Here is a 285,541-nt window from a genome sequence, read left to right on the forward strand (position 1 = left end):
AACCTACTTTATGTGGCCTTAATCTGAAACTTTTAACTGTTCAAAGTCAGGGGCCGTATTCACAAAGCCTTCAAAGTACCAAAAGTTTCTGCTCGTGACAAAATTCCCAAAAAAATTCTGTGAATCGTGACATTATCTCAGAGTTTCCCCTCAAAGTTCAGACTGAAAGATGAAAGTTATTCCAAAAGTGTCTCAGCCATTAAAAGAGCTCCTCATGTGTAAAACTGTGAGGAGTAGTGAGGAGGACTAATAAGGCTGAAGAGTTTCTCAAGCCGAGGAGAAAATAGTATTAAACACTACATGAAGAGTGATTTTGAATCATAGATTTAAAAAAAAATGGATTTGTGCAGATATTTTAATCCATCTCTGACTTTTTTCAGTGCAAAGAGAAACGTGCATGTTGAGTTTCTCTACATGCGGTCAGCTCCACAGGTGCATCCAATCACTAATTAAGACCCGATTCCAGCTGATGTGACAATCAGCAGGTGAAGAAGCTGCTGCACAAGTCGGTGGTATAATCTAGTGACTGTAAGCTGGGACAAACCTACTAATAGAAGGGTTTTCTTTATCTGTAATGTTTGTCACATTTTAGCATAACAGTAGAAAAAAATACAAAACGTTTAATTTTGTTATAATACGTTGGCATCTTCACTATTTCTATTTCTATAAGAAACACGTATGTCAAATATTGAAGCACACACTTTCAGATCCTAAAGTATTTGCAATATGAGCATGCATTTCAATCAGCTGTGTCCAAACATCTGACTGGTACTGTACAAATATGAAATATATAAAAGTGCTGATCCAGTCCAGAAGACTGAATTCACTTATTAACATCACCCGATTTTCCATCATACATCTTCTGTGTCTGCACAATTTTTTGCGTGTTACTTTCCGGTTTCCTGACATTACCATTCTAAGTCTATCTATAGAAGCAGTCTCATCTGTTCAGAAAATTCATAAATCACATAATTGAGTCAGTTCCTATCTCTGCATGTCCTTCTTCACCTAGCCTTCCATTAATCTATCTTTATTCCCCCGTTGTTTCTGCCTGTGTATATCTGCATCCTCCTGGTTGTCAGCGGCATTTGTAATTTTCTAAATGTCATCTGGACATTAGCTCACAAGGCAAGGAAGTAGGCTGTAGGAGGGAGGTCACCGGGAGGGGCACGAGATGAGCGATACAGTGAAGTCAGCTTCATGGCCTCTTAGGGACCCGCAGATTGGATTACAGATACAGGCCAGAAGACGGATGCAGACGGATGCAAAGAAACACATCATGCCCGCTCTGATTCTCTTTCATGCGCACAACTGCAGAAGAAAAAAAGATAAAGAGCGAGGCAGCTGAGTGGCACGAGCTTCACAAAGAAAACTGGGAGTGTCGGGCAGGACCAGGAAAACCTGATTTGCTAACAGATCAGAGAGTGATATCTGAGAGTCTGAGAAAAGCCATTTTCACCTCTCAGAAAGCTTAATTTAATCTATGTGATGACCGGGGCCCATCTTTAATCTGCAAACCATCTGAAAAAATCCTCAGATGCGTGTTTTAGCTCCCTCTAATGGAGACAAGAGGAACTGCATGACTTGAAAGCAGTTCATGTTCTGCATGCTGGGTTTTATGCAAAGGGAATAAGGCTTGGTATTAATTATTAAAAACTTTTTCTGTGTTTAACTTTGTACATCAATAGTGTTGGTGATGTTGTAAATGTGAGTTTAAAAACACAAAGCAGGTTAAAAAAAATAAAAATATTGTGTTTCTGAATAATCCAATGAAATAACACGAACATTTCAAGTAACTTTACCACAACAACTATTGGAATCCAAATTACTAGTTCTACCCACGGTTTCAAAAAGACAATACAAACAGACAAAAAAAAAGAAAAGAAAAGAAGATGTAGAAAAATCTGTTGAACCTTCGAGCCTCTCGTGCTGTGCAGTATATCATCTTAATTGGTAACCGAGGGTTGAAGGATTGGCTTCCATTGTTCGACTGACTGTGATAAATGTTTGGTCTTGGTAGCAAGTTACTGTCTTGTGTACGCAGGATAACTGTACAATCTTTTGATTCTTTTACAACCTCGCATGTGCAGAGCCACAATGAAGAGAAACATGCATGAATGGAACATCTGCTACTCATGCAAAAAGACAAAGAATCAGGTTAATATCATACCACAAGCAGCTTCCTTGACTTTCCCGCTGAAACAAAAAAAGTTGGACGGATCTTCTTCTTTTTTTTTTTTACTAAGACATGCAACTGTAAGAAGGTGTGCAACAGTTGTTTTGTCTATTTTAACGTGCGCATCAGCGATCTAATCTGCCAACATCATAATGAACATCCGAGTGTAAGAACGGCTGCCAGGAGCCTGATGCATGATGATGCTCACACATCCAGAAAAAAGAAGATCCCTGGTCATTATCATCCATCTCAGTTCCTCTCTTTGTCTCTTAATCCGCCCCAAACACACACAAAACGCACACAAAGAGCACACACAATACTATTATAGGCTGCCTTGTAATTGGTGCGTATTGATGCGGCTGCTGCTGTTGTTTCCACAGATACAAGTCATTAATGTTACCCCCTGCCTGAGTGTGTAAGACACTTAGCACACACACACACACACACACACAGTGATAGGTTCAAGAGCCTCGTGTAAGAACACAAGAGAAGTTGCCATGGGAACTGCTGACAGAAATGAATGAGATATGATGCGTGTAACAGCAGGTCGGGAGTAAAATCAATAATCAGACATGCTTTCAGGTGCCCTCCCCGATCTCTTCAGGAGTTTTTTGTCGTCCATCCATCAGCGTCCATCCTCTACCTATCTGACACCTCGCTCCACTCCGCTCTCACAGACTCATTTTATCAATCACCCAAAAGTGGAAGGGTGAAGTAAAAGCGCAATGTTTCACAGCTCTGAAGGAACCCAGAGACAGAAACACAACCAGGGAACAGCGACATAGTGAGCCACAGTCACAGTGTACTCATCATACAGTTGTTGTTATAGTCATTATTTGTTTGTACATCTCATTGCTCTCCTTATTTTCCTTATTTGGCTTTTCTTCACGAAGGCCATGTTTGATTTACCCTTCGTTTCACCTGCTTTACGTCTTGGTTCAAAGCAACAATATGTAAGTTTTACGCCTTGACAAAGTAGGCTCGTTTTAAGGTTCAAGGTACAGCAACTTTTAACAGGGAGAAAAGCATCTATGCCCTGTCTACTGATCGCTCCAGTTGCTTGTTTATAACACTATGTAACTTTGCCAGCGGTTCTAAGTTGTCCAAGTAACGGGCTGTAGATTCTAGCAGAGTCATGTTTGTGCAAAATCCAGAAACATCACTGCACCTCTGGCTCGGCTCTCGGCATGAGCAGGATGGAGCGAAGCTAAACCTCAGGACTGCGCCGTGCCACGGTGTCGTGTGTAGCTTCCTATTTAAATAGATTTATAGTTTTAATTTCAAAAGCAAAGTCTGGATCTCACAGATCTTCTTCACACTTCCTGAAATACATCATGTGACATCGAAACGTTGAAAGCGGCTCGAAGCTCTTATTACGGCGTGTGGATCCTTTTTAGAAATTCTTGCCTTGAGTTTTGATGCAGCGCCTTTGAAAGTTTTTCTAAGGATGTACGTAACCTACACCGTGTTTTGACCTTGTTTTACTCACTCATGGAATCTGCAGTGAAAAAAAAGAAAGAAAACTAAACTTCACTCCAGAGCAACATCAAAGACTCCAAACACGCTGATGTGAGCGCTCACCTCAACAGAGCAGCTCAGTGAAGGCGACAGGAAGACAAATGGAGAGAGCGCCTCTTCGACTGTCGTTTGGAGCGCTTGTCATTCTGCGAGTCCGTTCGCCTCTGGCTGATCTGCAGCTTCATAAATATGAATGTCTGACCCAAGATCAAGACTGACACAAAGTGGGACAAACAATGTATGTAAACATTATAACATTTGTAATAGCTGGGAATTATGTTTTTGTATTCTTTTTTTTATTTTGCACTTTTTTTATTTTTATTTTTTTGCATTTTCTTTTTTTATCAAAATTGAGCAGAATCAACTTAGTTTTTAGTCATGGAAATTATTAAAAAATTAGATATTTCTCTTTTCAGTGGCTCCCCTCAAATTAGTAGTGTTGTATTAATTAAAAAAATCCGTCCTGGTCTCTAGATTTTAAATCAAGGCAAGTCAAGAACACTTACAGGGTTTTTTTGACTCGGTTTCAAAGGTGAAAACAAATAACTTAAATTCATTTGTAGTTGGATTTTTACAGCCACAACCCTCCCGGTGTTACAGTTTAAGTGACCGACATGCCTGCTGCACACAAGATTATTATTTTAGTGATATTTATGGTTTTGGTTTCGACTCAGTCTCGATCTCTAAATGTCTTGGTCCTGTCTCGGTCTCGGAGCACACTGGTCTTAATCATGTCTTTGTCTCAGTTAGATTGGTCTTGACTACAGCACAACACATTTTTAAACTAGGTTTCAGTCATCAGAAAACATCTGCTCATTGCATGTTTAATTTAATATATACATTTTTTTATTTCCTAAGAAAGTTGTAGCTTTATAAATTCACACTTCCTGTAGATATAAAGCTCTTTTTTTTTTACAACACATTATGCACTGGTCCTTAAGAATTGTCCTCAGTCATAATTAATGCAGTAGCTGAAACATATGCAGTGGAAAAAGTTACAGATTTGTTGCAGTAAAAGTAAACAACAGTCTTTTCAAAACACCTTTAAAAGTCCCCACCAGTATAAGATCTCCTTTAAACGCTGGGGTGTGCATTTTCTTTAGAGAACGTCTCTGCTTCATAGTTCTCACATCATGTAAACTATGTCGGCCGAGTCCAGCGTCACTTTCCTGCTGCGGACGACTCACGCCTGCATGGTTCAGGAGCAAGAGCTGAGTTCACCACACCCGGCACGACTGCTCGCCACGGTTCATCATCGACGACTCCGAACAGCTGAACGTTTTCCGGAACTCTTCATAGTTACTCATCGCTCCGATAACTCTGCCGGGCAACAGGGATGGTAAAGGTCAGGCTGTGGGGGGTGTGTGTGTGTGTGTGTGTGTGTGTGTGTGTGTGTGTGCTCACCTGTACTTTGGTGGACTGTGAGCGCCACTCTGGATCTGATCTCTGGCAGCTTCTGGTCGGTACGAGTTACATCTCACCTGCAGAGCACACAGAACATTAGAACCTTTAACCATGTTTTAAATAAAGTCCTTTTTATTCATCTTTCATACAAAAATAGGAAAACCTGCAAAATCATATGTAATTCAGTCATTGTCAGGTCAGTGTAGTCCACAGGACCTAACCCAACTTTTCCCTTTAACAATTTCCAAACCTGCATCCTTCCCCCTTTACCTGTTCAAAACCTTTACCTGAAAAGTAACCCATGCTGACAAATTATACACGTGAAAGAACATTTCTGCTCTTATTGTTTCAAACATTGATGGAGCAGCAGAAAGAGTTTGTGTCTGTGTATGTGTGTGTGTGTGTGTGTGTGTGTGTGTGTGTGTGTGTATTCTTACGTGTGCGTAGCTCAGGAAGAACAATTGGTTGTTGTTCAGTCCGACTCCTGGTAGCTCCGGCTCCTCCACACCACCTCTGCTCTCATCCACCCACCGCCTGTACGCCTGCACACAAAGATGAAGACCAGTTTTCTTTTTCTACCCGGACTTCTGAACACAACATCTTGAAATTTCAAGAAAGAGAAGCTAAATACAGGTTGGAGAGAAACTGTACAGGTGCAGTGTAGTGCAGCTTCTACGAATACAACTAACACAGATAGAACTGATAACAAGTATCAGAGAAAAGATGAGTAGAAAGCACATGTGCTCTTAGACCGTTTGCTTTTGTAACCCAGCTGGTAAAAAAGGGGTTAAAACGGTTATTGAGTCATAAACAGATTCATTATTGGTGTTTAATAGTGTGCACTGCACAGGCAAAAGTATTAAAAGTACCAGTATCAGAGATTAAGTATTCATGCTGCCTTACTGGCAGGACTTACTGGAACACATTCAAACATAAAATGTAAATGATTTATTGTGTGTTGCATTTATAGTTATGCAAAAACCTGGTAATATTAAAAAGCTATTACCCCCAGCAATTTTGCCAGACAAAGAAAACCGATTGTTTGGTCGGCTAATGTTGACGAAGAGACAGATAATTCAAGGGAAATGAGATCATACCCTAAAAGCCTCTCGTAATCCTCCATTATCTGCTATGTTTTCTGCCAGAGTCCTCTTTCCCCGCACCTGCAGAACAAAACATCCATAAAGCACAGATTCCAATGCTGTTCCTTCACAGAATTGAATAAAGTTACATTTTAAAGTGAGTAAGTCTCGAATCACAGCCGCTTTTGCTTTTTGTAATGGCTTCATTATTCATGTGCCAAACTGGTGTTGTCTCATTCTTTTTTAAAACTATTTCGCACGTGTTTGTTTAAATGTTTCAGGAGACTTTTTTCTTTTTTTTTTAAATCTCATTTTGTTGCTGCAGTCTAAAAAAACGCTCTCACATTAAGCCCCGCCTCCTCCCAGAAGTAGCCGTTATACTGGTCGATCATGCACTGGCTCTTCTCATTGAAAGCTGTCACCGAGGAGTTGCTCCACCATTGGTCAAGGTTGCCATTTTTATCGTACTTTCGTCCTGTTCACACACAAAACAAATCACATTATATTCCGAGTTACAAATCTATGATGTTATTTTAGATGATTTGTAATGTGCCGTGTTTACCGTTATTGTCAAAGCCGTGTGTTAACTCGTGTCCAACAATCACCCCGATGGCACCATAACTTAGAGACCTGCAAATAGACAACAAAGGGATACAGATACAGTAACAACGGTACGATATGCAATGTTATGATATGCTACAACGCAAAATGCTACGCTACAACGCGATAAGCTACAGTCAGAAGTACAGGTTAGACCAGCTCTTTTTGTAAAGTGTCTTGAGATAAGATTTTATTGGGGCAATATGATTTGGATTTGATTTAGATTGATACAAAACAAAGCTATACAAATCCAATATGCTGCAATACGATACACTATGATTTGATACGGAGGCGAAGTAGACCTACAGTCTAGATCGCCAATTTTTGTAAAAGTGACGTCACTCGCTTAAAATTGGGGCAAATTTTAAATAAAGCTTAATTGAGATTGCTACAATAATATAGGATACTACTTACTCTCCATGAAAAACAATCATCAAATCAAGCTCCATTCATAAAAATGTCCCTTTAATTGTTTTAGTTAACACAGACAGATGAGTCTGAATTTACACTTCAAAAAAGTCTGTTTTAAAATAACTTGTTGGTGATACTTATAAGATACAATAAGTTGTATTTTCACAATCGGTTCCAAGTCCTCCAACTTTTAAGCTTCTTTGAAAGTGTTGGGAAAAAAACATGCTGATACAGAAGGTCTATGTGTGTTATTTGCGATTCCCTTAAATGTAACTTGATGTACTGTGGATTGGAAGGTAGCATATTCAATTACAGTGTTTATACACTGACCTTACTCTTCTTCTCTGTGGTTTTCTTTCAGGAGGTTTATGTCAGAATAATAATTTCAGAGCTTCACCTTGCTCCCGGGTATGAGCATGAGGTGGCATTTCTTTGGTCTGTTAGCAGAGCGTGTCACATTTCTTTAATCTCACCTTGGATACTCTCCTCCCCAAAAGAAAGGTTTTTGAAGCTCTCCAGCTGGGAATCCTTAAAGAGAAAATCAAAATAGGTTTTTGTTGGTGTGTCTTCAACCGTGTCCGAGCTGAAATTATTTACTGCTGAAGGTCAGGTAAGTTTTCAAAGCCTTGAGTTTGTATTTCAGGCACAGTCAATTCTGCCCTCTCTTTGGGGAAACTATTAAAAACCTGATCACATATCCCCAGTATTAGAGAGCACTCTTCATGTCAGTGTTCGTTATTTTTTTATGCAAATTCTTAATCATTTCTGACACTGAACTGCCTGCTCAGCCTTTTTTAAACCCCCCTGAAAATGTATCATAGGCAGATACTTAATTGAAATCACTGAGGTGCAGTGTTGCGTCATCCTGTCTGAATACTTGAGAAATCAAAAACATCTGAATGTTTAAATGAAAAACTTGAGTCCCGGTAATCTCTCAGCTGTCTCACTGATTTGGTTGGTGGAGGAGCTGTAGAAGGCGTTCACGGTCGTTGGGTTAGTAAACCACCTGCAACAAACACAAAAACACACGCTCTGTCAAAGTGAAACAGAGAAAGTCACTCGCCGCGTCGAGCGAGATACTCACTCTGTTCGTGGGACACTTTTTCTGAGCCAGGCGAGATCCGACTGGGCGATGAACTTTAACGTCTGAATGACGTTCCCGTAGTAGTCCTTCTCATTGAACTCTAGCTGGAACACACACACACACAAACGCATTCTGTTATTTACAGTGCTGTTAAAAAGGAATGTAACCCTGCCCCGACACTTTCTCGTCGCTCTAAGTTGAGAAAGAAGCAGAAACATGCAAAACAAAACGAAGCCATTGTTTTGAATGAACCACTTCTTAAACGTTCTTCTTCTTGGTTTATTCGACAGCGACAGATGCAGATTACACTGAGAAGATAAGACGCTGACAGAAAAATACAATCTACACATACATACATACACAGTTTATACATCTATACACGTCTTCTACCCCCCTCCGTTCCTGCTAACACGATACCTACACAATGACTATGTGGCAGTTTTTAAGGAATTCTTTCAATTTCATTTAAAAGTGTTTGCAACTCTGGTTTGTCTAAAGTTTGGAAAGCAGTGTATTCCATAAGTTATTTCCCTTTATAGCAAAGGATGTCTTGCTAAAGAAGGGACTTTGGGATGGTACTTTACAGTCTCCAGCGGTCCAATAGGAATCATCGACACGTTTTCAGAGGGTCTCCAAGGTGTGTCAACGAGTTTATAAAGCACTTTTTAAAAGTTTGTTTGGTTCCGTTCCTTTGTTCTATCATGCTATGTACCGCCTGCGGTCCAAACTGTACAACTTTTAATAAACTAAAATCTGATTCTGGTCTCCAATTTTTCATGAAGGTGTGGGTGGAGGGTCCTGAGGCTCGTCCAGTAGAGAAACACTGTTCTAAAGCAGTGCTATACAAACCTGCTTTATGTCTTCATTGAGGTAGGTGTCGTTCAGGATGAACTCAGGATAGCCAACTTTAGCAAGAACCGCATGAGCCTTGAAAGAAGCAGACGACAGATTGAGATTAACATCCATTGAACGTTTTACTCTGGTTGCCCCGGTAACTTGTATTTTCTTGAGACCTTGACTTATTTCTTTGCCGGCTTGTTAAGGCACAAAATATTGAATAGGCCTCACATTCATTCAGTCTCATTATTGTGGACAATGTCAGCATGGCATATCATGCGGTGGCCTATCATAGCAACCAGCTTAAAAGTGTTTAGCTATTCTGGGATAGCAAAAAATATTAAGAAGAGATCTTGACAGAATGACTGAAAACTAGAATACTAGTGTTGTTATCTTGAAATATTGAGAACCAAACAACCTGAAATAACGTATCACAGGAAAATAGAGGGAAATAAAATGTCTTCCATATAGCATAGTTTAAGTAGATTATTAATGAAATGAACTTAAAATTGCAAGCTCTGAAAAGTGCGAGAGATGATGTTGTTAGAACAGCGTGATGACATCAGAGCCATGGAGGAACACTTCGACTTTTTAACTGTGCATGTCTAACATGCATGTGGTCCTATTAGCTTAACTTTGGTTCAAGGAATGAAAATCCCTCCATTGAAAGAACAGAGTTGATGATTTTAACAACAAAGACAGTAAGATGAGAGACAGCCGAGCACTTCTGTGTTAAACCGAGGTCTTATGTAATAATGTGTCATGACTTATGATGAAGCAGAAACCACAAAAAGTGAAATGATTATTACTAGTGTGGAATCAAAGAAGTCATTGTTTGGGCCGGATGTCACAAAGTGTTAGAAGTTCTTATCATTGTGTAAGGATGTGGAGCAGTGGTGACACAGTTGCCGACCCCGGGTATCTCCAAGTTATCCCCAGAGGGATAACCACAAAAATCTCAAGCGGTTGAAAAGGAGAGGGGAAAAAAAATAACCAAAATAGTTACAAGCCAAACCATAAGGATTCCTTTTCTAAATAGCCGGGAGATAAGGAGAAACACAATTAAAAGCATTTGGACCTGACCAAAAAAAATATTCTGTGTCGTTAAAGAGGAAATAAGACATAAAGGGTACGCACTAAATCTTAAACAAAGGTTAAAAACAAACCAGTCATGTACTCGTAAATTTTGGACAACTACATTTCCCAGAAGGTGAAGATAGAAACAAATGATGAAGTCGTGTTTGAAATGTTCTCGTCTAATTCACTGTTCAGACCGAGATGGTGACTCCAGCTGTTCTCACCTTATCTATAGCTCTCTCCTTTGTTACTGAATCCATCCAGGTGTTCTCCTTCTTCAGCATGTCAATGAACGCCCAACGAATGCCCCCAATCAACTCCTCCATCTGACAAACACACATTAACATAAAAGGAATCAGAAGCTGACAGCGGATTAAATGTGATGTAAATTCCAGGAAGAAGAAGCAACATTACATGTGTGACACAGAGACAGAAATAGGACCAACACACATCTGTTATACCCTTAAACAAACACGAATGAAACATGGAAAACCCTCTAATCACTCACTTTAGGACACCATATAATGTCAAGGAAACACAAACCTACCATGTGTTTCTTGTCCTCCTGGAAGTGTGTGTTGACGAAAAGGCGCCCAGTGGCGTAAACAAGTGAGTTCTCAACGTAGTTAACACATTTATCCCAGCGCGGGGTGAGAGAAGTGGTGCCTGTGGTGACCTGATGGAGGCAGCAGGGGGGGACAGAGGTGGCATTGTTTACAACACGATGACTTTTCACTGTTTTGTTTAACGTCCTCAGATCATTTTTAAAAATCCTTTAAAACTGTGTTTTTTTAACTGGTGGGTCCGAATCAAAAAGGGAGTCACGAGTGGACGTCAGAAAGCCTGCAAAGCGCTTCTTAAACATGTTTGTTTTCTCCCTTTTTTCATTATTCTATCTCATGTTTTGTATCGTTTTCTCTACACAGTTGAATTTCACATCATAACTTCAATCAAATTTAAGACGTCGCACATATACAACCCATTTATCTGCAAAGTGCCAAATGCTAATGGAGCAGCTCTACTCAAAGCCTTTTAACATGGCATATTTTATATTAGTTAATGCTTTTAAGAGGCCTTGTTTGTCTTTGAACCATTAAATAGCATTACAGTCTTTCTGTTAATATAAACACTTAAGAATCGCCAGAAATGGAAATAGATTCTGGAACATTCTTCATGTACAAACCCGAGCATAGTCCAGGTATCTGTAAAGGAAACGTCGGCTCAGAGTGGTGATTTTGGAAAATACTGTCCTCCACTGCACATAGTTAGCTACAGTCCTAAAGAGAGGAAGAGAGAAAGAGAGAGAGAGAGAGAGAGAGAGAGAGAGAGAGATGAAGGCCATTAATTAAATGCCTACATGTAATCTCATTACACGCTATAATATACTGATAATGAGAGACAGGAGCCCTCAGGCCCCAGTGTGTGTGCTCATCAGTCTGTGTGTGTTCTCTATCTTGCTGTTCGTGCGTGTGTGTGTGTGCGTGTGTGTGTGTGTGAGTGCGCACCTGGGATCTGTGGAGTTTAAGAGCTTGACGAGTTCCTTGAAGTACTGCGGAGCTCGGACGATGACGGGCTCGGAGGAGGTGATGGACCGAACCGGTTCCGTTTTGGACTCCACCACAGATTTGACAAAACCCAACCAGTCTAACTATGAAAGAGAGGGGACAAGTGTACAAGAAATCCCTTAATGACAAAGAAGAACACGTTCATTTGAAAAACTATTGTGGATATGTTTTTCCTGTCTTAGTTATGCCAAATATTATTAGCGAGAACATAAAATACGCTCAAGCAAAAAACGTATGCAAAGTAACAAGCTAAGAAAGTGTGATGGTTTAACAACAAAGGGAAATTGCATTAATAGAGTATTCTGATTATTCTGTCTGTCATTCAGTCTTTCTGTATCATCATACCTGTGGTATGAGTCGCTGCAGGCGAGAGAGGGAGTACTTGTTGTACATGTTCTCACTGGTACGGTTTTCATAGGGAATCAAGATCTGCAGAGAAAATGAGCAATATTACAAAAGACATTAAACATTAAACGTGGATTATTCCCATTTATCCTTTTGATTGAGTTATTGAATCCATTTCAGATATGCCAGTGAATAATGTTGGGTTCTGAGTTAGCTCCATAGAGGCCTATCACATCTGCTAATGGGATTCTATTTATCAGGCACGACGTCTTTACATGAGCCAGTTTTGTTTCGAAAGCGAGAGCCTTTTCCATCTGGGTCAGTGCGGCTTTCTCCGGAGCGCCCAGCATGACGGCTGTATCTACCATCAAGCTCAGCAGGGCCGCACGATACTGGAGAGAGAGAGAAAGAGATAGAGAGAGAGAGAGAGAGAGAGAGAGAGAGATTTTCATCATGATTGAAATGACAGAAAAGTTCAGAGTGAGTTCTACCTAAAACATCTAAATATTTAAATTTTACTTTTAAAATAATGCATGAGAAATGCAAATGAACATCTCCAACCAAACTAACAAAAGGAGCTGATTATAAAAGCCAGTGTTCACTGCTGATATTTCGAGTGGTTTTCGAATTCTCTCGCTGTAATTCATCGCTCAAGCTGGAAGGAAATAGCTACTGCAGGAATAGTTTTTTTTACGTCAGGTTGAAAAAAGGGTTGAACGATGAAGCAGAACTCACGGCCCGTGCAGAGGAGGAGTTGGTGGTGTAGTCTTCCCTGGAGGGCAGAGACAAGGATGCCTGATCTAGCTGCGTCAAGGCAAAAAGAAAAGCTTAACATGTTATGTTTCAGTGCTTTAACCTGTAATTCTTACTGTAGACCTGCAGCTAAGGCTTTTGCCTACATGTCAACGATGGTGTCCTACTGTAGGCCTACGTACAAATTGTTCACACATTATACAGTAACATATACCGTATGACTTGATTCCCAAACATCCAAAGGTTTCTATATTGTGTTGTAGGGAATTTAAATCCCACTTTTACGATAAAAATCCCTTAAAATCACTCCCATCTTTGTTGGTTAAAAAGTTTATAAACTGTCGGCTGCTGGTAGGTTTCGTTTAAGATACAGTAAAGACTAGCAGCCTGATGCAACATTATATACATGATGGACATCATTGTTTTTTCTGTTTATTACATGATACACAAAGCTAAGTGTAAAACCAAAAAAACAGCTGCTGAAGTAAAAAAAAGGCAAATGTATTTAATGACAAATTAAAAATCCTGCATGAATAAATCATAGTAACAGTGAAGACACTGATGTCTGACCTTGATCACGTAGTGTGAGGAGTTTTTGTCATCAGGCGAGACGTACAGACGTATCAGGACGCTCTTACTGTGCTGGTTCCTCATCTGTGCTAGAGTATTTAGAAGGACCCACTGCCTCTCCGACCACTGATAATCTCCACCGAGCCCTTCCCCCACAACAGGCCATCGAAACTCAGGCTGCCTCAGTGTTTTCAGCATCGGTTTGGAGTCCATCTGCTCCAGTATAGCTGTGTTAGCACACAAAAAGAAGATGAAACCCGAAATTAAATACATCATTGTGTCTCATTATTAGTTCTAATATTTCCTTTATTATCATTTGTATCTTTGTATTAAAATGTTTTTTTCTGTTTTTTTTCCCTTCATGCTTATCTTTCTCTTCTGCATGTCTGCTATGTAAGTCTAGGTTAGGTTGTCCTAGCTTATTCTTATCATGTCACCCTGTCTTTTAGTGTGCCATGGAAATGATAACCTGTGCCCATAGAGTGTTATTGGGGACTTATTCATAGTCTTGGAGAGTGGGGACATTTTTTTTTATTTACCACAGTTGCTGCTCGAGCCATTTTGAGTCAAACGGTTTGTTTTTTATACTTAAATTACATCCAAGTTAAGATGCTGAGATAAACTGAGTGCTGGATTTATGCATCTAGTTGGAATGGTTAACTCTGGGTTAGTGGCTTCTTTAAGTTATCACTCAAACAGTAGTCCCCACAAGGGCTCATTAATGTGTGTGTGTGTGTGTATGTGTGTGTGTGTGTGTGTACTGTTAGCTGTTGAGGTCACACTCATAATGCAATAATCAATACCAATTTTGGGAACACAGCTAACATTTCCAGGTAGGAGCAGAGGAAAGTCCGAGTTGATAAAATGCTAAGGTTAGCATAATGGTTAGCCTTAGTCTCCATGTAACAAATATATATCAAGACAAAGTGACAAGACTCATTTTTTTGTTGTCACACTCACTTTCGTTCATACAGGAGCGATAGAGGAGCTTAGCCTTGGATACAGCCTCCAGTTCATTCGTTTCTGATGGAGCTTCTAATAACTCTGAAAGAAAAAAAAACGAACACCTTTGTTATGCAACAAATAACAAAACTACCCAAATAATATGTACATAATGTCCGTCTTGCCAAGTCAATAAGTGATAATACCCTAACATTGTAAGAGTTACTTTCAAGGGCTATTCCACCAATAATGCAAATCAAAGTCTTGTTCCAAGTATTCAGGATTACTACTGCAATTCATAAGAGCTCACAAGGATAAACATGTGTTCATGCTCCGAGCATAAACCCAAAAGGTCTCCACACAAGGGGTTGAATTGTCATTGTTATCCTACATTGTTATTGCTTTACTACTTCGTGTCTTAGGTAGAAATTCACCCAACGTTTTCAGCAAACAAATACATTTCATTTTCTTTTTAAAAAAGATAACTCCCACCAACATATTCAAATGTATGTTACAATTGAGCTACTGTCTTCACAATGACTTCCTATTTGGTCTAAAAAACAGCTCTGATTTTATTTTGACCCAGTTCATGTCTGTTTCATTCATTTCATTAAGACAGGAAAGATTTAAAAGTAACATGACAAAAGTTAAATGGGCCAGACTCAGTTAAAACTGGTTTACAGCAGGCTCCTAATCTGCAGCACATAATTAAAAAAAACAAAGATCACATCAGACAACACACACGACCAACAAACAGAATAAACAGCAACACAAACAAATCTGATGGAGTGTTTGCAGGCAAACACACCTTTGAGTCGAATGTCTACATGCTGCCGTAGCCAAGGATAGATGCCATATGAGGACGAATCTTCAGGGATCGGGTTTTCTTTTAACCATCCTCCACAGGAGAAAGAATAAAAGTCCTCACAGGGGTCAACAGTCTTATCCATTTTAGTTAGAATAGACCCGGCTACAAGGAAAGACAAGAAAGGAGTCACAAGGATCCAAATTGCAACTTTTTAGAACTGGATACCGACATCTCAACTAAATCCACCAAAATGATCATCATCAATGATTATCAATATGTCTCACCTGCTTCGATGCATTCTGGGGTCAAACAGAACTCCTGCTGATGTGATCTTTGAGAGACTGAAGGAGGAAAAAATAAGTTGAGCTTGCTGTTTTTTTGAGCAGCCATTGAGCAATGCAGGCACATTATTGGTTTTAAGCAGCATTATAAAAAATGCGGTCAACATTAAGGAAACAACGGTTGATTCTTTCTCTGCAAATCTGATCTTTGTGACAAGTAACTGCAAGTAAAATCTGTAAAACCTGCCAACATTTGGTAAAAATATAAAAACAATGAAACTAATTTTTAAACATTTTCTTAATAATTTAAGCAAGAACTCCATGGTCCAAAAAAATTATTAAAAAAATAGCTGTTTAGTTACCAGCAAGTCATGTGTCTAGTATATGGTACATTGCTAAAGTATATTGGAAATGAAATATCATACATGACAACAGTATGTTAATTAAACAAACAGTATTTGTGTTAAAAAAGATTGCAAAATAAGCTATTTTGCTTTCATCACTTTATTACAAACTTTCAGTAAAAGTAGCCCAGAGGACAGAGAGCTTAGCTTAAACACACTTTCAGGTACGGGTTATCAGTGAGAGGTGGAACGTTCCCAAAATTCACTTTTTTATCAAAATGGAACAAATGCAGATCAAAGTGCAGTTGATACAGCTGGAGAGCCGTCAGGCAGAGTAAACACACAGAGTAAAAGAAAACGCCACCTGCAACCACCATGTAGCCTTTGACAGAGTGACTTTACTTTATACCTCCATACGATCTTTATTTATACAGTGCTTCCCAAAATATACATCACTTTTTAAACTGGACTTCACTGTCAACAGTAATTACTTTACACACTTCTAAAAAAAGGCACTCAGAAAGCCTCAAGGAGACAAAATAAAGCCCCTCTTTGTTGATGTTACTGGTAGTGTAACCACAGGTCTACCCATTCACTTCCTTTCTTGAAGGTGAATGAAAGCCTGCTGCTCTAACCTCTTGGCAGAAACCACAGTTATGTGATGTGGCTATGAGGGCGAACAGAGCCAGAACAAGCCCATGAAGACGGATTTAGAAACCAAATCCCCATTGTAAACGCATGAGTGGAGCGTCACAGAGCTGCGCCACAACGTCTGACCTCGGAGGTTGACTGCTCATGCTGTCCGGTTAGAGCTCGCTCGTGAGGGCTCCTTGAGTTTGTGCCCACTCTGAGTTGAAATGCGCACACTCACAACTTCAACCCTGCATGACCCACTTGGCCTAAAACAACCTGAGCAACCCTTCCCGACTGCTCCGTCAGATCCACACACTGGGGGTTGAACAGATGTGCATTACTGAGACGCAAAACAGGCCAAAGACATGCATGTACAAAAACCCTCCTTTAAAAAAAAGGAAAGAAACACTTGGCATTGCTGTTTCTGGTCACTCGCATGGATGGAGACCAGAGGAGGGTTTTCATTAGAGTGGGTGTGTGGTGCATATGCATACATTGCCACATAGCATAATTACACTTCAATGCCACCACAAGAATGTCCGCTCCCCTCAATAACAGCAAAACAATACTTACCCCCCAAACCCCCACAACATATAAACCCCTCCCGACTACAACTTTCTACACTACACCCTAGAAAGGCCAGCTTTAACAGGAATATGTTAACATGAGGACAACTAGATTGACACCACACTTATGTATGTTCATTAACAATGAAGTTGAAGGCAAATGTCAATAAGCATGAGCACAGAAAGTAAAAGCCAACATGCTTTTCCACTTGAATAAAAACAAGGCCTCCTTCTGTCTGCATTTTAAAATGACAAGATCACAGTCAAGTTGCTCTGATGTGCAATACTTGATCAACATCGTATGTTGCTGCAACGTGTATTGTTATTTATTATATTATGTACTTTTTTCTGTCTTCTTGTCTCGTGTTGCGTGAACGCAGCCCTGAATTAGGTCTTAGACCACTGCAATCACAATAAACGTGCTTATGTCCTTGTAAAGTAACCAGTATCAAACTATGAGTGTTTCACAATGTGTTAAAATGTTCACATACAGAAGGTTTCATTTATAGATAACTTGCTGTTTAGGAAAATGAATGAAATCTCCTGACATTTCTTTAATCAAAGTTTTATTTTGAAGGGCATTCTTAAATAAGTTTTGCACCATTACTGTAGCTAATGGACAGCAACTTTCAGAAAGTGAGGATTCAGTAAAAAAAAAAATATATTTTCCATATCGCAATTAGCTATGTTTTATAATGTCTTGTCTTACAGCCTCTACTGCTGTCACATGTAGTTGTTGTTGTAGAAGAGTATTTTACGAATAAACTTGTCCTACCATTCCAAAGTTCAAGTAACATTATTGTCACACTTTTACTCTCATTTTATTTATATATATAATATTTTTTTTATTTAACGATATGTATTTGTAAAATTGCTATTTTAAAATGTCAGTGTTAATTAAGACTCCTATATATAAAGACATGCACACACCCAACCCATTAGTCCTCTAAACAATTCCTTGCTAATTAATGTCCCATTCTGCCGTAAATAGTAGCCACATAGTGTCAACATACACATTCTTTCCTCCTTTCCCAGAGTTCAGTTTGACTCCCACAGTGCGTTATGGAGTTTGAGGTTTTGTCTGATCACGTGGGTGTGTTTGAAACTCTATATGAACCAAAAATAGTTTGACACAAGTTACCCGCGATCCCTCCACAAGGACCTTTGCTCCCACCAGAGTGCTTCTGTGTGTTATTTACTGTCTGTATGTACTATAATCTTTGTTCAGCATGCATTATATGTAGGCTGTGATACATTTCCACTGAATTCCTTACAAATTATAATGCAAGTTTAGAAGAAACGTGTATGTGTGTGTGTTTGGTGGTGGACTTACCCAGTATGAGTGCAAGCAGCAGGGCAGCACAGAGACACACACACATGGCCAGTGCTATCCTGTAGAGACGACTGTTGTCCCTCTCGGGTTTGACCCCACCGCCACCTAAACGCTCCAGCTCCATGGTTTACTATATCACACACACATACATAAACATACACTCACCCACACTCTCTCACTTTCTGAAGTGGAAGCGCACCAAAAGCAAAAAAAAAAAAAAAGCTTAAAGAACCTGATTAAAAAAAATCTAAATAATGGAGAAATTCAATTTAAAAAAAAAATTATATCTTGAGGAAATTAAATTCAATGAAAAAATCAAATCAGTCCTTTGCCCTCATTTCTGCCAAGTCTTCATGTGTCTTTTGAACAAAAACAGCAGACTTTATTCACTCCCTGTCTCTCTCTCTGTGCTGCTATCTGTCTAACTGTAGTAACTCTAACTTCACCACTGGCTCTCATAACTGTTCCTCCTCCTCCTCTACTCCCATCCCATCCCATCCCTCCCTCCCTCCCTCCCTCCCTACAGGACAGAAAAGAACAGGCCTCCCTGTGATGAACGGAGCTCATCTAATAAAATCACGACGAGAACCAGAACGTTATGTTTGTTTTGATGTGTGACCATTAAAGGCTGCAGACCCTTGTTGGTGGCGTAAGCACACTCATACAAGAGTGTGGGTCTAATGTCCTGTTGGAAACAGCAGGGTGTTCTGCATGAAACATTTATCAGATCAGACAGTCAGTAGACCAGGACAAAGTAACACACACACACACACACACACACACACACAGGGCACTGATTACAATTGATTAATCTGATGATGATAATGACGCTGCAGCCTGTAAAAACACATCAGTGTTTCTGTCAGGATGCATCAATAGTTTCTTTAAAGAGCCAGAGGTGCCGATGAAAATGACACCCCAGCTCCTGATTGGTCCAACCCCCCCCCCCCCCGTAAAGTGGTGAGAACTCTATCTGCACATGCTCATTAGGGTTTGAGGCGTCGGCCACAGATCCCTTATATAGAATTGACTTCCTGCGCTGCTAAAAACACCCATTCATCAAGCAGATGCGTCTCCCACAATTCTATTGTTCACTCACAATAATTTGTGTCCTTTTTTTATTCTCATTGTTTTACATTTACAATGTGAGTCTTTGTCGCCACTCAGACAGTTGATCAACCACTTTGCTGGAAATATCAGACTGAAATATCTCAACAACTATGAGGTGGATCACATGGACTCCTAAGTAAACATTCACCTGTCCATATTGACATGACTTTACACAGTAAGAGGAGGCTCCATAGTGTAACGCTGGTGTGGTGACATACCCTGCAATAATGTGGTGTCGGACACAACGGGGAAAAATGAGTTTCTGAGATGGAAAATGAACCTCTGCTCAAGTCGGAACAGCTACTAGGAAACAAAAGAATGAGTTGGTTGCCGAACACCACTTCCCAACACGGATACTTGGACTTTCCGAGGAGCGGGACGCCCAACAGAAACGTGATAGAGCCAATCACAAAATAGAAGGTGGGGCATAATGTCAGGCTTAATTGAAATATATATTGGCAGACAATGGCAGATAAATGCACATTTAACACAGGAACACCGTTTTCCATTTCGTGGGCACTCTAAATTCTCATCTGTCAATATGAAGCAGAGAGTTAAAAACATGGCTCCTTTTCGCCCTCTCTCCTCCACCCGTCATTATCCCTCCCATGTCTGTTTATCCAAACACCCCTCCAGGCTGTCATTTGTACAAGATAATCAACTGAAACACACGTGCAAGGACACATGAGCAATCTTTCATGATAAATTATGGGAGCAAACAGCCTTCGAAATGTTTTATCTGAAGAACACACGCACGCGCACACACACATGCACGCACACACACACACACACGAAGCTAACTTCTGTATGCAACAGTGTCTGATCTTTTTGTGCTCTCTCCTATTGATTCAAAGATTAGGCTCTGAGAAAAGGCAACAATTCTAAAACCTGCTGACAGAGGTGTCTGCATCATCCTGGGTAAATACACCTCTTGGGCTGAGCTGAAGGCCGTTCAGTATTTATATGTCTGTGGGAAACACCCATTTGAAATTACAATGTGTCATCTCTCCCACTCACACAGTCAGGAGAAATAATCACAGCGTGACTCCTCGAAAGCACAAAATCAACACTGGGTCAGGAGATGCTACTAAAAGTGGAGCATGTGTGCTTTTTTTTATTTATTTATTTTTGGTCAGTGCCTGAGGAAGACATTGTGCATATGTGTTGGGGAATAATAAATTAGAAAGGTTGCCGTCTCCCAAGTGGAAAATCACAACTCCTGCATGTGTCTTTCCAAGGCCAAAAAAAATAAAAAAAATAAAAAATAAATAAATAAAAATTTTCCATGAATTGTGGAGTAAGGGATGTTACATTATTTTTGAGGTATGTTTTAAAAAAGAGCTTTGGAAAACCAAAGGAGTATGAATTTCAGGACTTTTGCAATCATGTGAATAGACGAGGATATTAAATAGTTATATTATTACTCTAATAGATATCAGCGTTATGTTCACAGCATAGTAAATGTTAATAAAACTTCCCAAAGCAGTGAACAGAGTATAAATGAGACTTTAGGCAGATATAACATCAATCATTTTAAGTGTTAAGTAATGTAAAATATAGAATCTTTCCCATAAATGTATTTTAACATCACAATAGTATGTTACTAAAAATAATGAAAAAACACAAGTAAATGCACATTATACTAAACAGCTGGCCTGTGGTAACCATGGATACAAAGTAGCACGAGTGCAGTAGTTAATTATGTGAACTAGGACAATTATATACTGTGATTTATTGTTGTGTTTTGCTCTTTATGCTGGTCCTTACTGTCCTGTAAGAACAATAATCACACTTTTAATTAAGATGGTGGATTGAACATGCTGCTGTCAGTATCTTTGGCGCGGCGTCTGCAGGCCGACACCTACGCCAAGTAAAGTCACAACAGTGCCGATAGTCAACACAGCGTCACTCCCTACAATGTGATAGGACAATAGTTTCATCAGTATCTGTTACAGCAGCTTTTGATTTACTCAGAGAAGAGTTACAGTTTTACCTGTATCAAACAGTGTCGGCCCTACAATGTGCTAACAGCTCTGCTAAATATTAAAACTCCTTTATTGGCTTTTTCAGACCCTGATGAAGGCGGAGACGCGTCCGTCTAATTTGTTAATGAAGTTCACCTTCATACTAAAAGTGGTGCTGGAGCTTTTTACTCTTCATTCACCTTGTCAGTTGGTGAAATAATGCCAGTAAAATCCCGCCCTGCTTCTCGATTATTCAGACCCTCATGATCTGCAAAAACCGCACCAAGACAGCTTTCTGCCAAGTTTTCCATTTACACAACTTGTGATGTCGACAAACGGTGCAATAGATAAAAAAAACAGTACCAGTGAGTAAACGGAGCAGATCATTTTATGAACACTTGGACAAGAAGCTCTTAAAAAAAAAAAAAGTGTTGTTTATTCAATCGTTTGACAGAGCAGAAAGTGAGAAGCCAAGGAGAAACAAGCCCCGCGGTTGAGAAAGACACTTGACTTGACAGAATAAAGTTGTAGAAGGGTAAGATAAGAGTCCATTTATTTCATTATGTAATATGTATTTGGTAACATTGAGGCTTTTTTTTTTTTTTTTTAAACTTGAATAATAGGAAGCAGTTTTCATCGACAGTGATACGGAGTTGAGGGTGAAGGTATTGATCAGCCTTCATCGATCGAAACGAAGCCTTCTTTAACTTTCAGATATCTTCAGATTCTTTTTGTCCTCTTTGCAAACACACAGAAGCCAAAGCCGCCACAAAACAGCGCCGCTCCAGAAACGGTTTTCTTTCAAACACCGACACAGTACAGACAATTTTATTGGGAAAGAAAGTGTAGTCTTTGTAAACAGTCACGTAGGATTGGAGTGCATTGTTTCATTTGTGTCTGTGCTTTTGAGCATATGGCTGCGTCAAGGTGGAAGAAGGTTGTTGTTGTTGTTTTCCCTGGTGTTCCAATAAAGCCTTGGAGGCAGAGCCACAGTCTGCCTAACAGTCTCCATAAACTGAGCCATGCTGGGTAATGCAGTCTGTTCCCTGCGTGTTCAAAGTCTAATGGTCAAACACATCCTGAGAGAACAACTCTCCGACCTTGCGGCGTCCTAATCATTTCGTTTTTGTGTCCTCCCAGGGCGGCTCTCTGCTGCGGCTACCGCGCTGTGACCATCCACAGGCCCAGAGCCACGTTGGCCGCCAGCAGGGCGCTGCCCGCCAGCAGCAGGAAGAAACCAATCAGCTCGCGCTTCTGACGGTCTGTTACTATTGTGACCAGCGTGGCCTCCAGCAGGGCGTTCAGCATCCACTGACCATCGAGAGCGAAACACGGCACCGAGTTTACTACGGCTAGTGCGCCGGAGAGGGACACGAGATATCTGAGGGACAGGAGGGTTAAGGGCAACAAACACATTAAAGTTGGACGCGACAACTAAAGCAAATTTACGGACCGTAAAGCCAAAAACATATTTTGGTACAATTTTAGGATCGGACAAACTTTAAAGGCGCGTTTCGGTATGGATCAGCCCACTTCTCGGCTTTAGTCGATGGAAACGCCACAAAATGCGTGCCGAACCGAGACGAACCATGGTATAGCACTTTCTGACTCGTGTCATACAAGAACTGTATCAACACTGCCAAATATTGATTTTAAAAAAAACAAAAAACATTTCACTCTTAACAGACAAATAAAATGAGGGCTTTTTTTCTCTTTAGAATAAGAACTCTGCAGTTTTGAAAATCTTTAAAATGTTCTTTTTTTTTTTTCAAAATGTACGATACTTTTCTTGTAATATAACCTCCACACAAAACAACTGTGGTCACAAAAACCAAAAACAGACAACACTGTGTCTGCAGTTTTAATTCTCGTAGTTCTGAAATGAAGAAAAGGATTGGCTGCCTACCAAAAACGAGAATGCTATTCTGACATCACAGATATATTCCAATATGGCTGCAGGCCGGTCACAGCTGTCATCATTTGTGGCTATTTTGGAAGAAATGGAGCTAAACGTTCTTGATTGCGAGTCAGACGGTGCTCTATCACCAAAGGTCATACATTACATGTCTATCCTTTAAATAAAAAACGTCATTTGTCTAGATTTGGGTTAAGTGACTTTGATGGAGGAGCGGCGTTCACATTTCTAAAGCCCGCCCCTCGTACATCCGTCACCTGATCATGTTCTGCAGGGCTTTAAAACGTGAAAGGATACTTGCAGAAGGTCTCCAAGAAGACGGGCAGGTCGAGGTGGAGGAAACCGAAGCGGGGGATGAAATTGGTAAGACTCACTGAGAAAAGACAAAACACAGGATGTGTTAAAGGTTTTCCAACAGACTGTGTGTGGTCGTCGAGCTCTGAGCCAATCGGCAACGTTCGTAACACACTGAAACCGCAGCAGACGGCAGAGCGGGCCTCTTCCTGCACGGTTAATGTCAGTCACTTAGGACTGGAGAGGCAGCTCCGAATAAACAATAATTACATGAATATTACAGATGCCTCCTTCAAGTGTGGGGAAAAGTGTCTAGTTGTGACTTGTGCGCTGAAATGATAAGTTTTAAATCAAATGTAAACGCATGTTCTCATTCAACGTACCGAGCTTCACTTCGAACACACATTGGACATATTGAAAAGGATCACTTTACGTACCAGAGTACTGGAGGTGCGGCGGATAGCCCACAAACAGCATGTGTGTGTTGGGCGGGTGCGTGACTCGGATGAAGCGAGTCTGGTTCTCCAGAGAGGGCGTGACGCAAATGCTTGCAGCAGCGTGGGAGTGGGCGGCGCAGTCTTCATTCGTACGACAAACGCGGGTCCCCGTCACCATCTTACGCACCGGCATGCAGGCGTACTGCAATCACAAGGTTACAAAGGGGGGGTAAGAAGTGTTATTAAAGAAGGAAAAAAGAAGTTTCTGTGTGACTCCCTGACTGTCCTTCGTATCTTTTTGTACAGTGTTCTTATTCTTATACTTTTATTATTCAGAATGAAGCACTCCCTCACTCACATTGATAAAACATACACTAATATCAAAAGGACATTTAATAGTGGAGCTCTTTTTCCCCTCTTAAATATGTTGTTGAAATAGCTTTTCTTGTGTATTTATGATTCTTGTTTTTGTGACTAAAGCTCATGTATTCAAAAAAGGAACAACACGAGATCAAAAGGAAGTGAATTAAATGAAGGAAGTAAAGGGAAGAATTAAAATATGTTTGACTGTCTGAGAAGGATGGAAACCTGCTCACATGATGACGCAGTCACTAAAAGTCACAGCCTGAGTGTGAGTGTGAGTGTGAGTGTGTGTGTGTGTGTGTGTGTGTGTGTGTGTGTGTGCGTGTGTAACCTCTCTGTCCCTGCTGTTCCTGCCCTCTGGGTTCATGTAAGAGAAACAGAGATCTGTCAGGCTGTTGTTGCTGCAGCAGTCCATCGTTCCATCCAGACGCTTGAAAGCTGGAGAAGAGACAGCGAAAGAGATAAAAGAGTCACAATGAAGAGGGAGAGAGAAGGGGGGGGGGAGAGAGAAGCTTGACTCGGTGAATACAACTCTGAAAACAAAACATGACAAATCAAAGAAAAGAGCTCCATGTCACTAAGGTTTTCTTTTTCTCTCACTGTTTGGTTTGAACGAGTTGATAAGATAAGAAAAGAACGGAGTATCACACACTTGGGACATAACTGAGATTATCCTGCTGTGTCCTGATACGTCATCACCGCCTCAAACTAACTAATTCACCGCCTCAAACTAACTAATCTCACTCAGTAATGCAGTAGAGGGGGGAGGGGGGGGTCAGTAAATGTTGGCTTTAATTCTTCCCTTTGGATAAGATACAAATTCAAACTGCAATGACTAATACTTAAGCACGCTGTGACTTGTTGTTTAGTTGTTTTTAAGACACTCTGGACAAATCAGACAAATCTAAAGCTCAAGTTGGAAAAAAAAAAATCTGCCTTTTCAGAAGTTTTAAGATGAAAATATTTGACAAATTGTCACAAGAAAGACATCCATGAATGCATAGATACATAAAATAAAAACACGGAGTGGCTGCTCATTGAACATTCACCCGCTGATTGTATCCTAATGAAACAGCTTCAGTTTGTTTCGACCATGAGAATAATCAGATACTTCAGATAAGCAACAAGAGCATGACGACCTCTGGCTCTTTGACCTGCTTTGATTTTTGAGTTGACGTCGAAGCAGAAAATCTCAGATCTGCTGCTTCTCTGATTACACTTACACATTCAATTCAATAAAAAGAGCTGCTCTGACACACTCACGCCCTTTTTATTATAAATAAATAAAATAAATAAATAAGAAACTGTCAAGAACAGTATTAATAGACATTAATAGCCTTTTGGTGCCATCTCTGTTCTCTCACCTCGTCCGTGGGCCCAGCTGGGCTGCAGGCCGATGACAGGCACGCAGTATCCTGTCTGCGGGGTGTAAGAGAGGCGTGACAGGCAGCTGCTCCAGTCATCCACTCCCTTAACTGGACAGTCCTCGAGCCCCGTCACGATGTCCCCGACCGACAGACCCCGAGGACCGTCGGCCGCAGAGCCCTGCTCCAAAGGAGGCCGCGGGACGAGACATGAAAGGGTTAATTCTGGATCCCAGAGAGTGAAGTTTCAGGGTTTGAAACCTCTTATTTATTTGTATGTAACTGCATTTATCAAGCCATCGGTGTTAACATTAAACTTCTTTAAAAATGTCATTTCATGTTTACTTTGCCTCGATAAAACATCGATAACTGTGACATTAAAAACATGATTTAGTGGAAAAGGAGACTTCCTGAAGGGCCGAGAAACGACAGCGTGCGTCGAGGATTCTCCCATGTTGTTAACTCAAAGTCAAACAGGAAATGAAAGCTTCCTCAAGCTGTGTTTCAGACGTATCATAACTGGATAGAAGCAACATTCACCTGGACGACCTCGGTGACCAGCGCCCCGGCTCCGGTGTAGTAAACTGGAAACAGGAAAACAGGCAACAGGAAGAGGAAGGCCAACGCTGCCACACACAGGACAAAGTTGTGCCACACTCCTGGAGAGAGGAAACAGAAACATGTGCTTACTTTTCAATGGTCCGTTTGAAGTTGGAGTTTTTAGGGTTCATTTTTAAACCTTAAAGGAGTAATATGTAACTCTGACGCCTTGTGGTTAAAATAGGTACTGCAGTTCAAAAACATTTTGAAAACCTCATATGGGTACATTGGACAAACATGTTAGTTAAACCTGTCGCATCTAACGTGCTACTCAAAACAAAGCAAAGCAGTACAATTATGAAAACGATTTTATATTCCTGCTGTGTTTCAAGGGAAAAGAAGAATAAAATACAGCCTCGAAAAAAACCCGTCCTGATGTCCTCCAGCCCTGTTGTGACAGCAGTGGTTCAGCTCGTCTCCATACCGTGTAGGACGTCGAGGAAAAACAGTAACCACCTCTCCCTAAAAATACGTTTCTATACCATCTGAATTACGCTAAAAGAAACATTCAGTTAACCTCAAGGAACACATCAGAGGAAATTTGTCCCAGCCTCTCCAGGTCAAACCGCACAGTTTATGAGCTTATTTTTCTGAAATGGGTGAAGAAAAACAAAGTAAGGGAAAAAAAATAAGAGTAAGACAGTAGGAAAGATTCTCTGGGGAAAAGAAAGAAACATTGCTCATTTCTTAAAGGAGGAAACACTTCATCAAAGTTGTGAAACATAGACCCAAGGGTGCAAACATTCCTCTTCTCGACTTCTTATCGTTAGCAGACTATAAAAGTTGCATCACCTCTCAACAGGATTAATTAATAAAACATGTTATGTGAAAGAACCCCCTGCGTACAAAGCCGTCTCCTCTGTGGACAGACGGATAAATAAACTCAGCATGCCGTTATGTCACCACTCCCCTGATGGGAACAGCATCTCTCTCTCTCTCTCTCTCTCTCTCTCTCTCTCTCTCGTCACACAGTCTGATTGGACGTCATGGCTCGGTGCCTGCAGCCGCCCAGCCCAGTTATTTACTTGTCAGAGTGAGCTGTGGAAAAGCCTCGAGGAATATGCCATCGAGGTTAGAGATTCAGAGTCTGCAGCGCCCCCTGAAGGCTGCAAACAAAAAAACGAGAGAGTCCCAGTGTGTCATTTGTGTCCCACTGTTGTACACACCGACACAGGAGTGTTTGCGGGGAGTTTGAAGTCTCGGAACAACAAATCATCCTGACTTCCATTTCTTTCTGTTTGCAGAGGATGACGACTGTAATTCAGTCAAACATGCTGACAACGAGCATCAAACATGGACAGTTGGTGCTGCTTTAAAAAAAAAAAAGCTCTTTTTTTTTTCAAGAATAGTTTTTGGTACTTTAATGTTTGTTAAAACGTTCAGTGTATGTACAGAATCTCAAATATTTTATCCAATAATAATGTTATTATAAGAAATAAAACAAATTAGTGTGTTTTTAGCCTTAATTAGCATCTGCATTCAGCACAAGTGAGTACGTTAAGTCTTTGCCTGCTGCACTAGCGAGAAAGGGTTAGCGTTAGCATTTGAAAAAAAACTTATTTAAAAGATGAGAATAAATTAGGACAAATACTTTTAAAGCCATCTGTCGGCTAAAACTTAGCGTTAGCTTGGGATTCCCCGTTAGCCTCGACGTCATCTTTTGTTATCGTTGTGTTGATAGAAACCCTCCTGGTGACAGAATCTACATATTGTAACTTTAAATTAAATAATGACACTAAACAAATGTAAGGCCAAGAATTCAACAGTGAAGACTTTGTATGGATTGTAAAACTGAATTCATCTAATAAACATAATTATGATAAAAATGTAAGCGCTGTGCATTCACAGGACCGGCTTCATACGTTTAAAAACAAAATGGGAAAAGCTTCTAACCATACAGTCCGATAAATATCCATCTTTTTTAAAGAGCTATTCTTCATGCCATGAAATCATTTTCTGATCACAGCTTTTCAAAATTCTTCTTGACCAACCTGCACTGAAAATAATCACTTTAACTGGCCCTGACTGATGTCTCCTACAGGCCACCATAGGAAACATTCATCATCACATTCAAGCGTGAATAACTGCCAGCCCCAGCAATCAGTCTATTAAGGTCTAATTTTCTTAATTGCAGAGTGAAATGATTGGATGTGAAGCAGCTGTCTGCCGTGCAGACATTAACGACCTTACGGTGACCTTCACTGGTGACACAGAAACAAGTTTCTAACCGAATGTTTCAAATCCCTGTGATTACAGCAGGAAAAATAATCAGGATTATCCCCTATGCTATACGGAGTGATGGAAACATCAGTAAAATAATAAAAAGGCTTACCGGCACAGAAGATGCGGAGCTGCTGAGTGGGGGACACAAGGTTGAGGTGTGTGGTGAACAGGTCCACAAACGCACCGGGATACACCACAAACACAAACATGCCGAAGCCGTTGACTCGCACCTGCTCCCTGTTGGGTTGATTTTTAAACATTCAGTTTAGAGCACATTAAAAGCCTTCAAAGTATTTACAGGACCAGTGTACTATGAGTGATACGATCCTTCATGAACACTATTATCTGCTCATACAGATGTTCAGAACTGCGACAAACCAACATGACAACACTACACTTTCTCTTGTTTAAATGGCGATGCACATTATTTTTAGTAATGAGTTTATGACAATATTTGTTGTGACAAATGATTGCTTTTGCTTGACAGAAAGTCAAAGATAAATCTATAGAGTTGCCACAATACCAGATCTTCAAACTATGACACAAAGCTTATCAATACATCAATGACAAATATTTGACTTCAGTCTGTTCTTGATGTTTTGACCCAGTGCAGCCTCACTTCAACTTTTTTCCTAGAGGACATAATTTACCTTTTTCATATTCATGAGAAGCCAAACAGACTTTATGAACATCCACATTTGCCAACATGTTGAACTTTTAACAAATGTATTTCTCTCTTGTAGCTCTGGGTTAAAATATGACTAAAGATCTGTAGGTTTTTTTTTTTTACTTTTTGGTATATAAAAAAATGTGATTGTGTCATTAAAAAACAAACAAACATGTGGTCAGGAAAAATATTGAAGTATTGAACATTTTAAACAGCCTCAACAGAGTTACTGTCCAGCATTGTGGCTAAAATTCTCAAGATCATTAAATATTCTACTGTTACCACATGTGTGACCAAGCATGTGTACATCATTTATTCATCAGTAAACTTCAGTTAAAAACGTGAACATTCATTCCGTGTGTTTTTGTGCGTTTGTCTTTTACCTCAGTGCTGCCACCGCGTGGCCAAGCTCATGTATGACACCGCTGAGCAGCAGGGCGCTGAAGAAGTAGGCCAGCTGACTGGTGGGCAGATTGACACCAGGGATCTAAAGTCACACACACGAGCAGAGAAGAAGAGCTGACAGTGACTGACACAGAAAGTCAACACGGACTCTGACAGTTATTGTGAACGGGGAAACAACTTGTTGCCTTTATTTATCACCTTATTTATAGAGGATGAAAGTGTGGAGCATTCACATCAACATAACATTTATTGACTCCTTCCTTTCCACTCTTCGTCTTTTTCTCTCTTTTTATTAACTGTTCCATGTTCTGCTGAAGCCGAGCGTTTCTGTGTGGTCTGCACTTTCCTCCCGCACTGCATTGTCTGCAGCTCCCAGCTGAATACTGGCTTATAAATGGCCGTCTAATAGCTTCCCATGAATCACATACAGCGATCCACTGGGGATAGTGCTCACATTAATGCACAGTTATTTGACACCTCAATGAATAAAAAGTGAGAACAGGAGGAAATGTGCTGGAAAAAAAAGGGTCCTTCACATAATTGGGGGCATTTTACGCCCCCTCATTTGAATGTTACAAGCTTAGTGTGACCTTTCAAGGACATTAAAAGCTCTAAACTCCACTTAATCTGCACCCCTGTACACTGGAGAGACACTCACAATGCTGTAAAAAAAAAACTCATTTTAATGAATACTTGAGCAGAGGAGCAAAATGTCTGTCTTTGATTTTCACAAGAGCAGCCTCCAACATATTGTCCTGTTAAAAAGTGACCCTGAAACTTACAGATAAACCCTCCTCTGTTGTTAATACAGTCCAGTACGCCTGCTGTCAGTGTAGTAATAAAGCTTTTAAAAGTCCAGTTCGGTGCGTACGTACCACGACCTGCAGCGCCTGCTGACCTCCCATGCGAGGATTGTTTGTGGTCATCTGAGCGAGCGTCTGCTGCAGCGTCTTTATCAGCAGCACCACGGAGCCCACCATGGCAACAATACCGAACACCAGACCACCGCTGAACCTAGGAGAGAGCATCATAATTTAACAATATGGAAAGCTCCGTTTTGGTGTGTGTGTCTCTTTAAGTGCAATGAGCCCCACCCCCGAAGAGTTTTCCCAGTGGCCATCACTCCTTTTCTACTGAGAATTAAAACTGCAGACCTGAGAAAAAGTTTCTCTCTAGCCTGGGGTGGATGAGTCCATGGGTGGAGAGTACAGGGGAGAGGAGGGTATTTTTTCTTCCCAGAATCCCACTGTGACATCACAAGGAGATCAAATTTGAAACAGAGCATTTTTCTCCGCGTTGTAAGACTTGTGCAGGCCACAAAAGGGCTGGATGGATTTATTTCACATTCTGTGGGACAATAGACACTCAGTGACCTGAGTGGGCAAATAGATCTTCAAAAACACTGTAAGAGTAGATTTCTCATAAAATTTCCCCTTTAAAAATGATTTTTAACAATTTAATTATTTTTGATGTAAAGCATAATCTTGCTTCTTGAACCCCTGGATTCCCCGATACTGTCACATTCATAATAATCTCATTTGTTTGGAGTATTGTGTCTGCAGTGATGTCATAAGAAGTGTGATACGAAAGCATCTCGTAGTTTAAGCTGACCAAAGAGAAATCACTCCAAAAGGATGAGGTTAATTTAACAAGTGACGATGTGATGCAGAGACAGTTCAGGTTCAGTGTAAGTGACAAATAAAAAAAAGAAAAGGGCGTCCTCACCAAATGTAGAGGGCTCGAGGGTTGATGCGGGCGCAGTACGCAAACAGCCGGTTGAACATGGTGGTCTGCCATCTCAAATGGAAAGGAGACAACATCAATCCCCGGCTCGCCAACCATGACTCGTAGCTAATCCGATACGTCGATGATGACTGAGCAAAGAAAAAAGACAAAAGATCAAGTTTAACCAATCACAAGTTTAAGAGAAGATTTGAAACTGAAGTTGTTGATGTACACATGAATCAATACAAACGTGCCTTTTTCTCAGGATCCCTTCAATCTGATGTTAAGATTAGCATTCAAAATCTAACCAGAGTCAAACAGTCAACAGTTGAATTTCACTGATGTTTTGGCCCTTGCGGAATCATCATGATGAATTTTTTTAGGATGGGATGATTTTGAAATGGGGTTAAAAATGAAATCTGTGAGGCATCCTTGCATATCTTTTTTCTCCATGTGTGAGCCTTGCTGTCGTTATTTTAATAAAGGAAGCCTTAACAATCCTCTTATCTAAAATGTCTCTCTTTACTTCATCACAAAGCTTTAGATGCTAAAAATGTGCCATGAATAAACTCTCTGTCTTCATAGAGGACACTTAACACAACACAAGCTAAACTATCTGGAAAGATGTTGCAGCATTTATTATTACTAATAATCACTTTACAAATGTGTAGCCTGTGGGTTACTATGACAACCAGATCCATGATAATTCCAGGAAATAGTTCCTGCAGGTGAAAGTAAGTGGGAGAAACTGCCCCCAATTCAAAACAATGCATGTCGTGAGGTTGAAGCTGTTGTAGTGATTTTTCTTCCTTTCTTTCTTTATTCTCCCTGTGTGTCAGCTGTTCTCAGGTACAACCACACATGAACACATTCTTCTCACCTTCAGCAGTGTGTCGGCGAGGTAGACGGCACACCACACTGCCATCACACACACCAGCAGAGGCACAGGGATCATGGTGCGTCAGAGGACTCTCCTCACACACAATAAATCCATCCGCACGGTCTCCATCCGCACGCTCCTCTTTACCACGACCAGCCGGCACTCTTTTCTCAACACTGCATCCAAATGTGCCAAAACAAAGGAGACATGGACCTGTTGGTAAAAAAAGATGCTCCTCTCTACACCGTCAGCATTCTGCAAATAAACTTCCGGGTTGCTTCTTCTTTTTCTTTGGGTTTTAGTGGCAGCTGGCATTCAAGAAGTTGCGGTGCTGCCATCTGCTGGATATAAAATGAACTCCACCACTCGCCTAAATTCCTCCCAACAGACCAGTTCTCAATAGATCAATAGATCAAATAAGCATCTTCATAAGTCCAGCTAGCTCCATTACTAACATCATGTTCTGCCTTTGTGTTCCCTTTTTTATGTCATTTTGTGAAATTCACAATTTATAAATTAAAACAGTTAAATTGAACATGCTACACAGGTGCAACAACATGCATTCATGGAGAAAGTCAGTAGTAGAGCTCAGTCTACTGGCACCTCGTTCAACCAGATCCTTGCATCCGTAGAAAAAAAAGTCTCCCTATGCTGGGAGTCAAAAAGTTGTAATTGGAATAAATGTAAATACATTACATTTATCAAACTCTGCAGATGTGGAAGCATGCATTTGTTTTTATTCCCAGATCAGTTACAACCACAAATGTTGATGTCTAAACTTAAACAACACTAAATGTGACTGCTATTTCAAGAAAGGTTGCATTTACCAGAAGAAAAAAATAGAAAGGGAATTCTTTTAACAGTTTTCACAAAGAGAACCTGAAGGCAGCACTCGATCCTTGTCTGAATGGAGCTCAAAACAATCGATCAGGGTTCGCCCAGCTGCTTTGGCTTTTAGCGGCACTATTAAAAAATGAAAGCGTGGGTCTGGATATAGGGTTTCATACATCAGAAAGGTCAGGAAAGTAAAAGGACACTGATAAATGTGGATGAGCTGATTCAGCTGCAACAACAAAACCAGCTCCCAGTCTGACTCATTGAGCCATAAACGGGACCGAGGAAACATAAAACTGCTTGTGGATGAAGCTTCACGTGTTATTGCCAGTCCAGTAGTGTTGTGACCATTCAGTGTCTCACACTACTTAATCAGTGTATTGTATTCAAGAGACCAATCTTTGGATTAATTTATTATTATGTGTGCTACAAGTATAACTCCATTTACTCATCTCAGTCAGTCAGAAAGACGCTTGTGATGGAAGTGAAATATCTGCGTCTTCTCTCACACAACATGAGCAGCTTGAGCAGACGCCCTCATGTTCATGTGACCCGCCCAACTTCCAGTGTTGTGCCAAGTAAACACTAACAGCTGACTGGCAACAAGCAGAACTAACTATAGTGCAGTGAAAACAATTATTTGATCTCTGATTAAAACAGCAGGAAGACTCGTCTTTCAGCCGACTGCGCTTATAATTTTACTTGCCAGTATGTTTTTATTGACTTCTTAAAATATTTATTCTCCAAATAAAGCTGTTCAAAAACCAAAAGACTAAGATGTAATTTTTTTTTTTTTTTATTCAAAGATGAAAAAAACAACAACATTGAAGACAGCATTTTCATCAACGGGCTTCAAAAGGGAGCTCCAGTAACCAATGGATGACGTCACTGAGACTATGTCCATGTTTTATACACTGTATGGGTTTAGCGTGATCAATTGTTGTTTTTTTGGGGTGATTGTTGAAATATGGAGCTCCACAAGTCTTTTTGGACTGATGCTTTTCTTCAGTTCTCTCTCCCCCAATTCTTCCAGTACCCCCTGAACTCTTTTATTCTGGTGTCATTTTCAAAAGACCATAATGTTCAAACTACAAATAGAAGCATCACTATCATTTTCCCAGATCTCCCGACACAACAATGCATCTGTAGAAAAATATGTTATTTGCCAAGCAGCTCACCGCAGAATGTCAAAAGCATAGAGAAGCTTGGCACTCAGCCCTGGTTTCAAAACAATGAAGACACTCAGTGATGAAGGTGTTTAGCTGTAATAGGCTGGGCTGTCCCTGCCAACAGGTGAGACCAGTGCAGGTCTAATTTGCATAGTATGAACTACATAACAACCTGCAGCTTGAGTTGGTCATTTCACAACCAGGGTTTGAAGAAGATTAGTGTCACAGGGGAGACTCTACAGGATCCCTGTAGTTTGATTAAATGAAGGTGGACAACGCCGCATGAGAGAGAGAGGTTAAATCACACTCCTCAAGAGGTGTCAAATAAACAGATGAGAAAACACAACTTGAGATAGAAACAAAAACACACTTTCAGGCGGATAACTCATTCTGCTTCTCTCCTAATGACTCGGATTCTGCTCAGGGAGGGGTTTCGTGTGTCTCCGAGCCAATCAGGACGTGCGGAAACAGGTCAGGTAGCTGAAGAGGACCTCAGAGAGCGAGCAGGCCGGGCAGAGCAGCCACGCACGTCAGGAGGTAAGAGAGCGCACACACATTCACACACACACACGCACACCTTTAACTCTGGGAGATCACAGCTCCCTTCTGGGCCCGTCGATGTGCATTAGTGTTTAAATGTTGATATACCAGCAAGACCACGCGTGTGTGTGTGTGTGTGTTTAATCGTGTGCTTGTGTGTGCGTGTGTTTGAGTGAGTGTCAGAGCAGAAATAGGGCAGTGCCATTTTAGTCACAAAGATAAGAAGGAGGGTTTTTAGGACTCAAGTGATGAAGATGCATATCAGCAGACATGTACCTGGTACCATGTTTGATGCTTAATGATTGACATTTTATTGAAGGAATTTTGTTTAATTTTCCCTCACTATCAACTCCAACTTTAATTAGCTTCAAACCATTTTAAGAAGATCTAATCACATTAACATAATGTATGTGAATAGAAGCAGGTATTTATGTTGTTTAAACGTCATTCTCAAATCTTCATTTTTTTAATGAAGTTTGGTCATGGGGTTAAATTCTCCCAGAAACATTGCATTGAAACTATCCTAAAAAGGTGTGTCAGATTTAGTACTGTACCACACTTTAGTCCCAGTCTTTGAATATAATTTAAATAGACAGTTTTTTTGAATGATGTATGGTCTATCAGGTAAATAATTTCTGTGAATGGAGATTTTGCTGTAGTTAGAAATCAAAGCAAACTCGGCATGTCATTACAAATATCTGAGAATATTATTTAGGCAGGCAGTATTGTGTTTGGGTATTTCATGCTAAAATGCTTAATTTTCTAAATGATGTTTGTTCTTGCAGCTAATCAATGTCCTTCAATGTTGCATAGAAACATTAAGGAAAGGTTTGAATCAATGACCATGTATGCCAATATTGAATATATTGTTTAAGCAGGTATTCATGTGTTTAGGAGTTTAATGCTTAAATACTGTTTTGGATTTTGGTCGAAAAAAGGTAAAAAGAAAACCCCTCAGTGGAACCAAAAGCAAAAAGACAAATCAAGGACCGGCCTTCTCATTATAAATCCACTGTATGCACATTACTTATGCAGACCGCTATGTTTTTGAGTATTTCCTTCAAAAATGCTTGTTTTTCTGAATGGAGTTTTGTCTTGGATGTAAAAGTTAACTTTTAATTTGATTTTAGACATATGCTCAAACCAAACATGCATACATGGCACTGTATACCTTTTTGCATATCGTAAGATCAGCTTTATGTTTCCTGTACAAATGGTTCACTTTTTGAAAGAGGTTTGGTTAAGTCACTTCAAGCACTGGAACATTTGACTTTTTCCCAGTTGAAAACCCTTAAAAGGTGGTTAAATCTCAGCGATTAAGCCGCACGGTGCCGATGTTTGACAATGTTTTGGTTCATCACTCTGTGTGTCCATGTGTGTCTAAGAGTGTATGAGTGTGTGGACAGAAAGCAGGTCCCCTCTGAGTATCCATCTTCTATTTATAGTGAGAACAAATCCCAGATATGAGAGGAATCCTTCTACCACTTACGAGGCAGTGAGAGTGAGAGAGAAAGAGAGAGGGTAGAGGGAAGAAGAAACGAGAAGGGAAAAGAAAGAGATGAAGAGTACAGAGGAAACTAGAGTGTGAAAGATGGATAGAAAGTGACCCAGCAACAGAAGTCTGAGAGTTTACAGCCAAGCATTTGTGTCCCTATTTGTGTCCCGATAGGTAAGTTGGCTTTTGCTTATATTTATTTGAATAAATGTTCCAATTTGAATGGCAGTTACCTACACTAATTACCTATAGGCCATTACTTTAGTTGCCATTTCATTCAGCATCTTTGTAGTTTGTCAAAGGAAAAAATCTTGAACTGTCGCATATATTTAATTAGACTGTCTCAAAATAACTTTTCCTCACTGCCTGCATGTGGCCCAGGCTTATTAGTTTCTACTAAAATGTGACTATTTAGAGTTATAGTTCAACATTTCGATAGAACTGGAACAGTTTATTTGCTTTCTTTTGGGAGTTAATAAGAACATTGGCTCAACTCTCTTATCTGTAGCCTAAACACAGAGCTAAAGTCAGATTAGCACGGCTTCCTGCCTGATATATCCAACACATAGACTAAGTGAATCCACAAGAAATAGGATATAGTTGTGTAAATTATGTTTAGAGATGTTGATTAATTAGATTAGTTAACCTTTTGGATAGAGACATAATAGCTGTTTCCCATGCTGAAAGTGTTTATGCTAAGCTAAGCTAATGGCCTGCTGGCAAAGCCTTCCCATTTAGCATAAATCTCCAAAACAAAGAAAGTGATTTGTGGTTATTAGTTTTGCAGGTACTATTTATGTTGCGGGAGAAAAAGTAAAAGGTACAATGAATATCCAGGAATTCACAACATCTAGACAAATAGCCATCATGACATTTCAGTCTGAACCAAACACGTCAACCTCATCAACAAATGATCAAAAAAGTCTTTTTGACTCATCCATTAGGACCATGTTTATCTAACCTAAATGTCATAATAGATTGAATTTTTCAACAGAATTTTAGCATCTGAGTTATGGACTGACAAACAATAAGATCGCCATCCACCAAGCTAACTAACGATACTAACATGGCTTAATTGCAGCTTTAAAAATGAAATCTCACCAGTTTTAACTGCATTAACAAAGAAAAGAAATCATGTTTAAAGAGTTTCAATGTTTGAATAATGTAAAGTATTGGGAATAATTGGACCTTAGGTTATGTGTGTGTGAAAGAGTGTGCTCATACAATTTGTGTAAAAGTGAAAGGGCTTGTCAGGCTTTGCAGTGGCATCAGCGGGGCAGCTGCTATGGCTAACATAATCCCCCTGTGTAAGCGTGTGTGTGTGTGTGTGTGTGTGTGTGTGTGTGTGTGTGTGTGTGTGTGTCTTTGGTTATATATTTAAAGATGTCCATGCTTTTGCTCTCATGTCAAGGACTGCAAAGCTCTCACTGTATTTTGTGTCACAAACAGCACCCTAGAAACGGTATCTAAGCGCTGCCATTGAACAGCAGCAGTCAGAGGGCCTGCGGTCGCCTCTTTCTCTTTGGTCCTCTGCTCTGAGCCACTCATAGATAAGATAAATAGGCCATGGAAACTTCTACGATTAGAAACCACTTGGGTCAGCGTCAATCCATTAAACAGCAAGGAGGGAGCTAGTAGAGATTTCATAGATGGAATTTAGACCACTTTCTAAGAGCTAATTCTGCAGAATTCGCTCTGCAATTTATGAATGTTTCTAGATTAGGAGAGTTTGCGACTTTCATCGGACACATTTGGAGCTTGTCACAGCTGCTTTTGCTCAGTGGAGGAAAGTGAAATGACTTTATATTTACAGTACTTACTTATCCTGCCGTACTTCATAAGACATCATTCAAGGTTTCTCTCTGACACACACACTTGTTGAAATTGAGTCACTGACTTTTATTTGATATTTCCTGCTGTCTCTCTGTCTCCCTCTCATGAATGATTCAGAGAGCAGTTCCTGTACCTGGTTCACTCTATAAGAGTCGCTAAGCAACTGAAATGCTATCCCAGGCCTTGAAAACCACCGAAACAGAGTCCCAGTGCCCCCAACACTCACACATCCACACACAAATACACACAGCTGATGCCTGTGGTCTCTGCTTCCTCCAGGTCAGTGGACTTACCGGGGGGATAATGTCCAAACCTTCGTCCAACGTTAAGGCCCTGCAGGTAAGACTCTTTGTTTGTGTGCACAAGAAGGTGTGAATGTGTGTCCTGCTCTGAACTTTCATTTTATTTTACAACCTTAAAACCATGTTGTATGAGTTTTATGGCTGCTGTGTGCTTTATTTCTACCTGACAACATGTGTTGCAAGAATAGAATTGCATTGGAGCAATTGAACTTTGTCGTGTTCGAATAAAGTCTCCAGAAGGCGTGCTTGCTCACACATTAAAGTATTTATTGATAAAGGCAAATACAGAGTTCAGACTGTGCATATACTGTACCAAGGCTTTGTTAGTGCAGAGTTGTAGCAAGGCGAAGAATGAGGTGTTGTCTGTATCCAACCCAGGCCAGCGTCACAGCATTTCATGAAATCATCACGAAATAAAAATCTAAGGAATGAGGGCATAGCTTTTCTTTTTTTTTTTTTTAATGTGGGTGAAGTTACCACAAGCTCTTAATGTAACACTGCATGCTGATGGGATAAAATGTTTAACTCCCAGAAGCAAGGGAAATAAAGTTAGCCCTCAGAGCTTTTTGGTAGGGAAACTCCCCGGCCCAAATGAGTGCAAAAGTAAATTATTTATGCAAATTTCTACAAAACCGCTTTAACGTAATAAATACTGAGTAGAAGTTGTGAAAGTGTTTGAATAATAGTTACATCTCAATACTTTACACATTCGATACTCACCCATACCATCCTGTTTGCAATGGTTCAGTTGAAAGAAACAACTTGTACTTTTATCAAAACAAAAAAAAATAACAATGCTGATTTGGAAAATTTGTGTCAGTAAATTGAAATCAATAGATACATTTTGTGACTATTTCACGTTTTGCTGTTCGACTGCTGGTTGTTTTATCTCTTTGTTTCTGTTGTAATGGCTTTGTGCGTGCATGTTAGAGAGGCTTTCTTCTCATCGTCCGTCTCTCTTCTCATTGTGCTCATTGTCATGTCTAACCATGGGGTAGGCATCAGGACATTAGTTTTCACACCGGAACAGAACAAATATGAGGTTTCTCATTTATTCCTCATCTCAGCAATACTTAAACATCTTTATAAGTTCAACAGAAACAAGAACAGCAGCGCAACATTGACATTAAATTAGAATATTTTTTATCAAAACATCTTCAAAGCTTCATGTCAGCAGGCTAGTTATACCCTTTCTTTATAGGTTTGATCATTTAAAAAAAAAAAAAGTAGTAAGTTTACACTTTTTAAATTTCTTTATACTTGAATTGAATTGTTGTAAGTTCCTGCTAAACTCCACATGTGGGAGTTTAACAGTCAGATGCAGATCAAGCTTTAGCCAGTCAGAAGTAAATAAAAAATGTTGAAATGATACCTTTTACAATGTCAGTATTTTCTCTTGTTCGTGGTATGCATTTTATTTGCTGTTAAGAGCAGATTCTGAGAAAACGTTGTTTGAGTGCTCTTCAAACAACAAAAAGTGTTTAACCTAAAAAAAAAAAAAACACTATAAAAAATGCTTTCCTCATCACAAACAATTACAATCAAACTAATATTTGTCATAACGATGGTAAACAGGTAGAAAGAAAAAACTTAACTAAATTTTTACCCATTGTTGTGGGCTTTTTTTTTTTTTTTTTTTTTTTAAGAAATTGATTATTTTTTTTAAACTTGTTTCCACTCTGGCCTTAGAGGCACATGACTGTTGTTGATCCACTTTATTTGAACCGAAGAAAACACATGTCCTAAGTGTTACATTTTATGGACAAACACTTAGTTTGGCTAAAGATTTGGGTTTGGGTTTGAATATCAAAAATGACTGAAGCCACTCTGCGACTGTCAGTGAAAGAGCATGTGTGAAAGTGTTTTGCAACTCTAGGGTTACAATTTCATTAGACAAGCCTCTAGGCTAAGCAAACGATATCTTGGTTGCAGCTCCACTTTACAGACAGATAAGAGAGAGCTAACTGCATGGACACTATTAAACATACATCCAAAAGGTAAAACTAGGAAGTTTTGCTTGATTGTATCCCTTTGATTGTTAGGCCTGTTAAGTGTGTTAAAAAATGATTGCTAACAGCACATAAAGCATAACACAGTAAACAACCCCAGCTAAAGCAACATTACAGTTATACAAATCTTTAACAAACATGCTGTAAATGAGGAGATTCTTCTGGAACTTTCTCTCAATTCCTAAAACCCTTAATCTCTGGAGAAAAAAAAATAGTACCAGCCTCCTCTGTGACACGCAGCACACTCCCTCTCTGTACAGCTGTACAATATGAGCATATGTACAATACATTACAGGTACAGTACATTGCAAACACGACGCACACGTGACAGGGCGTCGGGGCAGGTAGCAGTAGAACATTGCGTTAGCAGGCAGATCTCCGAGCTCTGTGTGTTTAAATGTGTGCGTCCAAATTTTCATAAAGACACATCGTACTTTCAGGGACGTGATGATTACCAGGAAGTTGTGGTCATAACCAAAACAAGGGGTTTTGAGGAAAGAGTGCACACATGCACACACACACAGACACACACACACACCTACACACACACACACACACACACACACACACACACACACACACACACACACACACACACACACACACACACACACACACACCGAGACAGGAAACTCAAATTTGTTTCATGTGTTGAAAATATCTCATTGGCTGTCCTTGCCACCCATCAGGCTAATTTGAACATCCCGATGGGAGGTCTGCGTCCAGGGGCTGGACATCCTGTGAAGAGAAGAGAGGAGACAGTAGACACAGAAGAGGTGAGAAAACACACACCCAGAATCAGTACACACTCGTACACAAGAAAGAAGAAGCAGATATATATCAGCCGGTATACGTAGATCTACAATGAATGAGAAATAATGTTTTGTGTGCAACTTGTAATACTGATATTGTACTTCTTTATAATACACATACGCATACTTTGGCTCTATACATAATTGGACCACCATATCTTAGGTTTGCCTTGACCAAAATAAAGCACAATAGGTACTGCCATGTTAAAATGCTTTGGTGGTAAAGACTTGTGATGAATTGCTCCTGGTCTTTATTTTGAGTCTTTGTAATTGTTTCTCAGGCTCAGTCTCCAGAGCAGCCCTGCGCTGCAGCAGAGACATCAGAGGAGAAGAAGTCGTTACCCGGAGCGGTGAAACTGCCCGGGCCCGCTGTTAACCTTTCAGAGCTGCAGAACGTCAAGAGCGAACTACGATGGGTCACCAAGGAATAACATGTAGGTGTAGACATTCATATTTAAACCCCTGAAAACACTACAGCCCAACTGCTTCTGTCTTAACACATACTTTAATAAAACATCTAAAAATCAACAAGTTTTGAAGCTCTAAATACTTATTTTTCTTCTTCTGACACCTTTAAAACGTGTTCTAAACATCCTTGGTCAAAAAACTTGGCTTGCAAATGTCGTAAAAGTTAAGGTAAAAAAGCTAGCTGATGGGATGTAAAAGTTTTCATTTGTTTTTTACTACAGTCACTACACTGTAGGGGCAAAACACAAGCTGTAAAATGTCACTATAGTGACTACAGTAACATTTTATAGCTTGTGTTTTAAAGAACCACTTTCACAATATAACCAATAATACAATTAGGCACTTTACATCCAGAGCTATAAAGTCACAACCTCAATCCAACATTCATCTATGTCATAGTACTATAATAGTTATATATGAGCTGTAAGTACTATAGGTACCCCATAAACCCCAGTCACATAGTGGTATTAGTCTTTTATCAATGCTGCAGTTTGAACATCTTCTAAAATAAAGATAACTTCTTTATTTATGTCATTATAAAGGCAAATTAGCTTTTTCCCCTATCCCCTTTAATAACTTGGATGTAATATGTGCCATATATATATATTTTTTTTATTCAAGGTCTTCCGGAAAAAAAGAAAAAAAAATGCAAATGAGAAACAAACCAGAGGAAGGACACACAGAGGAGTCACTGGGTCTGTGTGGCAGATGCAAATCATGTCACTGAGTCTGAAAACAGTAAATAAGTATTTAACTCCACGAAAAAGAAGCCTGCACAGCGTGGAGATAAGACAAGCTCAGAAGAACCAATGGTGAACTTATAAGAAAGAGTGCAAAACTATAATAGATATAATAGTGAAGTCAGAGAAATGTACTTAAAGGCTAGACTTTTTTTTTTTTTAAAAGGTTTATTTTTTGGCCTTTTTCGCCTTTATTGATAGGACAGTGGACAGAGTCGGAAACAGGGAGAGAGTGGGGAGAGACATGCGGGAAAGTGGCCACAGGCCGGACGCGAACCCGGGCCGCCCGCGCGAGGAGCAAAGCCTCGCAACATGGTGTGCGCGCACTGCCGCTGCGCTATCGGCGCCACCAAAGGCTAGACTTTTTGATCCAGTAGGTGTCACCCTTGAACACCAGCATGAAACCTAAACTTGCATTGCTGAGTTAGCGGGTTAATGGTAGCGCTTTATGGTTAGCTTGTAGCTTCACATTGCATGTACAATTACATGAAATTACCATGATCTATAACACTTGGTTAACGTTCAAATAATCAGTGAGTACAGCATGTTATTCTTCTTTTCTCTAGTACCTCACTCAAACCCCTTTTATATGTAAGAGATGAGCCGACCGTCCATGCAAACACGATGTAAATACGACTCAAGCAACAGCACAGAGTCGCAGTGTCAAGTGCGCCACACTCATTGTAGACATGTCATGACTCACAGAGATATTTTCATAGATATACTCAATATCTGCACTTTAAAATTGAAAGCCTGTAAATGATTGAACATAAAACCAACCTATGCAAAGAAAGGTTTTGTATGTGTTAAATTGTTTCAAACCACAGTCAGGGTGTACACTTGATTCTGATTGGTTGAGGAGTATAAATTGTTTTTGTCTGACAATATGCCATCACTATTGACACCTACCGAGAAAGTCCATCAAAAGGATCAGTTTACCATTCTGAATTCATGCACTCGCTACATGGTGTCATTTTGTTTTGAAAATGAGTAACCGTAGCAACAGGCTGCTGTTATAAGCTCGTTTACAATTTATTGCAACCCTTCACCTTCTGCATTGTCCTCCAAATCCTGATCATGGATAACTATTTTGGCGCTGTCTCTTCCATATAAAACACAGTATGTCATTAGATTATTACTAATGCTTTAGTCTGTCTGCAGCAAATTTAATGCTAAGTAGGAAAATTGGTTCATTTTTAACTTACTTTAGTTGTAACGTTAATTAATTCCCCCACTTCTTTTCATCTAATCTGACTCCTCTTGGCCTGCAGTCAAGCTAAAACCCTGTTCTACAATACTAAATAATCTATGCACGTAGGAGTGCATTAAAACATTTTCAAAGTGCAGTGCAGTGGATTGCTGCCATGCAAAACTAAGTTGCATTGGATATGAAATTCCAATAAAGTATCTATCTAGTAGATATTAAACATATCATTTTGTTTTTGACACAATGCGACAAGAACTGAGGTCCTGGTTTGCCTTACTTAGACTCCACATAATTAGTTGCAGTGGTCAAAGCTCACCACAGGGGGTCAGTGTGTGCCGTGCAGTCTTTGTTTGGGTCGAGCGCAGTGTGTGTTGTTGCCTCTGTGTGTGGGCTGGAGAGGTTGAGTCAGGCTCTATATTTAAACTTAATAGAACAAGAGTGTGTGTTTCAGAAAACGTGTGCGAGCACTGAGGGGCAGTCTGTGCTGTGACTTTCTCAGCAGGACACAGAAACCACAATACATCCAAACACTGGGGCTGCTCCGCCCTGCCCCATCCATGTGGGCGTTCTGTGTAGGAGATAAATTAGAGAGAGGGAGAGAGAAGCAGGAGCGAGCGCAAGTTTGAGATATAAACACGTTTCTCATTTTCTGCTATTTCTGAGTGGATTTTAGGGTGTGTGTTTACACTGTGAAAAAGACAAAAATACAACAACAACAAAGGCTGCGACTTCAGCATGATTTCTATTCTATTCTCGTGCAATGCACAAGTAATGCACAAAGAAACTGGAGGAGCTATTTACAGCTGGAGTAAAATACATAAAGAAATGTTCTCTGAAGGATGATAAAGTACAAAGTACAAAGTTCATTAATAAAACTTTATTCTTTACTTAAACTTTGACCATGTGTTGTATGTTACTAATAATGATAGTATGTGGACATCCAGATATTACTCAAATGTACCCAAAAGTACATAACAGGGAAAGCTTCTATGAAGAACTTCTGTTTGTGTCGATTGTGGCGCCCCCCTGTGGATAAACTGTACCTCTTCTCTACATGCTGATTTTCTACTTGCGAAATCATCATTTTGCTGATAATCTTGTTTTCTTTGTCTGCTCATAAAGAAGTGAAAAGTGGACTCTTTTCATGTGGAAAAGAGTCTGTTTTAAAAGCAGTAAATAACTCCTCACAGGATCTTTAGTATGAAACAGTAGCCTCTACCCTCCCAGTTAATACCAGACATTTGGACCTGGCTGCAGGGATTTGCTGAGTCAGCAAAGAATTACCGATGCTGGATGCAGTGTCTTCCTCACAGTCAGGAATCTGAAGGTGTTTGGAAGAAGTGGCTTAAAACACTCTTTTTTTTGCAGTTTCTTTTATTCAAAACAAACTGCAAACACGTTTTCTTAATTACCTTAATATGTGCAATGAGGTCAAAGTGAAATAAAAAAAAGTTATCTTCACATTGTAGCTATAAGGTATTCGATCAGCTCTAAGCTTCACTTAGGGCCTTCGTTAAGAGTCCCTAACTCTTTCTTACTTTCCTTATGAGTCCCTGACTCTCTCTTGCGGGTCCAAGTCCATGACCAATTCTGTCTAATTGTAAGAATAGTTGTTTCTTACCCTTTTAATAAATTGTATCTGTTAGAATGGTTGTTTCTTATGCTTTTGATAATTTGAGACCCTGACTATTTATCGTCCAGGTAAGTATTGGTTTGTGTGCATGTAAAGCACTTTGGTCATCAGAAGTTGTTGTAAATGTGCTATATAAGCTTGATTTGACTTGGCTTTTGCTTGGATTCCCAAGATTTATATCTTTCCCACGTCTTAGTTTAGCACAGGACTGATCACTGTTAAGACATCCCTTGTTGATGTTGAGCTCTCTAGCTCCATCCACTGACGTTAACCTACAATCCTGAAGACGTATGCTGTGTCTGAGAAGTGTTTGTAAGACTCAAACTCAGAGTTGTTGAGATGGAATGAAATTGAAAAATGTGCCAGACAGTGAGGGAGATCAGAGAGGAACAGGAATGAAAAAGGTCAAGAGAGATAAGTGGAGAGAGAAAGTCGAGGATCTATCTCATATTTCTCCACATTGAATACAGTGACCCGGCCCTCTGTGTCATCTTGGCTTTCCTGCTGTCCCCAGAGAGGTCGGCAGCTCTACGACCGCTGATAGCAGAAAATGAAAATCTCTCACAGTGACTTTATCTGTATTTTGTCCTCCAGGATCCCGAGCCCGGCAGAGACGCAGGCAGATAATCCTCATAGACACAGACTCGCCCACTGCCATTGAAGTCTACCAATCAGTCTTATCGCGACTTGTTTGGAAAAGAACGATAGCTCTCTGGGAAGCCAACATCCAAACACCAAGAAGCTCTTCTGCAATCATATCAAAAAAATATGAATTATATTTATCTGTTTTTTTCCACTAGTCAGAATTTGTAATAAACATGGAAGTACTGTCTAATGAAAGAGAGTATTTCTGGCTTGTTTTTACTGCAGATAACACTCCTACTTTAAGAACTTTAAGAAGTAAGTGAGTTGTGTTTAATAATGTTGAATTCAGCATTTTTCTTTGCTTTTCTTGTTTAAGAGGTCATTTTGAAGCCTGGGAACGTTTGTTTGCAATTGACAATAATTTAAGACAACCATTCTGTAAAAACTCCAACAGTGGATTTGTATGGACGCTTTCAATGACATCATGTAGTTATGAATGTAGACTGCTTTACATTTGGGAGGGACGGGGGTATTCTTGTGTTTTTGTTGTTTCATTGATATGAATGAACCCACAAACTGTTATCTCCAGTAAAATATTGCAATAAAACAAAATGTAAAAACAAAAAAACACACATCCAAACTTTGTATTTCAATCAACAACACTTAAATATTATCATTATGATCTGTGCTCTTTTTATTGACTGCGATCCTTTGGAAGTACTTTGAGTAAAACAAGCATTTAACCATTTTCACCATGCTAGCAGAGAGAGGCATTGCCATGTTAATTGGTACGCCAGTTCGGTGGAGTCCGAAATATCTATTATATAAATATCTATACATTTAGTTACCTTGTCATTGACTTCAACAATAAGACAAAATGGTTCACATATCAAGTGAATATCAACATCCACCCACAGGTTTGGGAGTTGAACTTAAAGTTTAAATTAGGGTGAAATAGTGTCACTTCCTGTCTTTTAACTTTGCCTCTATATCATCTTGTTGCTGGAGGTGACTTCTACAGTAGATCAGAGAAGAAAGAGTTTGAATGAGAGGGCAAGTGGAGATGGCAAGGTTTTCGGGAGACAGTCGTGGTTAAAAGAGGTTGTTTTGTTGAGACTACCTTTTGTTCGCTGTGGGTGTCTGGACAGTAAACTGATGGCGACATAATGCATGAGATCATTTAATAAAAGTGAACCCTTTAACTTTGACAAAAGGCAAATTAAAACTCCATGTTTACTGTGATGGAAAATGTAGCTTTGAGAGTCTCTGTCTGTTTTCACATTACTGCAACATTCTTGTTTTATGTGCATATTCACCGGGTGTTACAGGGATTAAGGTGGGAGTCGGGGGTGTTATTGTTCATAGAGATACATTGTTCCACACTTAAACCTCTAAACCCGACAGTTACATAAAAGAATGGGTCACACACACCCCAGCCAAGATACCCCCCATATCTCTCCGCAACATTAAACCACATTTCCATCATCACGTCACATGTCCTCTCGAACAGACAAACACACACACACACACACACACACACACACAGAGCAGCTGCAGCTAAGTTTAGCCTCCATCAGGTCATGGAGGATTATTCAGCCATGAGATAAAAAAAGTGCAAACATACGGCAGGATTTGACATTGTGTAGGTGAGATAAAAAAAAGTGCTTACAAAAATGCACAAGTCTTTTTTCTCTACTTGCATAATTTAAAAAGAAGTGTAACCCTTCAATAAACACACACGTGCAAACACACGCGCACCGAAAACCACACTCATCTCTCGGAGAGAGCTACTCACAAATGATAAATCACAATAAAATGCACACCGGAGAGAACGATGCAAGAGGTTTTAAGTGTGTGATAAAGCGATGTTATTTGCATTTGGATGTGTTTGTTTGCGTAACACTCGCACAGTAGCTTAGCATTAATCAGACGGCTGTAAACACGTTGGACAACTCGGAGCCTGGAAACAAATCCTCCTCTTTGTTATTTCTCGCCCCTGCCACCCACCTCCCCTCTATCTCTCATGCATAAAAATAATAACATGACATGGATGTGCATGATTTTGAAGCCTTCGCCGGTCATAACGAGGTAAAATATCTCCCCAAAGGCCATGGCTAGCACTAATACCCAAATGGTATTTGCTACTTTTGACACTTGTAAAATCTTTTGAAATCTTGGCAATACTTCCTGGGGTTTGATGTGCAGCCACCTCAGTGTTTTCTGCCAAGTTGTGTCTATGTGTCTATTCCTGTTCAAATGACGATGAGGGCGCAGATAGGTGCTTTGGAAACCGTGCCCTGGAATCTTGGTCGCAGACTACAGCAGCTGTATTTACCAATGAGTTCATCTGCCGGGATAGACACTAAAATCCCGCCAGGCTCCGTCTGTGTATGTGCATGTGTTTAGTGTTTTCATCCATGCATCTGTTCACTTGTGGGGTTGGGTGTGTGTATGTTGGATGCAGGTATTTGGATGATACTCCCACACGGACACAGAGAAAAGGGCAGCAGACAAACACAAAGCCAACAGAGCCGGGACATCACAGAAAATGACAGGAGACTTTGAGACGGACCACGTTTAAGGGTGAAAAAAAGGAAGGTTCTGTGTGTGTGTGTGTGTGTATTCGTGCGTGTGTGTGTGTGTGTTTAGGGGGCAGTTGTTAACCTTCATATCATAGTGTCACATGCCCGCCACTGCAGACAGAGCAGGACAAAAACACAAATGGAGAGACCTCGGCTAAGGACGTGCACTTGACTCTCTTTTCAGCAGCCTTTTCTCCTGTTCTTCTACTTCTAATGTCTGACTCACTTTTTGTCAGTCTCTTTTGTGCCACTTGTCAACTAAATCTTTTTTGACTGCTACTGTTTCTGAGCTTTCTGCCTTTAATATTTCCTTCTTCTTGACTTTCTGCCAGACTCCTACTTCCTTGTACCTCACTTACTCAGCTTTTACTAAAAGTGCAACCTCTTCTTTTTTTCTCTTGCCTTCGCTCTCTCCTCGCCTCCTATCTTTTGGATGGATAGCTACTCTCTCCTTTACAGTTCCTCCCACAGAACTGGACTTCTCTCTGGGTTCCAGCGCCTGCGTTCTCAGAGGAGGATGTGTGATGTCGTCCTGGAGGCCGGTGGCGTATCTTTCCCGTGTCATCGCGCCCTTTTGGCCAGCTCCAGTGACTATTTTTGGGCTCTGTTTGGAGAGACAACCGCAGAGAGATTAGCGTGCTCTATTAGCCTACCAGTGCTAACGCCTGATGGTTTAGACGCCATTCTGGACTTCCTGTATTCTGGATGGCTAAATGTTTCACAGACTACTCTTCCTGTTGTCTTGGAGGCAGCCAGGTACTTGCAGGTGGAACCGGCTGTGTCAATCTGTGAGCAATTTATTATTGATGGCCTAAATGTCGAGAATTGTTGTTGCTATGCTAACCTAGCCGAGCACCATGCGCTCACAGATGCACTTGAAGCTGCCAATCAAACCATTGCTCTAGAGATGGGGAAATTGCTTAAGGAAAGACAGGATGACCTTCTCAGGTTGAATATCCAATCACTGATGGCTGTGCTAGATGCTGACGACATTCCTGCTGTGAAGGAGGCAGAGCTTATAAATTTGGCTCTGGATTGGCTGGATGAAAATGGACCCATCCCTCTGTTGAAATCAAACCTTCTGCTGAGTCATCTACGCTTTGGATTGGTTGCTCCCTCTGAACTTACTGATCTTAGCCATGCCCACAAAGCCATGGCCACACCACTAATCAGAAGTCAGCTGACTCGAGCGCAGGAGTATCATAGGATGGGCTCAGCTCAGCCAATCAAACAAAACAGACAGTGCACCCTGAGAGCCTCGCTCAATCGCGTGCTACTTGTCGGTGGAGGATCCAGCCCTGATTGGCCGGAGCAGCAGGTGCTAGCGTTTGATCCTGGGAAAAGGAGATTTTCCTCGCTGAGCTCCAGCCTTCCGCTGCGGCTGAGAAGTCACTGCGTGTGCTCGGTTGGAGGTTTCCTCTTCGTGATGGGTGGAGAAGAAGTTAAGGAGGGAGATGAGGATGGGAAAATGTCTGTCAATGTGGCAACATCCAACCAGGTGTGGCGCTATGATCCTCGCTTTGACCAATGGAAAAAGATGGAGTCCATGCTGGAGAGGCGGGCGCAGTTCACCTGCTGTGTGGTTGAGGATGTCATTTATGCTATTGGTGGACAACACAAACGACTAGACACCAACACACAAGCCTCTGTAGCATCTACTGAGTTTTACGACATGGCAACTGGAGCTTGGAGGAGAGGACCAGCAATGCCTCGCCCACTTTATGGCCATGCTTCTGCCGTGCTTGACAATGCCATCTATGTGTCGGGTGGTGTTGCAGGACACCAGGAAAGCAGTACCTGCACTAATTTCCAGTATGACCACAGGGAGAGCAGCAAAGAAGTCCTTTTCTGGGATCCCAATGTTCGAATATGGGAGAAGAGAGCGCCAATGTCCATTGCCAGATTCGGGCACCGCCTTGCAACCGCCCACGGGTACATCTACGCCCTGCTAGGAATGTACGAGCCTTTCTGTGATATCGAACAATACGATTCAATGTCAGACCACTGGACCCGCCTTCGACCGCTTCTCATTGGCTCCTTCAACTACGGGATGGTGACAACGACGTCTGAGAATCTGCTGGTGTTCGGAGGGAGGAAATGGAGCGATGGACAGGAAGTTATTGTGAGGAGTGTGTTGGAGTACGATACGAAGAAAGATCGTTGGAGAGAGATCTGTCAGCTCCCGAGACCTCTGACTGGGACTGAATGCACCCTGCTGCCTCTCCCGGATTAAAGTGTAGAAAGCGTAAGAACAAATTCAAAATGAAAGTGTGACCGCTGACACCAAAGAAGAGCAAACACTGTGTTAAAATGGTCAAGGGACAACACCATGAACTGAATTTGTATTTGACATAAAAACAACAGTTAGGTTTCATAGAAATTGAACTGTAGGGTTTGACTTTGACTGAAACGTGTAAGGTTGACAACATTTTATTCCCTACAGTTTTAAACTTTGCTGCCTGTGTTGGGACATTAAACTTTCTAAAGAGTACAAGCAACATTTTAGTTTTAGTGTAAATCTATTACTTCCCTGTTAACGTTGTCTATACATTATTCTTTGTCGGAAATACAACATTGTGAGCTAAACCAGTGTTAAAAAGTATACTAACTCTAAAAAAACAAAGGGCTAAGCTAATCCAAAAGTGGTTACAATGTGGGATAATTTAGATAGCAAAGCAAACCTTCAACCTATTCTCATCTCAATATTTCTAAGTTTGCTAACACGTCATCATACTCATGGCAAAAATATTTAATTGAGTTATTTAAACAATGAACAATTTCAAATCTTGAAACACAATTTTACTTATCTTTTAGGCTGAATCAATTGGACAAATTCTTGGAAATTACCAACAGAGAAAAATATGCACTGCAACCGTGCAGTTGTTGCTTTGAATCATATATACTTATAAGTGTTTGGCAGAAGCAGGTATTGAGAGCTACTTACCATAACCTTAAAAATAGAACAAGCTTAAAGCTTAAAATGCCAGCTAGCAAGAAGAAGGGCACAGGGTGTTTTGACAATGATATTCCTGTGACCTAGCTCGACATGTCCTAAGAAGAGAAATAAAACAAGAGCTTGGGAGGGAGATAAGAGGATTTAGAGAACAGGTGCATGTCGAGGAGAGGTTTGGAGATTTAGTGGGAAGAAGGTAACTTATGAGCAGGAGATTTAAGGAGGAGGCTATCACACATAAGAGGGAATACAGAAGAGGTCAGAGCAGGAGATAAGGAGGTGAATGTGGAGGAGAAAAACAACAGCTGAATATTTCATAAAAGTTGTAAATAAAAGTTGTGCTTGTGAATTTTCTGTTTATTGACTCACCATGAATAATTAAAGTTTGTATATCGTGGCACGCCAAGAATATTGAGTGACACGTCTGTGTTGTTTACTTCTTTGAATATCTCCGCACTGACAAAGAAACTGGAGTTCATAGGTCAAAGCTGTAGAATGGAAAAAGAGCACCAGTAAGAAATCATATGCATGATTTGTTGGTAACAGCAAGGAGACCTGCTGGAGTTGATTATTTATGGGCTTTCCTGCTTTTATTGACATCCATTTACCACTTGTTTACATCTGTAAAACATTATTTATTTAACATGTTATCATATTGAAAGGTTTTATTGGATTCAATATTGATTTAGGTGCTTAGAAAGTATTTACTTTACCATGAATTAATACAGGAAATCCAAAATATATAAATCATTTTTTAAAGAAACTGTGTTGCCTGAACTTGTTGATTGTCATCAAATTCAATCAGATTTGTTTCTCTAATAAAGCTTTTAAGTCGGTAATGTTCATGATGTAATGATATGAAATACTGACAGATATCGTATACGCCTGTTCAGTCATTGTTTAAGAGTGTTATTTGAAGCAGTGGTTTATAGTAATACCTTGCTATCAGAAATTAACTTGTAAAATGAAACAAAAATCCCAACAGCATAATCAAAGCAAACACACTCCTTCATATCAAAAGACCTTTGTATAACTACCCTGAAAGTGTGCTATCATGATTTTAGTTCTTATGTGCAAATCACATCTGGTCAACCTCAGACAATATCTTTAGCTTTAAAGTGTGGGCAAGATAATCCTGTTCATCTGCTATCAGTTTAATGCTAACTAAGATAGCCATGCTAGCTGTCTGGAAATTAGTGAGACCCAAGTCCTGAGTGAATTTGAGAATCTCTAATATTTCACATAAACCTGTTTGTTTGTTATCATACCATGTGTTTGAAATTTGTTTTTGACTCAAGTACAAAACATTAAGCTTCCTAACTTCTTGCTAACTAACTAGCTTACATAAAAATCAGTTTAGACTCTATTAGCTTGAACTGACTCTTTCTCTCATTTGTTGACTTTGCAGCAATAATTTGTCTTCTCCTCTCTCCCAGAGACGAAAAAAACACAAAAAACATGCCACAAATATACCTTCATCCCAATGACCACACTTTATTGAGCCATCCTCTTAATCTGACATTAAATAAATACTCTTGATTTATAGATAGAACAATAAACAATCTTGACTCGACTGTCCAAAAATACCTGATAGAAATTCAGAACATTTTTCAAGACACTTAGTTTGCACTCCGTAAAGAGAGACCTACTGTATCTAAAGATTTCAAACACAAAAACATAAAAAGAATTAAGTGTTTATCTACAACAAAGACATGCTACTACAACCAACCACGGGCAGCAGCGTAGAAAGAGCATTCAAACTGTCTGTGTAATGTGCTAATTACTGTGTGTGTGTGGATGTGTGTGTGTTTGTGTGTATAATTGCTTTCAGAGTTCTGTGCAGTGGTGCTGAGTATTAAGTCATTTGCCAGCAGCATACAAATAAACTAATATATTTTCATTAAATCCATTTTTCAAATCTTATGCAAATATTTCCTCATAATCTTTACACGACATGCAGGAAAGCAGAGAGCCACGAGGTCTCTGAGGAAAAATCCACACTCACAAACTGTGACACTGTTTAAGAATCACTGTTTGATATTCACAGGGTTTGAGAAGTTATGTTGCGAGAAGGATTTGAATGTCTCCTTCACAGATTGTGAGTCCAGTTAGATAACGGGTGAATTTGTTTCCGAGGGCGCTTTCGATTAAGAACAACTTTTTGTAAACTTGTCTCCTATTGGTCCCTGGTGTTTGGGCAACAGCTACAAGGCAGCGATTACGGAAGGAGGAGGCAGAAACAAACATTGGTATCTGACGACAAGCCCCTCCCTCTCGGCTTCAATAAATTTGATGACAATGACATTCGCGCGATCATGCCACACGAACATTTTAGGATAAAAATGAGGATTTCTATTGTAGCTAAATAAAAGAAAGAGGATCTGGAGGCTGTAATTAAGAATTACAGTTTCCTTGTGCAACCTATTTCTTACTTACAAAAATAATCCATGCAGCAGGCATGGTCAAATTTCAATAAATTAAATCTTCATTCAAGACACCTTTTGTAATCAAAAGAGCGCTTTAGTATGATTTATTAGGAAGGTTGGTAGATATTCAATGAGTTTAAGTTAAACAAATGAAATGGATTGTTGATGAATGTGAGCCACTTAAGGCCATCCATTCTTTTCTTGTGCATACATGTTTTATGTCATGAGGACACGTTATTATTTTGGGCACAAAGCCATTATCTTTTGCGCACACACAAAATATATTCTCTGCAAAAAAATAATGTCATCGTCTCACAACAAGTTTTTATGTTGTGGGAAAACGTTTTCTTATGCACATAAGACAAAGACATTGTGCAGACAAGTTCTTATCTTATGCAGTGTTATTATTATGTTTTGCACATAAGACGTTACGCTCTGCCAGCTGAATCGTAGCTTCATGATTAATCTCTGTGGCTTCGCTCATTCAACACCATTTACTTTATATTTCTCTGTTTTAGCTTCCTCTGGAACGTAGAACTGCTAAAAAGATGATTAATAAGCTTTGTAAGAATGTGAATGGTTTATCACACTGGGATGAAGAGATGAAGAAAAATTAATCGCAGGACTTCATGGTCTCCTCTCCTTGCGTTTTACATTGAATATCTTTCTCCAATCAAACTTGACATATTAATTTCCTACGACCATGATGAACAGAATCAGTGATTGTTTCTGTAACAGACATTCCCAACAGTGTTGAAGTGTTTCAGGGTGGATTCTTCCTTTTCCAGCAGAGTGCATGCTTCAGGTCCAGCCCAGCACAGGGAGCATTTCTACTAAACCAGCACCACAAGAGTCTCTAAAAAAGGAAAAGACGTGTGCTAATAGCTATGTTACACTTCACTGTACAGAAAAAATCTTTCAGTATAAGGCTTAATAGAATACAATGTATGTCATTAGGTGGCTGTCTATGAAACACTAAGCAGTGTATAAATATGGCACAACAAGCAGGATGGAATACTTTTAATGGCGGCCCATGAAGATATCGTTCTGAGCTCCGTGTCCGTGTCAGGTGGAACAAAGGGAAGTCTTTTTTGCTTCCCGTGGAGAGGATTTGAAGAGCACTAAAGCTAATATGTAAAACATGAGAATCAGTTCATCGTCCGCCCCGAGCCAGCTGGAGTGGCATAACCAATCAGCTCGTAGATCGACGTGACATGAGGGCACGCAGACGTCTCCTCACAAAGCTGTCATGCTGCACTCGTACACTTCAGCTGCAGAAAGCGTATCGGGCTTGAGGAGTTTTCCCTGCTCTCTCTCTCTCTTTGTCGACAAACATCACTATCTTTCTCCGATTTCCACTCCTGCAACTCCTTCAAGGAGAGTAACTGAAGCGTGTGAGTGTGTGTGTAAGTGTGTGTTACATTCGTCAGACATGGGTCTCGATGTAGGAGTGTGTGTGGGAGAGCGAGGGGGTGAGGGGCGGGCCGGGGTCTGATTCAGCGGTCGAGTCTGGCTCCTGAGAGAACAGCTCCTGATAGGCTCTTTTCCACTCCTGGAATTCTGCCGACGACAGCTGGGGATTGGCCAACAGCCTGTCAATCAGCGCTAGCTCCCCCTCCCTGTCCTATGGGGATGCAGAAACACAGGAGGAGGAGCAGGTCACTTTTTTTGGATTTTATAGATTTAAACGACTAAGCTTGAAAAGGCAGACACACGTGAAGCAGGACACACACTTAACGGGATGCACAAAGTTTTGGGGAGATTTAAATTTAGTACGAAAACGCCTCTTTAGCCACCTGTCCGTCGCTGGTAGATTATTTGTTCTAATTTTCTAAGATGTCGCATAAAAACCTGTCCCATTTAATGAACTTCTTAAAAAGCCTAAAAGCACTTCAGAAGAACTTTATAAAGGGGCCAGAAGTTGAAACAAAAGGCTTTTCTGTTGTTGTTTTTCAGAGATACGTTTGTTAACAGGACAGTCACCTCAACATTTTCAATACTTTGAAGCTTTATCGACATCATGTGTTTAAGAATGAGTTTAAAATGTGTTTAAAAAAGGCTTTTTACTCATCTACAAAGCATTATTAGGATTCATGAGTTTATTGATTGTTTTAGAAATGGTTAAAGTTCAACTATTGGTGTGAACTGAGAGTTAATGACAAAGAAATATATGATGACATCTGAAACTGTCACATAGAAACTTGAGTGCATTTTAAATCCCAACTTGCCGAATACAAAAAAATGGATGAGCCCCTTGAACTTCAGAATATTGTGATTACTAAAGTGTCTGTTTTCATGCATACAGGCCTTCGCAGCATCCTGCTAGATTTAAACTTTTTATTTCTTATTTTTTTTAAACCTCACTGGCAGATTTCTTTAATCCAGATCCGGGAGACCAACTACCCCGCATGTCTTACATGTTTCCCTCTTTCAGCACACCTGAGTCAAATGTACTGGTTATTATCAGGCTTCTTGATCTTTTAAATCATGCGTGTCGAAAAATGGAAACATAAGATGCAGGTCTCCAGGACTGACAAAGACTGTTCTCAGGCAACAAGTAACAGGACGCTAAAGTTGCAAAACAGTTCACTTAGTTTATTTAAAAGCACTTAACTTCCCTCATTTGTCTGAAGGAAACACATGGTCCCAGTATGAAGGACTTAAAACATGCACTGGCCATCATTTACTAAAATGAGTTGTCTATTTTAAGAAGCTGGATAATCTCCCAAATTAAAATTCTGGAAATCCCAAATCAATCCAATCCGGCGTTGAGAAAATAAATCCCCAGAAGATATCTTTCTATGATAGAGAAAAACCTTCAGCATGTATGAAGCAGCTCTCTTTCTGTAATAGTGTCAACAGAGAAAAGCTGCCTCATTATGAGGAGTGAGAGTACACATCATCGTTTGTCATCTCCACTGCAGCTTGTTGTTATGGTTCCATTTTTTATGCATGAAGGATATTGAGAAATTATGCATATTTTTGGTTGTTTCCACAGCAACCACTCCACCAGCAGAGAACTTGATACTGCCTAAAAACATTTACAAAAAAAAGAAAAAAAAAACAGTAGAGCAAATTAAGGAAAAAGTCTACCAGGGCCACATTGATGACTAAGCTGTCTGCTGTTCGCTGCTGTTCTTGATAAAAGGTTTATTTTTGTGGTTTAGAGAGAGGACGGAGTCAGACATCAGGGAGAGGGAGAGAGGGGAATGACATGCAGGGAAGGAGCCACATGTTGGATTTGATTCCCGGGCTGGCTGCTTGAAGAACTGCAGCCTCCATACATGTGCCGCACGAACTAACCGCTAAGCTTCCGGCGCCCCTGAATGTGTTCACTTATTATCTCTGTGAGCTACATTTCCTCCCCTCAAACACTTGGTGTATTCCTTTAAGAAAGGCCAGACACAGACCAAACGTGCACGCTCTGACAGCCAACCCGAGAGACAGAAATAAAAACACTAATGAAGATAAACGCAGACCCCACAAAGCCCCGCCCACGTCCTCGCCAACCATCCCCGCCCACTTACACGGAGGACACAACAAAGATTCAGCACTTCACAGGCACCCGGCCCACAAACAGAAGCACAACACGTCGTACAGCATAAAGCCACAGCTGACGAAACTCTGTCAAAGCAAACTGAGGAGACAGACTGGGACAGACGACAGCACTGAAAGCAACAACACAAAGACATTTTTTTTCCAGTATGTGTGTGTCAAAACGTGTGTGTATCTGCTCCGGGTGTACACATCAGGGTCATTTATTCACAGTGGACTACAGGTACTGTTCTATTTGTCGAACTTTGCCCACTGTTAATGTGTTGAGGTGTGAATGTGATTACTGCAAGTCAATGGACCAAGAAAAACACATTAAAGGTAAAGGTCATTCTTTGAGTCCACGCTGGGTTTGAAAAAATTTAGATTTTGATCAGAAAAGTGTCAGAGCAAACAAAAACAAGCATTGTAACTTTTGGGCTAAAATACAACGTGGTAAACCAAGGACAAGAAAACCTGCACCATCCTCTTCTGGAAGACGTGCAGAGACACTGATTGTAAGTTTCAGCCTCTGAAAACTTGAGGTGCATCATCTCATTTTAGGGCGATGCTTTATCAAATTCTAATGCAAGATCACAATGGCTCGAGACAGTACATTTTGTAGTGTGACTGAGTTCAATTAGAAATTCCAGCGCACACACCAGAGACATTTTCAGGAAGTAGTGCAGGATGTGATCCGGCATTATCATCTGTAATTTCATCTGGTTGATCAAAGCTAAATTGGTGGGTCTCCGAGCTGTGTTAAAGTCGCTGATAATGAAAAGCTAAAATGTCTCCCTGCTGCTCGATTCAGCAGGCCCAGCGTGGACTACGTTTTTCAAGAAGCACCCACAGGAAGTGCGGTGCGTTTATCAGAATGGGCACGGACATGTTTGTGCAGCCTCTCCTGTTGCAGCGCTGTGCCAATGCAAACGACATGGGTTTGTTGTCATAAGTCTCATTTTACCTCCAAAAGTGCTTTCCGGAAAGTTTTGCGATTCTTTTTTAACCACCCTAACATCACCTATGAAGGATACTATTCTCAATAAATGATCCAAAAAAAGAAAAAGGCACTGGAATTCTTGTGTTGACACTGGTGCATGACCTGCACGATGCTCATATACATTATTACGCCTGTTTGTGTGTCTTTCTGTGTGGACCAACCTTTAATGTGGATGTCAGTATGCGGAGGCGGTGCAGACGCTCGTTGAGCTGAGGGTCGGCGGCCCGTCTGAGGAATGACTGCCTGAACTCCGACTGACCTTTAATCTCTGACTCCCGACCAAGGGGACACACTCCGCCCTCCTCGCAGGCACGAAACAGGTCGCCTAAGGATGCACCCTCGCTGCCACCTTCACAGAATTTAAAAAAAAAAAAAAAAAAAAAAAAAAACGGACAGAGAGAGAGAGAGGCTCACTTAGCGTTGATTTAAAGCCTCCTTCAGAACAAGATTTAAAGTCAGAGCTGTCATAAAGCTGAATAGATTGAGTTCTATCTCAGAGCTGCCACTGGAGGACAGCAGCACACACCTTCTCCTACACAACGACGTTGATAAAATCCTGTTCTGTCGTTCCTCTCAGGCAGATTTATTAATCTGCTTTTATGACAGAAAATGACACCACACCATTGACATATATCATTGTTTATGTCTGTGACGTGCTCCTGTTTACTATTTTAGTTTGGCACTCTTCTGTCTGGGTGCCGCTGGGCTCACCTTGGTAACCAGTGCATCATTGTCTCATTAGCCTCATTAGCTCAGCGTACAGCTGGAGTGCGTGTGTGTTCTTTTATTACATTTAAAACGATTAGGATTTAATTGTGTCTGCCTGAGAGCGTTTTTTATTTCTGGCATATGAACTGACGTCAACGTCTTCACCTTAAGAAGGAAAAAAAAAAAAGAGGCTTTTTTTTTTTCTTTCAGCTCAGTCTCTGGAGGCTGTCTTTCAACGTGAGACACATTTTTCCTCTCTGCTCTTACCTCAAGTCCACCCACGCACACACGCGACACATCTGTTTGTATTCTCTTTGTGTTCTGTCCCTTCTTTTTTTGCGTTTCCACGTGTCTCATAGAACATGTATGTTCCTGTCTGAACTCACCGTTGTATGTTTGCTGTTCTTCTTTGGCGGGGGGTGCGAGGAGCGTGTGTAGGTTGCTGTCTCGTGGCAGCGTGAAGCTGCGGGGTTTTCCTCCCTGGGTTGCCATAGGGATCAGTCTCTGCATCGCCATTGGCAACGGTACATTCCTCTGAGCTGGGAGAGTGTAAACAGCGCCAGCCATCATGGTACCTCCACCTGGACCGGGCTCGGCAAAGACAGCGTCCTCTGTAACGCAACGAGAAGAGTGAAAAATAAACACAACACATCTTCTGTGTAGCAGGAGAATTACTCAGATGAGTTTAAAGCATCTATAGGATCAAAAAGTCGCACATTCAACAAGTTTACACAAGTGTACCTGAATGATAAGCGATCGACATTTAGACTTTCATCAACCTGTTCGATTGTTAAGGTATCTGGTATGTTTGTGTTTCTGTACCCAGAGGTCCAGTTTGTAAGTAGTGCAGTCCAGCTTCAGTCAGCGGTGTCTCAATCAAGTCCTGCCAGGAGCGTCTCTGAGATGAAGAAGAGCGGCCCGGCGACCCAGTCTCACTGCTGCCCCCCGCAGGACTCGAACGGTACTACAGAAAATCGTAAAACATGTCATACATGTCATCATAATCAATCCTCCTGACCTTTATATAGAGATTTAAACATAAACATCATAGGGGGAGGGGGCGAGGGGATTCTATGAAACCCTCCAAATGAATGGGTTTCAACTTTTTTCACATCAGCTCATCAATAATTCCATTTGTATTAAGCTACACTGTGTTGCTGCAAATGTCTGGGTTGTTATTATTTCATCTGTGTCTATTCACAAACATGTTTGTCAAGAGCCGGTAGCTTTGAACAGATTATCTGTGTATAATTGGTGTGAATGATAAAAGTCTAGTTTTGAGGATTTGTTAAACTGAAACCATCATGAAAACACAAAGAAAGCACTTTAAGATCTGCTCGTTGTGTAAAGGATTTCACATTTGTATCACACCCCAAAATCGAGAGACGTTCACAGCGTCTGCTAACAGGAGGGCTAACAGGGTGCATTCTGTCCTCCGGTTGGTACTTTAACACAAGCTATACTCTGTCATTTGTAATGTAATTACACTCAAGAGTCCCGACTGGAAAGATGGATGTAATCAGCAAACTGTGTGCCAATTAAATTATGACAGGACATTGTGTGCAAATGTGACACTTTATCTAAAAGCACTCCAAGAGAAACTTTTGTTTCAAATACAAAGTGCTAATTCTCTGGGGAACAGGAATAACCAAATGAGAAATGTCAATGTTGACCTGATGTCGGTGCTAAAGGAGAATCTTAATTGTCTGACGATCATAAATATTAAAGCTCCTGTAAAGAACGTTTGGTTTGTGTAATGCCTTGTACAGACATTTGGAGGTTAAGTAAACATCTCATCCTGTTTCATTTTAGCAGTCAAACATATCACTCACAGTGAATCTTGTCAAATGTAAATAAAAGCTGTTCCTGCAGCATGCTGTAACACTTGTCTGACACCTACCCCCTGACAGTGGTAACAGGCATCAGAAGTAAGGATATAAAGAAAACATCAGTCTTGTCACTCATGGTCTTGTTTGCTTTTGTAGGTTGTACTAAAGCATCAGAATAAATCGTATTCTGTTTCATAGCCAGATAAAAACTCCAAACAGGAAGTATAAATAAATACTGACGGCTGTCTTGCTTCAGACTGACTTACCTCTACAGGATCACATCTGTACTGCACATCGCTGCTGCTGCTCCCCCCTGGTTTCCTCCCGCTGTGCGTGGTGCCTCCCCCGAGAGGACCGGGGTGGTACTGTGGCTCCGCGGCCACAACGGGGGGCTCGCCGCAGAGGAAGTCCTCCTGGGAGGAGCGAGAACGAGACGTCTCCGTGGAAGACAGTCGAGTGGTGCGGCCCTCCAAGTAGGCACTCACCTGACGAAGAGAGGGCAGGAAAGACGTCAGCGGATTGCGCTGATCTCACTCGGTTGTGATGAAACACTTCAAAAACTGGTGAGGGAGCTTCATGACTGTCGAGGAGGCAGGGTGGTGATTGAATTAGCATGTGAGATTGAACGTAAGAGACAGCGGCGAGGAGATGAGTGCTTGGACATGAGTGGAAATGAGTGTTTGAACTCAAAAGACTTTTGAATACGAGGATTTTTCTTTTCGTTTTTATTGTCTTCACAACTCAGCGGGCTATTAGTCTGGTGTCTGAAAACGTGTGATAAAAGATGGCATTTGTTCATTTTCATCCTTTGCCAGCTCAAAAGTGAAAACCCAAAGAAAATAGACGTTTATTGCGGAAGAAAGCAGCGTGATGGACAATTATAGCATCAATTATACCGAATTTATCCCCACCACTCCCCGTGGGCTAAATTGGCAATAATTTAAACAGTAAAAATGGACTGCGGAGGAACGATGAGTGCGAGTTTCTCCTTCAAGTACAGCTTGTTCTTTGTATGAGCTTGTAGTACAGTCATGTGTGCGTGTGTGACTCACTGATGGAGGCCGTGGGTAGGTATCGTACGGAGGTGGGGGACTGTCCTGTTTAGGGCTGGAGGTGGTGTCATCCTCATGATCACTCTCGCTCCAGTAATCTGCAGGAAAACCCACACACACAGTCAGAAACACCATCCAGATCGATCCGCTTATACAGCCATCCAGCCATGTTTCCATCTCGTGGAATCTAAATCTATCTACATACTCTTTTTAAGTACCCAGAAAATACTGAAAGTCCATTAGGAATAGGAGAATTTGTTTATTTGGTGCTTGAATATACTATCCATCTGCTGAAGCGCCCTTTGGTAAGACACTAGGTGAACCCTCACCCTGCTCTTGGCGTATCCTCTCTCGCTCGGCGTAGCCCACAGCTGCCATGTTGAGACGACTCAGCCATCTAACAGAAGAAAGATCCAAATTAAAAACAAACCCAAACTGATTATTCACATAATAAGCCAAACTACAAAAAAACAGCTTGTTTCATATTCAAAAAGATCTACAACCACTGCAGCTGTTCGACTCGTGAGTAAAAGGGAGACAAAATAAAGTATAATGCATTATTCTTCTTTGTGCCCGCGTTACCCACAATACAACTCAGCCTCTATTATTATAGCCCAGAGGGATGCAGCGCTGTCATGCTACCTGCAGCTAATGTGGCCTTGAGCTGCTTGCATCAAGCATAGATGAGGAACATACCAAACAGCACTGCCCACTCATTACTCACTATTACTCACTACCTATATTTTCATTAATGCTTAATCAGAGTTGCATCACTTGAGGTACTTTTTCAGATTAAACAGTCCATTTTTTTCAGTAGAGAGAGACAACAACAAGAAGGTCTTTGAAATCATCTCGCAAATTAGGTTTCTCATAAATATCCCTTTTCACATGAAAACAGAAATTTTTGGACCGGGTCTCTGGTTTCTTATCAAACAATCATTTTATTTTTTGTTTTGTGCTCTACGCAGAGCAAACAGGAAGTTGCACACTTAAAGACAGTTTGCCCTTCTCCATAACCTTCATGCGTGTTTAACGCATGTGGATTTACCTGTTCATGTCATCCACTCCATCTGCCGCAAAATAGAAACTCTTGACCTTGGGGTGACATGCTTTGAAAGCACTGGAAAGACAACAGGGGAAACAGAGGGAGTCATTTCTGCAGGCGAACATACATACATGCATTCATACAGTAAATTTAATAAATACAAGCAGTGGTTCTCAGTGCTACAGTATCACCTCAGGACTCTCCATTACTGCCTTAATCAGAAATTGCAACCCAAATTTCTGAAAATGTTCAACCACACCAATTTATTAAATAAAAAAAGGTGCAGTTTGGACCTCAAAAAACATTATGCAACACAGAGATTGAACAAAACTGACTTTTTCCAACATTTTCTTTTTCATAAATTCATGACCCAATGGAAACAGCTATGTGACCAGCTTTTGGGTCCGGACCCTCCATCCAATCACTGCATAAAAGCATTTAAACACACAAATGAATTATGTCGAATGGAATGGTTTTATCGTGCACTTACTACTTCTTGCGACATTCACTGGCCCGATCGATCTTAAACTCTGGAAGACTGACAAATCCCTCGGCCTTCTCATCCTAAAGGGACAGAAAATTAAAGATAAATAACGTAGAAAACGGGAGAAGGATAAGGAAAAAGCTAAGGGGAAATTCAGTTTGGTGTATTTTCTGGGCTATTGCAATTTTATGGGTCATGCTAACGCCACATTTAGCATATTCTAATTGTCAAACTCAATGAATCAAACCAGCCGTTAAAACCAGTGAGGAGAAGTATAGAATGGCTTTTAGGCTAACAGCAGAGAGCTTTAAGCCTGGTTCAGTCTGCACGTGCACATTAGTTCTTTTATATTTGTCAGGCTACATTTAAATAGCCAGAATTCTGTTGGTTTTAAATTTGTCTTCTAAAGTAAAGGAATTAAAAGTATAAAACTATCCTAGCTGCTTTATAATATGTCATCATGCAACCATCATAGACTGTAAAAACATGGACGCTGTCTTTGTGATCTCACCTATTGGTTTCTGAAGAAGCATTTTAAAGCCCATCAGTGGCGGACGCCATATGATAAATGCTATGTCAGCCTAACTTTTTATAGAAACAGACAAAAAGGTTGGAGTTGAGTTTAAGTAGAGCACCATGCAATAAAGTCTCACTTTCTATTTTGGATGCACTAGAAACTTCTCTTACAAGTGGATAATGAAAAGCTTGTCAAATCCAAGAATGCTTGTTTGCTAATAAGCAATAAACAACAGCTGATATTTCAGTAAACTTTTTTTTTCTCCACTGTAACTCATTGAAAATCCATGAGGTCAACCTACTTATATAAAAACTCAAAAGCCTTTCAGAGTTATTAGGAAGTATCCACCAGGCCCTGTAGATATTCAGATTTAAAAATCATCGCAAACCATTTATTAGTTCCTGAGTTTTCTCAACCTTTAACAAAGTCACTAACAAATTGCTAAAAGCTATAAAGTTCTCTGAGGACTTTGGAATATTTCAAAGACTTTAAATGACTTAGACTTGTTACAAATCTGTTTGAAATCCCCCTTTACTTCAAATACCAGAGCAGAGTCTTCCTGACTCATCCTGTAGCTTTGAGATTTTGGCTTGAGTCTTGACTTCAGGCTAACTTCTACAAAGGCTTCTCTGGCTTTGTTCTCATCACAAAGCATATAAGCCCAACTTTTTTAAAAGCTCATATGTCATCATTGCCTCTCTGTTTCATAAACATTCTTCATTTAAGGAAAACAGGAGAGGACATTTATACAAACAGAGACTTGCCTCTTCATTGATGTACCAGTACAGGCAGTTGTCCTTCAGAACAAACCAGTACTTCTTCCATTTGTGTGAGAAGTATCCCTTTGCATCTCTCTTTCTCCACAGCCAGCCCTCACAGTCTCCTCTGCCCAGAGCTTTGCAGGAAACACGCCTACGACTGAGGGAGGCCAAACTTCTTCCTGGAACGACACAGAGGAAACAAAAATGCAGTGAAGACAGACAACAGTCACTCAAATAATAAACTGTAACTCTGCAGTAATTTTGCAGGGGTTTGTCCAGACTCATTAGACTGGGGTGGCCCAACTGGGGCAAATCCTGTCATGCATTCTCTAAGGGCGACCAATAGATTAATTTCCATATTAAAGTACAATCGACCAAATGTGCTGTACTGAAATGTCACCAAAGCTACCAGCAGCCTGTTGAAGACTGTATAATAAATGGACACTGTCACATTGACATCAGCCAACGGTGTTTGAATAGACGTTTTGAAACCCGTCAATCGCGGTTGCCATATTGGAAATGCTATCTCAACCTAACTATTTCTATATGAGGTAGTAGCAGGCAAAGAAGCTGAGGCCTGAAGCTTGTTGGTAAACTGCTACAATGTGTCCTCAAGTCAGCATCAAATTATGTAAATATGTGCAAAAATATCATCCTTAATATAATACAAAACAAATGACTTAGAAAAATAATGACTTCCCCCACAGTTAGTGAATAAAGAGACCAAAACTATTTTGTACAAGACTAGAAATGTGTGTTTTTTCAGCAGTGAAAAGGGAAATTTTATCATTGGCCCAAACAGGAATTCCTTTTCTCAGTGGGCACTAAAGGAACAGCAATTTATTTTCACTTCCCCATTTGGCTTTATTCTTCAACACTGAAGCATGCTGCTTGACTGCAACACAATATAAGAATTAAATTGAATTGAATATAATTCCTGCCTCTGACTTGGCAATAATAGTCTTGATTAAGCCCCCAACCCTCGAGATCTCAGGAAGGGGGAGGGGAGAGGGCACATGCCACCCCAGGTCATCGGTTGGAAACCCCCCCTGTTGGTGTTGGGAAAAAAATATTCACAAAATGCTTTATGTTCCAATAATCCTTGGTGGAAGTTCAATCTCTATATTCGATTACCCCCCCCTGCAGTACGGGAGGAGGTGTTAAATAAAAATGTGATTTTATTTGTTGGCATAAAAGCCATTTAATATTTTCACAGCAGTCTCCTCATTAGAGATTACCCAAGAAACTTGGCTCCGAGTTCAGGTCCGCAGAGAAACTTTTATTGACTGCATCAAAAGTCTCAGGACTTTAAATAGGAACGTTATTCAATATTCAGTCTAATTCTGTGGATGCAGGAAGTGCAGCATACGGTGTATCTTTTAACGAAACAACCGTCTTTGACTGAAAGACAAAAGGGAGAAAAAAAGCTCTCGAACGCTGCATGGAAAGTCTCCTGATACTCTGCATTGAATTAACAAGCATTGTGTGCTGATGTAAAGGAAACAGTACATCCTGAAAATCGCTCTTCTTTTTATTAACTTTTCATTCTCTTTGCAGCAGGAGTCGGATTTACTCAAACAATCAAGTTTGGTCTTTAGGGGGGTTTTAATCTTTGAGGAAATGTAGCTTTATACAAAAGTAGAGACTTATATGTTATTTAATCCTCTATGACAGTGCAGATTTGTCCATGTAAAGAATCAATAAATCAATGTTATCACAGTCATTTTCAGACTCGGGTTTCATGACTGTAAACAAACAAAGCCGTCGCCCAAAACAAAAAACGAAGGCGCAGATGGAGCTAAAGCTTTTTAGAGCTTCTCACGATGGCAGATGGTGAAACGAGTGAAGAAAAAAAAACAACACAAAATCACTTCCAACATGTTGATCCTCGTTAGTGTGGTGAAAGAGAAAAAAATTACATTTGGTCAAAGAGGCAAAGAAAGTGATAGCAAGGAGTTACAGAGAAGACTATTAAGGAGTAAAGTCAGCCAAACAAGGGGAAGCAGTAGGTGGAGCTACAAAAGACTCCTCCTTTAAAAAGTTCACATACTGTGTTCTATATACCTACACTGTACATTTTCAATGCTTTGCCCCTCTGACCAAAGAAATGCTGAATCTGGGTTTTTATATGTAATTATCCAGACTATATGTACAGTATATAGGGAACAGATGCAAAGCTGCTTCGCCTGCAGTCCACTCCTGACCAGTCTGAAATAATGAGCTTCTAAAATGCTCATGCAGCCCTATCTGCTCAAATAGGGACATAAAAAACACATGAAGGATGTTAGGCATTGATTCTGTAGAAGTAGATTGTAATTTGACTTCCTCTATCAAATCAATCCCACAACTTGTGTCGTATAGATCGCTCCAGTCCTGATTTATTAATCAGCATTTAGACTTCATTATTGTTGTCACCAATGATCTGGTGCTTCTTGTTTTCTTTGTGTATTCTCTTCTTGAGTTCTGTAACTGCATGTGTTTGTTTAGTTCATTGTATTTTTAAGGACCATCTAGTGCAGGTTCATTTAGGCTTTGTTTCCATGATTTATACTTAACAAAGAGAAAAGAGATGAAATTGAACAAAATGTTCCCTCATCTTTCTCTTCTTTGTGATGCAGGCAAAATAGCAGATGGCCCTCTGACTCTTCCTGTATGGCTCTGTTCTGAGTCTTCCGAAAGATCATTAAACGGGACCACCTTGTACTTTTTGGATGCTGTCAAACAGTGAAAGAGCCAATGGCTTTGTCAGTCGGAGTGATTGCAGCTCAGAAAATTGTCCAGCACTCGTTGCTTTCGAAAATGGCTCAATTAAATGGTTGCCATGGCAAACGGAGAGGACATGGTTTCAGAGGTCTGACTCAGAAGTTCTCCAAAGAAAGGGACTCTTTCTTGGGTGTCTTGTATGAAACACAAATATCAAGGCTTAATGTTTGCACACTGGTCGAACTTGTGATGTCTGGCAGGCTTTATATTTTTCATTTCATTGTTTGGCCAGTTGTCAAGCTTTATTTCCTCTCTGAGAGCATACCTCAAATATATATCAAGAAGGATGTGGAAACTTGGAATCTAAAGTACACCCAGAATATACAGCTTACTTTTCACTCAACATCTCCATTCAAAAGCAAAACACAATGTTTTTGCAGAAAAATCACATCAGACTCAAGTTACTGAGGCTTTTTTTTTTTTTTAATGCATACATGAGTTGTCTATACATGAGCATTCAATAGAAAAACGAGTTTCCAAAAGTAGAGGGAACTTGAATGGAGATTTATTTGGCTCATTGGAAATGTTTCCGTTATAATACTTGTAGAGCTTGTAAACGGAATTCAAGCCCTGACAGTCTTTCCTTGTGTCTGTATGTCGTGTTTAATTAAAACCAAACTTTTGAGGAAAATTACTCGAGAGTTACAGACCTGTAAAATAAAGTATGAAAAGATAATTAGTTAAAGTCGAGCAGCAGCTGCTCTCACACTTCTGTTTAACGTCCATTAACTCCGAGTCCCTCAGAGAGTGAATGAGTAAGTGACCATAACTGTCGAGTGTTGGACTGTGACGCCGGCTCCCGCTCCGCTCGTGGTGTTAAAAAAAAGAGAAGTGAACAGGTGGCGTCTCTGCTTACCTTTATTTTTCTTCCTGGTCTTTGACTGCAGGGAGGAGGACTGCTGGTATGTCTGAGAGCAGGATTGAAAGAAGAAGAAGAAGAAGAAGAAGAAGAAGAAAAAGAAGAAGAAGGGAGGGGGGAGAGCAGGCTGTCAGGATGAATCAGTGGCCTTTGTTTGCTGCAAAGAATCCTGGGAGATGACAGATCTCAGGGAGCGGAGGAAAGGAGGCACACAGAAGGTGCACAGATAAAGAGGGAAACTGTCCTTCTCTCATTATCTCATTTTCACACACACATAAATAGGCATGTGTGGGTGGAAAAGTCGACCTCATGGAGGACTTCAGCACCTCTAAACATAGAACAAAGAGAAGGGGAGAGAGGGAGGGCGGGAGGCAGGGATGGGGGCACAACAGGACATCCAGGTGACGGAGGTAAAGAAGGGAAAATAGAGCTCAGGGGCCTCTGGGATTGGGCAGAGATTTCAGTAAGCAAAACATGAAGGACAAACATTTAAAGGTAAAAGTTTTCAAGGAGACTGTAAGCGCAACGTTGGTGGGCGACAATTTGAGAACCTACTTTTGAATTATTGTCGCCGTGATTTTCCAGACGAAAAAATAAAAACGGCAAAGTCTATGCTAAAGCAGTTTCCATGTTCAATATAGTCATGCATGGACAGGCGACACCACAAGAGGAAGATTCTCAAACACGTTCTGAAGTCACACAAGGTTTTCTCAGTAATATTTTAAATGAAGTGGGTTAAATTAATTATTTATCTTTTAATCCAGGCCAGAACTCTCTGTCAAACGTTGCGTCTAATCCGTCACATTGACCCCGATGTGTAACCAGAACATGTATGTGGACATTGACCTGTATGGAAAGCTAAAGGCCGGCAATGCAACAATTATCCACACATGGCAAATCAATTTGACACTGTTTACACACAGACGCTGTGATCTCATGTTTCGCCGCGTTCGACTGCCTGTCATGAGTGTTTATGTCACTCTGAACGAGCTCGACAGTGAAGCTAACCGCTACGGGAGCGTTGCTTGTCGCAGAGCACTCTGTGTCTGACATTAGAAGTGTTTCACAGAACATAAACATGTGAAATACTCTCCAAAATAAGAACATGATTTGTCCTGAGTATCCTAATTTTCTTTGCATAATACCACTGTTGGAAAAAAAACATTCGAAATGCATATAGTAGAAGCTTTAGTTTCTTCTGTCTGAAAAATTCAATGCGTTAGCTGCATTGTCGCTAAACTGCAGATCAGTATGAGAAGTATGCTAAGTTTCTCTACTTACTAAGAATATTAAATAAGTAAAAACTTTTAAAGTGACATAAAAAAGTGACAATTGTGCACTTAAATATATACTGTAGCTACATTTATCGTAAAACCTCTTTATCTGCTCTACTCGACACAAAGATGCGTTTGTGTTTTTAGCTTTGATGTCGTTACGACACAGAGAAGAAGGTATTCTCTTTCGCCTCATGCAGCATCTTTGCCTGGAGCAAACCTCTGATCCGAAAACGTTCACCTCAATCCGACACAGCCGTGACTCGACCGCTCTGGACAGGTCAGATGGGGCAACACACCAGCTCTGATGTCACAATATTACACGTGTCACGGCCTGGAGCTCGGCCATTCACATCCCCACGCTCAGCAAGAAGGATGACATGGGACCGCCCACACCCCACTGACACGCCATCTGCCGACGCAGCAGCCGGGTACACTGTAAACACTCACTCACGCACACGCAATGCAAACTTCTTTCATTTCCAAAGAGAGGCTGTCAGGACGTATAAGGTCAGCGCCGGTCCAAACGAACTGTCTGGACGTGAGCTCAGACGGGCAGGCAGCGCAGGCCGATGTCATGGAAGTGACAGCGGGGTAATAACAAGTCAGCAGTCCCTCCGATCACACGTCACTACAGAGATGTTTTCATCAGGGGGCAAAAGCTCAAACGTTTCCCCCTTTTTTTTCCCTTGAAAAACATCAGAGAGGGGGAAAGACTGTTTCCTCATTTCACTTGTTTTACTGTGACGAGGCAAAAAAGAAGAAAGAAAGACTGTTTCATAATATTGTTTGATCAACATTATGCAACCACATCATGTAATCTAGCAGCTACCACCTGCAACTCAAGGTAGACTGAACTGTGTTTTTACACTTTCCAAAATGCTGGTGCTCCTTTTATATCATAGTCTGATGCACCAGTTTTTACCCTGCACTTCACCCGTCAATCATAAAATGTGCTCGCCGCCTGTGAGTTTTTGGATGAGAACTCTGGTGAAATCCAAAGAGTGGAAGGACAGATTGGAAACCGAACCCTGACAGCTACAGTCAGGAGGTAGACACTGCTGTAAATGTCATTGTCTGACATGTCTGAGTTAAGAGGGGTAGGATTAGTTAAAACTTCGTCCTTCTTTTCAGCCATGTAAGAGTGAATGAAGGACGTTGAATTTTCTTTCTTGTGTCGTGTGTATTAAATTGATTTGTTTTGGACACATTTTTTAAAGATTTATTTTTGGCGTTTTTATGCCTTTATTATAGAGGGAGGAAAGTGGATAGAGTCGGAAGGGGGGAGAGAGTGGGGAGAGACATGCGGGAAATGGGCCACAGGCTGGATGCGAACCCGGGCCGCCCGCGCGTGAGGACTGAGCCTCAATACGTGGGATCGCGCGCACTGCCGCTGCGCCACCGGCGACCCCCGTTTTGGACACATTTTTAATCATAGCTTTTTTGTTTTTTACAAGTTCAGAATAAAGACATCAAATCAAATTCTCAGGTTTTTATTGTAAATATGAAGAAAAACAGGCTGCAGCTGTTAGCTTAGCATAAAAACTTTACACAAGGGGAAAGGTTAACTGGATTTGAGCAAAGCGTAGAAAAGAATGCCTTGAAGCACCTACAAGGAACATCAACACAGAGGTTTTTTTCGTCACTTGTTTGAACCTTAGTTGTGATTTACATTCAGACTACCTGCATCCAGTCTCTCAGGCTGTCAGAAAGAATTATTTCAGATCATGTAATTCCTTTTTTTGATTACACAAGGTGCCGTAGACCAGGGTGTGTCGTGTTTCTTTGGTCCCTTGAAAGCGTAAAATAGTAAAACAGCCAAATAAACAAATATAAGACCGATGAAGATTACCCAACAAATTAACGATTAGTTAGCAAGGATATTGTTTGATCCTGGATTCAAGTCCAATATATCTGCAATTACAGCACATGACCACAGGTGTCGCTACAGAGAAGAATCCTATAGATTTTAAATATGCTCCTTTGAGATTATTCAAAAAGTGAAGGGACTAAAAGGTAGCTATGAAACTATTTATGGGGGCGCAGAGAGTCTTGTGGTTAGGTCATGCTATAGTCCTCCAAGGCTTGGGTTCGAGTCCGGCCTGTGACTCCTCCACCTCTTGTCATTACTCACTCTCTCTCTCTCTTCATGGTGTCCTACTCGATTAACCGTCCTTCCCAAATAAAGGCAAGAAGCCCAAAATAAATCAGGATTAAAGAGAAGTTCATTCAGACAAAGGAAGTGACTTACATGATAAATGGAGGCGGGTTCTCTTGGAGGAGATTCTCTCTGATTTGCCTGAAGCATGTAGTGGGAGGGGCTTTGGCTGTGGTGGCTCCGCCTCTTGGCTCGTTTGGCCGTGTCATTGGACCTTTTGCCGGGACGAGCTGTGTGGGAGGAGTAGTCGTCAGCGGCGCCCGGCCTCTCGTCCATGCTGGACAGTCCCACGTAGCGCATCAGTGACGCTTCTGGAATTGAAACGTGACAACAACACGAGTCAAACGCTCTGATTTTAACTTCACATTCTGATGAAGCCAACTAAACCTTCAGCAGTCACTTCTGAGCCACTTCGACTCAGTCCTCGGATTTGTCTACAGAAACTTCTGTAAGAACTCAAAGTTTCGTAAAATCTCACACGGGGACACGGATATTACGCCACAATGAGATTCACACTAATGTCCAAAAGTGGAGTAATGCTGGAGCTTTAGTTCAGTGCTGTCGTGGAATGTAAAGGTAACAAGGTCTGTTTGTCTGTACAGGTGTTGAGTTGGCTTTTATGATGTCAATGAACATTAATAAAGGTTTAACTCCACTACTGCAAATATCGACAGTTTAAGCGTTTAAGTTCTATCTACGCAAGTGTTCTTTACCCGTCTCTTTTTTTTCCTCCCTGCTTGTGTCTCTTCCCTACAGTCACACGAAGACGATAATGGCCAAAAAAAAAAAAAAAAAAAAAGATAGCACTGTGTGTTGAAACATCAGCCTGACTGAGGGTTTATTGAACATTTCTCAGGTTCACACACTCTGCGAGTCTCCTCCATCCTTTTTCAACCAACTTGCTCTCCTGCCGGGGAGGAGGAAAACTCACCTCTCTCACTTCCTCTCTCCACCCTGTCCTCCCCGTGGTTGCTAGGCAGCGGCCGGAGGAAAATGAGACACTGAGAAGAGCTGCTGTCAGCGTCTCCATGGCAACTGCGTGAGTGATTCAGGTGGAGGTCAGGGAGAATAGTCTCTTTTTTTCTTTTTCTTTCTTGTTTCTGCCTCCTCTCATCCCTCCTTTTTCACCCTCCTCCCTCTGTTCCTCTCTTTTATTCTCTCTCTCTCTCTCTTCATCGCCGCTGCCTTTCATTTTCTCCGCCTTTGTACCAACTGTCTCCCCCCTTTCTTCTCTCTCTCCCCCCTTCTCTTCTCATCCCCTCTTATTTCATTTCTCTGTGATGCTAATCAGAGGGAGAATTAGGGGAAGGGATGGAGGTGAATTGATCTGCACACACGCTGATCTCTGGGTAATTCAGGGAGACGGGAACATTTAGCTGGATCTGAAAGGCTCTTCAGGAGGTGCAACGCACACACATACGCGCTCCACACGCCGGCACTCACCTCTGCGGCTTTCTCTGTTAAGCTTGGCTGGATCTTCGTAGTCGCCCACCCAGCTACACTCCACTGGCATAGAGATGGGCCTCAGCCTGCCTACAAACACACACTTATCAAACTTAAAATTGTCCCTTGTTATTGTGATATTTTATATTTTGGATGTTTCAAAGATGGTTCTTTCTTTTCTTCCATGTTCAGCACTCCCCGTCTCTCCAAATCCTCGCGATTGTTTTTGAAGTGGTTCAATAAAGCAGCTGCACACGAAATGAAAATTCAAGACAAATAGATGCAGCTGGCTTTACAACAACGTCTTAAAGTAACTGGATTTCAAGCTGCATTCTCAGATGTTGTTGTTGTTTTTTTTTTTTTTCCAACTTTGCCGCAGTCGAAGTACGCTGTAACCACTACTCCAGTCCATCATGGTTCTATTCCTTGAATTGCAATAAAGAATCATTTACTGAACATGCTTTTAAACCTATCACAATTTCACTTTCCGGTTCTCACAACGTTTTTGTTCATGTTCCCGAATTTTCAGAGCTCCATCACTTTTAAGAAAACGTACCATTTACCACCTCAGATTGACGCTATCGATTCAATCTCAGAGGGATCAATTCTCCACATTGCTCTCAATTTGGCCTCGGTGCTGAGTCATCAGTACAAATTGAGAAAGCTTGAGAAAGCATTGAGAGCTTTAAGGTGCAAATAAGGTGTGCTCCAAAAAAAAAGAACTCTGAGCTGAAAGCCGCTGAAGTGATCAATAGAGATGAGCTCAATTACAAAGATATTTGCAGATTTGCTAGTTTCACTGTAAATAGGACACTTGGATGTTTTTTTCTCTTTTCTTGCTGGAGTATGTTTTTTAGGTCCTCTTAAAGTTTTTTTCTCAGAGCTCCGTCACTCCCAAACTTTTTCACATCCGACAGAGTTTTCCACTGACTCATGATTGTGTTTGAAGTGGTTCAATCCAGCAGAATGCGATTGAACTCCCTCCCTCCTCTCCATCACAAACACAAAAACTCTTTCATCATCAGAGCGTACCATAAGTTGGCGTGGTGCAGTACACGGGCTCGTCCTCTTCTCGCCGCCGAGACTCTTGATCCAGGAAGGAGTTTGGGGACTCAGAGCGCTTGGCGATGCTGATGCCGCCGTGGTTACGAAAGGCCTCGTCTCCGGACAATGGCCCTGACTCATCTCTATGGCAACAGTAAAGACAGAACTTTATTGGAAACTTTGAATAGCTGGATGTTGAATCTTTTTAAAATACACAAAGGAAGAAGATGTACCTGGGTGTGTACGGCTCGGCAGGGGGAGGTGGGATGTGGAGGTCCTGCAGGGCAGAGCTCTTGGTAGGTGTGCCTGAGGGTGTGGCCGAGCTGCTGCCTGGGCTTCTGGTTGGCTGCAGAGAGAAAAGTAAAAGAGTAAGGACAGATAAAGTTCTCTTTGGCCTTCAATTTCAATATTTCTCATTTCAAAAGAATCAATGATTTTAAAATGTAAGGAAACTGAAACCACTTGACGAGGTGGTTTAAAGAGACAGTCCAATCCAACCAAAGAACTGTTCATGGCTTTGTTCAAGTTATTGTCAAGGAATTCAAAGCTCTCTTTACTCCAAACATTCTTCCCTGACCGTATTGTCTGCCTTTGTAAACGGGATTCTTCCAACAGATATTCCCACATTCAGTTGGGTGATGAAGGTGGAGAACGCTGCCGGACATTTCAGTCCAATATCGCCTGAAGATATTCAACTGGGTTGAAATCTGGGGACTGTAAAGGCCACAGCGTGTCATTCAAATCATTTTCATTCTCACCGAAACCAGTCATTAACCCGTCAGGCCCTTTAGAAGGAGGGATATTATCATCCTGGGGATCCTCATTAGGATGGAAATGTTCTATCGCAGGAGCAAGGGACAGGGTTCAAAATAACTTCGTATTGATTTGCACTAACACTTCCCTCTGAAGCAAAATGCTCCCTGAAAGCACAACAGATCACCTGTGGGCTTCTGTGGGCTTCAAGCGTTTCTCTTTCCCTTCAATTTGACACCTGTCAGGATTTCAATAAGTCAATTACAAAAACAGATGCAAGCCTTTTTAAAGTGGATACATCAACAACTTTTTGTTTTGCCTGGGGCGCATGAAAAAAATGTTTTATTAAAATCAATAATTTGAAGATACCAAGAAACACATTAAATTCAAAGTGTATTCTGTGTATAACGCACCCTCTCTAAAATAGTAAAAAAAACAAAAAAAAAAAACAGCAGGGATGGAGGGGCAGAGAAACGCTGTTTTCCTCTGTGTTCCCTGCTGGTTGTGCAGATAATCATGGCTAATTAGTGTGATGAATTTCATAATTGTTGTAGTACTGGGTATGTGGGTGAAGGGTGTCATCAATTTCCCCTGTCTCATTCAATCCGCTGTGTTTCAGCTGGCAAACAAAAAAAAAACCCTGCTGAGCCACAGTACCCTGACCTAATTACACGCATTGGCTGCAGCCGTAAAGGGAGAGCGGGGAACTCCGTAGGGAATTATGTGGGCCAGTGCAGTGCTTTAATAAAGTCCATTAAAAAAAAAAAAAAAAAAAAAAAAGGTAGAGCCGGTCCCACCTGCAGTGCGAGGGGTTTCCAGCGCATGTTCTTAAGCAGCGCAGGGGCAGAGCTGAGCGTGCTCTGTGGACGCTTCTTCAGGGTCAGGGACACGACGCCTTTATCGGCCCGCAGCGAGCCGACCAGGTTGCGCAACTGCCAGCCCACCTGTAGACGGGAGAGGACACAAGGTCAAAGAGGAGGGTTTCGTGTTTGAAAATGAACTGCACAATCACAGCCTTTTATATTCTGCGTGCAGTTTGAATGCGGTCCAAGTCGTGATTGGATCTCGCTTGTTGAGCCTTCTGTGCAAAGGCAAGTGGGTGTGGAGGTGGTGAGTCTATCTATAGAGCTTTCATGTGATGTAACCTGCCCTCAATTTGAAAACAAATGCATCTTATCATAAATCTTTCTGTGCTTGGAGCCTCTGTTTCCATCAAACCAGCACAAAAAAAGAATAAAATAAAACTTTCTCCTCTAAGTTCTGTTGTTAATGTCCTTTTAGTTGCTCAGACTTGTAGGGGGGAAAAACTTTCTAATTAAGGCAAACACAATTAATTATCCTTGTAACATTTACCAGATTGATCTGAGATTTGATCATGACGCACAAGGAGTTGCAGAAAAGGCTGGAGGATCTGATTGCACTAATTGAACGCCTGCTGCCTGCATTAGCACCTCGTAAAGTGAGGGTGTGATCTGCAGCTCCGGTGTAAACACCAGGGTCGCCTTTCCAGCAACATTCGAGGCAGATAAATGCAACCTGCTTTAACTCCCGCGTCTCATAGCACAAGGATTTCTTGGTATCTTTTGACACGTTGATGCAGGAAAACAAGCTGTGAACTCAAATACCATCATCGCTTTTTAAGAGGATATTTGAGTCCAATCTTAACTCTGCGTTAGCTCTGTTTTGGTCTCCACCACCGCTGGGGAAAAGATGTCTGGCTCCCTCGAAGCTAAAATCTCCACAATGTTCAGAAGCTAGCACACCTCCAAACCCCTTTCACTCGCGTTCGCACAAGAGAGTTATCCAATTAGAAGTCATAAGACAAAATTGTTCTGTTCTCCATCTGCGTTGCTGTGTTAACATGCTAATGGTAGTGCTCTATAGTTAGCGCTTAACTTCACAATTTACATGGAATGACCATGATCTAAAAGCTTGTGTGAAATTCAAATAAGCAGTGAGTACAATATGTTATTGTTCTTTATTCACTTCAACAGTTTCATACGCAAGCGGATGAGCCGGTCACCCCGTCCATGTAAACACGGCTGGACAAAATCACAGCCGGCGGGACTCCCGTTTCTTACTCATTGATCATGAACACAAAATGAACACTAAGATCAAACTCAAGGACATACACAGAAATAGAAGGGAAGACACTGACCACAGTCTGGTGATTGACTTGAATGACTTCATCTCCTGCGTGGATCTTCTTACAGCGGTCAGCTGGAGACTTCAGAGGCACAGCAGAGAGGCAGAGAGAAAACAAGACGAGTATGAATTGATCTGAGTGTATTGATTTGTGCATGCCCGTGTGAGCCAGCGGTCCAACAAGACTGTACTTCAGCAAGCTGTAATGCAACAGAGGGGGAAGCAGAGTCGTCCCTATGGAATCTGATATGCTGTTATGAATCCAAATGTTGAGTGTTAAGGATATTCTGAAAGAGGAACTCATCTTATTCCTTTAAAGCCTGAGGCATGGTGAGAAATCCTCTTCACTGGTGTTTGTTGGAAGCAGTTTACGGCGTCATTTTCTGGTAGATTAGGATGGATTATACTGCCACAGGTCAAATAGAGGTTTCTCTTTACGTTCTCAGTTTTAATCTTTTCTGGACATAATTTAGGACCAAAAAATAAATTAGGCAATTGTGTTTCTGTGGTTTGTTGCACTTGGGTTTTCTTTTTCGCAGACATATTTCTCACATCAAACTCCTGGAAATGTTAAAAATAAGATTAATGGTTGGTTTTGAGGCCCCAGATATTCCGTTAAATGTTTTATTATGTCCTAAAATAAAGTTGTTGATTAATATTTAAACCAAATTCAGGGTTTTTTTAAAGGAAGAATGTACAACATTTTACAAATAAAAACTGGAGAAATCATGTTTATCTGCTGTAAATGCTCTGAGTCATGACTGTCTGCAATGAGTGAAAAAGCACAAGTCCTAACAGCTGTACTGTTCACAGAACCGTGTTATTAAAGTGTTTACATGGACGGGACAGCCTTGTGTGCAAAGCTGTTTTAGTCAAGGACTGGAGAAAATAAAAATAACATGGTTTACTCTCTGCTTATTTGGAAGTCACGTTAGTGCGCTTAAATCACCGTCATTCTGTGTTCATGCAATCTGAAGCTGGGGCTAGCTAAAGGGTGCTAACATTCGCCTTCTAACACAGCAATGCAAGCTGCAGGTGATTGCATATTGAGCCAAGGACAATTTTGTCCGCAGATAGCGTTAAATGCTGTTCGATCATAATGATTTCTAGTTGATTCCTTCATGTGAACACAAGGAGAGAGAGGTCGAAGGTGCAACTTTTTCACCCAGTCGGTGGCTCCCTTGAGGCCCCAGCTGCTGGATGAAAAAGTTGCACACGCTTCCTTTAACAGAAACGACGAATATCACAAGTAAAGGTCAAAATGAGATGCCTTGTTTAAGGTGCCAAAATAGTCCTGTGTTTTGAAGTCGGCTTTATGTGGATATTTTGTTTGTACAGTTACATTTTCCTTCAATGACGTCTTCATATTAAAACAGTTTTAGTGAATCGTAATAAAAAAGAATCCCCGAAGCAAAAGCCTCTGCTCAAATAATAATCATTATCCTATCTTAAACAAGATACTGTATACTTGAGGTCAAATGGGATATAAAATGTAAACAACAACCTCCATTTGAGTAAAATGATCCATGTCACTGAGTGAAAATGGAGCCTCTCACCCCTTCAGTGGTTCCTGTGATCACATGGAGGCCGTCGTATGTTGACTTGATGTACATTCCCTGGAGGAAAAAGAAGAGGAAAAATAACTATAAGAATGCACTTTTGTTTAATATCCAGACTGAAATCAGTTCCTCAAATCTGAATCTTTCTGTATGCTTTATTAAATCTTATTAAATTGACTTTAAACAGTTTCAAATCATAAAAAATACCCCTCAAACTCAGATTCTTTTTACCAGCTGTTGTTGGAAGAGAAGCCAAAAACAAAACTCTTTCCACTGGCTGCTTAATTAATGATCAGGACCCAAAACCCAGTCGAGCAGGAGAATGCATGAAAAGTTCATTTATCATATGTGACACATTCATTCAACAGCTGCAGCCGTCTGATTTCATGAGCAACTCGCGTCCTGTTTCAGTTCAGGAGTGTTGCAGATGAAAGTGTTCAGCCGCCGAGATGAAAGTTGACTGTGAGACTTTTAGGATGACTTCAAGGTCACAAACAATCTTGGGCTGAATACAGCTCAGCACAGAGCTGCTGCGCACGAGGCAGGGAGGGGACAAACTTTCCTGAAGTGACATTAATCATCTTCAGCTGACGTCATCTGTCATTTAACGCACAAACTCGCAGCTGGCTGTAAAAAAACAGAAGCTGCTATCTGAATGTGTTCCTCGTCACTCTGCTTATAAAATGAATGAATTTATTAGAGGTGTAACAAGAGATCTATTAGCAGTGGAGCTTGTCATCATCTTGATATTTCCAGACCTTGTGACCATCTTCAGAAGAGTCATATGTCTGAAATGCACAGCGTAGGTAGAGGTGGAAGATGCGAGCGGCTCTTGCAAGCCCTTCACATCAGTGATAAAATGTCTGAAAGAAACAGACTTTTGCATTTGAGCTTTAAGGTGACAGTAATGAGGAATAGCTTCAACCTGCTGTTAAAATCAACTCTCTGGGTACTGTTACTATGGTAACCTAAAGTTAATGTAGGGTCTTTCTTATAGCCAGCAGGGGGACACTGCATAAACAATTTCCTCCCACTTCGAATCAGTGCAAAATTACATTTCTGAATGTAGGTGGCTGCCAAACACTTTGTTTTATATACCGTCTACCCTCGATAAAGCAGTAAAAGTCATCATCCCTTTTAAGACATCTGTAAGCTCAGCTGTCGTCATGTCTGTTTACATCCACATTGATTCCAAAAAGGCGTAAAAAAGTTGGTTTTCAAGTCTGCAAAAGTGTTACAATTTACTTTGCAGACACAGGGTTTGAGGTATACTGTAGATCTGCTTTTATACATTAGAATAAAACCCTGAACACACACACACACACACACACACACACACACACACACACACACACACACACAGAGCCATTACCAAGCCCTCAGAGGGTTTGATGTTGGTGAGGTGAACCAGCTCCAGGTGGGCTGACTGAGAAACCAGCGGGTCTGATGACACGCACACGATGTGCTCACACACCTCCGACAGAGTCTTACACTGCAGAGAAGACGAAAACAAGAGAAGAAGAGTCATCATACACAAAGCTTATAAATAAATGTTTACCTTACAAAGAACCATGTGTCTGATTACTGTGCCTCACAGAAGCCTTTGTTTCTTTGTTACAGTCATTTCATTTTGCTCTGCAGAGAAAATGAATAAAAGAGTCCCGTCTTACTCTTAAAAATAGCAGCGTAGAATATACAGTATGTTAATATAGAGTACAACTAGCGCCACAGCTATGGTTGATTATCTGTGCTTCCTGTGGTAAAGAGCCAACTCGTGTACACTTCCTGAAGAGAACACATCTTGTCCCACTGTTTAAAGTGCAATAAAGCTATTTGTTTTATCCGATCAACAGTTCAATTCAATTAAAAAAAAACTTTATTTGTCAAATTCAAAGGCCCACAGAGCAGTAAATGAACAACAGTGCAGCTATACTAAACATAAACCAAAGATAAAGTGTCAACAAAGGAATACAGTGAATTAATAATGGAGGTGATTGTAATGTGTCCTGCCAAAAGCGTTGAAAGACTGCATATTAATGAAGTGTTATATTTTTCTGCAGGCATTAGGAGCCTCTGCACAACATGCTGTCAGTTTTCAGGACCATTTCCAAGACTGAAGGTAGTTCGAATAGAAAAACTGCTGACACACAGTGTATGGATAACATGATGTAGTGCCCACCAAACTTTTCAAGAAACTTTTACAGAAGATGTAACACGTTCTGCTGCCTTAACAGGAAATCAAAAGCATAAAAAAACTTCCGTATGTTTGAGATTTTTGCTCCATTTTTAAAATGTATTCCTCTGAATATACTTCCACCCAACCGGATTTTGCATAAATCCTGTTTTTTTCTGTGGTTCCAAGAGAAAGATCTACCTTTTTTATATATATCATTTTGACTGACTTAATTGTATCCAGTGATGCTTGGGCAGAACTAATGGGATTATAAATGACTCTCTGAGAGCAATTACTGCAATGTTTAGTGGCAGCGGATCAATTCGAAACACCGGGGTTTGACAAAACTTTGATAAAAAAATACCAATCAACAGAAAGCAGTAGAAAAAAATGTGCATACTTTTTATAGGGTTTTTTTGCTAAAATTGAGTAGTTCCATTTTATGTTAAATTTACATTTAAACTCCATTTTATTTCAGATTAACGAAGCTTTCTTTAAACTGTTTATACTTTAAAGCTGACATCATTAATAGAACACCTCTAATTACAACAAATCTGTGAATTAATACGCTTTTCTGTTGTTAGTAAGTGACATCACTTCAACGTTTTGTTGACCACACAATGCTAACTTCGTTCGTTTAGATTATGTACTTTAAGGTACGCAATGTGCTAACACTAAGTCAGAATACTTGAAGCTTCTCCTTTGTCTTTTTATTCTGCCCAACTTGTGTAAAAACAGCAGAAAGAGTTGCGCTACAGCCAAGAGGCTATTAGCCTAGCTTAGCATAACCTAGAGCAAGAAGCATAGCATAAAGAGGAGTTAGAAAACACAACTACCAGCAACTCCCAGATTACAAAAATGCCATTTTATTTACTGAATACACCACAGAAACATTAACAGATGTGCTTCAATACAATTGATTGACTCATTTTTCTGTGAATATGAGTTTCCAGGGTTTTTTTCTCAAAATCTTCATTTTCTTTTCTCGTTGACTATCTAGACAGCTTCAGTTAATGACAAGACTCAATTAAGTGAAAGAGATTCTTTTTTTTTTTAAGCCACAAGCCAGTTTTTTTTCTCTGTGTTCAAGCGAAGCCAATAATTGGCTCGTAGCTTTATTCTGTATTTAACAGACAGACGTCTCCTGTAACTCTCGGCAAGAAAGTTAAAACACATGTTGCTCGAAATGTCCAAAGATACCAGAAAGTGAACGGTTAAGCTTCATTAAAATATTCGATCCAGTTCGGGGATTGAGTCTCCTTGTTTGTGGAGTTTTTGCATGAGTACTGTAGGTGTGAGGAGTTGTGAAATAAAAACAGGATTCTAACCATCGGCACAGCGCAAATAAGTGACAGCTGGACGAAGAAGCAGGACTCACCACATGAAGGATTTTGTTCTCCGTCTCAAACACCGTACAGTCCTGCGGGAGAGGCAGAATTTAATGTAGCGCGAGCAGAACATCCTGTCATGCAAAAGCTCAAATACACACACACACACACACACACACACACACACTCACAGCCTTGTATACAGTCTGGGTCTCACACTCTTGAACCCTACACATGCAATGTCTATACCCTCACAGATAAAAACACGCCAACGCAAACAGACACACTTATCTTTATTTACACACACATCAGTCACACAATAGACAAGCTGTTAAGACATAAATAGCAAAATTCGAGACTTGCTCAAGGATGTAGAGAGTCTGAGGCTGCTGCATCACGCCCCCACACACACAAGCATCGTTCTTAGGGGGATATGACAGCCATGGCAGAATACAAGCTAACAACCTCCAAAACACACACACACACACACACACACGGGCACACAAACAATTCCACACACCTGCTGTACAATGGTGGTGAGCTCCAGGCAGAGCTGAATGACATTATTTCGGGTTACTGAGTAGTCTGCCACTGCAGCAAAGGGAGACCTGGGGGGAACAGATAACACAGCGCTATATCTTCAAATGTTTCTGCAGAATTAGATAGTGTAGACATGGACACAAGCATTGTTAGTGAGACAGACACTGTGTCTGCACACACACACACAAAATATATGGGTGTCATAATGCAGACAGACAAACCAGCGCTTTTGTAAAGCTAACAAAAGATGTTGACAGAACTCAATTCTATCAAATGATGAAAAGATGCAAATGTTACCACTTTGTTGGACACTCCTTATTTACATTGATAAAGAGGGGGTCGTTATATTCTCTCCTCTCGTTGGTACAGGTTCATCTCAGCAAGCTCCTGAACAACTCAAACTCACATGCAAGTTCTCCAAAGTCTATTTTGATGATTGAGCAAGTGCGAGTGAAGGGAGGTCGTGTCTGCAGGACAACGTGAGAGCACGAGGAGCAGAGGAGGTTTTTTTCATTTTTTTTTACTAATGGATACTGTCCTGTTTACTGGTTTTATTGTGGGATGGTTTGGAGTCTAATTAAGCACCATCACTTTGAGCGTTGCTGCCAGTGGAACCATAATAGGGTGATGCCTTGGTATGCTGTCAAAATGTGCCTTCGTGGGAATGAATGAGCCTCTGGAACTTCATTCATTAAACTGTGCTTGGTGCTGCACTGGAAGGGAGGAAAGTGAAACACACACACACAAACACACACACACACATTGATAATGCTCACCTGCAGGCATTTCACCTTCACCATAATACTGGAGAAGCTGCACACGAGAATAAGCCTCGTAAGCAACCCCATTATAAGGTTTTAACTCTTGAGTCACAAGTGAGGCGTGTAAGGTAACGAATGAGCTGAAAATGAGTCAACGATACCTGTAAGAAATCATAACCAAGTGGTTCTGGAGAGGAAACCGCCGATGGCGTCCTTCCTCCTTAAAGTGGAGATTAAACTTGTAGTGTTGTTTCACAAAAGGAAATAGGAGCACAGCTCCAGTGGACAGTAGTGTGAAGCTGCATTCGAGAATCAGGTAAATAGGCCACACTGTTCTGGGAGCGCCGATTTACACTCGTGGTAAGAATTATTAATTTAAATCCAGCTTCTGGAGCCAAACACTATAAAAACCCGTTACGACTGAGTATTCCTTTTCGAAGAAATGAAATAAACTGTGAGGAGGTTGTTTACCACTGTGGATACTGTCCTGTGGGTGAGATAGAAACTTTGTTTTGTGCAGTTTAAGTGGCTCCAGATTATTGTGTATTGGCAAAGTAATTTGATAGTGTATTTCTTTTTTTTTAAACCTTGTTTTTGGTCTTATTGGGGGGGAGGTGTTACGTGCTGCTGTTTCTGCTGTCTCTCCCCCTTGCTCTCTCTGTTGCAGGTGGCCTGATTGGTGATTGACTCTCACCTGCTGTTCATCAGGTTGCAGGGATAGAACTGCAGTGTGCTGGAGCTGGAAGGTCTTTCTCTTTTTTCCTGATCTTTGATTTGCAGGAGCTGGAGTTGTGTGCATTTTTTGCTAGATCTGGAGGACTCCTTTAGTTTGTTTTTTTTGTTGTTAATACTTTAGGCTGCCAAATAAACCTTATTTTCTTTAACTTACTCATTTTCTTCAATGGATTTATTTAGTATTGTTCATCCCCGCATCCCCTAGCAATCCGGGGAAAGTAACAGTCTATCATACGTTTGTTTCCATTGTCAGACTCTCCTATGTGGCGTTCACATTCTGCCATGAAGTGTGTTTTTATGAAACCTTTTCCTCCCTGTGAGAAGAGGGTCTTTAAAGCCTGTTTTGTGTGAACACAGTGTTTATAGATGAGGCCGCAGGCATATAGTAACATAATAGACTATTCAGGTGAGAACAAGGTGTTAATGATAAGGAACTTGCTGCAGCTAATGGGACGCTAATGACTACATACACACAAGCATATCAGAAATACTGCATACATTATGATTAATATAGAGCACAAATATACAGCAGAGTCATTATCACTTTATACACACATCATAACTTTGCTTCATTGTTCCAAAGACCCAGATTAAAATTCGGCCATAGCCTCTAGTGTATGCTGTACTATCTGTGGTATGTGTGTGTGTGATTTGGGTCATCAGTATTGAGGCTGTGTGCTATATATACACAGGTCCTAAGGCTACACAGACTGTTTGCTCACCGTAAGGCTCATTCGTCAAACATCAATGACAAACATATCTAAAGATTGTAAAAAAATAAAGTTGTGGAAGAATGTCAGCTAATCCTGCAAGTCTGAATCGCTAACGACGCACGACTATGGCCCCGTGGCCACCTTGCCTTTTTCAATTGTTGCAGGCAGCCACCTGGAGACAAAGCGCAGCGTCCATTTTTCCGCTCCGAACGCTCAGGTTAAAAATCGTTCTACTTTTCAGAGAGGCATTGTTGATGTCATCGGTTGCCCTTTTTCAAATTGTCTCCTATCTTGTCCCATAATCCTCTTTGCTCCGTGTCTGACCAGGAGAAAAAAACCCAATCTGAAATAAAAACATAGAGGTCAAAGTAAAAAAAGAAGTATCTGTCCTACAGCGGCCGTTCTCAACAGACAGGAGGGACATGTTGCGCTTTTATTCTCAGTGAACCAACGCTCATAGGAGAGCTTTCAAGTTCAGAGCCAGCGCTTCTCTGCCCTGAACAAAACGCTACGTGGACACAGGGCCAAAAGCTCATGATATCTATAACATATATGTGCTTACACTGTTCAACCCGATTGTCCAGCATGATTTGAGCACTCACACTGTACGTGCGGAAAAAAAAAACTTCCACAGACAGAAGTTAAAGCTGAATTTTCTCGCACACACGGCTCAAATACAAACATTGTTGTAGAGCGCGATAACTTCAGATGAAAGGCAACCAAAAAGAGTCAGTTAAAATAGGCTACTAGGACACAACTTTACCCACAGAACCACTATCTAATATTGTATGTAAAATAAAATGCGTTCCTTTGACTTCTTAACCTGCTAACTCATGTTTAGTTTAACAAATCCGGAGTTTGCAGATGTCATGACAGCATCAGAACGTGAATGTGTGGAGGTCAAGCAATTTATTATTTGCAAAAATGGCAGCATTTCCAAAAAATCGTTCCTCGGTTATTCAGTCTCTTTTTATCTGGTCGATCAATTCCTGTTTGGGTATGAGATTGTTTTTTTCCTCTCTCCACCCCCTCTCACATATTTCCCTCCTCACCTCTCCCTCTGCTCATCCTGATTCACATCCATTCCCCACGTCTTCCCTTCTTCCACCACCTATTATTCAGTCCCTTCACAGCTGCTCTCTGGGGCTCCTGATTGGCTCAGGTGGCTCAGTTCCCAAGACGGATCCTCCACAATGAGCCTCCTACTTCCCCTACCTAAAATATACGCATCCCAGACCTAACTAGACTGCAACTTTGTCTCCCACGTCCTCTTCCTTTTCCTTCACTTCCGACGTTTCCTTATTTCATTACACCTTGAAAATAACACTGTTGTAGTTCTGTCCTTGCCAATAAAACTGCAACAACATGGGGAGTTATTAAACCTGAAGGTGTCCCGATACATAAAATGAGTCATTTCATTCCTTCACCTCATCACAGAGCAGTTGATATAAAAAGTCAAGTTGTCGAGTGTTACAGTTTAGTTTATGACCAATACAGGACAAAAGATCACCTGAGACAATAAAAGACAGGATAGGAGAGGATACTCTGAGTAATTTAGAAACAGTTTAGCTGCATCAAAAAATAGTACCACTGCTTTAAGTTATCGATATCAGTTAAATACACCACACATAATCTGTGGACCCTTAAGGGTACGTCATTACTTCAGAGGAGGTGATTTCAAATGTACATGTAAAGAAGAGATGACGAGTTCAAAGAAAGGGAAAATAAATTTTTTTTTTATTTATTCATTATTTTATTAATTAATTTATTAAATTATATTTTATACATTGGCAATTGCTTCTTATATTATTTAAGTACTTAATAAATTAGCCTTATTTCCCATGTTAACTGTTTTTAGCACCAATACACCAAGACAAATCCCTTGTATATGTAAATGGCACTTGGCGATAAAAAAAACAATTCTGATTGTGATTCTAAAACTTCTAATTTCAGGATTGATGAATGACAGCTTCACATTTTCTCCATAACAGATTTGAGAAAAAGATGGGTTTTCCTTCCGCACAGTGTGTCGACTTGATGTGTTTGATGACGCCTGACGGCCCGGATAAAGAGAAGAGTATGTATATGAGGACACGTCGGGGTATCAGAGCGGGGAAAGAGATGATGCGAGCTGTTATTTTACTGATGAAAGGTTGCTAAAATGTCTTCTCAAGGCGTTTCGAGAGAAACTACAAAGTGATGTACATTTGCTGCCTGAGCGCTGAACTGATGCTGCACTCTTCCTCCACCCCTGAGAGGTGTAATAACTGGCAATCAGGGATGAAAGTTCAGATTTAACACTATTTATGCAAATGTGCTACTGTTGTAGACCTTTGAGGAAGGAGTAATCAAGACAAGACAGCCTGTATCCTTGCATGCTTGGAAATCTCTTCCACATCGTTAGGGTGCGTTGATGAAATTACCATATCATCCAACTCGCAGCTCTTATTTCAAAAAAAAAAAAAAAAAAAAAAAAAAAAAATCATCTAGTTTTACTCCTCATTTGTTATTCCCGGGCTGTGAAAATCAATTTCCAGAAGATGAGATTTCATTGAAATAAAATCTCCAATTGGATGATATGCCTGTTAAATATAGCGCTGAGCCGTCACACAGCTAGAATTCACATTTAGATTATGCAGGATATAAAAATAAAAGGAGTGTTCAACAATGTCTGAACAGATGCGTCTCAGAAATTGGAGAATTGCGAGCATGAGGCTCCGCTGAGTCTTTCCCGTCTTCGATGTCGCTTTGCCATTTACGGTTGCATCACCGTGCGTGGGCGAACGCATGTGCGCGCTTGCGCAAGTGCGTGTCAGTGCACGCGTGCGTGGGTGTCAGTCTGCGATTGTGTGTTGCGTACGAGTGTGTGGGTGTTTTTCTATGAGTCTGAGTGTGCCATGTGTGGCTGTGGCTCTACATGCTTCAGTGTGTCTCGATGGCCTGAGGACAGATGTGGGTTGCCCGACATTTCAAGACGCGAATGCCAAAGACCTTTAGTACTGAGTGTGTGTGTGTGTGTGTGTGTGTGTGTGTGTGTGTGTGTGTGTGTGTGTGTGTGTGTGTGTCGTGCGCAGGAGACCGCCGAGTCATGAATAAATGAAGTGACAGAGACGAGAGATGAGAAGAGACAGAGAAACACAGGAAGAAAAAGGTCTGACATTATCTCTTCAGAAAGTAACATATCTGAGAAGATGTCAACAAGCTGCAGCTTTAAGAGGGGCAGAAGAAGAGTTTATATTCTGCAGTTTAAAGATTTTGAAAAAACTGCACACAGTACATAACGTAAATATATTCAAGTGGGCTACACAATACAAGACATGCCTCTGTGATTTAAATACTTCTAATCATAGCTTTTATTTCAATGTATTTGTGTGTCGTTGTTGTTATTTACCCTATTTTATTTGTGAGTACCTAAAGCTCACCCAGGACAAACGGTGAACCAATTACCTGTCCAGCCAGGCTAGCAGGCTCTTCGCTGCAGTGATGAGGTCGACCACAGAGGTCAACAGGTCATTGGGAAGCCGCCGCGAGGTCCTGCTCTCTGATTGGCTGCTTCGACGGCGTCCAGAAATGAAGTTCTGCAGGTTTTTGGCCGAGGCACCAAGTTTGTGAGCCAGAGTCCTGACGCTCTCCGTCTCGAGACCCGAGTTCTACACACAAAAACACACACACACACACATACAGATCTATGTAACCAACTGAGGTCCATCACTCGAAACAGTCTGAGTGCGGCCCTCACAGTTGATGAGGAATTGAAGACCGTAATTACAAACTTTTTCTAAGTTTGTGATAGCAGCTATTTGGAGATGCAAGACTTTGATACAGTACAGTAAGAGCTTACTTTCCGCGTCCCATTACATTGTGCCTTCAAGCAGAACACAAATGCATTAGCAGCTGCAGCTGTAAAGATGGCTAATGGGAGTCAAGCAGTGCACTGAAACTACGACGCAAACGCACAAACTCACCAGAGCACAGAGCAGGTCTACAGCCTCCAGAATCAGCTCCTGGTGTCCTATGCGAGAGACTCCAAGCTCCTCCAGTTCAGCGTGGCTAATCCTCAGCAGCCTCTCCCCGCACACACCTCCACGCTCAAAGACACACACATATTGCTGCAAGCAGTCGTCCAGACCTGCATCAAACACATATACATTATAAGGGTGACTCAGATTAAATAAACTCAAATTTGCGACAAATTGAGATCACGGCCCCAATAGCATAAATAAACACTTTTTATTCTTAGGGGCATGGTACTGTTGATATTTTCTATCAAAGTTCTTAGTAGCTAGTAATGAGCATTCACTTCGGTTAACTTCACAATTTTTATACTTCTGTTTTGTTTCATCATCTGGATTCACTATTAACTCATATCTGCTTCAAGAAAAAATGTTTAAATCTTAAACAATTTGTAATAATTAAAAGACAACTGAATTTGTTTCAAGAAAGGACAAGAAACATCTGAGAAGAGGGTGTTTGAGAACTAAACAAATGAACACACTTTTTTTTACTTAGGAAAACAGTTGAAACAACCTCAACAGGAAACATTTCTACAAATCGAAGGCAGGCTTTCAACCTGCATCAACATATGTTTGGCAAGACGTGAAGCGCCGTGATTTTTTTTTTCAGATGTTCAATTTGTCAACACGTTCATTTAAAGATTCAGCTGGTGTGGAGCAACATGAGTGTGGGGAACATTTGCGATTGTTAATTTCTACAATTCTGAATTTGTTAAAAATGCCCCAAAATCTTTTTTTTTTTAAAACATGCTTTCTTTTTTCCTGAGTATATTTTTTACAAGCAGCCAGTTTGAGCACAGCGTCCCAGCTGCAGGCATTTTTTTCCCTGCACCCTTTTCTCCAAGTAGGGGGAGTCTCGGTCCTGACTTGTCAGTCACACTTCTAACATTAACTCGACTTGTGGTTCCTTTTCCTCATTTAATTTCCTGCTCTCTATCCACTGTCCTCTAAAAGACAGGCAAAAAAAAGCCCTCCTAAAAATCATTTGGAACAATGTTTAGGAAGAACTTTGGGAATAATTCAAAAGTCGAGCTCATATCATTTGATCAACAAACAGAATTTAAATAAATGACTCAATGGCCAACCACTTTTGATCAACACACAGCATCACTTCCATCACTCAATCCTGAACTGCCAAAAGATAACAACATCCGTTACAGTATCTCGCTCATTTCAAAACACCGGTGCACCTGCAGCGTTTCAACAATGAAGGCCTTATAGTCATGATCATCTTTTTGTTTTTTGGCAAGATTCTGAGAAATTCCTGGTAAACTGGCTGAAGCCCACACGTTATTCTCATTGAAGTGTTTTGCAAGTTATGAATAAATAAAACTTGTATTTGCTCTATTATGCTGAACACATTTTCTTGAGCTTTTTGGGGTTACGGTCTCAAATAAAGCCAGGAAAAGGGTTGCAAAAAAAGTATGCTAAAGGACTCAGTTGACAAAAAAGTGTCTAGGATAAGCATAAAGTAAATAAATGCATTTATTGAAAGAGATATGATAAAAAAATAAATAATAAATCAATCCACTATGAACTTCAAACGGGGAAAAGTGGCCTCCCATGTTGTTTGCTATTATACTGTCACATTATGGCTTATTGTTTGAAGGTGTTTAGCATTCAGTATTCTGTGCTTTTATGGCAAATAAAAGGATACACATTAGGTGGATATAGATAATAGGTACAATACACAAGAAGAGAATCTCATTCCAACAATACCATCACTCGTCAGTACTTTTCCTGGCTCAGACTGAATTCAAAACATCCATCCGCTGATCGATAACACATCCCCGCTTGAAATTATAGGTTTTGGGCTGCACTCCAGTGGCGCTAATCAGCTTTCCTTGCCATACGTTTTTCCCTCTTCAAAGTCAGCCTAAGGGGAGGATAGATGCTTTTAGTCTGCATAGGAAAATGCGAGACACAGATTTAGTCGCTCCTGTTCGTCTCAGATAATGCAACATCTGCTGTGTAATGTTTTTTCAGACGTTCGGCGTGTTTGCAGTTTTGTAGATTTTTCAGCAGAGTGCTGTTTTATAAAACTGTGGTGCAACGCGGGAGAAGCAAAAAAATATGGTTTGTTTTCAGAAGCACCTAAGGGTTGAAAGAGGCCTTTTGGGTCTTGTTTTCTTTTCTTTTCTTTTGTTTGTTTTCACACAAGGCAGAAAACATTTTGTTGGATTTATGAGCTAAACATTTGACTTTGACTTTCCCCTTGAAATGAGGCAGAGAAAGAGTGAAACGTCTCAAAGATACTAAAGTTTATTTCCCCCGAATGCTCAGTGCTAAAAAGTTGGAAAAAGTTGTTTAACGTTCCTCGGACTTGTATAAGTGCAGCTTATATATATATATACCTTATATTACTGACGCTTGAACTATACACTTACAAGTGTACTTGAAAATTCAACCGTTTCATTTTTATTTTAACTTTAAATGGCTGACATTTAAGATGTTTGTGTTAAATATTTCATTTTCAAACAGTAACTTTACCTACGTTTACAGGTAACATCAATGACCTATCAATGACGTCCACAGATTTCAACAAGTTCACATTGTTCACAGGGCATTGTAATAAGACTAGGATTACAAAGATAGAAGAAGCTTTAAGAGTCTGCATTCATTAATTTCAACCTCAATGAACACCAATGAATGCACAGAGAAACTTGTTCGTCCTTGTCTGTAACAATGGCTCATTACCATTTTCAAATCTGGTTCCCTTCTGCAAGAGTTTGACTTTTATCTGATCTGCAACCATAAGCATTCAGGTGTTTTTTTAAAGAATAAGAATTTTAACTCAAGTCCTTATTTGTATTTCGTTTAGGGGGGGGGGGGGGGGGGGCAAGCTCTGCAAGTTAACAAACTGGCAATCTGTTGCTCTATTCAAGTTTTTTTTTAATCATTTATTTTAAATTTGTGATGTTTTTTGCATTAAGGTATATAAAAGGAAAAAAAACCCTCTCAGGCTTATAGAACAGAAACCTACATATTTGCACCATCAAACCAATGCACTTTGTGCAACAGTTGATACTCAAAGATTGCTTAATGTGCAAAGTTAATACCCCATGACAGCTTCCTTTTTGGCTCTCCCAAAGAGGTCAGCACTGTGAAGACAGTTTGCTCTTTGGGCAGCGGTGCAAGTCTCGTGGGTCACAGTTTGCTGCAGTTGAACTGGATGAGAAAATGTGAGGGAATTTACTAAGACCTTAAACAAAGTGTGAAACAAGAGCTGAGAGGATTGTAGAAAAGAAGTAATGGATGGGCAATCAGGCAGCCACCCGGGTACGGCATTACTCTTTGCTGGATTGTATAACGTTTGTGTTGTGAGTGGGATTGTCTCTTAAGATCTGTGAGTGTATACGTGAGTGTATAAGTGGGTGGGTGCTTTGCGTTGTCCGTGTGTGTGTTGGGATAGTTGTGTGTTTGTCTGGCCTGGCCTGGGATTGCTGAGTCAAAGGAAAATCAGATCAAGACAGAGCGGTTCAACTGCAGCCCCCTTGGCTCCCAAAACAATGAATGTATCCAGCTTCTAACCTCTTAACAAACAGCCAACTGGCAAACACACACACGCTCCTAACACACACTCACACCTCTGAGGAATGAGCATTGATTTCCCCCGCCTCACGTCTCCACTTTATAATACACTCATCTATCATAACCCCACGAACAAAACAGGATAGAAGAGAAGAAGGAAGAGGAAAAGAAAATACCTCAAAAGCCAGCTGCTTAATTGAATGCAAACTATGTTGCACATGCTCACACACACACACACACACACGCAGATTCCGTCTCTCATCAGCGACGGGTATACAGCATTTGTTGCTTTCTCTGCAGCCTCCTGTCGCTTCCTTTCCTCCTATGCAGCACATATAAAGTCTTAAGGAACCTCGAAAACCTCATCGTTGTAAATCAGGCTTGGACAAATCCATTAAGTCTTAAAAAAAAACAAACATGTAATTTTATCTCCTAAAAACAAAATAAAGCGTTTATTACCTTGAAGTGTAGCAATCCATTTAAAAATAAAAAAGTCCTTCATTCATCATTATCTCATTTTGGAGTAAGACTTGATAAATTGATTCCACCACCTAGACCCCCGAAACGCTCCGAGTCGATGAGCGATATCTCGGCTCACAGCTTACTCTGACACGCATGAAAGGCTTCAGATAAGAATGAAGACATCAAACTGCTTGGTTGTTTTTTTATGTAGCTCCCAACCCGATGATCAAGTGAAGGTTGCAACTGTCCATCTTAAAAAAAAAAAAAAAAAATGTGTTTACATCACCTGACAACTGCAGAAAAATCTAGATATAGGGATAAATTGCAGGTTTTGCACACTTAATCAGCACCCACAACACTATTTCAATCTGTACAAGCAGCTGCACCAAGTTGTACCAGAACTAAACTTCTGCTGTTTACTTACAGTATATTGAATGGATCTTCCTTCCGCTTACACAGCTGAACAATTAAAGACGACAACAGTATAAACAGCTATAAGGTTTATTTTAACCATTCAGAAAGTGAAGAGCAAGACATTCTCAAAGTGAGAACTGTTAAGTTTAAAGTCAGTAATGTCTTGCTCGAGTTCACACAATAAACGCACACAATATTTAACGGCGGGAGTACAAGTCTGTTCTTTCGTTCCCTCAATAAACATCTGAGTGTCTTTAGCCTCAATCCACAACCTCCTCCTCTCTGCGGTTTCTCTCTCTCTCTCTCTTCTCTCTTTCTAAGCAAAAGTACAACTCTACAACTGTCTAGCGTTCAAAACTACCAAGCAGTTGACCAATAACTTCTCCATGGAGGGCAGCATTAGGTGGCGGTTCCACAAGTGTTAGACGTCACGTTAAAGCGATGAAAGAGTGTCCTTAACATGAAATGATTGCTTACAAATGAATAACTATCATCATTAATTACTTATAGATGTCCATAGCGGGGACAGGAGTTGCAAATTAGCCATGGCTGGAAACCTGTTTGCAAGGCATGTCATTTTTGTTTTGCATATGAAGCAACGCTCATTGCATTTGTCACTGTTAAATTAAAAAAGCAACTTCAGAAATATAAGTACATTTAATTTGCATTTTTGGTTTGGGGCCACTGGGTCCTTATTTCTAAATAAAGCTTAAAGTTAAAGCCACAATATTTGACAGTATTGAGCGTTGTGGAAACCGTTTGGGGAATGCCTTCTCGTGCTTCATTGTGACAATCCTGCCCTGCATAACCTATATCCAGAAAGAAATGTTTCATGAAGGAGAAGTGGACTGGACTGCAATGAGCCCTCACCCGAGAGAACCTTTCGGGATAAACTGACTCGAAGCCTGCAAGCAGAGTTTTATCGTCTGACTTTAAGAGTAGACCTCTGTGATGTCCTTTTTGCTGAATCCCTGCATGCACCACAATGTGTGGAAGATTTTGTCTAGGAGTGAATGTGAAATTAGCAGCAGATTAAAACCCACCAATCACAAAGGGTTGTACATTCCACTCAGGTTTGGTCATAACATTAAATTTAACATCTTAGCATTGCCATTTAAACTCAAGCGAGGTGTCTGAGAATGTGTTTTTAACGAGCGCTAATGGGTCGCTGATTTCTAATAGACGTAAAGCTGAGAGAGACAATGTTGGCTTGAACAGGCAAAGTGTTACTATTACAGCGAAAAGCAGGAAAGCAGAAGGGGAGATATACACTAGGTAGCAAAACTTCACTGATAATCAGCATCGCTTATCACTGCCAGTGAGGGAGAGCGTGAATGCCCTGAATACTGATGAGTCAAATTGTAAGTGACATCGTTGAGCGCTCCCAAACACCCACGCAGACTGGGACAAAGACCATAACCATGCTATACAGTTAATATAAAGGCTTCACATAGTGTGACTGCTGTGTAGGACTCATTATTTTTCTGCAGTGGTTCCTCGTATTTTTGTCAGATATATCCTGAAATCTCTGTGAGATGAACTTATATGCCCTGTTATCGACTGTGCCAGTTATTTCAACCATTTCACCTCTCTCATTACGTTTACAGACATTTCACCTTCCATCCATTATATTAACCAAATGTTTTATGAATTGTTTCTTTGAGCCATTTCAACCGTTCCTCTTCTACTTTTTATTTATTTAAAATACAGTATTTCAAATGCTTTTAAGCACAAGCACTTTTTTTGATATACACAGTTCTTTTAGGGACTTCAAACTTTAGCCGTTAGCTAACACTCTCGTCCTTTTAACCTTTCCGCCGTTACTATTTGAATGGTTTGCCCGTTACACTTTACAAATGTTTTTACCCATTAGACCACTCTTTTTGCTAACATTTAAAAACACTTTATTATCATGCCTACTTTAAGCTAAGTGTTGACGACATATACATTCATTTAAGCTAAATATTTGAACTATCTGTCAGTTTTATGGCAGCTACGGTAACTCTGTAGGGACACATGACTGAAAAGGCGAGAGCACATTTGGAAAAACTTGATAAAAGACGAGGATAACATCCAGTGCAATATAAGTATAAGTTACGAGTAACTTTGCATAATATAGAAATACTAGTTTGATGTTTAACCGCATTAACCCCAAGGAGAAACCAGCAAAGACCGACTATGTCTCACCTCACATAATTTGATAGACCTGTTAGCACACATTGTTGTGATTATACCCGAGCATAGAAGATGAGCATGATGTCCAGAGGTAAACGTACAAATCAGATTCAGCTTAGAATTTGAACAATTTATCGAGCTTAGCTTCTCAGCTTTCAAATTCGGGTTTTTAAATTCAAATCTTTAAATGTTTCACCTTGAAGTTCTTAACTTTAGCAACAATCAATTTGAGCTAATCTGCCATTGCTTGCTACTGTAATTTGACTTTTCACAGGTTCTTAACAGAGGTGCTACAGCTGACTCTATTCTTGATGTCTTCCGGAAGTTAAAATGAAATGTTACTTTAATTAACTTCCCCGACCAGCGAGCATCCTCTGGGAACAGCAGAAGTGACACCTGGGGAATCGTTGCTGCACCGTGCAGCCAATGGAAATGCTAAAATGCAGCCTGCTCTTCTTTTTTTGATAAATTGATAATCACACTCTCAGTTAAAATGTGTATGTGGCTTGCAGTATAATGGTGTGTTGTCTCTACAATCATGAGCTCATATACATACAGTATGCATGCGAGTTACAGAAAGATATTCATCTTTGTGCTTATTTGTTCTACTGGAAGAGAAAATGTGTGATTCAGAGCTGACTCACACACTTAACTCCCACAGAGGCACACTTTTCACAACAGCAGGCAGCCAAACACCCACAAACACCCTATTTCTCTCTGTCACACACACACACACACACACACACACACACACACTTCTAATAAAACTGTGACTTCTGGGATGTTCAAGGGTCCCATAAAAGATCTGGCCCTCCCAGTCGGGTTATGTGTCATCTGTTCCAAGCACTTTGAAGATTCAGTAACAATAAAAGTAAGATGAGCTTCCACTGTGTTGCTGGGATTTGTAAATGCAGGATGTTAGAAGCCTTGCAACTAATAGAAGTGAGTTTATAGCTGCGGGTTGCCAGTTTAAATCCCAGTGTTGTATGGTGAGATTTTGCATGACATAAACCACCCAGAATTTTACCTAATTAAAAGCAGATTTTGTCTGTTTTGTGTCCTAGTTTCTTGCAGTTTGAGTGATAATAATAGTGTTTCCTGTCTGTCTCATAAACTTGGAAAAATCACTACAAGACAAAAATCACTAAGCCAAGATAATTAAATCTGACATTCACTCCAGATTGACATTTTCTCCAGGAAATACCACATTTGTCAACCTAGACCAACCTGTGTCTGCCCAGATTGGTCTTGCAATGGGCAGGTGAAAGCTTACAATGGATGGATAAACACTAAAATGCAGATTAATTTTTAGAGGTACAACATATAACAAAATAGACCATTAGGAAATAGCTAAATAATAGTTTGCTGTATTAGCCAAATAACTCTTTGATTGAGAAATGTACAACAATTTTAAACCTAAACTTAAATTTATGCATGTAAAATAAAACTGTGAGGAGTCACGAAGTCAGGACTGAGACGCTAAACACGAACTGTGTTGTGCTGCTGCAATAACTATTTTGAACAAATGCAAACGGGAGTTGTCTGACTCAAATGTGTTTAGAAATAAATCTGTGATATCAGGGTCACCCTGTCAGCTATTCGATAGAGACTGCACACAATGCAACGGGGGTGAATTTGTCGGTGCATCATGCTGGGTTGGACTTGACCCACTGCCATTTGGAGAATGTCAACCCCTTTTGTCCTTTCCTAATATTTCCTGTCCTATCTTCAAACTGCAATATCATGTTTGTAACCTTACAAACATGATAACCTGCCAAAAGGTAGTTCCATAGAGAACACAAAAAAAGTGATTTTTAGACTGCAGTGTCGAATTACTGTCAGGCCATACTGATAAAGTGTATTTGTCTAAACTGATGAAATGTCAATTACCTGTGTAACTGAATTAATGTGGCTTCAGTAAGACGGCTTTCTCACCTTGACCCTCATAATTCTGTTTATGAAGTGCTTAGGGGGCATAGGGTTTAAAATTAGAAAGTCACTGAACACAGCACAATGTTAATCAATGCATTTAAAGTTCCTGCTTCTGTATGTTAATTCCCTGACCTAGATGTGTGTCATGCTGGAGTGACTTTGAAGGGGCGGCTCGGACTCTTTGGCCTCTGAATGGCTGAAAGCCTAATTCACCGATACACACCCCACATTTTGCTCATTAAAGTCAAATGAGCCAACAAACACGAGAGTCAGATTTTTCTGATGCAAACTGGCGGAGGTTTAAAGCAATCCAAATCCTCATGAGTCTCGTCATGCCTCACCTTAAATTCTTCAAGATCAATCCGACAGACGGAAACCCCCCTCTGATCCTAACGGGTGTGACTATCTCCCTGGCAGCTTTCTCTCCTGGTAAACGGTGTCATCAGATGTGATCGCAGGCTGCAGCAGGATTTTTTAGAATCAAATTCATGCAAGGGAAATGAGGTAAAAAAAAAAATTCCAGCATGAAAAATGATAACAGGACATCGGGGTGAGAATTCCCAGCAGCCCCAGCAATGCACAGTAAGTTCTCAAATTACTATTGAAGTGTACCCCTCCCATAGTGTTTTAGCCCGAGTCGTGCCAATGCAGCACTGTTGCCAAGTCAACAATACGCAGACCTTTTGACCCCAGACGCCTCTGGCATATGTGATCTGCACTTTTTACTGTATACGCACGCACACAAATACTGTATATCATGTTTCCCTCTGTCGCCGCAGACACACCCAAGAGACCCAGCATGAACCGAATACCACATTCAGGCATGCCACGTGTGTTGTTTGTGTATATCAGTGTTTGTGTGTGCGCAATAGCAAATGTCCGAGGACCCGGGTGGAGCCTTCTGTTCAGAGCTGGTGTGTGTGTGTCTGTCAGCTGTTCTGCACAGACGGTCTGGGACGAACAACTCACTATCCACCCACAGACTGGCTGCAAACAAACACACACACACACACACACACACACACACACACACACACACAGGGGCACATATAAACACATGCCATATGCACATGACCAACTGATAACCCTTCCAATGATGAGGCTCGGAGAACCTGACACAGTACATGTTAATGAATCTCTGTCACGATTTTTCTTTTCTGCGTCTTACTGAAGCAGCGTGTGATTCAATAATTCCCTGACCTGCTTTTTATGTGTTACACAAACATGATGAATAACAATTCTCGCTAATATTAGTTGTTATTAGTCATTTTTCACATTTTATGTCGAGGGTGGGACCTTGGATCCGGCAGTGTTTTGTTTTGAAAGCCAGAAGAGACATGGAGCGATGATGCATCCTGGTGCTGCCTGTGAGAAATGTCAGAGAGTGACCCGATGGTGGCGCTCTTAAAGGTCAAAGAGGCTCAATTTAAAGGTAAAAACAATTGGCACAGTGGATGGCAGGAATGATTTCACAGTTTCTTCTTTCTGTGGAAGGATGAAGCCTTTTCAACATATTGATGGAGTTCTTAAAATAAGAATTCAATATGTTTTATCTAACATATTCAATAGCTCCTATGTGATATTGGGAAAGAAAATAATGATGGTATTTTAGTAATTTGGGGATTTCAAAGAGACTTTTTAGATTATTGTGCTAATTTGATAAATTAAGGAATAATGGTATCTCTTTATGTTGCGGTGCAGTGCTAAAAATACCCATCTTTGAAATTTTCTTAGAGCAAAAATTTGTAATTTTTCCACCAGAAAAAAGTCATTTAAAAGTCAATCTAACGGTACAAAAACTTTCAACAGGCTGAATAGCATCTCTCTCATGTCCCACTTAGGCAGCAGGCCACAGTTCTCTGCGTTCGGCTTTATGACACTAGCCAGTTAGCCTGTCTCCATATTGTTTGATACAACGGCTAAGGCTAATAGATGGTGACGGATGAAGCAACGAGAGAATGACATGGCAAGAATCAGAGTATATATCCATGCAGATATTATTCATAGCAGATTTGTTGGGCTTTATTGTTATCTGTGTCATCTAACCCGAGTTATGTGTCAGGGTTGCATATTAGTAAAAACATAAATCCACCTTTCACCAAAAGTCTTCTCCAACGATCTGCAGACGCTAGCAAAGTTGTATATGAACCAAACCCAGCAATATTACAGTGACCCTGTCAGTCAACAATCATCTTTGACTTCTCACAACACCGCACTTCTGCTCATCAACAGATGCACACTGTCAGCGAGGGCGAGGAATAACAGCACTCTGTGCTTTCCCCTGCAAGGATGACTGAAGGCTGGAGTAGCTAGCGCCGCTAACATTAGCCACACTAGCAAACCAATTTGACCAACCATAGACTGCTTTCGTACATAGACTAGTCGACTAGTCTAAATTTTATATCTATAAAAAATTCTGTGATTATATTCTCTCAAGACCATCCCTAATGGAAAGTAGGACAAGAATTACTGGAATATGCTGTTTTGATATCCTGTTCAGTTACAGTAGCTGAAACTGTGTTTATCATAATAGAAAACCATTTATTTGAATCTACATTAATTGGGGAAATTCTTGAACAACGTTTGGCCAGTTATGCCTGGAAAATTATGTAAATAGTTTTTAATTGTATTATGCAACTCTTTTAGAAATGCTGAGAATTGAAGTCTCCATACATGAACTTCTTATTACCTACTTTTACTTCTAGAGTGTAAAATTCTATAAATAAAGCTGTGAGTTGAAAAACCTAAATCACTTTTATTTTACAATCCTGTACGTCAAATAACGCCCAACAAAGTGGTGCATGACTTTCCTTTCCTTGCACAGCTTGATATATGTCACAATCTGTAATGGAACTTGCACTTGCAGTTTTGGCCACCCAGATTAAATTTGGCTGTTAATTTAAATTAAGTTAGATAATAAATCTGATTAATGGACTGGGCCTTGCTGCAGCAGGTTTATCTTTAGACTGGTGTTTCTTTGTGAGGCTTGAGCTGATGCATCCATACATACAGTGTGTTAAAGATGTGTTACTGACAAGCTGAATGAGGGAAAAGACAAATAGAATGAATACGAGATGATTGGTGCAAAACAGCGAACCAAGAGTCTGAAGAACTTAAGTCATTGTGATGTCCACCACCGTTCTGCGATGCACACAATGAAGAGCAAGGGATCACGTCTGCACTGGCCTGTTAACCTCATGTTAAAAAAAACAACAAAAAAAACAAATGGGAACAGTGAACAGCAGTGCAGAATCTGAAGACCACAATGTTTCAGTTGGAGCAATCTCTTTTATTATGTGTAAAAGACTTTTATAATGATTACAAAGGCCCCTGGGTGCGGATCCAATCAGCCTTGCTCTTGAATTATGCATAACTAAAATCCCTCATCTATTATCTGCAACATCACAAGCTCCTGTGTAAACAAAGCCCAATCATAATTTGTGCTAAATAGTCATTTAGGGTTTTGTTTGTGTGAGATTTTAATTGATGTCACCTTCTGAAAGCACTCCTCTATTGCCCGTATTCCCTAATCTCAGTTTGACAGCATTGAGGATTACGTAAACGGAAATCTTTAGGACTATTATTGGTCTTAAAGGTTGAGCGAACTGCGCTCGATTCTGATTGTCTGTCCATCTCTGGTGCACCTGGTAGAGAGCAGACCTCTGTATGAAGTGACTTGCGGGTGATAAACATTACTGGTTGAAAGGTCAATCAGGCAAATACAGGGAGGTGCAAAATGACCACAAAGAGACACCAAATGACCTCAGGGAGAAACAAAATCACTTTTAAGAGGTTCAAAATAACCAGAAACAGAACGTTAAGGACTGCAGAGGAATGATAACAAACACAACTAGCCACAAAACGAATATAAATCAGACATGACTAGAATAGAGACACGTAATCATGACCATGATCAGGACTAAACCAATCTCACATAGAGGCATAGTGACCTCAACAAATGACCTCTCAAAGATACAAAATAACTACAACAAGTCATGAAGCATGACATAAAGACATACTGATCACAAAGAAGTGGAAAACAAAGGGAAACGCAAAATGACATCAAACGAGTTAAAAAACATGAGATGTATGATAAACATGAGGAGACAACAAATGACCTGATGGAGGCGCAAAATGACTGCAAAGAGATGCACAACACGAACTGAGGTAAAAAGACAACGAGAAATAAGACAATCATGTACAGATGGGAAACTACAGAGCCACAAACACAATACCTGCAAAACCACAGACACATCAAATAACCTCACAAAGACAACAGATACATGACTTCAAAGAAAAGAACAATGAAAATGGAGAATGGAAACTCATTTACAACAAAAGAAAGCCTTTCAAATGTGGAAAACAAGTGCAGAGGGCTAAAAGGCACTAAAAAAGAGAAGATCTCATGATTCCCCCCCCCCCCCCCCCCCCCCCCCCACACAACACACACACACACACACACACACACACACACTGTACCTCCAGCTCCCACCCCACCCTCATAAAAGTTTCTAACCCCGCCTCTGCTCTTAGCGGTGAAGTTTGGCTCGCTCTCCACCTGTCACTCACACATTACATCATCATCCACTGATCATCAGGTGCCGGGGTGATGCATCAACACACACACACACACACACACACACACACACACACACACACACACACACACACACGCTTCCCACGCAACAAAACACCTTTCGTGCCTCTGTCTCCCTTGCAATTAGCACTCAGCGCACGACTGTGTTTATCTGCATCCAGGTGTGTAATTGTACGCTCTGTGCGAGTGTGTGTGTGTGTGTGTGTGTGTGTGTGTGTGTGCGTGCGTGTGTTTAATTGCCACTACCTTTCATCCAGTCCACCACCTGGTTCGTGCTCCATTTGCTCACCGGCTCCATCACCAGCGCCATCGAGGAAACTTTGCGCCGACTCTCCGTTGCGCGCGGGAGGTGTTGTAACCCCAAAAACAAAGCTCTGTCAATCGGGCACAGCTCCCCGTCCGACCCTCCCTCCTCCCTCCCTCCTCTACCTCCGCAGCCAGGTGACTCCTTTATATTTATTTATTTTTAACACTATCCCGGTCCAGTTCCCCCGCCTCTGACTCAGTCCGTGTCCAGTCTCGTTAACGCAGCAGACGCCTCAGTGCGGGACAGCCCGGGCGTGTGCGCAGCGGAGTCCAGTACATTCCCCAGCTCGATCCGGTGTGACATGTGTCTCTGTAAGAACCTCTTCCCCTCCCCTTCTTCCCAGTGCACCAGTCCGGTTCTGTGTTCCCGGTGTGTGTGTGTGTGTGTGTGTGTGTGTGTGTTAGTTTGAGTGTGTGACAGAGTGAGATACTGTAGAAAGGAGTGTGTGTAGGTGTGTGCGCAGCCGGTCCGTTACCGACAGCAGCAGAGTAAGAAAGATAAGTCACACTGGACTCAACACTAGGCTGCACCGCTCTCTCTCTCTCTCTCTCTCTCTCTCTCTCTCTCTCTCTCTCTCTCTCTCTCTCTCTCTCTCTCACACACACACACACACACACACACACCTCTCTCTCTCTCTATACCTTTATTCAGATATGATTAAACGGTGCACGCGCCCCGTGGGTGGCTCTGCGCGCACGTATCACTGTATTTCCCACTGGAGCGACGGAATCATGCAGATATGGGGGGGAGAAGATATTCTCAGAAGATATTTAATCAGGCCGTATGTGTGGGAAGGAGGCACAGCGCGTGTGTTTGCGCGTGCATGTGTGTGTACCTCTGGGGACACGGGCAAACAGGGAGTACCTCCACACTTTCTGCTTCAGCTGCTGTGAGGAGACTTCATGAATCCGCAGCCACCTCCACGCCGAACATAATGTGTCTGGAGCTACAAACTATTGCCCATCTTTGTTTATTTTGTTTTGTCTTTTTATTGAAATTATTCAGAATGTGTTTAGTGGTACAAAAGCAGTCAGTTAGTATGTACATACTCCACCAGGGGTCAGCAAGATGGTACATTTTCTTGAATTCAGCTTGATGACTTTCGTGTTAAAGCCTTTAATATGTGACTTTTAAGCTTACAAATAAAGCAGCAAAGCTCCCTCAGGTCAGTACAGTCTTAAGTCGATCTCAGTCCATCCCATTTACAACTAGTGCTCCAATCGTCTGCTATCAACACAACGTAACTTTGGCATTGGACTCTAATGAGGAGTGCGCATGGCTTCATGGCACTTAGTTCACACACCAACCTTAGTCTTGCATGAAAGATCTATCTAAATCTCTGCAAGTTATAATGATCTTTTCTGCTACTCACAGCATTTAACGCTGTGTTTTAAAGAAATCAAAAGTTACAAATATAATTTTCTAAAAGAGTGTAATGTGCTCAGAGGAGGCCACGCCCCCTATACGACAGCTTTTAGAAACCTCAAGAGGTTAGTCCGAAAATATAGTTTGGTTTTTGTTTCAATGCTTTGTGTTCATTCAGCTGTTTCCATCTGCATGTCTATTTTAATTTTCAACATTGACACAATAATGTGACTGTCAGTATTGAACCTTGCATTGTTTCCCTTCTCTCTGCATCTTTAAAGCCAGCTCTGTACTACTACTCTGCAACAGTGAATCAACTCTCTGTAGTCTCTGTTCTCATACATATTAATGTTTAAGCAGTGGGACGTTAAGGTAACACATGGCCAATTTCAGCAGGTGTGATCACATAATGAGAAAGTATGATTAGTCCATTATTCAATTTAATCAAATCATTAAAGATTCATTACCTGTGCTACATTAGCACTTGCGGGTTGTGAATGTGTGTGTGTGTTAAAGGAAAAAAGAAAACACTCAAGTGTTTCACAGTGTGATGCAGACACACAAGGTAAGTTATAACAAAGGAAAAGATGGAAGATGTATCTGCTTATTATTTGATTTGATTCACTGCAGCTGCATGCAAGCACACACACACAGTAGTGTGCCTGCCAATGGTACAAATATGGGACCATAAAAGTTGAACTTCCAAATGGGGACCTCTGCTGGTGACAGCTGTTGTTGCTGTTGGGCACTGACTGTGACCCAGCTATCATACCTTGAGCTCTTCTTGACCCTAGTTTCAACCAGTTAGTTCTCATTCCCCTTTTTTCGACTCTGTTATGAGAACTGTTTCAGGTTTTGCTTGTCAAATTGCAACTTCCTGTCAACTTTTGAAACAATACAAATCTTAAAGGTTTGTTTATTACTTTCGATATGGGATCCTAGATAAAAATAAAAGAAATAAGTCATTTGTGAAAGCAGAGAATTAGTGAATCATACACCATCAATGCTGTGCTTTATTTGACCTTTAGGTTTATTTTCTAGCAAACTTTTTTTGGCATTAGTCAGTTGATTGTCTGCTGTTTCAAATGTTTCAAAAAGGTATTTTTTTTTTTAAACTGTCAAATTAAAGAAGTTACTGCAAAATCAAATCAATAAAGTTTATCCTTATCCTTAATCCCGCCAAAAATGCACCTCGTTCTTTAGTAAAACACACATTTTGTGTGGATTTCAATTTTGGATTTCAGAGTTAATTGCTTTACATGTTTACTTCGGACCAACACTACATTTACTTTGGTTTAATAAAAAATCACATCGTTAAAATCGAGTGATCCCACAGTTCATCGTGACTAACAGCTTAAACAATGAGTAATATTGACCACTTGACACAAGTGATCTTCAGATGATTATAGTTGATGTTATTTATCGCTCACTGTCATACTAAGGTAAAAAATGAAAAGGCCACATTTTTCAGCATTGAGTGTTTTTGGTTTTATTTCATTAAATACACGTTCCTTGCAATCAGTTTGACCGACAACAAATTTTAATGCAGAACTGAGAACAGAACTAACACAGTTGAGCATTTTCACTTAAGTAAAAAGCCAAATACTTCCTCAGTCAGCACCTTTGAAGCAGACCATAAAGAATTACTTCTTTATGGTCAGTCAACTATGACTCAAAGCAGCCAAAGTAATGAGGAAGGGAAAAGGGGATTAGTGACACAGGTGACCGTGTGTCAGTCTGCTGCAGAGAGAAAGTGGTCAGTCTGATTCACCCCATAAATTATCCTGCTTCTTTCTGGTTTTCTTATTCTGTGCACAAAAAAAACATATTAACATGAGAATTCATCCAAATCCAAAAGAGAAAAAAATAATAAGTTCACTACAGGTAATGATTAAATGGGGATAACATTTCAAATTCCAAAACCAGACAAGATAAAACCTCTGCAGTTATTCCACCACACATTGTCCACTAGCATTGTTTAACATTTAGCTAGTTATGCAAAAGTGTGCAATCACACCATTGTCATGTGACAACAGCCATGAAGAGAAGCAAGATTTCACTTTTTACGAAGCAACTCTTGACTTGAGAATATTCAAATCAAATGGGCTGCTTTTAGCTCACATGGCTCACTTGACTGTAATAATGAATACAGCAAGCTAGCAAATACATACGTGAACTATGGGTAAAAAAATAAATTCAGAACTGAGGTGTGTTTAAATTTCAGCGGATGTCTCTCTTCAAAAGTACACCATTTCTTCGATAATGGTTATTTTTATTAATAGCTAAAAGGGTTTCACACGCTGCTATTTTAAGTTGTTGAGGCAGTTAAATGCAAAGACTGTCACCACAAGCTTTTTTAGTCACTTTCACTTCCTCGCTCAGTTAAAAAAAAAGAGACTTGAGACAGAGATGATATACACTAACTGCATACTTACATTCTCATTTGAACAGCGGATCTTCTCACATAAGCGACAAGATCCTGTTGGAAAGACACCTCCATTAATCCACCTCTTCTTTGTGTGACACAGTAAGTATCTCAAACCATTATTTGTAACTGATGTTGGATAAATTATCCCCTTCTTTTTGTTCTTGAGCATTTATAATAGGGTTTAAAACATTTTCGAAGTATGTTTAATCTGTTATCACTCAAGTTGTTAAATTCACCAAGTTTTAACCAAGACAATCTCCTTTCATTTTAATGGTCAATAATGTAAATAAAAAACCCAAAGCAGTTTAGACTGGTGCAAGAGGTTTGCTGCTCATGTTGGTCATTAAAAAGAAAATCACCAAATACTGCTTGCTTATATGACTTCTTTAATCGAACAAGTGTTAGATTTTTTAAGAAATTCAAAACTCTTCTCTTGTGATATATCTTACCAATATGACACAGTGCAACTAAATATAATATAATATATTATAGATTAATATAATAATCTATAACTGTTTTAATTTTTGAATATTTATTGCCTTTTGTAATTTTGTATTTGTTTCATTGGTTTTTAGCTCGACCCTCTGCTGTTTCATTCACCAACTGGACTATTGGCTAAGACATTTTCATTTCTTGTTTAAAATGGGCCCTTTAATGAAAGAAGATAAAACAACAACAAAAGGAGGATCAACAACTTTTGAACTACGATTTATATTCCTCTTGCTGTGTTTCATCAGTACAGTTGAGCCGGTTGCAGGGTTTGCACTTCGAGATTGCAGAATCAGTGACAACAGCGCCATCTGTAAGCTTATCAGTGGTTCACTCAGAGCTGTTCCTCAAGATATTCCCACAACAGTGAAAAGTATTGACTTGTCCTCAAACAAAATTTCAAAAATTCAAACATCAGATTTCAAAAATCAATTTGTTTTGACACAATTAGACCTGAAACGCAACAAAATTTCCCAAATAGACAGACAGGCATTTGCTGATCTTATTTCCCTGAAGATGTTAAATCTTAATAATAACAATCTTGTTCAACTTGGGGATGATTTTTTTGGTGGTTTGAGCAACCTCACGGAGCTGAGAATCACTAATAATCATATAAAAGCAGTGGCCCCGACCTCTTTTAAATCCTTGACCAGCTTGACGTTTTTAGACATCTCTCACAACAAACTGCAAAACAGTGCGAAAGTTAGTTCTATACTACAGCAAATCCCAAATCTACAAAGTCTGGTGATCACAAACAACGGCTTAACCCATTTTCAATCAAGAGAATTGACCAACACTTCATTAGGGCTTACTTCACTGGATTTGTCACAAAATCCAATTGCAATATTTAGGATCACTGAAGATATTTTTCCAAATCTCACCTGGTTAAACATCGGTTCTACTATTAAACATAAGATGATATGGGACGTACGTAACAAGACTTTTTTTAGTCGAGTGTCTACTCTTGACGTTAGTGGGCTTCAACTGGCTTCTGATGACTGGAAAACATTCCTAAAGACCTTCAACTCCTCTCTAACAGTTCTGAGGATGAATCAAATGAAACATAACCTTACAGAGCTCATCAGCATATCCTGCACCATCCCAACAATAACCACACTCCAACTAAGAGAAAATAAGCTCCATTTTATACATTCAAATTTGTTTAAGCTATGTATTCATGTAACGGAGATAGATCTTTCAAAAAATTCAATACAAAACATCCAAGATGAGGCCTTCATGTCCCTGAAAGGTTTAAGGATCTTGAGTCTGGCTCGTAACAGACTTCCATCTGTTCCAACCGCCACGAGGAATTTAAAAATTCTTTCAGAGCTCGATCTCAGCAGCAATTACATCAGCAGTCTTGGAATCTATGATTTTGCCAATCTGACAAAACTAAGACAGCTCAACCTTTATTCGAATCCAATCCCGGCTTTAAATGAGTTGGTTTTTAAGGATTTAATAGGACTTCAAGTTTTAAAGCTACAGAGCTGCCTCATCTCTACATTCAACAGTGCTTTTAAGAAATACTTGCCAAATCTTAGACAACTATATTTGAATGGAAATAAACTCACCAGCATAAAAATAGGAGAACTGAGAGGTTTAAAGTCTCTCCAGAGCTTGTCACTGCATGAAAATCAAATAAAGGTTCTTGAGGAGGGATGTTTTCTTGGGCTGACCAATCTTACTGATTTACTGCTTCAATCCAATAATATTCAACCCTTTAAAGGACAATGCTTCAATGGTCTGACAATTTTAAAAAGATTGGATCTGAGAGACAATCACATAACCTATGGAGACAGTTCAGCCTTGCCTGATCCACCATTTTCTCAGCTCACTCAGCTGGAAACATTGGCTATTCCCGGACAACACCACCGATTGAAGTCCTGTTTGCCGCGTAACTTCCTGCAAGGTTTGACAAACCTTTTAAGCTTCGAAGCACGGAATATTCAAATTTTAAATCTCCACAAAGATATGTTTAAGCACACACCTCGTCTGAAAAAGCTTGACATTAGCTCAAATGACCTGAAAGATCTAAGTCCAGATTTGTTTTCCCCAATTCAAAACCTGAAAAGCCTCTACATATCGAGAACAAGTCTTCAGTCTTTAGATTTCCTCGTGAATGCCAAACTTACTCAGCTGGAGTTCCTGCAGGCAAGAAAGAATGTCTTCCCGGTTATAAGTCAAGAGCAAATCAATTCATTACCAGCTCTTGTTTATATGGATCTCTTTGGACACAGTTTCAAATGTGACTGTGATATCGCATGGTTTCTCAAGTGGATCGTAAACAACAACCAAACCCAAGTTTTTGATGCTTATAACTTGGAGTGCAACTATCCTCAAGGCCTTAAAGGCACAAAAATGTTGGACCTAGACATCAGTTCATGCTCAGTGAACTTAGAATTTATCTTCTTCATCTCCACCACCTGTTTGACCCTCCTTTTTATGGTGGTTTCCTTCACCTACCATTTCCTGAGGGGGCAGTTAGCATATGCCTACTACCTTCTTTTGGCTTTTCTCTTCGATTCAAAGAATAAAAACATGAACGCTCCAGACCAATATGATGCTTTCATCTCCTACAATGCCCATGATGAGCCATGGGTCATCAGAGAACTGCTGCCAAAACTGGAAAACGAGCAGGGCTGGAGGTTGTGTTTGCACCACCGAGACTTCGAGCCAGGTAAGACAAACCTCTAGACTTTGCATTTAACATTTGAGCTTTAATAGACACGCTGAAATCAGCAAATTGTGTTCTTCGAGCCATGCTAGTGGCTGTTTTATGAGTAACATTTTTTTGTGCTTGTGGTTGCACAAACACATTTCCAAACTACACAAAAAGGAATCTGGAACGCAGATATTTCTATGTTGTACTTTTGTCTTTAATCCAGAAGGGGTCACCATTGTATTCCTAAACACCATCAGAGGAGGTTGTGAAGAGAAAACAGCCCATGAATTCACGTTTCTTTTCCATTTTTTAAAATCTTGTTCTCAGGTAAACCGATCATAGAAAACATCACTGATGCCATATATAGCAGCAGGAAGACAATCTGTGTGATCAGTCGAAGATACCTCGAGAGTGAGTGGTGCTCCAGAGAAGTCACACTGGCCAGGTAATAAGCTGAAATATAACATCTATGTCTCACTAATTAAGCAAGCTTGTGTGATACACTTAACTGAGATTGTTCAATCACTGGTTTTAATCTTGTGATTTTAAATAGCGCTGTGGGGGATTTTTTATTTCATCTGCATTAAAAAAACTTTACATAAAGTAAGTCCAAACTGACTTCTTATTCTTAAAGCCTGAAATCCTGTTTCTATCTAAACACGGCCAATGTGGACCACATTTTAAAGTGATGTAGTCATGTAAACAATAGCTTCATGAAGTGACGTTATGAAGCTCAACGAATTGCTGCTTTCTTGATCATAAATTGAAATACTTCGGGATACCAAGACTGCTAATACAACAAGAAAATTGTTTCTCATTGGGATTCATAGTCACACTCATAAGAACCTTTTAGATGATGGTGTAATCTAAATTATAAAGCAACTGAAAGGACAATATGGATATGGTGAGTGACTGCTTCATGTTCTTCATCCATCTTTCTTGTCCCTCGGTCCAGCTTCCGTCTGTTTGATGAGCAGAAAGACGTTCTGATCCTGGTGTTTCTGGAGGAGATTCCCACTGACCAGCTGTCTCCTTATTATCGCATGAGGAAGCTGCTGAAGAGACAGACCTATCTGAGCTGGCCGCGAGCAGAGGAGAACACCGAGCTGTTCTGGGAGAAACTCCGCCAGGCTTTGAAGACCAAAGAAGACCATGGCGAGGAGCGGTTCCTGCTCACTGTTGCGGACCAACCATGAAAAGAGCAAATAGTGTTTATTCTAAATCATATTCATGGCCGTGTCAAAAAAAACGTGTAAATATGTTTCCAAAATACAAGCGCAAGAAGGTGAATGACACAGACTACAACCTGTGGTTTAAACATTGGCTTACCTCAACTACAGACAGACATTTTACTCCATACTGGTGAAAAGAATCTGCTGTTTGTGGGTTTACGTACTTTATCGCCACCCAAAGGCAGAGCAGATAGCACAGCAACCTATGACTTCATTTTACCAATTATTCTTATGCTTGTTAAAAGGTTAACAGAAAAATGTGATAGACCTATCAGCTGCCAGTACAGAGGTGAGGTTTGTCTATGTCTGAATCTAACCAATCACAGAAATGTAGCAGCGACCTCTATCAACAGCTGGAGGCAGTTGTGCTGTACGCTATAAGCCAAGCAACAGCGAGGAGATTGGAGTCATTAGCAAGCCTGTTTGTCTACATTTATGATGAACAACGTGAAAGAACATGGACATGAAGAAGCTGAAAACATTCAAAGAAGAGATTTTTACATATGTGTGAGCCTCAACTGCAGGACCGGCGTTTATTTCAGTTGGCTATGCTACAAGCTGAAGATGGCAAAGTCTTGAAAAAATCACTTAAAAAAACAGCAATCTCTATTCAACCAGCCGTCAAAGAAGTCAAACGCAGCAACAGGGCCATCATTTAAAATAGCGATGTGATGCAAGTTGCTCTCGCCCATTTTAATTATTTTCAAATGTTGTAATTAGACATCTCTGTGAAACCTTAATCCTAACATCTGCCCTATAATAATGTGAAAATGTTCTTTTGTATTCAAGTTGTTTTGTTTGTGTAAAAAATGTTTTTAAGGATGTGTCATTGTCCCCAGATTGGTTTCAAGGTGAATAATGTAGAACCCAAAATGACTGACACCTTTAATTAAAGTCCAGACTTTTTATTGTATACAGTGATGACTACTCCAGCTCTCTGACCGCAAAAAAAACAGCACAAAAAATAACCACTTGTATGACAAAAATATGAGAGCATAAATATTCAAAACCAACAACTTATTTTGATTTGGGAGTTGGTTAAGCATGGTGTCACTAAGGGTAAACAAAAATGTTGGTGATATCTGATAGAAAATAACATTTACGAATGAAGTAAGATGTGTTTTACAGATTAGGATAACTTTACCATAAGCAACATAGAAAAGTGTTATAATAGGTATGGACAATTCTGGTTCATGATGAGTACTTTTAATACTTACATTTCTAAGCATTTGTACAGTGGAGTATTGCTACGTTTAATAGGATCTCAATACAAGAGTATCTTGGCCCGTTATAAAATGAATTTTTAATCTCAATGATGTTTCCTGTTTAAATAAAGGTTAAATAAATCTAAAGGTTAAACAAGGGATGGGCTTTTATATACACTTATATTTTGATTACTTCCAAATTATGTATTTTATTATTGTTAAACATTATGTTTGAATTTAAGTTGAACAATTTATTCCCCCGAAAGCAATAGATTATGTTTCCATCTTGAGTATAACACTAAAGTATACCATCCAAGGCATTTCATTGTAAAAGTCTAAATCTTCACCAGTAAACCAATGCACCACATCTATGCTGTTGAAATGCATTGGAGTGGTAATTTCCCAACAGACTTAAGATTGCATGTCTACCAGCAGCAGAGAAGAGGAAGTCTTAATCCAAGAACATCAGTCATCACAAGACTTTTCAGAGGAAGTGAGTTAAAGAAAAAACCCAAATTTGACAAATTGAAGTAAAAGAAATAGTTGAGGATATTTGCATGTAAAATCAAATACAACTGACCTATGAGTTATTTGTATTTTCTCAGAAATATAATAAATGATAACACATTCTATTTGTTTGATGGCGCCTTCGAAGCCCCCCAAAGTCGCCTTATGATAAAGGTCAGTCCGGGTGATGTTTCTAATGTGAGGTGCAAATGAAAGGGTGCTGTCCAGAATGACGCCAAGGCTCTTGACTTGGGGGGAGAAGGGTACAGGGAATCCGTTGATAGAGCTGAGGTATGTTGGGATTTGGTGAGGGTGGATTTGGAGCCGATGAGCAAGGCCTTGGTTTTAATGCTGTTGAGCTTCAGGAAGTTCCTGCTCATCCAGCTACGGTGTTGTCCATGCAGGTGATGAGGGAGGTGGGCGGGGTGGCGGCTGTGGGTTTGGAGGAAATGTAGACCTGTGTGTCATCAGCATAGCAATGAAAGTGGATCCCATGATGTTGGAGGATTGTGCCCAGGAAGAGGAGGTAGATGATGAAGAATAACGAACCCAAGACTGACCCCTGGTAGACACCCAGTGAAACATGGGAAAACAGATATTTCTATGTTGTGTGGCGCCAGATCATCAATGCCAGCCAAGCGGTCCAGGAGTGTGGGAGATAGTGTCAAATGCTGCGCTGAGGTCGAGGAGGATGAAAATGGTAAGAAGTCCAGAGTTAGCTGTACGGAGGAGGTCGTTGGTGATTTTGACAAGGGCTGTTTCAGTGCTGTGTATTGGAGGAAACTAGATTGGAAAGGTTCATGGAGGTTTTGTGTCAAGTGTAAGTGTAGTTGTGCGGCAACCACCATTTCAAGTGTTTTGGAGATGAATGGGAGGTTGGAGAAGGGCTGGTAAAGGTTAAGGTCAGTTGGGTCAGCACCAGGTTTTGTCAGAATGGGAGTGATGGCAGCCAGTTTGAGGGTGGGGGTACAGTGCCAGTTGTGAAGGAGGAGATCATCAGAGAAATGGATAGCAGACAGGCTTTGACGAGGAAAGGTGGGAAGAGGATCAGGAGCTGATCAGGGTGGAGAGATTTGTGGTGTTGATGATTGATATTTCCGAAGGAGATGGTCTGTTTTTCTTTGATTTGGTGAAGTTGGGTGTGAATGTCAAAAAGTACAACATTGTGGTCAGAAATGGGGAAATCCATGATGTCAAGGTTGGTGGGGGTGATGTCAGTGCAGCAGATTAAGTCCAGTGTGTGGCCTTTGTTATGAGAGTGATCTCAGATCAGAGAGTGATGTGAAGTCATTGACAAAGGTACTAGATGGATTGTTGATAGTAATATTGAAATTGGCGAGGAGGACAACAGTGGGGAACATGGCCAAAACAGACATAAGTAGTGATGAGAATTCATTGAGCAAAACAAGAACTGAAGGGTGTGATTGCATTTCAGCGAATGTCTCTCTTTAAACGTACACCACTCCTTCTAAAAATGATAGCTGAAAGTGTTTGACACACTGCTATTTAAAGTTGATGATACCGTTAAAGACTGCCAGCCCATGCCCTGTTTTAGTCACTTTCACTTCCTCATTCAGTTAATAAAAAAGAGGACAGAGACTTCAGGCAGACGTCATTAAAACTGCGTACTTACTTTCTCTTTTAAACAGAAGATCCTATCACTTAAGCAACAAGATCCTGTTGAGAAGACATCTCCGTTAATCAACCTCTTCTTTGTTTGACACAGTAAGTAACTCAAACCATTATTTGATGTTGGATAAATTATCACCTTGTTTTTGGTCTTAACCATTTATAATAGGGTTCAAGACATTTTCAAAGTATGCTGTTACCACTAAGGTTGTCAAAATCACCACGTTTTAAACACAATGTCCTTCATTTTAACGGTCAATAATATCATAAATTAAAGCAGTTCAGACAGGGGCAAGAAGTTTCTTGCTAATTTTGGTCATTTAAAAGAAAATCACCATATACTGGTTGCCTATATGACTGCTTATAATGTTGTGGTATCAAACCAGGCATCGAACATGCTGCACCGAAATATGAATGTATTACTGTGTATTAATTTTTGAGTATTTATTGCCTTTTGTAATCTCCTTGTTTGTTTCATTGGTTTTTAGCTCGACCCTCTGCTTTTTCATTCACCAACTGGACAATTGGTTAAGACATTTTCATTTCTTGTTTAAAATGGGCCCTTTAATGAAAGAAGATAAAACAACAACAAAAGGAGGATCAACATCTTTTGAACTACGATTTATATTCCTCTTGCTGTGTTTCATCAGTACAATTGAGCCGGTTGCAGGGTTTGTACTTCGAGATTGCAGAATCAGTGACAACAGCGCCATCTGTAGGCTTATCAATGGTTCACTCAGAGCTGTTCCTCAAGATATTCCCACAACAGTGAAAAGTATTGACTTGTCCTCAAACAAAATTTCAAAAATTCAAACATCAGATTTCAAAAATCAATTTGTTTTGACACATTTAGACCTGAAACGCAACAAAATTTCCCAAATAGACAGACAGGCCTTTGCTGATCTTATTTCCCTGAAGATATTAAATCTTAATAATAACAATCTTGTTCAACTTGGGAATGATTTTTTCGGTGGTTTGAGCAACCTCACGGAGCTGAGAATCACTGATAATCATATAAAAGCAGTGGCCCCGACCTCATTTAAATCCTTGACCAGCTTGACGTTTTTAGACATCTCTCACAACAAACTGCAAAACAGTGCGAAAGTTAGTTCTATACTACAGCAAATCCCAAATCTACAAAGTCTGGTGATCACAAACAATGGCTTAACCCATTTTCAATCAAGAGAATTGACCAACACTTCATTAGGGCTTACGTCACTGGATTTGTCACAAAATCCAATTGCAATCTTTAGGATCACTGCAGATATTTTTCCAAATCTCACCTGGTTAAACATCGGTTCTACTATTAAACATAAGATGATATGGGACGTACGTAACAAGACTTTTTTTAGTCGAGTGTCTACTCTTGACATTAGTGGTCTTCAACTGGCTTCTGATGACTGGAAAACATTCCTAAAGACCTTCAACTCCTCTCTCACAGTTCTGAGGATGAATCAAATGAAACATAACCTTACAGAGCTCATCAGCATATCCTGCACCATCCCAACAATAACCGCACTCCAACTAAGAGAAAATAAGCTCCATTTTATACATTCAAATTTGTTTAAGCTATGTATTCATGTAACGGAGATAGATCTAACAGATAATTCGATACAAAACATCCAAGATGAGGCCTTCATGTCCCTGAAAGGTTTAAGGATCTTGAGTCTGGCTCGTAACAGACTTCCATTTGTTCCAGCCGCCACGAGGAATTTAAAAATTCTTTCAGAGCTCGATCTCAGCAGCAATAACATCAGCAGTCTTGGAAGCTATGATTTTGCCAATTTGACAAAACTAAGACAGCTCAACCTTTATAAGAATCCAATCCCGGCTTTAAATGAGTTTGTTTTTAAGGATTTAATAGGACTTCAAGTTTTAAAGCTACAGAGCTGCCTCATCTCTAGATTCAACAGTGCTTTTAAGAAATACTTGCCAAATCTTAGACAACTACGTTTGAATGGAAATAAACTCACCATCATAAAAAAAGGGGAACTAGAAGGTTTAAAGTCTCTCCAGAACTTGTCACTGCATGAAAATCAAATAGAAGTTCTTGAGGAGGGATGTTTTCTTGGGCTGACCAATCTTACTGATTTACAGCTTCAATCCAATAATATTCAAACAGATACCTTTAAAAGACAATGCTTCAATGGTCTGACAATTTTAAAAAGATTGGATCTGAGAGACAATCACATAATCTATGGAGACAGTTCAGTCTTGCCTGATCCACCATTTTCTCAGCTCACTCTGCTGGAAACATTGGCTATTCCCGGTCAACACCATCGGGGAAGGTCCTGGCTGCCACGCAACTTCCTGCAAGGTTTGACAAACCTTTTAAGCTTCGATGCACGGAATGCTCAAATTGACGGTCTCCACAAAGATATGTTTAAGCACACACCTCGTCTGCAAACATTTGACATTAGCTCAAATGACCTGAAAGATCTAAGTCCAGATTTGTTTTCCCCAATTCAAAATCTGAAAAGCCTCTACATATCGAGAACAAGGCTTCAGTCTTTAGATTTCCTCGTGAATGCCAAACTTACTCAGCTGGAGTTCCTGCAGGCAAGAAAGAATGTCTTCCCAGTAATAAGTCAAGAGCAAATCAATTCATTACCAGCTCTTGTTTATATGGATCTCTTTGGACACAGTTTCAAATGTGACTGTGATAACGCATGGTTTCTCAAGTGGATCGTAAACAACAACCAAACCCAAGTTTTTGATGCTTATAACTTGGAGTGCAACTATCCTCAAGGCCTTAAAGGCACAAAAATGTTGGACCTAGACATCAGTTCATGCTCAGTGAACATTGAATTTATTTTCTTCATCTCCACCACCTGTTTGACCCTCCTTTTTATGGTGGTTTCCTTCACCTACCATTTCCTGAGGGGGCAGTTAGCATATGCCTACTACCTTCTTTTGGCTTTTCTCTTCGACTCAAAGAATAAAAACATGAATGCTCCAGACCAATATGATGCTTTTATCTCCTACAATGCCCATGATGAGCCATGGGTCATCAGAGAACTGCTGCCAAAACTGGAAAACGAGCAGGGCTGGAGGTTGTGTTTGCACCACAGAGACTTCGAGCCAGGTAAGACAAACCTCAAGACTTTGCATTTAACATTTGAGCTTTAATAGACAAGCTGAAATCAGACTTAATTCACCAAATTGTGTTCTTCGAGCCATGCTAGTGGCTGTTTTATGAGTAACCTAGCAGTAACAGTCTGAATGTCAATAGGTTGGTTGGTCAAGACTGAAATATGAGATGGCTTGCATTATGAAAGTCCTTAGTAGTCCCAATTATTTCAATCATCCACTTACATAAAGAACAATGAACCTGGAAAAATATGAGTTATGATTTTCTCTTGGTTGCACAAACACGTTTCTAAACTACACAAAAAGGAATCTGTAAAACATTGTACTTTTATCTTTAATCCAGAAGGGGTCACCATTGTATTCCTAAACACCATCAGAGGAGGTTGTGAAGAGAAAACAGCCCATGAATTCACGTTCCTTTTCCATTTTTTAAAATCTTGTTCTCAGGTAAACCGATCATAGAAAACATCACTGATGCCATATATAGCAGCAGGAAGACAATCTGTGTGATCAGTCGAAGATACCTCGAGAGTGAGTGGTGCTCCAGAGAAGTCACACTGGCCAGGTAATGTGTCAGCTGACTTTAAATATCTTTAATATCTCCTTCTCACGAAGCAAGCTTGTGCGATACATTTACTGTAACTCTGATCAATCTTGTGATTTTAGATAGTGCTGTTTTCAGCACATCAACACACGTCCAAACCAACTTTCTATTTTCAAAGCCTGAAATCCTGTTTCTATATAAATATAGCCAATATGGAGAATATTTTAATCCAGGAAAAGAAGTGGAGTTCAAGATTTTTGCCTCCTGGCAAATGACTATAACGCACTAACCTGTCAGTCAACTCAGTCACGCCCATAATTATTATTTAACTGTTTTCCAAACAATCTGTAAAAAATGCTTGTCATGCTGAACAAGTAGGATTTTATGGTGATGCCTTGGCTTTTTCAGCCAGTCTAAAAGTGAAATCGATTGGTTTTTTTTGTTCTGTATTTACCTCATTACCAAAGATTTCTTTCTAAAATATTATGAGCATGTATAGATTACCAGTTGAGTACCAGTCATTACCAGTCTTATTATTCAAATACAGCTCAAAAAGATATGACATAACCAGTTAAACCTAAAACTATGAACATCAGATCTGACTTTTTTAAAAGGTGATATTTATAATTTAAGTGAGGTTTGAGCATTATGACTTAACTTAAACACCACAGACAGTTTAATGTGCATTTCGTGATTTATTTAAAATGTTTACATTTACACACAAATTGAAAATGTATATGCTTAAGCCAAAACGTGTGTTAACGCTGATATTTCTGTAAGATTTAAATTGGATTGAGATTTGCTGCTTTTCTCTGTTCTAAAAATCTTGATCATAAATTGAAATACTTTGGGATACCAAGACTGCTAATACAACAAGAAAATTGTTGATCATTGGGATTCATAGTCACACTCATAAGAACCTTTTAGATTATGGTGTAATCTAAATTATAAAGCAACTGAAAGGACAATATGGATATGGTGAGTGACTGCTTCATGTTCTTCATCCATCTTTCTTGTCCCTCGGTCCAGCTTCCGTCTGTTTGATGAGCAGAAAGACGTTCTGATCCTGGTGTTTCTGGAGGAGATTCCCACTGACCAGCTGTCTCCTTATTATCGCATGAGGAAGCTGCTGAAGAGACAGACCTATCTGAGCTGGCCGCGAGCAGAGGAGAACACCGAGCTGTTCTGGGAGAAACTCCGCCAGGCTTTGAAGACCGAAGAAGACCATGGCGAGGACCGGTTCCTGCTCACTGTTATGGACCGACCATGAAAAGAGGAAATAGTATCGACTCTGAAAAGCCTCTACCTACTTCAATTCAATCTACGACACAGATATCCCACCTGTTTGTCTAACAGAGAAAACTGGGATGCTCAGGTGAAAAACGATGTAGAGTAAAAGATGGTGGACAGTCGCTCCGTTTATTTATTGTTTAAGTACAAGACTCTTCTGCCATAGGAGACACTACAACTGCATAAAGCACCAACATACAGTACTTTATTGCCACCCAAAGGCGGACCATATAAAACAGCACCTTATAACTGTATTGGCATTTTACCATAAATTCTTCAAAAAACATATTATGACCTATCAGCTGCCAGTACAGATGTGAGGTTTGTCAATGTCTGAATCTAACCAATCACAGCAATGTAGCAGCGACCTCTATCAACAGCTGGAGGCAGTTGTGCTGTACGCTATAAGCCAAGCAACAGCAAGGAGATTGGAGTCATTAGCAAGCCTGTTTGTCCACATTTATGATGAACAACGTGAAAGAACATGGACATGAAGAAGCTGAAAACATTCAAAGAAGAGTTATTTTACAAATGTGTGAGCCTCAACTGCAGGACCGGCGTTTATTTCAGTTGGCTATGCTACGAGCTGAAGATGGCAAAGTCTAGAAAAAAATCACTTTCAAAAAAACGCAATCTCTATTCAACCAGCCGTCAAAGAAGTCAAACGTAGCAACAGAGCCATCATTTAAAATAGCAATGTAATGCAAGTCGCCCTCGCCCACTTTAATTATTTTTGAATTACTCAGATGACAAAGATGAGTCAGATGATCCTCGCATTAAGCTTCTTATCCACAAAGTATGGGGCAATTAGCATTGTGACAGCAATTTTTTTTTTTGAGTAAGAAGGCTCAGATCAAATGTATTACATCCCTCCTCTGAGTAATGTTACAATTTATAAAGTATATTGTGTCAAGTCTATATTTTCATGCACTCATCTTGATCTCTTTCACTTACTGAAATTCTTGCTTTTTACTTACACATCTCTGTGGAGCTTTGTGAAACCTTCGAGATCTGAACATCTGCCTTATAATAATGAGAAAAGGTCCTTTTGTATTTCAAGTTGTTTTGTTCATGAAAACATGTTCTTCAGGTTGTGTAATTGTCCCCAGATGTGGGTCAAGGTGAACGATGTGAAACCCAAAATGACATGAAACATGTGTCATCAAAAATCTGTTTTAATAAATTATTTCACAATACCTATGAAAGTCCAGACCTTTAACTGTATACAGTGATTACTACTGCAGCTCTCGGACCTCAAAACGATATAAAACAACCACTTGTACATAATAAAAAAGATAAAGCATAAATACTGGAAAGAAAAGCATAAATATTGAAAAGAAATAAGTTATTTTGTTACTTTGTTTGAAAGCACTGTAAGTTCAGCATTCAGTTTAGGCTGTATTACGAATACTACAAGTCCCTGTTTATAAAACAGAACAAATACAAGAAGAAATGATGAAAAAAGCAATCATGTTAATCCCTGATTACAGTTCTTTAAGTGTGTGTATTTATCTCAAGCAGATATGGTTTAGGGGTCACGAAGGTTTAGGCTGATGCAGAGGTGATTTTGGTGTCCTGTTTGAGGGTCTTCAAGATCTTCTTCTTCTTTTCACTGAAAAGAAAATAGAAACACAATATTTTATTTGTCTAACCCATAGTTAAGAGAACCAGAATCCTATGAAGTACAGTGGATGGGAATACTCACTCAAGGCACCTCATCAATTTCTGGTTGTGGCTGGAGAAGGGGTCAGCACAGATAAACTTCCCTTTGGCATGGAAACTGTGGAATCCAGGAGACAGTGAACAATTATCACGTTTGTTCCTCAAACTTCCCCTCATTGTGCTCTCATTCCAGAGAGTCAGCTTGTTTGTTTGACCCCCTACCAGCGTGTCTCTGTTTCACATTAACGAACTGCCCAGACATGCTGCTCTCACACATTCCTGAGTCCCTTCATAATTGTTTCTGGGTTAAATATTAATGAATCAGGAAACTTTCACTTCAGTCAACACTGGACACTTGTCTTTGCTTTTTAATTACGTTTCAAGAGTGAATCTAAATGAAGGCCAATTTTCTATTAACAGCATACATTAAAGTTATGAAATCAAATCCTTTTATTTCTGTCTCTCTAACTAACTTTGTTGACTGAACATCAGTGCCACATTAGTACTGAAAGGGTTGTTTTTTGATATTTTTGACAGTGACCAACCCCCCACACCTACATGTGACATCACATTGATCAGTACTACATTCACCATAGTATGCGATTTTTTGCATTCTGTAAATATAATAACATCATATATATATATATATATATATATATATATAACTCGTCTTGGAATTTGCAGCATGAGGACTCACATAACGGCATGGATGTCACAGGAGGCGTTGATGGTCTGGATGCTGTAGTCCAGCATCCTGTCGCATTTCAGATGTCTCCTGGTGTAGCTCAGGCAGCAGCGGGCTATAAAGACACACAGACATTATCAGACTGTGAAGAAACATACATTATGGAAGAATAAAATGTACGTGACGCTGAAAACAAATTTAAACAAAAAAAAAAAAAGAAACTTTCATTTTCCATTCAAAGTTCAACATCATTTTTGTTTATGTCGTTTGTTAAAGCTTTACTTTTCTGGATACTGGATGTTCAACAGTGACAGCTTTACCAAAAATACATATACTTTGAAAATGATGTGCAAGTACAGTATGTAGTAGCTGAAGGACTCACCTGACTCTGTGCTTTCAATAAAGGCACTCAGGATGAGGAGGGAGCACAGAGCTGCCCGGAGAAACACTCTGCTGCTTGCCATGGTTCCTCAGTTTGATGTCCTTGCCTCTGTCGCGGAGAGAGTCTGAAGTGTCGCGGCTGCAAAGGAGCTAATGTGTCTTGAGGTGCCTGAGGGAGTTCAGTGAGAGTGTGACGGAGACTGCGCCGCACTCTCCCTTATGTAGGACGCCGCGGGTTTTCCCCCTGTTTGGCTGGATTGTGAAATCTGTTCTGCGATTGTGAAAAGACTGGATGTAAGCCAGGACTTAGAGCAAGGTACGACTTTCAGGTGAGACTGAGAAGTGTGTGGGAACATGAGATGGGTCATGTTACAGGTCAGGTATTTATTATGTAATGAATCAAACAATTAACCTAGAACAAAATGCTTCTCAAATGACTCTGCAACTCAGATTTACACATTACGGAGCTTTAAAACAAGACTGACCCTCGTCTTTTCGCTCTCTGGTCAGCAAGCAGCTGTTTAAGTGAAATCCCTCGTAAAACACCTTGTACATGAAACGTTCAGTCCCAAAGAGCAGAATCATACAATCAATCATTCGCTGTTGAACTAAAAGGAGCACAATGTCGCTAAAACGGCATCTTGCTAATATTTAAGACGACTGAGAATGAAGGGGGTTCAGATCATATTCATCACTTAGTGAATGCATGTAGGCTTTGTGATTCCATGTATAGTGAAGGTAGACCGTTTGCAGAACTGCTTATGTTGCAACTGTAGCTGTTATATCGACACTGTTAATTGTTCACATTGTGTCGTCATCGTCTTTTACTTTCGTGTAGGTTGTTTGTGTCCCAACAGCTAGAAGCTGTGTCCGGGGATCGGGTGGCCGAGGTCCCCGCCTTCAGCTGCCGTCCAATCAACATTGCACCTGACCCTTACAGTTATCCTCTGTGGGTGGTGGGTCCACAGGAGGATGGGAAAGTTTTAGGTCTATTCTTAAAAGTACACAGTGTGTCTGCCTCCCGGACCCCCGACTGGTAGACGATTCCAGAGAAGCGACACCTGATTACTGAAGGCTCTAATTCCTGTAGTACATTTAGAGACCGGAGGTACCATGAGCAGGTACATTCTGGGAGCTCAATGTGGAAGTACGGCAAAATTAACTCTTTAAGACAGGAGGGTGCCCGACCGTTTAGAGCTTTGTAAGCGAGAACGACAATAAAGGTTTTCTATTTCAATATTCACTGTGTAACTCATGCCAAAGGAATGCGATTTCCTCATTGCACGTGGGTGCCTGATGCACTATATCACACTCACCCACACATACAACCAGAGACACAGAGATTAAGACAACCGCAATGGGACTTCAGTGATGACTCAACTATAATCAATTGCACTTTCCCCTTCACGCGCAACTTCTCCCACATGGATGGAATGAAAGTCAGTTTATCTCAGGGGTAAAATAATAAATAAATAAATCAGACCATTCCTCATCTGATTTTTCAAACTTATGTCTGTTGCTGCTGATCAAGATGTTCATGATATTTAATTGTATACCTTTGTATAAAAAGAGCACGGTTCACCAAAGTTTCATTCATTGTGTGTTGAACATAACTGACCAATTAGGCTGATTCGGATTATTGTCCTATTGTGGCTCGACACGTTGTGATGCACGACAGTTTCTTTTCACTGTGCTTCTTGTAAAACATGTCGACAAAAGTCTTTCTTAAACGTGTTTGTTCGTACTATTTCAGCAGATATGCCTTGTATGTTACGACAGATCCCTGAGGCCTGTTTTACGTATAAGGTGCAAGTCAAATTAAACTTTCAATGTTGTTATTTACTCATGCGATCATCGTTGGGTGGATGAATTGTCATTGGGAATTATCAAAACAATATGATAGCATGGTTTGATTACTCAAGAAAAAAACAAAAACAAAACTTGTATGATGTTGGAAGAGATTACAAAAGGATTCACAAAAAAGGATTTCATCCTGTAATCATATCTACAGTATAAGTTGGTGTGTGTCTGTGAGTCATCGTTGGTGATGACATGAATACTAATACTCTACCTCAGTTTAATTATTTCTTAAACATCAACACCTATTGTGGTACTTCACTTTAGGGAATGTTTTTTATTTCTCTTTCACAAAATACAAGAAAATATCTGCAACATTTGTTTGTTTTTCTTTTTAGAAAAATTGTGTGTGGAGATTTCTTTGATGTCAATTCTCATCAGAAAGAGCGACAAACTCTTATTTTTGATCAAAGTAAAAACATCAGCCAGCTATCGGTTGAAATATTTGCTTAAAAAAAAGGGGGGGTGGAAGAGTTTAAGAGTAATGCAGTTCAGCACAAGTTCAAGCAGGATCATGTGAATGTTCTTTCATTCATTCATGATTCTTCATTCAACTTTACCACTCCCTCTCTCTCTCTCCCTCTCGATGGGCGTCCACTCTTTAAGAACTTATCGAACCAGATTCTGCCACGATTCTTCATTTTTAGTGCAAGTGCATGAGATTAAAAAAAAAAAATAGAAGACATCATGACGCCAAAGACATTGCACAAATCTAATTTCTAAAATAAATAATTATTTTCCCCTGACGAAGTCTCTCCTGATTGAAAAACAGTCAGCTGCTGAGAATGATTATTCATGATGTGCAAAGACCTTTAGAAATCTCTAGCAGTCACATGCACGACTAGGACCAGACCAGCCTTGCTTTTAGTCTAAACTCACCCATCGTGGTTTTCTCCAGCATCATCATTAAAAAAAAAAAAAAAACAGTTTTTAATTCCTGCAATGGATTTAATCTGAATTAAAGATTAACTGAACAAAACCTGATAAGAGAAAAGTGACCGGATGTTTACCGAAACTTTTCGGTCATGAGGTAACTACAAAAGATTACAGGTGCTTAAAATAGTAACAGGTGTGAAGTCAACCAATGTCAACTTGTATTTACTGCCAGTGTGTACAATGCTGAGCTTTGTACTTTACGTCACTAAAACCCAGGTTAGGATTGTCAGCACTATAAAACGGGGAATAATGGTTTGCAAACTCTGACACAAAACATAGTATCTGCAATTTTGATGGTTCATCATTTTTGACATCTTCATCTTAAAACAACATTTACAGGGTTGTGTTTAAGTATTTTTGCTTCTTAAAGGCTCCTTAAAAAAGGCATAAATGAACCAAACCGAACTGTAATTTATTTATAAGGATTAACTTTTTATTTGTCTGAAAGCCTGGCACTGCAGCTTTTTTTAGCTTGTCTTTGATTCCTGTGTTAAATTCTTATTCAGACTAATTAAGAAAACTACAAACAAAACCTCGTGGAAACATTCTTCTAACATGAGGCAACTTTTCCAAATTGAAAAAAAAAAATCAATGATTACACCGGTGTGGGAGGAGCCAAATGAAGCACAGATGCTAAAAATAGTAACAGATCAAAGTGGGACCGTCTAGGAATGTGAACTTGCCTATACATGCTGAGGTGTCCAATGCCGTTTCCTGAGGTGTGGTAGTTTAGCTAACGTTTATGGATCAGAGTGTTTGAGTTCAGGAGGTTAAATAAACTGAACAAAAACAAAGAAAAGAAGAACGTTTTTTAACCAACTTCTGATGTTCACGCTACATATACTAAAGGTTTTCATTCACCGTCCTTCATTTCACACCCTGTAATCTTATCTTCTGTTGTGTAATTGTAAACGACTATAAAGGGTAATTTTGCACAATGAGTCTCACATTGACAGCGGTGTCAGCCCTGCAGGTGAAATTACATATGAGACATCAAGAAAAGAAAAAAGAGAGACACAAAGCAATATTCTCAAATTAAAAATCAAACAATTAGTTGTGTGTTGTTTCAAAAAGGTAAATTATAATAAAGAAAAAAAGGAGAGAGAAGTTATCGCTAATCTGCGTTTTACATTCTGTAACTACTTAAGCTCATTTTGAAGTCCACATGAAATAAAAAACAAAGTTCTTTTTCCTGGTTTCAAATTTCTTGATTGTTTTCTTTTACATCAAAACAACTTTCTTCTCTTCCTGTAAAACATTGTATGTACATTCTTCCCGAACTGCCACGGTACAGACATCAGGGTTCACTGCGTGCAGTCATTCGATGAATACATCTGAGTGAGTGAGTAAGTGAATAAAAATGGCGGTATCCATTCCAATCTAGTGGGCGGTAATGAGCGTCAAATGTTCTGCCACCTTGCATTAAAGAGCACATCGAAGAAGACGGCGCATCTTAACTAAACTCAAGAGGAAGAAAGGTAAATGGGAAGTGCAGCTTTAAGAGCCTCCAGCTTTTTGTGACCCCACAATGTACCAAACTGTTACACCCCCAATGAAAACTGACCTTACACTCATGGAGGTTCACTCATTCTTCCACCGATCATGAAAGATCTTTTGCGAGTGAACCATTCAATCAAACCTATCCCAATGTTTCCGCCATCGATCTAGTGATTGGTTCTACCTCGCTTCAGTGGGAAATACCTCACAACATATTTTCCGATTCCGGGGAGTTAAGTGTTGACATTAAAAGTGAACATTGGAAAAAACCAACAAATTCATTTTAAAAGACGTTTTACTTTTCGAGGATGTTTGTTTGACAGCTTCCGGTGACTTCTGATAAGAAAGCTTTGATGTAGATTTAATAAGGTTACAAGTTTCAATGGGAACAATGCTGGAAAAATTAACTTTGATCTTTATCTTATGATTACTTTGTAGAGAGAGAAACTAAAGAGTTGAGCAAACACTTTCAAGCCAGTCGTCTGGTGACGAGCTAGTTTTGAGTTGCATGCCATTTTGAAAGATTTTACCTTCATCACCTCAACATCAAAGGTCATCATTCTCAGGATCTTGTGATGGAAATGTAACCTACCACACCTGTGCACAAACAAAAAACTGTCTACGTAGATTTACTGTGAAATAAATGCTGCTGAATATCCGGTGAGCCCCTGTCAGGTAACTGAATACATGCACAAACTGAAGCCTCTTCCCAGTACTGAATTCAATAGCTATCTTGGCTCTTGTTCTTTACAATGATGCAAAAAAAAAAAAAAACCTTTACCAAGATGAAAAACTTGAAAACACTTCAAGCTGTTTGACTTAAAAATGGTTTAACAAAAAACACATTTACAAGTTCTATTGCATCTGCTCTCAACTCAATACAATCTTTAAGTGCACGTGTCAGCATGAAACACAACACGTCATTCCAAAGTAAAGCTGCCAAACTTTCTGGTTTCTTATCAGCAGAATGTGAAAGGCCTGAAGGAGTGAGTGAAACTAACGTCGCCTACACAAAAGCCTTTACCTGAACATCCTGACTACAAACTACAGCTGCTCTGATCCCAGAGGTTGAATAAACGAAAGTACATTTTTTTTTAGAAATCCTGCACACCTACACACGCTACACACCCTAAATGATCCCACAGAGCTTCAGTCACAGGCGGATCACCCCGAGGTGCAGAATGTGACGCCACAGGAAGTCCTTTCTCTTGGCTGCCTTCAGACTGTTCAATGAGGAAAGAATCCTCTGAATACACCAACTGCATGTGTAGACACTTTATATATACAGCAGTGCTTAACACATGTATTAGTCCACCAGACAGTGTAAGGTTTATGCCTCAGCTGCCCTAAATTAACAGCACTGGAAATGACCAAAATCCGTTTCATCATCAGTTTCTTTGATGGTTAATACATCAGTATGTAGAAGAGTATTTCAATGCTAAAACATCATTATTAATGTTATCCATAGATTTTACTGTTTCACAAAAAAAAAAAAAAAAAACAATGAAGCACATGATAAGGTCTTGATTAAGATGTCAAGTTACATTTATTTACTGTCTTCCCTGAGCAGGAACATGTGTTTCAAGGCTTCATTAATTTCTGACTTCTCTGAGAAGCCCAGTAAGCCGGCTCACATTGGGGGATTAAAAATGGGGGATAGACAGTTTGAAATGGAGATCATACACCAACAAGCTTACTTCGGAGCAAGAAAAAGAAATCTGGAGGACTGCATTTGATGGACTGGACGAGCCAAAGTCCGGATTTGAATCCTTGGGACATTTGGGATTTAGTGGATTCAAAGATTGATCGTGCAAAAGTTTCCTTTAAAGCAAGTCTTTGGGAACAGTTAGAAACTATCTGGAACTCAATGCTGCCGTTTTCGAAGGATTTCTCATTTTTGTGACAGGTGGTCTAACACATTTGTTAAGCACTTCATGTATAGAAGCTGTTCTATTTAACACTGTGAATGTCCAGTATGAGGGAGCCAGAGTCTGACCATGTGCTCTTGCATAGAGGAGTAGTTTCATTTTATGCTAATTACTTGTGCTACCTCTGGTTCTAATGACTATCAAATGTTTTAGTCAACACCTCATTCCAACTTGTTAACTTGTCAGCTGCCCTAATCCATGTCTTAATAGTTGCTTTAGATTGTACTGCCATGTATTCAAAGCTGTAATTACCTGAGATGTCGTCATCCAGGTGAAGAGAGACAATGTCAGAGCGAAGTCTGTACAATCACTGGCTGCAGAACAACAGGTAACAGGATGCACAGAGTCAAAGTTTGACGTATGAACCTATCTAAAAACAATAGGCGTAACAGACATAACAATAGAAAAGCCTTGTTATGAAGATGCGAATTATAAAACAATAAAACCTTAAGTGCTCTGCTGTCAACAGATGTCTTGGGGCAGTATGACTGGTGTCCTTTCTGTCACAGAGGAACAACAAATCAATGAGATAATCAACAAGGCCTTCTGAGAGTTTGATCTTGAATGACGTTGCAAATCGAGGGTTTAAACAGGTGTTTCTCATGTTGTTTCAATATTGTCTCTGATGCCTCACGTCTGTTGTCCATGACAAAAGCCAGGTGATGATGCAAAATATATTTTCACAAATTACAGAGTAGCTAATAATGAGCATAAGAGAAGGTGTGTATAAAAGAATAAAAAAGAGTTACACTACAAGTGGCATCAATAGATGTAGTGTCCTTAAAATAAAACAATTCTATAAAAACAGGAAAGGAAAACGTTGAGACCTGTTTTCATGTCACTTTCCTCAGCGCCCTGCGGTGATGAAATAAACCTGTTGGGCTGGTGAAGGTGTTGCTGAACAGCTGGAGGGGTGACGTCACCTTACAGTTTCAAATCAGAGCAACTGTCTGAAACCAAAAGTTTCCAGGTGGAGCTTTCTAACGAATATAATCAATAGTTTTGTCGTGACTTTCAATATACCTGTGAAACGTTTTGATAATTATGGTTCAGTGATGCAATCCACTGAGCTTCCTCAATGATATGATATCATATGAACACACTGAAATAGTTCAACAATTTAACAGATGGATTGCCATGAAGATGTCCTCAGACATTCGAGATCCCCAGAGGAGGAATAATAACTAACTAATAATAACTTTGGTGATATCGTAACTTCATTATGGCAACACAGAGGATTCTTTTGGGATTGATATTATATTTGAAACACATATTCATGGTGACAGAAAGACTCTTAAATATCCTGATTTAATCTTTGTGAAGCCCATAGATTACTGCAAAACGACAGAAGCATCAACAAAAATCCAAAACAATTACTCTACAAATTAAAATCCACACAAAGCCATGTGGATTTATGGTTTACATTAAATAACAAACACACGTGATGTAAATCTCAGTGGCGCGAAGAAGGAAAAGCGCGTAACTATGGAAACAGGAACTCCAGCTAACTTAAGCTCACAGCCAACTACACAGAACATAAGGAGTTTACCTTTAGTTTCAGGCACCTTAAAGTTACTCACGCAGACTTTACTCCATTCGCCATCCTCATAGTCAGTACTCCCTTCACCGTCCCCCTTATAGTCCACTTTATGCTTTGTCCGAATTGGTGACTCCGACATGTTAGCATCCTCCCTACTGAGCCGTCTTGTGATCATTGCCGCCATACCATCGACTTCCATTTCATTGTAATCTATATTGAACCATTCCAGAATGTATCGTACTTCACCAAAACAATGCAACACTTTCTGCAATTCCTTGATAAGACACTTATAAGATTAACGTAGTTGTATTATGTCCGGTTTCTCGATGAGACTGAACTCTCCAATAACGCAAGGAGCAGCAAAGTCAAAGGTTAACGTCACTTATGTCAATGTCAAACTTAAGCTAAAGCTTCGGCCCAAAATGTGTAGTCTATTTTTTTTTGTAATCCCCCTTAAGGAAACAACGTCTGACAGCATTCATTCTCTTTACCTGCTAAACATTGTTATCATTATAACATTATGTGAAAACCAAAGTTTTTCAATGAAAGTCAGCCAATAAAAGAGAAAGAGAGGACAAAAAGAGGAGGAGGAATAATCGTCAGGACTCTGTCAGACATTGCAATGATGAACTATTTGAAAACAGCTCATGGTATAATCTTACAGAATGGCTAGCACAACAGCTGCACTGCAGGTTAAGTGACCCATTTATACTCAAAGGCAGATGCTTTTCTTACAAAGATCAATGCTGAAATGTGCTATCAAACACTACAACATTGTGATATCACCTGGGTAAATAGACGGAGAAACACGCATACTTTTCCATTCCATGGCAGCAAGGTTACAGGTAACACAATATAAAGAGATAAGAGAAGTTGACTGACAGGAACTAAGCAGATAAACAGATCTATGTTGTTTTAGGCAGGGGAAAGTTGTATAACACTGTATAGTACAGTAAAGAGAAAGTAGAATAGGCTTTAACACTCAGGCTCAAGATTTCTGTAAACTACCAGCTCAGACTGTAGATAGAAGACCTGTGGACGGCCTGAAAAAAAGAATGACTGTATCAAAAGATTTAAGCACCTACTGTAGTTAAGCATGTGAATACACTCCAGGTGTATATCAAAATATAAGCTATACAATAACCTGAAAACTGAGAGCACATTTTTATAACTTCCTGATTTATTGCAGTTGTAAAGCCATCATGAAACTGACAAGCACATAAAACAGTCGGAATAATAAAAAGACAAAGATACAGGTACACACAGAAGAGAAACTGAAGTGACTTCATTACAAACACAAGGCAGAATAAATAAAAAGGGTAAAAATGTGAAGGCGATGACGCAGACCGTCTAAAATGTATGTGCATGCTTTAATATATCATCCGCTGGCATTCGTATTGAAAAGACAGTCATAGCACAAGGGTTCCCAGTGATATGTGGAGGATCATCGCTGCAGGGTTTGGACTAAGGACATGAAATATTGAAAGTATTCCACATAAAACAAAGACTCTCATCATTTAACATTTGGCTGAATAACAAGGGGGCAGTGGAACAGATGGCCTGGCAGTTAGGTCGGGCCCCATGTGCAGAGGCTACAGTCCCCCAACCAGGCAGCCTGGATTCATGCCCGACCTTTGGCTCCTTCCCAGCATTTCATTCCCCACGTTCTCTCCACAGATTCCACCCTTAATATCAAATGAAGGCAAAAAGCTTCCCAAAAATCTTTGAAACAAAAAAAAACAAGGGCACACACTTGGAAAGACGTTTGACAGATCAGTGTAAAAGTCATGGAAATCTTCATAGTGATCTAGTATGTTTGTATCTGTGTAGAATTGATGTCACCGATAATATGTCAATACAGATGCTGTCATACTTAAGACATTTAAATGCACTTACAAATACATACAGTTGTGCCTGCACTTAAGCGCTTTGGTCAAGTGTGACAGTGATTGAAGCCGAGCAGTCGAACACAGATTCAGTCAGTCCTGCATGTGTGAAAGAGAGACTTAAACATGACAAGGCACTGAGGAGAGAGAAAGACAGAAGAGGCAGCAGTGCAGGGCTGGCAGTGTGCAGATGTGTTTCTGAAAAACAAAAAAAGAGAGTCCTCCAGACTTGTAGTCCCTGTATCCCATCATGCATCATCTCCTGATTGGTCATCAACCCTCAGCCTCTCTCGCTCTCTATGTCGCTGGATGGCCCGCCAGATGCGACAGAGGACGCCACCCCTACCAGGACAGAAACATGAAATATGACAGATGTATGCATCATGTATTCTGCATGAGGCTGTCAAATGTGTTTTGCTTCTTTGCTCATCATCTGTTTATTTTTAAATCTAAGGGAGTATAATGTATATGTGTAGACCATTTAAAAATAGAGAAAAATTGAAATGTCCCAATGTCAGAAACAAAACAAGCTAATAATAAGTCTCACAGTTTGACAGTAATTATGATCTGTGGTCTGAAAAAACATGTAAAACTTTTCCCCAATTATTTTTAAAGACACATCAAAGTGCCATCAATGCCAGTCTGTGTCAACGATGAACCAACCATGCCCGCTGAGTACACAGTTTAAGGTTTCTTCTTGAGATGAAGTGAAAGCTGGACATTTCTTTTAGAGTCCTGATAGCCTGACACTTTGCAGACACTTAGCTAAATAAATAACCTCCGGATGTAAATGTCAATGAGGGGGCTCCCAGAGTGGGGGCCTTGAAGGTACAGTAGGTGAGCTACTCCTTTAAATTAAACAAATACAAATGTATCATTCTAAAGTTTCAGAGCTATTAACACACCTTCTCATCATAGTTTTTAAAGATGTATTAACACCAAAAATGACTTTATTGAAAACATGTGACATTTGTAACTTGAACTGATGTCCTTTCATGTGTGACCAGAATTTACAGATAAGAGAGAGTTGATACCGTAGGCGAAGACAGCGGAGGTCATCTTTGGTAACGTCATTTAGAACGTCGGTCAGTGTGTATTCCTCCAGCACGAACTACGAGAGAAGCACACACACAGCCATCAGGTTCATGCTTCATATAATGTGCTGAAGTATTAACTAATGTTCAGAGGCTAACTGATAATCAACCTTATCTATTGTGTCAGCGTCTGCTCCCTGCTCTTTCAGCCAATCGGTGAGCTGCTTATCTGGCTCGTGGTCAGCGGGGATGTGGAAGATGGATGGAGGTGAGATGTCTGGGGAAAAAAAAGGAGGGTTTGAAAAGGAAGAAAAGCACACACACACACACACACACACACACACACACACAGGAAAACACGCTTTTGTACAGTCAGTTTGTTTACCCGGTGGTTTCTGTCTGACTCTGACCAGCTCCAGGTCGTGTGCTCTCTGCTGCAGGGTGGCCTTCAGGACGTGCTGGTACTCCTTCTCCTTTTGCAGCAGCTCCTCCAGCAGCCTGCAGGGGGCACCATAGAGACGAGAACACTTCCTTGTGTTTACACGTGGGCGGCAGAGGCGTGAGCAAACCTCCTTTATCTGATCACGCAATGTGGGTGATGAAACGTGCACTGAAGTGCAACAGCTCCGTCACAGCGACCTGACAGGTCGAACTCGATCAACTCGGTGAATGTTACTCAAGAGCAGAGAACCATTTCCGACCGTGCTTGGTTATTTATATAGCCTCGCTGTACGCAAACAGGAGGAAATGATGAGGAACAAATCAAAAAACGTCTGTGTTTTATTCCTTAAGGGGTTTTTTTTTTGCAGGGTTTATGCCTTTATTTGAGAGAGAGAGAGTGTGGAAGGATGCAATAAAGGAGGTGGGATTGAAACACAGACTTTCCACTTGGAGAACTATGGCCTCCTTACACGAGGGCATGTGAATTAACCATGAGGATACCAGCGACCCCCCTCTGTTTTTTAATTTTCAAGTAAAATAATTATTTTTATACTGTAATACATTTTTTATAATGTCTAAAAAAAAGCTTCAAACACTTTCAACCATACCGCAAAGTTTAAAAGGAGAAAAAAAATCAGGCCCGATGGTTATCAGAAGGGTTTGATTACGCTCCTTTAGTGTAGAAGTGTTTAAAAAAAACAAACAAAGACACCGCAAAGGCTGTGACGAAACGCTCCAGTTACAGGTGTGTGGACGTAAGCCGGGAGCAAGGCTGAGCTCGCACTCCAACTTCAAATACAAAAGAGACAGACCTGTCATGAGACTCGTCATTTGCAAATCAATAACGTCAATGTATTCAAATGTAAACTAAATGAAACTTTGAGATCTCTCATCTTTAAGTGTCGCTCATAGTTCTCGTTAATGCTGACGGCTTTAGAGGTTCACTTCGTGTGGTTGTGCAGTATTCCTCAGTCGTTGCCTGCTCTTACAGCCTTTCTGTGCTCATCACTTCTCGTTAGTATCATTTGGTCCGGCCATCACACAAACTGGAGGAGCATTCGAGGAGAAAGTTTTCCTGCTGGCTCAGTAATACTTTTAGCGTTGGCTGCCTCCCCAACCTTTTCTCTTTCTTTTTGGACTGTACTAAGCCCAGATATTTTAAATGTACATGATATAGATCACTGTAGACTGTAATAAGCCCAGATATTTTAAATGTACATGATATAGATCATTCATGTTTCAGCACATTTCATGGTATCATGTATTGTTGATGTCAAGAAGCTTCGCTAAAAATCATAAATGACAAACATTTGATATGATCTGGGTTTCATTTTCTCAGGTGAGTCTCTTGCCAAGCGTGCTTCCCCTTTGGGACTATGAACCGTAGCGCCAAATTCCATCGAAATCAGTCTGACTCATGATGGAGAAGGTCGACGTTATCGACGTTATCTGACGCCGCAGCAGAGAAAAAAGTTTGGGGATCTCCAAAGTCTAAATTATCTCTATCTAATCAGCAATCCGCAATCTGTTGATTTTTTTAGGGAAAATACAAAAGCATCGATCTGATGATGCTGTAACAGAAAAAAAGCCGAGGGATCAATACATTCCTGAGGACTTTACCTCTGATGACCATGAATATCAGTAAATACATGACCAACAGGACTTAAATCAAACGTTTGCCTGGTGTTATTACACAAGCTACGATGGATTTTAGTTTTTTATTCTAACTTGGAGTGGTTACAAACAATAAAAGATAAAGATTCTGTGGTGGAGATTTTCACACCATCTACTGACAGAAGCTCAGCGTGTGTCATCACTCTGTGGTAAGGTTTGCATTCTTGTGTGCATTTGTGTGCGCGTGAGTGTTGGTGCAAGTCTCACGGCCTCTCTAAACCCTGACTTGATTAAACAAACAGGCGTGACTTCAAGCAATTTGCTTTGTGTCTGTGTGTGAATGTGTGCGTGTGCAGGAAAGTACACGATGAAATATCGAAGGTCATTTCCTCGACACAAGTTTCCCACAACAAAAGGAAATTGACCTTGATCGTGCAATTAAAAAAATACCTTCAAGTGCATCAGTGTCTCTGCAGTGGTGTGGCTTTGTGCAGGTGTGTTGCATTTCATAACTTTACCAATATAATGACGACACCAGGAGCATGCAAGGGTTTCAATAAGGGAATAAAAAGCCTTCTGGTGTCTTTACACAACAAAAGAAGATTTTTTTTTTCTTACCTGTTGGTCTCCTGTTTGAGCCTCCCCAATTGAGCGCCGAGTTGTTGATGCGGGCGCTGATGCTCCTGGGAGTGGGCAGAGTTTAGCGTGCTGGCCACTGAGTGGATGGGGTCAGAGGTCGTCCCAGAGTCGTCAGCAGGAGGAGGTAAAACGGGACTAAACTCTGCTTCTTCTTCGTCCACTTCGTCTTCCTTCTCTGCTCCCTCGCACTCTGACGCTGGGCCGAAGTGGGTCTGCAGCTCTAAGTGGTAATGTTTCAAGGTCAATTATAAGGTCCCCGCATTTTACTGTATTTTTCGACAGCAGGGCTCTACACACAGGAGCTTATGTTTGGAGTCCACAGATCCTCATGACATCTTATGAATATTTAGGCAGATATTTATGTATAAACATGCAGATTCATGGCAGGTTGCTTCCGCGTGCGTCCATTAGATGGAGGTAAACACTCAGTTTAGACTGCAGCCATCTGATGCACCCACCTGGTATCAGGATGGTGATGGCAGCCTGCACAGCTCGGCGGATGATGTTGTCCATGGCAAACATCCAGTGAGGTTTAATGTGATGGTTTCTCAGGACTTTGTTTACCTGAGGACGTCACACACAAAGAAAAAAGTGTGTACATTGAAAGTTAAGACAACGCTCTCACACACCGACGTGATGTGCGCCCAAATAATGCCTACTGTGATTTCAGCCTACTGAAGCCCCCTTGAGCCCGACTCTATACTGAACTGAGGGCCATTTACAGTCACCAACGAAGCTAATGAGCATGTCTTTGGACTGTGAGAGGACCCACACATGCACGGGGAGAACATGCAAACTCCACACAGAGAGGAGGGGATTCAAACCAAGGCAACATCAGCTCTAACCACTGTGAATGAATATTTCAAAATAAAATTAAAACAAGAGTCCCATTTTTGAAAAAATGACTCAAATCATTTCTTTCTAGAGTAATTAGGAGGATGTTTAAAAACATCTGAATTACAAAAAACTGATGTCAGCTCCATAAGGCTGTAAGGCTTATTACAATGTTTCCTGGTTTTAGTATGCCATTGCTGATATGTGTAGATGTTTTGTAAAACGTGTTAAGCAATCAAGGCAAATCTCATGTTGCAAGGTTCCTATACTCGGATGTACTGTTTTATTGTTTTATAAACGGGTACTGGATGGGGTTCTGTAGGATTTTAGGCTGTGTTTGATGTGAGCTAACCGAGTCCTGAAAGCCAAAGAGCACCAGCTGAATCTGGTTGATGGAGGTGGAATCGAAGTCCAGGTCCAGCTTGAGCTTGGAGATGGTGGCGGCCATGACACGCCTCTCGGGGGAATGGATGAAGTCTCGTAGGATGCAGATGATCTGCTTGATGTGGTCGACGGACAGCTGGAGCTCCTCAATGCCCTGTACACACACATACATGAGCACATTCACAGATACAGATGCCGACTGAGCACATGGTCTTTCAGGAGAGACGTTTGAAGATAATATTTTCAAACATTCGCTTCAACGAGCACGACTGGAAGGTTTTAAAAACATGCACCATCAAACTCTGCCAGCGCAGGGTTTTTAAAACTGCCGTCTCTTGTGCCCCCTGGTGGTTGTAGCCAAGAAGACACTGTGGCTGAAACCGAAGCAGGCTCTGGATTTGTATTCGAAGTTCAACTGATATCACAACTTTTGACTTGAAAAATGTTCTGTCATAATAATGTTTGTACGGTCCAAGCAGAGACGAGACCAACGCCTATTGACATTTCTGTCTCAGTGAACATGTGATTCACACTCTGTCCATTCATACGTTTAATGCTGCTTTTCCGAGGTCGGGTCACGGTGGCAGCAAGTGCAGTAGGTCAACCAAGATTTCCTTCTAACCAGCAACATGTTCCAGCTCCTCCTGGGGGGAATTCCGAGGCATTTGCACGCCAGACAGGACATATAATCCCTCCAGCACACTCGGGGTCTACCCTGGGGTCTCCTAAGGGTTTTGTTACACTCTGCTGTTATATAAATATCTAATGCGAGCGTCAACTACACATTTTTGTTGATATATTGATGGGTTTTTTAATGTCAGCATTTCCATCCAACTGTTTTACTATGCAGAATTTTGCACAAAAGCAAGTTAAAGGTCACAAAGGATGTCACTGGGTATTGTTCTTTGAGGTTGTCCTGGTTTGACTTTGTAGTGATTTTTTTTTTCTTTGTGATTGAGAAGCTTTTGCAGCTTACATGAAAGATGAATGAAACCTTTATGAATGAAAGCTTTGCAAACATCACCTGGATGTGGTTCTCCTTTAGGTTGGAGATGACCTTTGCCTGGTCTTCATTGAGGACTTTGTACAGGATGGCCCGTCTCTCGCTGTCCTTCTTGAGCAGGAACAGACCGCCGTCCCTGTCCTCGGGGGAGGCGGGTGCACTGCGGTCCTCTGACACCGAACCTTCATCTGGAACACTGCAAAACACACACACACACACACACACACATGCGCACACAAGCACACTGTGATCCGACTGCAATATAATACAAGACATCTAGCACACAACTGATTTACAGCTATGTGACGTGGTGTCCAGTTTATTTACAGATACAAGCCTCTCCTGGCTACTCTGTGTGCTCAGGAAAGTGCAGAGACAGCATGAGTCAGCACACCAGGAAGTGCACATCCACACAGAGATGCTCAACTCTTTTTACAGTTAACTTACAGCGAGGTTCGGAGTGAAGCTTTTTTTTTTCATTCTTCTGTACAGTAAGTCCAGCACATGTTGAGAATTATACAAAATAGAAGACTTTTGACTTCGACACACACTGGTCTGTGCACACCCAGCTGTGTGTGTGTGTGTGTAGGTGTGTGTGTGTAGGTGTGTGTGTGCTCAGTGGGAAGCCAAAGCTCATAAAATGATCAGAGCTCATTACAGTACATCCGAGTTGTTAAAGGCAACGGAGCGCACTGTGAGCACAATAAGACCACCTGTCACAAAAAATACACACACTTAGACACACACACATGCACATCATTTCACGCATTCTGTACTTGGCTGCTGGATTTTTCATGCACTTAACAATAGTTTAGGTACAACACATGTATGTTTGACATCACCTTATGTATCAAGATTGAGCCTGACTATTGGAAAATGGCTTTATAAATTCAATCTGACCAACATCAGTGCTAGAGGCAAGAAGTTCTTTAAAGCAGTAGCATCTGAAATAAAGTACATCCTAAGTATTAAATAAATCTGAGCCTCACACCTGAAATCAGCACGTAAAAGTCTTCATGCTCAGTGCAGATAAACTCGATACAAACCTCAGGTAGTTGGAGTTGGGGGGTTTGAGTAGGTTCTCGGAGCCAGAGTTTTTCTTTTTCTGGAAGAAAACGTCGTGTTTGGAGTCGCAGTCGGGGCTCACGGAGCCGTGCTCACTGCTGCTGCTCCCGGCAGCCTCGCACTGCAGCTGCACTGGCAGGGAAACGTTGTGGATGTAGTCTGCGAAATCGTCCAAAACAAGAAAAACCGAGGGGACGTATGTGAGTCAGAGAAGTCATCTACATATGTCAAGTTATAAGGAACCTGCTTCTTTCTAAAACTTGAAGCCCTTCTTTAAATTCATCTCAACTTCAAAGGAAACAAATCTGTAAACAAACTCATGTTCTCTTAGCTTCTGAGTGAGTGATCATGTGTCTTGTTATTTTTGGCGAACATTTAAGTTTTCTTTCATTCATGTGTGTGTTAAAAAAAAAAGATCTTTACCTGGACTTGTCAGAGGAATGTGGTTCATAATAAGTGTAAGGAGATGTTAATGACAGCCAGCAGATTAGACACTACAGCTTTAGCAGTTGGTTGTTTGTTTGTTTTTCTAAGTGGGGTTGTAAGAGGGTCAGTCCCTGTTTGGAGAAGTCGGCCAGAGTACCGACAAGGAAGCTTTAGCAATGTACAGCTACAGTCAGGGTTGAGACAAACATGAGCTTTAGCCATTTAAAAAACCTGATATGGAAAACAACATTTCACTAAGTGCACGCTGAGTTTATTGATATTGATCGCTTGCTTCAGTGTTTGAATTTGGACTGCAGTACCCTTTTTAAACACTGGGTATCAGAGTCAAATATCACTCCTTTAACGTGTGTCAATCGGATCTTGACAACCTCAGAAAAGACAAGAGATCATTAGGGTACCCCACTAAGGGTGGGATGGACCTCTGGTTGGGAACCAATGTCTTTAAGGCTACAATAAGGAAATCAAACACATAGATATTAACATCAACAGCTAATTTTGCTTATTGGATTAGTGATGCAACCTGAAGGTTTGAAGGCGATCTTGCTCTTCTTTCCCTTCGTCGTTTGTCTGACAAAAGTGTCTTTGAGGAGGTCTGAGGCGATGGCTCTCTTGTTGGGGTCCGGCTCAAAGCAGCGCAGGATGAAGGACTTGGCCTCCAGTGACAAGGACTCAGGGATCTCAGGATGGATCTTAAACATGCCCACCTGCCCCAGAAACGCAGAAACACCAAAGGATTTGAAATCAATCAACGGACCGTATTTTCTCCGAAAAACATTCACCACATCATGAGGATGAAATGCATGCGCTACACGCCAACCTTAAACATGGCCGCCTGTGGTTCTCCCAGCTCATGAAAGGGAGGTTTTCCTGTGGCCATTTCTATAATGGTGCACCCCAAAGACCAGATGTCAGCGGGGGCTCCGTAGCCTCGAGGACCTTTATCAATGATTTCTGGAGCCATGTACTGAAGAGTCCCTGTGGACAGAGAGAAGATAGTAACCACAAACAAATCATCTCCAACAGATAAGGAGACACTGAGAATGAGCGAATCTGTGTCTGACTAATGAAGTGAAACTGAGACTTTGATAACAAAAAAAACTGGAGGTTCATCACAAATTCAGATTGAACTTTTCTAGAGTTTTGATTGCCACAAAATCAGATGTGTAATTTGTAAATATACTGTACACTTGGAAAGCGGTTCTTCCTCTGAGGATCTTTATTTACATTTTAATTTACTGTCGTATCTTCAGTAGAGACGCACTAATTGTGAAAATCAGATACAGATACTGATGTTAGAAATAACTTAACGGATTGCTGATAATGATGTTATTTTTTTATGACTTCTTCCTCATTATTCTGTCTGTTTTTCAGATGAGATGTGATGAATTTAGTGAAATAGTTGCAGTCCCTCCTCCTCTGTCACAGGAACATGTCCGACAAACTTTCACAGAGACGGGGTCGATACTGATGCACGTCTGTGAAAGACACATTCTGGAAGATACTGATGTTTAACCCACGCATCGGTGCGTCTAATTAATGGTTTCATTTGAAAGGCGCATTAGGAATAAACATTATAATCAAGATTTATATCATTTACTTTATTCATTTATTTTTAAAGTCCCGAAGGCTAAGTTCAAAAAAACACATCGCAACATATTGTATTTTTTCTCGAAGTATTGAACCCCAGTCGGCAGAGCTGACACTTAGAATATGTAGCTGGCTCTGAATAATGATATAAACGGTGAAAGATGGTGAACGCTATAAAAAGATCGGGTCAGAGGACAGAGATGGAAGCAGCAGAGGAAAAGGACACACAAACACACACAAACACACACACAAACACACATACCCGCTAATGAAAGGTAAACACCCTTCTGCCTCTGCTTGATTAGCTAATCTAATTACACATTTCAGTGGCTGCTGGAGAAGGCCAGATGGTCAATGAATGTGCTTGTGCGTATGTGTGCGCATGCACATTGGTACACACTGGTGTGTGTCTGAGTGTTTCCATAGCGGCTGATAGCAGCTCTTGACATTTTGAGGGTCATTCGATATTTACGCTCATACTCTGCAGCATTTCTATGACTCCATTAATGCAGGGAAGACTGAACCAGTTGCAATAAAGCAGTTTAGTCATTCAGTGAGAGTCAGGTTGTTTAGTAAAGACTAACACAGAGTTGTTCTTTATACTGGAACGTCTCCTTCGTGATAAAGTTAAAAGACAGATTTACTTCTTGAAGAACCTTTCTGTTTTTTCTTCGTATTCTGAGACTTGTGTACAAGTTATTGAGATGACAACAATGATATTTCTATTTGTATGTATTATTTTGTATTTGAAATAGTGAACAGGTTACCCGTGAATGTCTCTGTACAGGGATTGACTCCCGCCAACCGCTTGGAGGTACCAAAGTCTGAGATCTTCAAGACGCCGCTGTAAGTATTCACTAACACGTTGTCCCCCTGTTAGAGACGGAGAAACAGAAGCTGTTTACACAGACGTGTTGGCACAGATGGATCAATATGAAGTCAACATTTAACCCTCACATACAGCCAGACGTCAATGTCTGTGGTGAGCTATGTAAATCTTATGAGCTGCAGGATCAAGCGGCTCCGAGAGTGGGGGCCACCCAGAGGAGGGTCCCTCATTCATTTCTTACAGGAAATTACAATATTAACAGTTTGATCATTTTGTTGTTTTCTTTTGTGTTGCAAGTGAATGGGCATTTTAGAGCATGTTTGCAGCTGTGTGAAAAGTGAAATCTTTGAACCATCTCTCAGGACAGCGGTGATCAGCAGTTTCCGGCACCTTCCTTTTGGCGCCCGCCGGCTGAAATAGTTTGAGAACTATACTTTGCAAGTTTAAATTACATGTAGTGATTTGCATTGCTTCACGTTAACACGCGTCTGTTTAGCTTATTTCCCTGACTTTGTGTGCATCCCTTTCAGCTTATGCTGTATGAACAAAACATACTGAAAACAAAAAAACACAATTTTGTAATTTATTTAGTAAGGTTTGGTTGTAGAAAAAAATAATTTTACAAATTTGAGATGAATTTAAGATCCTTTATGATTTTTTTTGTTTTTTTGGGGGTGAAGTCTGAATGCTCAGAATAATCGTTCCACCACAGTGAGGCTACACATCCCCGATATGTTACTCTATTGTTATAAAGAGCGTCTTTGTACCTTTATGTCTCGGTGTACGATCTGGTTCTCGTGAAGGTACCGGAGCCCCTCCAGGATCTGTCTGGTGTAGAAGATTATCGTCGCCTCTTTCAGCGGGCCCCATTTCGAGCGCAGCAACGCAGACAGGCTTCCTGGAGAAAGGAGAGAAGGATTGTCCAAAACCTATCATGAAATGGGAACATGACCAGGCAGTTAAGAGAGACCGTCCAGTAACTGAGACGTGAATCGATCTCTGAAACGTGCGTCATCACATCTAGAAGATTATCTGCTACCCGCGCTGAAATTAGAACTGAAGTACAAAGTAAACAAAGACTTTATGTCGTGGTTTTTGAGACATTTCTATCTCACCTAAAAGGAATATTTGAGTTCCCAAAGGGAGGAGAACTGTAAGACTGTCTCGTACAAACACACACCTCCAGGTACTTGTTCCATGAAGATCTTGATGTATCCGTTCTCAGACACAGAGCCCAAATACTGGACGATGTTTCTGTGCTTCAGGTACTTGTGAAGGGCGATCTCTTCATGAAGGGGCTGAGAGTATCTGAAAACACAGACAGAAAAGTGAATCAGTCGTTCATTCTGTGACAGAAACAAGCAAAATAGAAGTCATAGTTTTCACACAAAAAAAAAAGAATTTGATTGAACCTGCTGTCTCTCTCTGGGATTTCTTTGATGGCGATTCGGACCTGGTTGCTAAGGTCTCTTCCAGCATACACCACTCCATAGGTGCCTCTTCCCAGCACCACCCTGTCTCCTGTCTCATCTGTGTCGTACTCATACTGTAACACAGAAAAAAAAGTCATTTGATTTTTCTTGTGAAATAAATCAATCTAGAGAAAATGTTTCCCAACACCTCCTGACCTCAAGCGTATCTCCGTCTCCTTCGCCCTCCAGCTCCACGGCGTTCCCCGTCCCGTCTGTTATCATCTCCTTCACCATGGAGCAGAACCTAACGTTCACAATGACACACAAGCAGCAGATATACGCATCATGATAACAGTGTTATTTCCAAGCCACGGCAGCCGGGTCATGTCAAGACAATCACACAAACGAACAGTACGAAACCCAAACACAGACAAGCACACACACCTACACAGACACATCTAGAGGTGTGTGTCCTCACCGACCGCACTGCTCTTCAGTGGAGAAGTAGATCTGGAAGTCGTCGGAGTTGTCGTGGACGTAGAGGAAGCAGCAGCGCTCGTCGAACTTACTGATGCTGGAGAGCAGAGGAGGGAATAAAGGTTAGTTTCATGAATCTGTCAAAAACATGAACTTAAGCAACATGGATCAAACCCAAATGTTCTCTTAAACCATCCTACAAATATCGTACTGTTCTTAGAATCAGAATCAGAATTCTTAGTTTGTTAAATTCTTAGTTTGTTAAATGCAAAAATAAAACCAGCCACTCAAATCACACACACAATGTTCGCAGTTGAATTCAAAGTTATGTGCACGATTTGAGTTTTTTTTTTTAAGATAATGAAAATATTTTCAAACTTCGTAGGCTACAGATTGAACAATTTCTTTAATTCAATTGAATTCAACAATTTGATTAATCCTTGAACTGCAAGGTTGTACATGAAGACTGAACGAACAAATAATTAAACATACAAACAAAAATACAGAATGAATACAATGATGCATAAAAACTGACATACGCAGTTATAAAAGAAAAGAGCAATAACATGATGAGATGACCATAGGTACCCTGAGAAAAATCTTTTTAAATGACTGATATTCAACCCTTAGCTATTGGCTCATAGTGTCAGTTTGAACCTTCAGATGATGATTCACTTAATCAGATAACATGCATCTTCCCCAACATCTTTAAATACATACCTTATGCCTTTGATGGACATTGCGGTGAAGTTCCACTCGTGGATTCCTTTCTATGAAGACAGTTTTGTCCAAAACTCCATTGATTATAAATCCTTTTACAAATTCAAGTCTGTACTTTAAAAGAGGTGTTTACAGTCATAGGAACATATGGACAACGCACTGGGAAGCTACAGGCGATATACTTTGTTAGCTCACAATAAAATACAGTATTTTTTTTGTCACAGATTTTTGATTTATTACTCGTTTATAAATATTAGGATGTTGATATATTAAGATTTTCCACTTCGTAAAAGTAGATGCAATTAGTATAATGAGATTAACACCCTGTAAAATACAAACATGTGAAAACTATGTAAAATAAATAATACTATTACACTATATACTAAGTTATCACTATTAGGGTTTATTTTTTAAATTTACAGAAATTTGGTTGAACACAGGTATTTTCTATAGAACTACAGTAAGTGATTGATAAGTGTCAGTGTAACAATGAAACGCTACGTGGTTGAAAGGTGCTTGTTCTCACAGTGTCAGGAGGGGAAACATGCCAGATTGACACGTTCTTCTCCTCAGCCTCGTTATTGATGGACACGTAGGAGGGCTGGTAAACTTTAGTTGGCTCCAGAATCAATACCTAGAATAGAGAGATTCACAGGGAGGTTAGTGTGCACAGCTACATATCGAGTGTTTGTGGGCATATACTGTATGAGTGTTTGTACTGGAAACCGCAGTCGATTGGTCGTGCCCTGTGTGGCCTCTACGATGATGTCCATCCAGAAGTTGAGTCTCTCCCTGAGGGGGGAATGTTCAACCGACTGCTTCTTAAACCTCTGGATCAGCTGCAGGTTCTGCACCACAGACTTTAAATACCTGAAAAAAACACATAAAGGACAACAAGATAGAAGAGTAACTGTGTTACCTTCACATCAAACTCCATTTCAAGAAATTAATTGTTAGCATTTTGATTGATAAAGCAGAAAGTATGGAAGAATTAGTTTTTTGCTTCATCCATCACCATCCTCTTCCTCTTAGCCTCAGCCATTGTATCAAACAGTACAGAGATGGGATAACTGGCTTCTTTTTAAAACTGACGGCTAGTTCATTTTAATTCATCATGTAGAATATATCCCTGGAGATAAACAAAATATAGCTTATAAAAATAATATATAGTTCATTCAAGCTGCTGCGATTAAATACATTATTTCATAGAAACGTTCAAGTGCTTAAAACGCCAAGGTTCACGATGAAGTTCTTTTTTAATGACAAAAATGAATTTTAAAACTAAAAAAGAGATAAGAATGACTTTACCAGAGAGGTGGCTTGAGTTTGAAAAGCTTCTCTGCAGCTTGAGTAGCTTTAGGGATGTCGCTAGCTAGCATGCTAACAGTAAAAAACTGCCCGATGTCCCAGTAGTTATTCATCTTCTCCAGGGAGCCTTTGCGCCCAAGCAGACTGTTCAACCGCACACCTAAGACAACACATTACACATGTGAAAACATCCTTTTTTACTTTTAACTGTTTCACTTAAGTTGAACAAGGCTGCAGTAACTTGTTCTGTTTAAACTTGTTTTTTTTTGTTTTTTTTATATACTTTATTAATCCCACGAGGGGAAATTCGGTTTTCACTCTGTCTAATGAACACACACATAGGCCAAGATACACACTCATGCACAAACAGGGTTCTAGTGACATGCATTAATGGTCTCAGAGTGAGGGGGCTGCCCACAGCGAGCGCTCCAGAGCAGTTTTTTGGGGTTTGGTGCCTTGCTCAGGGGCACCCCGGCAGTGCTCAGGAAATGGACTTGCACCTCTCCAGCTACCAGACCAGTTTCCGGACTTGGTCCGACTTGAACCGGCGACCCTCCGGTTCCCAACCCAAGTCCCTACAGACTGAGCCACTGCCGCCCCAAAATTCTTTGCTAAGACCAAAACTTAGGAAACGCTTCTGGAGCCAAAACAAAAATTGTACTCATGTGTCGATGCTCTGAAACTAAGCTGCATGGAAACATTACACACGAAATAAACTGACACATAACAAAAGTTGTAACTGGACAAATAAACCTTGATTTATCCCAGTTTGTGGCAGGAAATGATAATCAGTCAAGTTAGGGTTGGCTTCTCACCTATTTTCCTCAGTTCCATGGAGCTCTCAAACTGTTGGCCAGCAACTATGAGGAGGACTGCGAGATTGATCCCCGAGTAGAGAGTGGGCTGCAACTCGAAACCCTTTCTATACCTGCAGGTGATAAATGTACGTAAATGATGAGATTCAGATCTTCAGCTTTTCAATCCTGAAAGATCAAATACATCCATAATAGAGTTAAACAAAGTTGACGCTGAATAATATAAAGTGGCTGATAATTAAAAATGTGTTACTTAGAGAAACAGACAAAATATATTCGATAAAGTGCAGACTGTCTCACCACTGTATGGCATTATCTCTGTTTTTGGTGTCCTTGCAGTCTGAATCCAGAAAGATGTCCTTGTATATCCGTCCACAGAGGCAGAACATGTCCGGCGCAGGATGTTCACACGACTGCAACACCTGCAGCATCACTTCGAGAGCCTGCTCCCTGTCACCAGGACTATTCCTCCTGCACATATACAAGTTCATCAATGAATGCAAGGCGTAATTATAATAATTATACAGCGCTGGGTGTTTATTGGCTGAAGTTTGCTGAAAGATGAATTAATTCACCCCCGAGATCAAAAATAAACTCTTGAGTTTGACTGTTGTGACTGTTCACAGGATAATGCTATAATGACTGTTTACAGGATAATGCAATTAAAAGTTCAATCATTGATTAACCACACAATTTGATACATGCAGGTGCTTAAAAGACACTATAGAACTACTATGGAGTCAAAAGCTGAGATGGAAGATACTATTCTGCTAGCTAGCTTCTGTTAGCAGGAGTTTAATGTTGTTTAACTATGATCTTCAACACAGGATTTATCGGACAACAAATTATATAAAACTAAATTTTATTATTTCTAGATGTTTTCTTTAAGTTTGGAAGGAATGTATCCACTTCCTCATCGAGTTGTCAAGATCTTAGTTAGTTTGTAAATATCCCTAGTTTTATGTTAAAGTTAGGCCTTGGGAAAAAGAGGTGAAAACATATCGAGTCAGCTAGCTTTAGTGAAATCCAGCCTCAGCGTACCTGTTGAGGGCAAAGGCATAGTGAAACTGGATCATAGGCTGGGTGGCCAGATCACACGTCGGCAGCATCTCCAGAGTCTCTACCAACTTAACCATGGCATCATAGTCCTTGATGGGAAGATGCAGAAAATAACTTAATATAAAGCAATTGGGTTTATAGTTACGATAAAGTGTTTCTCCAGCTAAAGACAGACGTACCTGTATGTCTCTGTAAGAAAACAGCAGGTTCATAACGATGTCCTGGGTGAGGACCTCCGTGTTGTCAATTCGTAGTTTGATTCGCGAAAGCTCCTTGGCGAGCTCTTCCCCCTGGTACTTCTCTCTGGCCTTCCTGATGTCATTTAAGAGGGTGTCCTTAAAGGAAGCACTGCAAAAGACACAGAGACAGAGACAGTAAATAAAGAGACAATATCATGCAGGGACAATGGATGTCTGAGTAGTATTAATGTAGTATTAAAAAAGTCTGAAATATCTTTGAATCAATTAAAAAACAGACCGCATTTTCAGTGTGGAATTGTGGTGATGCACTTTCAAAACAATTCATTATAATAAGAAATTTTGTTTCTTTATCATGTTTCTTCTGCTCAATTAGGTTAAGACCCGCAGCCACGTTCAAAGCTGTCCGTTGGTGTGGTGATGTTGATTCTTAAATGTGTCTCACCAGGATGTGACGTGGATGTCCTTCAGCAGGCTGGTGAAGCGGTCGGTAAGGGGGACACAGAGCGGCCCCAGCAGGTTGTCCCAACTGGGCTGCATGTACTCACTGGCCCTGCGCTGAGCGTCACTCTCACAGCACATGTACTCATGGTTAGGAGTGACTATGTAGGGGATGAAGTAGTAGTTACCACTGGAAGCCTGGAAGAAAAAAAGGGGGGGGGGGGGGGGGGGGGGGGGGGGTTAGTACAAGAAGACGTTTCTTTTTTTTTTCGAGGAAAAGGGGGACTGGAGATGCTTTCAATTTCTTGTGAAGTTAGTTTAATACCAAACAGCGTATCAGGTAAACACACAAGCAAGAGGCCAGGTGTTAAAGGAATCCAGGAAGGGAAATGAGTGGAGAAAGAGGAGACTAAAAGAAGGGATTCACAAGGAGGATCAGTGATCACCACCACTGAGCATCGCCATCATGACTACTTAGCAAAGGTAAGTTCTGTTAACAAGGCTCACTTTTGTTATTTACGTCTATTTTCCATCGTGTTTGTCAGTCCTTTTAATTCTCTACATGTTCAGTGACATGCTGTTAGGGCATGTTGTTTTTTATTCACATCACGTCCCATCGGGACTGGAGGTCAGTGTTTCAGCTCCTTCTCCATTTTAAGAATGAACTATTGTTATTATTAGTTCTTCAAGGTATCTCCCATCATGCCCTGTTGCAGCATGGTACCTACTTTATTGCGCAATCCAGAGCCTCTGTACTCTGGAGGCAAGTGAACCCAGGGAAAACCTATCGCTGCGGGACGAGAGGCCTTCTCCACGCACACATCGAAACAGGCGCGCACACAAACGCACATACAGTAAACGTGCACACACATACAGACAAAGAAAAGATATACAGAAAATCTGTCACTACAATACATGGCCAATAGGAATCCAAGTTTCTATCTCGGGACCCTGCTATTCATGGTTTGATTGAGTGTCCGAGCATATGTTCAAGGGTGTGTGTTGAAAAGAGAGGGAGAGCGAAAGAGAGAGAGAGAGAGAGCATGTAGAATATGTCTAAAATATTGTTCCATAAATAGCAGAACACACTGTGAGAACATAAATCACGGGGAAAGTAACACACACACTAACACACACACACACACACACAGAAACTTACTGTGTTCTTCTGTGCCACCATGTCCTGTGATAAAAAAACAAAGAGCCCATGAAATCAGATTTCAAGACTATAAAAATCAAAGACAAGATGTGCTTTCTCGTGCAATCTTGAGTTGTCCCATCTCATTTGAAACAGCTGTTTCCTTCTGGTAACACAGAGCAGACCTGACTGGACTGCACACACAGACCACATGCACACACACACTCTCACACACACACGCATACAGACTGTAAATAACTTTGTTCTACAGAGGTGTGCAGGAATGGCATGCATGCACTCTAAATACACCAGCAGGACATTCAAAATAGGTGTGTGTGTTGGTGCGTGTGTGTGTGTGTGTCAATGGAGGTGTGTACCTTCAGTGACTGGGCAGTGTCAGGGTCTGTGTCATGGTAGAGGATGACATTGTTGGCCATGTCGAAGCTCTCCCTCACACCCAGATGGTAAAACAAGGAGGGCTGCCTGAACACATCGCTCATGTCGACGACCGCGATGTCTGACAGAGTGGAGGTGAGAAGTCCATAATGGCGGAGAAGAAAACGTTATGTTACATTACGTTATGTTGCATTACGTTATGTTACATTACATATCATTACGTTATGTATCATTATGCTACTTTGAGTTTCAATTCACAATACAATAACACATGACATAATGTGACATGAGATGATTCCATAAGATCCAAAACACACTATGTCACTGTAAGAGACATTATAAAACACACTATAATTCACGATACAATACATTATGACACAGCACAAGATATGATACAGTACAACAATACACAATACTATTCACTTTATTGTCTGTTTGCAGAAGTTCTAAGCTTCTCGTTTGGAAATATAGAAACCCTTATAACCATGAAAAGTCATGAAGAACGACAAAGAGCTTCCAGTTATGTTTTATTGTGGTTTTTGTGTGCGTGTGTGTGTGTTTTTTTTTTCCGCTCCGGTAGATTGGAGCCCCTTAATTTCCCTTGGTGCATTGCAAGCGGATTAAAAACAAAGGGATGAAGGTAATTATCCCTTAGGGTTGTTCTATATTGTTCCCTTATCTGCACATTTTTAACCAAAAAAAAAGAAAAAGAAAAAGAAACAAGATCAGGAAAAAAAAGACTGAAACATACATAACAAGAGTTTATAAAGTGTGCAAGCAAAATACTAATTTATAGGATCTTTATATATTTGCTACACATTCAAGCATAAAATTAATAAATTACCGAGTCGCTTAATATTGCACACCATTTTTTCTTGTCCAATGTTAAAAAGACTGATTGGCTGCACTTAAACCCAGCAGTGTTTATCACTGCTATTATCAACATGCTTACATTTATTATGAAATTTATAATGGCAATGGTAGCAAGGCAATATTTAGCAGGGAAAGCACACTATGAAAAATCTTTTTCATTGTGTTTGTTTGACAACGCCTGCTAAAAAGTGCAATAAGATCAGGCTGATGAGAGTTGTGTTAATTTTACAGGTATTCCATCATTAATCAAACAAACGTTTGTTTTCTGGAGATCATAAATGTCTGTACAAACTTCATCTCAGTCCATCTAAAAGAAATGATTGGTACCAAAGTGATGCATCAAACACAGATATCCCCTCAGAGCCAAGCAGGAACCATGAGGAATAAAAATAAAAAACATTTTAAATGAGCAATCTATGAAATCAATTCAGCATGTTGTGCTCTTTTGAATACAACTTTTCTCATCCAGCAGATCCTCTGACATATCTATAATTCAGTGAGTAGATTCTTTAATTCCAAAGTGGAGAGTAAGAACAACAGAAGGACCTGGAAAGGAGGAAACCATCTGATTGCTGACAGGCTGATTGCACAGAGGCGAAGCACAACATCGAAAGTTGTTTTCGAGAGTGCCATGTCAGGACATGCTGAAAAACAACAGGTATAACAGTCCTTGCCCTGAATTGTGCTTGATGCCTTATAGGCCAACTGGAAACCTGCAATGACAAGTCAAATGAAAGTCTCTTCCTCTCATTATGACATGCTTCTCCTGTGCGTAAAACAATCATTTACCAAAACGTGTCTTATCTAAAAGAAGAAGGAACTTTGACATCAGCCAAGTTGTTACATGCAATTAAAACAACTATTGTGTAGTTATTTATGAGCAAATGCATGTTCACATAAGAGCTCCAGCTTCAACATAACCTACTGCGTTTCTTTGACGTGCGTTCAGGTGAGACTCACCTGCATCGTAGAAACTGTCCAGCACTGATGTCTCTCCAAAGTCCAGCCGCCCGAAGGTGACGGTGGTGAGCAGGGCGCTTTCTGAGTCGCAAGCTCTTTGCAAACACTGCAGAGCTCCTGACTCTGGGCTGCTGGCCATGACCGCCTTTAACCCGTCATTCAGGACGTAAACTACCCGCAGAGAGCGCTGCTTGGCGGGTGGACTCGGGCTGGACACCTCGATCCTCTCCCGGTCCCTCTCTACCAGGCAGACCCCAGCTGAGTGTTCGCCTCCCATGTCGGTGACCTGAGTGCTTTGCCCGGTGTCCATAGCGAGGTTCCAGGGAAGTCTTTGTATTTGATCGCCTTCCTTTTTCCAGTAACTTTCCACTTTCGGTTCCCGTACTTCCTTTATTCAGTCGTCTGTTGTGTCCTCTCGTTCACTTGTTGCGCACCTGGCGCACGGAGAGGAGCGCGTCTGAGTTTGTCCCCCTCGCATCTCCGCCTCATTAACTCACATCACCTGCAGATTATCTCGCACCAAGAAGCCCGCTTCACCCAGACCAGATCCGACCAGATCCGCGAGAAAGAAGGGTCAAAATGTCGAGGGGGAGAGACAGATAAAAAGGACACCCAAATAGACATATAGGCTACTCTTTGATTTGTCTCTTGCCTTTACTCTGGTTTAAAGTCTTTCACTAGGGGACAGTTTATTCCGCAGGACACAATCAGGACCGTGCCGTTCACAGCCTGAAATGTTATCCTTGTTGTCTCCCCGATGGTCTAATTATAAATCGGTTTGTTCGCCTTGTCCACTCCTCTTAAAACTCCAGCCAAGTTATGTCCACCACATGGCTAATAAAACCAACACATGACTGAACCGAAATCATATTTCTATTATATTACTATCTAATTCTATTTATCAGATATATAAGTGGGTATGCCTACATGGCTTAACACCCAAAACGTAAAAAAAAAAAAGTTTGCATCTTTTTTGCAATGAAATCTATAGATAAATAGGCTATATATTATAGGCTACATACAATGATTATGACACATACAAAATGATAGCAATATTTTTTTTTCCATTATGCACTTGGATTCAGAGTTATCTTGGTATTGGTTTGATTTGATTTTAGGAATTGAATGTCCTTAAAATATACTTTCTTCAATAAAGCTAAAACACTGAACACAAAAAACATAGTATGCTGCAATAGTTAAGATGCACAACAGTATGTGGTGTGCTGTCAAATATTCAGAGATTCAGTTAGTTGGATTTTTTTTAAACTTTTTTTTCTCTTTCAAATAATGCTGAAGCAGATCTCTTGCAGATCTTTCACTTGTCCTTGAATCTGAGTCAGCAACTTTCACTTCTCTGTTTAATTAGAGCTTCAGTTTTTTTTTTCTAGTGTCTCTCTTTAAAAAGTATCCATGAAGGAGCAGTGATTGCTTGAATAAGTCTTGTAACGAGCGATTTAACACGTGAAATACTCATCATTAATAAGAACAAAGTATGCACACATACAGTACATAATAGCATCTTTATTACACTGAAATATAAAAGTATATATTTATCACTATCCTGGAGAGAAAGGACCAAGTCAAGAAAACAACTTGTAGCCTCAGTTGTAGCAGTTTTCTTGTTGTCATACGAAAGAAAGAAAAACAAATATTTGGAGTCAAAACAGGAAGGCCACAGTGACGGGTTGCCATAGATTCTGTGCACATATAAGGAAGGGAGGCAAACAGCCGTACATGCAACCACACACACACACACACACATGCACATACACACACACATTTTTCTTCATTAACCTGTGAGGTCCTTTCAGTGACTACATTCCTCAAACCCTGTCCTTAACCTTTCCCTGCTACCAAAAGACCACCAGAAACTTCAGATGCATATTACTAATGTTTTTGTTATTTTGGGGGATATGAAGCATATGATGATTCTTTAGGTTTCTGGAGACATGAAGCAGAAATTCAAAAGCAAAAAAGATAAAATTATATGTTTTTGTCCGGAAGGCAATACTCAAAAAAAAAAAAAAAAAAAAAAAAAGAATAACACACATAGGGCATGTGCACAGTTTCATGTGCTTTTATTTTGATATTCTTTTTTTTATGTTTTATTTTCAGCCAAATTTCTATTTGCATTTTGTCAAAAAAAAAAAATCATTTAACTATGCTTAGCTACTGAGCTACAATCTATAGCTGAATCAAATGTACATTAATTATCTTGTGATATAACTACCAAGAACGCCAGCCACTTTCCCAAAATGTACATTTTTAAAATAGCACCTACAGTGGGCTGCAACTTGACATGTTTTTAGGATTTTATTAAATTGATGGAGGAATAATATTGATGTGCTTTTAAGTTTAACCTCCAAATAACTAAAAGATTTAACCACAAATTTCAAATGTATGACACTAAGAAGAAAGAGCTGCAGGTACAGTACATGAATCAATGCTTGTCCTGTTGTCTTGTGCTTCAAAATCACCAGCCTGCAGTGTAACACAGAAACATCAAGCTCTCTGTGTGTAATGATGTGCCTTCATCAACCAAAATCCTAACCTTACAATAAGAGGTCAGGATCCCTCAAAACAACCTAGCTTTACAAAAGGTCCCCATTATGTTGAATTAAAACTCCTGTCCCCATTTTGAAGGAAAAATAAGAATGCAGTCACACACAAACACACACACACACACACGCACACTAATATGAGGCAAAGGCCGCAGAGTGGACACAGAACCGCACAGAGGTTGTCTGAACCAACTGGGCTACGAATGTCAATTTCCGAGTTTCCTTCATACTTCTACATAAAAAGTACCAGTGAGGCTGCCACGGCAGCCGTGACATCATTGTAGCAACACACTGCCACAGGACTCGGTCAGTCATTACCTGTGGCACACCAAGCATCGACAAGATAGCAGAAAACGTAACAGAAAAGCCTCTTTAAGAGAAAATTAAAGAAAGTAAACACAGGATAAGGCGGCATCGGGGGAAGGGGAAGTCGGCTGTTTCAATATTGATGTGTTGATGCTGATGTTGACCTTGACGATCATTTGGCACAAACTTTATTTTGGCTGTAGTTTCTCAGGCCAATAGAGAGAATGTTTTCAAATGCTGGCCTCTGCTGTGTCGGTCATAGTGCACTGATGATAATGATATATTCTTCATTTTGACAGGTTCTTCTTTATGTGCTCTACTTCCATCTGTCAAAGAAAGAGATATAAGGTTGTTACATTTTGTGCAATAACTGGTATTCAGTTGCTCCCTTTAAATCATATCTAAACAAAATTTGATTTGTTTTCAGGCAGCATTTTGCAAATAACACATTATATTTATACAGCGGGATATATTTAGGTTCCTTGTTTTTAATTGTGAAGAAAAATAAGGGGTGGAAGAAAGATTTCTTTAGCAATTAACAATGCATCAGACATACCTTATTTGTAACTATACACAATAAATTAACTTCACTTTGCTGAACATGTCATTGGTTCTAACCAGATATTTAATTTTATGTTCACTCTGTTGCCACGTCTAAAATACAATCACATACATGCAGAAACAAAATGTAAGTGTTAGGCACATATGCAGGATATTTTTATTTACTTTTTTAACCTTTTACAGTCAGAATGATTGCATTAATAAGCATATAACCGCAGAAATCTGTGCTGACCCTCACCTGTAAACTAAGACGAATCTTCTTCTCTTCATCTAATGCGTTCGACAAATGCTTCATCTCCTGCCTGAAACACACAACAAACACAAACAATCAGCATCATGACTCATAGACATATGTACACAAACGCCTTGGCGTGTGTTGTACCTGTGCTGGCTCTTCAGCAGTTCTACAGAGGACCTCAGGTCTCTCAGCTGGTTCCTGAGTTCCTCAAGTGTCGGGGGGGTCAGAGGTGAATGGCGAAGCTCTGGGGAGGGGGTCAGACCCGAGGAGGAAGACGGGGACACAGGGCGTTGGCTGGAGGTCGGCGGGGTCAGGACAGAGGGCTTGACAGGCAGTGGTGCTTTACTGTCAGGTACCTGAAGACAAATAGAGACCCAGATCGGTCATTTTAAGAATTTACATGTTATATTAAAAGGTTATTGTAGGCTGGATTGTGCTCAACATATGTCATCTTAACTGGTAGTTGTGTTTTTTAATGAATCAAAAGAGCTTCCTTTATTGACAGAATTTAAAATTAAAATTACAGAAATTAAATAATAAATATTCTCAGTAAATGAAAATGTCAATGTTGACAATTCCAGATCCAAATTGGAAAACACTTTATCGTAAGGAACATAGTGTGGTATTATAAACTTCAAACAGGCTATAGGCCTACCTGGATATCTGCTAAGCATATGATGACATGTACAGTAGTAGAATATACTGTAATATGTTTGAATGGAAGCCCTGGACTGTTTCTCTTTTTTCATTAGTAAATGAAAATATTTTTATAGTCTCAACAATGAAAACTGTGCTTTGCTGCCCTCTGCTGGATGCAATAAATGTTGAACAGTTAGAGTGGTCTTACAGAGATGTTGTGCAGTCCTTTCCTCAGGGTAACTTCCACAGGCCTGATGGTGACGTTCTCTGGTTCCTCCTTCCCTCTGTCCTTTCTGTCCTCCACTACAGGCGGCTCTATATCAATACTGGACAAGGAAGACTACAGGAGAAAGAGAGAGAGCGATTTATTTAATCATTTAAGCACTTCAAGTTTTTTGCTTTTTTCCCCTGAACATTTTTTGGGAAGAAATATGCGTTATCCATTATTGCTTGTCCCCAGAAACATGTAATTGTACTATGCCTCCCCAGACATTAATATTGCATGTTTACATCCATCAGTGAAACTCACAGATAATAACTGTGGTCAGGGAATCTGCTCGTGGTTTATCGACCTTGTTAAAGCTGTTTTTTCATCTTATACTGAAACATTTAAAAAAAATGTTTTATTGATTTAAGCAAAGATGGATTGAGAGTTCACAGTGACCTTTGACCCCCAAAATGGAATAATTTTATTCATATGTCAAGGTTTATATTTGTGCTTGATATAAAGACAATCCCTGGAGTTTTTGCTGACTTCTTGTGCTATCAGGAAATACAATACAAAGCAAACGCAAATTACAGGCTAACAATGAGAACACTTACTGTTGAGATGATCTGTGAGCGAGGCCGGCGGTCTGTGACTCGAGGCCGAGATGCCGTCGGATGACTCAGCTTCTCCGTTGACAACACCACAGCGTCCAGGTCCACATCTGATTTAACACAAACACAAACACACACTGTTACTATATCAGGTTTGATATGAGTTCAGAGACAAGCAGAGCACTCTGACAGCGACTGAGGAACCTTATCTTGATCCAAGTGGTCGACAATCCTCACCAAACTCACCAGTGTCATGTGACCTGTCAGGAGCAGAATCTGGTGTCGAAGCCCCACCCTCAGACTTGGGGCTTTCACACCTGAGCAGGTAAACCATACAACAACATTAGGCTGTGTATGCTGAGATGATTATGGGATTGAGTTTGCATGTTTGAGAATGTACTGACGCTAAAGTGGGCGGTCTCTCTGGACGCCGCGGGGGTTGTGAGGAGGAAGAGGAGGAGCTAGTCTTTGGAGGGAGGGGTTTCTTTGGGAGGATGGATGGGAGGGATGGCTTTGGGATTTCTCCAAACTTCACCTCTTCACCTACACAAGCCAAAAAGACACGAGGGATCAAATGAAAAGCAAACTGTTGAATATATACACACACGTGAGGAGAATTGCACGATGAGAAAGGGGAAGACGGGAATTCAGAGATGAAGGTAGGAGATGCAGCGAGCTAAAGAGGATTGTGAAACGGAAAAAAAATGAAGTGGAAGAACATGAAGAGGAAGTCTGTAGTTGCCCCAGGCTGCCAAAAGAGAGAATAACAAAAAAAGCAACAACAAAAAAATGGAGGATTACAGGGCCGAGTAAAGTTCAGGAAGATCAGCTGTCAGGTAGGATTTGTAAGTATTGTTACGGTTTGTATCATTTCTGTTTGGATTATAAGTGTGCATGTGAGTACGCTTGAGCTTTAACTGAGAAGTGAACAAGTCGAAGAAACTGCTGAGGATAATGTTTGTTTTTTATTTATATGAAGCGCTTTTCCTTAAACTCATTGATAAATGTGTATTATTTGCTTTCTATTTATACTGTCTTATCTCTTAATAAAAAGATGACTGTATCATCCTATGGGCAAATTTTACACATTTAATAAAAAATAAAATGAAATACTAACTAACATTGAGCATGACTTTTTTTTATAGCTCATTATTCATCTCAGGACCCCGACAATTTATCCTATGACTCTTTACAGGGGCCAGAGCCCGAGTTTTAAAACCACTGAACCAACATAAGAACACACATGAAGTGGTTATTATGATCATTAATACTAAATAATAACATCAATTTATACCTGATTATGTAATTATCTATTTCTGTTTAATTCTTTTAATATTTATTTAGAAATCCTTTTCATTTATAAATTTAAAGTTGATGGATCATTATTGTTTTTGAAGCATTTTTGGTTAAAAAAAAATCTTAGAAAAATATTTTTTAAAGACAGTAGGACACTTTGCTTTTTCTTTATGTATTTGTATTAGGCAACTTCTTCCACTGCTTACGTCAACAAATTACAGGAAATGAGTGCAGACTTTGAATGCCTTGGTCATGTAAATAAAGCTTGTTTTGTATTGGTAAGAAAAAAACTGCAGAGACAATTGATTGCTTGTGTCTCGCACCAGTCTGTTCCATCATCTGTCAAGAACAAAACCACCGAGCTCGAGACTTCCTGTTTTAGAGACTGTTGCAGACACCGTTTTTTTCCAATAAAATCTTTGTTCCTCTGTTTTTAAAAAAGGAAACAAACAGGCTGCAAGCGATTATTCCGCTGCTCTTGTTTCAATACCAAAACACTGAAACAAAAAAATCTGCAGCATGCTTTGCTCCATTCATAGCTGAAAAAAACCCCACCTTCAAGCATATTTACTGCAGGATTCATTATATTGAACTTATCAAGTATCTGTGACTTATCCTCTAACAGCTGAAAAGAACAGGGGCTGGACTCACAAAGATACTTTGACTGATCTGTAGTGAAAGTTGAATTTATCCGTGAGCTATTCTAAATCAAGTTGGACAATTTCACAAAAATAAAAAGCTAATAGTTCAAGGGTCATCAATAAGACACGTTATCTTCAAGCATATCAAGGCTTAGACGTGCGGTAACGATGTGTAAGTTACACATGTGCTGACCACATACACATCCATTGTTTATTTCTGATGATGAAAGTGACTGCCCACCCAACAGGGTCAGTAATGATATTTTATCTGGAACATTTTCATTTAAGGTAAAATGTCATTGCAACCTTTAAAATCTGAAAAACAAACAAACAAACATTGTTGCCTGTGCTGCTGGTGGTTTAAACTGAGCAGTTGAATGCTGATTCTTGCTAGGCCATTTCTTATACTCTTTATTAAGCCAGGACATAATGGACCATAGTCCCTGTTTAGCATAGTAATAGCTTTTTGCACCAGATTATTTTCAACATCTCCATGAATTCTGACTATTTGTTTAATCTATGCCACAGTCAAAATGTATTTATGTGAAAACAGCCCCCAGAAAAAAGTAGTTAGATGCTGCAGGAGCTGCAGGTTGAAGGTTGGCAGAGCAAGGCCAAAGTCCTCTTGACTGTACCTCGATCCTGGTCCCTCTGTGGCAGATGTTCAGGCCGCTCGGGAGGAACCTTCTTTATCTCCGACTTTTTCTCTACAAGTCAGAGTTCACACGTTTCTGAGTGTTGTTTCTATCCATCTGTTTTTACTCTCAGAAAACCAAAAAATACAAGACAGAGTGAGGAGAAAATGAAAACACGAGGTGTTACTGTACCTGTGTTGTGCTTCGCTGAGGGTGCACTAGGAGGAGGCGGCTTCTTTGGTCTCTGTTAACCCACACACACAGACGCAGATTAAAAAAACACTTTGAGGATTACTTCTCTTTTTTAAACGCTCTAAGCTACTTTAATCACCATAAACAAGGATTTGTTTTCGTGTGTCTTCCTGGCAAAATGTACCTCTTTCTCCGGTTCTAGCAGCTTGACAAAGTTATCTGGAAAAACACCTTGCCTTCCCCCGATCTCCCCCATCCACCAGCCTGCATCCGCACAGTCCTGCACAGAAAACAGCCAAATGTTTGGTCTGAATTCCATCTCAAGTGTCTGATGGAGGCATGTGAGTATGTGCCTGGATGTCAAGTGTGATTCAATTACCTGCACAAACATTAAAACTAACTAGATGATGCAAACATGCAGCAAACCCACATACGGTAAACTCATCTGCTGACTGACCTTGGTGATGATGTTGACAATATCTCCCTCTTTGAGTTGAAGCTCATCTTCATTTTGTGCTTCATATGGAAAGAGGACCTTACATTGCTCCCGTCCTGACAATCAAAAGTAAGACTGAGTCAGAAGAAAAATCCACAGAACTGAGGAACAACATATTCAAGCTACCTGGCGACATACTGTATATAAAAGGAAAGACCAGCAAACGTCTCTTTTGAATAAGAAAAAAATCTCTGAAAACTGACAATGGTGTAATCAGTAACAGCAATGAAGAAATCACACATTTAGAGGTTCATTGTCTTTAGAAACCAGCTAAAATTAGAGAGTGAAACGATAAAAATGTACAAAAAAAATCATATTCTGGTGAAGGAACTACAATGTCTGAATACACAGGTACTTATTGTCATGCGCACAGGAAATGTGCAAAAACTTAAAGTTAAGAAGACAGTTGTGCTTGCTTTGTGTTTTATCATCCTTATAAGGTTTGTTTTTCTTTTGCAAGCAAGATGGAATGATTTTCAAAATGAGAACTTATCTTGACTATATAAGAATAACGTGATAATTACATTAACAAGGCTGCAACAGAAGTAAACTTAACTAAAAAAAGAAGGAAATAAAATGCAAAATAAAAAATAATAAAAACGTTAACATTTGTCATTTCGTGAAGCTGTACCTCCTCACCTTTGGCTTTGCTGTCAGGTTCAGTCTTCATGCTTTCAGGAGCCCCGCTCGCTGCTTTCTCATTGACCTGAGTGACGCACAGAAAGAAGAAAGTGTTTGCTTTTGACACGTTCATTTAAAACCTTATCATCTCAGTGTCACCACACAGAATCTGCTCAGGACTTCCTGTGCGTGCTGTGTTCACTCTCACAAACGTCTCTGGTGGATAATGTGATACAGCTGCTGTTTGTGTGGTCGTGAAAGCAGAGTTAACTTTAAAGAGATATTTCAGGAACTGACAACTCTTGAAGATTTCTTCAATTTGTAATCACTACAGGTTTCCAAATAAATTATAAATCAAACGTATTTTGCATTTACAGTGCAAAACGCCATATGGTTCCTAAGGATGGGTTCTTTATACTCATCAGGTGAATTTCATTGTAGGAACATTTTAAAATATGCTGATCAGATACAGCAAAACCAAAAATGGTTTACCAAATGTTAAAAACTACTTCCACATATAAATATAGCCCCAGTTCTTTAAAAAAGGAAATTACATTACAGCTACCCAGATTATGATATAGACCAGTTACAACAACTGAAGCAGTTTTTTTTATGTGTTTGACTTTTGAGAAACTGTTCCTAAAACAGCAGATTTATGACACTGCTGCAGTCAGAATTATTTCCTCTTTATTTTCATACCATTTGCGCTCTAAAAAATGGTTTCTTGTATTCCCAGGATGCCCATGAAATCATTTGTTTTTTTGTTTTGTTTTTTTAAAAAGCAACTGTCTGCACCACTTTAACTAATGTTAGCCAAGTAGCTAACAGGTCTGTTTAGCTAAACGCTAATGGTAGCCTGCTATTAGGCTGCTCACAATGACATTGCTAACTAGCCTTTTTTATGTTGAGCCTTCATATAACGTTTACTTTGTTTACTATTTTAAGTTTAGCATGTTAGCAAGCTAATATTTGCTAATTAGAACAAAAAACAGATCTTAAGTGATCGATGTCATTCCCCACTCTCTCTCTCCATCATTTGTTACTCCAATCACTGTCTCTAAAATAAAGGCATAGAGAGCTCAAAAATAAAGCTCCAAATAAGAAAATTGACCTGAAAGTGAAACATTAAATATAGACGTAAAGGTCTCACCAAAGTCAGTTGAAATGAATCCTGTCAGGGAGACATTTCTTAAAATAGTTGTGATGACATTTTACTCTTAACCACAGTGGTGAAGCAACTAACCAGCAGACATTATCAACATTAGAGTGACTCTGTGAACATGACGAAAATGAGAAAATCAGGTAATTTTAAAAATAAAATAGTATACATTTAAACGTTTTACCTAAAATAAATAAATAGTCCTTTCTCTCCAGTGAAAAGCTCTGTCCCACAGCTCCAAACTGACCAGCTTAATAGAGAGGATGAGATCTGGTTTATCACGGAGCTGATTCAAGGAAGAAGTGTGTGAGTGTGTGTGTGTGTGTGTGTGTGTGTGTGTGTGTGTGTGTGTGTGAGTGTGTGTGCGTGTGTGCATACATGTGTGTTCTGATAAAGGAGCCGTTGTTGTACGGCTGGAGTGGATCCCTCGACAGTATTTGTGGAACCAGGGTGGCTCTTCCACAGGAAAACACACACATTCACAAGACCCAGTCTGTCCCAAAACACACACACTGCTCTGTTCTGTTTGAGAGAGAGAGAGAGAGAGAGAGAGAAAAAAAACTCCCCACCACCACCACCAGCTTCCCTCCTCTCTCTTCACCCTTCCCGCACTCCCTCTTCTCTATAATGAGACCCATGTGGAGCCACAAGCAGGGAGATATCTTAACGACATCACAGGGAGGTTGAATGTTAGTGTATCTCATTTTAAAACTGCTGCATAATTAAATCCCCAAACCCAGGAATGAGTTAGCACTTTGAACTTGCTGTTGCAGTTTCTTAACTCACTGGGTTTCTTGGGTAAAATGTCTTAGGTTGGTGAATATAGCTAATTGAAGGAATATGTATTTGTTCCCCTTTTCCTACTGTATTTGAATATGTAAATTTCATTACTGATATCAGAGACAAGCAGCAATCTCTGTTGAAACATGAAGCCAAATTACCCTGATCTAAAACACTGATGTTACATTCATCAGTGAGTACAGTATGTTATTCGTCTTGTCTCTAGTCATTAGCTCAAATAGCTTTTATATGCAAAGGGAGGAGGCTCCGACCAGCCGCCCCGTCAATGCTAACGCCGTGTAGATGCAGCTAACATCACAGACAGCAAGACACTCTGGACTCACAAAGATATCACAAAGAGTATATACTGCTGTATATATGAGTAAAATGTCACACATTCAGCCTTTAAGTTGAAATTGCAATATGTATATGTATGTATCTAGTTTTAGTGCTGCAGAAGTAGGGGATTTAAACACGTGTGTTTTGGGTCATTCTTGTCTATTTTTTAAACATTTTCTCAAGGGCATTACGTTATTTTTTCCTGATACCATCTTATGGCTGACACTGCTTCAGGGAAATAGTTTACACTGCAGACTTTTGTTTCACATTGAGTACTCAGCTGATCTCAAGGACAAGTGACTCACTAAAAAGAAGGAAATCTGCAAGACACACATAAAACCTCCCCTCTTTTCATGGTGAAAAAGAAGCCTGATACTGTTTAATTCTGGTGCAAATAGTCATCCAAATTATTATTTCAATCAAAGAGGCTCAAAATCACTTGGTGCATCTCTGCAGAAAAGTACACATCCCTGCTCGAGTCGTAAGTGTGACATTTGCAAGAAGATAAACTTCACAGTTGACGTGGCGTCATGTGACTCAAAGACCCCCTCGCACCGGATGGAGACGGCCTGCTGTCACCTCATTAGAGAGCAGAGAGTCTCGTCTCACCATAAAGCAACATCACAACTTCCCGCTCAGCAGGACCGGCTGACACACATCCTTCAGGGCAAACACACCACACACCCACGTAACTCATTTTCTTTCCTGCGTCTCTGATTTTATTTACCTCTTGTCGTCAGTCACTGTAACATTTAGTGACATTCAAATGATATGTGATGTGGTTTCACTTCTTTGTGGTTTAGATACTCAGAGATGATTTGAAGGTTCAAGCTAGTGTCATGCACAGAGCAGGTTTTTTTTTAAAGACTTCTATTCAAAGCCAAAAACAATGGATGAGAAACCTGGTTTTTCTTAGAGTTTTATGTTCTGATGATGAAAAATTGATTCCAAACACCGGCCAAGCTTGTCATTTAGGAGAAACACTGATTATTTTTCAAATACTTTAATACGATAGAATCACATTTAAGGGACCTCAATACAAGAAAGTCTTTCGACTTCTGTGAACTCTGCGCCTGCTGTAAGCGGACAAAAAGCTCTCTGCTAATCTCGTCAAGAATCCTTATTTTTTAAAAACAAAATATCTCGCCATGCGTTCATTTAACTTCCACACCTGTCACTCTCTGTGAATCCTTTTCCCGAAAAAGTAACGAAAGGCTGTTTAGCAATTTGCTCTTAATCTCTTTATTGAACACTGACCCAGTGGCAGCGATAAGAGGAATTAAAAACGTGTTTCTACAACACTTCATATCTTGATTGTCTTGCTGTTTGCTTTTTTAAGGTCACATAGAGCCATCCGTTTTCATTGCAGTCTGTTTCATAACCAGCTAAAAACTGCTCCCAGCAGCTTTAAAACTCGGGTGTGTATACTACATTTTAAAGTAGATAATTGAAATGTTCTCTAAATACAACAAACGTTTCTGCATTGCTGAAAATCACCGGCAATTTAAAACCACACGTTTTCCTTTGTTAATTCCAAGCCTTTTATTCCCAACCATAAATTAGCATGATTGTTTAAAAAAAAAAAAAAAAAACAAGCTCCAAACATATTCCCTCTGAAATTAAAATTCCCTGCCCTGAAACAACTTGAATCAAAAGAACAATTTATTGCAACAGAAATGTTTTACTTTCTTCCTAAATCGTGTAATCGTAATAACAAAACTCGCCTAGCTTCCAGGAGGCTTTATTGATAAGTTACTTCAAGATAAATCTTCTGAGTAGCTGAGCAGTTTAATTTAACATAAAAAGTGCACATTACACAGAATACAAAGCTGAGGATAAGGGAGGAACAAACTTGAGAAATCTCATAGAGGAACAGAACCTACCGTCCTCTCCTCAGGTTCAGTCTAACTCAGACAGACAGACGGAGCTCCAACAGCAGCAGCAGCAGACAGAGTGTGAGTGTGTGACTGTGTGTGAGTGTGTGTGTGTGTGTGTGTTTGGTGGGTGAGTGTGAATGTAAACGTCAGTGAAAAGCTGTATCACCTCCCTCCTCTCTGCCTCTCTCTGTCTCTCCCTCCCTCTCTTTGCCCCACCGAGCTCTCACTTCTGCTTTGCTTGTCAAATCCCTGCAGGGTGTGTGTGTGTGTGTGTCTGTGTGTTTGTGTGTTTTATGTGTCAACATTAAAAGACTTCCTGTGCTGTATAACTGTATCCGAGGAAGGGGGAGGAGCCAAGCACAGGGACTTCCTTCCCTCACTGCACACAATACAATGATTACAGTTTCAAAAATGTATGAAGTGAATGTGTCCAGGGTGTGTGTGTGTGTGTGTGTGTGTGTGTGTGTGTGTGTGTGTGTCTCACCTTGTCCCCCTCTGAGTCCATGTCCACAGACCGTGGTCTGAGCTTGATGGGCTGATCTTTGAAGATGTCACCAAAGCCAAACCCTTTGACCTAAAATGATGAAATGACATAAAACAGAATAAATGCAAAGGTAAACCAAAAAAAGGAAAACACATTTCTGTGGTTTTAGTTTTTATAAAGTGACCGGTGTAAGCTTTCCTTGCCCTGAATGTGTGCCGTTTGCTTAGTGGGCGGCAGCTGCTGCAGTCAGCTGAAACAGCCTGAGTGGGTTTATTGGGAAATTTTGCAAATTCTCTGAGTATAAAAAGAAAAAAGCCTGCACTTGTTACCAATGTGCAGTGAATCTCTGGGGAGCAGCTCAGCACAGCTGTAAAATCTCTTTTTCTCTTTTTGTCTCTTGATGCTGTTGGTGAGCCGGTAATCTGTTTTATCTGGAAGTTCAAGTCCCTGTCTCTGTTCAGATGATGTCACAGACATCACATACATGTAACAGTGTTTAAGCAGACTTCTATATCAACAAAGAAAGACAAAGGCTTCTTTTGCACAATGCATTCTGGCACATGTAGTTTTTGGTGGTACAGCTCCAAAGGCAGGAGAAGTTGACTTTCTCTAAGTCATATGTCATGTAGCGAGAGAGAGAGGGGAACATCTTGTGGGAAATAAGAGACAGGTGTGAAACCAGGCTGCCTGCCTGAAGGACTACAGCCTCCATTAGTTGCATACCCACAAACCACCAGGCCATCAACACCACATGAATAAGAATGAAACTAATCATTTGCTAAAGGTGACAGATGATTTATATGGAGTGAGAAAGTCAAATATTTCCCTTTAAAATTAGTAGAGGCATAAAAGGGGGATGAAAAGAAAAGACTACAGTTAAATCCAAATCGATCAAATCTGTACCTAAAGGTGTTGAATCAAGCATTGAGAAGTCTGCAGAATGACATCATTGTTTACCTTCTTGGGCTGGATCTCTGCTGACCCTGTTTCTGACCGACTGTCTGCTCCATCACTCTCACTGCCTGGACTGTCCTTACCTACACACACACACACACACACACACACACACACACGCACACACACACGCACACACACACAGACACAGACCTTTGTTAAGCATTTGAAAATTCTCATATCTAAAGTTTTGGTTTACATTTGGCTGTCCTCCTGCTTTCTGATTGGCTTCGACTCACTGGTGCGTCCACTTCGCAGCTCCTCCTGAGAAGTGTCTAAAGATGGCGTCTCCGACTCTGTCAGGATCTCTTTGGTGAAATTGGACGGAAACATTCCAGTCTTCCCATTTAGAGACCCCTCCCACCAACCCTCCTCTACCTGAATACACACACACACACACACACACACACACACACACACACACAACAAAGACAACACAGAGTAACTCACAGAAGCAAAAATGTACACAGATAATTCTACATGCACGTTCAGACACATTTTACTAAAGCAAATGTACTGGATAAACGGTGGTGAAAATATCTACCCAGGATGCAACTATTGACTATTTTGAATATTCTTAAAGGGATACTTCACCCATTTGAATCAGTGTACTTAATGCAAAATGGGTGAAGTATCCCTTTAATTGAAGTATTGATTGATTAAACTTCTGTTTGCAAGAAATCACAAAAGTATTTAAAGCTCACCAGTTTCAAAGAGAAGGAAATGACACCCTAAGATCCTTAAATAGTCAAAATCTTTAACCACTACTTGAAAAAGCATTTGGAGATGGATCTTTTGTTGATGGACTATAAGATAAGGTGACTCATTTACCTCTAATCACACAGACCAAATATTTACCTGAATTATTTAGTTTTCAGTTTTTGGTTGAATTCTTTGTATTTGATGTATTGTCTCTATTTGGTATTGTTTGTGTTTGATTACTTCCATGTCTTTCCTTAATTGTAAAGTTTTGAGCCCTCACAGCCACCGTACTATTGCCTCCATTAGGAATCAGACAATCCGTCTCACCTCTGCGATGATCTCAATGACATCTCCTATTTTCAACCCTAGCTCGTCTTCATGCTGAGGCACGTAGCTGAACGCTGCTTTACACCTTCGCTTACGGATCTGCTCTCCTGCAGACACACACACACATACACACAAACAAACATATGTTAGGCTTACATGTGACATTACTAGCTTTCATACTTTTCCATACTTAGGACTGACGGTGTGTGAGCAGGTGTTTTAAACACCCTCATGAGCGAGGAATCACTTTTAAACTTTCAATTAAAGGACGCCTTATTTACCAGCAAGGACGCCAAATGCTTCACACCCGACTGTAAGTAGTTTTCTAACACTCATTAGCCTCCTTATCACACTGACTCATTCCACACCAACAAGGCCATTTAAAAATAACACTGCAATTCTTCTATTGTCCACAAGGTGGCACTCCTCCTCATGTTAATAAAGAGCTGTTGCACATCAGGGTGTCAAAGCATCAAAAGAAGTTCATAAGGAAGTACTTTGATCATTTGAGTAAAATTACTACCAGCATTTAAAAATCTTTTAACTGCTTTTGTAGTGTTAGTGGTCGGTGTGTGCCCTTACATGGTATATGCATTGAGAATATAACCTCAGTTAAAGTTTATAGAATTATGAAAACACAAATGAACTCTGTGACTGCTCTTTTATTTGATTTGAAATCATTAGATACCATATTGGACTCTTCTTTTAATCAGTTAATAGTTTGGAGTGTCAAAAGTCTAAAACAAAAGCTAGAAACACGGTCGCAGTTATCAAAGCACAGATGTCAGGATGCTTGATTCATCCAACCAAGGGCAACAACTTCAACATCATTAAAAACAAATGCTCTTTTGAAAATCTGAAAATCTCTTTGAATTGGATTGGCCAACACCACGAGATAGTGATTCTCCTGTAATTGGTCATGATTGCCTTCAGGTGATTGTAATAAAGGAGGAAGTACATTGACATCTGTTGGTGGAGTTTGAGAGGTCATGAAGCGGTATGAATAGAAAATATTCCAAAGTACAGGTACCTCAAATATTTGAATACACGACTTCACTAAATGTACTTAGCTATATTCCACCACTGAGTGTTTACACCGCCAAGCAGGGAATGCTTGACCTAAATCTTTCTTCACACTAAGAGGATCTGTGTTTGAGACTGAAGACTTAAACCTGCCAAATGACCACAATATGTGTGTGTGTGAGTGCGGTCAGGTACCTCTCCTGCCCGGTCGTACGCTGGTGTCGGACACAGGGCTGGCCCTTCCATTGGAAAGCTCCGATCGGATCATGCTCGTCTGTCCTCCATCCCGCTTTGCCTCTTTCTTTATTTCCTGCAAAGAGCGAGGAACGGGAGGTGAGACGTTTGGAGGAGGTGAGGAATGGAGGAGGGAAAAATCCACAGATTCAGGGGAGAAAATTATCCTCATTTCAGCAAATAAATCTGTGAATGACTAATCTATCCCTGAGAATAAAGAACTCCTGCATGGTACGTGTCTGTTATAATCTTTCTTAACATGCAAATAAGGTAAATTAAACTGTATCTGTTAATCCCTTGTACCATGCTGCAGATGCAATATTGAGGTTTCAGTATTAGAAGTCAGTAATCCAGGAGAACCTTATTTTTTTTACCTGCAGGCAAACCAGCTAGAGCTTGTAAAGGCTTTGACAGCCATCACTGCCTCCTTCACTGCTCGCAACCTTTCCCTCTGCTGTCTCTCTGTCCACATGATTCTCTGTCACTTGAATAAAGCATCACAAGACATTGTGCTAAACTGATCAAGAGAAGCGGAGAGGGACAGGAAGACACACGCCGAGCGACAGAAGTATCAACAAGCGGGCAGATGGAGGAGAAAACAAACATGGAGATGTTCAGATTCGAGACACACACAGCAGAAATTGCACTAGCCATGACGGTTCACATCCCTTTACCACATTCATCATGACACTGTTTCATAAGCCCTGGCCTGTGGCAAACGCAGCCCAGTGAAGCATACGGGCCTGGGTATACTGACTCACAGAATCCAGCCCCTCATGCACACTCCGGTTGTGTTTGGCTTGGTGCGGTGCGAAAGCCTTAATGAGCCTCTGAGATCCAAAAATATACAACAAGGGAAGACGTTTCCTAGACAACAGGATCATTTTAAGCAGGAGCCATTTTAGGAGATACAAAGGTTAAGGAGTCAACATACAGTAACACTGGGATAAGTATGATTTTGTTTTAAAAACAAGCCCTTGTCTGGTGAAGTTAAATCATACTCTGCAGAGAAGAGATTCACATTCTCCAAAGATGAGGAGACAAATAAATTCTTATAAAAGGATGTGAAAGTTTAAACCTCAAGGACAGAGATGAAATTGTTCTCTCAATCACAACATGTGACTACTTAACACAAAGAAAGATGTGTTTTTTCACCTCAGAGCATTTTTCGACTCACCATACACACAGCGGCAGCAGGCTAAGGGGGAAAACTAAAATGCTAATATCATGCCGTGGGCTAGCTACTGCTATGTTCTTGCAATGTTTGAACAAAAATAGACGATCCAACAAAATTCATTAAACTGCTTCAAGATTGATTAGCAACTGCAGTTTGTGAAAGGAGGTTCATGCTAACCCAGTGGGCTAACCACTTTTAAACAATAGCTATTGTTAGCCTTGAGTGACTCAAAAAACAAGATATAAAATCTAAGCTATCAAAAGTGAAACCGTTATTTAAGCCTGGAAATTATATATTGCATGACGCGATAAAAAAAATGTACGTTAGCAAGATGTAGTGTTAGCCTTATGTTCACTGTTTTATGCGAACTGTTGCATTTTGACACTGTTGACATATCATTTAAAATCTACCATCTCGGGGTAATTCTTCTTTTAGGTCCGTATAGATTTAACAGTATGTGTAAGACATATTTGGACAGGAACCAAGTGTATGTTTTGAGCTTGAAATGAACCAATGTTTGCTAAGACTGTATGTATATGTCTGTCATTTACAAGTTAAATAACACCACATTTTTAGCCTTTAGAAATATGCCCAAATCGAATTCGTAGGCTGTGTCTGCCAACAGAAAAAAGCAATACTGTGAACAAGATAACTGTGTCCGCCATTTGTGTCCTGTCTCTGTTGTCTGACCTCTGTTGAACACATTCTGAGATAATCTACAGTCTGTTTAGCTTTTTCCTCATTGAACATTTACAGCAGAATCTCCCCCACCTAACAGAAATATTTTTTACGATTCACCGGCTGACGTTAGACACTAACTTTGTCTGCCTGTTAAGTGAGCCTTAAGCCTGAGAAGTGCTGGATTGACTTTGGTTTACTGTGACCTGAAAAGCATCATGAAATACACATTAAGTACACTGATTAAAAAGTGATTGCATTACTCAACAGTAAATTAAGAAAGCATGAGGTGTTTCCACCACTTAGCATGCCGTTAAACAAGTCAAAAATCATCACATCCATTTCCCTACATATTCTCTTCTATTTCACAAGTTCATAAATAAAATCACTGCAGGCTATGCTGTTAACCATAACCCCAAGCCTGTCGGTAATGGTGGCTTCAGTGTTGACGCACCTTCTCACTAAGGGCAATGCTGTAAAAGACAACAGAAAGAAGGCAAAGCAAGATGGATATGGCTTATAGCTAAAAGATGAAGAGAAGAGAACAGCGTGCAGCTTGAATTACATGTTAACGAAAACGATTGTTGATATGGGAAGGTGCTAGCTGGCCAACAGTTTGTAACATGGCAGGTACAGGAGGAGAAGCTTATTAGTTAGCATCAGATAGTACACAGATAACAAGGCGGGATTTCCACACAGCCCTTTTATTCTACCGACCACATAAAGCCATATAAAACAGATACATAACACATTCATTGAGGAACTGACGTGCACAGACCCAGACTGACTGGTGAAGAAGAAACAACACTTTTAACTTGGATTCCACAATGCACAAGCCAACCTACGCAAAAAACCCACAGCAGGTATCTGTTAGCCTACAGCTTCCTTTTTCATGAGTGGGGAAGGCGAGGCAGTGTTTACTAGCTGTTTGGCTTTATGCTTCATGACAAGCAGTGGATGATCATTTCTAAAAGCCATCTGTTTTCTATTTAGGCTGCTTGTTTTAAATAATTAATAGATTTGGGTTTGGAACTGGAGACTAATGACAGCATGGTTTTGTAAAATAAATCAAAAACAGATTTTACTGTTCATTGAGAGGTCTTTGCTTTTCAGCATTCATGCTCTGCTGCAATTCCTCCTGTGAGGATGTGAAGGTAACCCAGAGTTAAAGGAAACCCAGCTGAAAAGAGAAGAGGAAGACAAAGTGATTCATCATAGCAGAGCAGGAAACACCTGCATAATGTACGCTGCAGTTGTGGCCGTGTATGAGTGCGTGTCTGTGTGTGTTTGTCTGTGTAATGTTCAATAGCTGACAGCAAGTATGTTGTTTACACTGCACAGCTTTAATGCTAAACATTGCCTTGTGCATCCCGAGCCACTGGACCTCTGACCTTTCTCCCTCGTCACAGATAAAACAAAGTAATGCAGCATAGCAGCTAACGTCAGCTGCCTTTTAAATGCCGGAATTAATCTGAAAGTCAAGGACAAAGAAAAGGGGAAATAAAAAGAGAGCTTAGCTTTTAAAAAATCCTTGAGTAATGCAGACAAAATATGACGCAAAATATTATTTCCCTTCTTTTCATAAGCTTCATCGTTGTTGCACAACTCTTTAGTCACAGTGCGACAGGAAGAAAACGTCTACACAAGCTGCTTTTAATAAAGATGTTAATTTACAGAACAAGCTTTTAAAATTGAAGCTGTAACAACAGACTAATCACTAAGATCACAAACTAAGATCACTTTTAACTGTTAGATTTATCATTGTGCAACAAAAATGACGAACTTAGATTTTTTTTTTCCTGCTTTTTCTCTGTTTTCATAATTTTGATGTAAACTATGTGGAGCTTTACAACTGAGTTAAAGCTAGAGAAGAAAAGACTTTGAGTCTGACACAATATGAAAGTAATGTTAATACATGTATAGTCTTAAAGATAAGTCTTTGTCAAACTGTGTGTTTATGTTGTTATGTTTATGTGGGAAGCATTCCGTTATAAATTTAACTGACTTCATAAAATATTTATTTTTTTAACTTTAACTTTCATTTCAAAATATTTAAAGACTATTACTGACAGTAATAAATGGGCTAAGTGTTTATGGAAATCACCTGACCCCTGTAGATCAGATAAGTATGTGTTACAAATTAGAATCACATGCTCCAAATTGATATTAGATGCTGAACATTGCTCTTCACGCTGCGAAGAAGCAAATGAATTTGGTCGTTTTTAGCTGTTGATGTCTCAAAATCAGCAGCTCTGCTTCTTCTGACCCCAAATCCTATCTCATAACTTATCTGATCTACAGAGGTCAGGTGATTCCCATAAATACTTAGCCCATTTATTATTGTCAGTAATTGTCTTTAAAGGTTTTGAAAGTAACTTCGCAGAACTGCGGAGTTCCCTGCTTTTGACAAAAAGCAGTGTTTCTAGATCTTTGGCTGTAGAAAACATGGACCTCGCCTCTGAGGTGACATTATGAAGTCGATGCTATATTGGAAAGTCAAAGAGGTGGAGCTGAGGCAGACTGAGTAAATAACGTGTTTGCTTGGTATCAATAAGCTATCTCTACAGAATTTACAGACGTGATTAACGTAGTAGGCATGTCACCAAAGTGAACTTTTTTAAGGATAAAGAAACTTTAGCAAATTAGATGCACGGCTAATCTGCTTTAGGCTTGACAAATATCATCATTGCAGCTTGGTAACACATGATTTACTCGCTATTTAGACTAATTCATGTTCGATAACACCAAAGTCAAACCTTTAAGTAGGTAAGTAAGTAAGAAAAGTTTATTGATACAGCACTTTGAAGAGCAGACATTATAAAGTGCGTCACAGTAAAATATTCAAACCCTGGATTAGCAGCTTGTTAGCTTTAGCTAATCCTAATTTTGGATTAAAACTCTGAGGGGTCTCAAATTTAGAAAAAAAAGAAAAACCTTTTCAACAATTGTGTTCACCAAAAAACACACTAACCTTATGACCTTCATGGTTATCTTTGCTATGTGTCAGCCATGACGGCAACATAGGGGGATTCTTGCATACCATCACTTCCTGTTCCCCCCCTTTAAACCTGCCTAACATCCCCCACTTCCTACACACACACACAAACACACACTTGTCAGCCTTGCTAAGCTTAATGTCACTGATTCCCATAACTGCAGTCTTGTGACAGACCAGTCTGGTATTACTGCATTACTCAGAGCCTGCGTTCGCCTCGCTTCACACACATACCCATACAGACACACACTCCCGCACGCACACACACACACACACACACACACACACACACACACACACACACACTGAGTCTTCACAGGCCCATTGTCCGGCTGCCTGACACTGAATGAGAGCTGTGACATTCAGTCAGCACAAATAAAGCCTCGCTGCACACTCACCAACCTGACAATAGACGGACTTCTTCAGTACTGTCAAAACATGAACGTGAAACATTCTCAGCGATTAAATTGTGGCAATTTTCTACTTCCCCTCATGGTACAGTGTACATGATACTTCCCCATTTTCATCACCACAAACTAATCTATTCTATTACAAATATCAGAAGTTACAGATGACTCTTACCTTTCCTGATTCTTCATTCGCACAGCAATACCTACAGTACGTTTATTTCACTTTGAGCCATCGAAAATCGACTGTTTTGGATGTTTTGGCACAACCGAGAGCATCAGATCTGCTGTGCAGAGACATAATCTACCAATATCGACAGTTCTCTGATCCAAATGTAATGCCCTCCGATCTTTTTAAAAAATATATTTTTTACTAACAATAAACCAAAAATCATGGGCTTTAAAGTTTCCCATCACAGAGGACAAAAAAATACTATTTACATTTGAGAGGCTGAAACTTGATCTTCTGAGATCTAAACTTCTGAATCAATAGGGCAAGATAGCTTTGTGTCTACAAGATCTGTGTACAAACTGATTTCAAAGATACAGCAGAGAGATTCAAGGAGTTTGGCTTCATACATACATCTCTGGAGGTTCTGGGCTTGAAGAAAATATTCATGTTTCCCCAAGTGTTTACAGCCTTGTGTTTCTGTATCCTCAACTTGTAACTGTATGTGGTGCTTAACACTGTTAAGTATAGAAAGAAGACAGCAGACAAGGGGCGAAAAAGAGGAAGTCGAGCTAAGTCCAACAATTTTTAGCCTTTTTTTTTTGTGTGTGTTAAACCGCTGCCAGCTGAGAACAGAGTGCCAAAAGGCTCATGATGCCTGAATGTGCTGCAGGAGCCTCAAGGTGCAAGTACGTTTCATGAACATTTCTTGTTGCATCATGGTTGAAAAGCCTATGAAACCTGATGCTGTAATTTAGCATGAACACCCAAATAAGATCCTCTTTATTGGTTACATATATAAATATGTTTGTCACTTCTTTTGTTAAAGCATATGAATGCACAAGGAATGCTTTTAAAAATAATCAGTGCAAAATGTGCTTGAAGTTTATACACATCATTGCTTCTTGCCTGTCTCCAATATGGCAGACAATAACATTTGAAGTTGGCTGTTTTGGTACAGGAAGGTCTTTGGGATTGGGTGTTGTATCTCGAAGTAGACCCTTCATTTGTGTTTCAGTAGTTACAGTAACATGCGCCAACAGAGCTTTGATCGATACCGAAAAATCTCCCCAACTATACGATCTCTGCTATTTGCCTATAAAGTCAGAAAAAATAATCAACCAATCTTTCTTCGACCACCAGCCTTTCCACTATTCTCTGTGTCTGCCAGCGTGCTTGCTTCTGTCACACTAACCCGGGTGCCAAACTGCTGCTCAACAAAGTCACGGCTGTTTGCAGGCCTGAGTCCACAAAGGAGCAACAAGATCCAATTCGACATCAGGCAGGACTAAAACTCGTCATGTTTCCAATCACAGATGGAAGACTCATCTGTTTGTCTTGTTTTTGGCCAATTTAAACATCAGTAACAAATAAGCCTTTCACGTTGTCCAACACCTCCTCCCAACAGCGGCTCCAGTTGTAGTGTGTGCTGCTATTTATTCAAAATAAATCTGCTCGAAATACAAAGACTATGACGACATCTATCAAGAGTGGATCATATTCTATCACAATAGAGTGCACTTTATATGAATACCATTCATATCTATTACAAAATAAATGGTTCTGCTCAACGGAGGTGGAAAGCCGACTGACTCACAACAAAAGAATCCTGAATTCAATTATTTGAAGAAACAGCCAATAAAGAGGACCGACACAATCAAATGTTTTTTCCTCAGAATTGTATCATCCGTCTGAACGGGATGTTTCCATTTTAACACCATACCGTGTGTGCTTCTGCTGCCATGAATAAATTAACATTAAGAAATTATTGGAAGCAGTGCTGTTGCTTTTTTGTACATTAAGTGTACATATGGATAGCAAAGGTGTTTTTGGTTTCCAAGAGTCACTAAATCAACAAAAAAAGCTAACTGTTTTATACAAAGACTCAATCTGTGCATGTTCGTCTCACCGCCTTCGTTAGAGCTAGCCCAATGTACGATACAATAGGTGACACATCACCACCATAACAATAATGATAACTCAATGATAACTGATGAATTCAAGACAATCATTAAACGACGAGTAGCTAAAGAACACAAAAATGGCCTCAAAATGGTGAATTGCAGGATTAATGTACTTTTTCACTGCAGTTTCACCTCGTGTCATGCTCTACCCATGTTTTGTCATCGCTGTCTGAAATTAACCCGCTGTCTTTTTACATAACCCTCATGCATGTCACTCTGAGGATTCATGGAGTAGTGATGGGGTGAGTCAAAGAGCCAGGGAAATCTTACAACATTTTATCTTTTAAATAGCAACATTTGGCATCCGTGATACAATAACTGCGACACAATATCTATACTGTGGTATAGATATTTTGACCCAGCCTTGGCCTTCATGTTAATCTGAAAGTGAAAGCCTATTACATATGCACCCCAGCGTTTTATGCCTTTATTTAGAGCTAGGACAGTGGATAGAGAGCGGGGAAGGACATGTGCATGTTTTCTTGCTGTTACGTATGGCAAGGCTTTATGGGAAACAGCTTTTTTCATCAATCTTTTCTTTATTCAAATCCATTCAGACACAGTCAAGGTGCCAGCTGCCATGCTGCTGTTCAACCAATTCCCAACCAGTGATGCAGGAGCTTTTCTTTTTCTTTAAGTAACTGGTGTTTTACATGGCAAGAAAAGACCAAATATGACGTCAATCCATTCAATCTAGAAAGTCCAATTAAATGGCAGCAGGTTGGATTTGATCTGGGAATGCCTGCTTAGAGGACTATAGTCTCACTGATCACAGGGCTATCCGCACTGCCATACGTTTCTTCTCAAGGCTCTTTGAAAATTTAAGGAGAGACTGCAACTAAAATCTCCCTGACTCGCCTTTCCAAACATGCACCTCACAGAAGGAGACTTTGACACGACGTAGAACGAACGATACAGAAATGGCGGACTAAGCAAAAGGGACTTAAAAGATGTCTACAGTTTTTGGCTCTTTATCAATGCTACATGTAATGAACGTATAAAGGGAAGAAGTGGTAAATACAAAGTGTTGAATAAAAAAGTGTCAAACTGCTCAGTTGCAGTGAATTTTTCTCAAATATCACCTGCTGTTACCTACGTTCAAACATTAAATCCTCTCGACTTCACATTGGTATTTTCCCCGAGGGCTAGAAGGATAAAGTCAAGGTAGAGTGGGGACGAAATATTCAGCTTTTTGCTCTCATCACATGCAGCTCAACCTAAAAATCTCAGGAAATGTTCAGGAAATAAAACAACAATCTAATGTCCTCAAATGCATCATTCATGTAAACGTCCTCAGTGCGTTCGAAAAGCACTGTTACTTCTGACCCCAAATCCTATCTCACCTTTCAAATGAGGTGTCAAACTAATCTGTGAATGAGGTGTTTCTCCTTTCACAAACCAGCACTGCAGTGACACACTTCAAACTGCATGTTTATTCCGCTGCTATTTATGGAGGGCCTCTGGTGGGTTTTATTTTAATGAAGCGAGTGAGACACCGAGAATGAGGAGAGAACAAGAGGGAGAAAAAAAACGAGGCTACCGCGATTACTCACCCTGACAAAGTTATCTGGGAAAAGCCCCCTGCGTCCGCCCAGCTCGCCCTCCCACCATCCTCCATCATCCCGCCGTATGTTCACGATGATGTCGCCCACCGTCAGGCTCAACTCATCGTCCTGCTGAGCCTCATAGTCGAACTCCACCACGGCCTCCACTGAGACACAGAGAGTAAGAGAAAGAGAGAGAGAGAGCATGTGTTAACAATAAGCCACAGTAAAGGGTCAAACAGAGTAGACGTGTCACATGGCTCTTTATATTTATTTTCAAGCACTCTGATGAGGTTGTTGGTGCAGGTTTTCATATATTGACTTGAAACTGGAATTGAAAGAGGAAGCCATGTACAGATAAACAACGTCTGTAAAAATCCACATTTAAATGAAATCAATCTGGGCTATAAAACTGCAGAGATAAATGCATAACTCACATGGTAAATTTAGCAGTATGTACATTTTTCCCAGCAGTTATCTTGTCATTAAATCATCATAATTTCATAGCCGGTGCTGTGCAGTTCTGGGTTTCATTTTCAAACAGGAAACCTGCTTTCACTCTCTAATTCATGTGACCTTGAAAGTTTTCTAGTAAACAAATTAGAGTTCTGTTCCAGTGGTTTTCCCCACGATGCACTGTCTGTCCTTGAGACCTGACAAACGTAATGATGCATTTCTTTCACCATTAAAAAAACCAGGTCTTCCACTTAGGATGAGTGATAGCAGCGGTGGCTTGTGTCGGTGTCACAAAACATCTGTTTATATCCAGGCGACAACGGCCTCGAGCTCACATGGTAGTTATGGGTTTGTTCGAACAAAAAAAAACAAAAAAATATGTGGAGTTGTGAAAGGCCTGTTGGAGGTCTGTCCACTCGTTGGCCATACTGTAAGTGGGGTCTTCAAAATCCTAAGCTCGTGAGCAAGTTACACAAGACTGAAGACTGAAGTGGTTGCATATGATTAACACCAACAAGGACATGCTGTGAAGTCTCACTTTTACTCTTTTTTTGGGGGTTAGCTTCTTTTAAAATCTAGCTGGATCTTGTTAGCTTGCCTACCACAGTTTTTACTTACTTCCTTTTTACATCAAGCCTAGCATTTAGCGTCAACAGTTATGTAAACCTATTTTCCAGGGAACAGATGCTAGCATTTAATTGGACTTTCTAGGTTGAATAGATGGACGTCATATTTTGGTCTTTTCTTGCCGTGTAAAACACCAGTTTTTCTAAGAAAAGATCCTGCATCACCGGTTGGTAATTGGTTGAACAGCAGAATGGAAACGAACACCTTGACTGTGTCTGAAAAGATTTGAATAAAGAAAAGGTCGACTAAAAAGCTGTTTCCCATAAAGCTTTGCCAGCAGGAAAAAACATGCACACAAACGACAGGCCTTTTAAAAATATAAAACCTTAACATTTACACAAACACACACATGCACGTTTATATTGACCACTGGGGCAATGCGTAGGCTGCTAAATGAGGGGGTCAGGGGGGGGGTTTCAGAGGGGGGTTAGGGTAACCATGGGGATAACAGGGGTAGCTTGCAATGACTCTGACACATTGGCTTCTTCCCCAAAATGATCACTCCCTCTCACACATACAGCATCACACATGTTTCAACACATTAAATGCATCAACAAGCAAAAACCCCAAAAGAGTGACACACTAGCCAAAAACAACCGCACGAATTGGGAAAGCAGCTGTGTAAAAGTGGAAGGTCACGGCGTCTCTGAGAGTTTATATCACGGGGGGAAGGGAGGACGAGGAGGTGGAAGATTTCCACTATGCTTCAAAATGAAGCAGACAAAGCAAATGAATGTGGTCCAAGTTGGCCCCGTGCTCAGATGGGGAGGATAGCATTCTGGCTCAAGATAACTAAAGAGATTACCCGCAGATGAGACAGCAACGTGGCGCAAAAAAAAATACCCTCTTTGTTTCTATTTTTGTTGCTCTCAGCGGTGAAGTTTGTGAGGAAGTGTCAAATACCGCTACAGTAGAAGAGGAAGGTTTTTAAATTAGGAGGAAGCGTGCGCTGTGAATAAATAGCTTGTCCTGGTTGTCTTGCAGACCCACCATCATTAGTGCTCTTCTGAGTGGCAGATCGGCAAGATACACGGCAGTCCTTCCACCACCCACATCAGTCAACAAACACACAAAGTCACTGCTGAAGAAGACGACAGCTTGCGTCTCAGCACAGGACATCACAGAGTGTAAAGACGGCTGTGAGGTTTAAGTGTGACAAAGAGTGCTCCAGTCCTAAAAAAAAAAAAAAAAAAAAAAAAGGAACATATCTGTGCAACAGATGTACAGTTCATATGGCTTCACAAAGCAGGATAGTCCAGAATTTAATATCACTGATGGACACGCACATCGTGGGAATGCAACAAAGCAACGCTGCACATTGCAGAAATGTGCAATGCTCGTCAAGCTGCATTCTTAAAAAGTATAATTTTCAAGTCTGGTGATGATATTCTGGATTCATTTTACTTGTAATCCTGCAAAAACTATGCAGGCTGAACTAAAAAATATTTTTTCTGTGCTTAAAGCTAGGCTATTGCGATAAAGCGTATTTTTTATCCAAATACAATACATAACACTTCTGTGAGACCGTAACACTTAAATGTGCTTTCAGTATTAGGTACAGTAGGTTACATGTGCACACTGTACTGTAGTGCTTTGAGAGTAAACGCTAGGCTACAATGTCCTATCCATGTCTGGAAGGTCTTCATGTCTGAAAAATTGATTTCTTGAATCTCTATTTCCACCTAACATGCTATCTCAGCAAATGTTGGAGCATAAAGAAATCCCTGAGCAGGGTGACTTAGGAATACTAGAATCATAGAAAATCCTCTGTTTGGATGTCATTCAAGACACAGCTTACGTTTATACCAGGTGTTGTTTGCGTAACAATAACACAATCTAATCAATAGGGCATGGAGAGAGAAAGCCCGTACTCAAGCCTCTCCAGGAAGGGGCGTGGTCAGACACAGATCATTTACATTTAAAGCTACAGACATGGAAACAGCTTGTTCTGAGCAGGGCTGAAATATAGGGGTCATCAAATACAGGATATGGGGTGTTTTTTGTCAAGAATCTTTACAGACATGTTTTGAGAAGATTCTGAGACTTTTTTTTGACTTGTTGAAAGGGAATATAATATTTGACCTTTAAAGGGTGTTCAGAGTTGCAGCCAACACTCATGTTTGTGGCGATACATTGTCTTAAACTGACAGTCTGGAGGCTTTAAGAAGACGAAACGTTGATTATTTGACAGCCTGCAGACGAAACAGAACTCCCACTCAAGTGGTCAAAACACACACATACAGGAACGGAGCCTCCTCTCTAAACAGCTGCAGTGAGTTGAGATAAGGGGAGACAAACTAAACTCCGCAGAGCCATGCTGAACCTGTGCGTAGTCGTGGATTCTGTTGCTGATGATGTCAAGAACAGCTGCAGGTTTCTGTCTGTAAAACATTCACGCTGGACTGCAGCCCAATGGGAGTCAAAAACACCCACTCCAACTGTGGGTCGGATCACAGACTTCAGCACATTCTCCCACATCAAATGGCATTTGCAACTATTCTCTGCTCATTATCGTGTCACATTTTTGGAAGTTGCATGTCACGACTGACTTCCTCAGAAGCTTCAGTACGGCAGAAGCAGGAAAGAGATCGAAGGTTCTCAATTCCTCTTGTGTAGGCTGCATTCATGTGCTCTCTCTCTCTCTGTTGAGAGCGATTTCAATAGCTAAACTAGGCTCCTGTAAAAAAACTTGTCACTGTTTAACTGTTGAATGTTTGTACAAAATGGGAAGGATGTGTCGTCAGTTCAGTGGGAGTGAAGGTCACAGTTTTAGAAGACACAGTGGACACTTTTTTTTTCTCCTTGAAAACTGCAGCAACAGCAGAACGAGATCACCATAAGTGTGACGGTTTGTCTTCAATTTGTTAACTCTCACCTTAAGGAGTAAACAAACAAATAACCAAAACAGGAAATAGGCCCAAGAGTGCAGGGTGTATTACAAGACTTTAATCATCATTTATTTTTAAAAACAACCTAAAGCAAAATCTCCTTAAAAGTTGTACTGTGGTTTTCTGACACTTTAAGCCACATATTTTCATGAAACTGCACATTAAGAAGTTAGCATTAGCTTCAAACGTTCTGCAGCACATCAGTTTGGCAAGGCAGAAAGAAGCCTTCCTGTCTTGTAATTATTTTTTTTACTGTTATTTGATGCCTTGCCAAGCATTTCATTGTATAAAACAGTGCATCTAACTATTTTTAAAAACATGATTCTGCGATTTGGTGTTTTCACACATGCACAAATTCTCCTGAAAATGTCCCCAGATTTCAGGGTGAGCTGCACTTGTGACGCAAACAGCGACCCTTTTTACTGCCACCCTCAACCTAAGTCCTCCGTGTGAACTCAGGGTGAGCTGATGAAAGAACCCAGCGGCTAATATTCTTTAGTGCGTGACTGGTGCGATCTCCATGTGGCTAATGAAGCTGTGTAATACTCTTTTCTGCTTGTCAGTGTGATCTTTCACACTAATTTTTTGATAGTCTATTTTGGACCCCAGGAACAATAGCTAATGTGTATGCTGGTGCAAATGGGGATCCTAAGAAAGAAACAAAAGAAAGATACTCTGGATGAGCTCAATTACACGTAGCATTATCATAAAGGAAAATTCTGTCACAGTGGGGGGGGGGTTATTTTTGGACTATGTGGCTTCCTCCACCATATAGGATTTCTTCAACTTCTTGTTCACATTGTTACCTGACTCCTGAGATAACTCTCCTCCAGTCTGAGAGTGAAAACTTTAATACAGACTGTCCTAGCTTCCCTACAAGCAGCTGGTGTGTTTTCTTTGTATTATTTTTTTTTTTATGATGCCTTTAACGTTATTGTTTTAGAGGCTTTTATTAAATTATTTTGAGCACTGAAGTCGGAACAAGTGATATTGTTTTGTTCTGGACTGAATAATATTCAGAGGTGTTCATCCCGCCTCATAGTAAACAGTGGGGACAAACAAATTAGGAACATCCCTCGGTATAATCCAATAGAAAAATCCATCTCTAACAGTGACCTCAGTAATTAAAATATAATTAATTTTTCATATTTTACTTTAATGTCATTAAATACTTAAGGCTACAAACCTTGTTCAGTTTCTTATTATGTGAACAACTAGGATCAAATTGCAATGGATTTTACAGCTGTACCTTACAAAGTGGTCAGTGATAATCTTAAATACATAGAAATGTAATTCAATGATTCTTAGTCAACATATTATTCTCGTACAGATGTCAGGAAAAATCAGCTCTACTTCACAATGAAACCGTCCGACAACCATCACCACTCCCATCTTTCTGTGTGATGTATATGCACCCTGTCGCCTTTAGGTTCACACGCTTCCATAAGTTAACTAATCCAGTAAACTCATCTTCAACATTGACGCGATAGTTCAGGCTTTATTTTTTCTGGATTCAGCTAATGTGGTGTGTTTAAAAGCCCCTGTCATTTCCATTTCAGTTTATGTTGTAATTTAGTGGTGCATATTCATCCAATTTAGCGATTCATTAAACTACCACAGCACATAAACACAGAGAGTCTGGGGATCGGGGGGACTCATGATGGTGTCTGATGGTGGTTAAATTGCCTGATTTTCCTAGGTAATCCAGCCTTGACGCTAACTGTGAGTGTTTCCCTTGAGGACAGCTGTGCATTGTTTGTTTACATGCAGCAGAGGCAGATGTTCAAAGGAAAGTATATGCACCAACTGGAACAGAAAATAGGTATTTTGGAGAAGGGCTGCAACCAATGACTGCACCCGTTACAGGTTTGTATTGTTGAATGTATTTATCAAAGCTGCTTAGAGTCAAGTTCTGCTTTACAGGGACAAGTCATGCAATTCAATGTCTTCTAAATATAAGCACAGATGATGTCAAGAAAAAGGAAGTATCACCTCCAGCCCTGCTTGCCATCTAAGAAACATCAGCTACATTTGCCTCATGCAACCAAACCTGCTAACAATTAATCTTCACGCAATGTGTGCAACAGCGCAGTGCTGTGGGAAAGGAGAGAGAGAGAGAGGCGATGGGAGGAGGAATGTCATGCGAGTCAGGCCTGTTTCATCCACAGAGACGGGAAGCTGGAGAGAGTCAGAAACAGTGCAGCACAATGGGCAAGAAAGACAGAGAGTGAATGTAAACGTGTCAACATCTGTAAACCATCAACGTGAGCGGCTTCTTTCCTGAAATCGCGCCGCTGCACACCCACCCACACGCGCGGCTATCTAACCGTGGATGAAACGCGCTGAGAAAAGACTGGACGGTCACTTACTAACATCTCGGTTTTGACTAAAGACAGGCGTCAAGGGAGGTGAGGTTAGAGAGAGAGAGGGGAGGAGGGAAGGGAAGGGAAGGGAAGGGAAGGAGAGAGTCTGAACGCAGCGCGCATCTGGACCGGGCGTTTATTCCTGTACTCATCCAGATGCGCAGAGGCGCTGGAGGCTATTTTTGGGGCATTCTTCAAACCAGAAGAGGAAGAAAAGCGCTACATCTCACCCATTTATGTCTCCCGGTGTGCTGCTAATGCTCCTGCAGGCTGGTTGGTCCACGGGAAGGGGTGGTTGCTCCAGGTATAAAGGGGGGTTTGAACCTCCTGTGCGCGGTACAGATCCGCTACAGCCGAGCTGAAACGGGAGGAGCGTCAGATTAAACCATAATATTCCTTCCTCTTCTCTCTCTCTCTCTCTCTCTCTCTCTCTCTCTCTCTCTCTCTCTCTCTCTCTCTCTCTCTCTCTCTCTCTCTCTCCCTCTCTCTCTCTCTCCCTCTACCTCTCTCTGGTGGTGACACGATAGAGGAGGCAGAGCGAGTATACCCAGAAAACGGAAAAGCGCTGATGAACAAATCTCTCTCTCTCTCTCTCTCTCTCTCTCTCTCTCTCTCTCTCTCTCTCTCTCTCTCTCTCTCTCTCTCTCTCTCTCTCTCATGTTGCATTCACGTGCATCTCGTAAATTTCAGTTTCACCAGCATTTTTCAGAAGAAGATGTCACGCAATTTGTGGCACCAATACAGATGATAGGGGCACTGCCACCGTGTTATATGGACATCTTATTACTGATAGTGATTTTGAATTGAAATGTTTGACTTTACACAGTTATTTTTAGAATTATTTTATTAATCTTTTGAATGTTTCTCTTTAATAAACAGAGTATTTCCCTTTTTGTATTGTATGTGTTAACATTATTATGTTATAACATTATAACATTATTTTCTGCTACTACTAACAATAATGAACGTCTCCTTTGTCCTTTACAGTATAATCAAAAATAATCTGATGGCCCTGGTTTGTCCACTTGACATTTTTATCTTGGCAGGGTTTCATCAGAGTGTGTGTGTTTCTACTTTAGAGGTTAGGTCCTGTACGCTCATTGAAACATGTGCTCTCATTCTCAATATAGAGCTTCCAGATGAACAAATCACTGTTTTAATCTGTCAGAAAATAAGACATCAATCCAGATGCTCAAGGGGGCGTCTTTAAGATCTCCATGAAACGTATCTGAAAGAGCATCGAACTGCTGCACTGTGACATATGAAACGAGATCGAACCAATCACAAGATAGAAGACGAGGATAATGCTGGGATCAGGGTCGACCAGGTTTAGAACTTAAGGGGTGCTCTGTATTCACAAAATAGGCATAGATGTTGAGGTGCAAGGCAGGTAACTGCTTGGGGCCCCAGACTAGTAGGGGGCCCCTGAAGGTTGACAAACTTTAAAACCACAGCAGCAGCTCAAAGTGAGCACATTTCGCAATGACAGTATGAAACCTCCCCAAGGTGACCCCATCTGACAGCACTCCCTCTCATTGCCTTGATAAGCGTTGAAACCTTGCTTTCTTAAAGCTTGTCAATGAAAGTCAGCCAGAAAAATGAAGAGGAGCGTTATGCCTGTAAGAGAGAAAATATAAGCAGGTACAAAAAAAAGGAACAGGAGTAAGTGTGGGGACGAGGAATGACATAATGGTGATAAATATGGGTTGTGATGTCCCCGATTATTTCTTGCCTGGGGCCCCAACAGACTCCAGGATCACCACTGCCTACATTTCGGATTTCAAAAATCTGGTGGAGCGCTTGACCCTTATCGCGATACCCAAGTTAAAGAACACTGCTCAGTAAGTGTACTCAAACTGACTCTGACATTTTAACAGTGTCATGACTGTAACCTAGTGTCCTGATTGATTTGTACAGACTTCAGTGAAACACACAAACTCACACACACACACACACACCTTGCTAAGCCCTGCGGCGTTGTTGCTCCCTCTGGATCAAACTCCATGCGGGGAGAATGTGCTAGCAGCAGCAGAATCAGGCCGATGAAATGATGCAGCAGCGGCTCTGAGAAAAGAAAAAGATGAAGAATTGAGATTTTTCACAATCAGCTGTCACTGGGGTGGAGTACAGTGACATAAGAAGCTGTCAGGAAGACAATGACGATGATCTGATAAAATACAGCACAGCTCAGGAATGACATTCATATGACCGGAGATAGTTAGTCAGTATTTTAGTCAATTCATCTCAGGTATCTCTGACGCAAGAGTGATGAAACTTGTGCAACCTTGACTTGAATGTGTAAATGATTTTTTTTTGGATAGCACTGCAAGCTCTCATTATGTCGCCTTTATCTGTGAAGCAGAAGTGTTTTTCAAAGTTTAATGCTCGGTTATAACTCCCAGTACTATTGAAGGCAGCTCTCCTTTCAAGTCTCTATGAAATGAAAAATACATTTGCCCAGTTTGAACTCAGTGTTCCTGTGTTACTATTTCAATAAAAGCATTATCTGAGGATTTATACAGTTACCCAGATTTTCTCTTTCTGAAAAACATTTGAAATGCCTGATGACTAATCCTGCACTTTACTGATTTTTTTTTGTGTGTGACCAATTTAAAACTTCAAGATGATCCCAGAGTCAGAGTTGTTTTTTGGTTGTCTAACCAGAAGTTCAGGGGTTCGATCCCCAGCTCCTGCAGCTTCATGTCCGAAGTGTCCTCAAGCAAGAAACGTAACTCCAAGTTGCACCTGCTGCTATCGTCCGTGGCGTACAATACAAATGTGTATGAATGGGATTAGTTACTTCTGATGATCACTTTACACAGAAACCTCTGCCATCAGTGTGAGTGGGTGAGAATGTGTAGGTTTGACATGGGCTATTAAAATGCTTTGAGTTGTCAGTACTGTAATAAATACTTCATATATACTTGTCATACTTAATATATCTGATAAAATGTTGATTGTCTCACTTTGCTACATGAAGTCACACGAGAATTTGGATTATTACTTTAGTTTTTCTTTTGAGTATATGTTGTTTATTTCTGATTGATTATGAAAATGTGTTTTTTTTGGTTTGACAGTGCGACACTAGAATAATGCTGCAGCGAAGAGCAGTGGCAAGCCACACGACAGTCCTCTCTCCTTTCCACACACACCCAGACTCTAGTAGTTCACACAGGAGCAAAGAACTATAAAAGAGCCCTTCCTTTTTCCTGAAGTCAAACACATGACACTCTGATCACAGGACTTTTTTAAACGGCCAAGCTCGCAGTGACAACGGACTTTGTCTGTCAAAACCTTTTGATCTCTCGGCCACTTTACAGTATGTTTAGTTGTTGTTTCATTTTAATTAATTTCATTACGGAAGATTAGTATTACTAAATTATATATTATTTTGTTTAAATTTGGTTAATTTATTTGTGTGCTTTATTTGAATCTACTCAGATTATTCTTTAGCAACTGATTTGAGTTATACAAACTCAACTTTTAACAAAGATTTAAGTAATAATAATGCTTGCAATCTGTTGCCTCAATTTTATCGAGTAGTTCATGTGTATCTCTTTTTACAAGCTCAAGTCCATTTACCATTTAAGCTCGAAACAGACACACTTGTTGAGACCCTCCAAAGAAATCCACCATCCAGACAACAGTGGAAGCCCATTCAGTCAAAAGAGCTGCTTTAAAATGTAAACAGAATGTAAATTTTGTCTTATGCAAACATCCTCCCACAGGATGCCATCTTTGCTGCTGCTGAATGCACAGTGTGCCTTAAGAAAGACAAATTGATTCCTCATATCCAGAGATGGAGACTTATTCTCTCATGAGATTAGAGGTTATTTTCACACACAGCGCTAAACTGACACCATCTGGGACAATATTGCTATTACATGACGTTTTCAGCCCCAATGAATTTTTTTTGTGCCACCTACAGTTCATGTGGGAACATACAACCACACAGTGAGAAGACTCCGAGGTGCAGAATCAGTGTTTCTAAAACATATCCTTCCATTTCACACGCTGGGTGTTTGATGGCATTCGGCTGCAGTGTATTTTTAAAGACTGCAGAAACATTTTTGGAAACCTGGATCCTCTGTTAGACAGTCATTGACTAATCATCAGTCATTGATTTATCCATTTATGTACCTCACTGCATTGTGCAGAACAAGTTTAATCTTTGTTAAGGCGCCCCCTTGTGACAGATCAAGATAAATTACTACATAATGTAAAGCACTGTTTTCTGTTTGATTAAAAAAAGTTGTAGCCTATTAAAGACGAATCTCAGAACTTTTAAAATACCCTTAAAATGTTGTTTCCCATGTGTTAACAGTCAAACTATCCAGCCACACAAATGACCAAAAAAATGATGGAAAACCATTACAAACCAGGAATTATTATCTTAAACAATTTCTCAGCACAACCAGTGGGATACATAAACTCCTTCAAATGCATTAACTTGATTTTCAACCATTAAAGTGACGATGGATATGATAGATTGCTGGATCCTTCGGAAAATTATTAACACATTTGAATTCACTGAAATGTGTGCTTTAAATTGTCTGAGATAGAATCAAATTCAGAGTTTTGTCTTTGAAGGAAAATCATTTCATTCTATATAATCAGACACTCAATAAAAGGATTAAGTCTTGAGGTATACAAAAGGCGTGTGATGGCACCAATTATTCAATCTTTTCTTATACTATAAATCTCCCACACAAAGGATTTCCTAAAATACAAATCTAGGGCATGAAGAGATTGAAGACGCTTCACTGCTCTACAAACCCTTAAAGTTACAGTAACTAACTCAACCCTCTCCACTGTGGAAACTCACATCACCCACATTCAGCTGTAGAAAGCTCTGCAGCAGATTGACTGGCAAGAAACCATCTGCGGCGCCACAATGAGATCATGTTACTGTAAATCTCTTCCCCCGCAGGATGAGGTTACACATGTATCACTTCCTATCGAAGAGGATTATTTTCTGAAAAACAGGAGCAGTGTCTCCTCCACTGTCAGTTATTGGTATTTTTTTTTAAACACTTGTATCAGGTGTTGCTTGAAATTTAAAAATAAATGTATTACAGCTAACATATGCATGAAGAGTTAAAGGCAGTGCACAGGACAGTCTGGATTTAGGTGACATTAAATTCTACACCCAAAGTTCAGAGTGTTGTAGTTTTGTATAATGTATAAAAGGTGTGCAATGCTTGATAAGAAACATTAAAAGCCAAGATATCAAGAACTATGGGCCTTAGCAGCCTACCAATTAATAACAAAGTTCTCGTTGTGAACCATGTAGAAAAATAGTCTTAAAGCTACACCATTGTAAAAGTGTCTTAGACCAGCAGTCCTTCTAATGGCCAGAAGGGGGCGTCTCAAATGGTTATCGAATAAGTCTGATTATAGAAATGTAAACAAAAAAAATCACCTCATGAACATTTCTCTCATGAATTTATGGTCTTAATCACTAGTTTAAATGTCTTATTCAATTAATCACAATTTGTATTTGCCCTGATTTTGAGTAAAAAAGTACGTTTTTTTAGGTACATCTTTTTGGTAGCCTATGTTTTATTCTATCTAACCCTCACAGACTAAAAGGTCCTCCATATTAGTGCATAGGCTACTTAAATAGAATTTTCTTTGGAATTAACACTTTTTTTTCCCCTGTTTGTCAAAATAAAAATAAATCTCTGTCAGGTTCGGTTATAATAAACTAAAACAAAGTCTTATTTTCATGCTTTAAAACCATACTGGTCATCTCCTCCTCGCCATTTTTTCCCTTCAATTTTCTTTCAGTAAAACTGAATGTAAACATGGTTGCTACGTGACTGCTGTGGGCTCGGCAGTGAGCATAATCTGCTTCTGTAAACGTTGTCACCTTGACGGTTAAACCGGACAGGATTAAACACTATGTACCATCAACATACAGAGCAGTCTTAACCTTGAGGAACCAGAAATGTCAGACAGCTTAAATCGTGTCTGCTGCCTCCGACTCCACCCTCTGAACCTCCTGTAAACACCTGAACAGGTGAGCTGCTCAGGTGAGCTCAGCCTCGACCTTCACATGAACCACATGAACCAAAGATATAGATGTTTCAGATAACCTAGGTCTACTTATTTAATTTCATAGGAGTAGCCTTCTTCTATCACTGTCATAAAGTCAGCATATCTGATAAATAAAATTAAAGTTACTTTTTTTAAATTTAACTTACAATTTTTGCACAAACATTTCCTGGATCTACTTGAGCTCTTGTTCAGCCGGTTCAGGGTCATGAGCATGACCTGCATTGTAAAATGTTTGAGATTGCACCAGAAGTAGTTCAAATGCTCCTGTATGGAAAGACATGTTGGTATTTCCTTGAATGAAATGTTTGAGACTTTAAGGGGAAACATTTCAGGTTTAAAAATAACTCGATAAGCATCATTATGCACGAACTTCAGGTGGCATGCAGTAATGTCAAAAAGCTTGTGAAGTAGAAGGAAAAAAACCCAAACGTACACTTAACTTTCAATGACAATCATACAACAATGTATGCAAAGACGAACCAAAATATGCTAAGGAATATCTAAGGAATTAAGAGCAGTATAAAAAATAATATATTAATGATAAAAACAGTAAAGAGAAAATAAATGTATTAATAAAGAGCATGCAAAAGTGAACAAACTACATAGGCATAAAATCAATAAAAGAAATACAAGCAACATGGAAATTGAGGATAATAGTGAAATAAATTATTTAAAAGCAAGTGAAAAGTGAAAGATATTGAATATAATGAGGGACAAGTTGACGATAGGTCTATAAGAGTGGGTTTCAAGAAGAGATTTAAAAGAAGTGCCTGACTCTTCAAACATTATCTCCAAAGAAATTAACAATCAATCATCAATGTTTCTGGACGACATTTAGGAGAGCGCGCGCCCCTTAATTGTGTGCGTACGTGACTGACGTAAAGATGACGTAAGCGGAAGTCCCGTAATCTCATGAAGTGGCAGACAGGAGACGTGCCGAAGCGGTTGAACTTGTGGCAGAACTGCAGCGGAAGACACAAAAGGTGAGGTGCGACTTGCTTCAATGATTTCTCGAGAATAAAGTCAGGCAGCTGTGTGGACTTGAACGCTAGCTCCTCTCAGCTAAGGTGCTATCTTTAAAAGCACATTAAACGACATGATGCTGCAGATGTCACAACCTGTCCTCTGCTCGTGCGCACGCACGCGACCGCCATTCGTGTCATTGTTAATCCTTATTACGATTATCAACCAAACATTTAGTTTTCTCCAGGCTCTATTGGGATGCAGAAAGATTATTTATGTGAAAAACACTAAAATGTTCACACAGATTTTTATTTCATGTATGCTGCCTTGGCATTATGACCTTTTCTACTATAACCACCTCCCAGTTGTCTCTGTCTATTCATCCTTTGTTTATGTGACTTATTACAAAGCTAGTACAGCATAACAAATGTAACTAATAATATAAAGAAGTAAGCCTGATTAAGTTTGAACCTTTTTATGATTTATAAGGAGTTGCATGAAAGTAAATCCAAAAGATAGATGACAGAGCTGCAGGATGATGAAACTATAAACCTCAAAGAACTGGTCTGACTGGTTTCCATTTTAATGGTCATAGTGGGAATATTTATAATACTCAGACTTGATGTGTACAGCTGGTGAATTGTGAGACTTTGTTGCCTTCTCTCTCTAAATTTGGGGAACTTTAATTTTTTTTTATGACTCTTGAATTCTTACTTTAGGTTACTGTCATAATATCTTTAATGAATGAGTCTTAAACACATGAATGGTATCATTTTGGTTGTTAATAATTTCTTGTAAGTAATTATATTCACCTCTCCAATTTGTTTAATCAAACCAGCTGTATAGAATAATTTCTCCCTGATATTTGAGGTTGCATCAGCCAAACCCCACAATGATTCAACAATTTAAGTATTGAGAGTAGGTCTTTTCTTAAGGTTTCATCTGTAGATTATTTCCTTGTTTGAAGAAGATTGAGTCCACTTTCATACTTTCTAGGATTTCATAATTCATCTGTTTTGATGGTTACGTTTTGGGAGGCATTTTGTCTGTGTATTTGCATGGCTTTGTTTCTGCTGTCGTAGCAGCTGTTTGGTTGTTCTCCACTTATTTGGATGTAGATTTTGCCCCCCTCCCCAAAAAACAACCACAACATAGTTTAGCACCACAAACTGTATAAAACTGAAAAAAAAGTTGCAAGGCTTATCTTGATATCTTTAGTTTTTTAGTTTTCAATAGTTCATTAGATTAGATCCAAACTAATCCATAATGATTTTTAACATCACATCAGAAGCTGTCTCTTACAACACATCAGCTCAGTAAAGAGGAAGTGATTTGTAGTGCAGTTGATCTGGCAGAGTGATTTCTCTTCCTGCTTACGAGAAACGAAGGTTGGTGCGTTCCCCTCAGTGCTCTCCGGGTCTGACAGGCTCATAAACGGAGATGGAACGAAAAGGTCGTGTTGTCATGATGTGGTTTTTAAAGTCAGAGGTTAAACCGGTTCTTGGATGTCGTCTGAGCCTTTACAGGAGTCCCAATGGTTCAAGCATTTTCCACTGATACAAGTTCAAGTACAGTTTACAGCGAGGTCTGTAAAGGTGAGGAATGGCGTCTTTATTTAAACACACGGGTAGTTTTATATGACTTCACATGGGCCGAATAATGAAACGATATCAATGAAAAATCAGGCAGCACAATAAATGGTGAATTTTGTTATCTCAATACAAGAATTTAAATTAACCACATCCAACAAGTCTTAAATTACTGCAATAAATAAGAAATTACTTCTTGTATGTCTCAAGGAAATAATTCCATTGACTTTGGTAAAACGTATTTACGTTACGTATAACACTTGATATTTTTATTGTAATAAAGTAAAGTAATTGTCTTTTTCTTAAATCAAGCAGAGCTGATGGAAAACTTCGCCTTCCTCAAGTAGAATCAGTTCGATGTTTCACAAAACAAAATCGATGTCAAATACAGTTTCAGAGTAACTGAACGACTTTCAAGAGACGAAGAAACGAAATTTCCCAAACGATCAAAGTGTGCCACAATAATCTCAAGAGGTCCAGAGTGATTTAAAGTCGAGGCGCAAATCGGCCATGTTGATCTGCAGAACAGAAACTTCCAACCTTCAGAGTCATGAGAAAGCAAGCACAAATCCTGTGGCTAACGGCACACACACACACACACACACACACACACACACACACACACACACACACACACACACACACACACACACACACACACACACACACTCTTTTTGGTTTTTGCCTCAGTAAATAAAAAGCCTGTTTGAAGAGGAAACACACCCCGCCCCGCTGACTTACAGTCACCCTTTACGCTCAGCAGTATCTTTTCTGTTGAAACATAACTCACCACCATGAATCCCCCCCCCCCCCCCTCCACACACACACACACACACACACATATTTCTAGCTCTTTCTGTTTCCTTTTATCGTTCTTTCATTCTCGTCTCTGTCTCCTGCTCTCTTTCTTTAGGAGATAATCAGCAACCATGGATCAGATACGCTCTGCGTTCAACAGCAGGGTGAGTGTTCGTGACCTTCCTTTTAAAGGCTGATATCTCACACTGAACACTGAGGAGCTCGGCAGGTCACCCGGTCCTCACACTATCTGTTTTTTCCCCTGCAGATTAAAAGCGAGCGCTACAGCAGGTTCACGCTGCAGCCGGCAGAAGACGGAGAAAGACACGTGGAGGTCAAACTGTCTGACGATGCCACCGAGGCCGAGGACGGGCAGGCCGGAGGCTCCCCGAGCTTTAGACCGGCGCCACCTCATCAAAGCCGACGGACCTTATACTTCCTGATCTTAGGAGCTGTTCTGATTTTTACCACTGGTAGGCTGTGCTCGTTTATTTTCAGTTTTAAATGTCAACACGTACCAAAATAGTTTATTTAAACCCACATCAGAAATGAACTACCAATAACTTTCTAATAAATGTGACCAGTCGTTGGACCAGTCGAGGTCTAGTTGCTGTTTTTTTAAAAGTCTTGCTTTGTGTAACCATCAGTCAAAATTCAATATAGATATAAAATGTATAGCTGTTGAAGCCAAAGAAAACTGCAAATATTTCCCACTGATGATCACGTCCAAAGTGTCACTGTGAGGACGTGGTGAGTCAAACGCCACAGAAATCTTTTCAGAACGCCATCTAAAAATGACAAGAAAATATCTATCTGCCACCAGTGACTCAAGTCTGCTATATTTTGCCCTCCGGAGAGGAACTCTCTGATGCACGGTGGAAAGTTCTGAGATGTTCTTAAATCCATTCTGCCCTCTGGTTTGTTTGTGGTTCAGGCTACCTGGTCGGCTTCATCAGTCACCGTAAACCTCGCGCAGAGGCTGCGAGCTGCAGCACACAGCTGGCAACAGAAAGTCAGACCAGAAAGACGCCGACGACGACACTCGCTCCGGTTGTTGTTCCAGCGGCTCCAGAGGCTCAGATGAACTGGGCCGACGTCACCAAACTCCTCACGGAGAAACTCAGCAGCAAGGCGTTCGACAAGAGTCTGAGGTACGCTGATCACGCGGCAAGCTCGGAAACGTACCGCCAGTTCTCCAAATCCAGCGCCTTTTGTATTATTATTATTATTATTATTATTATTATTAATACAGCCAACAGTGCAGAAACATGAGAACCAAAGATGTGTGTGAAGGGAAAGTGGGAAAATAAAAGCATAACAAAAATAAATAAAAAAGGAGCAGAAACATCACAGAAAAATCCATCCAAAGAATTGAGGGAGGATAAAAAGTGATATATGAGAAAAAGATATTAAAAAGATGAAAGCAGTAAAGAGGAATTAAACAAATTAACAAAATAAAAGCCTCTGAAGCAGTTTGATGGAAACATGAGACTAAATATCTGTAACAGTAAAGAGTAAAAGAATAAAGTAAGTAAAAACTAAATGTTAGAAATCAATAAATAAAAATCTAAAAAAAGCAATAAAAACCAGGAAGAATCTTTTGTTAAAAACAATAATGAAGAACTTGGATTCAGCCGTAAACATGACTGTTTCTGTTACATGTGACGCAGGACTAATGAATGTGAATGTTCTGCGTGAGAGGGATCAGAGGACGTTTGTGTTTTTACTCTGCACACAGCGAGCGCGGTTACAGAAGAGAGATAAAATACCTACGAGTGTAATGGAAGGCGCTGGTTCATAGAAACACCTAGGTCTAATATTACCGTCCATAAATAGACACAAGCTGCTGCGGGTTGATATTCAGGGATGAAATTATATCGACAACACGATAAAAAAATCAATACATATGTTCGGAAGAATTTGTTCTTGTGGCTGTGTGAAGCACAAATGTAAAGCTTCACGCTGTGAATTCAGGTTTTTAAACCTAGGATAGGATAGGATAGGATATAACTTTATTGATCCCCAATGGGGAAATTCGGGCGTTACAGCAGCAGCAGCAGTGCAGAATCAAAAACAAAAGTCAAAATCAATCAGCTGATTGTTAATTTCACCAAGCATTTGGGACCCACACACACATCCTGTGCTTACTGTCAACAACTTCACTCTTTCAGGTAATGAACTTGGAAAAAAAACAACAAACGAGTTGACATTTTAAGTGGAAGCCGACATTTTTCCAAAGAAAGCAGATGTCGAAAGCAGAACTCGTTTTTTTCAGAAGTTCTAACTGCGACTCTTTGTCTTCACAGTGACTTTGATAAGACGAAGCGTTCCGCTGGGAGCCAGGAGGATAACAGTCTAGCCAACCAGATCTTCAGCGACTTCAAAAAGCTGGAGATGGATCCGTGGACGGACAAACACTACGTCCAGCTGCAGAAGCCTGACAGGTTGACACAGCACTCTCTAAGAGTTCACTCGCATACTTGACTTGTCGAATGGGATGCTGCATTTCTCTTAAGAACGACATGAAGAAAAGTCCGAGTGAAACGTATTGTGTCTCTCGTCTTCTGATTGGCAGCACTCGTCCAAACCGGGTCACTTTTGGTTCCGATGTGTTTGAGCCTGCAGGATATCTGGCATACAGTGCAACCGGGACTGTTCAGGTGAGATCAGACTCGTTGCCATGGTTACATCCTGCTACATGTAGGTGTTTTTTTTGTGCTTTTTAAGTGAAATGTCTCTGTTGCCATCAGGACGCCGTTATGTTTGACGTCTTTAAAACTAACCGTCAATCTGAATCATCAGGTTTTCATATTTTCACTCTTTATCCTTTTAGCAACACCGCTCTTTTATTCAGTTATTTCACTCATGCTCTTTTTATTCACTCTGGTTGATAACTAATCAGTGTGGTGTGTCCATTTAGCGTCGGTACGTCGCTGTGTCTTTCTTTATGAAAAGCTGAACCCTAAACGGGACTCATGGCGTTTGGATTGAATTGCTCGTTGTTTAAATGAACTCACAATTAAAGGATTTACAGGTGAAAAACAATGATTTGTGTTTAATATGTGCTTTCAGGGGAAGCTGGTGTACGGCAACTACGGCCGTCAGAAGGATCTTGATTTCCTGAAGAAGAAGAACATCGAGCTGAAAGGCAGCGTGCTGCTGCTGCGGGCGAGGAACATGACTTTTGCGGAGCAGGTATCATTTTGCAGATTGGATGCTGCACCTAACAGTGTCACGTATTTTCTGAAACTGAACTCAAATCTCGTTGTTCGTGCTTCGTCTTGTGACTTCAGGTGGATAACGCTGCGAAAAACGGAGCGTCCGCTGTCCTGATCTACCCTGACCTTCAAGAGTTCAACTATGTTGCAGACACGGCACTCTACGGACATGTGAGTCTGCACGCACAGCGAGTGATGTGTTACCGTCACATCAAACCGGTGAAGAACGGTGTGTAATCTGTTGTTTTCTTCTTCTTTTTTCCCAGGTCCATCTGGGTTCAGGAGACCCTTACACCCCTGGATTTCCCTCCTTTAACCACACGCAGTTCCCCCCCACTCGGTCGTCCGGCCTTCCAAAAATACCGGCTCAGACGATCACTGCAAGCATGGCGTCGTCTATTCTACAGTAAGACTCCCAAACCAGCACGACTTCCGCTTCAACGTAATAAACATGAAGTTGTTGCAAACATTGTTTCTGCAACACCACCCATTAGGGTGAAATAAACAAAACGGAGGCAATTAGGACAGCAGATAAAATCACATCTCTAACCGGCTGTTAGAAACATAACAACACATCCTGCTTGAATGTCAAGATGGGAGGATCATTTTCAACTTCAACATCAGGCTCTATAGAAAAACACTGGAACAAACGATTGAGACCAGAAACTTTTGACTGGAATAAATGAGCTGTCAGGATTTATTTAAACAGCGTCTTTAAAGTTTTTCCTTCATGACATCTTTCACTCTAAACTTGGTCACAGCAGTAATCACAGTTTTGACTGTGAGTTTGAGTCATGGGGTTAATTGATTTTTCTGAATTGGTTGAAGTGGAGATTTTGCAACCGCAGTAAGCTCACCGCTGCGTCCCTTTCTCTCTCTCTCTCCCCCCCCCCCCCCCCCCCCCCCCCCCCTCTGTAGGACAATCGGCGGTCCTGTGGCGGATGCAGATAGTGGTTTCACAGGAGGCTTTAAAGGGCTAACGTACAAACTAGGAGGCACCGAGAACGCGACCGTCGAGGTGAACAATGTGCTCGTCAACACGGAGATCCACAACGTGTTTGGAGTCATCAAAGGGTTCGTCGATCCTGGTGAGAACTCTCCCCCCCACCCCCCACCCCCCGTTTCCCCTTCGACGTCCCACTGTTGGACTGTTTTGTCTCTTTCTTTACAGATTTGAATCATTGGTCGTGTTTTGATGTGTTTCTGCAGATCGCTACGTGGTTCTGGGAGCTCAGAGAGACGCCTGGGGTCGAGGTTACGCCAGAGCTGCCGTCGGCACCACGGTGCTGCTCGAGCTGGCCAAGGCTGTTCACGAGATGGTGGAGAAAGGTAACAACACTAACACATGGTATTAGGAATTATAAACGGGGATCTTTCCCTATTGGATGTATTACTTTTTTTTTTTTTTTTAATTTTGGATATCATGCTCAGAGAAGGGTCGATCTTACAAAAACAAATTTGTGTATCTGAGGTCAGACAAATAAGTTGGAGGCAAAATAAAAAGGCACTAAAGTTCATTTCTTCGCATTTGTTTGCCGGAGAATAAACACTGATCTCAGGTGACAGCCACTACACACTTCTGTTGATGCTTCAACATCGAGCCATCATGAAGAAATGATCCCGTTCAGAAAGGACATCATGTTCTTTTAACTGATGGAGGGTTAAGATGAACCCTCTCGATGATTTGGCAGTATCATGCCCTGCTTCAAATGCATGTGACTCTGTTTTTTGTTTTTGTATCAGACGGCTTCAGGCCTAGAAGGAGCCTGGTGTTTGCGAGCTGGAGTGCCGGGGAGTATGGAAGTGTTGGCGCCACCGAGTGGTTGGAGGTAGGAACTTAAACACTTCGATCCGGACACACGAGCGACCTCTGGAAATGTTCCTGAACTTGTCTCCTGTGGTTGTTTTCAGGGCTACACGTCCTCTCTTGACAGAAGCGTCTTGACCTACATAAACCTGGACGGAGTGGTCATGGGTGAGTGGAGTTCAAACCTTCTCTCTCTCTCTCTCTCTCTCTCTCCCACTCTCTCTCTCTCTCTCCCTCTCTCTCTCTGTCTCTGTCTCTGTCTCTGTTCTCACATGCTGTTTATGTGATAAGTGAACCCGAGTTTGTCTCCTCACAAGGTCGGGGGAGCTTTATAGCTTCAGCAAGTCCGCTGCTCTACAGCCTGCTGGAGCGCACCATGAAGGAGGTATAAAGAAAACAAAACTGTTCCATGATGTGAACGTGCAGCAGTGTATTCACTCTCCCTCCTTGGTTTCACAGGTGAAGAGTCCTCTTGGTTCGGGCTCCGTGTACGATCTGGTGGGAAAAACTGCCTGGCAGACGAACGCGTAAGTCGACCTATCGTTTGTGGAAACTTCATGTTAAGAGTTTTTGACAATCGGGTTCCTTCTGTGATTTTTTTTGGGGGGGGGGATTTTTTTTATTTTTATCAGTTTCTCAACACAGTTGTTACTAACGGGATGTTCTAGTGCTGGTAATGTTTTGTTTCCAGTACACAAGGCTTTAAACTATGTTGTAATGTAAAGAAGGGACGCAGATGACCTCGTAGTTAGGTCTCTCCCCGCGTACAAAGGCTATAGTCCTTTTAAGAGGGAGGCCCGGGTTCAAATCTAACCCTGTGGACACAAACTACCAGAAGAGATCAATGACTAAATAAAAGAGATTTAAATCCGTTTGCGTCTGTTCAGAGAAAGTTTTCAAGTTAAGAGCGTATTCAGGAGTTTTTGGTTCTCGGTTTTGCTTCTTTCACATTCAGCGGGTACAAAAGTTTGATACCACGCCCTTTTAGGTTTCTCCTTTCAAACAATCCAACGTTCTCCTGAAGAATGTTTTTCTTGTCATTAACTCGACGTCACCTTTTGTGTGCAGACTGAAGCCGATGTCGGCCGACGACTCCGCTTATCCCTTCCTGGCTTCCTTTGGCATTCCCTCCGTCTCCTTCCACTTCATCTCCCCCAACGTGAGTCTGGATTCAAAACACAAACGGACAATATTCACTGATATTCCTCTGGATGCTGCTGATAGATGTTCAGGTTAAGAGAACTCCACTTCTTTTGTAACGGTTGTTCGATCTTTTCAAACATGAAAAAGTCAAATAAAACCACAACTTCATTTGAAGGTAACAGAGCAAGAAAAGGACGAACAGATTATTTAGAGTAAAACAGTGATATGATAGTTATGATACTATTGATCAGATGCTTACTGTAGTTTTAATGGATATAAAGAGAGCAGTCTAATGTCTTGTTTCTTTGTAAAAGTCACAAAATATAAAAGCGATGCATGTTAGTAAAATACACAATGAGACCTTTCATGACGTGCAGATGATCCTGGTTTCACATGTTATTATAATGGACATCGTCTTTCCTCCTGTGTGTTTATGTCTGCAGACTGAGACCTACATGTACTACGGCACCAACCTGGACAACTCGGACCACCTCGACTACCAGACCAGCCACCGCACCGGCGAGATCGTAGCTTCGGCGGCGCAGTTGGCCGGTCAGATGGCGCTGAGACTCGTCCACGACCACCTGCTCCGACTGGACGTGAGCCAGTACAGCCGAGACATCAACAAGGATGTGAAGCGCGTCTACGAGCGCGTCAACCAGCTCAAAGCGGTCAGCCTCCCCCGTTTGTTTTCCCTCCTTTTTTTGTGAATCTCGAAAAGTTGAGTCTTGAGTGTGCTTATCGTTCCTGTTCTTTTTCCTCCTGCAGTCTGACCGGCTGAAGGAAGTCAGTCCCTCCTGGTTGATCTCAGCCCGCGGATCCTTCCAGCAAGCCATTGGACGGCTCAATAACGCCATCGAAAACACCGACCTAAACGACAAGGAGGCCTGCCGGATCCTCAACGACAGGATCATGACGGTACGCTCAGTGCTGTGACACTTCTGCTGTGTAGTTATAGAAGTTTGTACATTTGAATAATAAAAGAGAGCTTGATAGCAGCATATTACAGGTATTTTACTTGGGCCCAGGTATCGTCTGTGTGAGCTCTTCAGATTCATGAATGAATGTTCCTATTTTCAACCGTTGTAGGTTGAGCACAGCCTCCTCTCTCCGTACGTGTCCCCCATCGAGGCCCCCTTCCGTCACATCCTGGTGGGTCGGGGCTCCCACACTCTGGCCTCCATCGCGGAGACCGACGACATGGAGCAGCTCCACACCGAGCTGGCTCTGGCTACCTGGAGCCTGCAGGGATGTGCCAACGCCATGATGGGAGACATCTGGGACATCGATAACGAAATCTAAAAGAAAAAAAGGAGCAGGGAGAGAGGGAGGTTTTTTTTTAAAAGGGAAAGTTTGAGGTGAGGTGTAGAGCAGAGGGAGGAGCTCCAATGTTAGCACTTAAGCACAAGCTGTCAATCAGAGGTCTAAGCCCTGCGCTTAAAAAAAACAAAAAAAAAACAGGCTTAGAATGAAATAATTGGTGTTTTAAACTTGAAGAAATCGAACGCTACTGACTAAGAAATCAGGGGATTTTAAGCCTCGGCTTTGACCTCTCGCCAGAACATCACTGAGAAACCTTATTTATACTTGAGTTTTTTTTATCAGTGGCAGTGTCCACTATAAAAAGTCTTGTTTTGTCTTTTTATACGACGTTATCGGAAGCAGTGCCTTCCATAATTATGACGGTTATACTGTTACATCCTACGGCAGCATCTGCTACAGAAACGACTCAACTGTTGCTGACAAAGTGGAGCCCCTGAAGAGGCTGCATTCATTTCTTCCTTTCTATGTGCAGATTGATCACAGTTCAAAATAATGATTTTTTTCTACATGTCCTCGAGTTGAAAGGTCCTAATCTTCATATTGAACAAAATAAATAAATAAATGAAAGATTTTAAAATGTTTAGGGCAGCTCCATTTGAATGCACCTGTCTTATACAACAAACATTAAAAGGAAGAAATGAAGAGTGGAAAATAGCTTTTTAATGTTATGATCTAGTTTCAATTAAGATTTAAATGTGTACCAAAAAAACTAGATGAAAACTGATCCCTTGTCTAAATTCATAAATTTAAAAATAGTATATTTAAAGACCACAAATCCGGAGATATTGAAGTAAAATGCTAAAAAGCTCATCCAGAGATAAACAAAGCATTGATGAACCATTTTTGAGCACACAAACTGAGTTCTTTGGTTCCTTAATTTGCAGCAAAGCCATTGTTTTGGTCTAGTTTGGAGGAGTTATTCTAATATGATGAAGTTATCGGGAGCAGTGTCTTCCATACTTTAGAAACCCATTATCGGGAGCAGTGCCTCCCATAATGACAAGCAGTGATGGTAGTTTTTGCCTACCAGTGCATGAGTGTGTGTGTGTGTGAGTGTGTGTGTATTTATCGGGAGCAGTGTCTCTCATATTTCACTCGAAGGGTGGAACAACTTATCGGGGACAGTGTTTCCCAGAGTTTTATAATTGATGTATATATTTCTTTTTTTTTTCTCTTTGTCTTTATTTTTTGGATTATGTGCGTGTGAAGGTTCATTACTGAGTACTCGTCCTCACGGTCAACTTCCTGTTTCAGAAATGTGTTAGACGTTTACTCCAAACCTCTCCTTGTGTTTAGGGACTTTAAAATGCACAACAGATGCTTTCCCTCCATATAAATCCACTCTACTCTTTGCATGCGTTTCAACTTTAACTCTTCACTGCATGTTACTGTGTTGCTTTTGGAAGGTGTAGCGCAAGGACTTGTGAAAGATTAGATTGGCTAAGTTCAACAAATGTGTTTTATTATTTCAGAGGAAACACATTTAATAGTTTATTATGATTGGTCTATTTTCATCCCATAGGCTTCGTAAACAAAATGAAAGTACATTTCTGATAATAAGCCAAAAGGCGCTTCCTTTTCGGCTCCAGGAACTAAACAAACCTTGTTGAAATGTTAAGCAAGTAAACTTTTTGCTTAAAAGAAGATCAGCCTGTGATAGAGAAGGAGTCCTGTTTCATGCCTTTTAACATTTACTCAACATCCAGCATGCCGACTGTTCGTTATTCATGTGATGACACTTTTGACTGTTTGTTTTCTGATGTCACTTTTTGGTTTATTTCACCTTTTCTGTTACAACCATGTTTGGTGAAACTGTGTGGTAAGGAAATAGCTTTACTCTGCAACTGAAATACTGTACATGATGTCCAACTACTGACTTTCATCACACTCCTTGATATGATGTCTGTACTTAAAATGAAGTTCTGTTTCTATCCTCTCTGATTTCAGCAGAAAAGAGTAATAAAACCCTGATGGCTTAGCATTCAGTAGATCTGTGTGTGAGCTTTTTTTACTTCATGTTTTAAATAAGGGGAACAGGAGACGCAGTTTCTCTTAAATATTTGTGTTCTTTCAGGGAGCAGGGGGTTTTTGTCAAATGTGGAACAGACCCAGTTGATTTATTTATGAGAACTTTGTTTATTTTAGGTGTTGTCCTTTTTAGATTAGATCTAAATTTACACTGATTAATGGAACCATGCTACATTTCAGCAGTTATTGTTTGGGTTCCAAAAAATAGGATAATGAGTTTAAGTAAGGGCCCGTTTGGCTTATTTAAAAAAAAAAACAAAAAAAAAAAAACAGCTCTGTGGTAAGTAGTAATTTTCTTGTAAGAGCTAATATTATAAAAACAAACTCATCACAAAATAAAGTAAATGTATGTTTAAGAAGTTCATTTAATCATAAAATACTTGTATGAGGTAAATAAGTTATCAATTAAAAAAAGGTTTAATAAAAATAAAACAAATTAGAAACAATGCTGAATTTGACATTTAATAAGTTTAGATAAAGGAATAAGGAATAATAAGTGAGATTAAAGGAATATTTATTGCAATAAAGGAATTAATATTTTGAGAAATGATAAAACAATCAAAAGATAAATGAGAGGAAAACGTCTTTATTATGGTCTGTAATATAATTATTTTGAGATTTAAAGACGCTAAAACATGTTTTTCCTATCTTAAAATGATTTAAAATTGTGATGTCTTTAACAGTAAAGACATGTTTTTGTTTGCTCTATTAAGTATTTTTAATTGACACAAACACATTTTACTATCATTTTTAATACGTACATTTTATTTTGAAGGCATAACCGGAAATTACATTATTCCGCTCGTGTCGGGCTGTTAAAGCTAACTGGAGCGCACAATCAGCGCGTGAGTTACGCTCGGTGACGCTCATACATCACGGCAGCGTCCCGGAATAACGGAGCCAAGGAAATCGAGGGACAGAGAAAGAGATAACTGAATCCGCTGAATGCAAAAGATTAACGGTGAAAACAGCCTCTTCTTCTTCTGCGTCTGTTAGACGGAGGACGGAGCTCGGACTGACCGGAGGAAGAGAGGGCTGAAACGGACGTCTTCACGGGTCTGTTTACCGGGAGAGCGGGGGGCTCTTTCTGCATGTAAGCTGCAACGTGTTGCACCAAAACAAACAGGATAATTGAACAAAAATGAAACGCACGTCTCTCTGTTGTGTTCAGGGGGGGATGCATGTTTACTGACAGACAGCTGGTAGTTAAGGTGACTGGAGCAGGAGGCTAATCAGCTTTGAGAGGGTGATCAATTAAAAAGTCTATTCTGCTCTATTCATCACGGAGGGACGGACGGATCCGTCCTGACTCTGTGTCCATCTGTCTCCTTCTAATATCTATGGACTCATTGAAGTTTAAATTAAACACATCTGTACGTGACTCAGAAATGCACTTATAATAAGAAGTCAGAATCAGGGTAAAGGTGTTTATGATGTTTAATTGTATTAGAAAATAAAGGCTATAAAATAGATTTTTTTGTACAATTGTATTTTTTTATTATTTTTTATTTTTTGTTTTTGCATTTCATTTAAAAATGAAATGCAAAAACAAAGATTTTTGTTTGTCCTTTATCTATCCCTCTCTTTCTTACTGTGTCTGCAGATGTGGCGTCTCTCCATTCATGGCATCCTCCAGGTGACCTCTGGCGACTTCGGTCACTCCTGGCTGCAGCTTTAACTCCTGAAACCCCCTGAAGACGTGTGCGGGGTGAGACAGATTCATATACACATTACACACACTGCAGGCTGAGCTGTCATTTACTACACTAAGTATTCAAAGTTGGATCCAAAGGGAACTGGACTTGGTTTAAGCTGAAGGTCTTGAAGACGTTTGGCGTCTTTTCTATAAAACTCATTTGCCAAGAATTAATAAAGCTTCATCTTCATCAATAGAAATACAAAATAGTTCAGTTGTTACATACGTATAACTTCTTGAAACTGTAAAACAACTGAGGCATCAAATAGGAGAAAATAAATAGTACATTTTCTAGTTCAGTTTTTCACAACCGTCTTTTACCTCCATGCGAGTGAGATGCTGTGATTCACAGAGATAGCCGCCTCCTTGAGGATATTAATAAATCAGAACATTAATAAATGAGTGGCAACAGTCCTTGATTGACTCTCAGGTGTGTGACGCTGAGATGAAATCATCAGAAGCAGCTCCGTTCGCTCTTCATGGAAGCCACATTTAGATTCTCTATATTTAGAGCGTCGCCCTCGATAAAACTCGAGGCACGGGAAAGCTCTGGTTTTGAGCTCGTGTAGGCCACACTGACTCACACATCAACACGTGTGACATATCCTGGTGCATGCATTGTGCACACTGGAGCAGTTTCCTCAGTTCTTTGTCTTCACCTCGTGTGCTCCGTAGAGATCAAAGTGAAACCTCACAACTCAAACCAGCACAACTCACATGACTTTTTCCTGAATGAAGCTCACAGGATGAGGCAGATTGGATTCATGTGTAAACATTCATCTTTGTCAAGAGCTCAGCAAGAGCAGGGAAGCTATAATACAAAAACAGAATAAATGCTGTTTTATTTCTCATTTGATCCCGACTGAGAACTGTCTGATGTTTCAACCTATGAGATTAAAATCAAGTATAACTGATCAGGTGATCTCTTCTTTGCACTGCAGACTCAAACAGGAATCGGTCTCGGAATGAAAAGCGTTCTGCATTTTGTGTTTTCTCAGGCTCAGACTGGGCAAACTCCAGATTTGAAATCAAGACCTCCCCTGATTGGCTGTTTACCCCGTCATGTGATTGATAGGATTGAAATCATTAGTTCCTAAAAATTAGATTGACTTTAATCCCCTGGTTATGTCCATAGCCTTCCTGGTGTTACGGACTTATTACAGATAGTAAAATATTCAAGAAATTCAAGAAAATAGAAGAAGAGAAAGAAAGTATACGTTCAGTTTGAGCTAAAATGTAACAATGCAACATTACATACATTCAATCTTTAATTTCATTTTTTCATACCTGGATTAAATAAATTTTATCCAAAATTATTTAATTTATGATATCCTTAAAAAAGTATTTGCCTCTCTCATAGCAGCTGGCTAAACGCTAACAACAGCCTGCTATGATTTTCACATTGACAACACTGTGATGCTAATGTTGGGCTGGTGTTGTGTTACCTCAGTTAACTAAAGCCCCGTTTCCACCAAGCAGTCTGGTTTGGTTCAGTAAACCCAGATCTTGCTTGCGTTTCCAGCCGTGCCGAGACAGACGGAGATAGCTGCTTCAGCTCTGTAACAGTGTGACATCACAGCAGCCCAACACAGTGTTGCCTGCTCTTAATGAAGTTCAGCAAAGAAGAAGATCGGGACACTTTGGGGTCGGATCGGTACCCTTAGCACCCTAACAGAAGGGAACCAAAAAAGGAGGACGGTACAGATCCCTAATTTTGGACCCATTCCCAACTTTGGACGGTGGAAACGCCAACAGATACAATAGGTACTGTATCGTACGAAAGTGAACCAGAACCTTTGCTGGAAACGGGGCTTATCTGAGTTAAACATGTGAAGACAGATAACTAGATAATTATAAAATACAGTAATCTGAAGGTTCAAACAGATCTCAGGGTGTGATGGATCTGCGGCAGCATCAGAAAAAAAATCGTCAAGTTTGAGAATCTGAAACCAGAATCAGAAAATGTTTCTCAGTGTTTCAGTGCACAAACAGTAGTTATCTCTTAGTAAGGCTTGATTTTTCAAACCTGAATTAAAAAAAAACCGAATGAGAAATAAATCAGGTTTAACTTGATTAATCCGTCTTTTTACGATTGATGCAGTGAGTTAGAAGTGAATTTACTCGTTCTTATTTCCACTCTTTAGAAGTGTTCTGCTTGTTTGGGTTGATGTCAAGCTTTGCTGCCTTACCATCTGCATGTCTCACAGATGCATGCTGGGAACTGTCTTCCTGCTATGTCTCTTTGGCCCGACCGTTCATCCATTTACCCCTCCATCTGTCCACCTATTTGTCTCTGCAGTTTCTCCCCTCCTTCCTCCAAGATCTCTCCTTCGCTCGCTCGCTCGCTCCCCCTCCCTCGCTCCCCCTCCCCCCCCCCCCCCTCCCTCCCTCTCTCTTCCCCTCTGGTCGTCTTGTCAGAGCTGCTGAATTATTAAACATCAGACAGTGGGCTCGGCAGCCGAGCCAGGAGATAGATAGATGGAGAGCCGGCCAGATAAAAGATGGAGAGAGAAAGAGGCAAGCGTGGAGATGAAACCGTGAGTCAGCAGGGAGAGAGAGCACGTGTGGGAGGGAGCACGGAGAGAGTTCACAGATAGGTGATACGGCTGCGGAGAGAGCGGCGTCAGATGCCTCCCGGTGCGTTCGCGCTCGCGCGTGTGCACGCTCCTATCAATTGAGCAGAGAAGGTCACAGAGCCGCGAGGAGATTAGCGAAGTAGACTGGCAGAGCTAACGCCTCCTCTGAATAGCAGCTAGACAGGAAGAGGACAGACAAAAGAGGGGGAGAGAGAGAGAGACGCGGAGAAGGACGAGAGGAGCCGCTACAGTATGGGGGAGAGCTACATGTACCAGAGACTCCCCTACGCCAGAGGACAGCAGGAGGGGGAGGAGGACGAGGAAGAGGAGAGAGACGGCAGGATCAGAGAGAGAGTCGGGGGACAAATGGTAAAGTGTGAAGTTGTCAGTGGATGTGCATTTTTTTTTTCTCCTTTACTCTTATATTAGTGTGTGTGTGTGTGTGTTTGTGCAGGATCAATATGTTTATATGCCACACGACGTGTGTTGTGATTGGCTCACAGATTCTTCAGATTACATAATTTACATAAGCAAAACTACATTTCTGTTGGGCAGTGGGCCCATCAGAGAATAAACCTTCATAGAGTATGAGTAATGTAGGTCTGCACCCACAGACTTATTGAGTGTGACTTTGATTTGATGAGTCCAGGGGTTCACGACCTCGGCCCTGAAAAGTGTCTTAGATTAGCGCCATATGTTCTGTCTCCACAAGTCCTTTAACTAATGGTCTGTTTGTCTGGGGAGTTTGATTTACTCACAGCATCTGGCATTCACAGACACATATCAGACTTTTTTTGTTCTTTTTGATTTTTTTGATTAAAAATCCCCCAGTCAGTTCAGAGTATTGATCCAATCCCAGCATTTGATTAGCAAGCTGTAAAACCACGTTATCCGGAAGAGAATTGAAATATTTCAACATCAACATTGCGTCCTAATTTTGCAAACAAAAAAAAAAAAAAAAAAAGAAAAAGACAAGCATACAGGATATAAAAATGTACTTGTCAGTTACTGAGTGTGCAGGGGAGTTAGGGAATGGCGTCCATTTAGCAACTGGACGCCATTCGAACTGGCGAATGTTCTGGATGCGGACAGAAAACACAATCACAGACACGCAGATGAAGCTAATTCAAAAACAAGGACTGAGCCTTTCCGTTGGACGGGCAGGTGCCAAACACTTGAGGTCAGCTTGTGCTAGCTTGCTAAATTATCGGCTTTTTCCATAAGAAACAATGTAATATTCTCAAGTAGCTTGAAGTGTGGGTAAACACTAATGTTTTTTAAAGACTGGAACAAAAAAAACAGGTTTATTATTTATTTCTCTACTGGGGGGGGGGGGGGGGGGTATTTCTGAACTCATCTGTTTTGATTATATTGATGGTTATGCTTAGTGAGGGACAGGCTGAGAGGACCGACTGGAGTGCTGTACTGTATACATGTCCAGTATGTGCCTGTGGAGCACAATGATGTGTCATCATTACTGTACGTGTGCCCTTACATTTCGAGCAACGGAAGGTAAATGTGTGTGTGTGTGCAGATGCAGAGTGAGGAGGGGACAGAGTGGCTGCTGGAGCTGCTGACAGACGTGCAGTTGCAGCAGTACTTCCTGCGGATCCGTGACGAGCTCAACGTAACGCGACTCTCACACTTCGACTATGTGAAGAACGAAGACCTGGAGAAGATCGGCATGGGACGCCCGGGTATTTCCTGTTCTCTCTTGTTTTCATCTTATTCTAGGCACCGTTCTGTTTTTGGAGCTCATTGTACATCCTCACAATAAATTGGCTAATTTCGCAGTGTTTTCATTGTGTCGCTCCAGGTCAGAGGAGACTTTGGGAGGCCGTCAAGAGGAGGAGAGCCCTTTATAAACGCAAGTCGTGGATGAGCAAGGTGCGGTGCTACTCAGTGTACTCAATTACATAAAAACTAATATTTAGTGTGCATAGAAAAGTTATCCAATAAAACCATAAATTCTTTTGTGACACTCAAAATCCAACTTCAGAGGCTTTCAAGTTTACTTGCCACTGTGAGAAATAAAACTTTTCACTTACAGCTTCTTCATCTTTGTGGACTTTTAGGTGTTTCCGGTGAAACGGCCCGACGCTGACCCCCAGCAGCCCCTCCCTCAGGGAGCATCATCGAGCACTCCCACCGAAAACAGCGACTCTGCCGCCTCGCTCACCTGTCTGATTAGAGAGTCGGAGCTGCAGCTGTTTGAACGCTTAGGAGACGGGACATTCGGGGTGGTGCGAAGAGGGGAGTGGACGGGACCCAACGGCAGAGTGGTGAGACCAAAAAATACTGTGAAATATCAATTTTTTTTTAGTAAAATTACAAAAAAAACAAAAACAAAAAAACCTCATATGGCACTTTTGAATATGAAGTTGCAACGAGCTTTACAATGCTACAAGTGTTTTGTAACGATTGTAAATAGAAGGGACCTGGAGATGGAACGCGAAGAGGAGAGTTTTTAAAGCATGAATGAAAAGGACTGATCGGAGATGATCCACATCAGTGATACCCTCATAGTTATATAGATGGTGTACTGGTGCACGATAGTAAAAAATGAGTTTAGGTAAAGGCAAAGTAGATTCTCACTGGTGCATGGTAAAAGTATTAAGTAATAGCAGAAACGTTTCATGGTGTTTTGTGATCTTGTAGATAAAACTTTAAGACAAAAAAGTGTCCCACGAAACACTCTGAGGGTAAAATCACAAAAAGCTGATTGCACTATCTCCCCCCCCCCTTGTGTTTCTAGTTGACTGTGGCAGTGAAGTGTCTGAAAGCAGGCGTGTTGGACTCGGACGGACTGGACGACTTCATCAGAGAAGTGAACGCCATGCATTCACTGAGCCACCAGAACCTCATCCGGCTGTACGGCATCGTCCTCACGCAGCCCATGAAGATGGTAAAACATGAACACAAACTCGTTCTCACCTGCTGACGAGAACATACAGTAACACGCCGTGTTTTATATCCACGTTCCCCTTGTTTGTGTGTAAGGTGGCGGAGTTGGCCCCTCTGGGTTCCCTGTTGGATCGTCTGAGAAAGCGCCAGGGTCACATCCTGATCTTCTCTCTGTGCAACTACGCTGTGCAGGTCCGTTGAAAATCAAACTGATGAATCATTAATGAAAAATACAAGTGCCACAAAATGTCCTGAGGTACTTCGGTATATGTATTGTGTTACAAGTTTCTACCACTAGTGGAGCAAACGTGTAAGTCAGAGCTGTGTTTGCCTGTAGGTGGCGTGTGGTATGGCGTACCTGGAGCAGAGACGTTTCCTCCACAGGGACCTGGCTGCTCGAAACGTCCTTCTGTCCACAAATGAAACGGTGAAGATCGGAGACTTCGGCCTGATGAGGGCGCTGCCGACACACACAGACCAGTACATCATGGAGGAGGGCCACAAAATCCCCTTTCCATGGTAACGAACTTGAGTGCTTTTAAACATGTCTGGTGTTGCTCTCCACAGTTTTTCCCCTGACAAGCTCACGTCGTCTGTGTCGTCTCCGTCTTTCTTTTGTACCGACCTCTCTCCAGGTGTGCTCCCGAATCTCTGAAGTCTCGCTCTTTCTCTCACGCCTCTGACACCTGGATGTTCGGGGTCACTCTGTGGGAGATGTTCACCCACGGACAGGAGCCGTGGATTGGCCTGAATGGAAGTCAGGTACCTGGACGCACACGCACACACACTCTCTACTTCAGTGAAGTTCTTGCAGAAAGTAGAAGTCCAGTATGAAGTCATCATTTATTCATGCTCGAATATTGCAGATCCTCCACAAGGTGGACGTGGAGGCGGAGAGGCTGAGTAAACCAGAAGACTGTCCTCAGGATATCTACAACGTCATGCTGCAGTGCTGGAGCCCCAAACCCGAGGACAGACCAACTTTCATCGCCCTCAGAGACTTCCTGCTCGAGGTAGCTCCATGGTTTAAGTCCAAACTTCAATGAACGAAGGCATCTTAAGTGCTCTAACTGAGATTCATCCACACACTGATGCAACGGATGATCAAATGTGCTCAAATAGTCCGAACCTAATCAGGTTCACCAAACGGATAAAAGACGACACAAACATGTACACGTCTCGATTGAGGGTTGAGTTTTGCCGTCTGTCTAACATGTCTGTATTTGTGCCTGCGTCGTGCAGACCATGCCTACAGACATGAGAGCTCTGCAGGACTTCGAGGAGGAAGACAAGCTCCAGATCAAAATGAACGACGTCATCACCATCATCGAGGGAAGGTCAGTGTGCTGAGGATGAAGGTCACAGTCGACAGGCCAGATTTGAACAAAGTGAGAGAGGTTGAAAGTAGCGTTTGTGTGCGTCAGGGCAGAACGAAGGTCATTCCTACAAGACAACAAATGCTTCTTGTGTTAACATGGGACTCCATGTATTGTGGATGATTACTCTAATTACTAATATCTAATTTGTCTTCAGTGTGGATTTAATTTGATGTTGTCATTTAAACATGTCTATGTTTTTACATGTGGTTCAGAAAATACTGTAGATGTTGGATTTATCCTAACAGAGACACGTGGAGCACGAGGACATAACTCTTTGTGCACAAAAAATACTTACACCATTTTTTTTTTTTTTTTAAATCTCTGTGTGTTTTCAGGGCGGAGCATTACTGGTGGCGAGGTCAGAACAGACGGACGCTGCGTGTCGGTCAGTTTCCTCGTCACGTGGTGACCTCCGTCGCCGGTCTGTCAGCCCACGACATCAGTCGACCTCTAAAACACTCGTTCATCCACACGGGACACGGAGACACAGACCCTCACAGGAGCTGGGGACATGCAGATCGCATAGACAGGTCAATAGGTTTTTATTCCTGTAGTGTTCAAAGAAAACTGTGAGAGGAAAGGTTTTCTATTCGTCTTTGATTTACAGTTGGAATAGGATGAGACGTTGATGGTGTCACTGATCACAGGAGATAAGAGAAAAGGATAAATATTCAGATGCATGTAAAATAAAAATAGATGTGAAAACTACAAGAGCTGTAAAGCAGGTTTGAGTGTATTTTAAACAGAATGCGATGCCAGCCTAACTGTGGGTAACATTTTCAATGTGTTGCCACTTTTACAAATGAACACTTCCCACCTTTGTCCACTGGGGGGCAGCAGTGTGCCGCCTCTTGTTCGCCAACAGATGCCGTTTTCTGTTCAACTTTGTCAGAACACGCTCCAACGAAAAACTCACAGACGCTGCAAGGATTGAAAAACACAAATAGTCTGAGTGCTGACTCAGCAGTTTGTCCTTAATGTCAGCTGACTTCCTGGTGAAATAAATTACATTAATGGGCAGTAATGACAGTAGCAAAGAGTGTACAACTCTCGGTGTGGAATTAATGTGTCCTGTATTTAATTAGCCCATCTTCTAGTGTATATGATGTGCTTTACCTGTTTATGGTGTTTTTGATAACTGGTAACTTGAACCCTTTTTAGTCATGTTTTTCTTCCTTGTGCTTCATTTCAGTCTGTATTTGGGAAACCCCATGGACCCTCCTGATGTTCTCGGAATGACTGCAGGCACAGCGAGGCCCACAAAACTCCCCAACCGTGCCAAGAGTGAGTCTGACAAACTGTTTAACCACATGTTTGACAGCTTTTTTTAACTGTGTCTCACGTTAAAAAGAAGTTAACTTGAGCTATTTTTTTTAAATATTTAAAGTCTGAGTGAAAACAGGCAAATGTCTGAAATGTCTCTTTTATCAGAGCAACCCCCTCCTCGTCCTCCTCAACCAGCTGTTCTGCTGAAGAGTAAGTTCTTCTTTTCCTGATCTTTGCTTTCTACCTTTCACTATATTTGTTGTTGTTTTCCTGACTCTGGTGGGGGGTTTTTTTCCAGAGCCCTTCTACGACTCTGTGATGGACGACTACGACGACGACGACGAGACCGGCGCCTCCTCCGGGCTGAAGCGGCTGGGAGCGTCTCTGGGTCTGAAGCTGCGGCCGATGGACGCGGCCGGCATGCGCTCGGCAAAGAGTGAGGTATCGCTCATCGACTTCACCGACGACAGCTTCAGCTCGACTACGCCCTCGCCGCTCACCGAGACACGGCAGCCAGACGAGGACACTCTGAAGGTAAAGACGACTTTGAGTAAAAGCTGCCTTTATAAAAATCAAATCTGTTAAACATTTGGATTCAAGCTGAATCCATGATGATGACATGAAGTTGCATACTAAATTAGTTAGCCAAATCCTTCCACCAAGTTCTACTTTTTTCTATTGTGTAAGTTAAAAGACCCAAATTTATATTTCCTATTTTAAAATTTGTGACGAAATGTGATCATTTTTTTCTCGTCTCGTCTCCGATGCTTCTTTCTCAGGACACTCCGTCCATCTTGGACTGGCCCCTCCCTCAGCCGTCTTACGACGAGGTGACCACAGACCTCGAGGACCAATCAGATGACCAGGAGGTGCGCAGCATCAACAAGGGTTTGAACGAGGACGCGGCTTCGAACAGTGTGGGCACGGCGGGCCGGAGTGAGTCTCAGTCAGCTGATCTCTTCCAGGAGCTGCAGAGAGAGGTGGAGAGAGTTTGTACCTTCACAAATACAGCAAACGTGTGCGAAAACACAAACAGACAATTACTTCCCTAATGTGTCTGTTGGTTCGTCTTGGTTGTAGGTGATGGTGAAGCTGCAGGTTCCCATGGCAACAGGCCGTTCCCTGCCCTCCTCCCCTCTTCCTTTGCCTCTGGCACCTTTGGGCCCACACCGACAAATCTACCTGCCGCCTTCATCCCCTTCTTCCAACTCCTCCTCCTGCTTCGCATCGTGCTTCGAGGACCGGCCCGTGCTGCCCCCGCGCAGCCCCGTCCCCCCGATGCGTCCCTCCAAACACAACCTCCCTACCCGCTCCGCTCACCCTCAGTCCCGCTCCAGCACCATCTCTCTGGGCGACCCAGAGGACACGCCTCCTCAGATCCCGCCCAGAGATCACGCCTTCTCTCAGCCGGGCTCACGCTCCTCCTCTCCCCTCCCTTTGGTGCCGCCGCTGTCCTCCACCCCGGTGGCCCTCCCTCCCCCTCCCCTCTCCGTGTCCCCTCGCCGGGCGTCCGGACTCCTGGGTCCCCTCCTCTCGTCCAACTCGTCTCTATCGTCCCTGCCTCAAGTGACGTCGCAGTCCTCGCGGCTCACGCCTCGCGGCTCAAACTACTCATCCAGCTCTTTACTGGATCCTCTCTCCTTTCGTGAGGGGCGGGGCCTATCCTCTCTGATTGAAAGCTCGCAGAGCTCCGCTCCCGCTCCTCTGCCCGATCGACCAGCTTATATGGAAAGGTGAGTTTGTCCTATCGAACACTTTTACCTTTTTTATAACAACAACACTTCAGACCTTCCTTTCACCGTCTATGAGGTCCACTGCTGCTCGACCTGGCCAATTTAGCAACTGTGCCAAAGACTTGACGTTTCTTCAGCCAATGAAATCATGATCACGTCGGTCTCCAATCAATCCCTCTGGGTGATTTATTCTGACACAGCAGGGATGCAACAATCCTCAGTATAATATTGAACTGTTTGGTACGGCGTTCATGGTTCGACGAACACAACCAGAGCAGCTGGTTGTGTGCGTCTGTGAGGAGGAAACTCCTCCCTGTGAGTTAATGTCCAATCAGCGTGCACCAAAGTTTGGGGGGAGACGGATGTGTTTAATCTGGTGTCAGATAACACACGTTACTTCCACATGACGAGCGCCGAGTAGAGGAAGCAGTTCGGTCTTTTCGAATCAGTGCCGCCTCGAATCGTGGGGACGTTTTTCGGTTTTGTTTCAGCGCCGAGAGTCTGACACCGTCCGAGTCTGAGACCAATCGTTTTAGCACGTGTCGCTTACCTGCACGATGCAGACGAGGTGAGAGAGAGAACGGAGAGAAGAAGAAGCAGCGTTTGAAACGAAGTAACCGCTTCTGTGTGAAAAATAGATTTAAACATTTAAAACGCTGTAACGCCTTCTCTTCACTGAAACAATACAAGGCAGCGTGGATGAATAGAAACGTTTATTTGCGTTCAAGTAGAATAAAGAAACAAAATAAATTTTGTTGGAATGAAAAAAAAAACAGCTTATTTTTCGTTACCCCTTTCTGTTCCTGAAAAAAAAATAAACTCCCAAGAATTAAATACAAAAAAACGACTTTCCAATGAGCCAGGCCATCAGGATCGAACCCGTATGAAAGCGTCTGTAATAAACAGCGTCTGGGCTGACTGATCCATTGAAAGAACAGGCAGATCTGTGGAAAATTAGACGTCCATCAGCCCCCATTCACTCTTTCCGAACAAATCTTCAAAGATGTGATTACTTGGGGTACAAGTCTACCTTCATGTTATCATAAAAGAAGTGTTCCCAGCTCACTGTGATTGCTGATGAAATATCAGAATGACTAAAATATCCTGATGTATTGGCAGAGCTCTGAAGCTCACAGAACACCCAGCGAGCAATCACTCGATACAAAGGGAGCGAGTGCTCTTTGACTGACAGCCGGACTGACCTGGATTCTGTCTCCACATCGAAGTGTCGTTCACTCAGGCAGAAACCTTCTCCCCCTCTACACAGGTCTCATCTTCTTCCATTGTGTTGCTTTTGTTTTGCGCGATCAAATTGTCAAATCTTCAAGATATATTTAGCGTGTATTGTTTTGGTCCTGAGTCTGCAGCGTATTTGATTTATTTGGATTACCCATCCTTTCATTTCTGTGTTGTTGTTTTTTTTATCTTATCAGATATGGAGCAGCCAATATGGCGGCAGTCAAACCCATGATACAACAGCCTGGAGGAGCCAAGCCAAACTCTTCCTACAACAACAACAACGGTCGTACTGCAGCTCCCAGCATGCAACAGGAGCAGAGCGTCACACAGGTAAAGCAAAGGAAAAACAACACACTCTTTTTTTTTTTTTTTTTTTTTCAAGATTTTTTTTGGCCTTTTTTGAGAGAGGAAAGTGGACAGAGCCAGAAATTAGGGAGAGAGCAGGGAGAGACATGCGGGAAATGAGCCACAGGCCGGACGCGAACCCGGGCCGCCCGCGCAAGGAGCATAGCCTCGCTAAATTGGACGCGCGCACTGCCGCTGCGCCACCAGCACCCCACAACACACTCACTTTTAAAGCTCTTTTCACTACCAGCCCGTGTTTTTTCTTCCTGTTTTCGGGGGGGCGAGAATTCGAGCGGGTGACGCTGCGAGTCGTTTCAAGCTCGTTGTGCGGGTGAAACAGAATCAGCGAGGAGAGATTGTCACGAACCTGAATGAATCTGCTGGCTGCTCATCTTCTTCATCTCCACTAACTGTTGTTACTCTTCCTCCTTTTGTCAGCGTCGCGTGAAAGAAGCTTCCTGTTCAAACTAACTCACGGCACAAACCGCGAGCTCCTGCTGTGTTTTGACTTCTAAGGCCAGTGTGTGGTTTTTTTTATTTATTTTATTTTATCAGACAGTAAGTTCATGGTGTGATTGACAGGTCCAAGGAGCAGTACACGGTGTCACGCTGGAGGAGTGTCAGGCGGCTCTGCAGAGTCACAACTGGAGCGTACCTCAGGCTGTCAATCATCTGAAGGTACACCTACCTGTCACACCGGCGTACTTTTTCATTTCCACATGACTTTGTAAGCCTTGAAAAGTTGAACTATCTTGAGTTCACGTCGTCACCTCGACCTCAATAAAAACTCTCTTCTGAGTCAGACGCTAAATTTATCGAAATAAAATAAAACAGCAAGATCATTCTCGAGATGAGTCTTTGAACTGGTTTCTGTCATTTCTGTGCCGATGTACACGGACACGTGAGCCGGTGTGATGAACCCTGGGTTCCTGCAGGGTTGTTTTTTTTTTTCCTTGAAAAGTGATTGTTTTTTAGCAAGTCTTAAAAGTTCAAGGAAATGTGAGGATCCCAGTCTGAGCTTCAAACACAAAATAATAAAACCTAAAGGCAGCGCGAGTAGATGATGCAACAGTCAAATAACTGAAAGAGTTAATGACAGAAGCCTTTGTTGTGCTGTCATTCCATAAAGTTTGACATCACTTGAATATGGTTAATCTAAATAGTGACTCTTTTTTTTTTTGTTGTTGAAAAAAGGAGTTTAATAAAGTTTTTATTAAGTAAAGAAAGCAACATTATTTCATTGAGTAATTTTACTTAGAAAACATTTCCTCGAGCTAAAACGAATACCTGCTTGAGACTCAGGTTGTGACTTTAAATAACTGGAAAAAGTGAATTTTCAAGTAGAATGAAAATAGTTAAAATGTTTTAAAACAAATATTTCTGCCTTTCATTATTGAATTTTTTTATATATATTTTTTTTTTAATTGTAGGTGGAGCAGTTGTTTCGCCTGGGCCTGCGGTCGAGAGCTGAGTGTGAGGAGCTTCTGCAGCGCTGCAACTGGAACCTGGCGGAGTCGAGCACGCTAATGCTGGACTCTTACGGACCGCATCGAAGCCTGTGGGTAAAAGTAAACTATAATAATACTTAGAAGAAATAATTAATAATAATAATTAATTAATTTCAATTAATACTTGGCCTCACCTCAGGTCTAAAGCAAACGAACCTGCGCTATAACTAGCACTTCCAACACGCATGCACGTATGTAGCACTCCCAACGGCAAAGATTAAACCGACCAATTTGAAAATGTCAGCTTCCCTTTCACTTTTGCAGACTTCTGAATTGTCTTATTCCTATTTTTTCCTCAGGCATGGCCATGAAAAAATGTGCAGTGACATCACAGATCTTGTAGTTTTGCACATGTAAAGCCACGTGCTCTCTCTGTCTGCATCTTTCAGGAAGTGACAGCGGGGGGACAAATTCAGCCGTAATCAACCAGTGGCGAGCTGCTGATGTCACCCAGGTCAACAAGCTAATATCCCGACCTGAGTGGATGACTCATCGCTCAAAGGACAGGGCACATACATGATGTACTGTGAATACCTGACATTGCCCATGTCATACATGTGCATGCTTATTGTTGGCCAACAGCAGGCTTCTCGAATGAGTCATGCCAGTTACTTGAATAGTTCTGTTTGGTTTCATTATCATGTTCTTCTCAACGAGTGTGAAATGTGCTGTGGACGCCTGCATGTCCAGAGGTGTGCAGACATGATCCTGTGCCATGCCTTTTTGCTGTACATAAAGCGATTTGAAATCAGGGAAATGTCAGCTAACGTTGCAGTTGTGCTTGTATGAATATGTATGGATGCCGTTTTTGTTTTTAGCACTTTACCGAGTGTGTCCGTGCTTTTAGGACAACTGAACTGCTGGTCAGAAGATGATAAGCAGAAATCAATGTGATTAGCAAATGAATACAGCTGTTTAGGTATTATGGAGGCATTCATTGTGAAAGGTTAAATATCGATGTCTTATGGATACAGGGTATTAGCTTCTTGGTTCAACTCCACCACTCAGATATTTAATAAATGGATGTACATTTCTTTCTGTTAAAGTAACTGCTGCATGATAATCAAATATACATGCAAAAGAATCAAAGGAAACTGCTTATTTATGTGTGTGTGCGGTATCTCTATCACCTTCTCATGCCCACCTGTCATGCTGCTGTACTGTATGTGATGCTGACTGCATTATACTGCAACATTATAACAGCTTATTAATAAAGAATGCAAATACTGCCTCCATTGTTTTTATAATAAAGTGAAATTGGAGCCGTTCTCTTTTCAAAGCTGTCGATGTCCTGTTATATTTTCTTAAAAGTCCTTTAAAAAAAAATAGTCTGCTCAAGTCTATGCCGGAGTGTGACTGCAGACAATCTGATACAGTGGTTATCTTTCTGGAATCACATGAAAATGGCACTTTGATCATGTTATAATCTCTGGCGTTGAAAATGAAACCAATATGGAAGTGCCAAAAAAACGGCCAAAACGAGGCTGGCGTAGAAGCTGTAGAATCCCCATTAGTTCAAAACCATAATGTCCATTTTACTGCAGAAATAAACAGACTGGTACAAAGAAAAAGTTTTAATTGCTGCTCAAATCCTTGACTGGACTTGGTAAATGCTAAATAGAGTTGGACTTGTACAGCTGTTCTTTTACACTACATGTCACATTCACCTATTCAGTTTAGGTTTTGTTAAGGTAATAGTTATCTGTAAATGTGCATATGTATGGGCATGGTTAACTTAACTGACAGGCAGACTTACTATAGGGATTTGCGAGAAGGCTACAGGCCTAAGCTTTAGTGCTGCACCTCTTTGTGGACTGTCTGAAGAGTTCGGTAGATTGAGCGTTCATACTGTAACACCAATGTGTCACATCATCGGGTCTACGTTATTACACACTTTGATGTAACATTTTTTAGTCGCAAACGATTGAACAGTTTTGTCAAAATTGTAGTTGTCTGTCCGCACCAAAGCTACAAATTAAACATACTGTACAATACAAACAAGAAAAAAATCAAAATATTGACAACTACATTTTTCTTTAATCATGCAGCTCTTTGTATTGTGTCCTTAAAGCTTTTCTCTGACATGTCCACTTGAAATCCCAGAATGTCGGTCTGAAAATGTCTGACTAAAACATGCTTTTAGTCACCTAAGATCACGGAGCAGAGTGACAGGTTCATACAGTGCAGAGGGTCCTGTCTCTAATGGAAGTCTTGTCTCAGCTTCCTCAGGGATAAAACCTGTGACATCACAAACACATACACACAAACAAACACACAGGCCTCCTACACACACGCACACACACACACACACTTCATTCTAAATTGATTGCAGCTGCAGTGCATTGTGGTCCGACTGCTCAGTGTGATCCCTGAACAGCACAGTTCAGCAGCCTGACTCCTTTGCTCTGCACTTCTCCGCTACAGCAGTAAGCACTCACGAGTCACATTCACTTATTGCTATTTGGGACACACACAAACACACAACAATAGTGTAGCACGCCCACCACATCTTCCTGTTTCAAACACACAAAATAGGTTTTCAGGCTAATGTAACTGCAATGACTCATTATGTTCCTGCTTCGGATTGTCACTTGATGTCATGAGAGCACATTTTTTGTTTGTGTCTATATATGCAGGTTTTTTAGACAGCACATGTAGCTTTGAAGGATTGTCACAAGGAATCAGTTTTTTATTTTTTTTATTTATCGTGATATCATCCTCAACAATCTCTATTTTTCTGTTTTTAGCAAAGTTAAAGTGCAAAAATGATCCAATCGATCCCATTTTGAGAGTTGCAGGTGTGAGCCACAGATCTGAGGAAGTGCAGAGAAAAAACGATGCTCACAGCAGCAGGCAGCCCTACGCTGCAAACGAAGGACACCTTTTCTCACTGTTTTGCAGACGAGGCAGGTGAGTTAATTTGTTCTCAACATAACAGCTGTGCAACAATCAAAAAAGGAGACAACACACAAGCAATTACAAAAGTTTGCTGAATAACGTCTGCTCTGTGTATAGTTTGCGACCTATTAAAGTTTGCCGGCTGTCTCCTCACATATTGTCAGTTTGAATAAGTCTCAGAGCTCCCCAAAACGTGTGTATAGTGTCTTCTTGTAAATCCACTCTGATCCTGTATTTGATCAGTACTATAAAGCCCTCTATTTCAAACCTACTCAGAACAGGCTGTTTTTGTGTCTGTAGCTTTAAATGTATGCTGTATGCTTTAAATGAGCTGTTTTTGACCACGCCCCTCTCTGAAGGGGGAAGTGGCTCTGTTATTTTCACCATGCCCAATTATTTACATTGAGATGGCAGAATAAACACCAAGTGTCAGAGTGTCATCCACCGAGGGGAGGTTTTTACTGCTCTGTGATGTCACAAAGGGAAAATGTCCAAATGGTCTGTTTCTGCACACAATTTCTGAAAAGTGGAGCAGGATCAGTCGAGAATAATAAGTCTGTGCTTTTTAAATACAATCACCTTGACCTGAAGTGGCTCAAAGTTTCCATCTTTCAAAAGCAAATTGATGCTACTATTTATTCTCACACATCCACACGAATACATTTTTACCTCTATACAGAAAGTTCAATCACATAATCTTTCAACGATTCTCCAAAGTCTATTTCAACTCCAGACACACAAGGCCAGCAGCTGGAGGACGGACCTTTCATTGATGAAGATTTATCATTCTGCGCTCACCTGTCCGAGCTCCACCTGGCACAGAGTTATAAAGCCATGAGAGTCGATACACAACTCAATATATTGGATCAACAAATTGGACAATTGACCCATTGATAACTCTCCCAGTCCCCTGTATAACCTCGCTGGGCTGCAGTCGCTCCACGGGGACGCTTCTGACACAAGAATCAATTTAAGAGATAAGCCCTCTTGTTACAGCTCATGAATTCGTGTTTGACTGCTTCTCATGTGAGCTGGAAGTGATTCAAAATGACCTCATCATCATTCAAAACACTCTTGAAAAGACTGTTGAGAAACACAAACCATAAGTACCTTAAGAACATTACATTTAGGCTTTCATTTCTCTGTAATTTTAGAAGACTTTGAAATGATTCCTTCGTGTGTGTTTCAAATGGATAGAATTTTAAAAAGGAAGCGCAAATGTCACTTTAATTATTAACTACTCAACTTTTCTACTGACATACCTACCTGGCAGCTCTCCCTAACATTGTTCTGTCTTTGTGATTGCTTATTGGCTCCCATATGTTAACTGGATTTCTAGGCTGAGACACTGTTGAGTTCAAATAGATTTCCAATAGACAGCCTATGAAGTTAAATGAATAAGATCCAGCCTGTACTTAAATATCCTCTAAGCATATTGTGTGTGTGTGTGTGACAGTGTGTGAATGCAATCATTAACCAAGTTGTCTTCATCCAGGTCAAGAAATGTTGAGTTTCCTGTCCTATATATTTCAACATGTTGAAAGGACCCGTTCCAAATAGATGGATACTGATATCCATAGCAAGACTCTATTTCAGTCCTCTTTTTAATTATTTGCTGGCTGATGAGAAGACAAGTCGTTTTTGACAGAATGAATAAATCTATTTTATATTTCGAGGAAACAAACAATGTCTTCTATTTAATTAGTTGGCAAACTAGCTTACTTTTTTAACTAAGATGCTACAAGATTTGTACGCTAACCACGGCAAGGGGAAGGAAAGCGGACCCACAACAGAAGCAGTGTGTTCTGACCGAGTTTTAAACCAGTTGAAGGTACTGCTTTGCAGGCCATTTTAGGTTTAGAAGGTTTATAAGGTACGTTTGTACATTAGTACATTAGCTTTAAGCATGTGGCGGCTATGGTCGAGTCAGTGGCCTCTCAATGCTTGGTTGGGCTTGGATCCCAAGTTCCTGCAGCCGCATGTCGATTTCTTATTAGGTAAGACACTAAATCCCAAATTTCTCCTGCTGCTGCTGCGTCGAGAGTGGATGAATGGTTAAGTTGATGAATGGTCCATTTCTCAAGTTTGTGTTACCATTTACCATTGCTGATAATTTCACATTATGAGACCAATGCCATGTGAGATTGTTCTTGTGCATATTGTGTTCATGCGTCAATACTGCGGCATAATTATTCATAATCCTCTCTATGTGCACACTATCACTTGAAAGATGAGCTCCCCCATAGCACCTCATTAAAAATCTCTGCGACATCTACTGCATCCCAACCTGATGCTTTAAACTGCCCACAGGGATTCTTATCAGTATCTCTGGTGACACAACAAACAAACCTTCTTCAGTCCAAGTTGACAAAAACCAGAAGGTTGAATCGATTCATCATGGACCCCCAGAGAAAACATTTCTGGTGGACTCTGTCAACCTTGTCTCAGGGGAAAAGGTCTTCCCTTTGTCCAATGAAGCATTCCGGTGACAATCAAAGAATTTCACTGCCATGCTCCAGCAGTGTGAACTCTTCCAACTTCCCTTTATTCAGACTCGCTCAGCCATGCCTAGTCGAGGTTTGATGCAGCACTGTAGCATAATTTTAAATGATACTGTCCAAATGGTGGCCCTCTGCTGGTTTCCAAACATCCAGCTTAAAAATCATCCCAGCTGTCAAGGTCTTTTTTGATTCTTGTGAGTCCTGTGTGAGCTACCAACCTAACAATCCCTCCATGATGATGACACCCCACCCTCCCATATCCACTTGAGAAGATCTCTTATGTTGCTGAGTGTCATGTCAATATTTTAGTACTTTAGCTTGACTCTAGAATGGATCTACATGTGCATGAGCCCATTGGTCTTCCTTTCTCCGTTTCTTCCACGGTTTCTTTCACATACTGTATCATCACTTTAATCAAGTTGAGACGCCATATAAGTGACCTTCTTTGTCAGTATCTCCAATCTTTTCAGCACAGGCCATGAGAGGTTGACATCTTGGTCCTTGGCTTAGCTTTGCAATGAATAACACAAGAAACCATTGATTTTTCTTGACATAACATCAGTAGCGCTGACCACATCCATTCTCGTTACCAGTCTTCTAAAGAGACACAGCATATTGCTTAGACATTTAACTTGATAGTCTGCAATCTTAATGTCATATTTTGCTGTAACTTATACTTTTTGATTTGAAACCTGTCATATTGTGTTTTTGCCTGTTGTTGGTAATTTTATTTTAATTTTATTTGAATTGAATTAATATGACTAAACGCAATATATCTTTTATTTATTTACGTATTAAAGATATCTTTGGGCCACTTTAGCTGTTATTGGATAGGAAAGCTGAAGAGAGACAGGAAATGTTGGGAGGAAAGAGTGGGGGATGAATGGTGGCTGCAGCGAGGACCAGAGGTGCTGGCAACAACATTTTTCGGCTATACGGTGACCCATCTTTAATTTGAAATAAATTGGTGGAAGTTTGGCGGTGGAAGGTGCCCTTGCTTGGGGTATCTGAAAGTCCGAGCAAGCTAGTGAGCTGTGACTCGACGCAGATGGAAAAAGACTGTGAGCCTAAATAATCCTCGCAAAGTTGTTCGGAGGTGGATTGTAAAACCGAATCAATTTTGATTAGGCGAGACCAGCAGGTAAATCTGTGTCCGGCTGAACAATAAGACTCTGTGGTCAGCGGCGTCAGAGCACCAAAGTCTTGTGTCCAAGCAGAACTGATTACTTATAGCAAGCCTTTACTTTCGTTGACAGACCCATAGATTCTCAATAACAAATTGGTGTCGCGCTAAACGACTGTGGATTGAATCTAACGACCACAGGACCCCTGGGTGGGGTTTCCAGGGCACCTTAGAGCAATGCCTGACACAGATGGAGCCAACTATGAGCCTAAATCTATTTCAATTAGGCAAGAGCAGGCGGTGGATCTGTGTCCGTCGGGAAGATAAGAAACTTTGTAGTCAAGGACTGTAACATTGAAAGACAGGCGGAGCAGATAACATCACCACAATCCACATAAGAGGGTATTTCTATCCTTTTCTATGTTGTATTTATATTTCTGTTTGAAGCTTGATTCGTAGACAACTGGACTGGTTGAAGACCTTGAAGACTCCTCGCCTCTCCTCTAAAAGGCTTCCTTTGTTGTGGAAGACAAATGTATCCCTTTTTTTGCCCGCAGCAAGCAGGACTGAACCCCTCGATGTCTGAATAAATATATTCTGCAGCTTTCCCCAGGTCACATAAATAAAATGGAGGAATAACCCTGCCATTGGCCTCGGGTTCTGAACTTCAGTTGAAAAGTAAATTGTAAAGTTCAGACAGGTCAGATTCAGGGAACAAATTTCACCCAAGCGCACTAATAAAGTCGAGGCCGTTTCATTCTACAGTTTTATTTCTTCCAAGCTTCTCTTCTGACGTCCTTCTCCTCCTTTTTTCATCCGTTATCTGCTCCTGGGTCCAGTCCAGTCCTTCAGACTTTGAGAGAGCAACAAACTGAGGCCTCAGCTCATTACACTGCATTCATAAGCTTCAGTGATGCAGATCTTGTCCTGAAAACACGTCATCCTCTTATTGTTTTTGGGGCTGTTTGTTTTGTTTTTGAACCGTGACTTAGAGGGCAGACAACTTGGAGATAAACAGAGCTCCGAGTCCGTTTGTGCTCCTGCCAAAGCTGACCAAACACTGTCTGGCAACCATGCCTGACTGGGGCTCTAATGAGTGTTCTTCAAAGGGTCAACATCTTCGAGACAATGAGCGAGACACACACAAACCACACGCACAGACCATAATCACGTCAATTAAAATGGCACATTATAATATTCTAAGGATGTCAGAAATCTGTACAAAGAGACAGAGATAAAGAGCACCATTAAGTTTTTCCAAATGATTCTCATAATCTGTGTCTGAGAACAAGAGCCGACAGGAAGGATTCAGTTTGGATTCACAATGTTTGAAGACTGAAAAGTTTCACGTCAAAATAAAAGAATCCTCTCAACAAAACTTTATGAACGGATTTTTTTTAATACTGAGCATCGAGGATGTTCAAATGTGGCAGATTAGCAGGATCTTGGTTTGATAGCGTGATCGGGGAGCAACAACAGTTTGTTGTATTAACATATAGAGGGGGTGTGAGAGTAGCCTTTTTCACCATAATTACATTGGATAGAGTCGATCTCCTCGAAGAAATGACTCCCTGTTCAGAAAGACTAGAGGGTGCTTGCAAAATCCTGAGAAAATCCTGGTCTCTGGAGTGTCTCCAAGGGCAGAAAGAATCATTCCAGGCACCACAGATGCTGTCTTCTTCTCGGCATGTTCAATTCAAGTTTTTAAACTCGCTTGTTTGTACGATGTCACAGAGTTGTGTGTTTTGAATGTTTTTTTAATGTTAAGCAATTGTTATTTTTTCAAACTTACCGTTACAGCAGTAACACACTTTTTTTTTTGTTTCTGCAGATTTTCTTAAATTTGCATTAGAATTCATATGGTAGCTTGCAAATTTGATCTCTGAACTTTTAATAGAACAAAACAATATGTGACTATTGTGCTTAATTCATAGACATGCTTTTCTAAGTTGACTGAGAGTGTTATCAAAATATCAGGGCTGCAGAGTTGACATTGAGAGAAGGAGTTGGAACTTTCTGTCCTGGAAGTGGGGATGTTTCCTCTCTGTCATCAGCTTAAGGCCGAGGATTGAGGATGAACTGCAGGGATCATGTACTTTTATGATTTCATGTCATGCTCTACAAATAAACAGATTTGACATCGAGAGAAAAGATTTTAAAGGCAGATACTGGCGCGAGAAAGAGAGGAGACGGGGGCAGAGAAGAGGAGCTTGTGTAAGACAGGAAATAGTGTTTGCATCTGTTCTTCTCTGCACAGACTTCTTTCTCCTTCTTTCTGCCACCTGTCCCTCTGTACTCTATGTACAGTAATTAGCAACATAACGTTAACAGCTTCGATCGTGTCATTCTAATTTGACACGAGCATGTCTTCTTCTCTTGAGCACCAACGAGGACTGTGCACAGGACATGGCATTGTGCAGGGAAACCGGATTTAATTTGATCTGATTAAAAGGAAGAAAGTAATTGGATATTGTTTTTAAAATACCTACACACAAGGAGAGAGCGAGAGAGACAGAGAGAGATGAGGCAGACGGGGTAAAAATGACTCATCCTTGAACTGGGTTAAAATTGATAATGTCAAACCGAGAGGAAAATGTGCTCCCCCTCAGGAGAGGAGAAGGACACAGACGATGCAGGAAGGTCAAAAAGGAGAAAGTGAAAAGGTTCTCCGAGGAACAAAACAAAAGCACACGAAGGTGCTCAACAATTCAAACACAAGTTTCATTTCATTGACTGCGAGCGGGGAGGTCACACTCTCGGCCCGCTGTACAGAAAGGCGAGACACGGCTTCGTGTTTGACTTTCTGAGAGCAGGACATGCAGCCTCACGGCATCTCATCCTTGATATTATTTCCCCGTATTTTAGTTTAGCCTTTCTCTGATCTATCTCTTCTAAGATCTATCTTGCCAATTCGTCCATCTTTTGAGACATTAAGGAACAACCATCTCATTCAGAAGTCAGCCCAAAGTCCTCACGCCGCCTTTGACGTGCAGCTTCCACCAAACTGTGAAGGACTCAAGGCTGAACCACTGTGAAATCAGTGGCTGATCGAGTGCTTTCACCAATAATCTTTTTTACAGCTTCTTCTCACGCATTGGGTCAGACTGCACTTATGATTTTGCTGGAAGGAATCTGTGACGCTCTGGTGTTAAAGTCAGGAAGAGACGGAATTTAAAAGCCTCTAAGAACAATAGGAGCATAGACATTTACTGTACGCTCAAAGAACATCAGAAAGACACCCAGGTAACGACGCTGGCCTCTTAACCCTCGTCTTTAACGGGCTGTGGACGCTAATGGAGTCATATTTGTTTAAAATCTGCGAATAATGCTGTAACTTGTCAATCGACATGGAAAAGGACACAACACTGCCCCTCTGCTTGTCAACAAATTGAAATTGTCTGCGAGCGGAGGAGTCATAAGAGCAGTGTGGGTGCAGACGCACAACATAGCGTTGCCTTAAGGTATCTCATTACTCTTAACATAAAGGGCAGGTCCAGTCTGTACTCTTATTTAGACCCAACATTTTTCAACCAGTGAGAAAGCACTTTGCAACGATTGCATTGGGAACTTCCTTTGCACAGGAAGAAGACTCGAGCAGAACCAGATTCATTGGCACCAGGACGTTTGTTGGACCAGATGGGGGGGGGGGAAGGGAGATAACGCATCTCATGAACTTCAACAGCTGCGAGGGAAAGTACTAAAAAAACAGAACAAGTATCACTTTTTGGGACATGTGAAAGTCATCGACCCCCGCATGACTGCTTGCAGGGAATTTTCCCAAGTATTACCTACTGCATGCGCACATCGACATGCCCCAATTTCACATGGAGATATTAAAAGAGAGGGGGCTGCTAGGGAAAAGTCTTTGTGGATGTCGGTGTGAAAATTTGGCCTTTGGCGTTCATACATACACAAAAAAATGGAAAACACGAACTTCAGTTACAAGGATTTAAAACAGCCCTCATTAACTCAAGGTGAGAGCACCCTGCTGGGACACAACTATTAATGGAAAACCTTTAGGCATTACAGAGGTCAAACCCTTAACCTTTATGGAGCTCTGACTCTGGACACTGCCTCCTGATGCAATACACTCAGGGTGCTGTGGTTCGCACGAAAAGAGAAATAACTTGGTCTGCTTATTCAAATGATGATTCTAAATCTAAATCTTCAATGACGAGCAGAATGTCCCCTGCGCTCATACGCACTGACGGACAGAGAGGCAGAGTCAGCCTCATGCAGGGGAACTTCTAAAACGCATGTAGAAGTGAAGTTGATAAGAAATCACTGGTGATGCTGTGTTCGTACCTGTGAGATACTCTGACTGGACATGGTCAATAATGTGTGTCTGCTGTCAGTCATAAGAACTGAGAACCAGGTTCTGGGGCAGTATATTTTTATGATGAAGAGAAAAATTCAGATATCAATATATCGACTGATATCTTTTTTTTTTCTCCAGATCTGTAGAGATAGATAAATATAGATTAAGACATTTATTAACACTTGTGAAAAAGTCACTTAATGAGGTAGCAAAGTAAATGAGGCATTGACATGCTTTACACTCTGGAGAGTTATGATGCTTGATGTAACCCATGTAACGCCCTCTGCTGTTGACAGCCAGAAAGAGAACTGCAAGTGTAATACGATGAAAAACAAAAGAAATTCTGGTTCCGTTTACTGGTTGGTATTATCGGTTGGACTCTCGTCTGAGAAGATGTAACAACGTATGTGATTGGGTGCCTTTAACACCCAACAAACCTGAGTGCATCTGGCGTCCATTTTTGGAATTAAAGCACGTCATTGTCGGCTCAAAATTGTTGTTTTATTGAGAAAACGACATGGGGATACGATGTGCTTGTTGATGCGACGCAGACTAAGTTGAGCTGTTTGGCTTTGAACGTGCTCTTTGTTTGCCCAGTTGGGAAAGAACGCGGTGCTATTTCAACGCAATTATCTGAGCAGCTCCTGAATGCAAAAGCCACAACAACCTCAATTTTCTACCTATTCAGTGATGCCACAACCACACATTATGAACTTTTCATTTACTGACAGCAAATCACAGCAAATTCATGTCAGGTGAAGTTCATCGCAGCTTATCTCGTATTAGCATATCTTGAACAGATCTTTCGAAACGTCTCTTGCCAAGACGAGTTCTTTTTATCTGTCAGACCTTGATGACACCTTTCCCTGACAAGAAGACATTGAAGGATAAAATCTTTAGGTTTTCAGGCTGCTAAGCATCCATCAGCAAATAGTCCTATTTAAATTGAAATGTGTGGATCAGGCGACGCGTGCACTGTAAACACTCCAAGGGTAGTTGGCAGCTCGAAAGTGCAGCGAGGCCAGATTATGATTGTTTTGTAAGATCAAGGTTCGACCAAAATAAAAGAGCACTTAAAGGGTGCTAATGTGGTGTTTTAAAGATAATGATAATTAAGAGTTCCACCATGAATAAACCCCACTCCTTCTGGCCTCTCAAGGACACCGTACGAGAGTGTGTGCAGGGGGGTACAATGTGAGACTTTTTCAATACGCCTGATTTGCATGTCTTTGGAGGGAAAAAAAACATTCATGGCCTCAGGCAAACGTGCCGTGGAAAAGATCAGACCAAAGTTTGAAACAGAAATCAACTTTGAACAGAAGGATTTGCGTATTCTACACGATGGACTGTATTTTCTCTTACATTAGAAGTGGCTGCTTTTCTGCTTCGACCCTGAATGAATGGAGGAAAGAATCACCTGGACCCCAAATGTCCCTTTTGATGGCCCAAAGGGGAAAAGACGTCACATCCATGTTTGAGAGAAACTGGACAGGGGGCAATTGGGAATAAAGAAGTAATATAAAAACAATATGATATTTCCATAGCTCATTAGTAATTTCACGACCTGAGCCAACAAAAGCCCCGAGCCTTTATTAATTTTTTAACCCCTACTAAAATTGAATTGACTTTTAGATGAAGCGTCTACAGACTCTATATCTGTGCTGAAGTATGGGGAATTTTTTCATTACAAAAGAAGTCATAACCACCATCAGTAGAAGTCAATATATAGACTCTTAAAACCCATTATTAGTTCAGTTAAAGTTGTTAACATTTCATGAATTAGTAGGCCATAGTATTCTGCAAATGATGTCTGAAGTTTATCAGAGTAACTTTGCTAACTAACATCCAGAGAAGATTTGAAAAGTCATTAAAGCTACAGATCTTTCAAAAACAGATTATGGATCAGTCTGTACAGAGAAAACAAATCAAACATTAAAAGTCACTGTGGAGTTAAATGTGAAAGTTGGAGAAATGTACAGATTCTGAGGTATATGTTCATCTTTTCACAAACTGTCTGCAGAGAAAAATGTGATGGCTGTCACACTTTTTGAAAATTTTAAAATTTTACCCAAGAAGTGATGGTGGGGCGCCTGCATCTCTGACACTGTAAGTCTCCTGGAAGCTTTTTACTATCGCTCGTTCTTTTTCTTTTTTTTCCTTTGAGTCAAGTTGGTGGATCTAGTTCAGAAAATATGGCAAATAATTGTTTCACTTCTCAAAATTTCACTACAAAATCTACATTTAAAGCCAGTATGTTGGGGCAGTATGATGAAATGTACTAATTCCATTTTGGATCTTTTTTTTTGCTTGTTTTTTTTTTTGTTTTTTTTATGTAAATCATTATGTGGTCTGCTTGTTACTAAGAAACTAATAGTGGGATTTGATTGGCTGTTTTGGCTATTTTGTTGATTTTTTAATGATGTGCTTTGTTAATGAATGTCTTGTGAAAGAAGTGCATAAGATTATTCTTATTACTGCTCCTTTAATTCAAGATTTGAAATTGCACGTTTGTTCTTAAGCGTCTGTTTGGCCAATAAATAAAACAGTTTATAACACCCTCCACATCGCCTCATTAAGAAGATGAGAAACAAATGATTTCCAGCGTGCTCATACAGTCTGAGTGAGATGCTATCTGGAAGAAGACCATTAGGCCATTTCTTTTTTCTTTTTTTTTTTAAATTGCACTTTTTGTCTTTCCTAAAAGTCAAAGTACAGCACAGTAGCCCATCAGCCACGCTCTGTAGTTCTCTCTATCTCCTCTTCAGGTCTGCTGTAATCACATGCCAGCACTTGCCAGAGGTCAAAGGGTCACCCTGTGCACTGGAGATTGAATATTGAACTCTGTGTATGTGTCTGTGTGCTGCTGGTGGTGGTGGTGGTGGAAGTAATGGTGTGGATAAATTGATACTGATGCTTTTCCCAACTCAGCCACTCGCTCACGGCCAAACAAGTCCCCTGGCAGAGTGAAGGAAACAAACCAGAGAAGGACAGAAAAAGAGAAAAAGCATGAAAAAAAATGTGCGTGCCTTTCATCTCACTCTGCCTCTGTTGTTTGTCTTCTTCAATGAGAATTAATCAAGAAAGAAAAAACCTTTGATTAAAGGATATTTACTTCATCCTCGTCTATGTTTTGCTCTTTGCCCTTCCAATCCTTCCTTTGCTTTCCTGTTCAATCATCAATTTATTGGCCGGGCAGCATGAGAAACATCCAAATAGAAAAGTAATAGACTTTGATGTCTTTGATTAAAAATGTCTTTGGTCATTCTCAGTTTGATGTTTGGTTGGTTTGATAAGGTTTGGCGGTAGAATCCATAACTTGTGGTAAGCCTTTTATGTATTTTGATTGTTGAATTTTCCATTAGCGAGCTAAATGTCACATTTTCTTTCATGTGGTAATAAACTTAGCGTCTTTCAAAATCGCTGATGGGGCGTGCTTTGCATCCGGCTGGTGGTTTTATTGGCTCAGTGTGTCAAAAATGGTTTGTCACGTTGTTTCATTTAAAACAATCCATACAGTAGAGTGTCGCAATACTTTGCGTGCCGATATTATATTGTCTCATGGCTGCCAAGTCATATCATATTTCATTAATATAGAAATGCTCATTTTTAACTGCTGAAGGGATTGCATGCTTCATTTTGAACAAGCTGCATTGTTTACTGTGATTCTTTGCACACGTTTATCTCCCATTAAGTTCAATTAGAGCGAAACAGCAACAGTTTCCCTTAACAGGTTTTTACTTGAATTACAGTGTTGTTATAAAATAAAAAGACTTAAGTGAGATGGATGGACTGAGAATTTGATCTGACTTGACAAAATTAGTTCTTGATTAAAGTTGAATTTTGTGGACATGATACGCAATTAAAGAAGTTATATCGCAATGAATGGCATCGCAATTATCAGCATATCGCGAAATGTTCACGATCGCTATGATATCAAATCGTGACTCAAATATCATGATGATATCATATTGTGGGGCCTGTGGTGATTCTCTCCCCCCCCCAGTAACTAACTCGCTAAGTCTTTAACAAATGTTACTTCTATAAGGTGTCAGTTATAGTAATTAACCATCATCTGCTGGTCATTGGCGTCACTTTGTCAACAACTCTTAACTAATGTGTGAACAACTTTAAACATGACATCAGATTTCATTTGAAGGCAGCTCAGGCGATCCTTGATGACCTCTAGACACGGGTATGTTTTACAGCATTTTTACCCAATATGCTTGAATACTATCAAACTATTTAAATGTTTCAGTTACCTCATCGCTACAGGCCTGAAGCAAGCCGTTTATGTTTCTTCTTGGGTAAAGTAAACAGGCGATAGATGATTGAAGCTGGCAGGAGCAACAGTTACCTTCAACAGCACATCAATAGCTTCTGTTTCAATTAAAAACCTGGCTGCATTAGAGTACATTAAGACATTGACCTTTTACAGCAGGATGATCTGCTAATCAAACATCAGCCAGAGATGGGATTCTGTGATTTTTCAGAGTTTACTGGAAACAGACTTTCATTCTGTGGTCGGAGGATACAGAGAGAAAAAAAGAGAAAAGATTGGACATATTGTCAGTTGTGTCCTCCATCCTTGTTCTATAATTGATCAACGCAACCTTTTTCGCCTTGAGGCAGGAGGTATTGTTAATCCCGCCCTTCTGACTCAACACTTGTCACTCATCTTGATGAGTTTAAGACGACAGCTTGCCGGAGGCTGAAATGATCAGCATCCATGGCCGCACTGCAGCAGCAGCAGCCAAAGCAGGAGGAGCAGATGGAGAAAATTACAACATCTGCACTACAATATTGAGTCCTGATTTTAATTGGGTCTGTTGCATAGTTAATTACAATTTTTCGGATGCGTCCGTCTGCTTTTATGTGTATCCTGTATAATGTAACATAGTCGTCATTCTCTACGTCTTTTAGCGACGGCGACATCAAAGTCACATTTACATCAGGACTTATATTTCCATACAGCTCGATAATCAAGCCGGTATTATTCATGTGAAAAAGTTCCATATTAAAGCTCGGATTAAAAAATAATAAATACCACTTATAACTCTGTTTTCACACGTTGCCTCTTTGAGATAATCTTCCACACATACGTGTTTCGACATCTTCCGCTCTGTGCATACGAGCAGCTTTTATACTGAAGATGTAAATATGTTTAAGGGCTAACAAGGAACCGACTCCCACGTTTCTCTCGGCCTTTTCTATCTGGGTACAACAACATTGAACCTCCTCCTCCCGTTCGCCTTCTCTGTTTCTGGCCACTTGTAGCTACGCCGCAAACCTCTTTAAAGCAAATACATCCACAGTAGCCGTAGAAACCGACAAGGCTGCGAGCAGCTTTAAATGGCCTCCACAGACCTCTCATTAAGGCATATGACAGTCGAGGCTTTTCAGCTCAATGGGCACATGTTCAGAAAGGAAGACGCTGATTACATGCTTTTACAATGGACATGATCACCGAGGTGTCTGTCTGAATGCTGCCTAGGAGGGCCTCCAACATTAGCACATTTTGCGTCTATTCATTCTCCATCTGCAAACAATTTTTTCTGTTTTGTAATTGTACTTAAAAGCCCTCACGCCTCTTTTCAGCTGGAGTCAAAACATGGCTCTCATAGTTCGTGATCATCATTGGCAAAATGTCCAAGTACTACTGGAAAAGCTCGGAACAATTAGCTGTCAAATAAATATATATCAGAGTAAACGCTGAATGGAAACATTAGTCCTGCTCTGTCCTTTACTAAATGTTTAAAACCTTCTACAAGCAACTTCTCCTCCACAAAAATAACACTTCAGAATGCACAAATCTGTGAACATAAAACTGCAGGTTGTCGGAAATGTTTCAGGAAGTTGAAATCAATTTCACAACCTTCAGCTTCCAAAAGTACGCGGATGTGCTTTGGTTAAATTTAATAAATGCTGCAGGAGATACGATTGAATGAAATCACACAGATTCATGTCCCCACTTGACCTCCAGAGGCCAGGGATGAGCCTCCGGTGACTGCAGACACATTTCCCTCTCATTTCCATCCATAACAGCAAGTGGATTTTATCAAATACGAGCAGAGTAAGTTTAACCTGTTCTACCATTTTTGTTTTTGTCGGAGGCCTGCAGTTAGCGAAAAAATGTCAGGGCGAAAATGAAATCCTCTCCCAGGATGTTCATTTCATATTTGATCCAACATACATTTAACCCTTTTAGAAAACATCACACATGATATAACAAATGCAAAAAGAGGTAATATCCCAAGGGGTATTGTCCGAGATATTTGCAGCAAATTAGACCCTTTTAGGGCCGACGTCACAGTGTTTTCGCTGGAGGGGAAATGAAGCTAAACTAGAGGAAAATGGGACTCACCACCAGAAGGTGACAAAATGTCGTCTTGTTCAGTGCCAGAACAAGACGGAGTAAAAACGAGAAAGTACGTGCTGCCACTGACCGTCCACAGCACATAACATATTCACATATATTCATATTCATATAAACTCAAAACATAGCCAACATAAAAAGAGTAGCTAATAGTTGTTTAACGTTTTGGTGTTTCTTCACATGGTCAAAGGTAAATGTGTAAACTTTAGTGCATCATCAGGCTGATTTCAGAATATCATAAACATGAACTTTTTTTTGTTTCATAATGTTTTCCTGAAGTCTGTTTGCCTGTGTGTGTGTGTGTGTGTGTGTGTGTGTGTATTCTGCCACATATCCGTTTCAAAAGGATAAGAGTGAGATTCAATTTATCTGTGATTGTCGGGATTTTGCTTTCTGAAAGCAGCTAAACAGTCAGGCTGGGAGGTGAAATGAGGTTGGATGTCACATTCAGGTTCTGATGAGGTGAAGCTTTGATGATTTTCTCTGAAGGGATTAAAACTGCACGCTGACTTTTTATAAAGAGTGCGTGTGCATGCGCTCTACTTTCTGTGTATATTACTTCAACCGCGAAAACACTTAAATGATGGAAAGATGAGTAAGTCAATCAAGGAAAAAGTCACCTCATGTCCACACTGCAATGAGCATAAGCCAGGACAGCATCGCGAACCTCTGATCACAACGCCGATGCCTGAGCTTCCGTGGCAAAAGCTTGCAGCGGATTTATGTGAGTATAATGGAAAGAACTTTCTTGTTGTCATAGACTATTACTCACGATGGCTTGAGATACTGAGTCTCAACACGACTACCAGTCAGGCCGTGATAACTAAACTGATGAGCATATTCACACGTTTTGGCATTCCAGAAGAGTTGGTTACGGATAATGGCCCCCAATTTAGCTCAGAACAGTTCAAGTCTTTTACAGAAAAGCACGACATCAAACACTGCACGTCAAGTCCGTACTATCCCCAAGCGAACGGGATGGCTGAACGGGCTGTTCGCACAGCCAAGAGCATCATGGGACAGCCTGACCCCGGATTGGCTCTTTTATGTTATCGGGACACCGCAACAGAACCAACCAATGAAAGCCCAGCCAGGCTCCTACAAGGAAGAAGGTTACGCACAACAGTTCCAAAGCTCAACAACCAACTAAGACCAGCGTGGCCTAACCTTGTCGCTGTCAGACAGAAAGATGCTAAGGCCAAGCATGCATATGAGCACGCCTACAACAGGAGGTACTCAGCAAAGCCTCTCCCGGTTTTGGAGGTTGGTGATAGAGTAAGGCTGAAAACCGACGCTGAAAAGACATGGACAGGAACAGGGGTCATCGAGGCGTCATGCTCTACTCCACGGTCATACGTCGTAAGGACACCACAAGGAGATGTCACCAGGAGGAACCGACGACATCTGCAGATCGTGAACCGGGAATGGACTCCATCACGTCCACCAGAGACCGCCGCTTCAGCTGAGAACGGTGGTGACCAGACTCTGAGTCCATCTAGTCCAGCTTGGCCTGTCTCCGATACGACTACTGCTGAGACATCACCTAAGAGAGCCAACATCACACGCAGTGGGCGTGTAGTGAAACCAGTAGATAGGCTTGACATATAGGAGGAATGTGGATCATCCACGGGGCACAATAAACCCCTTCCCATTCCCTCAGGGTGTGGCAGTCTACCCACTACCCTGTAGACCTGAGTTCAATAATTGCATGTATGTTAATAGATTACAATATCTTTGAGATAAGAGAGAGAAATTTATTTTGGGATAAAAGGTGATTTTGTTTATGAGAGCAGGCTAGAACATGTAAAGAGATTGTATGTTTGTGTTGCCCCAAACTTAAAGGGGGAGATGTAACGTGATGTTCCTGAATGCCACCTGCAAGGCAGTGCGCATGTTCAGACAGGACTAGGCTGCAGAAGTTGTTACCGTTCAAGCATTATTAAAGAAGCCATGATCCGCCAATGTTCCGCCTTATCATTTTAGGATATGCTAGTGCACTTCACATTTTCACTATGGCCGGACCGATGTCGATATGTCGGCCGATATCTCTCTTTGATCGATCTTCGATCTTTAGAGATGAAGAGATATAGATCCAAAAACATTTGCTGTTTTAATCCCTTAAAATGCAGTTACCAAACACAAACGACGTATAATCAAGACGAGATGGTCACTCAGGAACTGAGCATGTCACCGCTTGACACTCTGGGGAATAATAATGCTTGACGTAAACAATGGAGCGCCCTCTGGTGGTGACAGCCAGAACTACTAGTGTAATACGATGATATTCAAATAAAAAGTCGCTTCACTAGTGAATAAATCTGGTTACATCGGCCCCTTTAGGAGATAAAATTAGCCACCAACAGATATTCACTTGATATTCTAATAGTGACTGATAATATCGGCTCAAGTTTTCACTGTGTTTATGATGATAATCCAAGAGCCAATTATAAAACCTGCAGAAGTCCAGAGGGAAAAAACCCTTACGGATCCTCAAAGCACTGCAGTCCAAAAAGTCTGGACATGCGCTAAAAGCTGAAAGTGCTCTATGTTAAGGTTAAAAAAAACAGAATGCAAAGACTTGAGCTTGTATAGATTTCTTCTAACTTTAAGTCACACCTACCTATTCACACTGATGGCAGAGGTTGACCATCAGAGGTAATTAATACCGTTTATACACATGCATCCCATTCCCCTTTTCTGCCAAAGTCTGTATCCATGTACTGAGCGGGAAAGACACAGGCAACAAGCTGGTCAATAAGAAAAGACAGCCGGAGCTGTGTAGAGTAAAGACGGGAAGAAAAGAGCAGCTTTATTGATTTCTGTCCTTTTGGCAGTTTATTCCAATTCCTGACACCAAGATGTGACCAAATGAACCCACGAATCACCCAACCCTGAAGATTACAGACCTGTTTGTTTTTTTCTAACTGTTGTTTCGTTGTACTTTATTTAAAAATAATGATCGCCTCGTGGGTTAAAACACACTGATCTCTGGTAAGACACCATATTGATTCTCTCTTGAAACTGTGATCTATTGTAAGTAAATGTACATGAGTCATGTTTGTATGGAACATGAAGCCTTTTGTCATGTTAATGTGAAAGAAGTGGAGTTTTGTAACTGTCACATGGCTGAAGTGCCCTCTCTGTTCTGAAGCGTCTTCAATTCTCTAAAACCATTGTTCAATGCAACGCTTTGGTTGATGGTCTTGAAGTGGTTCGAGACCACACACACACACACACACACACACACACACACACACACACACACACACACACACACACACACACACACACACACACACACACACACACACACACACACACACACACACACACACACACACACACACACACGCTCTTATATATGGATATACACAGATCGCAGCCACGTGAATGGTTTGTGTCCCACAGAGCTGTTACAAAAAAAAAAAAAAAGGGGCCGTGAGTGATAAAAGCTCACGCGCACTTAACGCTGCTCCGTTGGTCGTCAAAGGAAAAAGGAGCGAACCTCTCCGGACCGGGAGCGCACGGAGGAGGGGCGGATCTAACGTGACACTTTTACTTGCTCTTTAAGTTATCATTCATTTGCTAAGCAGCTCTCTTGGACTGTTAGGCTGAGCGGTTGCACATTTCTAATATAGCCCAATTGAAGCCTCCACATGCTCGCGCTGTGCAACACAGGGCTTTCTCGTGCGCCCTCGCTTCATCAGATGGGCTGACCGAAAGTCCGGCACCGTTACCGGGTGGTCGGTGCAAACTTCGGGGGGGGGGGGTGGTCCAAACTTCAGCCCGGAATGATCGTTTGCAACTTGAGCCTGAGCTGTGCGCACTGTACCGGAGGAGGAGCTGGAAGCACGGCAGCAGCTACGGCAGTAGCGGCTGACGCGTACGAGCAGGTGCCCGGGTCTCTGCCTCCTCCGACCCTGAGCCCGAGGGGGCACCTCGTGGTGGCGGTGTGCCTCGGCTTCATCGGCACCTTCGGCTTCCTCACCAACTTCCTAGTGCTCGCGCTGTTCTGCCGGTACCGTGCTCTGCGTACGCCCATGAACCTCCTGCTGGTGAGCATCTCCGCGAGCGACTTAATGGTCAGCGTGTTGGGCACCCCGTTCAGCTTCGCAGCCAGCACCCAAGGGCGCTGGCTGATCGGACGCACTGGGTGTGTTTGGTATGGGTTCGTGAACGCATGTTTGGGTAAGCATCTGTTTTCTTGTCTTTGGTACATGTACATTAAATTCGAATGACTTTAAGAACATGCTCTAGGTGATTTACTAAATTAGACGTTTATGGGTTTTTTTTTCCATTTGTGACAGCTGATCTTTTACTTCTGCTGCCAGTCACTCACGGTGCCTGCACAATGACCGTCCATGAACGTTTATTTCTTTGCCTTAAAAGTTCAAGTCCACAAGTTACCTCTGCACGTTCTGTACCGATTTACACCGAGTTATTTGAATCGTCCCTTCTGCAGTAACCGGCAAGTGTGAAGATAATCTCCTGCCTGTTCCTTCAGTTAAGGGCCACACAACACTCCCTCTAAACATGCACACGATTATAATCCTGTTAAAACCATTTAATTTTAAATCCCATTAAGTTGACAGGGAATATACTGTTCACTGCAGATAATGTCCATCGACAGACTTTCCTTCAGGGTTATACATTTTGTTTGGGCTCTTTTAAGAGGAGGTTCAATGACTTGGAGGCAGAGCCACCTGGCTGAAGATGTTCTCCCTGATACTGTACGTTTATGGATGACCCTAACAAACGGTTGCTGTTCAGATCTGTTATTTGTACATTTTAACTGCCTCAGGATGACGTTTTGTATTTGTAGGGTTGGCTGCTAGACTCTGTTACTCATGCCGCTGCTTGTCTTGTCCCTGACACCCTTAAAAAAAGAGATTTTTTAATCACAAAGAGTCTTTCTTTCCCAGTTAGTTAAACGTGGGTACATTTTTAAAAAAAGCATTTCTGATCATATTCCAGAAGAAATCTGTCCTTGTTCTTTTCTTATGTGGACCCACATGTAGATAGTTGTTCAAATGAGTAGACAGTATTGTTGACAGAGCTCCTCAGCAGCATCAAATCTGTGATGTTACAGTTCAGCTGGAATCAATTGAATCATCACCACCAGGGAGCAAAAACATCGAACCCATCTTCTGAGGAGCCAGGAGCCTTTTTTCTTTCCATTGGAGCCACAAAAAAAAGGCAAAAATCTCCAAATTTAGTGTCCTCTTTTTTTTACCCTTTGAGTGCAATTATAGAGTATAATCAATTTGTTAATAGAGTGGATCCCAGTAGTCTCTTCTCCTTCAGAGGCTTTTACATCCCTTTGTCTTCCCTTTAAGGGCAGGTCTTGGAGTTTTGTTAGATTCAGGAACCTGTTGGTGATCTTACTTCAGTTCTCATGTCAGTAAGTTGTTGCTCCCAAATCTCTCTGGACTTTTAGAGCTCTGAGGATCAGTAAGGTGTTCCTGCCTATAATTCAGTTCTTCCCCTCTTTGGACTCGGGCACTAAGGTGTCATTGGTGTTGCATTTAAGTGTTTTTCTCTATGAAGTCTCAACTTGCAGAAATGTGTTGCCGGTCTTAAATCAGAGCATTTCCCTTTGAAGTTCGGGGGTTCAAGGGAAGCATGTTTGCTCTCCAATTTTTTAAGTTGGTTTCTCTTTGGAGTCTGGACCTTGCAGGAGAAAGCAGGAAGGTGTTATACATGTTGTTTTCTAACTGTCCTGTTTTTCCTCTGTGGAGTTTGGACCTGCAGGAAAGCATTGCCGCACTTAAATGATCATTTTAGTCTTTGAAGTCTGAGGTTGTTTTTGGGAATCCAGACTCGTCGAGCTCTGAGGTTCAGTACAGTGTTCTCGTACTCTTTGGACGTGAGCTGTAAGGTGTTGTGGGCAATGACATTAAATCCGTTGTTTAACCTTTGGGGCACATTTCCACTGGGAAGTCCTTCCTGTGAGCATATTCGACCCTCAAAGTCCAGATTGTTTGACGAGTGTGAGTGCTCCACTGTTGCTCAGGAAAGGTTCACTTCCTGAGCCCTGGCACGGTTGGACGAGGTGAACGTCTCTCGTGCACGACAGGAACTTTTGTGATCACCGGGTTTTGAAGCGCTCAAAAAATTTCTGGTCTAAATGAATTCCAAACTGATTATGCAAACTGCAAATACTCTCATTTCCGCCCCCAAAAAATAAATGTCAGAGTGCCGTTGGCTTTGTGCAAATGCACAAAGGTAACCGTGATCAGGCCTGATTGAGCTCGAAGCAGTGTGAGTGCAGGCCAGCATGGTGCGAGGAAACTGGGCCTATGTGAGCGCACCCTTAGAGCATTTAAATCAGAGCTTTTCTTTTTTGGAGTCAGCGGTTCAAGTAAGATGTTTTCTTTTCCAAGTTAAAATGAAAGGCTTTATTGGCACTAAAGTGGCAAAAATGTATATAGGCCGAAGAATGAAACGTTGATGAAGTGTTGTCACTTTTAAATCCCTTTCTTTCTCTCTGGGATTATCATTAGCAAGTTGTTCTCTTTTCTTCTTTGACAGTAAAGGGTTGTTGCTCTAATCAGTTGATTTCTCTCTGGAGTCTGGACAGGAAGTGAGGTCCACCAAGCACTCAAAGAATAAAAAGGTTTTATTAAAAGTGGAAAACATACAAACGTTCCCCAAACCATTAAGAACTTTATTTCTTTCTCTCCATGGATTCTGTTCTGCCTGCGACATGCGATAAGATGTTGCTGCCCTTAAATCTGCTCTCTTTGGGCAGTGCTTTAAAACCTGTTTTTTTAAATCGATGGAGTTTCAACTTGCAAAAATGCATCCCTGCTTTGAATTCTGTGCTTTTCTCTTTTCGGAGTCTGGGGTTCAAGTGAGGTGTTGTTGCTCTTAAATCGATCTTTTTCTCTCTGGAGGGTGGACAGGCTGTAAAAAGTTGTTGCTCCTAAATCAATTTTCTTTATCTCTAGAGTCTGGGCCAGCAGTAACGTGCAGTAAAGTGTTGTCGCTCTCAAATAAGCTGTTCCTCTCTGGAGTCCGAGCTGGCAGTGAAGTGCAGTAAGGTGTTGTTGGTGTTGCTTTTAAATCTGTTGTTTCCTCAACGGAGTTCGGTCTTGCAGGGATGCATTGCTGCTCTGAAATCTAACTGTGATCCTCTGGAGTATCTGGTTTAAGTTAGTTGATTTAAAAATAAAAATAAAAAATTAGTTGTGGACTTGCAGTCAAGTGTTGCTCTAAAATCAGATTTATTTTTGTCCTGCCCTGATTTGGTTCAGTTCCGGCTTTACACAGTCATAAAAAACGATATCGAGAAAAAGGCAAGTGCACACTGATCAGATGTTGTTGCTCTTATACAAGTTGTTCTCTCTCATGAGTGATCTGAGGAAGTAAAGTTGTGTTGCTTTAAAAAAAATATTTGCATTGCTGATGTCTGGACTTGAAAAGAGGGTTTGGTCCTTGAAGGTTAGGTTTAGTTCCATCTTGATTCTTGCCTCAGGAGAGTGTTGTTTCTCGAAAATCAAATGTTTCCTCTCTAGATTATGGGAAGCAAGAAAGGCACAGTCAGATGTTGTTGCTCTTAAATCCGTGCTTTTCTCCATGGACTGTGGGGACTGTCGATAATGTTGCATTTAAAAACGTTGCGTGTACTCAGTCTGGACGTATCGCCGACTGGACTGGAGTCTGAGAAACGTGTGCGTGTCAGCTCCGTGCTCCCTCATCTGTCAACACCCACAGGCTGCATTCTCAGAGCGCAACACGGAGCAGCGCTGCCGAACAGTTGGAGTCCCAGAGACCGAGGAGATTCTGCAGTGACTTCAGATCCACACTCAACAGCATGAGATAGTACAATCTTTGGGGTAAAAAATCTATACAACCCTGAGAAATACAGCAACAGACATGTAAAATCTACAAAAGTAGAAGCCTGATGCAGAGCGCTCTGGACCGGAGCTGGGACGCAGCGCAGTGAAGCTGGTGGTGGTGGGGGCGGGGGGAGCTGACATGGGTGAAACACACATCTGGTGGAATTTGGCATTAAGTTGCTGTTGCAGTCTTCGTAGTGAGGTGTTGTTGCTCTTCAATCAGTTGTTTCCTCCATGGTGTCTGGACTTGCAGATATTAGTTTCACATGTAGGGATGTAGCGATTTACTCAACTCGCGATATCCGATTCTCTCGACGAGTTATTTTGAGATAATGTGGAGGTGATCGGAGCTTCTCATCGTGCTGTCGATCTAAACGCTGCATCATGTTGGTTGTGCTATTTGAAAGATTCTCTCGTCTTGTTGCAGTATTTGCACAGTTTTTGTCTCATCATTTTCTGTCTCGGGGAAGCCAAAATGTTTCGACGATATTACAGCCATTCCTTTTTCCGATTCAAACCTTGACACCTTTAAATACATTCTTTAACTGCCTCCTGACTCTACATTACTATTCACATCAGTTTCATTCTTTCTATATTCAGGACTCACGGTAAAGAGGTGCTCTCATGTTGTTATAGTTAAAATGGAAGCCAGGACTCACAGTCAAATGCAATTCAAATTCAAACGCTAGCAGGAAATGTTACTTTAAAAACCTTTTGAGTTTTGACTCACAGTTAGCACCTTTTAAACTAAAAAAATGTCGTTTTCTCAAGTCTGGACTTGCAGCTGTGTCCTCTCCTCAGACCATTTTATCTGCACCCTGTTTTCGATCAAATTGAAGGATTCGGACTAAACCCTGCAGCCACAGAAGACGCCAACCGCTTTCCAATTTAACCAGAAATGCCAGAAGCAAATCTTCCAAAAACCTGACATTCACTCCGTAATGAGTCATGCATGATGTACGTGTATCTAATCAACAGTTTATCCATGACCTGAAAACTTTTCACTTTTATGAGTACTGAATGTGAATGTGAAGGGTGTGCAGAATAAACACTAGTCACAATCAATAACATCAAAAGTGGATGAGAGAAGATTTTAGGCCTCACTGAAAAACTAAATGAGAAGCTTCACAGATTGAATTCTGAAGTGGACCTGCTCATTGGCTCTCGAAAAACAACCAGAGTGCAGAGATGGGAACCCAAGCATCAAAGATTTATACGAGTGGTGAATGATTGATGACAGTTTGGTCTGGATTGATCAGATAGTAGAAGGAGAGGAAGACATGACGGGCAGTTTGAAAGTTTTCAGAAATAACCCAAAGGGTCAGGTTCTATCAGCCTGATTCTGGCTGACTGAAAGTTTGAAAGATGGTAAAAAAGACGAGCCAATACTGGACATAACATAATTTATTATGCGTCTGTCAGTCTGTCTATTAACCCGCCAATTATGAAATTGAAAAGTCCATCCTCTCCATCTTTTGCCTGCTCCACTTTTCAGAAATTGTGTGCTCAAACTGGCCGTTTGGAAATTTCCCCTTTGTGACATCACAAAGTGATGTGCGTAATGCTCCCACGCCAAGTTTTCACAGCCCTCTGAGTCTGCCTTCCCACAGAAACCAATTGGACATGATGCAAGAAAGCCCTAGACCCTGAGAGGGGAGTGGTCAGACACAGCTCATTTACATATTTAAAGCTACAGACACACAAACAGCCTGTTCTGAGCAGGGCTGAAAATGAGGGCTTTATAGGCATGATCAAATACAGGATCAGAGTGAATTATCATAAAGAAAAAAACATTGTTTGGATCATTGGTCAAATTAGAAAAGTAATTTCGAGTTATTTAATTATATTTGTGATGTGATTTTTATGAAAAAATATTCTTGGCATCGAAATGAAAGACATTTAATATGTGGAAAATCAAAATAATACTTAGTGTCAACCCAATTACACTAACAGCCTGAGTGAGTGTGAAAAGGAATCCTCTTTATTTCATGAGTTCAATATGATCCTTGTGCATTTTGAAGTTTGAACTCTGCAGACTGGAACAAAAGACGCTGCCTGAGGAGAGGTTAGAGCATGAATTGCATCGACTCTTTAGAGTTCATATTTAGCCAAGGTGTCTTTGTGCTCAGAGACTTAAATAAGTGAAACTGCTGAGCAGACATTTAGTGTGCAAACAGCGTCCCAGTGTTTCTGTGTGTTCCTGAAGTTGTGTTTAAGTGTGACAACTTAGAAAGCCGGTAAAATGCACAAATAACATTTCTCTTGTTCGGTGGAGATTGATTACGACTTTTATTGAAGACAAACTGTTCTGGATTTGAAGTTAATTTAAAAAAAAATTGAAGTGCATCAACCATTACTTGTTTGGAAACTCAAAGACCTACTCAAGGTCTCGGCAAAGATCACAAAGTAGCATGGAAGTGTTTACATTTTTTATGAAAGCGTGAAGAGAAACCGAAGGCACCAAACTACCTGCACTTATTATTTCACACTTTGCGGGAGCATTTCATAACCATCACTTCTAACAAGAAAATGTATTCAATCTTGCAAGACATCCACTTCGGATGTCATCCGATTATTAAAGTGCTTTCAACAGTTTTCATCACTACCATGAGGTATATATATTGCCGCCCCCTCTAGTAGACCACAAGGTGCATTAAGGTCTGCTGGAGTGAAAAGCTCTTGCAAGACGATGAAGAGAAGTCAGAGTCCTCAGTAGAGTGAGTGAAACTTCTGTCAGCTCTGATAAACGATGTGAAAAAGAAGTGGCATCACATTCTCTACCTGATATAACTCAACTTTGACTGTGGTCAAACTGTTTTTTGTTTATTTCAAACATAAATAAAAAGCAAGCAAACAATGTTAACTGGCTGAGCAGCATTATGTGCAATGATTTCAGACAAATTCCTGACAGTAGCTCTGAAATTGCTACCTTAATGGTTTGTTGGTAGATGACAACCCCATCCATCTTGGACAATAGAGTCTGTTACATAATGTTGTCTATGCTCAGAATAATTGCAATTTCACTGGCTGAGAGTAAACAATGAGCTGGATAAGGAACCTAAACAAAACAGAACACAATTAAATGAAGTCATTCATTAAATTCATTGAAGCATTTTTCTTAAATTGGAAACCGTCTATTACACGCTTCGTCTGTTCATCAGGAATATGTCTCGAACAAATCTGACACTGCTGATTGAAACTTATTACAGAAACATCAAAACTGCTTTCTCCAGCACAATCAGGGTAAAAATCCCGCTTTCAAAAAGATAGAAACATTTGTATTGTTTTGTTTGTTTTTATGAGAAAATATTTTAAAAATGTAAAAGATTAGACACTAGAATTCACCATTCAGCCCCAGATGCCCTCTGCATAAATATATACCTCCCTACATCTCCTACATGGATCTAACTCGGATCATCAGCACAGGAGAGAAAACACCTGAAACCTTTTTTTTTCTCCATCTGCCTACGAGATGGAAACGATCCACTTCATTTGTTAATTCACTAATGAGACATTGTTCGCTGTGCTGCAATTATCCTGACAACATGGGAGCCACTGCAGCATGCAGCCAGGCCAGTTAGGACGCGCGACATCAGGTCTATACAGCTGGAGTCATTTTTGTACTGTGTCTCATTTATTCCTGCTATTTGATTCTATTATGAGCAGACCCCATGTCTGTGGCAGGATACTTGGGTGTTGTAGGTTTGACATTGTACAGACGGCAAAGCAGGAGCAACAACATGGCAGTTTGAAAGTTACAAACCAAGCCTCAAAACAAAAAAAACTCTATAAACATTTGAAACTTCGGGGTGTTTATTTAGTTCACGTTAGAGCCGTCACCTCATGTACAGAGACAACAGTCCTTGCCCTGAATCTGACAATGTTTAGTGCATGTCTTCCCCTATTCTCTCTCACCACATATACCGTCTCTCTATAACTCTCTGGACTAAACCTATGTTATATACATATATTTTCTTTTTTGAGTACTTACATTACCATGTTTATCGTTGCAATGGAAACACTGGATGTTACAGCAGAGGAAGTGAAAACTCTGTCAGCTGTCATACAGTTGCTGTAAGTGCTGCTGTGAATACAACACATACTTGTTGGTAAATATATTTTCTTCCTCAGGCTGGTTTCGCCCGGTCGACTTAATTCAACTCTCTCAGTTATTTTTTTCATTTCATTGGAGTAGCAGAAAGAATCACTCCCATGATTTCTCGCCTGCCATGACATCTTTGTTGGTTATTGTTTTGTGTTAGAGCTTCCTGGCTGTGGAATTTACATAATGTGAGTTTAATTTTTTTTAGATCTGAAGTCATTTTTCATCCTTCAAACTATAAAAAAAAAATCAGTCAGACAAGCAATGCTTATGAGAAACTTTGATAAACCGGAAAGGTAAAATATATACGACTCCTGTTGGCTGACAAAAACACAAACAGAGAAGTCTTTGTTTTCAGCTGGAAAATCCTATTTGACTGAAAATATACTGAGTCAGGTTCATCCCTTATTAGTTGCAGATGTGTGAAATTGTATCCCCTTTCATCCCATCATACTGTTGTTGCAGCAATATTTTCTCTTGTATGAAGTTCTTGCAGTGCACACTCATTAAAATGTCAATTTAACTCCTGAAAGATAGTTTTTCTCTGGGACAATTTAAGCTGGGGGAAATCCCTTTCTCACATTATAACCATCGAGTTAAATGTATTGGATTTCTACAAATAACATAAACATGGTGACGTCGTGCATGTTGAATACAACCCATGTGTGCTGGGAGCTTTGCTGAGTCTGCGGCAATATTTGTAAAAAATGGTTTATTTGGCCATCGGTTGGATCTGAAACAGAAGAAGAGGGGGCAACAAAGAGGAAGAGATAGACGGATGAGTGGAGAAAAGACAGAGGGTGACACAAATGAAAAAAGACAGACAGAGAGGGAGAAGATAAGGGTTGGATGAGACGAGCTGGAGAAAGAAAGAGTGCAATAATAGATGATTAGCTCCTCTGCTGACTCAGGCTCAGGACATCGGTCATTCATTTTTCCATAAATGTAATCGACTCCAGAAACAACTTAGGTGTGGAGGAAGCGCCCCTCAGGTGAAAAACCCATTAAAATGTACACTTAAGAATCAAAGTGGGTCATGTTCAAATGAAAGCAAGTGTTGGGGACCGATACATTCCCCCTAAATCCCCACCAGGCTCAGAGTACAGACTGTGCAATCATTACAGGAAATGAGAGGGAAAATGGTCGCTGTTCAGACGGGTAGTCGTGTTGCTGAGGTAGCAGAGCGCTCATATTAAAGAAACCCACTGAACCAGGCAGGAGGGGACACAGCTGTCAATATTTTTAGATTGACATACACTCTTTTCCTTTGTTATACATTTTCAAAGTATTTTTTATTTTTTTAGTTTGCTGCTTTGACAAAACTGTCTCTGAAACTTTACCCATTAAGCCTTGAATTTGAATTTGCTGAGTGTGCTGGAAGTGTTAATAGATTAAATTACTGACAGCACATTTGTGAACACAATTTATACAGTGATTACATTCATCAGTTTTTTGTTTACCATGTTGGTTTTAGGGATGAATTAATTAATTCAAGTTATTCATGAATACTTAATGTGATAAAGAAAGGCTCCAGTTTCCTTATAGTTAAATAATGACTGTTTGATTAAAACAAGTGTAAACAGGCATTTAAATTGACTTCATGCTATCGAGAAACATAAAAAGTTCATTTTTAAATGTTACGGGTCTTTTACGACAGAAAAAAAGTTCTACTTGTGGCAAATGAACCATAAAGCCCAGCACTGTGTGGTACCTTGTGAAAGTTTTCTTGTTTTAAAGATAATTTTTGTGCCATTTTTTTTGCTTTCATTTGGTAGGTCAGCTGAAGAGACACAGGAAGCATTTGGAGTAGAGAGTAGGGGCTGACATACAGCAAAGGGTCGATGTCAGATTCGAACTCGAGACAACAAGGTCTTTAGCCTCTGCACACGCGCCATATGGCGCCCATCTGTTTCTTTGTTTTAAACTTCTTTTCTTTTAGCAGCTAAACTAGCTTCTATAACGGTGCTAATGTTGTGTAATATAAGTTAAAGTTGGCCTAATATGCTGATTGTCATTTTAAGACTCAGTTTTAGTGATACAATGCTGGATGCCCATATCGGAGGTAAAGTTTCAGCTCATGAGGTAAAACTTTGGAAGCGTTCACAGAATGCATACAAAGTTTCTTTCTGACCTGAAAATGTGTACCTGCAACATCCCCCTGCTTTATCAAGCAAGAGTGCTCCAGTCATTAATCAAGAGAGCTGTTACTGCCTTCTTTATCTACTACCTGCAAACACACACACACACACACACACACACACAAACATGCATTTACGCTGATATTCACTGAAATGATTTCCATAAACCTCAAGACTCTTACAATCTTACTCTCTCCTGTTCTCTCGACACAACGACCCCAACAACCTGTCCGCACCAAACACACCACGGTGTCAGCCAATCAGACGCCTTCATTTGGCACTGTGTTGCAGTAATTGTCAGTAATCAGAGGCTATGAACCTGAAAGACTCAGAGTAATGGAGGTGAAGTGGCCCTGGGCCAGCACTTTAGCCCTCTGTTTGCGCTGATTAGCTCTGATTTAAGATGAAGTCATTTCAGGAGCAATTTATGCAACAGGACACATTAATCGATTAAACAATTAACCTGCAGAAATGACTGCTGCCTCCTTCCCCACTCGCAGGTTAATCATTGTTATTTGGCCTGTTTATTTCAGTCGGAGGACAGTTAATGGATAAAAAGGTAATCATGATTAGCTCGTACAAGAAAAACAGGCTTTTAGTTTAATCCAAATTGAATTAGAAATAAACATTGAAGCAACAACAAAAGTCTACATTGATAATCCATTAATAGTGTTAGTCATCGTCCGAGAGGAAAAAAAGTTATGTATTTGATGTGTGCAGGTTGTCAGATGTGACATGAGGATTAGTCTAAGATCGTAGTCCAGAGATTCCAACAGCATTATGGACAATCAAACATTATCATTGGTCATTTTCAGCTTTTTGATTTGTAATTGTATTGGAGCTGCGCTTTAACTACAAAAACAATTGTAAAAATAGTCAAAAAACAATTAAAAGATTCACATTTTTATCATGTGCTGCAAGTTAAATGTCATATATTTAGCAAAATAGACTTCGCCATGTTTTTCTAACACTAATATTCTCAGTAACTCCTCCCCCAGGTGGGTGACACTCCCACAGCTAGGCGTTTGTTCTGCCCTCTGAGTCTGCCTTCTCACTGTAAATAATAGAGCATAGTGCAAGAAGCCTCAAACCACAAAAGCCCTTTCAAAGAGGGGCGTGGTCAGACACAGCTTATTTACATTTAAAGCTACAGACACAGAAACAGTCTGTTCTGAGAAGGGCTGAAGTAGGTTTATTAGCATGATAAAGTGGATTTATACCAAATAACTTGACATGTTTTGGGGTGCTCTGAGGCACATATAAACTTGCTGCAAAGGAGGATAACATGTGTCCTTCAAGTTTAAACATGTATTATTGTGATGTTCTGAGTCCATAAAGAGAGTAATAAGATGAATATCTGTAGAGGAATCTGAGAAGTTCCTGTTTATATTGTGCCTTCTTTTCTGTTTTTCTTGCCAATGTTATTTTTTGAACGTCTCTATCGTCTTTCAACAAAACCCTCATAAGGAGCATGAGCCTCAATCTCCACAGCTTTGTAATTATCTTGGAGTGAATTCGAACAGATGCTCCAATCTAGAGAAATCTGCTTCATGTTTAGTTGCTCTTCCGACTTTTATACCAACAAAATGTGATGCGAGATTTACTTAGTATGCTGGCCGATGTTTTCAGCTTTTATTTGTGCTAAATATTGTATAGTATTTTGTCACACACCTGTTGATTTCTTGTCCTTCCTCAGGCATCGTCTCCCTGATCTCCCTCGCCGTTCTGTCCTACGAGCGTTACTGCACCATGATGGCGACCACAGTCGCCGACGGACGAAACTTTCGCCCTGCATTGGCAGGGATCTCCTTCTCCTGGCTCTACTCCGTGGCCTGGACCGTACCTCCTCTTCTGGGCTGGAGCAGTTACGGCCCAGAGGGTCCTGGGACCACCTGTTCGGTGGACTGGAGGACCCAGACAGCAAACAATGTCTCCTACATCGTCTGCCTGTTCACATTTTGCCTGGTCCTGCCGTTCTGCGTCATTGTGTACTCCTACGGCAAGCTACTGCACGCCATCAGACAGGTGGGATTCTGAAAAAGAACATGATTGTTCCAATTTAAGAAATGTGCCTCTGTTTTGAGTTGATCTCAGAGAAGATACCTATGAGTCAAGAAGCGATATCAAATAGATTTAAAACAAAAAGTCCAAACCAGCTTGTCAGAAATCCTTCCAGAAGCTGCACAGCTGTTGTTGTTTGGACGTGGGTCAGACATATATGTAGTCTTATCAAGGAAGACTTTTAATTCCAGGATGTAAAAAACAGGCCAAGCTAAACCAGTCTAAACAATCCAGCTGTCTTGAACTACATTAGCTAGTTAGCAGCTAACTGAACTACACAAGGTATGTCTACCAGGAAATCCTTTTTAGTCAGTCAGCCATAGTTTGAATTAAGACACCAGAACAACAAACAGGCACATCAATACTGCTTTCCATTATCAGGGAGTGCAGCGGATCGGCTAAGTGTTCAATCAGGGGCAGAGAAGTTCACACATTTTAAAGCTGAGAAATTAAGCCAAACGCCGGGGGATCTAAAACATCATCATTAAAGGCTGCCAACACCAATTTGTTCTTCTCACTTCTGCTCATGCTAAACAGCCAGGGTGAGAATTCACAGACATGACTGAAGATTTTATCCATTTGCTTACTTACACTTCAATGCGAGAACAATATCTACCTTCAGCAGCTACCTTGGTGTTGTCGGTTGTGTGATAAATGTTCGTCTTTGTTTGCTAGTAAAAGTAAAGTTTTCTGTTTAAGAAAGCCTGAAAGTGTTCAAGCTTCAATGGTCTATCAAGAGAGGAAGGATGAAAGTTTTGAAGATGTTTGATGGTTCGGTTTGTTTTCTTGCTAAGAAATAATGCATGTTTTGGTTATGATCTCTCTCTTACATCTCTCCTCCTTTATAAAAAAAGAAACTTCAGATGGTTCAAACTTCAGATCAGGTTTGAAATAAGTTAACAGGAAAAATTGTTATTAAAAAAAAAAGGCAGTAAGAAATGTAAACATTATGTTTTTCACTTATAATTGGAATTGATTGCAGTCCAAATGGAGATCAATTGTCATGATGGTCTTTGGTCAATCATTGGCTCATCAATAGCTCACATCTGATCATTAATACTACTACTAATTGCATCTTTGCTTTAGCCTAAAAGGAACCTAACAGGATTCCAACATGACCCCTGGGATGCTGACAACATTAATGTAGCTTTGATTGGTCACCATCAATAGCTCCTAATGCTGCAGTCCCTTTCTATAGGTCACAGTGGAGTAGGGCTTGACTGATTACTTATGTGAACTCAGATATTTCCAACAGTTATGATATCCAGAGAAATCTTCGTTGTTTTGTTTTTGGTTTATTGGCATTTGCTTAAACAGGTTGAATTAACGGAGGCGTGTTAGTAAAGGAATACTCACATTTAAATGAATATCATTTATTGACTGTCGTGATGAAACATGGTAAAATGTTATCGTCTCAAAAGAAACAATGAACTCTGAAACAACAGGAAAAAGGAAATGTGCTAAATTGTGTTCATGATTTCACTATATATATTGTAAATACTGTATAACAAAGAGTGCGGCCTACACCTGCAATCTGCGGCTGTAAATCAGTCGACAGCAACAAATGTTGTTGCGATCACACAAACACACCAATCGCAGCTCATTCTCACATCAAGGCGGTTTATTGAAACCCAACATCCGTCTCACTTATCTCTGCTAGACCACATACAATCTGCTGCTGCTGGCAAAGCTTTGCCTCCACCACTCCAGCTGCCTCCTTCCTGCCTCTAGCCTTTGGTTCACCTTTGTAAAGAGGTTAAGCACTGCGCCATGGGGAAAGCTGGAGCATGCTGTTCAGCTACCCAGAGAAGCAACGTCACGCCAAACATTATTTCCATTTTTGCAATAAAATGGTTAAATTTATGACCAGAGTGTTCCTGACTGAGATACGATTGATTGATTGAAATGTAGTGCCATAGGGAAACAAGAAATACAATGTGACTGTACCTTTAGATCGTCTTCATTTCAAAACATTTCCCTCCACATTTTCTCCACCACACAACCTCTTTCTTCATCGTCAGTTTACTCTTTTATTCTTTAAAGCCAAAAATCATCAATTCCTGCACTTATCTAAAAAACAGGCGTAGCTTGTCTTGGCAGGATGCGACTGGTTAAATGCCATTAACCAGGATTAGAGTGATAGTTTTGGGTTACAGTAAAACACATTGGAGAAAAACATGTATGAGTAGGTTGGATAAAAGTTGAGGAGGAAACCCCCCCCCCCCCCGGTGTGGTTGAGAGAATATCACATTTAAAAAGTAGTGAAAGTCATGGGAGGAGGCTGAGAGTGTGATCATGTTAATGACATGATTCGAGACGACGGTCTTCATCACACTCTCTGCTGAGACGCTTGATTAAACCTGAAGGCTACAGATCTCCACGCTAATCACAAGAGACCACAACTTTTTCTTTAGCTCTGTGTGTGTGTGTGTGTGTGTGTGTGTGTGTGTCTGCACAAGTGTGTGTGTGTGTGATGAACAATCCCATTAAGAGCTGGCTTCATATTGTTTCTGGTAATGTGGGTGTTTTAATCTTTTACAATTATACACTGATTATGCTGTGTGGGTTTTTATAAATCGATTATAGTATTTTAAGACTCAATATTTTTACCTGTTAATATGCAAAAACAAATGTGCAAAAGCATTTTATTATTTTGCAAGATAAATGGCAAAAAAGTGATTTGAATGTAGGACGATGCTGTAAATGTTTGTGTACTTAGAGCGTATAGGTGGCAGGTGTCGGAGTTGACCTCATTTTACCTTTCAACCACAGGCTGAATCATTTGTTCACGTCTATGGTAGCGACACGCTAACAGAGTGTCTTTGAGAACAAGTGTCCCTGAACGTTTGGTTGTGCGTCACACGTCCTCGCTTAACTTTGCGTGGGATGGTTAAATGTGTTTGTTCGCCGCCATGAGCCCCAGTGTCTGTCAGCGTGTCGCTGTTTGCACAACAATTTCATTTGCCACATCATTTGCTGGTTCATGTACCATGCCTCTGTGGGTTTCACCAGTGCTTACTAGCACACCAAACTTTTCTGTCGTTGCTCTATGGTGGAGGGTCTTATTAAGGGGGGCAATTTTTGTCACATTATAAAAACGTAATGGAATACGGTTTTAGTTTTCTTCATTGTTGGAATGTGGACAGAATCCATTTGGAAATGTTCACCAGCTCAACATCTATCTGTTTATAAAATACAATATTTAAAACAGAAATTAGACCCTGATCCAGCCACAGGTTCATAATTTATATATTTTTTTGCTTGCACTCTTTTGAGTTATGATGATGTTCGACAGATGAAGGAGACTCCAAAACATGAGTCATGACCAAATCACCTCGAGGCAAACGTCTATTCTGAGAGCTAAAGAAGAGACCCGTAATTCACATGGCCCAACAAGGATTATGAATTAAAAACATTTCATCTGTATGGGTTGAACTCAAGGTGCAGATTTTGTCCTTGCTCATGAACTAAGTGAGGACTGTTGGAAAAAGTTCTGTCAGAGCCGTTGTGCTCAAAATTCATCCCCACCAGCGCTCATGCCAGACACCTGAAATTAATTTGGGCGATTTTCACTAAATGGAGATTAGAAATTCTTCTGCACCACTGTCTGACTTTGACCTTTAGACTAAAGAGATGAGTTCATTTCCTCACTCGATGTCATTTTGAGAGCGGCTCAAGATTTTGCATCTGCTCCGAGTCCTCATCAAACACTTTATGACTGAGGGAAGAGAAAGAGTCTCTGCAGACTGAGTCATTGAGTTGCGGAGACCCTTTGAATTAATTAAACAGAGGGACCAAAGAAAACAGAGCCAGATGTAGTGAGAAGTCTCAAAGCCTCATGTGTCCTGTCAGTGTCAGATTAGGACAGGCAGCAGGTCTATAGATGGATCCTCGTAGGCGTAAAGAAGAGGAGATAGAGATAAACAGAGAGAAGAGACAGTGGTGAGAAAAAAGGCCCATGAAAGAGTTTGGACTACATTTATTTTTTTTATTTATCAGTGTGGCAGTTTTTCATAGTTTTTCTATTGTTGTAGATAGTCTAGTAGCTCAAAAAAATTGGAACAATCTGACTTTTTTTCTGGGCATTTCTGTTGTCTACCTTACTGTTGTCTACCTGTACTTCATTAGATTAGAAATTAGAGACCCTTTAACAACTGGTTGTTATTAAAAACAATTACAACTGTTCAAAGTTTGTTAATGCCATAACTCTCTGCAGCAAGATAAATCTCTGAGAGCCTCTCAGCATAATGCAGAAATTGACATATAAACCAATAAAGAAAGCTTAGGAAAGGGAATTTGAAGCAGCACCAAAGCCTTTGAATCTTTTAACCCCGAATTCAAGAGTGGTGTTTGTGTGATCTTGCGTTTTCACTAATGGAGTACCTCAGGGATCAATCTTTAGTCCTTTAGTATTTAAAAATCTACAATCCAGTTTCCAACCCAGGTTCCTACAGTCTAAGCTACAGCTGCTATGAACTGTGTATAATGTTATGAGTGTAGAAATGAAGGTTATGATGTACTAGGTATATTACTTCATCAAATAGGGCAAGTGACCCGCTGAACATGCTGGTTTGGTGATTTCTTCTGACCACATCAAAAGAAACAAATCCAGCAGATGAAGGCAGGCGGCAGCTTTGGTGGCACATGATGGCACTGAGGGATGGTGGAGAAAGTTGTTTGTGATTTATCTGAGTGATTTTTTTTTGCAGAGTTGTCAACTTGCCTCAAGACTGTCAGATAACTGGCTTTGTCTCACACATTCGTTTTGCATTTCGTGTTTCGGCTTGCCTTGAACTAAATGTAGCGCTGTCCAAAAAAAAAAAAAAAAATCTGATCATAATCTCAAACTCTGAGATAGTGGCAATGCTCTGCAGGTTATTCCGCTCTCATCGAAATAAACGGACTGATCAGTTATTCAGTTCACTACGACAAACATGTTGCCAAAATATGAAACAAGAATTGCGCAGATAACCATTTCAGTTAATAAGCTGATATCAATCCTAATTATTTTCACGGCTTTGTTGTGATGTGACGATTTCATAATCTAATGTTGTGCAAAGATCTTTGCCAGAATTGTTAATTAACCGCAACAAAATACATCTTTCCGTGGAGAGAGAGAGAGAAGGCAAAACGCCCAGAGTGATAGAGATTGGCATCAGGCGTGGGACGTGTTCAATTTGCTCGGCTGTCTGAGTGTGTGTGTGTGTTTGGGTGTGAATGTGTGTACCGTTGTCTCTCAGCAGCATAGGTGTAAGGTTACTGGAGGTGGGGGGGGGGGGGGGGGGGGGGGGGGGGGAGATAATCCGCTGCTTACACAGCATCATGCATTTTCTCACATTCACAGGACACACACACAAACACATAAAAGTCATTCTCTGAGTGTGATTTAATCTCCTGTGTGTGTCCTCTGTGAATGTGAGTTTGTATACCGATGTTGAAACCTGAAACATTCTGCAAGAGAGCAAATGAAGGGGGAAGGTGAGCTCTCTCAGGCTTTATTTTGTCTTCCACAGTGAGTTTAATTTGTCTCGATTTGACACTAAAATCATTTAGATTGTGATTTAAAAAAAAAAAAAAAAAAAAAAACTTCAACAGCACTTTTTCTGGGATATTTTTAACATTATTTGTACATTATTATACAGTTGTGCATCCATCTGTGTATTCCTCTGCCTGGATGATATCATTAGTTTCCTTTTCATGCCATAGTTATTAGGCTAATGGCTTGCTTTTGTAATAGTGATTACATCTGCGTCAGTGCTCATAGAACAGCTGCAGCATGTTTTCTCTGCTCTATAATAGGTTTTTGATAGTGTCTTAAAAAAAGGGGTAAATGAGCCACACTATTAACCATTTGTTTCCAATGTTAAACGGATAAAGATCCATGAGCAGGATTAATCTTGAAACTCATCTTAATGTAAGCTTTTCTGCAGTTCAGATGCGAGTTTTGAGCGGTCGCGTCAGGACACGTTTCTCTGAAAGTTTGGAGCAGATATTAACTGTGAAGCTTTACTTTTATAAAGGAACTCTCTCTGCCTCTGCAGCTGACACCTTACCTCATCATGGGACCCCCACTGCTATCAGTGTCCGTCTCTCTGGATTATACCAGGATTGGAATTAGCTGACTCCAGCAACAACAGCCACTTCTACCTGCATGGTTATTTCTCAGGTGGATAGAGCGGGCTCAGTCGTGTGCCTTTGTGAAAAGAGAACGAAGCTGCTTCATCCCTCTGATAGCCCTGGTTCATTTGCATATGTTTAGGGAGGAAGTTAATAAAGGACAATTAAATAAACATCTTTACTCACTTGTACAGACACAGTTCTCACTGAATAAATATCTAAAATCTCGACCATGTCTCGGGGGCCCTCTGGGCTCTGAGGTGCCTTAGTTTGATATTCTTACTCGGTCAGCTCAAAACTTAACATTCAGCATGGACTTTTATTTTCTTTCGTTGCACTGAAATGTACAAAGTTTGTCTTCTTTGTCCTTGCAGTCAGAAAGATAAACAACCAGGAATTTCTCATTTGTTTTCTTTGTTTGGCTGAATTTCTAATCCGCCCCTGGTAGAACCAAGTATCACATAACTTCAGAGATATATCAATTTGTCATCTCTAATCTGAAGATTCAATTGATTAAAAGAAATACTATTTGAAACCTGTATGTGAAATGATAAACAGATCGATACGTCTCTCATAGCTGGGAGGTAAATAAAGGGTGGAGACATACTTGCTTTTAACTATGCACATCCTTGCACATGATGACTGCCCTGCGTCTACTGCATCTCATTTAAGGTTCCTTTGCTTCTACAATACAACTTCCTTTTGAACATTGATTTTTGTGTTTTAAATTCGTGTCTCTAAATAAATAAGAGCATCAGTGGCTGAATGGATTGCTGCTCTTTCTCACACCTTTCCTGCCGACTAACGCTGGGTCATCGTAGCAAAATGATGGAGCGTGTCCTTGACGACGTGACAGCGCTTGTCCATTATTGACCTGACACTGTCACATGTCACAACATATTACACGTTTTGCCACATCATCTGTACTGAGTCCATGCAGCCGGGGCTGAGGTGTGAAATATTCTTTTACTTCACCCTTGAAATCCTGTCCAGCTGACACGGCACCTACGTCGAGAGTTCAGTTTGCTCACAGCGAGATGTAGGGGATGATTTACTTTGGTTAATAATTGTTGAAAGGTTGAAAGTTCAACGCTGTGATAAAAAGGAGAGTTTTTATTTTTACCTTAACTAGCTGTTAGCCATCTACTGAATTAAACCGGAAAATGACTCGTGACATGCTATGTTGTCTCTTCACAATACAGCAGCCAGTATGTCCTCCTTCTAAGTTTTGATTCTGGTTTGTTACGGCCTGTTTTAGTTTTGAGAAAGGTAGAGGGTTTTAAGGCACCCTCACCAAACATTACAGACGTCGCTTAGTTTGACAGGTAAACAGCAAACCAACAGAAAGGTTTCAAGACCGATGCAGAGCTGGCTAAACACTGAAGCTTCCAGGACCCTGGTGGACTACATGACAACCAGCGTGCACATCCAGTTGCATATTGCTCTCTAAAGTTTTTCTGCATTTTTTTTTATGTTCCAAGACCGGAAACCTGGTAAAAGTAGGACGCACATTGGAGCTGCTTTGAAAAGTAGAGAGAGGTTAGAACACAAAAAGGTTTTAAGACCGATGCAGAGCTGGCTAAACACTGAAGCTTCCAGGACCCTGGTGGACTACATGACAACCAGCGTGCACATCCAGTTACATATTGCTCTCTAAAGTTTTTCTCCCCAACCAACAGTCGAGGTTATAGCTAGCTTTATTTCATGTCGTTATATAAGGTCTTCTCTCTCTCTCTTTTAAACAGGACTCTAATTAAGGATTTAAAATTCACTCTTGCTGATTAAGAGGGCTCAGTGGCAGACGACCAGCTCCGCCGAAAAACATTTCTAAACACACAGCAGGGAGCAGATTCAACTGATTATTTTCAAACAGCTTACTTGTGCTCTTTGGAAACAGCAGCGTGATGCCCCTAAATGCTTCGAGCCTCTAAAATCTATTATGAAAAAAAGTAAACGGGAACTACCATCCAATACTAAAGGGGTGTAAAACATTAATAGGGGATAGAGGATAGTGGATAGAATAAGAAATCAGAGGGAGAGAGAGAGAGAGAGAGAGAGAGAGAGGGAGGGAAAAAAAGGGAAATTACTTCTGCAACCTGTTTGTTTGTTTTTTATATTGGACCAAAGGGGAATTTCTGTTTTTGCAGCGAGCCCCAAGTGGACACCTGAGGAACGACAGCTTTTTGCACTTCCTATTCCATGACAGGAGGTTGATGCTTGGTTATATCACTGTAAATGTGTAACAGTCTTACGTCACTGTACAAACTATTTTGATCTGCCTGACCTGATTTTGGTCGGATGGAAATATATCTGATCGAGAGGGCGACCAGACGCGAATGAATAAAACATCAACTCACTGATTCATCTCGCTCCCGGACTGGTACTCCTCAGAAAATAGTTTAACTCTTTGATATTAGAAATACACATTTTGGCTCTTTTATTTCGGAGGTCTACACACAATAAACTGAACTGGAAAACCAGCAGACTCTTCTCTTAACCAGTGGAACTGAGTGCGTCTATTTTTGGACATTCAAGAACAACATTATTTAAGTTGGCTGAAGAAGATCTGATTGTTTGGGCTGAAACGTTACTTGAGCTTTTGCAGCTTTAGGAAACTAAAACTTGTGATTTAGTTTGATAACAAATGTTGGTTACCAGCAGAAGAAGACTCATCTAAATCAAAACTATCTGTGCTGCGATGTAAACTCCAGAAACAAGCACTGCAGCTCAGACTGTTTCATAAACCTGGACTTTAAGGTTGGACTTCTTCGAGAGGAATGCACAGGATTACACAGGAGACAGCAGGGATTGGGGGGGGGGCAGGTTTTTATTGAAGAGGAGTCAGTGCTACATGAACTGTATTACCCACTAATGTGTCTCCAACATGGCTGAAGAAGGGGGAGGGTGAAAATCAGGCTGCTCTGAACCTCACAGTGTGAGACTTCCGCCTTTGAATCACTGATAAGTCTCCCCTGTGAAGTCTTGATATCTTTTTTTCTTTTTCAACTTCAACAAGCTGATCGAATGAACACAGGCTGGTTTTGATGTCAGGACAAGCGACAACATCCAGTAATGAAATAGTACGCAAAGCAAAACGCTGTGGTTCAACTGTGGTCAGTTAATTTAGAATAAAAATTAAGCACAAACACGAGTTATGACATTGTGTGCTTCCTGGTAAGCCTTTACAGAGGGCAAAATAATGAAGAAATCCAAACCATGTGTCCGTTAGAGTCTGGCTGCAAAGGCTAAGGAACACCCATTAGGTTCAAATATTTACAGTCGATGTAAACAGCCTGGTTTAAAAAAACAACTTTTGAAGCTATTTTAGAAACTTCTATTTTGGGAAATCATGATGAACATATTTCATTTTTTAAATTGTGTTTATTTTGAGCATTAACTGATGAAGATATGAGATTATGAAGATACTGGAAGCTGCAGTTCTAGTCTAAGGAGCCATAGCTCACGATGATTAATTAATCTTACAGCTGGTTTGGTTTTCTTGTGCAGGAGGTAATGAAGCTGACTGGTTCGAGTGTCCGCCTGCAGGTTGTTCATCATCGTTTACCCAGAACTCAACGCAGGCTGAAATAGCCACAAAACAGATTGGAATAGATGAAGTCATGTCTAAATTGATCTAGGCAATCGTTTACATAAAGATGCCCAACCATCGAATATTTCCCCATCCATGTTTTCTCAGATTAAAGTTAAGGGTGATGTAGTCATTAAAAATCACGGCTACAGTGCAATCAGGAACGTCTGGTAGCTGTAACAAGTATTTAAAAGTAAATGAGCCGAGTCATTAGGAACCTTTCAGTAAGTGGGCGTGAAGAGCCTCTATATGGACCATGACTGCACTGACATCTTTAACAAACTGTATCACTGCAATAAACACGACAGTGATGGAGAGACAATCCACGTGACCACCGAGAGAGATGGACACAGACACACATAGGAACGTTTACAGCGTTCACAGTTTTGATCAATTATTGAGCCAAATGTTAATCACTGTATTATAACTAAGCTGCATCAAGTAAGAGTCCTTGTGCTTTTGTTTCCTTTCTTGCCATGTTGTAAACAGGATTACAGAAAAACTACCAGAGGATTTTTTTTAAAAAATTTTTTTCAAAACTTGATGGCGTGAGCCAAGGAAGTTAAAAAAAGAAATGTGCAGCTGGGGTGATGATGCTGCGTGGGACAGAAATCATATTTTAGAATAATTTTGGGGGCTTTCGAAGATTCTGGAACAATCCAGACGCTTTGTTGATCCGTACGTCACGTCACTGCAGACTGGACTCGGCAGATCTTCATTGTCTGAGTGTCCTTGTAGATAAATGAAACCATAACATCAGTCAGTGACAGTGCAGACTCGCTGTCTCCCGGATTTATGTTCAACCTCCAGCATCTTCAACATTAACAAACTCCACTGAGGCCAGCCGGCCAAAGGAAAATCATCACAGAAAAAACGTATTAAAGAAACGTTGGGAGTTTAAGCGTCGGCTCCTCTCAGAGTGAGATTATTTCGAGGCGGGATCCGCTGCATCTCCTGCCACTTTCACGTTAGCATAAGACACAATGCTCAGAGCCGTCAATGTGTGTCATCACAGAGTTCAGCATTATTCCTGTACTTCAAGTCAAGTGTGATTAACGCTTCATGTGTGCCGTCATCACTGCTGCGTTGCTTTATGGGATATGTATTTTTCTGAAAGATCAAATATGGACGCCCAAGGTAAAGAGCAAGTTTCCGTTTAGTCTCTGGAAAAAGAGCGCGCTGAGAAGTGATGATAACGACGATCTTGTTCTGAAGGATAGAAAATCAATTAAGATCTCTTTTTGCTCCCTGTTCGTTTGGTGTACTTGACTCCTCTTAAACGTCTGCTACGAGGCACAGCTGAGGTCATCTTTCAGATGCTGCTAAAGCAGGACGCTCAGTCAAAGATGGACTCATGTCGATCTCCTTCACATGTTCCAACCCTGCGATGCTGTTCGAAGAGCCTGTCCTCTGATGCTGAACATTGTGACAGCGAACAAAGATCGTCTTGATCACATTTCCAGGAGAAACTCATCAGAGTTGCACAAAGGCTCTCCAACGTAACCGACAGTTGTTGTTTCCCTCTCAGGTCCGCAGTGTGAGTTCAGTGGTGACCCGGCGCAGAGAGCAGCGCGTGCTGATGATGGTCGTCACCATGGTCGTGTGCTACCTGATCTGCTGGCTTCCCTACGGCGTGGCGGCCCTCCTCGCCACCTTCGGCCCCCGCGATCTTTTGACCCCAGAGGCGACCATCACGCCGTCGTTGCTGGCCAAGTTCTCCACCGTCATTAACCCTTTCATCTACATATTCATGAACAAACAGGTGAGTGACGCCTTCCTTTTCTCTTCTTTTACGTCTCCCATTTCTTTCCCCTTTGTGGCTTAAACGCACCATCGTCTGTTTATTGTTCCTCAACGTTGCTTTTTTTGTTTCGTTTTGCAGCTGGATTATTATTTCACACATATATGACTATTGTCTTCACATGTGTGTGTGGGAAGAACAATACTAGAAAGACCTGCCAAAGCATGATGACTAAACCCTTAAAGAAAAGGTTTGCAGTGAGGGAGCCGATAGCTCACATCAAGTGAACCTTACTGTAACAAAGTTCATACTTTCAGGGTATCTGTTTATGTTCTGGTTTGGTCTGATTGGTCAATACCAGAATTTCAAATATTGGTGGAAGTAGTTGTTTTGTGTGGGCTGCGAGGTCGGGGTCCAGTTTCAAGGAGAAACAATAACAAGACCTGTATTTGTGCCGTTTCTAGCCTGAAGAATCTTTCATCGAACTGTTTTTCTTTTTGTTTTTTTTTGTCTTTTTCTGTTTTTATTTTTGGTTAAGAGCAGACCGCAGCTTCTCATCTCAGTTGGCAGGGACATTTTCTTCATCTGGTGGAAATGAAAGATACAAGCTGCAGACTCCGAATCAATATCAGTTTGTTTTTGTTTTTTGTTTTTTTCCGCCAAGTTTTCCACAGAAAAAGAAACTGCCTTAGTGTTCGTTGCATAACTGTCATAACAAAAGTACAACGAGGAAAAACGCTCGGTAGCCTAATGATAAGTGCGCACGCCCGTGTGCGGAGACAGCAGTCCTCCAAGAGGGCGGGTTGAGGTCCGACCTGTGACTCCTTTCACACGTCGCTCTTAGCACTCTCTCACCCATCTCTGACCCTTATCTGCTGTCCTTTCTCTTTAATAAAAGGTACTGAAAGGCCCACAATTAACCTTGAAAAGAAAGAAAAAAGTAAAAGAAAGGATGAAAAGAAAAAGAAGGCGAGGGCAGTGAAAAACTGTGATTGACTGAAATAGGAAGCAAAGGAAGCACATAAAGATGAAAGACGAGGGGGGAGAGTTGAAATGTGACGATGAAAGAGGAAAGGTAACAGTCAGGATGTGCTTGTGTGAAGAAACTTCCTTTTAAATCTGTGAAAGGTAACTGTGATTGTGATTAGCATGTGATGTTCCTATCAGTGAAATACAGTGCGACGGTGACCTTTCCTTCTTCTGTCCCACCCTTTTATCTGCCTGCCTTCTTTTTATCTGCATTTTCCCTCAGTTCTGCCTGTCAGGTTCTTTTTTTCTCTCTCTCTAACCGGACTGCCTTTTTTTGTGTTCAGGAGACATTTATGGTTCTTTGATGACTGCTTCGAAGTGTCAGACTAAAGGTCTTTTTTTTTTTTTTGCTGCATGTATGAAGCTACTGACGGGACTTTTCAGATCCGGAGATTGGACGTTTTAGGAGGCCGCACTGCGTGGCGCTTTCAGTCTTCAGTTCCTCCCAGCCCATACCTACGGCAGCAATGTGTTGAGGCGAGTTGAAGACTTAAAGCGCTGCACAGATTCAAGCCGCAGACCTGAGCTGCCATCATGGGAATTACATAATTCACAGTTTCTGCAAAATGTGCCAAAACCGGATGTATTGCTGTGAATTTTCCTTTTTTTTTTTTTTTTCACACTGTTCATATAAACTGCATCACGTCAAATTACTGTTTTTTGTTAAATTCCCACACAGGGCTCGGACAAAACTAAAATGTCCATTAAATAAGTGTGAATGGTTGCATGGTTTGAGGTTTCAGGAGCCTGAGGGAAGCAGAGAAGATTATTGCTGACTGGTTCAACCCAGTACACAGACACTTTGAGAGCCTTTCCTCTGAGGGCGGAGGCCACGGTCCATTTAGATCAAAACCTCATGGAAAAACCTACAGATTCTTCTCGCTGAAGCTCGCCTCGTGAACGAGCCCCAGAGACTCCCACTCACACACTACAGACAATATTAACATGAGGTCTGCACATCTGACTCAACAGACTACACTACTGTTGGTTCTTCTGGGAAAGCACTCCGAACTCCAAACTGAAAATTAAAAAGCACGCATGCTGCTCGAGGGCAAGTTCTCTGTTTGGGCCATGTGTGAATGCAAACAGCGACATTTCTCACCCTGACATTTTTATCTGCCAGAGTCCCAGTCAAACCAACGTGAGGACACAGTTTCATGTTCACTTCTCCCTTTAGGTTTCATTCTGTTTTCTCTCTCTGTTTGAACTTCGTCGTGACATACATTCAGTAACAGTCACAATTACAGAAGGGAAGAGAAGAAGTCCCCATGAGAGGAATCATTACATGTTCTTCAGTTTTAAGCCAGCGTTGTTAAATGTTCATTTATCTGTATTAACCCCCTTGACGCCTATTGTCGTGAATTTGCATCAAACCGCTTCCCCTCCAAATTCAACCAAAATAGCGTCCATGTTCCTCCATTGATGAACTTTCAATACATACCTAGGAACCTTTAGCAAGCATTAGTTTGTCATAGGACCAACAACATCCGTTTCATGTGCTATGTATGTGCTATTTTTATGTAATATCTATTTATGTGCTATTTTCAAATAAACGTCCTCACCTTAATTTAACATCTACTTGAAAGCAGAAACACGTAAAAAATGTTTAAATCCATGGAAACAAATTCAGACGTCAAGGGGTTAAACATATTTCAGTAAAGCTTTACCTGAGAGTATGTTTACATCCTTCCTGTAAATCCTCCTCAACTCTGACGACTCGTTCAGCGGTAACTCATTTTTCGACCAATTTAAAAGCTTTGATAAAGCTCATCCAATCAAAGTCATCCCGACGTTAAGTCCCGCCTATATGTCTGTGACTAATGTCTGGACTAAATCAGTGCAAAAGTAATGAACAGCTTTGGATTCGCCCGTTTAATCCTAACTTCGTTTTTGAACATGTCGAATTTATTCGTAGCTCCAGCCCTGAAACAACGTGACATTTCAGCGCTGCTTTCTACTTTGGATGGAAAGAAAAACGTTTTGTTTCCCCGTCCGTATACAGAGCTGTGTTTTTTTAGACACTGATGACAAGAGAAAATGTTGACTTGAAGAGCTTTCAGTGACAGCAACAGAGAAAATTGTGGTTATTTAAACCCCTTTAATGCTCCCTCTGCTATAGCTTGTGATGGTGTGATTGTGGAAGTGAGCAGCAGCATGACAAGAAAGCTTCGCAGGGGGAGAAGAAGCAACAATGTCCGAAAATCTGCCAGCAGTCGTTACACCGTCCTTTTGGTTTTTCTCCCCAGAGCACCTCTTCACTTACAATTTGATAACAATCTCTTTTATTTGATTCGATTTTACTTTATTGTTGTTGAACAGACTGAACAAAATCCAATTTAGCATCAAACCAGAAATGCAAAAAGCAGTGATTGGACGGGTAATGTACTGCATGTGCTACATTATATAGATTAAATAGAAGGAGGCAGACTCTTTTATTTCAACTCTCTGAGGCTGGATACTAGAGAGAAGTTTAATGCAGACACACGAGGAAACCGCACACAATCAGCTCGATCAAGTGTCTGTTCGACTCACAGAGACGCACACAAGGACAGACAGACAGAATTGGAGTGGCAGTTGAGGATTTGGTCACTCCTTGGCCTTAAGATCTCAATCTGTGTCTAAGTTTGAGCTGTAATCCATGGCGACGTCAGTTTGTCCTCCCGCTCCTCCACCTCAGACGTCTCTTTCTCCTTCACACTTCCCATTTCACACGCCCATCCTATTTGCCCCTGGAGGTTTTTGCTCTTTAAAATCAGCACCCCTCTGCTGCTGTAGAGCATGTCTCCGGTATATGATTTGTATGAACAGCATCACATCCACTGGGGGGGGGGGGGGCAAAAACTTAATTGGGTCATATACCATAAATTGTCATCCAAGCTGCTTAAGTAAGGCACTCCAAAAAAAAATCACCCGAATCTGTTTCATGCAGCACGTCTGTTTGATATGCGGCGCCCTGGGGAAATGTAGTAGACTTAAAGTATACGTGTGGAACCAGAGAGTATACTAAGTACACTACGTTTATCCAGGGGGGGCACGCTGCCTGCTGGACTGGGATCAGACATGGAGGAGAAGACAAAGATGACAGTACTGCAGCTACAAGGTGTTGAATGTATCCTAATATTTTCTACACTAATTCACATGTTAATTATTAATATCAGTGCTTTTACTACGGATCCTATATGGTTAACTATTGCTTGGACGAACATTACCAGCATACTTCAAATCAGTGCGTTCAAAAGGAATCCAGGTTCATCACTTTCTCAGTATCATTGGGCTGTTTTGACCCAGAATTTGTGATATTTTTGCATCACTGTTGGGTCACTGGATCAAAACTGAAGCAGAGAAGTCTCCTTGAAGTTTTTTTATTGATTGATATCAGGTCCAATTTACACCATAAAATTGACACTGGCTCTTTTAACACAGCGTTGCATTGGTGCCGTATTGAACAATATTAGATACGATATAGACTGGTTTAGTGATTAAGTATTTTTGTCGGCCAACCAGAAAGAAATGGCGCCGGTGGTTCCTACGGATTTTTGCATTGGATTTTGGATCATTGCAGAAAAGCTCTGTGGCAAACACACGTTTCTGGTGAATAGTTGTTTTGTTCAGCGGGATAATATTTACAGATAAACACCATTTATATGGAGTTTGAAGAGTTAATGCAGCCGAGAGAAGTAAAAAGCTAACGTTATGCTCTAGCGAATGACACCGCGATCGGTTTATAATAACGTCACAACCGCTATGCTTCATCGATCTAATCAGCGGTTTTAACAAGCTAGCGAAACTGTAGTTTAATAAGTACTTTATTAACCTAATATTTGCAAGAGCACTGAAAAACATGACGAGAGGCTGTATGGAGGATTAGGGAGAGAGTTCCTGGCGTGAGTTCCTGTAGTTTCAGTTAGCTACTCGTTAGCAACCGCCGTTTAAAGTTTGTGTTTAAATTTTAAAATTCACAAGTGGGGGCCTTAGCTAACGTAGTTTATCTCGTCTAACAAAACGTCAACATCTCTTCAGCTTGTGTTAACCACAGACCTTATTTCAGGCGTCTAACCACAAACCCATTCAAAATCCCCATTGAATTTTAGAGTTAGGAACCCATGGCGCTAAAATGCTAACTCACTTCCTGGTTTTAGGACTATTTACTGTGCCAGTCTATTGGTACAGAACTTACCTGTGAGTGTATTTCTGATCTTTAATGTATTTTGTCTGCTTTAAACTAGAGCCTGACAGATAAGAGATTTTTGTAGCCAATACCGTATTGGGAGAGGAAAACTCTGATGCCAAGATATCAGCCGAAATCGTTCTTAAAACGATCTGTCGATGGATATTGTGTATCAAATACAGTCATCTAACACTCATGGACACATATATAACAGAGTATACCGTAGACAAGATGGTCACTCTGCTGGAAAGTAACTGTGCGTGTATGTGCATCGCTGCTTGACAGACTGCAGAGTGATAATGCTTGTTGTAATTCATAGAGCTCCCTCTGCTGGTGAAAGCCGGAAAAGATAGTTGCTAGTATCTTCCAACTTCACTCAAATGAAATGCTGGTAGAATAAGTCGAATGATATCGGTGATTAATATCAGTTTAATTCTGATATTCACTGGATAGGCCAACATCGTCCGAGATTATCGTCGGTTGGGCTCTAATTTAAACCATGTGATTTTTTAAAATCTTTTTAAACTTTTTTAATAAATTTGCAAAAATGTCTACATTTCTGTTTTTTCTGTCAAGATTGGGTGCCGAGTGTACATTAATGAGAAATAAAATGAACCTTTTTGATTTTAGCAAATAAAACAAAGTGAAAAATTTAAAGGGGTCTAAATACTTTCCGTACCCACCGTACATTTGTTTTGCTTTTAATGTTTGTTTTGTCTTTTTTTCCCCCAAAAAAAAATTATGCTGAAATGTGTTGGTTACTGTTTTTCAAAGTTGCTTTTATCTTTAAAATGTGCAATATCATAACATTTCAATTACAATTCTTTTCACAATCTTAATGACTGTAGTGCACTCTGATGTAATCATGGCTCTTGAAGTATTATTAGTAATCGTGTTTATGTTTTTGTGTGAAGTTCTACAGGTGTTTCAGAGCGTTCCTTAGATGCTCCACCCCCGAGCGAGGCTCCACACTAAAGACTTTTTCACGAGCGACAAAGACGCTTCGCACCTTCCGCCAGGAGAAACCCCACATGTCTGCTCAGGCGCCCTCCCCTGCCCAGCCCACACCCCACTCCTTCCACGACTCCTCACAGCGAGCCAGTCTGGGAGCTCCATCTCCACCCAATCACAACTCGGCTGTTTCCCACACGCCTGAAACTGCTAACAACCCCAAACCCAAACTCTTTCTGGTGGCTTACTACAGGGAATAAAAACAGAAAGAGACAGCAACAACATCAACAGGAGGTGAACATTTACAGAAAAAGAGAAGGAGCGACGAGCTGGGGTGCAGCTCTCCAATTAAGAAACAAATCCTCTTAATAGTAGAAAAGAGCGAGTGCAAAGTGAGCTCAGTGGGAATCTTAAACACAAGCAGGGACCGTCTAATCCCAGAGCAGGTTATCGTTGCTCTGTGAAGTTGGCAAACAGGGACACACACACACACACACAAAATGCCAGTCTTATCCTGCTTACTAGAGGCTCTGTATACAAAGCAGGAGCGCAGGGCTAAGCAGAGTTCTCCATGTTACGACTACAGACTCCTTTACAAACAGAATAATCTACATAACTAGGTCGAGATATCTTTGTTATGTCACAAAATGATGTTCTTTCCTAATCTGGGGAATTATTCAGGAACGTTTTTGAATAAGCACAGACGATTTCATTAACTGTTTGGTGGATTTTTTTTTTTTTTTTTTTTCAGTAAACGGGGCAAAGAGGTATTTTGACAGCTTTAGTGTGTAGCTTCAGTTACTAGGATTATTCTTTTTTTTTTTTTTTTCTTCTAGCAAAAGAATTTGATTGAAGGAGCGGGTAAGCATTTCTCCATGACCCCATTTCCATGGCTGATAATTAAGGATTTGAAACAGAGTATTAAATATTTGTTAAACAATTTTATGCAATTTAGAGCTGGGATAGATTTCTATGTTACGCCTTTATTTACACTCTGCTGCATATAGGCGCTCTGTCTTCTATGCTGGGATCCTAATGAAATCATTTAAAGGGACATTTCACCGTATTATGAGGGACATGTAGAGATTTCACTGATTTGAGTTGTCTTGATGTTTCTGCTGTTTCTCTTTGCAAAGTGGAAACGTGGTTTTTGTGTTGTCTCTCTGTGTTTTTTCCTTTGCTAACGTTACATAAATGAAATCATGACACCAACAGCTTTGAACGGCTCACTCTCTCTTTTTTATTCACCCGGATGTGTGTGTGTGTGTGTGTGTGTGTGTTTATGCGTGTGTAGCTCTTCCTTCAGAAACTTCTTCTTCTTCTGTTTGTTTGTGGCGATTGAGCCATGAATCTATGAACACAGACGCTATTTACAGGGAGAGAAGGAGATTAATGCCCCTGATAACAGCCTCTGTCTCAGTGAAAAAAAAAGAAGAAGCAGGAAATGTTAAGGAAAGTTCACGGACATCCTGTTCGATGCCGTGCATGCAATGGAACTGATTCATAATGAGTTCTGTTTGCCATCATCTTCTAAGCTCTTTGGTTGATGCAGAAAATGTCGACCAAATAAAAACACTGACACAGGCAACAACTGTCGTCATTACTCTCAATAACGATGGCAGACAAAGCAGAGGAGCCTCTACAGTTTCTATACATTTACAGGTGTGCACATGTGGAAAATATGTTTGGGGTATTCAAGTCCTGCAGATCTCTCAAGGTCAAACATGACTTCAGACGAGAGGCAGGAATAATTAACCATCATAGTTTTTGGACTACACGGTAAATTCAAAAGAAAAGGGGGAAGAAAAAAAATGGGGATTATGTTTTGGAGATGGATCGACGTGGGCTGAACACGCTGCAGCAGAAGCTGGAGGTGAGTGAAGACTCGTCTTCTGTCGTTGCTGTTCTTTCTTTTATAGTCTGGTTTCTTCCTAAGTATCTCTCTCGTATGGATCCGCAGAGACTGCGCTGGCTTCCCCCGACACAACAGGCTGTCAGATTGCAAATAAATACATGTTTAGTATTTTCGGTTTGATATCAGATCAAGGGAAGTCATGGCACTCGTAAAATAGCTCCCACCACAGGAAAACCTGGAAAGTGTATTCTCTATTTACTGTGGTAGAAATCAACAAACCGGATCATTGACGATCCTTGAAATAACTGGATGGCCTCTGTGTCACACACACTGCTAACATAACCCTTTACAGAATCTATTAGATTTCACTTTTAATGATTAACAACATAACATCTACAGGGTAAAGTAGATCTATATCTGTCTGTAATAAATTAAACCCAGAGGAGTGAATGAGCCTTGGTCTCATCACACACAAACGATACAACCAAACTGATGAAGAATGGACCGATGATCCCTTCCAGACATCCAAACTAACAGCAGTGTCGTGTAATCAATGGTTGCTGTGTTGTGATGGAATGTCGGGACACGGAGTTCATATTATAATCTAATTACACAGAGGAGTTGCTGCCAATAAATGTCACACGTTGAAGTTGTATCTCAGCTCGGACCTCATCTGTGACGTCATGTTTTATATCTGAAGCGGGAAATCCTCCACGTTTAATGAACACTAATGTTCGCGCTCTAGACTTTTGGCACGTCGCTGAAGAAACTTGTTCGTATCATATTTCAAAAACAATTACAATATGACTGCAAGCACGACACAAAACTGATTCTTCAAATCTCATTTTAGGATGTTACTGTTTTTTTGAATGGCCTGCTTGGCTGTGCCTGGGATATCTGCACCGCCCTTCACTCGTACAGAAGTGGGGAAAGGAGCGTGGGAAGTGAGTGAAAGCACTATTTCTTAGAGCGAGCATAGAGCTTGAAGTTGAAAAGCTAACACATCAGGGATTTTTTCAGGTAAAGTATTACAAAAAGCTCTCAACATAAACACCTCTACTCTCTAACTTTGCGACAATAAAGGCGACATAACCCAAAGGTTTGCCCGGGGCAGAAAAGGAATTGAATTTACCAATTATTTTTCTGTCATCAACCTTAACCCGCTGAAAGAAAACAGAAGCGAAACAACACACTTGGTCCCTGATATTCTCTTGAGACCACAAAATTGATTAAAGAGATGTCGTGTGGATGATTATCAACGACCTTAAATCATATCTTCAGTGTGTAAATCATTGTTTACTTGCTGTAACCACTGAGAGTCAAATGAGTTAATCCATAAGTCAGGAAAGACAAATGAGCTCATTTCCAGAGTCCCCTTGTTACCAGAAAACACTCAGCACGAGCAGGTAAACACCTTCATTATTAACAATTCATTGTCTGACGTGTCCTCAGTTTGTCCCTTCTCTGACTCCGTTGTTATTGGATTAAGCTGGGTCGTTCTCTCATCCAATCACTGCGTCATTTGTTGGAGGACTGAATCCTAGCAGGAGTCATGTTGGAAAAATGAGTGTGTCTCTCCACGAAATCGTTACATGCGTCCTCATTAGCCGAGTGATGAAGAGAGGGAGGGCTTTAAATGGCTTTCTAATCTCTGTGTTTTTATCCAGGGCGATTATGGATATTGGGAGGGAAGAAAATGTCAAAAAGGTTCAGTTGTTATGGTAACACATGTCATTCAGAGGTCCTTCAAAAAGTCTGATCTTTAACAGTAACTATTTATTGCCCTGAATTCAAATTGCATGACTCTTAGTTTGGATTCAACATCAGATTTAAATTCTCTTTGGCTGAGGATGTAAACTATGAATGTCATTTCAAAATCTCTTAAATTTATAAAATAGTTTTGTCGGAAGTTTGTGGAATTTTCAAGCCAGACATAGCACAGGGTTTCATTGATGACTATTTGACATCTTATTTTGAATGTTTATAATCCCTTAGAACTCTTCATCAAAAACTCCTGATCCATCTAAAGATCACATGAAGATCTGCTGCTTGAAAGAGTGAACATGTTGACCAATCACACGGCTAAGTGAGTCGAACACGACTGGAGCTTTGTTTTCTAGTTGGCTAATTTTTTATATCTTCATACGCACCGTCATATTGAGTCAAAAGAGAGGTAAAAATAAAGAAACAAATGGACTACATGGAGCTCACTTGTATCGCACTTAAAGACCACCCAAAGTGCTTCGACTCCACATTTACCCTTTTTACACATTCGATTTGTAACTGAACAAAAGTGGCTAACAAAGCTAATGAGCAGTGATAGCATCTCCATTTTTGATTCCTTCTTCTGTCAGTTCTATCAGTTTGATGTTTCAACATGAAATAATAAGGCTTAAACTATCCAACTTATCCCTGAGAAAGTTAGACAGCTAACTTGAAGCTAAACAAGGAAAGAGACAACTTTTCATCAGATGGACTTTTTATCTGGGACATTTTGAGGGATGCATTATTTACGTCCCAATCTTTCCATAATACCTGCAGGGATTGTGCACTCGTTGCAACTCAAAAAAAACAACTGATCAATATTAGCCTCCTGCTAAAGGAAAAAGCCGTACTGACAGAAGTGAGGCTGAAATGAAGCGGTCAGCAGAGTTTCTGTCGTGGGACTTAAATTCCCATGGAAAGTTTCCAACTTTGAAAAACCAGAATTTTAGTTCCACCTAATAAGCCACAGATAAAAGAGCTGATTGTAAAATGTGACCTATAAAAACAGAGATTTCTTTTTTTATTTGGGACTTTTTAATTATCATTCTGGTGACATATTGACTGAAATTCAGCCAGACAGATGCTCCAATCAACAAGTCGCACAGTACTGTTTTTATGTAGTGTACAGTGACACAAATATGTGGTTAACAGCTTGGTGAGGAATATTAAAATAACATGAACAGAAGCCCTAAAAAGTCCAAGTGTTTTAACATTGCTATCATGCTAACACTGTGGTTAGCCTACAGTTCCATCTCTCGCATAAGGATAAAGACTTTCTGCTAACAGATGACGGCACTCAACGGGTCGATGAGAAGGCGTTCTGGTCAAAACGCCATGTGAGACAAAAACCACAGAAACACCAAAGGAAACACTCAGCACACACTCCATCACAGAGCCTCGAGCTCAAGATTCTGATTATTACAAGTCATGGTTTGTTTAGTCCTGGTGTTGTATTGATTCTCCCACTCTGAATTGTAAACTATTGACATGACCTTGGATTATTGTACCTCCAATCTGTCTCAAGGCATTGATACATGGAGCGGTTTCATAAAAAGGTACATGGGTTATTTTTCTAAACTCAACTCATAACAAATGAGTGCAGAAGACGATGAACTATGAATCTCTTCAGTGTGACCGAGACATTTTCTTTCGCCATCCACAAACACAAGTCAATCTGCTTAGACTAGCCTTATCGAACCATACAAATCCATGACACTGAAAATGGTGGTGAAAATGCTGCTCTTGAGAATCACTGACTTTATTTCACATCTGACTGGCGCCGCCTCTGAAATGCTGGACAGGCTGAGAGCTGGCTACCTCAAACGCTCCAGCATGCATCAGCAGAACGACCGGCGACGCTCTTGCACCGTGTGTTTGGTTTTTTTACCTCATGTAACCCCTCACTGTTTATTTCTCACCTCCCTGTGTGATCATTAACACCACGCATGCTTCAACGCTCTGACGCTCTCTCACTGACCCGGCTCCTCTTATTACCTCTCCTTTGTGTTCTGACTCGATCCCCCTGGGAAAAACGTGTTAACAACGAGCAGGCTAAGATCATGCAGTTTGTGTGAAAACAACTTGTCTTCAGATTTTTTTGGCATAAAGAAGGTTTTAACCAGATGTTGTGATATTTAATAAAACCACATTGATTCCGTCAGGTTTTTCCCCTTACGTCCCGTCTCCTTTCTATCACAGGGAGAGAAACGAGAAGGTGCTGACAGTGTCAACAAGAATTGGTCTTTCTTGATTTTCTTCACTTCTCTCATTCGCTTGTTTTGCAAAGTGAAAAATGGTGGCGCATTTTTAACATCACCGTCCATGATTGAGATTTTGTGCTTTGACTTGTGTCAACTCAGGAGAAAAAAAATACCTTACTGGGCTCGCCATGAGTCGTTTATTGACCAGCCTTTAAATGGCTCGATATAAAGCACAACACTTCCTGCAAAACTTTTGCAGCTGTTAAATTCAGATCATTTTTCACCTCGACGCACCTTGTCGACAAGGGCTGTCAGATTGAATGCCCCTAATTGGGACTAAAGGTGTAGGCAGTGTCACACGTTGACTGATAATCCCTCGGGCACATGCAAGTATACAAGCATGAAAACCATGCACTAAAAGTTTCTTTAAACACGCATCTACTTCCACCCAGCCAGAGCACTGAAGTCAACATCTGCTGAACTGAAAGCAAAATTCAAGATTATTTTAAAGATATTCAAGATATTTATTTGGAAACAAACACTAAAGTAAGTTAGAGAATTAAGCACATTTAGCTTGACACATTAATATGAGTAGTGCCATGTCTTTATCTGGAAATATTTTTAACACTGGGTCGCCATTGTAGTTCAGCTTATTCAAACCAGGACTACAAATATTTTCCCGCAGTTATAGCACCAGTTTAAATACATAATTATTGCTCTTAATTTATTACAATATTCTGCTTCATAGTGTTCATTTTCATGTCGTCTCCACAGCCAGCGAGCTCTCCTTCAGAACAAGAACAAAAGAGGACATCGAGGCTGGAGGGAATCATGGGAGTGGTTCTTTCCGCTACTAACAAACTCAACACGAAGAGGTGAAACAGAGCTGAGCTGTATTCCGGTGTAATTTACATGACGGTCAACACGGTTGCTGTGAGGGGAAGCAATATTTCATGTAGGCCTACTATCCGCAGTTCTTATTTTAATGGAAACATTTGAATAAAATTCGACATGTTGTACGATGTTTTTGCCCCCGGGGAGCACTTGCAACTCAGCCTCATCTGTCCCCCATTAGCTCACAGCTGTAAGCTAATACCGCTCTGCTGTAAACAAGACTTTTCCACACACACACACAACCATGCGCATACATATTCATGAACATTCACTCCCTATTTTTCTGTTTGTCCTTTTTTTCCCCTTCTTTCGGAGGAGCTCTGAATTAGCTCCCAAAGGAAGCGTCAGATGTTTAGCAATGAGGATATTCATCATCGCTGCAAATGACTCTCCAACAGTCGCACAAACACACACCTGGGCACGTAGCTGTAAGCGCGGAGCCGTGTGACACTAGTTTATTGTCCCTCTGTTTCATTCAATCCATCATCTCTCACCTGTGTCCTTCTCTCCATCCTGCAGCTTATAGAACGGTGAAAACAAACGCTGCTGCTGATCGTCTCCTCTGGGGGAAAAAAAACAAACTCCTTACAAACATCCTTGACCTGTCTTGCTTCAGCCTGAGTGTAGTACTTCTCTCCCTCTCTTTACCATTTGCTCATAGTTTGTAGTTTGTTAACCTTAGAAACCTCTCCCTCCACCGTTCATCCCCCTGCTGCTGCCAAGAAACCCAAAGTGAAATAAAAAAACAGGCTCCAGCATTTTGTATTTTCTGTGTGTGTAACCTCGTTTGGTGTGTTTTCCGTGAGATTTGACATCATTCGGGGCCACTCACTGAGCCTGCGCATACATTTCTCATTTTTTATCGAGAATAACACAACTGAGTCAGACTTTCGGGCTTGTTAGATGCTTACCAGCTGTGAACATCTTGGCAAACAAAAAACAATGAAGAAGAAGACCAGGCCAGCCAAGCTCAGCTGGACTGTGATGGATCCTGTGGGGGACATAGTCGGGGACTAATGTGGGTTTTTTTTTTTTTTATTCTACAGAAGATTCGACCTCACTGCTTGAACTTTTGTTTTGTTTTGCACATTTTTCACTCTCACCGTGGATGCATTTGTGCAGTTTTGTCCACACGCTGAGCCTTTTTTTCCCCCCTTCTTCTTCTTTTGTTGGAGAACACGTAAACAAATTCAGACGACCCCCTGCCACCTGTCAAATAACACCCACAGAGATTGCTTGACCTGTTTTGCTGCAACGAAATTATAGCTCCGCCTTCTTCATGACTTGTTTCGAAGCAAGAGAATACATGTGAGCGGACGCTAACTGTAACACTTGAAGATTCAGCCACATGCACAGACAGCTTACAGACCAGAACATTCAGTAAACCCAGGCCATCAGGAGGTTTAGGAGAACTCAAACATTCAAATAATCATCCCCCGAGAAACTAAATATTGAAGTTTCTCCTTAGGCCATAGATGGAAACATATCGATCTGTCCTCATTGAAATCTTGCCAAAAAAACTGTTATTTTATTTTGGTCTTCATCAGCTGAAGAGAGACGGGAGACGTTTGGAGGAGAGTGCAGCAAAGGGTTAGTCTTATAAGTCTGTAACTCTTAAATCAGATCACATTTTACTGTCGATCAATCTTTGGATTTCAGTGTATTGGGAAAAAAAAGACAAATGCTAAATAGACGAGAAGAGCCTTTGGTTTCGCATCCGCACATTGGGAGAACAACACAGAGACCAAGGTGGCCACTTTACTGATTCAGCCGTGACACTCGAAACGTACCGAAGCAAACCTCTTCCAAGCTTGCCTGTGCCAATAAGCGTACCGTGCTTGAGCGACGACCAGAGCACGAACAAACTTGCACTTTAGGTGTGAAGCGTGCTTGGGCGCCGTACGGATCGCTAGCGGGAGTGCGCCCCTTAATGTGTTCTCTGCACTGATAACAGCGATCTCCGAGACACTTCAGACTGAACAGAAGATGAAAGCTGGAGTTCAGTGACCTTTTCATCCTGAATGTTGCACGCAGCCTCAGACTGAAAACACAAGTCTCGCTCATTTATTGGCTGATACCCTTTAAGGAGTGAGTGCAGCATCATGCTCTTCTGCAGCCGTGACTGATGAAGGAAACATCCCCGCCTTGCACTTGACTTGACTTTACAACAGCCAAAATGTGAACAAGCCAAACCTGGAGCCTCATTAAAAATACTTTGAGGGACCTGGATAGAGCAGGTCACAGATGTGCCCCATCTGATATAAACAGAGCTCGAGAGGATCTGAGAGGAGGACGCGAGGAACTGCCAAGACAAGCAAAGCTGGTGGAAGTAGACGATTGCCAATGATGATCCAACAAAGACATGAAAGGAGGCTGTGAATGTTCACTTACGAAGATTCAAGAGCGGTTGACGCGTTCACCAAGTTTTGCTTTTGTCAGTCAACGTCCGTAGACTCAGTGAGAGACAGAAGGAAACAGAGTTATTCAGGAGAAAATGAAACAATCCAACAAGGCTCCTTCTTCATTTCCCCGAGAGAAACATCAGGACATCAGCCTGAATACATCAGGACATATAAAGAGTTCATTCATCTAAATGCAGATTCAACCAATTCTGTGGGGAAAGTTGAGAGGGGAAAAAAAATCAACTTTTAAATGCAGTAAATGTTGAAAGTCTCAGCGTAGATCAGCTCATACTGGTGTATTTTTATACTCTAATCACATGTACATGTTTGATTGTTGTTAAGATCACAAACACGGCCGTGTTGTAAATCTACTGAGTCTACTAGACAGCACATGTCACATCTCACAGCATATTGATGCCGCGCAAAATCACTGGCCGTCTCGCAGGTCATCGGAGAGAAGCAACATCGCGGAGAGAAAAGCAAAAAACACGAGTTAGAATGACTTCTTCCAAACTTTGTTTTTTTTGTGTGTGTGTGGGGGGGGGGGGGGGGGGGGGGGAATAACCTAAGCAAAGGCTGTTTAAAAGAAACGAGAAAACAAGAACTATCAGCGGGCCCCTTTATTAAAGAGCATTTCGGCAAAATGTGTACTTGTCAGCTCAACAATTTGACTGTGTTTCACTTTCTTCACTTATTTCTTCCACCGCAGCCATTTAAAGGTGAAACAGCTCTAAATAAAATGTAAAAAAAACCCAACATTATACACCACCTGCCTCACCAAACAGCCAGTTAGCGACTCGCCAGTGTCGACACGAATGCATTTTGGAAGAACAGAAGTCTCTCGGGAGACAATTGAAGTGAGAAAGAGAGACGAGAGAGAAGCTTGTTTGCTTAGGATCGCTGGTGTGTCCATCAGGAGTGAAGCAGCAGGACTCAAAATAATGATTTGTTCTGTCGCTGCAGAGTGAGTAAGTAATTGTTCGCCAACACTGCCTCTGACAGCGTTGTGAAAGTGAACAAAAACAGCACTGAGAGTCACGGTTTTTGATGTTGTTTATGATGAAAGGTCTAAGCAGGTGGTTCTCAACACGTGGGTCGGAAAACGTTTTCAGCGGTTCGCAAACGTGTGCCTGTAAAAACAGTGTCAATATATATTTCTGAAAGCCTGATATGATGGGAAAAAATAATTTGAACACGATGGAGGAAGTGTCTGAAGGTTGTTGATGATTTATTTGTGCTATTGAAGGTGGTTTCCTCATTACTCCTAACAAGCAGATCTGCGTTCAACACAGGAAAAAAAAAAAAAACGTTTTGACCAAAGTGAATGTTTCTTTTAATGAGCAGGGATTAAATTAACTAATCTGAGGCCTGGAGGCGATTCTCACAAAGTTGTGATAACGTCACGTTTGCTGGGTTTTGAACATTTGGATCAGTAGAACATGAAGGGCGTCGCTCCTCTTTCCCTTTCCGTCATGGGTTAAATGTGAGGGTCCTTAGGGGAGAGAAGGAGGATCCATCTGTTGTCATTTCAAACAGCTGCTTCTCTAATGTACACACACACACACACACACACACACACACACACCAGGGGCATCGTTGCTCCAGATGGCACAGCTTCGTTGCCACATATGTAAAAACCCAAGGAAGAGATCCACTAACTTCAGAGACACACATGCCAGCACATTCAGACAAATGTTATTAGGATGGACGGAGTCACGCTGAGCACGCGGCCGCTCCGCTTTAACGGCCCTTCAGCTTTAATATTCAGAGCGGTCCATTACTTTGCTGTAATTAAATGTGGAAGGAGGAGACACACAGAGAGAGAAGAGGCAGAGCAAATCCTTCATCTGTTCACTTCTAGATGGAAGAAAGTTTGGACAGCAGTCATTACCAAACCGGACTTGCAGGAGAGGAAACACAAACACCGTGAATGTGAATACAGAGGCCTGGCACTGTTTTAAAAAGTGATTAATATTTAATCAGACGTGCGGTTTGCCAGAGACGTGCCCCCAATGAACAGCAGAATGATGAATGGGTGCTCACGGCGAAGGATGGGAAGATAAACACCAGAGCATCGCCAAGACGACAGCGGGAGGCGGAGACATCTATCACACCAAGGTTGCCAGGACAACCTGTCGCCGGTTGTCGCCAGGCGACCGCTCGGTGCCCGCTTGACTCACAGTGCCGTGGCCCTCAAGCAGCGCATGGTGCAGGCGCCAACTAATCACCGAGTTATACAACGACAGGAGCGGGAAACGAACAGAGGGAGGGGGGATTTTTAAGTGGGGACCAAACAGTCACACACACAGAGTAGCGTGCGTGTGTGTGTGTGTGTACGTATGCGTGTTTGTGAGCGAGACATGAGGCCCTTAAACTTTTCTCTCTTAAAGAACCAGTAGATTCTTCGCCTCAAACAGGGAGCAGAAATAAAATGATTATAATAATGTCTGCAAGTAGGTCAAAAAAAAGGCATCCAATAAACCTAATATATCTGAGTAATTAATAGTAATTTTCATGTAAATTTGGTATGAAATGAGTTCATGGTTTTTTTCCCGTCTCCAAGCGGCCCTGTTTCACTACGATAAGACAACAACCACCCCCCCACTCTTCTTCTCTGCCGACAGCTTTCTGCTCATGTCCTTGTTAGCAGCGTCTGTTTCCTCTGGGAACAAGAAGAACCTTAACGACCGAACTGTACGAGAGGAAAGATCGCGTGTCTTCAGTGAGAAAACAGCTTGATAATTTACTGGTTTAACATACTGTATGTAGAAGGCGTCTACTTTAAACATAGACTGTATTAAAGATTGATGAGCTCCCCCTATTGGCTGGCCGCAGAGAGGAAATTCAACACACACAAATATAAGAGTCTTTATGACTTTCCATAACCGCAAATGTCCACCGCATACCGACACAAGAAGACAGAAAAAAAGTAGAACAATTCCCGCTGAGTCTCCCCCTGCTGGCCATTAGAAATACTGCAGGTGCTACCTCTTTTTTTTTTTTTTTTTGCTGTTTGTATTGGTAGTGTTTATGCACACCAACATTATACTTTGTAAACAACAATGACCCAGTGTTTTTAACTCACTAACAAAGGCAAATATCTTGTTTTAAATGTTCTGCAGTCTTTATAAGAAAGTTTGGGACAACATATTTACTGACCGCCTTCGTTAATCAAAATGATTGAATCTGTTCAATGTAGAAAATAATTAGTTTTAGGGGTTCTAACATAAAGTCAATGACAAAAAAGAAAAAGAAAACGTTCAGCTTGTGCAAACAATGCAGCTTTAACCAAACTAAAGTGGACGGCTCAGAGGATCTCTGATTAAAATGACCTGTACACTCGGAGACTGCAGCTATCTGATGTCCTTGAACAAGAGCAAAAGCAAAGTCAGGCTGCGGCAAAGTTGCTGTAATGCGGGAGGGAAATAAATGGACAAGGATACTGTGTAAAAAAACTTTCCCTTAAATCCCCTTATATTCATATTGTGGACCCCTCTTCCGTCTAATCCTGCAGATGTAAAGCCGAGAGAATCTGCCGGTGAGAATCTGCTGACTCCGTGTTCCTCTGACCTCTCTTCCTCTTTACTGTACGTTCACCTGTGCTCACTATTAGAGGTGATACATGGGGCTTTCTTACTCTGATGTACAGCAACATTATAACCTTGTGGTCCTAATAGAAACAGAATACTTTCATCCAGACAATTCTAAATGTAAGGATGATGCAATATTAATATGAAGATTCAGGGAGATAAGTTAACTTTCAAAGATAGTTTTTTCACTACTTCTGTACTTCTAACATTTTCAGAGTAGCTTCAGTGAAAATGCCTTCAAATACATTGAACTGACTTTAGCTCACATCAAATCATTTGATCGGCCACGGGAGCATTTATTCTTATTCATTTTTTTGTAGTGTAAAGCTCGACCATACTGCTAAAAAAAAAAATGGCTGTAAAGGTAATTTGTGCCAGGGGTTTTCACAACATCTTAAAGCTACCGTGAGGGACTTTTGCTTTGTGAAAATATTGGCGCCCCCTCATGGACAGAGCAGGAGCTCGCTCCCCTGCCAGGAGGTAAACGAGCACGGTGAATGGAGAGCTGTGAGTCTTTTTTGTTCCCTTTGACTAGTTTGAATTCAAATCTCTATTAACCGAGTGGGAAACGAGTCAACTAGTAATTAAAAAAGATTTTTTTTAAAAAGATACTCCATATTCCAACAAATTGTCTCAAATGCCTTTGGTTATATTCTAGCCCTTTAATCTTACCTCGAAGAGTAACGAGCCTTATTTCAGCGTAATGGAATCATTTATTTTGGGAATCCAGTTGCATGATTCTTCGACGGTCATATGGTTAACAACAACAGATCAACAGTACCCAATAATGGCGCACGTGTCCCAGCTATAGGGGGAGTCACAGCAGACACAACACCCTGAACCACCCAACAGCCTTTTCTACATCTGGGTAATTGCAGAAAAACCGCTTCCACTTTGGGCAGGGAGAAAACAGTACTCACACCTGAAATCCAACCACACACACTGCCCACCTGTTAACTACGTTGATTTGGAGCCATATGAAATCTACCTTTTCTGCCCACTATGACAACATGTTGCTCTGACACACTAATGAGGATCTTTCAACGTTTCTCAGGATTTTAAAGGGCACTAAGTGGAACATGACCGTACCAATCTCCTCTGCTGACCAGAACAAGACGCAGGGAACATCACTTACGATGTGAACCTACTCACCTCTCACAACAGTCGCTGATGATTTAACGCGGTACGTTTCTGTATGACAAATCTACCTCTCTGACGTATTGGGGGGAAAGAATACAGAACCAATTTATCCTTCGCACCATGACGTCTTTAAATAGTTGACATGTCCTGTGCTATTTCTGTACATGGAGACATGAACGCAGCCTTTTAGCAACAAGTCTAATATGCATTCATGTCTTTCACATTTTCCCTCTCCTTTTTTAAGTACATCTGCGTCTTCCATCTTCTCTGCCCTGTTTAGCTAGGGGGGGGGGGGACAGGATAAGAGTTGGACCCCTCTCAAACCCTGAGGCTTCATTACGTCTCATACCAGTTTTTCAGCTCTGAACACAAGGTGACAGAAGTAACACCTTTTTTTCCCTTTTCTTCAAGGTGACGCGTCATGCTGACAAACCATCTCAGCTTGTGAGTCATTTCTAGCGGCCCTTTATCTCACCCGCAGCATAAAGCATCCTTAGATTTTAAGGCAATATGGCATCATAAAGCAGTTTGATTTTAATATCTTAATCTCTGTTTAAAGTGTGGATACAGACTTAATTTAAGGGTTAAAATAATATTTAAGGCTTTTCAAAAGTCCCTTAATAACGGACTAAGTGTAAAAAATGCACTACTCTTATTCTACAAGGAAAAAACTTTACGTTTGTTCTACTCACATTTTTGACAACAGAATCTGCTATTTTTTATTTTGCATTTCTGTACCATCCATCACTTTTTTTTTTCCTTTCTAACCTGTGCCGTCAGAATAGGACCTAAAATCATGGCGGCGGCTGCGGTTCAGTCGTCGGTCGCGTCTTAACAAGAAGGTGTGGGGGTTCAAACCCGAGCCCCCTGCAGTCACGTGCCTCAAGACTTTAGCAAACAAACCAAACTATTATTTTAGCTCCACTGTCACAGATTCTGTTGGCCATGTTTGTTTGTTTGTTTCCCTTCATTTAAAAACATTGAGTAATTGAGAACCTTTGAGTGAGGATCTTTTTGATAAAAATAAATAAGTTCATCTGTCTTACTTTAATTTTTTTGTCAGAAACTATAGAGCACTAGTCTCAGTCTATACATGTTTTAATGGTGTCATGAAAAGTACCTTCTCTGATTAGCAGCACCTGCTAACCTTTGCTTTTAAAATCTTCATTTTTTTCAGTTTGATGGAGATGAAAAGTTTCTACAAGTTGAACACTTTTGGTACCGACTGATTCTTTTGTAGAATATCAACATCAACAAAAATGCACCGGACGCTTCTATTGTTTGGAGAAGAAACTCCTTCACTCATTTTACAGCATTTCCAATTGTTTTGTTCCAAACTGTGATGCTGCATTCTGATCAGGCAAAAGAAAAAAAGAAAAAATCCATACACTTCACAAACAAACCGATTCAGAGAACAACAGTGAAGCTTCTCATTTATGTCAGTGCAGCTCTGCTTTAAAATGGAAGGTCCAATGAGAGCTGTTAACGTTCATCTCTGAGTTTCATGGACAGATTGATTCTAATTTAAGGGTGAGAAATCTCAGACAAACACAATTTTCAATCAGCAAGAAGTGGCCTCGGACAGTTGTTTTGTGTTCAAGTAAAAATTAAATGACAGTACAATGTGAATATTGTCCAATACAGCAAATCACATATTTACCTTAATGGCTTTAAAGTCTGTACAGCAACCCACATCCACCATGTAGCAGGTTTGTGTGTTTGAAGCTTTACCTTAACACATCAACAAGGTGTAAAAACGTGCTATTTTACTAAAAGATGATCTGTCCTAGTGCGCGATAAAGTCAAACTAAAGGGATGTGTTTATTACTGTTGTTCAAATCAGGATAGCCTTGAAATAATTCTAATAACTCTAGAGCACAAACCTGAAAAAAATAGGACGATAAAGACCAATCAATACCAAAAATATGATCCAATAAATATGGTCAAATGTGCTTGTAATAATTCCTCAAAGTTGCCAGTTTCAGTTATTAATTTGTTTGAGGTGAATGAAGGGTCCTTTTCCAAGTCTAAGGTGGTCTTTAGAGTGTGAATAATGCATTGATTTAACAGCTGATGACAGGACAGAGGTGTTAAGGATGTTAGTGAAGAGCAGTAATTAGTCTGACAGTGGGCTCTATTGTTAGTCTCTGACAAATAATCAGCTTTCACTGTTGTTGACAGCAGTGACGTACATGCAGCGTGTCACTACATTAGCAGCCACTAGAGGGAGTCCTGACTTACACTGTGTGTGCTTCTATGTCTCTGTGTGTGTGTGTGTGTGTGTGTGTGTGTGTGTGTGTGTGTGTGTGTGTGTGTGTGTCTATCATTGCAGGGGGTTTGACTTTGAGTAAGTCAGCCTCCAGCTGCTGACAGATATTTTTAGAAGTGTCATTCACTTCATACACTTGGTTTGAGTTTGCCTCATGCTGTCTTCCCTTTGATATGTTTCTTTTCATCGTCTTTCTGCCCTGTAGGAGCCCACACACACCCCTACACACACACACACACACGCACACACAGATGGAAGCCCTCTTCCTTATTTTTTTTTTCCAGGGTTGTGATGATGCCCTTCCTTGTTTCTCTGTATTTTATCTTTTTTTTTTCTTTCAATAACGGGGCCACACTAGATTTTATGTTTAAATAGTACTTTATGTTTCCAGTGGGAGTCACAGAAGCCTGGTTTAGTTCCAATCAATGAATCTCACCTCACTAAGCCTCTATGCCGCCCTTTTTGTTCTTGTTTTTTTCCTTGGTTGTGAATTAGGAAATCTTAGTCAGCAGTTTCAGTTTGGAAGTGTTGCTTGCATTACACACTGGATGTGTACTATCCCTGCCTGCGGGGGAGTAATCTAGCCTTAACCATTCGCCTTGGCCTGTAAATAACGTTTCTGCATGCATCATAAGAGCCAGCAAGAAACAATTCATCATTCATGTCACAGGAAGTACAGCTCTGTGAGATACAGCACTGTGCATTGAACTCTCTGCAGACAGCTCTGCAACTATTATGAAACTTATTGTAGGTCAACAAGTTCACAATAAATCACTGCATCATAAAAAAAAGGTTCTGTCAAAACATCTTTTTCAGTTTTTGCAAATGTGAACAACCTATGGCGTTAAAGCGGTAGCTGTTTAAACTGCTGTTAAATGTATGGTAACGATTAACTTTATGAAGACACAGCTGAGAAATAATCACGTAAAAGAATAGAAATCAACCAGCCATTTCAACAGAAAGAACATAATGCTGTCATCACTTCACCTGCAGTGGAAAACTTGTCTGCAAAATGAAAGGGGTTTTTCCATACCCAAGAAAAATGAAACTATCAAAGAGGAAAATGTCCATTTCAGAATAAAAGCAAGTAATTACAGGGCTCAGGTTCCATCTGCAGGTACATGAGTGTTTCTGACCCTGCAGGTGTGGAGTCCAAGAGAGAAGAAGGAGGGCTTCAGACATTTAGCAGCATGTTTAAAACTTGAAGGATGTAACGACAGCGCATGAGCAACAGCAAACAAGGCCAAATAAAAAAAAGCAAGAATCATTTCGACAGTTTTCAGCCAGTGTTTGACTCGCTCATAGTTTTAACCACGGCGCCTTATTCATTATCAAACTCATCAAAAACTCCGATTAGAAAACTCAGAGCCAGAGTTAAACCCAAAAACAAGAGAAACAAGAGCTAGACAGCAAGTCAACTTCAGCAACGGACCCAAACATTATTCAACTGTTCAAAAAAAGACGAAAAATAAAGTTTAAATATACACCGTGAAAAAGAAACATTTAAAACGTTTCTTACCTTATTTGAAGTTTTGGTTACCTCGTGTCATTCAGCCCTCTGTACAAGCCGCCTGTGTGACGTCACCCGTTTTAAAATGAATTTACTGTAGAGGATTAGGTCTGTAAATACTAAAATCAGGACAGGAGAGAAATAAATGACAGGAGAAAGATGGTTTGGTTTCGTTATGTCATTCAAGAAACAAGTGCAAATGTCAAGAATGAATTGAAAAGCTTTATTATAGACATTTCAACTTTCAACTTTATTCTCAACATATTTTTCCCCCAATTTT

General features: G+C 40.8%; 13 protein-coding genes and 1 long non-coding RNA gene across 20 annotated transcripts; 7 read left to right on the plus strand and 7 right to left on the minus strand.

Annotated features, from left to right (window-relative positions):
- Positions 1-4,517: 4,517 nt before the first annotated feature.
- Positions 4,518-18,784, minus strand: phex (phosphate regulating endopeptidase homolog, X-linked). The gene is made up of 22 exons (XM_079361839.1): positions 18,330-18,784; positions 15,457-15,513; positions 15,173-15,334; positions 14,383-14,466; positions 13,423-13,649; positions 12,835-12,903; positions 12,375-12,491; positions 12,100-12,183; positions 11,695-11,837; positions 11,373-11,466; positions 10,737-10,865; positions 10,414-10,515; positions 9,125-9,202; positions 8,276-8,379; positions 8,139-8,197; positions 7,665-7,719; positions 6,743-6,810; positions 6,525-6,655; positions 6,196-6,261; positions 5,536-5,640; positions 5,099-5,175; positions 4,518-5,014 (listed from the first exon to the last, which is right to left on the minus strand). The coding sequence occupies exons 1-22, from the start codon at positions 18,451-18,453 to the stop codon at positions 4,912-4,914; spliced, it is 2,238 nt and encodes a 745-aa protein (XP_079217965.1). The 5' UTR covers positions 18,454-18,784; the 3' UTR covers positions 4,518-4,911.
- A 3,030-nt stretch (positions 18,785-21,814) lies between these two features.
- mbtps2 (membrane-bound transcription factor peptidase, site 2) lies at positions 21,815-32,572 on the minus strand. 2 transcript variants are annotated; one of them, XM_079361841.1, is made up of 12 exons: positions 32,277-32,572; positions 31,397-31,545; positions 30,826-30,917; positions 30,547-30,685; positions 29,650-29,753; positions 28,709-28,836; positions 26,317-26,435; positions 25,777-25,957; positions 24,744-24,850; positions 24,050-24,251; positions 23,616-23,691; positions 21,815-22,784 (listed from the first exon to the last, which is right to left on the minus strand). In XM_079361841.1, exons 2-12 carry the CDS (start codon positions 31,511-31,513, stop codon positions 22,562-22,564), a joined length of 1,488 nt encoding a protein of 495 aa, XP_079217967.1. In that variant the 5' UTR covers positions 31,514-31,545; positions 32,277-32,572; the 3' UTR covers positions 21,815-22,561. The 2 variants fall into 2 exon arrangements, with proteins under 2 accessions (XP_079217967.1, XP_079217966.1); XM_079361840.1 differs by lacking the exon at positions 30,826-30,917.
- A 3,720-nt stretch (positions 32,573-36,292) lies between these two features.
- Positions 36,293-47,156, plus strand: smpx (small muscle protein X-linked). The gene is made up of 5 exons (XM_079361166.1): positions 36,293-36,488; positions 38,427-38,486; positions 41,148-41,234; positions 41,552-41,704; positions 45,913-47,156. Exons 2-4 carry the CDS (start codon positions 38,451-38,453, stop codon positions 41,699-41,701), a joined length of 273 nt encoding a protein of 90 aa, XP_079217292.1. The 5' UTR covers positions 36,293-36,488; positions 38,427-38,450; the 3' UTR covers positions 41,702-41,704; positions 45,913-47,156.
- A 334-nt stretch (positions 47,157-47,490) lies between these two features.
- On the plus strand, positions 47,491-52,459 carry klhl34 (kelch-like family member 34). Its single transcript, XM_079360894.1, has one exon. It carries the CDS (start codon positions 48,919-48,921, stop codon positions 50,716-50,718), a length of 1,800 nt encoding a protein of 599 aa, XP_079217020.1. The 5' UTR covers positions 47,491-48,918; the 3' UTR covers positions 50,719-52,459.
- Positions 52,460-52,916: 457 nt separating this feature from the next.
- cnksr2a (connector enhancer of kinase suppressor of Ras 2a) lies at positions 52,917-103,035 on the minus strand. Its single transcript, XM_079361163.1, has 24 exons — positions 102,413-103,035; positions 89,008-89,171; positions 88,490-88,692; positions 82,814-82,901; positions 82,344-82,385; positions 80,165-80,284; positions 78,790-78,849; positions 77,247-77,315; positions 75,886-76,032; positions 74,569-74,681; positions 74,324-74,478; positions 73,292-73,381; positions 71,942-72,159; positions 68,414-68,465; positions 64,798-64,973; positions 63,523-63,596; positions 63,036-63,107; positions 62,317-62,384; positions 61,988-62,085; positions 61,202-61,420; positions 59,929-60,070; positions 59,493-59,717; positions 58,560-58,747; positions 52,917-55,488 (listed from the first exon to the last, which is right to left on the minus strand). The coding sequence occupies exons 1-24, from the start codon at positions 102,474-102,476 to the stop codon at positions 55,291-55,293; spliced, it is 3,045 nt and encodes a 1,014-aa protein (XP_079217289.1). The 5' UTR covers positions 102,477-103,035; the 3' UTR covers positions 52,917-55,290.
- A 3,843-nt stretch (positions 103,036-106,878) lies between these two features.
- Positions 106,879-110,886, plus strand: LOC306835330 (uncharacterized protein). Its single transcript, XM_079361800.1, has 3 exons — positions 106,879-109,432; positions 109,745-109,862; positions 110,373-110,886. Exons 1-3 carry the CDS (start codon positions 106,909-106,911, stop codon positions 110,611-110,613), a joined length of 2,883 nt encoding a protein of 960 aa, XP_079217926.1. The 5' UTR covers positions 106,879-106,908; the 3' UTR covers positions 110,614-110,886.
- A 2,983-nt stretch (positions 110,887-113,869) lies between these two features.
- On the plus strand, positions 113,870-118,988 carry LOC306834691 (uncharacterized protein). Its single transcript, XM_079360774.1, has 4 exons — positions 113,870-114,086; positions 114,479-117,075; positions 117,528-117,645; positions 118,654-118,988. Exons 2-4 carry the CDS (start codon positions 114,546-114,548, stop codon positions 118,892-118,894), a joined length of 2,889 nt encoding a protein of 962 aa, XP_079216900.1. The 5' UTR covers positions 113,870-114,086; positions 114,479-114,545; the 3' UTR covers positions 118,895-118,988.
- Positions 118,989-120,073: 1,085 nt separating this feature from the next.
- On the minus strand, positions 120,074-122,490 carry ccl20b (chemokine (C-C motif) ligand 20b). Its single transcript, XM_079361165.1, has 4 exons — positions 121,644-122,490; positions 121,274-121,376; positions 120,620-120,694; positions 120,074-120,526 (listed from the first exon to the last, which is right to left on the minus strand). The coding sequence occupies exons 1-4, from the start codon at positions 121,723-121,725 to the stop codon at positions 120,460-120,462; spliced, it is 327 nt and encodes a 108-aa protein (XP_079217291.1). The 5' UTR covers positions 121,726-122,490; the 3' UTR covers positions 120,074-120,459.
- An 8,079-nt stretch (positions 122,491-130,569) lies between these two features.
- Positions 130,570-151,730, minus strand: map3k15 (mitogen-activated protein kinase kinase kinase 15). 2 transcript variants are annotated; one of them, XM_079361107.1, is made up of 29 exons: positions 150,960-151,730; positions 149,108-149,247; positions 148,752-148,775; positions 147,597-147,790; positions 147,134-147,302; positions 146,937-147,043; positions 146,196-146,366; positions 145,896-146,008; positions 145,081-145,240; positions 144,492-144,642; positions 144,299-144,406; positions 143,773-143,822; positions 143,054-143,149; positions 142,792-142,879; positions 142,576-142,709; positions 142,344-142,471; positions 141,931-142,061; positions 141,102-141,207; positions 139,565-139,722; positions 139,268-139,451; positions 138,282-138,459; positions 137,257-137,431; positions 136,201-136,386; positions 135,473-135,578; positions 134,994-135,234; positions 132,706-132,818; positions 132,491-132,597; positions 132,321-132,397; positions 130,570-131,628 (listed from the first exon to the last, which is right to left on the minus strand). In XM_079361107.1, exons 1-29 carry the CDS (start codon positions 151,267-151,269, stop codon positions 131,535-131,537), a joined length of 3,999 nt encoding a protein of 1,332 aa, XP_079217233.1. In that variant the 5' UTR covers positions 151,270-151,730; the 3' UTR covers positions 130,570-131,534. The 2 variants fall into 2 exon arrangements, with proteins under 2 accessions (XP_079217233.1, XP_079217234.1); XM_079361108.1 differs by lacking the exons at positions 148,752-148,775; positions 149,108-149,247; positions 150,960-151,730 and adding an exon at positions 148,321-148,445.
- A 730-nt stretch (positions 151,731-152,460) lies between these two features.
- Positions 152,461-183,628, minus strand: sh3kbp1 (SH3-domain kinase binding protein 1). Of its 3 annotated transcripts, XM_079361539.1 has the most exons (19): positions 183,342-183,626; positions 176,787-176,944; positions 167,805-167,919; positions 166,587-166,693; positions 165,797-165,935; positions 165,561-165,640; positions 164,604-164,693; positions 159,983-160,049; positions 159,305-159,399; positions 159,032-159,127; positions 158,848-158,899; positions 158,656-158,727; positions 156,488-156,626; positions 156,330-156,400; positions 156,087-156,193; positions 155,473-155,604; positions 154,770-154,981; positions 154,626-154,689; positions 152,461-154,152 (listed from the first exon to the last, which is right to left on the minus strand). In XM_079361539.1, exons 1-19 carry the CDS (start codon positions 183,343-183,345, stop codon positions 154,114-154,116), a joined length of 1,839 nt encoding a protein of 612 aa, XP_079217665.1. In that variant the 5' UTR covers positions 183,346-183,626; the 3' UTR covers positions 152,461-154,113. The 3 variants fall into 3 exon arrangements, with proteins under 3 accessions (XP_079217665.1, XP_079217666.1, XP_079217667.1); XM_079361540.1 differs by lacking the exon at positions 158,656-158,727 and having other exon boundaries at positions 183,342-183,628; XM_079361541.1 differs by lacking the exons at positions 156,330-156,400; positions 156,488-156,626; positions 158,656-158,727 and having other exon boundaries at positions 183,342-183,628.
- Positions 183,629-184,557: 929 nt separating this feature from the next.
- Positions 184,558-189,392, minus strand: LOC306834972. The gene is made up of 3 exons (XR_013780551.1): positions 189,047-189,392; positions 185,070-185,175; positions 184,558-184,728 (listed from the first exon to the last, which is right to left on the minus strand). It is a non-coding gene; the product is annotated as an uncharacterized lncRNA (long non-coding RNA).
- A 657-nt stretch (positions 189,393-190,049) lies between these two features.
- On the plus strand, positions 190,050-201,993 carry tfr1b (transferrin receptor 1b). 2 transcript variants are annotated; one of them, XM_079361915.1, is made up of 19 exons: positions 190,050-190,159; positions 192,637-192,685; positions 192,790-192,994; positions 193,456-193,672; positions 194,828-194,965; positions 195,097-195,181; positions 195,594-195,716; positions 195,815-195,910; positions 196,006-196,145; positions 196,658-196,827; positions 196,949-197,068; positions 197,483-197,568; positions 197,651-197,714; positions 197,864-197,931; positions 198,006-198,073; positions 198,615-198,705; positions 199,133-199,360; positions 199,458-199,607; positions 199,779-201,993. In XM_079361915.1, the coding sequence occupies exons 2-19, from the start codon at positions 192,653-192,655 to the stop codon at positions 199,989-199,991; spliced, it is 2,295 nt and encodes a 764-aa protein (XP_079218041.1). In that variant the 5' UTR covers positions 190,050-190,159; positions 192,637-192,652; the 3' UTR covers positions 199,992-201,993. The 2 variants fall into 2 exon arrangements, with proteins under 2 accessions (XP_079218041.1, XP_079218040.1); XM_079361914.1 differs by having other exon boundaries at positions 190,051-190,154.
- An 827-nt stretch (positions 201,994-202,820) lies between these two features.
- On the plus strand, positions 202,821-217,968 carry tnk2a (tyrosine kinase, non-receptor, 2a). Of its 2 annotated transcripts, XM_079361109.1 has the most exons (22): positions 202,821-203,096; positions 203,644-203,748; positions 206,036-206,681; positions 207,847-208,009; positions 208,129-208,199; positions 208,388-208,594; positions 209,068-209,217; positions 209,313-209,408; positions 209,554-209,735; positions 209,852-209,978; positions 210,083-210,229; positions 210,459-210,553; positions 210,931-211,125; positions 211,788-211,879; positions 212,027-212,071; positions 212,160-212,395; positions 212,641-212,841; positions 212,942-213,594; positions 215,028-215,163; positions 215,761-215,856; positions 216,609-216,736; positions 217,076-217,968. In XM_079361109.1, exons 3-22 carry the CDS (start codon positions 206,565-206,567, stop codon positions 217,080-217,082), a joined length of 3,144 nt encoding a protein of 1,047 aa, XP_079217235.1. In that variant the 5' UTR covers positions 202,821-203,096; positions 203,644-203,748; positions 206,036-206,564; the 3' UTR covers positions 217,083-217,968. The 2 variants fall into 2 exon arrangements, with proteins under 2 accessions (XP_079217235.1, XP_079217236.1); XM_079361110.1 differs by lacking the exon at positions 206,036-206,681.
- A 19,473-nt stretch (positions 217,969-237,441) lies between these two features.
- Positions 237,442-268,848, plus strand: tmtopsb (teleost multiple tissue opsin b). Its single transcript, XM_079361164.1, has 4 exons — positions 237,442-238,087; positions 249,677-250,005; positions 261,276-261,509; positions 267,600-268,848. Exons 1-4 carry the CDS (start codon positions 237,691-237,693, stop codon positions 267,894-267,896), a joined length of 1,257 nt encoding a protein of 418 aa, XP_079217290.1. The 5' UTR covers positions 237,442-237,690; the 3' UTR covers positions 267,897-268,848.
- The last annotated feature ends 16,693 nt before the right edge of the window (positions 268,849-285,541 follow it).

This window comes from Symphodus melops (assembly GCF_947650265.1).
Source record: "Symphodus melops genome assembly, chromosome: 14".
In the NCBI taxonomy this organism is placed as follows: domain Eukaryota; kingdom Metazoa; phylum Chordata; class Actinopteri; order Labriformes; family Labridae; genus Symphodus; species Symphodus melops.

Coding starts and splice junctions, on each gene's coding strand:
- phex (XM_079361839.1), bottom strand. CDS start 18,453: ATGGAGCTGGAGCGTTTAGGTGGCGGTGGGGTCAAACCCGAGAGGGAC. Junction 14,467..15,172: donor TGTAGACATTCGACTCAAAG/GTGTGTTTGCCT, acceptor TTTTTCTTTCAG/AGTTATTAGAAGCTCCATCA. Junction 8,198..8,275: donor AAAAGTGTCCCACGAACAGA/GTGAGTATCTCG, acceptor TGTTTGTTGCAG/GTGGTTTACTAACCCAACGA.
- mbtps2 (XM_079361840.1), bottom strand. CDS start 32,351: ATGATCCCTGTGCCTCTGCTGGTGTGTGTGATGGCAGTGTGGTGTGCC. Junction 30,686..31,396: donor CCTCGAGCCCTCTACATTTG/GTGAGGACGCCC, acceptor GCTCTCTCCTAG/GTTCAGCGGTGGTCTGGTGT. Junction 29,754..30,546: donor AGCAGGCGCTGCAGGTCGTG/GTACGTACGCAC, acceptor GTGTGACTTTAG/ATCCCTGGTGTCAATCTGCC.
- smpx (XM_079361166.1), top strand. CDS start 38,451: ATGTCCAAACCTTCGTCCAACGTTAAGGCCCTGCAG. Junction 38,487..41,147: donor CCAACGTTAAGGCCCTGCAG/GTAAGACTCTTT, acceptor GCCACCCATCAG/GCTAATTTGAACATCCCGAT. Junction 41,235..41,551: donor AGACAGTAGACACAGAAGAG/GTGAGAAAACAC, acceptor ATTGTTTCTCAG/GCTCAGTCTCCAGAGCAGCC.
- klhl34 (XM_079360894.1), top strand. CDS start 48,919: ATGGATAGCTACTCTCTCCTTTACAGTTCCTCCCACAGAACTGGACTT.
- cnksr2a (XM_079361163.1), bottom strand. CDS start 102,476: ATGGCGCTGGTGATGGAGCCGGTGAGCAAATGGAGCACGAACCAGGTG. Junction 64,974..68,413: donor GACCAGGAAGAAAAATAAAG/GTAAGCAGAGAC, acceptor GTGTCGTTCCAG/GAAGAAGTTTGGCCTCCCTC. Junction 58,748..59,492: donor AGAACAGCAAACATACAACG/GTGAGTTCAGAC, acceptor AATTCTGTGAAG/GTGGCAGCGAGGGTGCATCC.
- LOC306835330 (XM_079361800.1), top strand. CDS start 106,909: ATGGGCCCTTTAATGAAAGAAGATAAAACAACAACAAAAGGAGGATCA. Junction 109,433..109,744: donor CCACCGAGACTTCGAGCCAG/GTAAGACAAACC, acceptor TCTTGTTCTCAG/GTAAACCGATCATAGAAAAC. Junction 109,863..110,372: donor AGAGAAGTCACACTGGCCAG/GTAATAAGCTGA, acceptor CCCTCGGTCCAG/CTTCCGTCTGTTTGATGAGC.
- LOC306834691 (XM_079360774.1), top strand. CDS start 114,546: ATGGGCCCTTTAATGAAAGAAGATAAAACAACAACAAAAGGAGGATCA. Junction 117,076..117,527: donor CCACAGAGACTTCGAGCCAG/GTAAGACAAACC, acceptor TCTTGTTCTCAG/GTAAACCGATCATAGAAAAC. Junction 117,646..118,653: donor AGAGAAGTCACACTGGCCAG/GTAATGTGTCAG, acceptor CCCTCGGTCCAG/CTTCCGTCTGTTTGATGAGC.
- ccl20b (XM_079361165.1), bottom strand. CDS start 121,725: ATGGCAAGCAGCAGAGTGTTTCTCCGGGCAGCTCTGTGCTCCCTCCTC. Junction 121,377..121,643: donor TATTGAAAGCACAGAGTCAG/GTGAGTCCTTCA, acceptor GTGTCTTTATAG/CCCGCTGCTGCCTGAGCTAC. Junction 120,527..120,619: donor AAATTGATGAGGTGCCTTGA/GTGAGTATTCCC, acceptor TTTTCTTTTCAG/TGAAAAGAAGAAGAAGATCT.
- map3k15 (XM_079361107.1), bottom strand. CDS start 151,269: ATGGACACCGGGCAAAGCACTCAGGTCACCGACATGGGAGGCGAACAC. Junction 147,791..148,751: donor TGGTGGCACAGAAGAACACA/GTAAGTTTCTGT, acceptor TTTTTCTTCCAG/GCTTCCAGTGGTAACTACTA. Junction 144,407..144,491: donor CCAATCGACTGCGGTTTCCA/GTACAAACACTC, acceptor TCTCTATTCTAG/GTATTGATTCTGGAGCCAAC.
- sh3kbp1 (XM_079361539.1), bottom strand. Junction 158,728..158,847: donor CTCAGCGAAGCACAACACAG/GTACAGTAACAC, acceptor TCTGACTTGTAG/AGAAAAAGTCGGAGATAAAG. Junction 154,690..154,769: donor CTGCTGAAGAGCCAGCACAG/GTACAACACACG, acceptor TGTGTGTTTCAG/GCAGGAGATGAAGCATTTGT.
- tfr1b (XM_079361915.1), top strand. CDS start 192,653: ATGGATCAGATACGCTCTGCGTTCAACAGCAGG. Junction 197,932..198,005: donor TGGAGCGCACCATGAAGGAG/GTATAAAGAAAA, acceptor TTGGTTTCACAG/GTGAAGAGTCCTCTTGGTTC. Junction 199,608..199,778: donor TCAACGACAGGATCATGACG/GTACGCTCAGTG, acceptor CAACCGTTGTAG/GTTGAGCACAGCCTCCTCTC.
- tnk2a (XM_079361109.1), top strand. CDS start 206,565: ATGGGGGAGAGCTACATGTACCAGAGACTCCCCTACGCCAGAGGACAG. Junction 210,230..210,458: donor TCAGAGACTTCCTGCTCGAG/GTAGCTCCATGG, acceptor TGCGTCGTGCAG/ACCATGCCTACAGACATGAG. Junction 211,880..212,026: donor ACTCCCCAACCGTGCCAAGA/GTGAGTCTGACA, acceptor CTCTTTTATCAG/AGCAACCCCCTCCTCGTCCT.
- tmtopsb (XM_079361164.1), top strand. CDS start 237,691: ATGATCGTTTGCAACTTGAGCCTGAGCTGTGCGCACTGTACCGGAGGA. Junction 238,088..249,676: donor GTTCGTGAACGCATGTTTGG/GTAAGCATCTGT, acceptor GTCCTTCCTCAG/GCATCGTCTCCCTGATCTCC. Junction 250,006..261,275: donor TACTGCACGCCATCAGACAG/GTGGGATTCTGA, acceptor TTTCCCTCTCAG/GTCCGCAGTGTGAGTTCAGT.